Here is a 269,360-nt window from a genome sequence, read left to right as displayed (position 1 = left end):
TGGGCCTTAGTATTATAATTATGTATTGTATGTTAGTCTGTAGGTAAGGTTCTTCCCAGACGATGAATTAGTTTTGAATTCTGTTTTGATATCAGTATTTTGATTATGTTTAAAACTTCGCTCAATCGAAAATGAAATAACACAAATCACTGATTTAAACTTTCACGATTATTAAACATTATTAAATTGGACGACGGGACTTAATCGCGTATTTAAGTTTTAAGATTTACCTCCGACGTTTCGAGGACGGCGTTGTCCCCGTGGTCTCGGAGAAGACTGGCTCAAGTTGACATCAACATCTTCTAGCCGCGCGAGTTTTTCGAACTACCCGCACTTCATCTTGTTTATCAGTTTGAACGTTTTGCGCACTAGGGATGTTACTCTGTCGACACACAACACTAACGATATTCGATTTATCAGCTGTCGATATTCGTTTCCGCTTACATTTACTAATGACCGGATTCCATGTGGATGAGATCTAATGTAAGCGGAAACACAATATTCAAATGGTGTAGAGAAAATGACTTGTCCATTAATCCGAGCAAGACTGTAATAGTACCATTCACAAGGAAACGGAAGCTCGATAAACTAATAAAACCAAGACTTAATGGACAAATAATACCGTTCTCGGAAGAGGTCAAGTATCTAGGGGTCACTTTTGACCAAAAGTTAACTTGGAACCCTCACCTGAGAAACATTATGCAAAAAGCGAAAATGGCCATGTGGTCATGCTGTCGAATGGCAGGAGCAAGATGGGGCTTAAGACCTATGTATAAAATTGCTATGTGGTTATACACAGCGGTAGTGAGGCCAATTGTCACCTACGCCTCCGCAGTCTGGTGTAACAAAACCAACCAAAAGACAGCAATAGACACTCTAAACAGCCTGCAACGCACGGCTTGTTTAACAGCAACAGGCGCCTTCTCCTCGACACCGGGAGCGGCCCTAGATGCACTGCTAGACATCATACCACTCCACCTGCAGGTGCAAAAGGAGGCCAAGCAGTGCGTCTAAAGAATATGCACGCTAAACAGGCCAAAATGGCGCTCTCAGGCATTAGCCAATCTAAAGGCCTGGGTCTTTGCAAATAGAACCCTTAGCATGCCCACTGATGACACGCACACCGAATGTCATCTCACCAAACTGTACACAGTAGAAATATCTCCTAGAGACAAATGGATCAACAACCAAATGTACGTCGAAGAGGGAAGCCACGTTTGGTATACAGATGGTTCCAAAAAAGGCAATGATGTAGGATGTGGGATCTATGGTGAGAGACCTAAGCTCAGAGCTAGCGTCAGCATGGGCACACAGGCCTCAATCTTCCAGGCAGAAGTCTTCGCCATCAACAAATGCGCGGAGATCAACCTGGATAGAAACCTAAGACACCAGCATATCTACATCAACTCAGACAGCCAGGCTGCTCTGCTGGCACTAGAATCCCTTGAGTCAAACTCAAAACTAGTCCAGAACTGTAAAACAAACCTAAATGCACTGGCTAACTCCAACAAGGTCACACTTAGATGGGTACCAGGGCACTCCGACATTAACGGAAACGAAGAAGCGGACGAACTTGCTAGAAAGGGCGCAGACACACCCCTGGTTGGCCCAGAACCGTTCTGTGGAATCACAAAACGGGATGCATATTCTCTGCTCAGCAAGTTAGAAAAAACGAGAGCAACCGAGTGGTGGAAGTTCGTTAAAGGACAAGAACACTCGAAAGCTCTAATCAAAGGGTTCAACAGCAGAACTGCTACGGAGCTTTTAGGACTCAAAAGGCACAAAACCTGCGCGGTGACCAGAATACTGACTGGACACTGTAAGTTGAATAAACATATGTTTCAAATTGGGAAGAAACAAGATGCGACATGCAGGTTCTGTCAGGAGTCAGAGGAGACTGCAATGCACATTCTCTGCTCTTGTGGACCACTAATGTCAAAAAGAAGTACCTACCTAGGGCGACACGTAGTGCAACCCTATGAGGTACAGAACATTACGGCCCAAAGAATCTGGAACTTTCTGGATTCAACGGGCATTAGTAATGAACTTTAAAGGGCCGTCACAATAGATCAATGCTGCTGGTCGATGCGACACTCAAAGGCCCACAACACCACACAATAATAAGCGGAAACGAATATCGACAGTCGATAAATCGGATATCGTTAGTGTTGTGTGTCGACAGAGTAACATCCCTAGTGCGCAAAACGTTCAAACTGATAAACAAGACCAAGTGCGGGTAGTTCGAAAAACTCGCGCGGCTAGAAGATGTTGATGTCAACTTGAGCCAGTCTTCTCCGAGACCACGGGGACAACGCCGTCCTCGAAACGTCGGAGGTAAATCTTAAAACTTAAATACGCGATTAAGTCCCGTCGTCCAATTTATTAATGAAATCACAAATACCACAAATCTGCGTGTGCCTTGCCATCCCACTTTGCAATAAAACATCAAGACAGTTCAACAATAACGAACGAAACACGGACTTTTTAATTAACATACTTTCCACCAACTGAATATACTTTTAAAATACGGCAGCCATTTTTTGTTTCCATTGTAGACGCAATGTGTTCGCGACGTGTTACGGTTGCATACACGATTTATTTTAAACGCCTGAAATATGCGCATAAAAGGATCCGATTTGATTTCATTAATTCCGTTTGTCAAGTTGTTTTGAATCTGATTAGTTGTTTTTGCAAGGCAAATCGTTTGAAGGTGTTCCTAAATCGTGAAACCAACCTATTAATATTAAATAGGATGTTTTTCAACCTTTAGCGTTATTTTATCTATACCGAACCTATTTATAGCTAAGGAAATATGAATCTAGTTGTATTTTTTATTGGGTTGAATTTCATTTGTTCGAAAACGGGACGAAGAAATGCTACTTTGTTCCTTTTGATGTATGTAAAATAAACATGCCATTAAAACTGAGTGTACATCGTAATGTACATTGGGCGGTACGAGGATAGGTCATAGAGATATTTTTTATTAAATGGGACCAACCCCGAAATCGAATTCGAAAAAAATTTTGCTTCTATAGAAAACATCGACATTTGATCTACCAAAATGTATGCAACAACCAATTTTCCTGTCACGATTTCGGGGTTGATATTGATACCAAGGACAAAGACGCAGTCACAGCTTTAATTTTTCGGAAGAAAATTAAAAGTAAAAATATTTCCAGCCAACTATGAAATACCTCTGACGTGAAAAAGCAAAAAAACCTTAATAACCGCAGTGGGGCCTGTTAATAAAAGTATCACGGACACTTGGCAATTCAAATTTTTTAAATTTCGAACTTGCAAAATGCATTCAGTAACTTGCAGGTAAAGAAAATTCGACCCTATAACTTTGTCAGTAGAATTCCAATTCAATTAAGCGAAAGCAGATAAATTGAATGTTTGTGAGTCGTGAATTATTATATTGTTTTTTTGCAAGATTTTATGAATTTTGTGATTTCAGTCCACCGCAGTCACATAGCCCCGTCTGTTATCATAAATATAAAGGGTTTACCTGTAAAAGTAGCTAAAGTTAAGTACAATATATATTTACAATATTTACATAGGTACTATATCAATTTTCTAAGAACCTTATAATGTCATCTAGGGCATAGTCCCCAGGACACTGGCCGCATTTCCCCGCTGTATGGTTTTAAGCTGAGCCTTTGTTGGGCGAAATATTATGACCCTGATCCGTAGGTCACCTGTAAAAGTTGAATTATTACGAATATAAAAATATGAGGTCTATAATGGCACTTCTCTATTTGTTACGTCAAAAGTGGAGGTATTTGAAATTTCACCGCTTAGCCCTCAAATTTTCACCTTTGAAGTATTATCTATTAGAAGTATTAGAACAAATTAGATTATTTTCAGCCTTCAGTAATAAATGCATATACTTGGAATAATTCGACCTATGCCCCAGTGACCTAGGTGGCCGGATGGCTCAGGCACCTGCCGCGATAGCAGAGGACGCTGGTTCGATTCCAGCCTGGGGCACTCTTAGTACGGTCGGTGCCCCAACTTAAGTACGCACGTCGCCATATACTAATTCAATAGAAAAGTGGGTCTGGGGGCACGGCAGTGCCCCCGCCAAGACGAGCAATACTTATGTTAGGAAACCGACTAACTACCTATGACATTCTTTTCAGTTTTGAAGTAGGTATCTCTTGGTCTATCACAGGTACCCAAATGACTGTAGTTCGTTTCGTTTATTTAATTCCTAACCAGTTTAAAGACGTTAATGCCAGATTAAACAAACAGACAGTAAAGCTGCCGGTTTTACGCTGCCCTAAGCGGTTCCGCGTATTGCTCCCCAAATTGGTAATACGTTTAGGTTCACGACCTATAAAAACAAACCAACGACATCGTTAGAAACGAATTCCTAAATGTAACGTATATAGACGGGGCTTAAAACACTTAGCACCGAATAAGATAAGTACCGTAAAACGGGGTGAGTAGGTTTCGCGGGGAGAGGTGAGTTATGAATGGGGAGAGAAGATTTGAGAGGGGGGTGAGAAGGGATTTTAAGGCTACTGCTACAAAAATAATGTATTCCAATTTAAAATGGAGCTATAGTAATACGCATAATAAAAAAAAATCGATCCAACAATCTTCCAAAATCACCTTTGTATTAAAACCCCTCTCACCCCAAATACGAGGCACTACGGGGTGAGGTGGGTTTTCCTCTTTATCGTCAAAGTTATTAAATAGAACTACCCAAAATAAAATAAAAACTAAAATACAAACGTCCGGAACACTTATAAATCTTATAATATACACCATTCAGTTTTCATACGTAAAAATAAAATGTTATCGAGGTATGAATTTCAGTTTTGACCCTACTCACCCCATTTTACGGTAGGTATATAGGGAATAAATTGTGTCTCACATAGGACGGATCAATGATATTAAAACTCCAAGTTTCCTATATATGTAGGTTACCCAGATACCCAAATTTTCATTGGCCGTGGCAAACTGCCGGGATAACGCGAGTAAGAAGAAGATAACCTAGGGGTTAATAAGAGTTCCAAAATTGAAGCTCTTACATGTATTGTACACATTGTACCGATGCTCTTTAGCCGCACCTAGGCAAACGGGAAATGAGCACGTGCTAACGACTTCCCGTATACAGTTGCGGTTTGCCCTAAGGCCCAGTAGGCCCGAGCCTAGGCAGGCAAAAAATTAGGGACGGCAAATTGTAACAAACATCGGCTGATGATAACAAGAAATAATTAAAGGCAGATTGTCTACATATTGACATTAGGGTGGTACACGTTTGTATGGGAAAAAATCAAACACTAGCTAGAAGAAGCGGCACGCCCTCATTTTGTTACACTTGTTATGTTGACAAAATACGCCAAGTTTTGTAATCTTATCTCAACTACAAGGGGGTGCTCAAACACTTTGAAATTTTTCAAAGTTGTATGAAATCCAAAAAAAATAAGTTATTATTTTTTTGATTTTTATGTAAGTAGTAGTTTTCACGTTATTTGAAAGTGTGATTGAAAAGTTATTATGTAAAAAAAAACATTTTTATTTCTATTGTTTATGATTTTTTAGGTGTAATTTAAAAAATCTTACTTTTAAAAAATTACAAAAATAAAAATAAAATTTAAAATGTTTTTCTACTTTAATACTTATAAATCACATGTGCAGTGTGAAAACAGATACTTAAATAAAAGTCTGAATAATAAATACTTATTTTTGGGTTTCACACAACATACAAAAATTTCAAAGTGGTTGAGCACCCCCTTGAGTTGAGATAAAATTACGAGACTTGGTTTATTTTATCAGCATAATAAGTGTAATAAAGTAAGGGGGTGCCCCGTCATCGGAAAATAAAAAAAATAATATTTTTTGGACCGCCCTAATTGACATACAGTTCGTATCTAATCGTGTGTTTCGCCCGACGATACAAACACATGACATCCTTTGGTCACATAAAATCCCCTAGTCTCCTACCGCTTTTAAAATATTCATTAGTTTGGTTAAAAAAACTGTAAATTTAATGAAATTCACTCACGGCAGTCGCAGCTGCTAGAAAATGTATTCTTTATGTAGATCTCGTTGCATAATTTATTCAAAAAGTATATTTATTATACAAATAAATGGGTGACAATGTTATGCTGCTGTTATACAGATAAGGTAAAGCATCGCTTCCCCTATGTAAGCATTTATTATTAAACACTTGCAAATGCCATCGGAGGACTACAACAGCGCAGATATATATCTATGTAGTAGACCCCTCCACACGCTTTCATTCCCGGTGCACGCGAGATGTAAGTACACATCCTATCAGCCCTTTAGCCCCCGAACCGATGGATCTCTTGCACAAACTTATCTTGCATTGCGTTTTAAAAAGCAAGTTTAGCAGAACATCGTATTGCATTTAATTTGCAATAACAATAACACGTCAACAATCTTCAAGCATTTCTTCACAAGAAACTGACGGGTCTAAATTATATTAGGTCCTTACCTATGAAATTGGCGTTTTTGTTCATAGATATAAGTCTGATCCTAGTTTTTTTTTTTTACAAAAGTACATACACAATTACAATAAAACTACAGTGCACTCAATAAACAACGATTTTACATACAATTAATTGTTATTTTTTATTGTTAAGTGTTCAGAATTAAGCCTTGAAAATAGGTCTTTTCATGTGCTGTCGGTTCGAGTATTAAAATTACTTATATTTTTCTAATGGTACCAATTTTCAAGAAATGGAGATATTGAAAACATACCTTAAAGGTGTCAAAAATTACTGGAAAAATTTTGTTTGGTTTGAATTAGCCATCAAAAAAATATCCGCAAAATTAATTGTATGGAAATTCGTGTTTCGTTGAAATTCTCCGAACAAAACGCCAATTTCATAGGTAATGACCTAATACAATAACAAAATTCACATATTTAGTGGACACAAAACGTTTTTCAGCTTTATTTATCTGTTAAAACATTGGTACCTATATCATAATAAATATCATTAAAACACTCCGACGTTAAAATGTTTATAAAACTAACGTCCCTCAAAAAATCTTTAAACGAGTTTATCTCAAAATGACGATCATAAAGGTTGACAGAGTATTGTAGAATTTGTAGGTATTTTGGTGAACAAGTAAGTAAGTACCTACAAAGGCTACAAACATTTGATTTTATTTTCTAAATCTTGGATAGGTTTAACTCAAACAAAAATTGTAGCCACATCTATGGCGGAAAATGCTTACCATGAGGCGATTCAGAGGGCCTACCGCGAAAATTGAAATTCGTAAACTTTCTCTTTTACCCCAACGAAGGCGTAATTAGAGTGGCAGAGAAATAAATAAAAAAAAAACAGCCTATATACGTCCCACTGCTGGGCACAGGCCTCCTCTCATGCGCGAGAGGGCTTGGTCTATAGTCCATACGCTAGCCCAATGCAGATTTGAGACTTGGGGACTTAGAGAAAGAAATCAATAAATAAAAACTTCCTTGACACACTTTGACGTTCTCTTCGCACGCCGTGCGACGTCTATGCAAACATGTCTGTGACAAATACGCACCCCTCTAGGTTGAGGGCTGTACGTGATTCTAATTTGGTGGCAGAATTTAGGTTGCACCGCGCGGCCAAACTTTCGCTATCCTCTAGCTGCCCAGAGACCTATAAAAAGGTCTCCTGTTCCATTCTAATTTGAACTATGTGTTGACAAAATAAAATTTCATTTTGCTTGGCAAGGTTTGGCGTATGGGTAGAGGTTAAACCATGATGTCGTTGTCTCACTTGCCAAATTACTTTGCAGTGTAGGCAGTTTCGGGGGAGCGGATTCTGATTACAATAACATATGAATTTGATCTCGATTTTTTATGACATCGGTTACAGGCTAATTCTGGCGTCAGTTCAGTCGAGTATTCTTTTTCGAGTTTTGACTGATGCCAGAATGATGGAAAATGGACACGGTTACACGATCAGTCCAGTCTGACAACAGACTGATAAAATTACGACACAGTCGCCGTTTGCACACATAACGCAACACAGTCATTTAGTTTTGTCTAATATGGTGACTGACGCGAGAATGACACAAACATGCAGGTTACAAGATCAGTCTCCTATCAGTTTTCTGTCATTCAAAATGGAGTGACAAATATTATCTATAATAGAGTGTTACACGATAATTCTCTCGTCATTCTGACCAGAATGATGGACTGAACTGACGCCAGAATTTGCGTGTAACCGATGTCTATCAATTTTCTGTCTTTCAAAATGGACTGACGAATCTTATCTAAAATATTAAATTTTCATCAGTCCAGACCATCAGTCCGAGTGTTACACGATAATTCTCTCGTCATTCTGACCAGAATGATGGACTGATCTGACGCCAGAATTAGCGTGTAACCGATGTCTATCAATTTTCTGTCATTCAAAATGGACTGACGAATATTATCTAAAATATTAAATTTACATCAGTCCAGACCATCAGTCCATCAGTTTGCGTGTTACACGATAATTCTCTCGTCATTCTGACCAGAATGATGGACTGAACTGACTCCAGAATTAGCGTGTAACCTATGTCTATGGATATGATCTGTCAGTGTCGAAAATTACGTTTCTTGTTGTAGAAATTTAATGTCAGTTTTGACACTGACACAGAATATGATTTATCCATGACAAATCTAGATCAGTAAGGCTAAGATGGTCGGCTCTTTATCATTTGTCACCATGCCTGTCACGTTCCAACAAATATGTAAGCGCGAAAGTGACGCATGGCATGACATGATAATAATGCGACCATTATGACACCGCATCTGGATTTCCAATTGAACGCCAAATTGGTGATGACGCCTCGTGATTAATTATTTTATTTTTTGCTCAATAATGTTGTTTTTTTCTCATCGGAAATGGCTCTAACGATTTCGATGAAATTTGCTATATATGGGTTTTCGGGGGCGATAAATCGACCTAGCTAGGTCTTATCTCTGGGAAAACGCGCATTTTTCAGTTTTTATATGTAAAACTCGATCTCCCAAATTTTATATATAAACAAGAATTGCTCTTTTAAAGAAAGTTTAAAGGTATTAGATTACAATAAATCAATTCTTCTTCGGGGTCTTCGTATTTTTATAGAGCGTGACAGCTCACGATGTACCAGAGTAAGCAATAAAAAGACACCCCACTTCCACCCCATTTGGCTTGAGAGTGCAACCTCAAATAACGTCTGCGTAGGGACGCATAATGTTTTATTATACTTAGTAATATTATAACCAAGGAAAAAAGCAATCTTCCTTGTTTACGGAACCGAGAAAGTAAAACGGATGGTACAAGGAAAAACAGGAATATTAAATACATAATTCAGATAAGATCAAATTGTGAGAGGGAAATCGAAAATGCCAATTTTCTATGATATCAGGTTTATTTTGAGTTAATAACATACTGCAATTAAAATGCTCAAATTCCATTTGTACAGGATAATATTATGTTATTTCAATATTCAAAGAAACATCTCCAAGAGTAATATACTTACGTATCGTTTCTAGCCATAGAATATTATGTTAAGGGGCCCACTGATTAACATTCCGCCGGACGGTATCGGCCAGTCAGTTAGAACAAAGTTTTGACAGTTCCGAACAACTGACAGGCCGATACCGTCCGGCGAACTGTTAATCAGTGGGCCCCCTTAGAAGAACTCACTGTTGCATAATGGTTGCATAGATCTCCTCTTATTTTAAGTAGATCCAGCATCGTTTCTTGTGGATAACTGTCTAACTACTTATAGGAGGAAGTTTGAAAGTAGCACCAGTAACGGAGAAGATGAACTGTACACTTAATTATGACAATATATACAGAATAACATAACATGACATTACGAGATACGAGGTTTTTATAGTAACTGCCAACAAGCGTTGACAATTTACTTTAATAAGTTCATAGAGTAAGACCAAGAAAAGTCTGCAGAGATTTTGATACCCCACGCCGTGCGAGTGTTATTTAAACGTCAAACTTCTATGAAATTATGACGTACCTATAAATAACACTTGCACTGCGAGGGCTATCAATGTCACTCTAACTTTATCTTGTAAATTGTGTGTTGCGTTACACCGCGAGCTGAATTATCTTGTATGGTTAATATTTTCATTATATTTCTAAGCAATACTTCTTAGGTCCCAGTATATGATAACTACCGTTTAAATATTCGCCCGTATTGGATATAAATATAACACACTGTATGAGTATGCCCCATCAAAGAGTTTCATGTCTCGAGACATTTAGCAAGCTAAATTGTGATTCAAAATTCGGTTATATTTCCCCAAACGGCCTAAGTAACTAAGCGCCACTTACACCATCCCAACCCGGGGTTAACCAGTTATACCATTAACCCAGTGTCAAATTGAACTGGTAACCATGGCTCCAGGTTTAACCGGTTAACACCGTGTAAGTGAATGTTTCAAGTGGCCCTAAATCACTTACAACATTAAATTTAGTAAGATATACCGGCATTAAATCCCGCAACCATCGGCCGACACCCTTAGAGTCACGACCACCCAAAACTTACAATTAGGCGTACAATCGCCCGCACTATTAACTGTCCATCAATGGACCTTATGCCTATTGTAATAAGGTCCACTGATGGACAGTTAAGAGTGTTGCTGTGTGTACACTCGGAATGGATCCATCCATCTCTGCAAACTTAGGAGCGAAAACATTACAGATGCTTACTTAGTAAGGTTATAGAGATTCTAGACGAGCCAGGGCTATAACCGCGAAAATCGAAGTTCTCAAATTGCGGGCATTTTTCTCTGTCACTCTAATTACGCCTTCATTGGAGTAAAAGAGAAAGATCCCCGCAATTTGCGAATTTCGGTTTTCGCGGTAGCCCCTCAGAGCTAAGGACTCTAGCCCTACTTCCGATTTCAGAAGCACTACCAAGAAAAAACCGGACAAGTGCGAGTCGGACAAGTGCGAGTCGGACAAGTGAGAGTCGGACTCGCCCACCGTACTTTTTAGTATTTGTTGTTTTAGCGGCGATAGAAATACATCACCTGTGAAAATTTCAATTGTCTAGCTCTAACGGTTCGTGAGATACAGCCTGGTGACAGACATACAGATAGTAAGTGGAGTAATAGGGGTCCCTTTTTACCCTTTGGGTACGGAACCCTAAAAACGAAATCAATCGCTCGAATATGCAAGAGCGATAGAGGCAGATAACGCGAAATCTAGATTTTCTAGCGTATTGTGTAACCTTTAACCTTTTTTTGTTTTATCTTTGTTCGATTTGTTGCTGTAAGTTTTGTTTGCGACAATAAATGACTTCTTTTTTTTTTCGATATTCCCGGTAGACCCTCAATCACTTTCTGAGTTTCTTGGTAGGCTACCCTCTTACAACGTCATTTCATATTCGACAAAGTTATTGGAACCACATTTCTTTAGAAGCCACGTTGCTTCGTTAGTAACTTTTCTAGCGTTTTAATGGAGAAAATGTCAGGCAGGTACGAGTAGGTATACTAGTATACAATAAAGTTTAAAATAATAAATAAATAATATACTAGTGGACATTTTTAACCCTAGATTTGTGCAGGTTGCTAAGGTTGCTGCCATAGTAGACCTTTTCGTGGAAACCTCATGTGTATTAAGGCAGGGTAGATCCAGCACATATAGCGTAGACTTTATATCCGTGTGGCAACTCTGGCAACATTTTGATTGCGGTGGCCGCGGTCTGCTCGCGCCGTAACTTCCCGGATAACGCGGGATTAACCGTTTTCTTAATGTAATCACCGGCTAGAGCAGTTCAAGAAGAAGCGAATCTAGCACATGCGTTTTTGAATCAAATTACAGAAGTAAAAGAATTTTAAAGACAAGTACCTACGTGTAAGTAATTATTCTTTACAGTACATAATGGTGTTATTTTATCGCGCCTAAGGGCAATACGCCCTATGTCAAAAAATTTAAGGGACATATGTAGGTACTGTAAAATGTTGTACAATACACGTGCGAAAAGGTAATTCGCACTTGTATCGTAATGTACTATTACGAGCTGCTGCCCACGACGTCAGTAGCAACAGGCGGTCTTATCGCTAAGCAGCAATCCTCCTTTTGTATGAGTACCTATAACCTATCTATAATAATTATACAATATAATTTATACTTTGAAAATGACCCAATAAAATCAAAATCAAGAATCTTAACACCCAAATTGTAAGAAACTAAGACCACCGCTCATTTAAAATCTCCCTCGAGTGGTCTGGAAGTGTTCGAGGGTGTTCGTCAAGCAAGAAGTGGGATTTATGTCTCGACCCGGCGATAAAACAACGCCCAGCGTGATGTCGTGTTCGGGTACGGTTAGTGACAGCCCTAGGCAATGTACTAAATTCTGTAAAAGTTTCGCTTACGTCAGTGTGACACTGACATTTCTGAAACGAATACCTCCGCCACACCAGGCGTGGCTCACTCCGCGATTTCGTCGCTTTGCAACAGGTGGTGTACTGCCATCTCGCCGAAATATTTTTCGCCTAATTTCACTTCCCAACCAACTTATTGCAGTACTTTTAGTTGGCAAACCAATGCTTAGCATATTATTATTTAGCATAATTTTTATTTGAACACAATTTTATTTAGCAGATGTTCATTTTACCACGATTTATTTAGAAAAATAGTTACTAAGCAAATGTTTTATTATACCTAACTATTTATTGTTAAATAACGTTTGCCCAAATTGAAATTTCGCATACTTTTTATTGGATCACAACTATATTTAGCATTTTTTTTATGACCCGTAAAACGAAATTGCTCCCAGAGATAGGTAGGTTATGGTTATTTTTTTTATGACCCGTAAAACGAAACTGCTCCCAGAGATAGGTAGGTTATGGTTATTTTTTTTTTGATGACCCTAAATACGAAACTGCTCCCAGAGATAGCTCGGTTAGGGTTATTTTTTTGGTGACCCTAAAAACGAATCTGCTCCCAGAGATAGGTAGGTTAGGGTTATTTTTTTTGATGACCCTAAAATCGAATCTGCTCCCAGAGATAGGTAGGTTAGGGTTATTTTTTTTTGGTGAGCCTAAAAACGAATCTGCTCCCAGAGATAGGTAGGTTAGGGTTATTTTTTTTATGACCCGTAAAACGAGACTGCTCCCAGAGATAGGTAGGTTAGGGTTATTTTTTTTATGACCCTAAAAACGAAACTGCTCCCAGGGATAGGTAGGTTATTCACAATATTAGGCGAAAAATAATTTATGCCTATCAATACATTCGACATAACAATAAAATACATTTTGAAACATGACCAACTAAATATTTTGCCATACAATAATATTGTAAATAATCATTTGCGACATGTTATATATGCGAAACATTGGTCTGCCATAATACCATCACACGCCATCTAGGAAGTAAAAGGTCACACTCACGGCGGGCGTTATTCCATGACACACCACGACAAAGTTATCGACTCGTCGTATGAAATCAGAAAGTTGGGCCTCCGTCGGATCCATCTGTTTCCATCAAGTTTGCTTCTAACTTTGGCCGCATGCAAACGTTTACTAAATTTATAACGTTTGTTTGTCCGAAAAAGTATTAATAAAGTGCTCAGTCACAAAAGCACGTCTTAAGAGTATATATTATTGATGGCGTCACCGCATATAGCAAGGTATCACATTCTCTTGGCGTTATTTCATGACATGCATGAAATCAGAAAGTTGGCGCTCCATCTGTTTCCATCTAGTTTGCTTCTAACTCCGACCGCAGGGATTGTTGGAATATTCGCGGCGCCCGTACGCCATAGTTGCTGTAATAACTCTACTATTAGCAGTTTCTGAGTGCTGAAATATGCAGCCGTCGGGATTGTAGAGCTTTCATTATTAAGGTGTTCAGTAAAATTGCTCGATTATTGGTATAGCTCGTTAATTTTTCATTTTTAGCCTAAGCTCTTTTAGCTTTTAAATCGTAGAATAACTGCTTTTATACTAAACGGACAAAGACTCCAGAAAAGGAATAACAAAGCGTTCCGCTAGGATAACCAGCTCTATTTAATTTCCCGGACAAAATGCTTATTGTGCTAAATATTTCCAAGACTATTCAAAAATGCAGAGATCATTTACAACTTGGGAAATGCAGAGTAACGAGTAGATTGAGTTGCAGGAAGGGCGTGTGGAGGTTGGCTTTTGGATTTAATAGGACCTTTCTGACGGCGGACTTCCCGTCCCTCGGGAAAACGCTTCTCGGCTGCGCGAAATACGCTCAGTTAGTGCTGGTAAGACTCGAGTCTTACGAGTCAGAGTCAGAGTCGAGTGTCACGGTTTGAGGAGTACAATCTATGTTTTAATTATTTGCTCGTGTTACAGGCCACACCCGGTATTTTAATGCGTTGTCCTACAGAACCGAGTCTTAAAGTTTCTGAAGACTCGAGTCCCAACACTACTCCCGCCGTGTTTACAGTCCGGAATTTAAAACGACAATTAATATTCCAAGATACGCAAACGCTTTGAGAAGCAATCAGCTGGGTGATTGGGATTTAGAAATTCAAAGTGGAACGTGATTTTTCTAACGGGAAAACTGCAATTAGAAATATTACAATATTTTTATAGCACTTTAACTGACTTCAACAAAAAAAATGAAAACGTAGATAATTGCCTTTTTGCATATAAAGCCCTAACTACTTATGTAGTTTATGTAACATTCATTTAATATTATAATAATATGTTTGTTCCCCTAATTGTAAATTATGAATATGACGATGTACAATTAATACAAATAAAATATATTCTATTCTATTCTATTCTATTCTAAGTACCTAAGTACTTACATTTAAAAATCAAATACAATAATTCACAAAGAGCAAAAAATAGTTCGGAAATTGAAATCTTCAGTTTAATTAGGTTAGGAGTTGATGTCGCCACTGAATCTGTAAATTTCCTTTTAACTCTAGCACCCAAACTAAAAGATATTAGAGTATAGTTTTTTGTTCTTATTTACTGACAAATTTGGTTTGACCAACTGTATTAATGAGTTACGAAATTAACGTCATAATCATAATAGCGGCAGTAGGCACTTGTCCCACCGCCGACGATGAGCGATAAGCGAGTAGAAATAAACTAGAAACGAGTGGGCGAGCGGCGAGAAGCGAGTGTTAGCTCCAATTAGTTTTGTCGCTCGGCTATAGGCGAGTGTTCGAGTGCGACGGGCTATTACTCGCGTCACTCGCTCGGGCGGTGCAGCGTAGCCGAACACGCAGACTGATTGGTCTCGCAGCTTGAGTTCGAACTACGAAGCGAGCATCGCCGAGCGAGTACCGCTGAGCTAGTTTTATCTTATCGCGGCGACAAACTAGTAGAGCGAGTGTTCTCGCCGGCAGTGTGAACAGCCAGCGATGAACTATTAATATATGTGTCTCTTTTACTAACACAGGATCCTAATCTTTTGTTCGTTTCTTGGGCGAGAAAATCGCCGATAGTTAATCGCTTACTCGCTCTTGGTGGGACAAGTGCTGTATGTGGTGGCCATTCTTTTTATTTAATATGTGACAGACACAGCGGCGGCTTTAATGACGCCGTAACAGCACTGCAGCCGTAGTGTAGCCGTAGCCGTAGCCGTATTTGTTAAATGCATAAATAAATACAGAGAAACCCATATTACACTTTACTTCCTTCCGACATCCGATATCGACAATGTGAAAACGCTCTTAGGATTACGGCGTATAGCGCATAATTCCCGTAAGTCTGCCTGATGTAGGTATAATTTTACTTCAGCTAAAACTCAGCTCCCGTGCTAGAATGTTACCATGTTAACAACAGGTACATTTAGTGCATACTCTCGGTCCTGCGCGATTCGGACCTCGTTAGCGGCTATTCATCTAATGTAGACAATTTGAATTGCAGTGTCGTGGCATTTTAGCTTCAGGCCAGGCCGTCAACATCTTTAGCGTCCCCTGATGATGCCTCGTATAGAGAGGCACACGTGTCGAGTTTTGTACTTTTGGTGGTGGCTTTTTGTATATATATATTATTTGCGTATTTTCGCGGTAGGAGGGTGTTGTGGGTGAGGGAGGGTGGGTAGTGTTAACAAGATTGTAAAGCTCGTTTTATTAAGAAAATTGAAAGATGCAGCGGCTGCAACATTGACACCGCAACAGTAATCCAGCTGCAGGTACCATCCAAATGTCACCTTTAAAAAATTTGAAGCTTGGCTCCCATACATTCCACGACTTTTCTCTTTCACAGACTCTAACGACGTTCCAATATTATTGCGGTGCTACGCCCCGTAAGCGCCAACCATTAGTACGTTTACCTGTGTGGAATGACACATATAGCCGCCACACAGAAAAAGCAAATTACAAAATGGTGGACACGAAATATATATTTTCCACAGCTTAACCAGCTATTATTAAATATAATAATGCTGTGGACCACGTTTCCCGTGTTAAATCAAAGGCACGTTAACGAGGTTCTGAGTATCGTAGAGTTCGCCAGGAATTTCTCTGATGTTATGTTAGCTCAAGCTTATGCAAATTCTAATTGAACGAAAATAATTCTACTTAACATCATATTCGCTTTGACAATGTAGTTTGAATTCCTTTTTAGCCAACTACCTCTACCTATATGTGTACCTAAATATATGTGACTGAGATTGGTGGTACCAATGCAGGGTGGAATTTTTAAATGGTACACTGACGGCAGCTATCTGATCCCGTGCTGCTAAGAGTAATATTATTTGTAGCTATAAAAAACATGCCTATAGTTACCTAACATACATGAAAAGTATCATTTTTGTACAGGATGGGATCACATTTAAAGCTAACTTGACCTGTATTAAAACTTAATAGCCAGGTCTATCGCGAATTTATTTAACTACCCATTATTTCCGACGCGGATAATTTTACTGATGTCCTCTATTAGCAAAATATCAAAAGAGACATTTGTGTGACTACCCGACGAAAATTCAATGAAAAAGTTTCGGGTAGACAATTCCAAATCAACCCATTATACGTTACACATTATGTTAATTATTGTCAATAGTTCGACACGCAGCATCTCATAATATCCGCGCACACAGCCGAAGATAGATCCCTTGGCTTCTAGATCTTCTAGAGACTTAGAACTTCTAGATCACTGGTCCTCAACCACCTGACTATAATTAAGTATGTTCACTTTGGTATAATTGACGTCATTAAACATTCTAGTTAGACAATCGCCTTTCATCTCCCGGAAACCTTTTTTGTGTTTTTTGTGTTATTATCCTGAACTCAACGGAGGTTAAAAGAGATTAGACACAGCTCTGTTGTGCCGGGCTTTGCTACGCCTCCATTTTGATTGAAGCTTTCATAAAAGCTAACTCAATGCTTTGAAAAAATGGTGGAATCAAGAAAAGCTGGCGAGATAATGAAGGTTTAATTTTAATTTTTAATTGTGTCTGCGAGTGAAATACTTGCTGATACTTCAATATAGGGATGTTATTAATTAGGTAGATAGTTAAATTGTTACGTATTCATTAATCTAAGCAGATATTATCATAAAGTGGCCGATGGCCGTACAGATTAGGTAGGTACGAAATGTCTAAAGATCTCGACAAATGTAAAACTTATGAATATTGATATGTTTCATTTAGTAACTCACGCCACATCAGCCATACCTACATACATGTGCAATTTATTTACTGAATAAGAATATCTATAATTTTGTATTGAACATACGTTCGTTAGCAGATTCGCTGCAAAATGCACCTGCATATATACTTAAAGCAATTTGCCGGCAATCGCGCTAATTAGGTTGTTCGGCTCCTTCGGGACGTGACTATGAGCGTTACTGGAGAATACTTACTACTGGTGCTGATGCATATTTGCAACATATTTATGATTGGCTTGAATCCTTGGTACTGCGTAGAGATGTATCCGAAGAATTCTCGTAATCCCTCAGAGGTTACAATCCCTGCCGCTTTTTGTAGGAAATTACACTTATTTTGAAAAGAAAATGGTTTTTTTTTTCTCTTTCTCAAAGACATGTAGGAAAAATATCAGTTCTTAGTGCTTATTATGCGAAAATACAAAAAAAAACTTCAAAAAAACTCAGGATAGACTCAAATACAGGACGAAAACATTAGAACTAAACCTTAATATTTACTAAAAGCATCCGTTTCCATTGCAATTTACAACCCAAGTGCCTAATCCTAGCACTATACGACTAGATTAGATATGCGTCAAAGAGCCACATCGGTGAAAGCTATTAGTGCCCGACATGAATTTATGACACTGCTATATCTTGACATAATTTGGTTGAAATGTAACACATTCTATATAAATGGATAGAAAATCTATCTATATATATATACATATAATAAAGCTGAAGAGGGTCGAAAGTCTGTACATGGAAGATATTTGAAAAAAAGTTGGCTGGGGATACTTAGAATTGATAACAGAACACGTTCCAACAGTTTTTAGAATTTTTGTCTGTTTGTCTGTTTATCTGTTTGTCTGTTTATTTGAACGCGCATCACGTGAAAACGGCTGAACAGATTTTGATGAAAACTTTACTAATCTGTCGAGAAAATCCCCGGCCAGGTTATAGGCTATAAAAATTCAACCCCTAAAAGGGGGGGGGGGGTAGCCACAACACTCGATTGACTTAAGATTGCTCCTGAATCGTATGGCGCTACTTAGGAAGGAGGGGCAAACTTATTTCAAATATGTGTTAACACTATAGAGTACCCTGGTAAACTAACAGATAGCGCTGAATTTAATACGATGTGACATAAATAAGCCACCGAGGAAGGATTTTGCCAAATTAACTCTAAGTTTAGAAGACCCCTCTTCTAAAATTTCAATCAATCGTACGGATATCAACAAATTTAATTGAATAATTGTGTTGATTTAATAATACAACAAAATTAAACGACAGTAAATTAATTGCCCCTCATTGCACAGTGCCATCTTTTGGGGAGCTGAGTAAACATTAAGTAACCAAGAAAACTAAAAATGAGTTTACATAGTTACGTAGTGGTTGGTAGTGGTAAACTAAACACACATCAACACGCGTATAATTGCATAAAATTATTTATTTTCTCCGTCATGAATTATACCTAATCGTAATTATATCGCATCTATATCAAATCCATATTCATACGTATCGCCTCCTTAAGCACTTAATAATGGCCACGAAGCTGGGTACTTTGAAAAAAAAAACATTGTCCTCTGTCATTTGCAGTGCCGGATTAACCCTTTTAAGCAAAATAAGCACTTGCTTAGGGCACCATGTCTAGGGGGCACCAAAAATTATTGAAAAATTTACGTGTTCGCTTCGCTCGCGTTTTTAATAACTTTCTAAGATATGATAAATGTGACATTCGGTTGGCGACTGCAGCAGCATTACTTTGCTGCAAAGTTACTGCTGCAGCACTGTCAATTTTCGTGATAAAATGATGTGACTGATTTCCACACTAAAAGTAAAAATGTACAACTGTCTATCAAAATGCGATTTTTTATATGGAAAAATTGTCGCGCTCGCTTCGCTCGCGTTTTCTATAACTTTCTGAGATATGATAAAGGTGACATTCGGGTCGGGACTGCAGCAGCATTACTCTGTTGCAACGTTACTGCTGCAGCACTGTCAATTTTCGTGATAAAATGATGTGACTGATTTCCATACTAAAAGTAAAAATGTACAACTGTCTATCAAATTGCGTTTTTATATTGAAAATATTTCGCGCTCGCTTCGCTCGCGTTTTCAATCACTTTCTAACATATGGTAAAGGTGACATTCAATTTTCGTGATATAATGATGTGACTCATTTCCATACTAAATGTACAACTGTCTATCGAATTGCGTTTTTTTATATCGCAAAATTTTGGAGCTCGCTTCACTCGCGTTTTCAATAACTTTCTAAGATATGCTAAAGGTGACATTCGGGTCGGGACTGCAGCAGCATTAGGTACTCTGTTGCAACGTTACTGCTGCGGCACGGTCAATTTTCGTGATAAAATGATGTGACTGATTTCCATACTAAAAGTAAAAATGTACAACTGTCTATCAAAATGCGTTTTTAATATCGAAATATGTTCGCGCTCGCTTCGCTCGCGTTTTCAATAACTTTCTAACATATGGTAAAGGTGACATTAAATTTTCGTGATATAATGATGTGACTGATTTCCATACTAACAGTAAAAATGTACAACTGTCTATCGAATTGCGTTTTTTCATATCGAAAAATTTTCGCGCTCGCTTCGTTCGCGTTTTCAATTACTTTCTAAGATATGATAAAGGTGACATTCGGGTGGGGACTGCAGTAGCATTACTCTGTTGCAACGTTACTGCTGCAGCACTGTCAATTTTCGTGATAAAATGATGTGACTGATTTCCATTCTAACAGTAAAAATGTACAACTGTCTATCGAATTGCGTTTTTTTATATGGAAAAATTTTCGCGCTCGCTTCGTTCGCGTTTTCAATAACTTTCTAATATGTGATAAAGGTGACATTCGGGTGGGGACTGCTGTAGCATTAGGTACTCTGTTGCAACGTTACTGCTGCAGCACTGTCAATTTTCGTGATAAAATGATGTGACTGATTTCCATACTGAAAGTAAAAATGTACAACTGTCTATCAAATTGCGTTTTTATATCGAAAAATTTTCACACTACTATTCATTCTACGATGTTTATGATAAAGGTGACATTTGGGTGGCGGCTGCAGCAGCATTAGGTACTCTGTTGCAACGTTACTGCTGCGGCACTGTCAATTTTCGTGATAAAATGATGTAACTGATTTCCATTCTCAGCTGAAATGCACCAATGAACGTCACTCAATTTACCTAAAAAATTCAATGTAATCTTGATGACCCTAGGCAGAGGGGGCACCATGGGAATCTAGAAATACTTAGGGCATCAAAATATCTTAATCCGGCACTTGTCGTTTGTTTGTTGAGTCAAACGATTTGGGACTCGCATTTTATACGCATTATGCCTATGCCTTATGCCTATGCCTTTCCGAAAATAATCGAATCAGTCGCGAAAGTTTCGCAACGCATTGCGGTTACAAGGGGCCTCAGGAGTCTGAAGAAGACCACGGTAAGTGGCGCTCTAGCCAAGCAGGCCGCTTCGCTTTCGCTCGCGCGCGTATACCTTACTGTATCGTCCGATATACACCTACCACTCTGTCTCTACCAACGGAGACGTCATGTCTATAATTTTCGGTACAAAATAGTCTGGCGTTTTTTGCGGGGGAGGGGCACATCAAATGTGTACCTACGTAACGTAAACTTAGCCATGTCAGATAAACGTCGGTTGACCATTGGCCGCCTATTTTCGACAGAGGGGAACGCCTGTTAATGAGCACTCCGTTTGGTTATATTCTCTAAGTTTAAATCACGTGTAAAATTTTAATAAGGGCGAATAAAACTATTGATTTTGGAGTGTAGTTTTATTTAGTGGTACCTAATTGTAAAATATTTTATCTGGACTTCAGTCCTCTAGCATATCCATATGTCAACTTTACTTCAAGTTCCGCGTCCAGGGGAGAGGGAGAGAAATTAGGATTAGAAATTAGCCGCTTTACCAGACCGAATTACACGCGGGCGGAGCCGCGGGCACAGCTAGTGAGTAATAAACTAATAACTTCATAATAACTAATCACCAGTACGGCTACCATCAGTTTGGCACTGACATTAAACGCGTGAACGTAACTTACTTTCTATGCATTCGCTCGTACTGACAAGAAGCATGCGAGCGAGATTATACAGAAAGTAAATTAGTAAGATTGCCATTCAAATATCAAAATTCTGACCTTATTCGAAATGATGTCAGTGTTATTAGATGTATTGAATTGAATTGAATTAATAAATAACAGTTTATTCAATGATAATAATTTATTAATCAAATCACCCATAGTATGTCCTGAATACAGTTTTTCGTTTTTTCCGGTCCGCTAATCTTATGTTTTGGTACATTCAAGCGGCCGGCGGTCGTGGTCACGTTTTATACGTTTGCAGTCTGCCTATTTCACATATGATGTTCATATTTCATATACCTACCTGCGTGATGGCTTTCCCTTTTGCACACTTACATTTTATAATGAATGCCGTTAAACAAAAGCGACAAATAACACTCAAACATAATCTGTGACTGTCACTTATGTAATTTTAATCTTGTGTTAAGGCCCTCATCTATACGCTGTATCTTTAGGTATATAAATAAAAGTAAACAAACAACTTGTACATTTTCGGGTAGTCACAACATTTATTGGTTAACCAACCAAATATAAAACCGCCTGGATAAGTCACTGGACGACCTGACTTTAACCTACATTATTTGATCATGTAATGTTTTCATTTACCCTCAACTGGCTTAAGGAGCCATTTGAGGGTAGATTTTGTTTACTTTTATTTAAATACCTAAAGATACACCCCTTATTCATAAACGGTTACTAAAGTATTGGCATGATGGAAAGGGACAAACGATTATTATCGGCTTGTCAACTTTGGTAAACGTTTATGGATAAGGCGGGACTATAAGTAGTCGTGCCGGAGTCGTCACGGCGCCGTCGCAGCGCCAATCTTCCCTAATTAGATAACGAATTAACGTCTTGTTAGACTGTTTGCTTCATCAGGACCCTTTGCTGTTTGCGAGCCGTTTAGACGTGTGAGACTGTTGACTTACTGTGTTTTAATTAGCAGTAAGTGTTGAAATTACTGCACTAGAATTCTAGGTGTTTCTTGAAACGAGTTTGGGCGATTATCTATTAATAACTGTGTATGTTGGGTGGGTTTTACTCGTAACTAGCCGATGTGTAGATATAATAACGGTCAATGCAATAATACCCTGGATGCGTTTTAGTACAAAACGGCGGCAAAGCAGGCCGTCGATTTTGTTAAGCAATTTGGCCCAGATTGCTGAGGGCCTACCAGTCCTACCACGAACCACGTTCGACGTGTTGCCTCCCTGTCACATTTACGTACGAATTTTTGTGACTGCCGCGTTAGTAGCGATGCTGTAGCGCGTTAGTAGCGATGCTGTAGCACGTTAGTAGCGATGCTGTAGCGCGTTAGTAGCGATGCTGTAGCGCGTTAGTAGCGATGCTGTAGCGCGTTAGTAGCGATGCTGTAGCGCGTTAGTAGCGATGCTGTAGCGCGTTAGTAGCGATGCTGTAGCGCGTTAGTAGCAATGCTGTAGCGCGTTAGTAGCGATGCTGTAGCGCGTTAGTAGCGATGCTGTAGCGCGTTAGTAGCAATGCTGTCGCGCGTTTCGTAAACGCGCGACAGCATCGTTACGAAAAGTCGCCGTGGGCGAGCAGCCTTAGATATATAAACTAGGTATTGTCCGAGTTCTAGAACTTCTAGACACAAACACAGTTTTAATGACGTTGGCGAAACTCGTTAAGAACTTCCAAGTGTCCGTGCGCCGGATTTTTCGCAATTAGCTAGTTTAAACTGTTTTATAACGACACTCTTCATTTTATCACAAAAGGATGCTTCAAAATCTCATTTCTTCGTTGAATCTTTGTAACGTTGAGCGTAGTGAACTAATTATATTTTGCTAATCTAAATCGCTTTAGATGAAACTAGGCTTTTACAAAAATACTTTTATTTTTTAAATCATTTCAAAATGTATTTAATGTTTGGAATTCTTATATAATCACTACACACATTGTAGACTATAAAATAATTAAAGGTAATTAATTCTCAAAGTTAAAGTATAATTGACATCGAATTGATTTGTCCCACCCAAAATTAACACAACAAATAAAAAATTCTAAATTAAATGAACCGATGCGCATTGTACACCTGCTTTAATGATATTTAAGTGTCAAAAGGGACTCTACGTGTTGGCCTCCGCTCCCAAAGGTCCTAAACACCATTGTTCCGCGATGGGAAGGACTTAAATAGGTAGGGAGTAAAGCCCTTCTTCCATTCTATAATATAACTAGTACTTGATTTCAAATTGTAACTTATATTGTTAGAAAGTATTTCGTCATGCCTTACTAAATAAACTAAACCCGTCTACGGCTACTTTAAAACCAGACCAATGTACTACTTCAATGTCAACATCACACCGAAAAGGCGTGTTTTACCCCCACAACACACAAACATATACACACCCACACACGCACGCACCCCTCCGCTGTTTATTGCGCATCCCAAATCAGATAGGAAATGGCATTCGATTTCCCTATTTCTGTTTTTTAAGGGTTCCGTACCCAAAGGGTAAAAACGGGACCCTATTACTAAGACTCCGCTGTCCGTCCGTCCGTCCGTCCGTCCGTCTGTCACCAGAGGGCCTACCGCGAACCACGTTCGACGTGTTGCCTCCCTGTCACACTTTCGTACGAATTTACAAGTGCGACATAGAGGCAACACGTCAAACGTGGTTCGCGGTAGGCCCTCAGGATGTATCTCACGAACCGTGATAGCTAGACAGTTGAAATTTTCACAGATGATGTATTTCTGTTGCCGCTATAACAACAAATACTAAAAACAGAATAAAATAAAGATTTAAGTGGGGCTCCCATACAACAAACGTGATTTTTGACCGAAGTTAAGCAACGTCGGGCGGGGTCAGTACCTTGGATGGGTGACCGTTTTTTTTGCCGTTTTTTTTGCATTACGGAACCCTTCCTGCGCGAGTCCGACTCGCACTTGCCCGTTTTTTTTTTGTGCAAACAGTGAGATCCTTTTTTTCTCAATTTGTTACTCTTGTGTGAATTGTTTCCTATTAACGTAAATACGTTAGAGGTGTGGCTGCTCGAGTCTAAGAAATTAACTTAGTTTTAGACTGCGTATAAAATGTTTCTCAAGATTTTTAATTACAATTTTCGAAGGTTTTATTGAAATATGATTTATAATAAGTTTTTGGCAATAAACATTTTTGGTACAAGCTTTTATCGCTGACTGAAGAAGAGAAGTATTCTCTTTCCACAGGCAACTAAAGTCAATTTTTTTATTCGGTAGACTAAAATGACATTTCGTACTATGAAATGTTATTTTATGTTCATACTAGGAAATGTCATTTTAGTCTACTGAATAAAAGAATAGGCTTTTAATACTCATCAAGACAATTCAAACTATATTAACGTCACTCCTATATAATACTACTGTTAGACCAAGAAAAGTCTCCAGCGGTTTTGATGCCCACGCAGTCGAAGTGTTATTTATACGTCATAAAAAATTCATAGACGTTTGACGTTTAAAATAACACTTGCACTGCGCGGGCTATTAAAATCACTGCAGATTTTTCTTGATCTAACTCTATCCAGCTACCTAAATCGTATTTGGGAAACTATCTTGTACCAGGGGGTGTCACTAATACGCAGTTTAGGTACATTTGGCCGGCGCGCCGCCCGGAGCGGCAGGCGTATGGCAGTGGGCTGCCGCTCGACCGCACGATAGTCGTGTCACGTGGCAGTCGCGCAAACAAGATTCACCGTTCGTGCGCGGTTATAAGTTTCAATTTTGTTGCAGGCGGCGAGTATAGGTATAATTTTATACCTAAATCTGACTTTTGTGAAGGAGTGAATTTTTTACTTTTCAAATATGTTAGCCTCTTTTCAAATATGACGTTCTTACCCACTTTGTTACTTTTATTTACTCCTTTGCGGAGTGAGCTTAACCTCCTGAGTCCCCCTTGTCATTATTGCAGTTTTGAATTTGGAACCCTCTTGTATTCCATTTTAATTCAACATTCGATTTGGATTAAATCCTTGGAACTCAGATGGCTATACATTTTATCTTTTATCACTCATTTTCACTTCTCGCTATAAACCGTGAGAACGAATTTAAATAAAAAGTGCCCGTTTCTTCCGTTCGAGTGGCGACATAAATCATAGTCGGGCACACCTGCCTCAGTGAAAAATATTAAACCGTTCAGCTCGGATATCAACAAGTCCTACAGACCGATTCTGTTTCGACAATTTGATATGGTTACCATGTTTTAAGAGAAGAGGATGATACTGAACACCATCAACAACAGACGGGGAAAAATAATAATAAATAAATAAATAAATAAATATTATAGGACATTTTTTACACAAATCGACTAAGCCCCACGGTAAGCTCAAGAAGGCTTGTGTTGTGGGTACTCAGACAACGATATATATAATATATAAATACTTAAATACATAGAAAACAACCATGACTCAGGAACAAATATCTGTATCATCATACAAATAAATGCCCTTACCGGGATTCGAACCCGGGACCATCGGCTTCGTAGGCAGGGTCACTACCCACTAGGCCAGACCGGTCGTCGAAATGATTGGACATTTGTTACGACACGACAACTTCTTTAAAACCATCATAGAAGGCAAGATAAAAGGAAAGAGAGGCAGGGGCAGACGAAGACGTAGCTACGTAGACCAAATAAAAGAAAAAGCTGGTGTCGTGTCGTATCAAGACAAGGATATGACATACGAGAGGGAAAAATGGAAAATACTCCACCGACAAGAGAATACCAGACCTCTTAAATTGAAGATGTTTTAAAGACCATCCCACACTGTCGTCTCCCAACAATCACCGTTGACGTTGCGCAGCGACGCCATTTTTCATAGCGCTGTGTAGACGCGAACGCTTAAAAGACGCTCGAGACGCCTCATGAGTTTAGTGCAGTACATGCGGTCTAACGCCTTGACAATAGAATAGAGGCGAGTTCAGATATTTCTGAGTACCTTGGCCGTTCCGATATAGGTATGTTGATGGTAACTGTACTCTAATAGGACGCTCTGATTATCAAACAACTTCAAACATGCTACTATACTTATCTGCCTGCACCATTCAACCAATAAGCCTCTCGTAAGCTAAACGTGTATTACGTTCGAACATGAAAAAAATTCGTACGAGCTACCATAGACGTCCATTTAATAGAGAGAGTGCAACACATGACACACACACTAGAGCGACGTGTAAATTGGCATCAGTGTGATAACAGCGATATGATGCACATTCAGATTAGTCGGTCTACTTACCGCACTCGTTACTCAAAAACCTCTCTAGCAGCCTAGGAAAACTTCTAGGAACAGACAGACATACAGAGTTAATTTCGAATTTATATTGATTGTCTGGAAGAGATCGCTCTTTAACGATAAGACCGCCTGTTGTCTGCCTCTATCATTAATCAATTGTTTTTCTTTAGGCTGTATCTTTTACTGAGGTGTGTCAATAAGTAATTGGGATCCTTGCTCGTCAGTTTGGCGTATCCACGTAATATATAGTTTGTCAAAGGACTGTCTCATTTCAAACATAGACAGAGAGAATCATACTATCTTTGTCTTACACTAGTACTAGCACCCAGAAGAAAAGGATGAGTACCTACAGTTTTTTTTTGTTCTTATTTACTGACAAATTTGGTTTGACCGGCTATAAATAAGTCTATTATTTATTCCATATTTATTCTGTATTTGTCTTTGGCTGGTCGTACCTATTTTGTCGTTGGCAGGCCTGTTGTATCCGTAAATTGTGCATGGCGCCAACTGCACGAGATTTATGTAGCTACGCGGAAAAATTGATAGCTGAACTATGAATGGGAACAACGGAATACTTGTAAAAGAATACAAAAGGCGCAACGAAAGTTTTTGGAATCGGCGATATAGTCAAAATTCTTTTCGCTGTCTTGTTTTTTGCCCCCAAAAAATGTGACGGAGTGGAGATTTTTGTATTGTAAATGGGCCCACTGATTAACAGTCCGCCGGACGGTATCGGCCTGTCCGTTGTTCGGAACTGTAAAAATTTTGTTCTAGCTGACAGGCCGATACCGTCCGGCGGACTGTTGATCAGTGGGCCACTTAAAAGCGCTGCACTGGTGGCTTAGCGGTAAGAGCGTGCGACTTTCAATCCGGAGGTCGCGGGTTCAAACCCCGGCTCGTACTAACAAGTTTTTCGGAACTGTACGAAATATCAGTTGATATTTACCAGTCGCTTTTCGGTGAAGGAAAACATCGTAAGGAAACCGGGCTAATCCCAATAAGGCCTAGTTTACCCTCTGGGTGGGAAGGTCAGATGGCAGCCGCTGCCGTAAAAACTAGTGCCTACGTCAATTCTTGGGATTAGTTGTCAAACGGACCCAGGCTCCCATGAGCCTTGGCAAAATGCCGGGATAACGCGAGGAAGAAGAGGAGTGGAGATTTTTGTATGGGCTGAAATTTAGTCTTTTATTTCTCGTGTAAGTAATAATATACGGCTAGAAAGACATGCACTCGACTTTTATTATTTATTTGATAAAAGACAAAAATACAAGAATTAAATAGGTGGTATAAGATAGTCTAGAAGATTTTTGTAGCTTTAGTTATTAATTTTAATTGTAGTTAATTTTAGTTTTATATTCATTTTATAACACTTACTTATTATATAATAAATAGGTACCTATATCTATAAGAACCCCGATTCCCATTAATTCTAAAATTACCTAGCAACTACAAAATACAAGCTTGAAATGAATGCTAGTCCCGAAGTACCTTAATGCCGCAAATACACCAAAATACGGGTTATTCCGAGAGACGTCCCGGCTGACGGATGATGATGGATCACAGATCGCCAACTACCACTAGATGGCGTATCCTACTTAATAACTACTAATAAAAATTTGAGGGGCGAATCTTTGAGGCTTTTAATTTAACTGCTCGGATCAAACGTGATTTATTCTTTTCATTTCTAATGCTCTGAAAGAGGGTCATTGTTGTTCTAAAAGGTGTGCAGAAAATTAATTTATACGTTTCTGCACTAGAGCATTTTAGGTTCCAAGTACGATTTTATTATTTAATTTTTACGATAAGCAATTGAAATTTGAGTATAAATGGATTTGTTGTACAATTTCTATTCTGATATTTGATTCCGCATTCCATAAATAACGATACTTTTGCCTAAATTGTTGATTGAAAGTACCCTCAAAAAATACTAACTCGGGTGAAAGGCATCATCCCTTGGTTAACAAATTAACAATCTACTACATATTAACTATGATTGGGTGAATTAACTATTTCTTGTTGTTAACTGTCCCAGCCAGACGACAATAATGGCATATAGTTTGTAAGAAGGACTCTTGTACCACGTTATAATACCGTGCTTGATAGATGGCCTATTGTGTTAAAGGGCTTATTACTACCACAAAAATGCATATTGGGGTAGTTTAAGTGTCATAAAACAAGGATTTAAAGGGTGACATAGGCGACCGTAACAATAGCAACGAGTGACAAGAAAAGGTTAATTCACCCTATTACCTTTACAAGAATTAAATGACAAGGCCCAAACTAAAGGAACTGTCATAAGGACAATCATTCGACGCGCGAGGAATGAAAAGGATGTAAAATGCGATATCTAACTGGAGGTAATCTGTGGCGGATGAAAGAGCAATCAGCCGCAAATCATCGATCCTAAACACTTGCCGGTTAAGTAAATAAGGTTTACTCGGGTAATTCCGAATGTCGAAAACTGTCGGATAATTCCGAAAAGAGACTTTTATTATGATGGAATTAAGGGTGATTTTCATCTGAATTTCGGAATTATCCGACATTCGGTAATACCCGAATACACCTTAGGTAGTTAATTAGCGCAGCTGTGCTTAAGTGATTGAGTGCTAATATGTATTGGGAAAGGTTTCAGGTTATATTGGTGTCCCGTGTCGGGACTGTCGGAGTCAGTGTTGAGATATTTTTGTGCACCTGTCCGCTCCTTTAAACTGGTCACTGCACACTAAAGGTTTTTACAGACCTAGCAACAAATGGCATGCGATTTCAGATTATGGCTCCTTATCACTGGCAACTTTGTTCAGTCAGCAGCAGAAGATGCTAAACGGGCGAAGTGTTCATAATTACCTTGACACGCTCTTATTCTCTTAATAATAAAGTCGTGTCAAGATCATTTTGAACACCTCGTCCGCTTAGCAAATTCTGCGGCTGAATGTTCCACAAGATTGTAACAGATGGCGTTAGCACGTTCTTCATCGCGCATACGGAGTTCCGAATGCCAGTTACTAGAAATACATCTCTTAACCAACCCTCAGTAGACTTCGTCCCGCCTGGAGAGAGACTCTCTTTGGCCCTCTCTCTATTTTCCATTTCATTGTATCTACTCATTTCTATACTATTTTCTTTAGAACTCAAAATTTTCTTTGTTAGTGTAATAATTCTTGTTTTTTTTTCTGTTATGATGTGTGTAAATTTATATTGTGTGTCATTGCAGCTGTCAAATAAATGATTTATCTATCTATCTATCTATCATTGCCGGCTAATTAGGAGCAACGAATTCAATCAATTGATAAAATGCCGCAATGTATCGCAAATCGCATGCGATTATCGATGACATTTGTAGAGGCCATAAGGAAAATGTAAGTATTCAAAGACTACCGAATCTGCTTCTCATCAGTTGGACCGTACACTAACTAGCCGCCATAGGAGAATAAAATATGATCTAAAAGTTATCGAATAAAAATTAATCCTTGAAACTGATCGTGCGATGAAAGCCCCCAATTACAAAGCCACTCTGTATACTCGTGTAGACACATTGTCCTTAAACGCATCCCCCCATCGCACACACGGACAATCCGCCATAAGAACACTTAAATGAGCAAACACTATTATAGCCCGAGGGATTTCCTTATGTTGTGCTGGCGAAGAATGCTCCGGCTAACATGGATTGAAAGCCGTAAAGTCCGACAATTTTTTTTTTAATTATTGAGGGCGCCACTTCCTTCGTAACTGTCACATTTTTGACGTTTAATGCTTAAACATGGCAACAATAGGGAATATTAGGCAAAGCTCTGCGTAGGTGGCACAACTAGCACATAGGTACAGTAAACAAACATCAATGACACATCATGCGTCACTACGTCAATCACATGGCCTACCGTGAAACACGACAATCGAAAGTTCAGTTTCTTCCTCTCTTTCACGCTTGCATATTCGAGCGATAAAGAGGCAGATAACTAAATTTCGATTTTCGCGTTTACCGGTAGGCCCTTGTTAACAAACCGCCTTGATGCATCAATGTCATATTTTATTGTCTGTGAAAACTTGTCAAAAAACAGTTTAAGGCACAGTATGTATAAGTTAATAGTCTGTGCATTTACTAGAGTCAGTAGTGCTGCACTCTGGCGGCAGAACATTGCAGTAATATCCCCTATGTAGTATGGATTTATTTTAGTTCCATTTTATTTAATTCCTACTATTTTATGTCCCACTATACAAATGCATTATCGGTGAACTTAACATCAAAATTAGGATCGACACTGTTTGCACTCAATGCGTAAGTTAGTTTCACCAGCCTGAGCAGACCAGGACGAAATAGATTCAGGATTTTTCTGGTTAGCCCTATGTTTGACTGGTAGAGAATGCCACGAGGCATTTAAGTCCACCTTTTGTACTTTTTTAGAACTACCATAGCTCGGCCATTTTGAAATCTAAAAACCTTCGCCATATCATCATCTCAGCCATAAGACGTCCACTGCTGAACATAGGCCTCCCCCTTGGACCTCCATACGTGCCGGTTGGAAGCGACCCGCATCCAGCGTCTTCCGGCGACCTTAACAAGATCGTCTGTCCATCTTGTGGGTGGACGTCCTACGCTGCGCTTGCTAGTCCGTGGTCTCCACTCGAGCACTTTTCGACCCCATCGGCCATCTTCTCTGCGTGCAATGTGGCCTTCGCCATATACACTATATAAATCGCCAAAAAAACTTGTTACTCTAGAACTTATGTCAACAGTTTTATTGTTGTGCTTATTTTGTTATTAGTGTTATTTTTAGAGGGACATCGGACAGTCTAATAAGAATAATATGTATTTTGCATTTGTGTTAACGCTCAGTAGCCTATAAAATTCCTGCATGTATCGACTTATGTCAATAAGTGAAATGTAATATTTCTTTTGAGACAAATAAAATATCTTTAAACCGAACTTGAAAGCAACAATAAGCGATTATGCGAAAAAGATACCTCCCATAGTAACCCTGTATGCTCTATTGACTCACGGTCCTTAAACACATCCCTCCATTACCCACGGACCGACAGAAGAACACTCAAATGACCAAACACTATTATCTGAGATTTCCCGAGAGGCCCAAGAGAGCCCCTTAAAGCCGGTGGCCCTACGGACCTTTCGTATCGTGAATTGTTGAGTTTTTATTTGAGTTTTTTTGTGAAAAATAAGTTATTTTTAACTGAAAATTATACGTATTTTAATAAGCTTACAAATACAAACGTTTCCTAGAGTTAGACCAAGAAAAGTCTGCCACGATTTTGATAGTAATACACGCAGTACAAGTTTTATTTATTTTATATCTCATAATACTCATAATTTCATAGAAGTTTGACGTTTAAAATAACACTTGCACTGCGTGTGCTATCAAAATCGTTGCAGACTTTTCTTGGTCTAACTTTATCAATTCACTAATCGTAATAGTGTAAAATTCTTGTTTTTTATTTTAATTTTTTTATGACCCTGACGAGCCTATAAGAACACAATTTGATACAGAAAAAACAAGAGGAATAGAATAATCTAGCTTTAATGAAAGATCATTATTTCTTTTTTGTTTTAGCAGGCGTGTATTATATTGCTTTAAAATTATTCAAAGTATGGTCATACTAAAAATTGTACAGATTGGGTGAAGTCATACTAAGATTTTAATTATTTTATAAATGTTTACTTCTGAAGCCAAAAGAAAAGGACATGAACATGATAGGGCCGATATGTGCAATGTATAAAGGTCGTTAAAACCATTAACTTTAAAAAAACATGCTATAAATATTTCGTCTTTATTTCATCGAGTTTAAAGAAATCAAATTGAATTTGAAATAGAGAGTTACTGTCGTGGTAAATTATGTACAGGCAGTAAATTTACAGTGGCTACATAATTTACTTTGATAATCCGCCTCTATACACTCTATTCTCTTTGATAGAAATGTTATAAAACCTCAGAAATGTCAAACAGTCAAACTAAACTGAGCTTGGTGGAAGTTTGACATTTTTGATGTTTATTTATGTTTCTTGATAATATTTTTATATTAATTTACACACATGATTTTTTATAGTTTATAAGTGAATGAAATTTTCAAAATCATGCTGAACGAAAGAAACAGGAGGTAGTTTGAAAAGGTACCTATCTTTAATTATCACGCACGATTAATGTATTTTTCACCACACCAGCTCGGAAAGGCTTACTTTGCACTTCAAAAACTGATAGCAAAGTTGCATTTTATTCACATGTGAGGCAAAGTAATCAAATGCAAATTTTGAGTTGTTTTCTTATGTTGGCTGGTAGAATTGACTTTTAAATTATGATTTTGGATGATAAATATTTAATAACATTCATTTGGATTTGATTTTGTTTGATTTTGTGTGATTTTTTTATATTTAATATTTGCTTCGGGTTGGTGTGGTGAAAAATGTTGTGTTTCACTCGGGGGCAAATTTTGTTTAACCCTCGTGCTTTGAAACCCTCACAACGCTCAAGATTCCATTTTTCGAACCACTCGCTACGCTCGTGGTCCAATTTTGGAATCTTTCGCTTGCTCGGGTATCAATATTAGCACGAGCGGTTAAACAACAACTTTGCCCCCTTGTAAACCAAATAACTATTCTGAATCACCCTGACCTTTCCAACTTTAGAATGTTGTCGTGAAATTGTACTTAATCAGCTAGTAAATTGATCCGCTGTGTAGTATCATCTAAACTTCTAAAGGCCACAGAATACGCTCCGATCATGCACGCTGACGCTGACTACCATACATTGGTCAAAACATATGTACATACATATATGTATGTATATAATTATGTAATAGTCAGGCGTGATCAGGCGTTACTTTGCGGAAATCATTAAAATAAAAAAATATTACTTTGGTAATCCGCGGGCTAGATGCGCGCGGCGCCATTAATTCAAGTCTATCATTTTGATCTTGCCGCTCGGACGACAAAACTGTTTTGGATTGGACGACAGCGGCGACGGCTTGCCGCGCTATTGCATGTAAAAATACTCAAGTGGGTAGTGTGTATAAACACTCATTGGACTAGCATGTTATTATTTTAGCCCGCGGACTAGACGCACGCGACGCGCGGCGCGGCTGTTTTAGACGTTAGCATTGCGCGTGCGTCCACTGCGTCCAGTACGCGGCCTTAAAGGAATTAGCTAAGTAAAATTTATTATTTTAATTAAATGTATGAGTATGCTCAGAGTGCATGCTCGAAACGTGCGTTTTGTAGCCGAAGGGAGTGAATGATAACCGCGTTAGCGTTTTTTTTAATTCAACACAAACCTAAAGGGTCATTGTCCTCATTATCTAGGTACTGTCATTGATCTGGAATTCCATTTCCCTTGCTTTACCTATTCGCAAATCCCCAAGAGATTCCACTTAGATGTCTTGGCTATAGGTGGAACTTAGCACGAGACAGTCAACAAAAATGAGATGCTAATAAAGCGGAATTTCCTGGGAATTTGCGAATAGGTATGGCCAAGGAAATGAGATTTTTGCAGAATGACCCCTAACCATTTTTTTTTCAGTGATGGCACTATTGCAGTCATGTTGTATGACCGTCTCACTGCGCACGGGATGCACAATAATAGGGGTACTTATGTTGGTAACGTCGTTTTTGCTCTGCGGCTATCCCAGCTACGAAGGCTTTGGTACGAAATTGTCAATTACGAACAATCCCAGTTATGAACAAAGCCCCAATGATGGAATTAATTCCTATTTTAATCCTTATTACAGTGTACATATGGTTGTGGTTGTTACTATCACTGCACATAGTATACGTGCGTATGTCGAATATTGACGACCGGTCTGGACTAGTGGGTAGTGACCCTGCCTGTGAAGCCGATGGTCCTGGGTTCGAATCCCAGTAAGGGCATTTATTTGTGTGATGACACATATATTTGTTCCTGAGTCATGGTTGTTTTCTATGTAAGGTCACTGTGGGCAAGTCCGTCTACAAGGCAAGTCCGTCAACACGTTATAACTTTTGAATTTGAAGGCGTATGCGACTTTGGAGTCCAGTCGATTAACCAGTTTTTCGCGCTAGTTCCGTCACTGTAAAACAGATGGCGCTGTGACAACCAACTTCAGAGCAATCCGCCTCAACAAGTCATTTCGTGTTTTGAACTCGAAGTCATAGTGCGACAACCGTTCGAAAAACATTTTTTTTAAATAGTTTTTGAAAAGATTGTGCATCAGAAAGTAACTACGTAGGTAGCATAAGAACCAATTGTCTTTATTCTATTTTTAAAATATCAGAAATTAGCTTAGTTTTGTAATTATACGTTCCACAATTTATCATATTAAAATTTGACTAAGTTGGAAAGTCCGTCTATTATGTTCAAGGCAAGTCCGTCACTTTCGTTAAATCAGAGATTACCAACTGTTTTTGCGACTTTAATATTATAACCATTTGATAAGGTATCAAAAAATCATATTAAATTTTGATCACAGTAAATTAAAAGAAACGATTAAAATTCATTTTAAAATTACTATTGATCTTTTATTTCGGAAATCAAAAAAATAATTATGTTTAAATATTTGCCAATAAAGGTTTACCACCCCATCTTGGTAGTATATGCCGGACTTGCCTTTGTTTTAGAAAAATGGTGTTTATTTCGAATCTGAACCGTATATTGACAAGTTTAAAATACACTTTTCATTGTCTCGATCCGTTCTTTTTAGGAATTTGACTACGAACATATACACATCCATAGATTGGCTGATATCATAACTAGACGGACTTCCCTTAAACTGCACGGGAAGTCCGTCTACTCGCCGAATTTTAAAAAATGTCATTGTTTTTGCTTAATTTATGCTTGAAATGATCTGTCACTAAGGCTAAACTATTAATTATTAAATTCTTCATCGTATGCGATTACAAGCAGTAACATAGGTGAATAATTAACGGAACTAGATCACTCCAAAGTCAAAAAAAAAATAAAGTATGCCGGACTTCGCCACAGTGACCTTATTAAAGTATATATATATATATATATATATATATATATATATATATATATATATATATATATATATATATATACAGGGTGAAATTTAATTCACTGGCCAAATTGAAACACCCGAAAGAACTCGAAAAAATATTAAACACGTGTTTTTTCTTTTAATACCGCTCAGTACATTTTTTTCGAAATAACTCATCATCAAGTTGTCCTAAAAACCTCGTACGTTATGGTGAACCGACAACTACCCACTACACCCGCTTCTCTCTTATCAGTTAAGGTCATTGACACCCCGCCCCTCCCGCTGTTTGCAATAGCGTCACCAATTATGAACCCTATTGCAGCGAGATAAGACGCTTACCTACATAAGTTGCTAATTTTTCCTTCATACTTTAACGGGCTTAGAGCCGTCAAAATGCAAAGGCAACCCATTTTTAATCTAAAATATTATTTCTGACTAATGATTATTAACAAAACGTCCGTGGCTTAAAAACAATGAGTAAAAACTAGGTCAGGAATCTTTGCATTCAGGCGTATTTAAAAAATTGAATCATCTCATGTACTTACATTTGATTAAAAGTCGACGCAATTAACGAAAGTCCCACGAGATGGTACTCTTGGATTCAATCCTTGTCTGCGAAGGCGTGGAACTGATTCCATTTCGTATAATCTTTGTGCACCACGTAAACACTCACCACTTAATAAATAACACCGTACAATTTCCTAATATTTCCGGTTCGATAACATTTTTTTAAACCTTAGTACGCGCGCGATTATTATTTTAAGGTTGGCGAGTGACGAGTGACTAATCATTTATGCTAACCGTTATGTTTACCGCTAGCGCGGAATGGTTTAGACTACCCTCGAAATTGATAAACCTGCCTACCATCGCCAACACTAACTAGGTGGACCCTATTGCAACGATTATAAGGTTTAGTGAAGGTCAGATAAGGGTTTTGCTGATGTTATTGTTAAAACCTACTATTAGGTTTGTTTACATTTGTGGTAATAGGGTGACCACGACTCGTGGAAAGTATTTAAAAATTGAAAAATGAAAATTAAAAAAAAATGTACTCTTTTTTTTCGCTAAATAGATTCCTTAAGTGTAACCTAGTGCCTGGAATGACTATGGCCAGTGATTTAAATTTCACCCTGTATATATATATATATATATATATCGTTGTCTGAATACCCACAACACAAGCCTTCTTGAGCTTACTGTGGGACTTGGTCAATCTGTGTAAGAATGTCCTATAATATTTATTTATTTATTTATTATTTAAACGGCCATACGTACTGATAAACGATGTACATACACGTGCGAAAAGGTAATTCGCAACTCGTGTCGATTTAAAACACTCCCTTCGGTCGTGTTTTATTTATTTAAAATTTTAAATCAGGCAACAAGGCCCGTATTACAAATACCTTACCGACATACATATTATGTATTTAATTAACTTAAAACTAAACACTATTTATTATGTTTTATTTATTTATTTTAATTTATTGTCACTCGTTGCGAATTTCTTACTTTTCGCACTTGGCATAGTACGATTTATTGACCAAGTATACGTGTACAATTACAGCACTTTAACCTCTTGTCTGTGTACATCCATACTGTATGACATGTCGTAGGCCGATCGTAAGATCAGGCAGATCGTAATGTTCCTGTGTAATGTTTTGACGATAGTCACATTAAACCAATACATAGGTAGGATAGGTTCGTTAGGTTGCTTCAGATGCCCGAAGGGCAAACTGCCCAGAAATAGGAGCCCCGCCTAGCGGGGCTCCGTCGACTCAGGGAACGAGTCAAAGATTTTCTCGTTTCACAATATGCCTAGGAATTTCACGATATGCCTGATCTTACGATCGGCCGCCGACATACATACAGCGAAAATTGAAATATACTTGGAACTACTCTTAAGAGTCCATCAACGTGCTCACTAGCGCCACTGGTAATAATTGTGATTATTTAAATTTAACGATAGATATTTAAAAAAGGGGGCCGCTTTTATACTGTATTTTGTATTTAAGTACCTTTTGAATACATCAAACTAGTTTTTATGCAAACTAGCTGGATTCGTCGATCTATGAACTCAAAACAAAAACGGCCATTTTAACTTTGGACGCATAGATTAATGAATTCAGCAACGTAAAAACTATTATAATGTATTCAAAGGGCACTTAAATACAAAATACAGTACATAGCGCCCCCCTTTTTTATATATCTGTCGTTAAATTTAAATAATCACAATTATTAAAATTAATTTGTTTCAGCTTCCATTTTATCTTTTTTCATATACATAGACTGCATAATAACAGCAATAACCAGCATTTTGTTTCTGGTGTTTGGGATGATTATGGTAATTTTTTATTTCATTCAATTTACTATAGTGTTTTTAAATAGCGAGGGTACGGTGGCAGATGTCATCTCAATACAAGTTAGCGAAATTTTTAAGGTTATAAATGGTATGGACTCCACATCTGTCACCGTGTTTGAAAAATACTATAACATGGCATAAAGCCCGTCACAGACTGAGCGATAATAAATATTGACAGATACCGTAAGATACCGACAGATATCTAGTGTTGGTTAAGACTCGAGTCCTTTGAGTCCTCTAATATAAGACTCGACTCAGTTTTACAGACTGTTATATTTAAGTCTAAACTCGAGTTCTTTTCAACTTGTTAGAGACCCGACACTTTTGTAGACTTGAGTCCTTTTCAGAGAACTCTTGAATTTTTTTTACTAATAATTTCGAAATACATTGTCTTTATGTAAATTTCGTGAATAAGGTACACACATCATACAATAACGCCTAATTTCTTTACTGTTATTTAGGAAAAAAAACTGTAAAATTGTTGACGGAATCTTTTTTCGGAGGCTCGAGTCCTTTTGAGTTGCTCTTATATAAGAGTCGATAAAGGACTCGACTCGGGACTTGAAAGACTCAGAAGTTTTTTAAACGCCGAATCTCGTAAAAACGAGTCGAGTTCTTCAAATTCAGACTCTAAATACTCGAGATCCTACCAACACTACAGATATCATAGAGTATATGTAAGCACCACACACGACAACGATATATATATCGATCTCTGTCTAGCACCTACATTGTAAGAGAGAGACGAAATATCTCATAATATATCGTAATATACCGAGCTGTAAACATCTTAAGGTACCTATAGATGCCTTGCTGTAAGATATCGTAAGATACCAATATATACAACGTGTCCCAAAATTCAACGATAAGCTGGCACCAGAAGATGGACCTGCTCATGACTACTCGAGGAAAAAAATAAAAAATATATATCTCAATTTATTATGGAGTTACAAAAAAAATTAAAATCGACACCCCTACTGGTATTCTGGTATTTTATGGGTTGTGGTGGATAGCAGTGCTACTTAGGTTGCCGATACAAAAAAAAACAGAAATATTTGAAAAATTGTAGACATGGTCGTCAAAAATACCATTAGGGGTGTCGATTTTAATTTTTTTGTAATTCCATAATAAATTGAGATATATTTTTTTTATTTTTTTCCTCGAGTAGTCATGAGCTGGTCCATCTTCTGGTGCCAGCTTATCGTTGAATTTTGGGACACGTTGTATATAGATATATTATAGCTTCGTGTGTGGACTCTGTCAAATAGTACGTAAAAGATATCGTAAGATACCGTATCTTACGGTATCTGTCGCCTCTGTCGGTATATTATCGCTCCGTCTGTGACGGGCTTAATACTGACCGGAGCGGCTAACCATAGTCTTCTCTTCTTTCTTGTATGATTTCAACAGCTATAAGAAAACATAATTATTGTATTTCTTTTACAGGATAGATTATGGGCAATGGCAATGTATGCAAATGTATTGGCTATCAAAATGTTCGTGGATTTAATACTTTTTATTGCAGCGCTAATTATAGGAAGCAAATTTACTTTCAATCTAGTAAACGCAATATTTATGACGCGTAAGAGTGTTTATTCATTAAAAATAGGCTATTTGTAGAGTTTTCATCTAAACGTTAGGTACGCTTTTGTTATTACAGTCTGTGCAAAGTTATCTTGGCCCGACTCTAAAAAATTGTTTTATGCTCACATGTGTTTGCATAGTAGGTTCTGCCATCTTGTGGGCTACATGGGAAGCATAAACGTCACATTTACGCCTCGCGCCAAAAATCTGACGGCGGCTGCCCGCTATAGTTCATGCATGCCCCCTATAACTAGTATTCCTTTTGGGTACCTACTTAAAGCCCGAAAATTAAATCAACATTAATTTGTAGGTATAGGTATACCCAACACAGGGAGAGTAATGTCAGAGGTGATGATGTAACATCTAACATTACCCAGCCAGTGTTGGGTAGACCTAGCAGCTTAGCACGGTCGCGTTTTTATCCCTTGTCACCATGCCTGTCACGTTCTAACAAGTATGTAAGTGCGAAAGGGACGCGCATAGTGATAGTCGATAAAAATGGAACCGTGCTGAGCCCGCTAGTTAGATGAGTACGGATAAACGCCGAATACAGATTAATGTTGTTTAAATATTCGGACTTTACCCAAAAAGCTCGGGTAATACTAGTTATACAAAAGTAATTTTAAGTTTAATTACCCTTCTAACATTACCCGTAACATAATAAAATAAAATATTTAACCTGAGTGTTTTTTTTTTCAGTATATAACATTTACTGTTTTTGGGTGGTATACAGTTATTACAAGGAAAATGCTGACGAAGTTATTGCATTTTGAGACACGATTTACATGTTTTGGTTCGATGTACATTGCTGCTTTACTTAGCGCAATACTGCTCTTTGAGTGTTGCCCTACTTCACTTTGCTGTACATTGCTACTGACATACTTTGCTTGGCAGACTATATCTATGAAATGTTTATTTTACCCTTTCGACGCCGTGTCAAACACAACAGCCGTCTCTCAGGCGCCAAGTCAACGAAGTGTCAAAACTGAAATTGAACTTTATGCATAATTATGCACGTGGGTCTATGTTTCTCTGTGGGCTGTGACGGATTAATCCGTCATTGGCGTTGGACTTACAGTGCGGATAAATCCGTCATTGGCGTCGAAAAGGTTAAGAAACTTTACTCGACAGATGTTTGTTTCTTTATATTTCTTGTTTTTTTGGCTTTGTTGGGTAAACAATACAAGTAGGGTTTGCACGACGGATCCGAAATGTATGGGAATATCCGCGGATCCGGATCCAGATCCGGATAATTTTATACATTTCGGATCCGGATTGCAAACCCTAAATACAAGTTTAGACACTTGATTTGTTTAATTTAATTTAATGTAGCTTTCCATTCGAGAAGGTAACTTTTCGCGCATTTCTACTTCTATTTCTATTTATAATATAGTAACTTTACTTATACATTTAGATTTTGCGTCAAATCCGGCAGGTAGTTCTGATTTTGAACCACGTTACAAAAGTCGACAAAGTTACTGGATTATTATTCTTATAAACGTAAAGGGGCCCACTGATTAACAGTCCGCCGGACGGTATCTGCCTGTCAGTTGTTCGGAACTGTCAACATTTTGTTCTAACTGACGGGCCGGTACCGTCCGGCGGACTGTTAATTAGTGGGCCCCTTAACATTTACATGGTTACATGCATGCCAAGTTTCGTGCTTTCTGCCGGATGGGACCATATAGGTTATTTCGTCAGTAACTGGCCACCTGTTAGTAACTGGCCACCCTAAACTAAAAATGAATTATAGAATTGAGGTGAATAGTCACCTGTAAACAGAATTCATTACAAGCTTTTATTTAGTTTCACCTGACCGTTGTCTGTCGGTCTGTATTAAATTTGATCCACTTCCCGGTTTCCGATTGAGCTGAAATTTTGCATGCATGTATAAATCGGATAACAATGCAATATTGTGGTACCATCGAGCTGATCTGATGATGGAGACAGAAGGTGGCCATAGGAACTGTGCAATGAAACAACGCAACCTAATTGTGTTAGGGGTTTTTAGAATTGTCTCGATGAGTATTAGTTGTCTGTCGAAGAAAAGTACAGTCAGCGATAAAAGCTTGTACCTACCAAAAATGAAATTTTTGCCAAAACTTATTTCAGCATAAGGCGGATAGTTATTGAAGGCTGGCCAGTTATTGAAACCTTATACTAAAATCAATTCTGTTTACATGTGAATAGAATTCATTTTTATAAAATAGTAGAATAGAAATTAAATAAAATGGAACTGGTAATTTTTTTTTAATTATACTAAATTGTTGCCAATTTATGTCAAAAATGTGACAGTTAGGTAGGAAGTGGCGCCCTCAATAATTTTCTACAATTTCTTGTCGGACTATACCAGTGGGGAGACACTCCTGACTTCGGTCGAACTCGGCACCGTTCGGCTCAGCTCAGCATTGCTCCGAGCAATTATTAGGGTTGGCACCACTTGACTTCTTTTTGCGTGCACGACCACAGATAAGAAAATCACTTGAATTTTGAGAACCCTAAATAGCCGAAAAGGATAGTGCCATATATTAGAAAGGGATAGCATGATTCGACCCTGAACCGCTGTCAAACTTCGGTTTTGTAGGAAGTGTCCTTTCTGTACGGTAGTGCTATTATTTCTTCTGTGACTATTCCTACCTCCATAGGTACTAGCACTTCGTTCTACGTTAAAATATGAAAGTCTATAAAAGATCAGAAACGTCAAGTGACTGACATTTGCATTGTGAATTTAAAGAATTATACATAGTTTATTAGTTATTACTTTTATTACGTTTTAGTGATCATGGTGTGGGTGAATACCTGCTGTGTTACTCTGGATCTGCGAAGGGGCAGCATTATTGTAGCGATTTTCATTATATTAGAAATGTTTGGTGCTGGCGGATTTTTTACATGGATTCACTCTAAGTGTACGTATAATTATTGATTCCTCCTTGCGTCGTATTCCTCATAATTGGAGCTCGTTATCTCCCTTCTGCGTCACTTTCTCTCTTACTATCTTCCTCCATCTGTTTCTGTCTATGGTGGTGTGGAGGGCCATAAATGGACGGAGGCGTCGAGAGCGGTGCGCATCTGGTCAGACCAACGTATTGGGCTGCGTCCACGTGACCTTTTCTAATCTTTGCCGGTCACAATGAGCTTCTCGAGGTATCCAACGTATTTTCTTGCAATGTGACCGAGTATTCAAGGAGTCTGCGTGAACCAGGGCTCGGAACCGGTATTGAAATACCTATTAATATTGTTACAAAACCGTTATATTATTTCGTTCATTAAAAAACGGGTTAATTGATGGAACGCGAACTAACAAATTAAGTTCTCTCTCCTAACAATGAAAATGCTAGTTTAATTTGCTTTCTTTACTTTCCAAAAAGGCCCCAAATTCTTATGTGCCCAAGGGTAGTTCACGCAAAATAGGAATGTCGATTTGCGGAAAATGTCGGGAAAAACTAACTGACTAACATGGACGTGTCATTGAAGTAATTTGCATGGACATACGAGGACATTAAAACATTACCGCATTAGAGCAGCACTTTCCGTGCGTATGTCAAAACTAGTCAAAAGTTTAAAGGGCCATCTGTACTTTAAAACGTTGTACGATACACATGCGAATAGGTAATTCGCAACTCGTGTCGATTTAAAACACCTCGTTCGGTCGTATTTTAATTTATCGCCACTCGTTTCGAATTTCCTCTTCCGCACTTGTATCGTAAATAAGTATTATGAGGACTGTTAACGTGTTAAAAATCTTCTTAAGCGGGTTTTCTGTTATTTGTTTCAGTGTGGCCACTGTGGCCTGTAATTGTCGTTGCCTGCATAATTGCTGCTATATTTATAATAGCTAGCTTTGTATTCTTGTACTACGGGATTTATAAGGTATTTAATTTACGAGTATTACTTGTATGTGTTTCCTATCACGGAACAATGGCGTTGCGGACCTTTGGGAGGCGGGCGCGGAGCCGAACCCAACACGTAGAGGCCCTTTTGATACTTTAAGGAAATGTAAGGGGTAAGTAGGTACACCGAGCGGATGCTGCCCTTGCCCGTCTCATGGGACGCACGCAGAGGCAGCACAATGACTATTGAGAGTTGATGGAATCTAATATAAATTATGGAATAAAACGGTATGAAATTTTTTCCCGAATATTACTTATTTATTATGACTTGTATATTATCACAGAACAAGCCAATACATCAAAAGTTATTTGCGTTTATATGTGTACGCGGCACGTCTGTACACGCGTCATTGGTATCGTCTTGGGTCGTCCCATTCGTTTTTTGCCAAGTTCTTAAATTAGTCCTATTCTGCTTTCGTCACCCATTCTACATTCGTCATGTTCGTCGGTGGGGTTTCTCATCTTTGGTCATATTTTTTGTTTGCCTTTTTCTTATTCCGACCCATTCCGGTATTCGTCATTATCTTGTTTGGGCATGTTCGATGTTAGTCTATCTCGTTTTCAGTCTCATTCATTATTCGTAATTTTTTCTTCGGCACGTTCGTTGTTGGTCCCCTTCGGTTATTGACAAGTTCTTAATTTGTCTTATTCTGTATTCTGTCATATTCTTCATTCGTCACTTTCGCTGGTAGTCTTTGTCATCTTTGGCCATATTTGTTGATTGTCTTTTTTCCAGTGTGGTTATCAATTTCATCATCCCTTCCCTTCCGTGGGTGTCATAGAAGTCGCCCTGAAGAAGGTTGACAGCAGTTACCAAAGCTTTAATCAGTCTGAACCTATCTAAGTAGCCATACTACTGTGTCCTGGTCTATGACCAGGCACGGCGCGATGGAGTAGTAAGCCCCGTGTCTCCGTTTCGGACTAATCTCCCCTACATGTGTATTGTTTAGGGTACTTTCAATTAATATTTTAAGTAAAAAGATCATTGTTTATGGAAACAAAACAAAAAAAACAAGACGAAGAGTGAATGGGACGTATATCGAATGGGACGAATATCGAACGGGACCAATATTGAACGGGACAAATAAAGAATGTGTCCAAATTTCAAAAGAGCCTAAATAAGAAAAATACGAAATTAGAATAAGACCAAAGACGATAGGACGAAACACGAATGAGACAAAATAAAGAAATTGACTAACATCGTACATGCCTAAAGAAGATGATGACGAATACCGGAATAAGCCGAAATAAGAAAAAGGCAAACAACCAAATATAACCAAACATGAAAACGACCACCGATGAACTTGGCGAATGTAGAATGGGTGACAAAAGCAGAATAGGACTAATTTAAGAACTTGGCAAAAAACGTATGAGACGACCCTAGACGATATATACCGCGTCATTGTATATGTGTGGGTAAGTCGCTTTACTGCGAGGACGCCAGAAGTCCGCCAGATTCATGTCGCGGCCTGTCGCGGGGCGAGGTAATGCGAGTCGGGGCGGGGCGGTGCGTGGCCGTTCTGTATGATAAGACTATTACTTATTCTGTGATATTATAGCCAATTTAAGTAATCGAACATTGACAAGGCTCGGGATAACGACCGCCATTTTGAAAACATAAACATAATACCATTTATTAGTTCAAAATGTTCATGGACAGTCTACGGCAGGGGGCCCGGATAATATAGAGGTGGATTGTTAAAGTAAATTATGTAGCCACTGTAAATTTACTTTACTGCCATGTTTCGACGGAAGATTAAAACTGTTAGAACGCCATTTGACTTTGATCCTTATTCTTTCACTGATATGTGTTAACGTGTTAACTTATTTTAACGCCATCTACTCGACTGTATGTCAAAGGTATGGTGCAATCTTTTCGAGCGATGGCGCTATAACCTTCAGCCTAGTCTCGAGTAGATGGCGTTAATATTTAATAAGTTAACACATATCAGTGAAAGGACAATGATCAAAGTCGAATGGCGTTCTAACAGTTTTAATCTTCTTTTCCATGACAGTAACTCTCTAATTCAATTTCTCTTTGCTAGAAATAATACATATTACGTTTAATTCACAGAACGGAGTGAAAGCTAAACAAGCATATGCGATAATTCTATTCATAAAAATATTCGTAGACCTATCAATTCCTTTTTTGCTTTATTTTGTTGTTGGAAGGTATCCAAAACGAGTTTTGTTAACTGGATTTCTACTTGCCTGTAAGTGTATCTTTTTAATACGTATAATTATATAATCTGTAGAAACTTTTGATTACACCATGGTTATATAAATGATTGATTGATTGATTGATATACATGCACAAATAATATATGTATAAGTATAAGCAAAGAGAATTGATTGTAATACACAGGTAAAGTCTAACCCCCTTATTCATAAACATTTACTAAAGTTGACAAGCCGATAATAATCGTTTGTCCCTTTCCATCATACCAATACGTCGGAAAGGGACAAACGATTATTATCGGCTTGTCAACTTTAGTAAACGTTTATGAATAAGGGGGTAAGCCTAACCCCTCTTATTCATAAACGCGCTACAAACCTCAATTAGCTAATAATCGTTTGTCTTTGTCTGTCATTATGACTTGTGTATTTGTAAGAAAGGGAGAAAACACAATTTAACTAAATCAGGCCCGTAAAGTCTTATGTTATGAATAAGGGGGTAAAACAAACGTGCCCGTTAGTTTAACATCCAAAACCTCAGTCCAAAACAGATGGCGCTGTACTGCGCCATAATATGTTTTGTGGTCACTGAATTGTCAAATTTCAAGTATTAATTATTTATCGTATGGCATTATACACTGTGTTTTTTTAAGTATCAACATACAAATCATAACTTAAAGGCCATAGTCAGTTTTCCATAGTAAGTTGGCCCTTAAATCAATTTGATTCGGGTTTTTTTTTGTGAGTACCTCTTATGGTGAAGGATATTTTTGCTGAGTATCAACATCCTACTAGTGACAGTTTTTGACTTATGATTTTATTAATTTTTTTCTTTAATGTATTGTTTTTCGGGATGTATTCAAGCGATTTGCTTATTTTTTTTAAATAGTGTTCTTTATTTAGGTATGCACCGATACTCAAAAAACGAATACCGTTGTCATATAAAAAAACATGAAGTAAAAAAAAATCAAACATTTTTTTAATGTCGTTGTGAAGTAGCGACACCTCTAATTTTTTTTTCTAATTGTAGGCCAGACATTGGCCTACTACTTGCCTAAATATCAAAATTTTCCAAACGGTACTTCCTGCCAAAAATTAGGAATGTGTGTGGTCAAGTCCTGTACTCAATCGATGTTTTTCAATGTAGTATACAAACTCTTCGATTATGTTTGCGTTTTCTTATCAGGTTGTCGTATTTAAGAGTAAAATGCCAATGACAACTTAATGTTTGTATACTACATTGAAAAACACCGATTGAGTACAGGACTTGACCACACATATTGCAAATTTTTGACAGGAAGTACCGTTTGGAAAATTTTGATATTTAGGCAAGTAGTAGGCCAATGTCTGGCCTACAATTAGAAAAAAAATTAGAGGTGTCGCTACTTCACAACGACATTTAAAAAAATGTTTTATTTTTTTTACTTCATTTTTCTTTTTTTTTTATATGACAACTGGTATTCGTTTTTTGAGTATCGGTGCATACCTAAATAAAGAACACTATTTAAAAAAATTAAGCAAATCGCTTGAATACATCCCGAAAAACAATAAATTAAAGAAAAAAAATAATAAAATCATAAGTCAAAAACTGTCACTAGTAGGATGTTGATACTCAGCAAAATTATTCTTCACCATAAGAGGTACTCATAAAAAAACCCGAATCGAATTGATTTAAGGGCCAACCTACTATGAAAAACCGACTATGGCCTTTAGCATTCCGTAAGTAGTCGATAGCGTCACTCGTGAGGTCTTTGAAATCCATGGGTGACCCGACATACTTGGTTATGGGGCATTCGAAAACCATGTGGTGCACGGTTTGTTTAGGGTCTCCGTAGTCGTATTTCTCAGCGGCAGTCCAGCCTCATTTTTTACGCAGGTAAGCGCAGTGACCTATTCTGGTTCTTATACGGTTTAAGGAACACCAGATACGACGGGCCTCTTTGAAACCACGCGGCAATTTACGGGGGTCGAGGTGAAATAGATGTGCGGTTTCGTCTTTTGCTGCCCACTCCTCTATTCAGGCAGTTTGGACGTTCCAATCAGTCGAGGGCTCGTGCACAAGTAGCTGGTGGATTTCGGGACTTAAGTCTTGGCGATCTGAAAGTTCTTAAGTCGGCATTAATGGGCAGGTCGGGCCTTGCACGAATTTTGTCGACTTCTTTTTGGAGGTGTTGGCGGCGTCGGAGGTGTGGTGGGGCAATGCTGCTGAGAGCCGGTAACCAGTGTCCAGAAGTTGGTTTCATGCACCCGGTAATTATCCTCATAGTGTGGTTAAGTTGGCTGTCCACGTTTTGGGTGTGGGCACTGTTTATCCACGTCGGGGCACAGTATTCTGCTTTAGAGTAGACTAGAGCCAAAGCGGTCGTTCTTAAGCAGTCCGCTGACGCTCCCCATGTGGTGCCCGTTAAGTTCTGAAGTATGATATTTCGGATTCACAGTTTGGCTGCGACATTGTACATGTGGGCTTTATATGTCAGACTTCGGTCCAGTGTTACTCCAAGTTATTTTGGGTGACGGTTGTGGGTCAGGACGGTGTCACCAAATCGGAGTTTTCTGCTGGCTAGACGGTTGTTGAGGTTGAAGCAGCACACTTCGGTTTTGATCCATTTGGGCGTAGGCGCCATGGGGCAAAGTAATCCTTCATAGTGGAAAGATCCTGTTTGCAAGGTGCGTTCTGTCTCCTCTATAAGTACTTCGATTTTGTGAGACGAGGGCAAGGTCGTCTGCGTAGGCAAATTTTCCCGGCCGGGTATCCGCGATGTCATATATAAAGATTGAATAATATGGGGGCTAACACCGATCCTTGAGGTAATCCGTTGTTGAGAATTCTAGTTCGGCTGGCTTTGTCACCCAAGAATACTTGAAAGGGTCTGTTGATGAGGGCGTCTTCTATTATTTTGTACATCCTGATACAGGGGACGACCTTCAGTAGTTTGAACAGCTAGCAGTCCTTGGCGCCAGACAGTGTCATATGCGGCGGTGAGGACGTCTACGAAGGTCGCGGAAGTATTGACAATTAGAGTTACCGCAAAATGAAAGGAGATGGAGCTGTACAACGCCATCTGTTGTGATGTCAAACTAAGGGGCACGTTTTTTTGTTAGACTTTAGACCAAGAAAAGTCTGCAGCGGTTTTGATAGCCCACGCAGTGCAAGTGTTATTTTAAACGTCAAAATTCTATGAAATTATGACGTATAAATAACACTTGCACTGCGTGGGCTATCGAAATCGCTGATAAGCATACCAAAGGTTAAGTGAAAACGTCCGTAAATTTTATTTTTCAGTTTGGACTGGTTACTGCTTTGTGGTGGTATACAGTTATTACAAGGAAGATACAGGTGTTCCTGAAAGAACGTCAAACTCACCCCGGACCTGATTCGGATTTTGAAATAGACATATATTAGACATCTTTTAGACATCACCAAGATACGAAAACGATATGTTTAAGATCTAACCTATCAAATTTGACATTTGCGCGATTCTGGAGATACTGTTGAACGATTTCCACAGGATATGACTTAGAGATCCAATTCACATCTAATAGATATTATTTATCTTACTCTATCTAACGTAAAAGTGACATTGGTTGCCCGAATTGCGCTGCAAAAGAGAACTAGTTGATATCTAAGCTATCTAGAATGGATCTAGTACGTGTCGTCTCTTGTGAATATCTTGAAGTTCGAATACGGCAGCCCGACGCTAAATCAAACATAGGCAAATCCACGGTATGACAATTGTGTAAGTTTATAAGGACCATACTTTTATATCCACAACGCAGGCTTCGTCAGGTGAACACGAATTTACAATCAGTTACAGGCATCGTCACAAAAAACTACACAGCGATAAAATCCGCAACAGGCTTCGGCAACAAACAAATTCACCTTTATCACTCCTAAATCTTGCACTTTTTAAGGAAAACCATGATATTATCATCAATTTATATAGATTTGTTTTATATCAATTTCTAGTCAAAAAAAATTAAAAGTACAAAATATACAGTTAAAAGCGTAACTGAGTCTATATCAGTAATTCAGTACCTCAGTAAAATGTAAATAATTTAATGACAAACAAATTTGCCTGAAAAAGCTATACGCAGAATATCTACTTCTTAAGTGCCGCTACAAAAATTTATTACAAATGATTCCGTCTTATACATTATGCTTAATTTCATACTGAAAACTGTAAAATTTGACCTAACTTATTTTTCGCATTATTTTTTCTTCTTAGGCATTGCCAATTCGGTATCTCATTTAAAGTAAGGAATTCTATGCCCATTGTAATAGTTACTAATCAATAATCATTGCAGTCTCAGGCTTATTTTTGTATTTAGTTACTGGCGATGTAAAGTCCGGTGCAAAACTAGTGAGTCAAGGCAAATAGCCTAACAAATTTGTTGTTAGTTAAATTTTGGAGTGAACTTCATTCTGGGATAACTATAAAAATATCTTAGATATAATATTAATTATGTACCACATTATAAAGAGCATATAATGTACTATTTTAATTAATTACCTTACATGTACGTGTCAAAGAAAAATACAAATTTTAGGCTGATTTAAAAAAAGGAAGTTTAACAGTTTTTACTTCAAAATATAGAATGAACGAAAAAATCAAGATTGTGAATGCAATTAATAGGAAACAGTTTCACATATTATGTAATTCGCTCAGACAAAGCATGACACAGACAATACGGCCGGTTTAAACGTGAGGCAACAGACAGACACACACTTTCGCAAATTACTAGTATGGATTTAGGATATTTATTTACGCCAGGGGTCACCAATTAGTTTCTTCAGGGGTCCGGTTCTTTAAATAAAATGACCATCGCGGTCCGTTTCTCCTCGAGTTTATTAAATTAGCGAAAAAATAAAATAGGTTCGCCATTTGGTGACCCCTGATTTACGCTTTCCCATTTATGATAATTGTTAAGTTTCTGACATATTCCTTTAAGAATTTTCTTTTTAAGCGGGTGTTGTCATTTTTGTTCCAGATGTGATTTTAGTTACCGTTTCATGGATAATTCATGCTACACACTTACATAATCGCTAGCATTATTTTCCTGTGTTACAGGATTAGTAAGGTACTTATTTACGAGTATTATAAATATTATAATTTTTATCAATAGTTTTGCCAATTTACTTTGATCAAGTGTGTTTAAAAATTTGCTACTGAATTGATTAATTCAACAATTTCACTAATTATTCTTTAATTACACAAAAGGGTCTACCGCGATATAATTTCATTGTTTTCACCTTAAATTCAGACTGGGACGTCAGTCTTTCCGTGACCACAGCTGGTGCAACTCAGCTGAAACGTCGGAATTTAAGAACCCATCAACGTGCACACTAGCGCCACTGCTAAATTTAATAATCGTGATTATTTAAATTTAACGAAAGATATTTAAAAAAGGAGGCCGCTACGTACTGTATTGTGTATTTAAGTACCTTTTGAATACATGAAACTAGTTTTTATGTTACTGGATTGGTCAATCTATGCGTCCAAAGTTAAAATGGCCGTTTTTGTATTGAGTTCATAGATGAAATTATATCGCGGTAGACCCGTTTGTGTAATTAAATATGTGTACAAAACGCGAGAGTTTAAAGTGTTATACTTATTCTTTCTCAGAACCAAGTGTGGGCTAAACGAGTATATGCGATGATGCTATTTATGAAAATATTTACGGATATTACGCTTGTAGTTGTTGATAGACTAATACACGGATTCAAATACGAGCCCGCTCCTGAAATAACGGATGATCTCTATCTACTATCTATTATATCTTCTATCAGTGCACTAGTTATCGGAATCCGTAAGTTTTTCTTTTGAATACATAGGTATACAAAAATAGTCTGTAGCGTCACTCAAGCCTAATCTGCTCGAGTTCTAAATTCATGAAATGCAATGTCCATTAAACTACAACAAAAATAAAAATAAAAGATCAATTAAATGAAGGAGTGAATTTGCCATTATATATGGATGATAAAAACATAAAAGTATATAATTAGATCAAGTCAAGAGTACAATTTAAATTGAACTAATAAAAACATTCATAAAAATAAAAGGAAAGAATTTGTAATTTCAAAAATCGTCAATATCATATAAACATTTGTCGAGCAAGTATTTTTTTAACCTATGACTAAAAATTTTATGATTAACGAGTCCCTTTGGTATCGTCTAGGGTCGTTCCATTCGTTCTTTGCCAAATTCTTAAATTAGTCCTATTCTGCTTTCGTCACCCATTCTACATTCGTCACGTTCGTCGGTGGGCTTTATCATCTTTGGTCATATTTGTTGTTTGCCTTTTTCTTATTCCGACCCATTCCGGTATTCGTCATTATCTTGTTTGGGCATGTTCGATGTTAGTCTATCTCGTTTTCAGTCTCATTCATTATTCGTCATTTTTACATCGACACGTTCGTTGTTGGTCCCATTCGGTTATTGACAAGTTCTTAATTTGTCTTATTCTGTATTCTGTCATATTCTTAATTCGTCTCTTTCGCTGGTAGTCTTTGTCATCTTTTGCCATATTTGTTGATTGTCTTTTTCCCAGTGTGGTTATCGATTTCATCATCCCTTCCCTCCCGAGAGTGTCATAGAAGTCGCCCTGAAGATGGTTGACAGCAGTTACCAAAGCTTTAATCAGTCTGAAACTATCTAAGTAGCCATACTACTGTGCCCTGGTTTAAGACCAGGCACGGCACGACGGAGTAAGCCCCGTGTCCCCGTTTTGGACTAATCTCCCCTACATGAGTATTGTTTAGGATACATTTAATTAATATTTAAGTATAAGGATTATTGTTTATGGAATCAAAACAAAAAACGAGACAAATAGTGAATGGGACGAATATCGAAAGGGACGAATATCGAACGGGACGAATATTTAACGGGACAAATAGAGAATGTGTCCAAATTTCAAAAGAGACTAAATAAGAAAAATACGAATTTAGAATAAGTCCAAAGACGATAGGACGAATAACGAATGAGACTAAAAAACGAAATTGACTAACATCAAACATGCCCAAAGAAGATGATGACGAATACCGGAATAAGCCGAAATAAGAAAAAGGCAAACAACCAAATATAACCAAATATGAAAAAGACCACCGATGAACTTGACGAATGTAGAATGGGTGACGAAAGCAGAATGGGACTAATTTAAGAACTTGACAAAAAACGAATGGTACGACCCAAGAGTATACCGTCCCTTTAACTCGATTGGCATTTTGTTAAATAGTCGCACGGCTTGAACTCTGGTAGTATGCTCTACCACCACAAGATGGGGTGTAATAATAGGAGTAATGTTTTTAGTCCTTGATTTTAATCTTAAAGCCATTTGCTCATCAGATTCGAAGCGATATCTATGCTTGATTGCATCCGTCAACAGGACTAAAATATAAAGAGCGGGTACTGTTAATATCTCCAAGTTTTTAAGATACCCAATTACCTAGTTTTTAAATTACTTAGTTATCGTGCGACTCGCCCGTGCCAATACATGTATGGACAAGTGTGTCGCTTAACTTCATACTCGGGTAAATCCATTCGACCCTCTCAGCAAATATCTACCCTATTACCTTTTCTTAATACCAAAATCGCATAATCTGACAGATGGATTTACCCGAGTTCGAAGTTAAGCGACTCAAGTACGAACGAAATGCACGATAACTTAATAACATGACATGATTCAAAAATAATTCTGATGTCAGTGTACTTTCGAATTGGCTGGTATAAGCTACGCTTGCTGTCTGTACCCCTTGTCTAAATTTCATTCGATAGCGTGGCGTGAGTCATTGTACTTACGCGTTGCGTTAAGTGTCATTTTGTATGGGATTTTGAGTTTCCAAAACGTCCCGCTACGCGCTGTTTTAAATCCCGTACAAAAAATAGACATTACGCAAAGGCGAACGCTCGTCACGCTATCGAATGAAATTAAAGACGAAACAGGAGCTGAGTTTTAAATATTTTAGGTAAATATACCCGTCTCGCTAACGGAAGCGGCACCTAAAAGTAGTGCGATAAGGACAAGGCGAAAAATCCTGCGTAAAAATCTCAAAAATCGAGGTTTCGTACTCCTCTGTTTCCTCCTCCAAACCTTAACCAATCGTAACCAAATTTGGAAATCTAAATGATTATGAAATTATCTATGTCGGACCGTTTTGCTTTTTTGGCTAATTGATATCAGTTTTGAATGCCACGCCTCTCATTGCGGCATAGTCAATTAGGCCATTTCGGCCATTTTTGAAGGGCTCTAGCGCCTTAAAAAACAAAAATATCAAAAAAAGCAAAACGGTCCGACACAGATATTGACAATATTAATCGGTGTTGATAAAAACATTGCTCTAGCTTCAAAAACCACGGAGGAAAACGAGAAGTACGTTTGTATGGAGAAATGACCACTCCCGTTGGCTCTTAAACCGGGTTCATATCATATCATATCATTTATTCAGTAATAGTCATACATTGTCATTTATATATACAATTCACTTAATGAACTAAGGATAATATAGAATTAACTAAAAAATCCTGGAGTCCTAAATGTGTAAACATTGTAAACTATGTTTAGAACTAAATTGTATTTTTCAGTTTTCAATATTTGCTTCTTCGTGGTGGTTTACAGTTATTACAAGGAAGCTCCAGAGCTTCCACCAGCCACCCAGCCAGCGAGAGCAACAGTGGCCACTGACTAAAATTACAAAGTATCACCCTATCAGCATATCAAACTGCTTCGCCAAGGTATGGCCATCTCGCTGGTCCAGCGCTGGGCCATCTTGTAGAGGAGTCCTCAGTGCCGAGATATGCTAGGGTATGACGCGGCAAACGTCACGCGTTCTCAGGCGTACATCAGGAAGCCTTGCGATACTATGCCGATAGTGGACGCGGGGCCCTAACGCCCACAATGGGTCAACTACCAACCACACGTTAATGTAACGTGGTAAAAAGACGACAGACTTTTCTTTATATTTCTCCATTTTGCTGGCTTTGTTGGGTAATAAATACAAGTTTTGTACTTATTTGATTTGTTTAATTTAAATTAATGTAGCTTTCCAGAGAAGGGTCCTTATGGTCCATGTGCATAAGGGCCCATCCCTGATGGAAACACTACCTAATTCTTACCAAGCGTGTAAAAGCTACTATCCTCCTAAGGCCCAGCCATGAACCTTTAGTGTAGGAAATAGAGTTGATTATGCGTTGTTCAAAAACTGAATGAAACAAAGCAAAAGCTGTTCCAATCGAATATGATTTAAATTTCATTGAACTGAATAAGTACTATAGGTAGGACCTTGGGCCTTAGGAGGCTATGGGTGCCAAACATGCGCCAATTCCTAGTGTTGGTATAAGAACTTGAGTCCACTGAGTCTGAATTTGAAGAACTCAGATCGTTTTTACGAGACTCTGCGCTTAAAAGAGTCTTTTAAGTCTCGAGTCGAGTCCTTTGTTGAGTCTTCTTTAAGAGCAACTCAAAAGAACTCGAGTCTCCGAATAAGGACTCCGTCAACAATTTTATAGGTTTATCCTAAATAACAGTAAAGATATTAAATACAGCGGACCCTGGCGCTAGGCCGGGAAAACGCTAAGTTGAAGAAGAAGAACACTAAGAAATTAGGCGTTATTGTATGATTTGTGTACCTAATTTACGAATTTTACACAAAGATAATGCGCTTTGATTTTTTTGTAAGAATAATCAAGACTTCTCTGAAAAGGACTCAAGGCTCTACAAAAGACTCTGGTCTCTAACATGTTGAAAAGAAATCGAGTTTGGACTTAGTTATAAGAGTCTCAAAAACTGATTCGAGTCTCAAAGGACTCGAGTCTTAACCAACACTAGTAGAGTTAGACCTAGAAAAGTCTGCAGCGATTTTGATAGCCCACGCCTCGCCCACGCAGTGCAAATGGTATTTTAAACGTCAAACCTCTATGAAATAACCAGTTACACTGCGTCGGCTATCAAAATCGCTGCAGACTTTTTTTGGTCTAACCTTATTTCATAGGTGTACATGAAAAAAAACTTATTTTACAAGCTTTTATTTAGTTTCACCTGACCGTTGTCTGTCTGTCTGTAATCAAATCTTGCAAGTAAAATTTGATCCACTTCCCGGTTTCCGATTGAGCTGAAATTTTGCATACATACGTAAGTCGGGTGACAATGCAATATTATGGTGTCATCGAGCTGATTTGATGATGGAGACCGGAGGTGGCCATAGGAACTCTGTGATAAAACAACGAAACCTATTGTGTTTGGGGTTTTTAGAATTGTCTCGATGAGTATTAGTTGCCTGTGGAAAGAAAAGTACAGTCAGCGATAAAAGCTTGTATCAAAAATGAAATTTTTGCCAAAAACTTATTTACAAGCTTTTATTTACTTTCACCTGACCGTTGTCTGTCTGTCTGTCTGTCTGTCTGTAATCAAATTTTGCAAGTTAAATTTGATCCACTTCCCGGTTTCTGATTGAGCTGAAATTTTGCATGCATATATAAATCGGATGACAATGCAATATTATGGTACCATCGAGCTGATCTGATGATGGAGACAGGAGGTGGCCATAGGAACTCTGTGATGAAACAACGCAACCTCATTGTGTTTGGGGTTTTTAGAATTGTCTCGATGAGTATTAGTTGTCTGTCGAAAGAAAAGTACAGTCGGCGATAAAAGCTTGTACTAAAAATGAAATTTTTGCCAAAAACTTATTCTTCTCAATTAAAGTCTATGAAATTTTAATATGGAGTGTAGAAGTACTATGAAACCTCTACCTTACATACTATGAATTAAAGCTCTGAAACGTCAAGTAACTGACATTTGTTTCGAATCCAAAGAATTATACATAGTTTTTTACGTTTTAGTGACCATGGCGTGTAAATTGAAAACCTGCTGTTTTACATGGAGTCTGCGTACAGGCTGTATTATTGTAGCGGTGCTCAATATAATAGGATCGCTTTCCTTCATAGGAATTCCGCTTGGACATCTGATTCTTGCCAAATCATACAGTTCGTTTCTTCTTCATCTTCCTTGCGTGATGATACAGATATTTGTTCCTGAGTCATGGTTGTTTTCTATGTATTTAAGTATTTATATATTATATATATCGTTGTCTGAGTACCCACAACACAAGCCTTCTTGAGCTTACCGTGGGGCTTAGTCGATTTGTGTAAAAAAAATGTCCTATAATATTTATTTATTTATTTATTTATTTATTTATCCCAGCTTTTTTGCCACGGCTCATGGGAGCCTGGGGTCCGCTTGACAAATAATCCCATGATTTGACGTAGGCACTAGTTTTTACGAAAGCGACTGCCATCTGACCTTCCAACCCAGAGGGGAAAGTACCTTTGATAGCTTTTATTTTAAGTCAATCTGGACAGGACCGGCATATAATTTGTTTTAGGTTAGGTTTAAAGATATTTATTCTCATAAAAGACATACATGTCACTTACACGAGAACAGAGTTACAAAGTAAAAGTAATCTTATCTCATTTTCTACTTGTTTTGTTGGATGTCATCCGGCAAGAACTCGCGTATTTGTATATATTAATATTAACTAGTAGTTCGCCCTGAACTGAGAACTCGCGGTTCACCAAAAAGATCAATTGAATGCAGTGCTACTTAGTCCGAGATGGGCATTTCGTAATTGATTACCGATTCCCAGATTAGTTTGTAATCTAACAGTACCGAATTACTAAGTACAATTCCATTTGAGGAATCAGGAATCAATTTTTCAAATATTACAATTACTAGTAATTGGAATCAATGTCGATTCTTTGTATGAAAAACTAAACAAACTATACCAACTGATGAAAAGGCGCAGTAAAAGGGTTAAAGAGGTATTTTCCGTTGGATATATGGATATTACGTATCATTTTATGATTCATATTTACCGTATCTGCAGTACAGTTCCATAAGTCTCGTAAAATAGGTACTTAATTAGCACTGTGTCACTATGTAATATTGAAAAAAAAAACTAAATGATATTATTTCTTAAATTGGTTTTTTGGGGTTAGATATGAGGATATCACGTATCATTTGTGGTATATTGTACAAAAAAAATCAGCCATATCGTATCTGGAGGAGCCCAAAATAGGTATGTTTTGAAAATTATTTTTGTTTTAATTAAAAAAAAATGGCTGAAATGTAATGATGTGGTATATTTTTAGAATTGCCTCAAAAAGCCCTTTCATATATCACACACGATAGGTTTCTAATAAAAAAAAAATCCCAGAAAAAAAAATTAAATGAGTCTGCACTCCCCTCCTAAGGGATTTTTTTTTAGGAACTGCGGGTCTAAAATTTTGTTTTGACCTCTAGTATACGTGTGCCAAATGGCTAACCTGTACATCGATTTGCAGAGTTTCTATGAAAATCGGGTCGTACGGCTGCCGCTAACAGACAAAACGGCCGGTTTAAACGTGAGGCAACAGACAGACACACACTTTCGCATTTTATTAGTATGGATTATGGATATTTATTTACGCCAGGGGTCACCAATTAGTTTCTTCAGGGGTCCGGTTCTTAAAATAAAATGACCATCGCGGTCCGTTTCTCCTCGAGTTTATTAAATAAGCAAAAAATTTAATTAGGTCCGCCATTTGGTGACCCCTGATTTACGCTTTCCCATTTATTGACATTGACAAGTTTCTGACATGGTCCTTTAAGGATCTTCTTTTTAAGCGGGTTTTGTCGTTTTTGTTCCAGATGTGATTTTGGTTATCGTTGAATGTATAATTGACACTACATACCTAATCGCTAGCATTATGTTCCTGTATTACGGGATTTATAAGGTATTTACGAGTATTATAATTGTTATCAATAGTTTTGCCAATTTACTTTGATAAAGTGTGTTTAAAAATTTGCTACTGAATCGATTAATTCAATAACTTCACTACTTATTATTTATTTACACAAACGGGTCTACCGCGATATAATTTCATTGTTTTTACCTTAAATTCAGACAGGGACGTCAGTCTTTCCGTGCCCACAGCTGGTGCAACTCAGCTGAAACGTCGGAATGTAAGAGCCCATCAACGTGCACACTAGCGCCACTGCTAAATAATCGTGATTATTTAAATTTAACGAAATATATTTAAAAAAGGAGGCCGCTACGTACTGTATTATGTATTTAAGTAGGTACCTTTTGAATACATGAAACTAGTTATTATGTTACTGGATTCGTCAATCTATGCGTCCAAAGTTAAAACGGCCGTTTTGTTCTGAGTTCAGTGTGCACGTTGGTCGGCTCTTAAGGTAACAAGTGCGAGTCGGACTCGCTTTTCAAGGGTTCCGTACATTACCCAATTTTTAACAATGTATTTTCAAATGTGAAACGCGAGTGATTTGCCTTTAAAAAACCCGTAGGGATCGGATCAAAAACGAAGTGATTAGTCCGACTCACGCTTGACTGCATATTTCTAATAGGTTTTCCTGTCATCTATAGGTTAAGAACTATTTTGTATATTTTTTTCAAAATTTTAGACCCAGTAGTTTCGGAGATAAAGTGGGGGAATGGTAATTTTTTGGCTATTTTCTTAAATAACTTCTAAACTATTTATTTTAAAATTACCAAAAAAATATATTTGCAATTCCCAAAATGAGCTCTTTCATTTGATATGTAATACGATATAGTTTAAAAAAACATAATTTTTTAATTTTCTCATTTACCCCCCAATAGCGGCCTCCGTGTTTAAAATTCATTTGGTTACGTAAGATGTCCGTCTTTGGGTCACGAATTTACATGTGTACCAAATTTCAACTTAATTGGTCCAGTACTTCTGGAGAAAATGGGCTGTGACAGACGGACAGACAGACAGGCAGACAGACGCACGAGTGATCCTATAAGGGTTCTGTTTTTTTCCTTTTGAGGTACGGAACCCTAAAAACAATGAAATTATATCGCGGTAGACCCGTTTGTGTATTAATTAAATATGTGTACAAAACGCGAGAGTTTAAAGTGACTTATTCTTTCTCAGAACCAAGTGTGGGCTAAACGAGTATATGCGATGATGCTATTTATAAAAATATTTACGGATATACCACGTATTATTGTTGAAAGTATAATAAACGGACTCGTATACGAATTCTCCGAGCCCGTTCCCGAATTATCGAAGGAACTCAAGGAACATCAGAATCTAATATCTATTATATCTACTATCAGTATACTAGTTTTTGTAACCCGTAAGTTTTTCTTTTGAATACATAGGTAGGTATACAATAATAGTCTGTAGCATCACTCAAGGCTAATCTGAAGAATATTAGTAGTCTGCTCGAGAAACTGAAAATGGTGAAAAATAGAGATACTACTTCTAAAAATACGTGTGATACTTCATTAGATTCGTCCTGATGCCTAGAAAAATGTATTCGAAGCGTGTATTAGCTCACAAAAAATATCAAAAGTTATAAACAAAAAGAGGGGGAAAAAATAGATATTGTTTTAATTCCCCAATATCTCAAAAAGTATTAGTAATTAAAAAACCAAAATTAATATTATAAAAGAGGAGGATATTTCCAATAAAGCATTCCATACTTGCAGAACTGTATCTCCATTATTTATAATTTTTATTCAACGCTGAACACAGCCCTCTGCGCCTCATTTTCGGGAAACGCGCGCGGCGTGAAAAGTAAGCGATTACGTAACATTAAATATAATTTTAAAGGTATTAAATCTTCATTGAAACTTTAAAAAATTATGGTCTATTTAAAACATATCAACAAATGTACTACTTGTAGAATCTTCACGTTATTTTTTCAACAAGTTAGGCAATTGTTAATTAACAAAATTTTCTCGAACTTCCTTCTTTATTGAAAACGAAAAAAATTGTATAAATAACTATTGTAAAATTTTGTCGTTTTCTAGAGCCCTTCTCATATACATTTCCCTCTCATTTACTCTAAGGTTAGCTGGAAGAGATCCCTCATAGCGATAAGTTCGCCTTTGTACATACATAAAGTTTATTTATTAAAACCATAAACATAATTAATAACAAACTTACAATAAAAATTAACCTAAAATTAAAACTACCTACAAAACTAAAACTAATAACGTATAGTCGCCAAATAACGTCCCCTTTTTGTAAAATTAAAAAATTGAAAAAAATATTACGAGTAGAGTAATAAATAAAACGTCAAACTTTAGGTAAACATTTCTTTATTATTTTAAATAATCAAAAACTAAATCAACTTACTTTCTTTTTCTACAAACAGCTTTTACAAAAATTTAAAATATAAGCTTTATTTTTTTGGGCTCCTAATTACGTCCCGGGGACGATATTGAGATCACAATAATCAGTACTTAAACTTAAATTGTATTTCTAACAATAATTATTAGTAATCATTATTGTAATATCTAATCAGACTTTTATTAATCATTGGTTTAGTTTAAGTAATTTTAAACCTCAAAACAAATCACACAAATAAAATTAGCTCTTGGATTATCAACACAATCCTCATGCATCCATTGGAAACATTTTGTGCACCTTATTATCCATTTCTCTCCCTTTTTATCTTGAGAAAAACTTTTATGACAAACTGGGCATTCAGCGTCATCATCGTCATCATCTTCTTCGTCAGTAGAAACTAAAATTGGGTCGTCATCATCAGACGTATCCTCATCAGAAGATAGATTCTTACGTTGCTTTTTGGTTTACTTTTTGTTGTTTCCTGTCGTATTTTTTTTTTACATTTCTAGCTCTTTTATTTCCTGCTTTTCTTTCTTCTTTTTCCTTTTTTTTTGTTTTCTGCATCTATTATTTCTTGTTTATGCGGTGAAGCATGGCTTTACCTCGCCTAGTTGACGTTGAAGGTGGCTCAACCACTGGAATAGGTCGTATGTCAGCTGGAACTATAAATGGAGATGAAGAATTGCTTAACCGTGGTGATGCAGTTGGGGTTCTTGGTCTTGAGCTTGTGATATCCAAAGGAACGGGGAGATCATTTACCACAGATGCCGCGCTGTTTGCATTGGTAGAAAGAGGAGCGTTTGGTGAGTCAAAGAAAATGTTTTCATTGAGTGGAAATATTCCTGTTTTCCGGAAGCCATTTACAGCTGTATCAATTTTACATGCTTTTGCATAAGCTCTCCCAAATATTTCCCCAAGTTGGTAGTGAGTAACGACCCGTCCTGGATGGTTTGTTAACCAACGTTCTATTTCTTGGGCATAAAAAGTTTTCAACGGAAACATGAATGAAACGTCCAAAGGTTGCATTGTCACGTGCAATGTCAATCACGTCTAAATTTCTTGTGTGGCTGTAATGACCATCCAACACCAGCAAAACAGGGTCCTCTTTTGATGGTTTTACTATAGACACGAAATGTCTCAGCCATTTTGTGAACAACTCAGGCTGAATCCACCCCGACGGATGACATCAACCAATGGTGCCTGGAGGTGCTCCATCAAGTAGTTCCGCTTTCATATTTTTTCTTGGAAACACCATCAATGGAGGAATGAATTGACCTGAAGCTGACGTACAAGTCACAATTGTCATTAAGGCTCCCCTTTCAGCAGACGATAATTTGTGAACTGCTTTCTTGCCTTTCACCGTAAGGATTTTTCTCACTTTATGCTGAACCGTTGTGATCCCTGCTTCGTCTACATTAAATATTTTATTGGGGTTGAAATTAATCTTTTGTAATTCAGGTTTCAATATGTCAAAAAAAGGTTAAACATTTTCTGCAGTAAAACCTTGTATGCGAGCTCGTGATAGCGATTCTGGTTGGCGAAAAGACAAATTAGGATGACGAGCCATAAATAACTTCATCCATTTCTTACCTGCTTCATTTTTGGTTCGTGAAAATGGGTGTGGAATATTATTTCTGATAGCCAATTGGAAAGCCATTCGTTTTAAATCAGAAGCGGTCACGCCATAGTAATTACTTTCCATTTGCAAGCAATAGTTCACCAACTCTTCTTCTAATTCAGGTGGTAAAACTGGTTTTCTTCCCATATTTCCAGAAACTATATCTTCTATAGGCTTGTCAGACTTTTTTACGTAATCTTTCAAAGTAGCTCTTGGAACATTAAATAATTTAACTGCCTTTTTATAACCCATTTCTTTAGTTCGTACAGCTTCAACAGCTTTTTTCATTGCTTCAGGATCCCATAACTTTCTCTTTGGCATCTACAAATAAAATAAATAAATATAAAAACAGTCACAAAAAGTGCACGACAGTGAATGACGAAGTGATCTAAATATCGTCCCCGGGACGGTATTAGGCTCACGCTGGGGGACGATATTAAGAATTTGCCAATTTTATTGTTATCCTCCATTTAAAAACACAAAAACACATGTCATAACCTAAATTAAATTAGAATCGATTTAAATCTAAGCGATAAGAACAATTTTTGACAAATATTTCGCTTTAATAAGTCAAACAGATCTATATTTAAACAGTACCCATAATATTTCAATCAAAAACTCACTTTGAACAGTTTTTTCTTATTTTTAATATCTCAAGACAGGAGCTACATTCCACCGCCATGCTTTTGCAATGGCCGACTGACGTAAGTAACTTTAGATTTCAAGTATTTAAACTAGATGGCGTTACTTAGAAAAAGAGAAACCGATGGGGACGAAATTTGGCGACTGTATCCTACCTAAAAAAATAAATAAAACATAATGTGGGTGACCTAGCCCAATATGTATATTATTGTATATATTAGGCTAGATCACCCAGATCCGAACCCTGTGGAAGGGTTCCCATAAGGCTGGCTGCGTTCCCATAAGGTTATGTAAACCTGTGTTGTGTACAATAAAATTATTACTGTAGTAGTTTACCTACTACCTACTACTGTACGGTTACCATCAGTTTGTCACTGACATAAACGCCGTCGAGAACGTAATTTACTTTCTATACATCTCGCTCGCACTCGCATATTACATGCAAACGGGATGTATACACCGTGTTTTTATTGAATTCCGTTAACTTCGGGGTATAGTTAAGTACGTTTATAAGAACTAAATGGCATAGTTAATTAAAAAAAAAAAAAAATTTGTTTTCTTTTTTGTTTTTTTTTTTTGTTTAAAAAGTAATTAAATGTAGCATATAGCGTTGTTGTAACACGGGCATTACATTTAACTCAACCAAACAATTGAAATCTGTGACATATCAATGTCATTTCGTACATCAATCGACCGAGATTGTACTTAAGTTTGGTAGCAAATGTATGAGCTCATTCTAAACACTAATCAATATGTAAGCCGGCCCTAAGGCAAGTGTACACGCTTGTAGAGGCCTTATAGGAAAAAAATAAATTATGGATTATCTCCGAAATGGACTTAATTAGAACATCGGTGTCTTTGAGAAAGTTACTTGATTTAAGCTCAGGAATGCACCCTTGAAATTAACGGAAATCAAAAAAAACACGGTGTAGAAAGTAAATTACGTTCTCGACGGCGTTTATGTCAGTGACAAACTGATGGTAGCCGTACTGAAGCATACACAGGTATATAGGTTAGATGCCAATAACCCAAAAGGCTGGCTACTTATGTATAATAGAATCTCGATTATCAGAGGGCCTACCCCAAACCACGTTCGACGTCTTGCCTCTCTGTCGCACTTGTAAATTCGTACGCGTACGTAAGTGTGACAAGGAGGCAACACGTCGAACGTGGTTCGCGGTAGGCCCTCTGAACTATACTCCGTGCATTCTTAAGCCCCCCATTCACACTCCTACCGTGTAGGCTGCCTCGTAGTCCGCCTCGTTGGGTAGGATTGTGTATGGGGGTTGCGGACTACGAGCCGTCCTACAAACGGCTAAACGGTAGGACGTAGGAGGATAGAATGAGATAGCAATATCACTTGCTCCCTCTAACGCATAAATGCGTCCGTTGGATTGGCCGACGTTGGCCCATCGTGTAGAGGAGCCATAATGCTTTGTGTACCCCTAGTGTAAATTACATTCGATTGCGTTAAGTGTCATTTTGTATGGGATTTAAAGTTTCCAAAACTTCCCGCTGCGCGCTGTTTTAAATCCCATACAAAAAAATAGACATTACGCAAACGCGAACGCTTGTCACGCTATCGAATGAAATTTAAACCGGGTTCTATACGGTTACCATCAGTTTGACACTGACATAAACGCCGTCGAGAACGTAATTTACTTTCTATACATCTCTCTCGCACTCGCATATTAGTGCAAACGGGATGTATAGAAAGTAAATTACGTTCTCGACGGCGTTTACGTCAGTGACAAACTGATGGTAACCGTGCTGGAGTCCTACATGTGTAAACACTAGAGATGCCACGAATATTCGGCAACTATTCGGTATCCGGCCTATTTGGCCACTTTGCCGAATATTCGGTATTCAGCCGAATGCTACCTACTATTCGGCCGAATACCGAATATATATTGCACCTACTTAAAAAGAAAAATTACCCAAAAAATAACCAAAAACTAGGTATATTTAATAACTAAAATGTATTCTTGGAAAGTAGTTAAATACGAAGACACCTTTTTGAACATTTATTGATTACAAAATATTTTATTTTTAACATGGATCTGATTTGATTGACTCTAACTACATTAATTAATTCTGTTCAACATAAAAATATATCTTAGCAAACGTTGTGCTTAGTTGGCGAACAGTTTTCATAGTAATTGTGACTCAAAATATTCGCATCTCAGGCCGAATATTCGGTATTCGGCCGAGCGAGGGGCCGAATATTCGGTATTCGGCCAAATTCACTATTCGGGGCATCTCTAGTAAACACTGTAAACTATGTTTAAAACTAATTTTTATTTTTCAGTTTTCAATATTTACTTCTTCGTGGTGGTATACAGTTATTACAAGGAAGCTCCAGAGCTTCCACCAACCACCCAGCCAGCGACAGAAACAGTGGCAACTGACTAAAATTACTCCTATCCACAAAGGTGGGGATAAAAGCAAGGTGTCAAACTATAGCCCTATCAGCATATGAAACTGCTTCGCCAAGGTATGGCCATCTCGCTGGTCAAGCGCTGGGCCATCGTGTAGAGGAGCCATTCGCGGCGTCCTGTGCCGAGATATGCTAGGGTATGCCGCGGCATACGTCACGCGTTCTCAGGCGTACATCAGCAAGCCTTGCCATACTATGCCGATAGTCGACGCGGGGCCTTAACGCCCTTTCCATAATGGGTCAACTACCAACCGCACGTTAATGTAACGTGGTAAAAAGACGACAGACTTTTCTTTATATTTCTCCATTTTGCTGGCTTTGTTGGGTAATAAATACAAGTTTTGTACTTACTAGATTTGTTTAATTTAATTTAATGTAGCTTTCCAGAGAAGAGTCCTTATGGTCCATGTGCATAAGGGCCCATCCCTGATGGAAACACTAGTTCTTACCAAGCGTGTAAACGCTACTATGGGTGCCAAACATGCGCCAATTCCTAGTGTTGGTAAGAACTTGAGTCCACTGCGTCTGAATTTGAAGAACTCAGATCGTTTTTACGAGACTCGGCGCTTAAGAGTCTTTTAAGTCTCGAGTCGAATCCATTGTTGAGTCTTCTTTAAGGACTCGAGTCTCTGAATCTCTCCGTCAACAATTTTATAGGTTTATCCTAAATACATCATCACTGGCTCAGTGACCCAAAGAGGATCTTGGCCTCTGACACAAGAGAGCGCCACTCTGCCCTATTCTGCGCCACTTCACGCCAGTTGGGTATTCCGAGGGCGGACAGGTCTTTTTGGGCTTCGTCACTCCAGCGGTATCTGGGACGCCCCGACGGACGTTTTCCGCCCGGGTGCCCCACATACGCTCTTCTCACAGCACGATCCTCCCCCATCCTCTCCAGGTGACCGAGCCAGCGGAGTCGTGTGGCTTTGATCTCGCCAATTATATTGGGCATCGCAACAAGCTCCTCTAGCTCCCTATTTTTCCTTCGCCTCCAAGTCCCATCTTCCTCTCTGATAGGCCCCAGAATCTTCCGCCAGATTTTCCTCTCCGCCACTAAGAGCTTGCTCTCTTCTTTCTGAGTCAGCGTCCAAGCTTCACACCCATACATCAAAATTGGTCTAATTACAGTCTTGTAGACTCGAATCTTGGTCGGTCTACTGATCAGCTTGGACACTAAGACTCGATGGAGCGCTGCCGAGCATCTTAGGGCGTTTTGGATTCGGATATCTATCTCTTCCTCCCTTCGGTTGGTATCAGTTACTGTGCAACCAAGGTACCTAAAAAGATCCACACCTTTGTAGGTGGTTGCTCCGACTACTAGGTCTTCTCTTTTCACTCTGGTGTTCTTGTACCTTTTCATTTGGAGATATTCAGTTTTCTGGTGGTTGATTCTGAGACCTATCTTCTCCCCTTCCTGCTCCACAATTCTAGCCATGGCTTCCAGATCCCTTTTGTTTTGAGCCAATAACCCCAGGTCATCAGCATAACCAATGATCTTATGTCTGCCGTTCAACTCTACACCCCCCCACCCCTAATAATCCTAAATAATCCAGTAATTTTGTCGAATTTTGTAATGTGGCTCTTCTGCGTCAAATCCGGTTGTTCTGATTTTTTGCAGACTTATTTATGATGTTGGTCCAATGAATAATCCAAGTTTGTGACCTCGAGCGCCGAACGCAACATTGTCAAAAATCAAAAACCCGCGAAAATTTCGGTTTTCTTTTAGATTTGGGCGATTATAACGCTAAAAAGACTAATTTTTGATAGTACCTTCTCAGGGCGTTTTTAAAGTAGACTAAATTTACTACAGTACGACACTACAATTGTCTCTGTACATCTAATAGTTTCCGAGACAAAGCCTTTCAAAGTTTATACATTTTTTCGAACTTGTATTCATTCGTAGGTAAGTGCAGCGAGTATGCACTTTTGTCTCAGGCGATGCCGCTTGGCACAATTGTTTCTAAGATCAAACAAAGCTGATTTGGCCCGGTGTAGCCACGAGATCGTACCGTGCCTACACCCCAAAAAAGGGGGGAAAAGGGTCGGCACCTCAGATCCAATCTATGCTATATTTCTTCCTGCTCTTAGCAACTAGGGCAAATTATATATCATTTTCATATAATTTAAGGACGAAAACATTATATTCATACTTTTAAAACGCCAAGTTAAGTGTTTTTTTTTAACCTTTGACTTTGGCGATAATTACATTTCTATGGAAATCGTCACATTTTTTACAAAAATATGTATTACTGCCTGCTTTGAAGTGATTCTTTAAAGAATAAGGAATCCCTAAATTATATGAAAATGATATATAACTTGCCCTAGTTGCATAAGAGCAAGAAGAAATATAGCACAGATTGGACCTGGTGATCCGACCCTTGCCCCTCCCTTTTTGGGGGGTACAATCTCGAGCTACCTGGCCAAATCAGCATTGTTTGACCTTAGGAACAATCGTGCCAAGCTACATCGCCTGAGACAAAAGTGCATACTCACTGTACTTACTTACCCTACGAATACAATCTATCTATCTATCTATCTATCTATACATATAATAAAGCTGAAGACGGTCGAAAGTCTGTACATGGAAGATATTTGAAAAAAAGTTGGCTGGGGATACTTAGAATCGATAACAGAACACGTTCCAAAAGTTTTTAGAATTTTTGTCTGTTTGTCTGTTTATCTGTTTATCTGTTTGTCTGTTTATTTGAACGCGCATCACGTGAAAACGGCTGAACGGATTTTGATGAAAACTTTACTAATCTGTCGAGAAAATCCCCGGCCAGGTTATAGGCTATAAAAATTCAACCCCTAAAAGGGGGGGTAGCCACAACACTCGATTGACTTAAGTTTGCCCCTGAATCTTATGGCGCTACTTAGGAAGGAGGGGCAAACTTTTTTCAAATATGTGCTACCACTATTGAGTACCCTGGTAAACTAACAGATGGCGCTGAATTTAATATGTTGTGACATGAATAAGCCACCGAGGAAAGATTTTGCCAAATTAACTCTAAGTTTAGAACAGGCGGTACGGGTACGGATATCAACAAAAATAATTGAATAATTATAAATTAATAATACAACAAAATTAAACGACAGTAAATTAATTGCCCCTCATTGCACAGTCTTTCGGGGAACTGAGTTAACATTAATTAATAAAGAAAACTAAAAATGAGTTTACATAGGTAGTGGTAAAATAAACACACATAATTATCAACACGCGTATAATTGCATAATTATTTAAAATTATTAATTTTCTCCATCATCGTAATTATATCGCACCCATATCAAATCCATATTCAAAAAAAAAAAAACATTGACCTCTGTCATTTGCACTGCCGGATTAACCCTTTTAGGCAAAATAAGCACTTGCTTAGGGCACCACGTCTAGGGGGCACCGAAACCGTAGGCAAAAAAAAGCGCAGGCTGCATCAGCATTGCAGTCGTCGTGGAGTAGGTACCTACATGTCGTCGTCAACAAACGTCCCATCCCTTCTCTGTATGAAATCCTGGATTCGCGCCTGGTTGGGACTAAAAGTAAAAATGTACAACTTGTCTATCAAATTGCATTTTTATATCGAAAAATTTTCGCGTTTGAATACCGAAGTCGTGCATCTCGCGAATGCTTGATGTATTATAATAATTTTGCTTTTCGCCCGACCTGTTAGTGTGAGGCGCGCCGCAGGCGGCCTGTAAGTAACCGCGCGCGAAGCGCGCTGAATGTCGGGCTTCGCCCGACCTGTTAGTGTGATGGGCGCCGCAGGCGCCCTGTAAGTAACAGCGCGCTGAATGTCGGGCTTCGCCTGACCTGTTAGTGTGAAGCGCGCCGCAGGCAGCCTGTAAGTAACAGCGCGCGAGAATGTCGGGCTTCGCCCGACCTGTTATTGTGATGGGCGCCGCAGGCGCCCTGTAAGTAAAAGCGCGCGGAGCGCGCTGAATGTCGGGCTTCGCCCGACCTGTTAGTGTGATTGGCGCCGCAGGCGCCGTGTAAGTAACAGCGCGCTGAATGTCGGACTTCGCCCGACCTGTTAGTGTAAATGGCGCCACAGGCGCTAACATAAGAGCGTATTTTAATGCCAGCGGCCTGCGAGCTATTCCATGCCATATATATAGACTTTAATATTATTTAGAACTGCTAAAAAATGTAGAGTCCGTCTAAGCTAACAAAGTGAGAGAGTGTAAGCGTGAGATAAACGTCACTGTGACATTAATGATGACACAGTCACACTTTGTCATTGTAAATTCCATACAGAGTTAGCTTGGTCCGATTCTATCAATATTATACGTAGTTTAGGGAAAAGGATATACTTAATCCACGATAATCTGTTAAATAAAATTCAAAAACAAAAGCCATTAATTTAAATGACATAGTTTATGGATGAATCCTTTTCGCTAAACTACGTTCAATTGATACTAAATTCAGTCCGAGTTTATATAATTAGAGTTAGACCAAGAAAAGTCTGCAGCGAGAGATACTCTCAATAAAATCTATAGATGAGGCCATAACTGTTAATAAATATTAAATGACTTTATTATCTCTATACGCCTTACTAAGGGCCAGTTGCACCAACCACAGTTAACGGACTGATCAACATCACGCAGCAGGGATCTATGAAATATCCCATACAATAATATTTAGCGAATGCTTTAACGGTGACAGACGGTTTGGTGCAACCGTCCCTTACTCTATGTGTCCTATTGTGGAAAAAAAACACAACGACAGTGAAGAACGGAATTCTTAATTTGAATTTTTCAGATAAACTGCAATAATAAATATGATTCTTACTGAGCACATTGAGCTGTCCATTGGTTGGAAAGCCCGTTCGAAATTTAAACTTATTTGCAATATAATAAGGTTGTATTTTGTAGATCTCTCTCATACTTATAGTAGGCTATTCAGATAAAATTAAATATACTACAAAAATAAGCAAGCAGAATTAAACTTTGTGTCCAAGACATAAGTTATAAATTTCAATGCCAAAGTTTTTACTAAGGACCTTTCTCGCTAAAACTACTTCCTAATATGAAATGACCAGTGTAAGCATCAGTTAGCTAGCCCTAAGCAACCAAAGATCAGGCTGCAGTTGAAAAACGAATAAAGATAAAGTTAAACTGATAATTTTCCCGCCGTCTCCATGCTTCTTTAAGTTGGGTATTGACTGGTCAGCTGCCTGTTGGCTATAGTTTTCGAGAAAATCGCCAGGACAGAGGTGAAAATTTTTGTATGAAAACTTGCAACTTTAAATGCATTTTTTATCGAAACTATTGCACTCTAAAATGAAGTCAAAATCAGTCCATCGACTCAATTTTTTGCAAGCTTTCTAATGGTACCCCACACGATTCATACAAATAAAAAAAAATTAGTCTACCCCTCTCAACCCCCTAAATTTCCCCCTTAAATAAGAAATAAGCAGTTTTGACTTATTTACAATATGAGTGGTGGTAATTGCTATAACTGTTCCAAATTTTAGGTATCTACGTCAAACGGTCTCTGAGAAAAACGCATTTAACTGATTTTCAAGACCGAAGTGATCCCGTAAGTGTTCCGTGAACAAAGTTTTGTACGGAACACTAAAAATTATCAATTTTGAAAGGTTTTGTCTCGGAAAGTACTAGATCTACACAGACAATTCTAGTCTCGTATTGTAGCAAATTTAGTCCACTTTAAAAACGTCTTGAGAAGGTACTATCAAAAACTAGTCCTTAAGGGTTAATCGCCCAAATCTTTAAAAAATCCGATATTTTCACGGTTTTTTCGATTTTTGACAAAGTTGCCTTCGGAGCTCGAGGTCACAAACTTGGATTTTCATTGGGCCAACATCATAAACAAGTCTGCAAAAAATCAGAACTACCGGATTTAACGCAAACGCAAAATGTATAAAATTACTGTATTAAAATAACAGTAAATAAATTAAATAAAGCGGACCCTGGCGCTCTAGGCCGGGAAAACGCTAAGTTGAAGAAGAAGAACAGTAAAGAAATTAGGCGTTATAGTATGATTGTAAAAAAAATCAAGACTTCTCTGAAAAGGACTTAAGTCTCTACAAAAGAAGAGTCTTTTGTAGAGACTCGAGTTCTTTTCAACATGATAGAGACCAGAGGGTCTCTAACATGTTGAAAAGAACTCGAGTTTGGACTTAATTATAAGAGTCGCAAAAACTGATTCAAGTCTCAAAGGACTCGAGTCTTAACCAACACTAGTAGAGTTAGAACAAGAAAAGTCTGCAGCGATTTTGATAGCCCACGCCTCGCCCACGCAGTGCAAATGGTATTTTAAATGTCAAACTTCTATGAAATAACAGTTCACACTGCGTTGGCTATCAAAATCGCTGCTGACTTTTTTTGGTCTAACCTTATTTCATGGGTGTACATGAAAAAAAACTTATTTTTCTTCTCCATTAAAGTCTATGAAATTTTAATATGGAGCGTAGAAGTACTATGAAACCTCTACCTTCCATACTATGAAAGCTCTGAAACGTCAAGTAACTGACATTATTTTGTTTCTAATCCAAAGAATTATACATAGTTTTTTACGTTTTAGTGATCATGGCGTATACAGTGAAAAACTGCTGTTTTACATGGAGTTTGCGTACAGGCAGTATTATCATAGCGGTGCTCACTATATTAGGATCGCTTGCCTTCGGAGGACTTCAGATTGCCGACAAAAACAGTACGTTTCTTCTTCTTCTTTGCGTTATCCCGGCTTTTTTGCCACGGCTGGGGTCCGCTTGGCAACTAATCCCATGATTTGACGTAGGCACTAGTTTTTACGAAAGCGACTGCCATATGACCTTCCAACCCAGAGGGGAAAGTACGTTTGATAGCTTTTATTTTAAGTCAATGTGGAGAAGACCGGCATATCATTTGTTTTGTTGGAAGTCATCCGGCAGGAACTCGCGTATTTTGTATATATTAATAATATTGTTCAGAAAACATATAAAAACACAAAAATGCGCGTTTTCCCAGAGATAAGACCTGTGGCTAGATCGATTTTTCGCCCCCGAAAACCCCCATATAGCAAAAATCTAAATAGAGCCGTTTCCGAGATCCCCGAAATGTACCTATATATATATATATATAATATACAAGAATTGCTCGTTTAAAGGTATTAGATGTGGAGAAGACCGGCATATAATTTGTTTTATTGGAAAGACAGTCATCCGGCAAGAACTCGCGTACCTATTTGTATATAAAATATATACTAATTCGCTCAGACAAAGCATGACACAGACAAAACGGCAGGCCTGTGCAAACCGGCGGAGCGCAGCGTAGTTCGTTTAAAATTATCAATGTATTTTCTTCCCTATTTCAATTACCTTCAGGTATAAATTTAAATGCTTTGAGACCGACCTCGGAGCATCACGGAGGATTGTTACTCCGCGGCATCGAGGAGCACGTTAGAGGATACCGCGGCGGTAGGCGCCGGCATACCGCGGCATCCCCCGGCATGCGCCGAGGCCTCCCGAGTGCGCCGGAGTAGCGCCGGGACGACGGGGGAGAACTCATGTACACTAGTCACTAATCCCTTGTGATAGAGTACATGCGGCGGCATGCCGCGGCATCCCCCGGCCTGCGCCGAAGTGCTCCCTGGTGCGCCGGCCGCTAGCGCTCAGGCTGGCGGGCGGTAGCGGTATCGCTGGGGATTTTACCTCGCCGGTGTGCGCTGCGCGGCGTAAATCCTCCTCGGTGATCTGCGCTGCGCTCCACCGGTTTGCGCTGGCCTTTAAACGTGAGGCAACAGACAGACAGACACACTTTCGCATTTTATTAGTATGGATTATGGATATTTATTTACGCCAGGGTTCACCAATGTGGACCGCGGTCCGCCATTTGGTGACCCCTGAGCGGCTACCGCGAAAACCGAAATCCGCAAATTGCGGGGATCTTTCTCTTTTACTCCAATGACAGCGTAATTAGAGTGACAGAGAAAAATCCCCGCAATTTGCGAACTTCGATTATCGCTGTTATGGCCCTGATTTACGCTTTCCCATTTATGAATTTTATGATAATTATATGATAATAAAAGCTGTGATAACTCGGGGCACATTCTAGGGATTTGATATCGATAAGAAGATGTCGATACCTATATAAGACTTTATGACTTAAGGTAAATTTCACTTTTTATGTACTTTTAGCAATAAATGAAGATGGAGTAATGTTTAAGAAATAATAAATAACGATACACAATGATTAGAATAAAACATTTAGTGCCAATGTGGAAATACTGACCTGGTTTAAAAATAATAAAAAATCTTCGGAAAATACATTTTTAGAATTTAAGAAGCAGTATACAAAGCGATTTTGTATAAATAATTATATTTATTTTGTAGAACATTTAGATGTTGACAGTAACATATATTTGATTATGTATTGATTGTCGCTAAAATATCTTGCTACGTCACTTTATATAAGCTAAGTTTCTGACATGGTCCTTTAAGAATCTTCTTAAGCGGGTTTTGTCGTTTTTGTTCCAGATGTGATTTTACTTATCATTTCATGGATAATTCATGCTACATACATAATCGTTAGCATTTGGTTTTTGATTTACGGCATTCGTAAGGTATTTACAAGTATTATAAATATTATAATTGTTATCAATTACTTTTGCCAATTTACTTTGATGCAGCTGTGTTTAAAAATTTGCTACTGAATTGATTAATTCAATAACTTCACTACTTATTAATCTTATTATTTAATTACACAAACGGGTCTACAGCGATAAAATTTCATTGTTTTTACCTTAAATTCAGACTGGGGCGTCAGTCTTTCCGTGACCACAGCTGGTGCAACTCAGCTGAAACGTCGGAATTTAAGATAAAAACAATGGAATTATATCGCGGTAGACCCGTTTGTGTAATTAAAAATGTGTACAAAACGCGAGAGTTTAAAGTGTTATACTTATTCTTTCACAGAACCAAGTGTCGGCTAAACGAGTATATGCGAGGATGCTATTTATAAAAATATTTCTGGATATAATATTTTTTATTGTTGATATTGTATTAAACGGCATCGGAATTGTTACTATCAGTGGGCTAGTTTTAGGATTCCGTAAGTTTTTCTTTTGAATACATAGGTTACCATAGGTATATTAAAACAGTCCGTATAGCGTCGCTTAAGGCTAATCTGAAGAAGCTTAGGCTATCCGACCAAGCGTGATTTGGTGAAGTATTAATTTCTTTTTTTTTTACGTTTTGATTTTTTTTTTATATGTATATTCTCCTGAGTCCGCCTTGTCATTATCGCAGTTTTGAATTTGGAACCATCTCGTATTCCATTTTAATTTAAAATTCTTAGGCCCACTTGCACCATCTCACTAACCCGGAATTAAGTGGTTAAACTGTTAACCTAATGTTAAATTGTACTGGTAATCATGGCAACTCCAGGTTTAACCGGTTAACCCCGGGTTAGTGGAATGGTGCAAGTGGGCCTTAGTATTTTATTTATGTACGCTAGTATGTAGTTTATTTTATAAGGATATTTAGTATGTATTTACGAGTATGTAGGTATTTTATTTACTCGTGGACAATATGTTTATTTTTAAACTGTTACAACACATTCCGTAAGTTTGTCTATATGTGACGTTCCACGGGAAAAGGTACCTTATGAGGGTTTCTAGTTTCGGAGATATTAAATGTTTTGTAAAGAGGTGAAAAAATGCTCATTTTTTTTTTATTATGTGATCTGAAACCTTAATGCGTAAGGTTTGTTTGCCTGTTTTTATTTTTGTTATAAGTTAGTTATAAGCCTAGTAATGTCGTCTCAGAGTTTAGTAGAAAAGGTACCTTATGGAAAAAAGATTGAAAATTCCCAAAAAAACTAGTCAATACGGGAAAAGAAGTATGGTAGAGAACTGTATTAGCATTCTGCAAAACTAATTTGATAATTTCAGTTCTGGTTGGGGCGCCTCGCAAATATTATAACCGTACATAGACCGACATCACAAATCCAAGTAGACTGCTATTATACCAAAGTTACTCTCGTCAAGTCTTTCTTAACTAGAATAATCTTCATTTGGTTTGGTCGCATGCAGTAAATCAGCCATTGGTTTGCTGAAAAATGCCAATACCCGACGCATTACCTTATGGAATATCTGAGGTCATTGAACCTCAATGCCGCTTATCTTCAATAGCAACCGAAATATATTATTGATAAGAAATAGACGATTTATACCATCTTAACCCCAAAATATTATTAGTTTATCCTAACTGTTCCATCATCATCATGCCTCATCATGTAACTTGACTACAAGGTACCTTTTCATTACATACAAATTATTGGTCTTTTTTAAGATTATTATGACGAAGAACTAATTAAATTGGGGGCAGTTTAATGTAAATTAATATTTTCTATTCATAAAAGATAAACTATAATATGATTGATATTTTGTAGTGATGTATTATTAGATTTATTTCCATAAGGTACCTTTTCGTAAATGTATGGAGCAAATACTGTTATTGTTATGTAAGTTTAAAGTGGCATAAGGGGTTAAATATAGTATTTAGTTGGGGTTTTAGGATTTATTTCATTTGAATGACAGAATTTCTTTCATATGTGCTCAGAAAAATTGATTGTGTGTCTCATTAAAAGTAAAAATATTCAATTTTGTGATTTTATATGAAAAAGTCAGAAAATACATTTTCACCTCTAAATCGGTATTGTTTATTGCTTAAACTGTCTGTCAGTGTCGTTTTCTAATAGATAAAATTTAAATCTTGAGAGCTCATTGCAATCAATCGTGAAAATGAAATAAAACTTTATTTTCAAGAGAATGGTTAGTATACACATAAATCAGTCGATATCAAAAGTTTCTATTTGCATTACAGAACAAGTCGCAATATTTTTTTAATCTCAGATATATAAGGCATTATTATTTGTAGTCAACTATGTAACTTACTTCAGGAACATAGTTTTTTAGGCGGCTAAACTTAAAACTTCTCTATCGTAAAGTTGCTCATTTCACAACATTATTTTCAAAAAATCATATCTCTGTAACTACGCAACCTAGAAGGTTGATCTTTTGTGTTATCGATAGCTTATTTATTGTAGATTACTGGGGTATGCATAACTCCATACCCGCCATAAGGTACCTTTGACCGTGGGACGTCACATATTACTTTCTTGAATTTCCCTCTCATCTACTCTAATGTTAGCTGGAAGAGATCCCTTATAGGGATAAGTTCGCCTTTGTATTCCTGTACATTTTATGAAAACATGTGTTGTGTATGTAATTAAGAACTTGACGAAAAACGAATGGGACAACCCAAGACGATACCATGTATAGTAGAATCTCGATAACAGAAGGCCTACCCCGAACCATGTTCGACGTCTTGCCTCTCTGTAGCACTTGTAAATTTGTACGTAAGAGGAGTGGAGGAGGCAACACGTCGAACGTGGTGCGCGGTAGACCCTCTGAACTAATTGGGACCAAGACTGGTAGGTACGATCAAAAGTTCGAATAATCGAAATGGGTTTTTTAGTACTACACCTTTTAACATCTAATGTTCTAAACAGTACGTACTTATACATACTCGTACTTATATTAAAATTTTGCGTAGAATACTATAGACCAGCCGTTCTCAACATTTTTTGTACGAGGGCCACAAATATTAACATTCATCACACTTGCTCGAAAAATAACTTATTTCATGCAGGTGTACCTAAATACTGAAGGACAAAGGCCTATAATTGTTCCCGCGGGAGTTATTGATTGTGAAAAAAAGCTATTCTTATATACACGATGATTTTTAATCTGTGATCACTGACTGATCAGGAACCAATTTTTCTAATTCAGTCAGCGATGGCGATCACATTTAACTATGATACCAACCGCGAAATCGCGAAAAAAAAATTTACTCTCTCATAGAAAATATCAACATCGGACCAGCCCAAATGTATGAAACAGGCAATTTTTTTTTGTGATTTCGAGGTTGGTCCCATAGTTAAATGTGATCGCCATCGATGACTGAATTAGAAAAATCGGTTCCACCGATTACATTTCTTGGCGTATATTATACTGGCGTATATTATACTGGCGTATATTATACTGGCGTATAATTATGCTGGCGTATAATTCATACGAACCATGTAGGTTATAAGTTATAGAGTTAGACCAAGAAAAGTCTGCAGCGGATTTGATAGCCCACGCAGTGCAAGTATGAGTTTAAACGTCAAACTTCTATGAAATTATGACGTATATTTATACACACTGGCACTGCGAGGGTTATCAAAATCACTGCAGACTTTTCGTGGCTTAACTCTAAATAAAATACTTTATTTAAAGTCAAGGTATAAAGGAGTTTTACTTTTAAAATACCGAAGGTTATATTTTTGTTTATGCTTAAAAATATTTAATTTGATTAATTTAATAGCTGTTTAAAATATGTTTACACAATTTTCAATTGTGGCTGAATGTCGATGGGTCTGTGCCTTCGATGCCTACACTGCCAGAAAATTTCATGGCGGACGAATGTTTGAAATGTCACCGTGTATTTAGCCCCCATTCCCACGGGCGCTTTTACAACGCGCGTTAAAAAAGCGTTTGAATGACACAAATGGATACATGTGTGTTTATTCACACGACAGCGGTGGCGCTTTTTATCAAGCGGTGATGGATTTTCGACTATAAGCCGTGGTCGTTAAAACGAGTTAGGTTAGAGTGCGGACAGATTCAAGCGCTTTTTTAACGCGCGTTGAAAAAGCTCTAAAGCTTTTAAGAATGATTTCGCTTAAAATTTAGTTTTTTCTTTGAAAGTGTAATGAAAAACATTGTGTGTAACTCCGGGGGTAAGAATATTGTTACTCGAGTCTTTAATTCATTCAGTTACACCAGGGGTTCTGGATTCCTAAAGTGTAAACTATGTTTAGAACTAAATTTTATTTTTCAGTTCTCGATATTTACTGCTTCGTGGTGGTATACAGTTATTACAAAGAACATACGGGTATACCTGGAACAACGGAAAACTCACCCCGACGCTAAATCAAACATAGGCAAATCCACAGCATGACGTGTAAGTTTATAACTTATCTTATAAGTTACAGTTACAGTATCTTATAACTTATATATAAGTTATCTCTTAGTTACAATTAAATCTTCAATTTTGTAATGCATTTCTACTATTATATACTCATTTATTAAAAGAAAAGGATATTTTCAATTCGTTTGAATTTTGTTTTTTAAGTCTATGACGGATTAGTAAAATAGGTACAATTGAATATGATTTAAAAAACCGGCCAAGTGCGAGTCGGACTCGTGCACGTAGGGTTCCGTACCATTAAGCAATAAACGGCAAAAAAATCACGTTTGTTGTATGGGAGCCCTCCTTAAATATTTATTTTATTTTGTCTGTCCATCTGTCTGTCTGTAACCAGGCTGTATATCATGAACCGCGATAGCTAGGCTTTTTTCACTGAATGATGTATTTCTGTTGCCGCCATAACAACAAATACTAACTAAAAACAGAATATAATAAATATTTAAGTGGAGCGATGGAGCGCAGCATACTGGGTGTTTGCAGGACTGATAGAATCAGAAACACGGAACTGCACTCAAGAACTAGAGTTGTAGATGTAGGTGTCAAGACCGCTAAGCTTAAGTGGGACTGGGCTGGACATGTCTGCCGCATGCGCCCTGAAAGGTGGGCCAAAATGATTACGGAGTGGGACCCACGGAACATCATAGATGATGCTGGCCGGAGTGCAGGCAGACCAAAAAGGAAATGGCGGGACGACTTGGACGCATTTTATCCGGATTGGCGGGAAACTACAAAAGACAGGGATGAGTGGAGGAAGCGAGGGGAGGTCTTTGCCCAGCAGTGGGACACTTAAACAGGCTAATAAAAAAATAAATTAAATGGAGCTCCCATACAACAAACGTGAATTTGTTTGCCGGTTTTTGTGTAATGGTAATGGTACGGAACCCTTCGTGCGCGAGTCCGACTCGCACTTGGCCGGTTTTTTGCGTAGAAGTTTGATTTTTTCACAGCTTCAAGAGACTGTAGACTTGAGTAGAGTCGGACCAAGAATAGTCTGCAGCGCATTTGATAGCCCACGCAGTGCAAGTGTCATTTGTACGTCATAATTTCATAAAAGTTTGATGTTTAAAATAACACATGCACTGCGTGGGCTATCAAATCCGCTGCAGACTTTTCATGGACTGGCTCTATAATGGTTTTAATTTCAACTCGATACCTCCACTCCACCCGTTCCCGAGATAAAGGGTCTTGATAGACAAACGGACGGACGGACAACAAAGTGATCCAATAAGGGTTCCGTTTTATCCTTTTGAGGTACGGAACCCTAAAAACAACACACGTATTTCCAATAAAGAGAACATAAATCTGTCACCGCTTTCATCAGTGATCCTGGTCCACAGATTTTCTCCCGCAGACTGCGCGTTGAAGTGCTGAGGTGCGAAGACCGCGAGGAACCACATAATATTTTTCAAACTCGATGAGTTATGACACAAGTCAAAAAGCAATTATAGGGTTGTGACAATGCAATTAAATCTTCAAAAGGCTTATAACCGATTTTATTGGTGATAATTTATAAGTATGTTTAAATATAATTACCTTCACAGTTTGACGCGACTGAAACGATTTGAGACGAGCTGGCGGCCTAGTCAAGGTGACAATCGCTTGCGCTTCGCCATCGAATCGCTTTGTGTCTCTCTATCGCTCTTCCATATTAGTGAGACAGTGACAGTTGCGTTTCGTTCGCTATGGAGCGTTAGCGATTGGCATGTTGTCTACGGGGCCTGAATCGATTCGGTCGATTAGTAGAGTCAAACTCTATTGCAATTGAGTTCCGTTTTTAGGGTTCCGTAGCCAAAGGGTAAGAACGGGACCCAATTACTAAAACTCTACTGTCCTTCTGTCCGTCTGTCCGCCTGTCTGTCCGTCTGTCTGTCTGTCACCAGGCTGTATCGCATGAACCGTAATAGCTATACAGTTGAAATTTTCACAGATGATGTATTTCTGTTGCCACTATAACAACAAATACTAAAACGTGCGGAACCCTCGGTGGTCGAACTCGCACTTATCCGGTTTTTTGAAATTAAAACTGAAATTTCCGCAAATTGTATACCACACCACCGATTACGAGAGTGCTTACGCTCCATCTAGTGCGCAAGTGGGGTCTCTATTGTTTCCCATAAAGTTTTAAATCATAATGTTTTGTTTGTCCACATTTTCGTTAGTCATAATCTGGTTTTTCTCAGAAACGCGTAACTTTTCAGGGTTGCCATAAAACAAACCTAACATAACCTATCTATAAGATAACCCTATGAAAATCCTGAAAAGTTAACGATTTCAGAAGTATGACTAATGATAATCTGACAATCATTACATTATTGACGACCGGTCTGGCCTAGTGGGTAGTGACCCTGCCTACGAAGCCGATGGTCCCGGGTTCGAATCCCGGTAAGGGTATTTATTTGTGTGCTGACACAGATATTTGTTCCTGAGTCATGGTTGTTTTCTTTGTATTTAAGTATTTATATATTATATTAATATATATCGTTGTCTGAGTACCCATAACACAAGCCTTCATGAGCTTACTGTGGGGCTTAGTCAATTCGTGTAAAAATGTCCTATAATATTTATTTATTTATTATGACTTTCAATAATTATGTCATTATATCAAAGGAACTCCGCGCAAGTGATCTGTGTCCCTTGCCCAAATCTGCTGATATTTACAATCTATCGCCGGCCCCCGCTGGTGGTGGCAAATTTATGTAAAATCGATGCAATAAAAAGAACAATGCGATAAATAATGTAAATATCCGGTTTGTGCGTCACAATTAGTACTCGTATACCTACTGCTGGGACAGACTGCCTCTATTCGACATGAGTCAAAGGCATACGGCTATATGATTTTGAATAAACAGAGTGGACAGAGGCACAATCTTCAGTTTTCAAGTTGAGCTAGTTGGAGATCCTATTGTTTATAGTATTAGAAACGACAAACTGAAGGCGTCATAAAAAAACCAGCCAAGTGTAAATCGGACTCGCGCACGTAGGGTTCCGTACCATTACGCAAATAACGGCAAAAAATCACGTTTGTTGTATGGGAGCTCCACTTAAATATTTATTTTATTCCATTTTTAGTATTTGTTGTGTTTAGTATTTGGGGTGGCCAGTTACTCAAAGTGGCCAGTTACTGGCGAATTACCCTAATACATAATTAACTTGGCTACTTTCCTACTTTGATGTTCGGACGGACAGACAAGATCTTATGATATGAGGATTCCCCTTTCCGTCAGTACAACGGCTTCCAATTACATACCTACATCAAAGAATTAAGCTTACTTCATCATACTTCTATCATATAAATTAACCTCTGTGTGTAATATGAATAAGGATCCTGAGGGCCGATTTTTTAATTTCGAGCGGGATTTCGTCACTCGAAAATCTGCGGAAAACGGCGAAACGCTATATTTGAAATACAAGCAATAGAAATAGACAATCTAGTGGTATTGATCACTCGTTTTCATTTCTATTAGTAGAATTTAAATGCCTAGTAGTGGAGATAGTATTGAAGAGAGCCACACAAAATCGAGCGCTTGAAATTCAAAAATAGGCTTTCAGGATCCACATTTCTGTATTTGTGTCGAGAGCGATTTTTTCTGCTAAAAACGCAACCGCCGCGGTTAGAAACTACGATTTTTGACCATACATATATGAAATGTTAAAGGAACTACAAAATTACATAATTACGACATTCTCTGATTAGCTTTGATCTACAGACGGACAGACAGGTGAGTGATCTTATGAGGATTCCCCTTTCCTTTGTAGGTATTAGGTATAATGGATTTCAAATAAAGCTTACCTCGTCGCTCTTGTATCGCATGTAATAATATTTCCACGAATAATTAACCATACCTTTAAATTTAACACGTTCACTGTCCGTGCCCCATGTATGGGTCACGGGAAGCCTCTATTTGAAAAATATCCAAAAATTAAAACAATCATAATACTCTTAAATAGCTACTTAAATCTAATACCTTTAAACGAGCAATTCCTGTTTATATATTTATGTCGCAGTCGGATCGTATAATCCGCCGTATTACATTACGGCTAGCCGTTTTCAAAAACAGGGGCGTTTTGAAATGCGGCGGTTTAACGATAAGCCGGATTAAATGCGGCTGAATGAGAATCCGCCGGAATGTATTCGGCGCCATACGTTCTTCAACACGGCTAGCCGTAATGTAATACAGCGAGTCATTAGCCGCCGCTTTGACAGTTTTTATTTCCCATTTTTAACACTCGTGGCGCTGCCTGACAAACGCTAGAGTGTCCATCAAATCTGGAGTTCGTCGGACTGTTTCTTTTCAAAAAACATTTCCTTCGCAACTTAACTAGACGGAGCCCCGCTTCGCGGGGCTCCTATTTCTGAGCGGTTTGCCCTTCGGGCATCTGAAGCTACCTAACGAACCTAACCTACCTATTACCTATTGATTTAGTGAGACGTCCGTGAAAACATTACACTTTGGGGAAAAAAGCGTAGGTAGGTAAGTAGGTTAGGTTCATTAGGTAGCTTCAGATGCCCGAAGGACAAACCGCCCAGAAATAGGAGCCCCGCTTGCGGGGCTCCGTCTATTTAAGTTGTGAAGGAAATGTTTAGGAAAAGAAACACTGTAGTGCGGTGGGACCATGGTAAAAATAAATTAAATTGCAAACATTGTCAACCTCCGGTTACGTAGGCGATCGAAAGAACTGGTCACTCTACAATCTAAAATAGTAGTACGATGCGGCTAAACGTAGGCCGCCTTATTGAAGAACGTATCGCAATAACAATCCGGCTAATCGTCGAACCGCCGCATATCAAAACGCCCCTGTTTTTGAAAACGGCTAGCCGTAATGTAATACGGCGGATTATACGATCTGACTACGACATTTATATACGCTGCGCTCTAAAACCCGCATTGCTGACGTAGGCGAGAAAACTGCTAGGCTCAAATGGGACTGGGCCGGTCACGTCTACCGCATGCATCCGGAGAGGTCATTCATTCATTTATTCCTTGCTTAGTGTGTGTACAAAAGGTCTTATGTGTAAATCATTACATGTCTCAACACAACCCTGTGAAGGTATTGCAATACACTTAAGAGCTAAGAACTAAAGTACTGATACATAATAAAATAACATTTAATATACAAATGTAATTCGTTAGGCATTAAAAAAACAATTTAAATTAATTTAAAAATATGATAAAAATATAACTGACGTATGACTGACGCGCACTGTGCGGATCCTCAATAGAATAGCGGAAAATATTGACATATTCTCATGTTCTTTGAATGAATTCACAATATCAGCATTGTATATAATATTATGTTATAGACGAAATGACTTTTTTTTTTTTTTTTTTAATTTATGATAATTTTATATAAAATATATTGCTATTAAAGAAGAAGGTGGGCTAGCTTAGCCACCAAGTGGATGCCGGTAGAGGGACGTGGACGCGGCAGGCCCAAACGGAGATGGCGGGATGACCTGGACAGCTTGCTGAATAACTAGCCGGAGGAAAAACACCAAATCGGGAGTCATGGAAATGAAGGGGATAGGCCTTTGCCCAGCAGTGGGACACTCAAATAGGCTAGGAAAAAAAATAAAAAAAAATATTTATACATATATATATATTTCGGGGATCTCGGAAACGGCTCTAACGATTTCGGTGAAATTTGCTATATAGGGGTTTTCGGGGGCGATAAATCGATCTAGCTAGGTCTTATCTCTGGGAAAACGCGCATTTTTGAGTTTTTATATGTTTTCCGAGCAATGCTCGGTCTCCCAGTTAAACACTTAAATGTAGGTACAATCACAATGAATCAAAATAAAAGATATCACTTTAACCCTTTAGTGGGTAACGGCAAGATATTTGCCGTCATACTACTCAGATATTTATTTAATATTCTCAATGAACGTGTTGTTAGTTAATATAAATTTTGGTTCGCATAAGAGAATATATTCGTAGTAATCTACGAAAAAAAGGAGAGCCGATAAACGTTATTCCATCCCTTGTCAAATGATGGTTCTTAGGCCTGAACTTAGATTTTTTTTTAACTATTGCCTACATTTGAACAAAAATGTTTGTAAATAAAATTTTCTTTGCTGGATTTATCCGATAGTCACAATTCTCTAGTTTCAGAGTCAAGTTTAGCGATATAAAGTTCAAAGAAAAAAAAACAGTTATTTGATAATTTTAAAAAAATGAAGCCGGCAATATATTTGCCACTATCCGTTAAGTGTCTGGTGTTTATTAAAGGAAAGGGTAGAGGTTAGGCTACTATTGTTATTGATTTATATATGGAGCAATAGCTTAATTCAATACTTCAAATTATTACATACTAGCAACCTATCCACAGTTTTGCTGGGATTACAATACCTACTTGGAAATAATATACAATACTTACATATAATAGTATATATTAAAAATATTATAAATAGAATAAACAAATCTTTTAAAGTTAAAAAAGGTTTTAATTATTTCTTATCATTCTATTGGTTTTAATTTATTCATTTTAGATACTTCATGCCACCCGTAGTTCCCCCGGCAAACTGAAATGACGTGACGGTCTTGTCACTTTACTGCCCTTGGCTGATAGCGGCAAACATATTGCTGTCTAATAACTAGGAAACCCCGGAATAATATATATCAAAAAGAATAGATAGTATAGAGGGGTCCTGTCATTGTAAATTTTGTAGTCACAGTAAATTTACTGCCATCTATATTTACACGACTAAAACTCAAAATGAAAACGTATAAAGTTATCAAAAAATGTATATATATGGATAAATGATTTTATTATTTTTATATCATTTTGATCCATGTTCATTCAACTAATATCTATGTGTTAAAATTGTTAAATATGAAACGGTGTCGTCACGCCATCTAGCCGAGGATAGGCTAAAGGTGTGTGCGCCATCTATTCGAGAATGACTTTTGCTTCAATTCCGAGGCACGTTTTTTCCTTAGACTTTATTCGTCTTATACGAAGTTAGATATGTCTTTGATATATATATTTCTCTTTCTCAAAAATCATAAAAAAAAAAATTCAAGATGTGCGTATCGTTAAAGTTCTCGATTCATTGCTATAAAAAAAATAATGGTCAAAGGGTTAAAAATATAACAAATTAGGTACCTATTAGGTAGAAAAAGCTACATAATTATATTTATTTGCAAATTTCTCATTTTTATCTGTTAATAAATAAATTACAGATACGTTCGTATCGAAAACCCACTGAGCAGGATGATACCTACATAATTGGAAAACTTTTTTTGCCAATTATTTCGGTTCTACGACTTCCGATTCCATTGATATAATGATTTCACATTTCGTCAGGAAATGGATTTTCACGAAATCTGCTTATTTATTATAAGATTTTATTTAACTTGGTATAATTTTATGACTTACCGTCACAGCTCGAGAACCTTTCGTTATAAAACATACACATTTATAAACTCCAAGAGTTAAAATGACATGTAAGTAATCATTTTATAATCTCATGGGCGTCGCCAAGGGGGGTTGAGGGGGGATGGGGCAACTGAAATGAGAACTCCCTATGACATTTAAAAAATGCCCCAATAATTCCGGTCTCTGACCATCACGCCGCTCCACGATTGTTGCGCCATTTATGGTCCTACCTAAATTGGTTGTTCAATACTTACGCTATAGAATTTCCAATTTAGCAAGAACCCTAAATGGCTTAACAATCACGGAGCGTGACTGTTCCAGGGTCGTTAACTTTCAATGTATTCACAGAAGTGACTAGCTTCTAACGGTTCTAACTAACTACTCATTGATCTCAATCAAATTACAGTTCAAGATCCGTAATAATTAAACCGAATGGCCCTCAGAAAATCGGGACAGAGTTTGTTTGCGAAAATTCTCGAAACACTTTCAGATCGTATCCGTATCAGGTCAACCATAAATACAAGATTGTTTCCGTTCAACGCCTAATCCCTCAGATGAGCATTCGTGCTGAAACGAATCCTCTTTTATTGGAATATCTTTGTTGAATTCGACATTTCTCGAACTCATATGAATTTCCTACAGGCCACGTAAATCTAAATTCGTTATCTGGCGTCTAATCGGCCCGATTCGAACTTTAATCTACGTCAATTAATAGATCTAGAAACATTCTAGAAACAATATGGATTCGATGTGTCAGTGTTAAATGCTACGTTATTGTTTGAAGATACGTCACATTTGACACTGACATATCTAATCCATATCGTTTCTAGATCTATTAATTGACGTATCTTAAAGTTCGAATCGGTTCAGTGCTCTTGCCATGTCTCTTAGGGCTCATTAGGCGGCGCGCCAACTCGCATGCGATTTTAGTTACATTGCGTTATTTGATCGGTCGGCTGAATTGATGTAACCTCAAATGGTCCGCAATGTAACTAAAATCGCATGCGAGTTCGCGCGCCGTCTAAATGAGCCCTTACTTATTCGAGCGATAAAGAGGCTAATGTTGTCTCCAACTGAAACCAAAAACTAACGTTCAGTTTAGGTTCTAATTTGAGCCAAACCGATTTTTTTAAGACGTGTTAAATTTTAATGAAACTAACTTTAAGTACCTAACTTGTTACTAAGATAATATGGGACTTGTCCTGAAATAAATATTATTTATTCATTCAAGACTATGCAAACAGATTATATCGCTTACATACTTTCATTCCATGAGTAAACCAAAGACACTATACGTATTGAAAAGGTTCAACTAAGTATAAAAATAAAATTGAGTTAAACTATAAAAAAAACGAAAATAGATGAACGAACGAAAGTAGTGATTCGCGCTATAGGTACTTGCAGCAAAACTAAGTCGCGAGTCACGTCATAATGCCATTTCTTTCACTCTTGGTTGGTCTTAACACGGTTAAAGGAGATAGCATTATGAGCTGACTCGCCACTTACTTTTGCGGCAAGTATAGCTCCTCTGAAACCCAATCGTAAGACGAGTGTCATATCATTCTATGGAACTTGCTAACAAACCGTCATATTGAAATTGTCTCTGAATGATGAATTTACTAGTGACTTTTTTTACATAGTTAGCAAGTTCCATATACTGACACTTTAAATATAAACATGAAATTCATTTTTAATATGCAACGAAACACGAAACCTGTTTAAAAATGCTCGGGATCCTGTTCTCGACTCAGTTGAACACCGACTTTACTCTTATCTAGACTATTCTCTGTATCATACTATCGTATTGTTATTTGATCGGCGTTATAATGAATCTAACTCGTGTAGTAGCTATCACGGGATGCGATAGTGGTTTAGGATACGCGTTAGCTACTCGCGTAGCCCGCGAAGGCATGGTGACAGTCGCTGGAATGTTGAATGGGGTGGATTCTAAAGCGGCTAAGTCTTTAGAGAAATTAAAGGTTCATTCGTGTGCTCTGGATGTGACGAGTGTGGACAGTGTTGCTGGGTTTAAGGAGTATGTGAACGGGTTGTTGAGAGATAACCCTAATTACAGTAAGTTCTTTTTTTTTGTTTCTGTAAGTTAATCGTTTTTGAAGTGAAAACTTTTTAGCGGCGCTGTGCACTTTTTGTGATGGGGAAAAAATGTTAAACTCGCGAGAGCGTAAGACGTAAGACGTGACGTCACGTGTGACGGACACTGTTACAAAATCATTGAGTTTTTCTTTTTTTATTTAAAAGAGTGAGTTTCCCTCAAACTGGTACTAATATAACTCTAGTACTCACAGTGATGTGCTTAGGGGTTTCAAGTAATGCGGCGAAATAACGCTAGATGGCGTTAACCTCAATTATACATAGTGCCGCAGACATTCATTGAGTTTTCACTTCCCGGAGTGCAACCCATTGTTTTTTTTTTAGGGTAAAAACGGGACTACTACTGAGACTCCGCTGTCCATCTGTCCGTCTGTCTGTCACCGAGCTGTATCTCATGAACCGTGATTAGATAAACAGTTTAAATTTTTACAGATGATGTATTTCTGTTGCCGCTGTAACAACAAATACTTACTAAAAACAGAATATAATCAATATTTAAGTGGGGGTCCCATACAACAAACATGATTTTTTTGCCGTTTTTTGCGTAATGGTACGGAACCCTTCGTGCGCGAGTCCGACTCGCACTTGGCCGTCTTTTTTAGTCGCATTGACAACAGAGTCACCGACAAGAGTCATACTCTTAGATATATGATGATAATGATAAGAGAGAGCCTGTCGCAAACGAAAGTTTTGCTTCTCTGTCGCACTTATTACGAATTTACAAGTGCGACAGACAGACAACGATGTAACGCAACGCCAGTGTGATAACCGCCTTGCACCATCGCACTAACCCAGGGTTAACCGGTTTAACCGTTAACCCAGTGTCAAATTGTACTGGTAACCATGGTAACCTCCCACAACACAAGCCTTCTTGAGCTTACCGTGGGGCTTACTCAATCTATGTAAAAAAAAAAATTTCTATAACTCTAGGTTTAACCGGTTAACCCCGGGTTAGTGGGGTGGTGCAAGCGGCACTAGAGAAATAGAGATAACGAGTACATATTCTTATATATATGTAGGTACTTAATATTACGATTACGTATATAATCTTAAACAAACTTAGTCTAAGAGATAATCCAACGCTTATGTCTACATAACAAAGTCTGTTTATGTCTATGTACCTTTGCACATCCATACAATAAATCAATTATGCTACTCTGATGCTGTTAACATGCATTGATTTATAGTTTTTACCACACCAGCTCGGAAAGGCTTACTTTGCACTTCAAAAAACTGATAGCAAAGTTGCATTTTATGTGAGGCAAAGTAATCAAATGCAAATTTTGAGTTGTTTTCTTGTGTTTGCTGGTAGAATTGACTTTTAAATGATGATTTCGGATGATAAATATTTAATAACATTCATTTGGATTTGATTTGGTTTGATTTTGTTTGTATTTTATATTTAATAATTGCTTCGGGTTGGTGTGGTGAAAAAATTTGTGTTTCACTCGGGGGCAAATTTTGTTTAACCCTCGTGTTTTGAAACCCTCGCAACGCTCAAGATTCCATTTTTCGAACCACTCGCTACGCTCGTGGTCCAATTTTGGAATCTTTCGCTTGCTCGGGTATCAATATTAGCACGAGCGGTTAAACAACAACTTTTCCCCCTTGTAAAACATATAACTATTAAGTACTAGTAGGGGAAGGGGCTGTCCATAAATTACGTCATCGATTTTTGACGATTTTTAAAATCATCCAAAACCCCCCCCCCCCTAAAATCATCCAAAAATCACGCTTCGAATGACCCCGTTTCCTCCTACGTCTCGTTACCATCATCCGATGTCCAGACCCCCCCCCCCCCCTAATTTGAAATGACGTAATTTATGAATAGCCCCGAAGTAAGGACAAAATATTGCATTGTCACCCGACTTACAAATTGCATTTGATTGTATTGCAACGTATGCAAATTTTCAGCTTCATTGGAACTATTGGAAGTTGAGAAGTGGGTCAAATTTAACTTAACTTGCAAGATTTGACCCATACACACATAGTTATATAGATAGGTACATTGCATTCATTGCAAGTTAATAAAAAGATTGTAAAAAACCGGCCAAGTGCGAGTCGGACTCGCGCACGAAGGGTTCCGTACGATTACGCAAAAAAACGGGCATAAAATCACGTTAGTTATATGGGAGCCCCAGTTATACATTTATTTTATTTCGTTTTTAGTATTTGTTGTTATAGCGGCTACAGAGATACATCTGTGAATATTTTAACGGTCTAGCTATCACGGTTCATGAGTTACAGTCTGGTGACAGACAGACAGACGGACGGACGGGCGGACGGACAGACGGACAGACGGACAGACGCACGGACAGACGGACAGGCGGACAGACGGACAGACGGACAGACGGACAGACGGACAGACGGACAGACGGACAGACGGACAGACGGACAGACGGACAGACGGACAGACGGACAGACGGACAGACGGACAGACGGACAGACGGACAGACGGACAGACGGACAGACGGACAGCGGAGTCCTAGTAATAGGGTCCCGTTTTTACCCTTTGGGTACGGAACCCTAAAAAGGAGAATGTAGGCCCTTTTTCTACTGACGAGGGAGTGTCTGAGTATACCTAAACGTTTCAAATCGTCAGGTGACAACTCATTAATTACCACTACAAGTTCATGTCCATAATGAACCGTATTAATAATAACAGAATAAGGTTGATTTCTGTTTAATATTTTTTTGTAATTATTGAGTTTTGGTTGTCACCTGACGAAATCTTGTATTACTTTGTTACCGGACCCATATTGGAATACCCTCCTCCAATTTAGGGGGGGACTTAAACCTTCTCGAGGCAGAGGTGTAGGGTTGGGGCTGGTGTAGCTTTATTTGACAATTTGCGCATTGTAATATGCCTACTTGAATAATAAATTAAATTATCTTTACATTTCAGGCCTATACGCCGTTGTCAACAATGCCGGGGTCATGACTATAGGCGACTACGAATGGCAGACTCCTACCATGATAGAAAACGCAGTTAACGTAAACCTACTTGGTGCTATGAGGGTGGTCTCCGCTTTCCTACCGCAACTGAGGACGACCTCACAGGTAAGTCCTTGTCACTTCTATGTAGCATGATACTAACTAACTAACTATTTTGGCTCAGCGATCCAAAGAGAATCTTGGCCTCCGAAACGAGAGCGTGCCACCTGTCCCGATCCTGCGCAACTTCCTGCCAGTTACTGACGCGAAGCTGAAGCAGATCCGCCACGCTGTCTTCCCAGCGATACCATGATAGAGATAGCAAATCAATAAGGGGCTGTCCATAAATTACGTCATCTATTTTTGACGATTTTTGACCCCCCCCCCCCCCCTTAAATCATCCAAAAATCAGGCTTCGAATGACCCCGTTTCCTCCTACGTCATGCTACCATCATCCGATTAACTTATTGGCTAACTAGCCTAGAAACGTTATGTCTCTATCGAACTAATATGGAAGAGTGATAGAGAGACAATAGCGTTTCGTTTCATGTAAACGACTGTCATCTTGGCTAGGCTCGCCCCCAAGAAACAAAACCTTTAATCAGGAATCAAGATTAAATTTCAGTTTCTTCATAATTTTCCATAAGGCAGTCACCATTTTTTAAATGACAAACATACAACCCCTTACAATTCCCACTTGCAAATTACAATGTATCATACCAAATATAAAATACATTCCTACAAAATTTCTAAACAGATCATGTCCATGTCACGATATATCAAATACCAAAGTTGAATTATGCCCCTGACGACACTTAGTAACACCTTAGCGTCATGAATCATGACCGCGTCATTATTAGCAACGCAAGCTTTTATTTCACTTGCATTCTCATATTGGTTGACACACTTACCCGCCCACATGTCATTTACCTACATGCTAAAGACGCTATTATTTTATACCTATACATAATTATGTAATATACACCGTGGGCTCGAGTAACCCGACAGATTTTAGCCACGCATCGACTCGAGGTCATAAGGAGCAAAAAATGCCTTTTTTCAAATTCGGTAAAAACAAGTTGGGTGTGTGTGTGTTTTCTGCACATAACTGTTGCACACAATGTTATTGGTTTTTACATATAGGTGAAATAAAAACATTACAACGAACAAATAAAGTTATTTTTTTATTTAGGTACCTACCTAACAGATAAATTTCGCGAGTTTCCTTATAACTATAATGTCTGTCAGTAGCTAAACCTGGTCACATAGAGGCAGCGTCGCAGCAAAAAGGCGTTTTTAGTGAATAATTCCAGAAGCAAATCTTCACAAGAATTGTCATTATCTGTAAAATAAGTTTTTGGCAAAAATTTCATTTTTGGTACAAGCTTTTATCGCTGACTGTACTTTACTTACGACAGACAACTAATAGGTACTCATCGAGACAATTCTAAAAACCCCTAACACAATTAGGTTGCGTTGTTTCATGACAGAGTTCCTATGGCTACCTCCTGTCTCCATCATCAGTTCAGCTCGATAGTACCATAATATTGCATTGTCGTCCGATTTATACATGCATGCAAAATTTCAGCTCAATCGAAAACCGGGAAGTGGATCAAATTTAACTTGCAAGATTTGATTAAAGACAGTCAACGGGACAGGTGAAACTAAATAAAAGCTTGTAATAACAAGATCGATTTCAGAAAACTTTGTATAACATTTTACTCATTTTAGTCTCTAAATGCGGCAGGTACACCTTTAAAATCTGTCGGGTTATCCGAGCCCATGGTGTATAGAGGTCAGAATAGAATAAAGTAGCTAGTAAGGGTAATATCAGCATTACCTTGAAATAAACTGCACACGTGTTCGATTTAGTCAGCAAAGCAATATTTCTGTCGTACGAGTATAGTGTGCTTTTGACATTTCGGTGTCAGCAAAATATTGTTTAATTCTTTTTGGATCCTATGTCATGGATTTCTTAATAAAACTCGTAATATTGTAAAGTCACCCGCAATAATATGTTACTCTTCGAAGACCGCAAAAATATGTGACACGTTCTTATGGCTTTACAAATAAGATTGTGTCAGATATTTTTGCGGCCTTCAAGAGCAGATAATTAAAAATAAGATAAGATAAGAGAAGAGTAGATTAGGTATTGCAGGTGACTGTACCCGGGGTTACTTATACACAATCAATGACTATGGTCACAGAATAAATAATAGCACTAGTACAGAAGACTCGCTCTCTAACAAAACGCGTCTGTTACGATCAGGACAGATATGACCCCTAGGGGGGTCCCTTTGTTTCCCATAAAGTTTTAAGTCATAATGTATTGTTTGTCATATTATCGTTAGTCATAAAACTAAAACCGTTAACGATTCAGGATTTTCGTAAGGTTATTCTGTAGATAGGTTAGGTTAGGTTTGTTTTATGGTAATCCTGAAAAGTTACGCGTTTCTGAGAAAAACCAATTATGACATTTATGACTAACGAAAATTCGGACAAACAATACATTATGACTTAAAACTATTTGGGAAACAATAGAGACCCGGCCGCTAGGTGGTGACAGCGCCACGCGCGGCTCATAAGCCATAGCTCATAAGCATAGCTAGTCACCAAAATTGGTGTTGAACGGATGTACTTTTAGCTACCTGTAGCAAAGCGACGAAATCGCGGAGTGAGCCACGGCTGCTATGGTCTTGTTGATGAAAAAAAAAATCTATTAAAACAAATAAAGCGTTTATTCACAAATCTTGCTTACAACTAATTCATTATATTCTTCTGCCAAACCACAGAGTGGTTTGTTGGCAGACGAGGTTCCTATAAGTTTAAGTAACCTAGGTAGTTTATATATAACTTAAACTTATCTACTTAAGAGCCAACGGGAGTGGTCATTTCTCCATACAAACGTACTCCTCGTTTTCCTCCGTGGTTTTTGAAGCTAGAGCAATGATTTTTTCAACACAGATTAATATTGTCAATATCTGTGTCGGACCGTTTTGCTTTTTTTGATATTTTTGTTTTTTAAGGCGCTAGAGCCCTTCAAAAATGGCCCAAATGGCCTAATTGACTATGCCGCAATGAGAGGCGTGGCATTTAAAACTGATATCAATTAGCCAAAACAGCAAAACGGTCCGACTCAGATAATTTCATAATCATTTAGATTTCCAAATTTGGTTACGATTGGTTAAGTTTTGGAGGAGGAAACAGAGGAGTACGAAACCTCGATTTTTGAGATTTTTACGCAGGATTTTTCGCCTTGTACTTATCGCTCTACTTTTAGGTGCCGCTTCCGTTAGCGAGACGGGTATATTTACCTAAAATATTTAAAACTCAGCTCCTGTTTCGTCTTAACCCTTTATCGCATGCGCAGCCCTATATGGCAGTTCTACTTTTCAACTCTATTGATAGCTATAAAAGTTCATTATTAAATTTTATTAAACAAATACTTTTTTATGACATGAAGTAAGGGGTTAACTCTAATCTGAGCGTACAGTATAAAAACAATTAATGTATTATGTATAAGGTAAACGTACTAGTGCTCGCTATTGCTAATAATGTCCAATAGATGACACCTTGCTGTCACCTCTATTGACAATGACTTAAGTTTCAAGATGACATGTACTGGGACCGCGTCGAGCACCAGTACGTTTACCTTAGTTTAATATAGGTTGCATTTGACCTTTTTAGACCTTAGTTTCTTTTTAAATTTAAATTTTTTCTTATTTGTACCTTATTTTTGTTGTTCTTATTTGTTCATAAGTTGTAAATACAAGGTTCAGAAATCTAAGGCAAACAAAAGACAGACGACGCGATTCGGGAAATGAATTAGAATTTCACTAGATATGAAATAGTAAAGATATGTGACGTTCCAGCGTAAAAGGTACCATTGCCCCGGCTGAATATTGGAGCGGCGTTAATAATAGCGTAAGCGCCAGCCGCCATATCTAGTGAATCTCTAATTCATTTCCCGTATCGCGCCGATAGTCATTCGGGTCACTAGTATTATTTATGATCTGTGTTCCGGTCTCTGGGTCTACATATTTAATCGTAGTGCATGTTTACATTGACACGATTAGAAGTCCTACTTATTTATTATATGCCCAGACAAATTTTCGTGGCCTGCTTTTCTTATCCGTACGTTGATGTCGAGGCACATGAGTAGTGTTGTGGATTTTAAGATTTCGATATGAATTTGTACGGATCCGTACCATAACGAGTGCACCATCATGTGAAGAATAGCGTTTACGTCGATATTGCTGAACTCTACCGAAGTCTGTATAATAAAAGATAGGACGATTTTAAGCTTAGAATAAATTTAAAAGTGGAAATAAGTTTTTCGCAAAAATTTCATTTTTGGTACAAGCTTTTATCGCTGACTGTACTTTTCTTACGACAGACAACTAATACTCATCGAGACAATTCTAAAAACCCCTAACACAATTAGGTTGCGTTGTTTCATCACAGAGTTCCTATGACCACCTCCTTTCTCCATCATCAGATCAGCTCGATGGTACCATAATATTGCATTGTCATCCGATGTATACATGCATGCAAAATTTCAGCTCAATGGGAAACCGGGAAGTGGATCAAATTTAACTTGCAAGATTTGATTACAGACAGACAGACAGACAACGGTCAGGTGAAATTAAATAAAAGCTTGTAAAAATACTGTCTTGGGTGAGACTTGAACTCACGGCCTCTGTACGTTTTTAGTTAAGAAAGAAAGAATATCTTTATGTCGCGGTCGTGATAGACTAAGGTCAATGTGGCTAACACTGTCATAGGGACTAGGTATTCCGTCCACTAGCGTTTTTCTCGAACAACGGACAATATTGATAATTTCGTTGTCAAAGCAGCAATTGCTTTTAGTTTCAGCAATCAAACGCAAATGGTTTTTTCCTACGATTGAAAATCAAAGAAATATACGCTCGTGGAGGGAATAACCCCTATGACGGAATTAGTCACATTGACCTTACCTATTGTTTCTGTATTTATTAGAGAGGGACGGGTAGTCTATCTCGCGGGAGATATTGTCACTCACGTACCGGTTTCAATAGGCACTTCATTTGGTCCTCCTTCTGCAAACCGATAGTTTTCATCAATATTCGAATTATCATGTTGCGGCAATTCTGACTCTTGATGTCAAACGCTTTCACCTGCATGTCCTGATCTATGTAGTTTAGCTGGATATTGAACTGGAAATTTAAAATAAAGTTTTTTGTCAAATCTCATCAAATCTTTTATCGCTAACTAGAGTTAGACCAAGAAAAGTCTGCAGCGATTTTGATAGCCCACGCAGTGCAAGTGTTATTTTAAACGTCAAGCTTCTATGAAATTATGACGTATAAATAACACTCGCACTGTGTGGGCTATCAAAATGGCTGCAGACTTTTCTTGGTCTAACTCTATACATATTCTTTCAACATGCAACTTAATACTCATCGAGACGATTCTAACGAACCCTAACACAATTAGACTGCGTTGTTTTATCACAGAGAACCTCACTTTAAAACCATAACAGACTACCGCACCGCACCGCGACTTTGGTGCGCCGCGCCGCGCGGTTTGGTGCGGTACGGTACGGTAGTTTGTTACGCCTTTTACTCCGACCACCTGCAGTTTCCATCGTACGATCATTTCGATGGTATCTTAATATTGCATTGTCACCCAACTTACATAGGTACGTATGCAAATTATTTCAGCTTCATAGGAAACCGGGAAGATGGTCAAATTTTACTTACAATATTGTAAAATACAAGCATATTTAGTGTTCCTTTTATCAAACACCTTCTTTAAAATTACATCTAAATTCTTTCTACCAATAAAAAGTTCCACCCCAAAAATTTTGCCCCAGATACCACGTGCAAACCACCAAAATTCATAAAATTGTTCACAAATATTGGGTTAAAGCGATGGACTAGATACTGGGCTATGGGCTATGGGATAAAAAACGTGTGTGGTGACTCCACCCCCCACCCCACAAGATTATAATTATTAAGATATGAGTTTTTTCTTGTATGTTTACCTTTGGATCTTTGAATGCCTGCTTCGTGTAGAAGTTGCCGCGCAGGAGAGTTCGTCCGTTACTGGTGTAAGTTGTTATGTTCGTGTGGTACCAGGAAGGCTGTCTCGCCACACAACTGGTAATGTTAGACACAATCGCTTCATATGGGCCCTGGAAACAGTCTTGACATTACTTTTTGAAGTGAAAACTTCTTTAGCGGCGCTGTGCACTTTTTGAGGTGGGGAAAAAATGATAAACTCGAGACAGCGTAAGGCGTAAGGTGGAAGGCGTAACCCTCTCTTTCTACCGCGCGGTGAAAATGTATGCCTGAGCCTGCTGTTTCGTTTAGGCGGCGCAGGGCGCTTGCGTGACGTCACGTGTGACGGACAATGTCATTGTGTATTTCTTTTTTTGATTTAAATGCCATCTAGTGAGTTTCCCTCAAACTGGTACTAATATAACTCTAGTACTCACAGTGAGGGGTCATCCATTAATTACGTCACACGAATTTCTAGGTTTTTTTTACCCCTCCCCCCCTCCTTGTCACACTTGGTCACATTTGGCAAACCCCTCCCCCCTGGTGTGACGTCACATTTCTTCAACGAAATCGGCAAATATTTATTTAATATTTTAACAAAATATTTTTGACAAAAGAAATATTAGTAATTTTATAACCCAAAACCGATTAAGAAATAAAATTAAACGAATAAAAACGATTATCGTTTCAAAACCTTGTTATTTAAATGATAATTAGCGTATAAAATAATTTAAATACATTTTCGGTTACTGATGAAGTTAAAGTGACGTCACAAAGTTTATGACTCCCCCCTCCCCCTTGTCACAACATGTCACATTTTCTTGACCCCCTCCCTCCCCCTAAACGTGTGATGTAATTAATCTTCGAGCAACACCGGCTTCCGACACATCGGAAGGGAGGGGCCCAAGCGATATCTCACCGTACAAATCTTTCTGCCATTTTTCGCGGGGGGAAAGGTGCACAGTGCACACAGTCGCACTTCTCACACACTTACATACAAAATCCAATCTGTAATGACGACACAAATACGTAGAAAATGACACACGTCAAAGACAAATCTTGCAAACCTCGATCTCTTATTGTGTACGGACGAGTGACAAGTGTCACAACACGCACACTAACACATTTTCATTGAAGTATGTTATTGTATTCTGAGAGATGAGAAGTCGGATTTGTCGCTCGACCGATCCGCAATTTGTACTGAGCGAGCAAAATCGATAAATCCAACAATTACATGAGACTAAAATATAATAATTGTGTTTGAATGTAATTAAACGTATGATATGTAAAAAAAAATATTACATGTGAAATGTAACACTTTCTTTTTGTAAATTTGATGTCCCCGACCTCTTTTTATAACAAAAAACCGAGCAAACAGCCATTTTTGTGCAGCAGTGTTCACGCGCGCGTCTGGACTCGGTCTAGTGAAAAATCCAAGTGCAACTAGTTTTATTACCCGCGCTAGATTAGATTGACGCGCTAATCTTGTACCTCGGCAGAGGGGAAATAGTGCGAATGCCGCCTCCCTTCCGTGTTGCTCGAAGTAATTAATGGATGACCCCTGATGTGCTTAGGGGTTTCAAGTAATGCGACGAAATAACGCTAGATGGCGTTAACCTCAATTATACATAGTGCTGCAGACATTTTGCACTAGATGGCGCTGTTATTAATATTTTGAGTTACAATGTCATTGAGTTTTCACTTCTGCCGGCACTCCCGGAGTGCAACCCGTTGTTGTTTTACTCATTGTCGGTCAAAGGGTTTATATAGCGTTCTTGCCGATCAAAATGTTAATTACTTACCTCTTCAGTCGAACAGAAGCCTTTACCAATTCCTATTGCAGTTATGATTACAATGTTAAATCCTTGCATTGTCAATATTTGTTTGCACTTTTCTGCAGTACCTAAACCCTAAATTACATAAACCTAATCTAAAAAAATCACGCACGACGCAGTAAAGTAACAAAAGTGATATAGGTGACTGGTGAGTGATATATATTGCTGTATCACTCAAATGGATCGCTGCATACCGCTCTTGCCAGATTGTGAGCAGGCAGGACTAAAGATAAGTACGAGATTGAACTATTCACAGAAACACCGAGGGTTTGCACTGAAAATGTCGAGATACTTAATCATATTTTTTTGTATAGTCATTGTCATTATACTTATTTACATATCCTACAGTTACCTATACCTATAAGTAATTCCGTACCAGTAGTTTAATTATGTACAGGGTTCCGTAGTTTTCGAATCAGATCAATACCAAGGGCTAGGTAGTGAATATTCAAAACCCCTGATGCCTCACCATTATTGTAGGTGGCGCCCTTACAGATGTAGTGCATAATTGTTTTCCATCGTATTTTCTCGGAAATGTTCGTATTTGTCATGCTACTTCAGTCAACCTCAGTATCCTAGTTTTTGTACCGAGCCTGACTGAAATAGCAAGACATGTTTGTACGCTTCCGTGGAAATACTTTGGAAAATAATTGCGTGGGTTTATTCAACGCACAAGGGTTAACTAACTTTGCCACCGAGTGAAACACAAAATTGTTCACCACGCGAAGAATATAAGTACTATTGTAAAGGATGACTCACTTCAGACCGGGCCATGGCCGGGCCCGGAGCTTCCGGAGCTTCGTTTTTTATGGACAGTTCCACCGATCAGCCGTCATAGAAAATGACGTTACATGTCGGACGCTCCGGTCCGGGCACGTCCCGGTCTAGCGCGAGTCCCGAGATCCCTAAAACATTGCTAATCAAACCCAAATGAACGCTATAAAAATATTCATCATTCATTTCAAAAGCATCACTTAAAAGCCTCAGCAATTCCACCAGCCAAAATGAGGAAATAATTCATTAATTTACTTTGCCACGCTTGTGGATCAAATCAAATCCAACTATCTCATTAGTTTTTGAAGTATAGAGACCCTTGCGTTAACAGCGCCATCTATCTGACCTTAAGTATGTATACTATAAGTGTACTTTATAGAACCCTAGATAGCTTAAGATAATCGAAGTTACGCATCCAATAAGGGTACGTAGTTCCAGGGACAGTCCATAGGCGGCACTGTAATTAATAATAAATTTAGGATAGCTAATTTGTAATGTACTCATAACACTTTTCCAATATACGCCATAAGAAACACACGTTGTTCTGACTCCAACTCCCTCAAGATCCTCCGACCTCCGCCCACGTGCTCTCAGACCCTTTACCAGTGTGCTGAAAAGCATTTTAGACACATTTTTATTAAATAACGTCATCTAGTGAGCTGAGAAGGCAAAAAAAATGACAATATCACAACAAGTATATTTTGGCAAACCCAAGGTTTACCCACTTTGCAGTGCGGAACACTAAACACTTTCGTACTATTTGCCAGCTAATTATAACCAAGCAATTTTTTACACATTAGTGTTGCAAAACATGATAACAATCTAATGTCTCTTTTATCCCGAATATACGCATCGATCGTATCTGCATACTATTAAACATAAACATAGAAATATACCTACCTAACTACACGTATAGTACCTACCTAAAAGGCGTAACACACTACCGCACTGCACAAAGGTCACGGTGCGGTGCACTAGTCTGTTACGGCTTTATGGGTCAAGCGAAGGTCAATACCTAATAGAGGACTATTAAAAGCTAATTTATTTTAACCTCAAAACTTTACTTTTGGGCCATTTTTATTTGTCGAGTTCCAAAGGTTTCTATTAGTATTTTTAGGGTTCCGTACCCAAAGGGTAAAACGGGACCCTATTACTAAGACTTCGCTGTCCGTCCGTCCGTCCGTCCGTCCGTCCATCCGTCCGTCCGTCCGTACGTCCGTCCGTCCGTCTGTCTGTCACCAGGCTGTATCTCACGAACCGTGATAGCTATTAGCTAGACAGTTGAAATTTTCACAGATGATGTATTTCTGTTGCCGCTATAACAACAAATACTAAAAACAAAATAAAATAAAGATTTAAATGGGGCTCCCATACAACAAACGTGATTTTTGACCAAAGTTAAGCAACGTCGGGAGTGGTCAGTACTTGGATGGGTGACCGTTTTTTGTTTGCTTTTTTTTTGCATTATGGTACGGAACCCTTCGTGCGCGAGTCCGACTCGCACTTGCCCGGTTTTTTTTTACATAAATATAAGGTTAAATTTAAAACAAAGTGAAGCTGCTATTATAATTTTGGTCTTTTTTTACCAGGACGGATTAAAACCGCGGATAATCAACGTGGCGAGTCACTGCGGTATACAACCTCTACCAGGCTTCGCTCCGTACAGTGCGAGCAAAGCTGGCCTACTGGCGTGGACGCGAGCGCTGCGTATGGAGCTAAGGGACCATGGGCTCACAGCTGTGGCCTTTGTACCAGGTAAGGGGTCATCCATTAATTACGTCACACGTTTAGGGGGGGGGGGGGGGAGGGGGTCAAGAAAATGTGACATTGTGACATGGGGGAGGGGGGAGACACAAACTTTGTGACGTCACTTTAACTTCATCAGTAACCGAATTTTTTTTTTTAATTATTTTATTCGCTGTACATTTAAATAACAAGTTTTAAAAACGATAATCGTTTTTATTCTTTTAATTTTCTTTCCTAAGCAGTTTTGGGTTATAAAATTACTAATATTTATATCGTCAAAAATATTTTGATAAATATTAATAATACTTAGGTACTTACTTAATTCGATTTGGCGATTTCGTAGAAAAAATGTGACGTCACACTAGGGGGGAGGGGTTTGCCAAATGTGACCAAATGTGACAAGGGGGGGGGGGGGGGAGGGGTCAAAAAACCTAGAAATTCGTGTGACGTAATTAATGGATGTCCCCTAATAGCTTCAGCTTATACAAGCGTATGACTAAAACCACGGAAAATAATAAGGAAACTCGATGAACTGGTCTGAAGCTACGAGACCATGCACTGCTAATTGTAATGCAATGTGCTGCAATATTATAAATGCGAAAGTGTCTGTCTGCTACCTCTTCATGCTTAAACCGCTGAACCGATTTAGTTGAAATTTGGTATAGAGATAGTTTGAGTGCCGGGGAAGGACATTAGGAGAGTTTTTACTTTCTATCCCATTTACTCTTAAGGGGGTGAAAAGGGGGTTGAAATCTTATATGGGAAATCAATAAAAAATAACCTCCCTAAATTACCTACTTATTCCATGTAGACGAAGTCGCGGGCAAAAGCTATAATTATTATAATAAATTGACTCGCTGACACCATTGCACTACTGTGACGTAGATAAATACCTTCGCTTAAAGATACACCTACATTATCGAGCAGGAAATTGCCTGGTCAAATTCAGCGTCTTACAAAAACAAATACATCAAATACATCATCCATAATGAAACATAATAACGTAATAATCGCAGTCACGCAGTAACTACCCTTCGTTCAGCTGTCAAATTACTGAAAACCACTTAGTTAAATTGGTAGCCCGCAAACGGTTTCAAACCAATCTTGATACAAGGGGATAGTAATGGTATATTTTGGTACTGTTCGGATATAGACTGCAAAATCATTATTAATGCAGTTTTGCTGCGAGACATTACCGCCGACTGCATTACTGCCGCAAACGGGCACTAAAAATGGTACTAGTTCGTCAGCGGTGACACTCACGATTCGAGCCAATCGTGCAGTGCCACTAGTACCAATCGCGCGCGTGATGCGAACGCATCAACCATCAATCGCGTTGTAGCTCACACCGCTGTACTGGCCCCACTTATGCTGCATTCTTATTGGCTGGTTTGTTAGTGCACACCGTTGTATGGGGACCTTGCACTTTGAGACTATGCGCTGAAACTTGGCACAGTTGGTTCTTAGCTGGTCCTGAGCAGATACAGACCGGGAGACATCGAGAGCCACCTCTCATTTAGTGGAGGGGAGGGGGGAAGTTCGACACTTCCGCGCTTCACTTGGAGCAACATTTCTCTAAAACTATACCTATTAGGACATGTGATATATCATTTTCGGATAAATTAAGGATGAGAAATCTATTTTTAGAACAAAAACAATGCACTTTCTAACAAAAAAAAAGCATAAAGTAGAAAAGACTAAAAAACGTATTTTTGATTTTTTTAGAATTACCATTTTTTTTAAAAGCGTTGCAGTAATCTGAAAATAAAAAATATAGTTGTAAAGCTACATTTATTACGTTTAAAAAATATATGGTTTATTATACAAATCTGTTGATAAATGGGAGATAAAAAATAATATTAAGCGTGGGTCAGAGTGATCTCATATGAAGGTGAGAAGGTTACTTATAATTTGTTCTACAATCGTTTAGTTTTTCGTAAATAACTCGTAAACGGTATCCCACAGCAAAAAAATGTCTTTTACGTAAATAATCTGTTTCAGATTTCTTATAATATAAGTGCTACTTTTTTTCGCTAGGATCAATATAAAAAAAAATATTGAAGGGAGAATATAAATTCTAAGGTCCCCTATTTTAGTAATTCGTAAATAACTCGTAATCGATGGCCAATAGCAAAAAATGTTTTATTACGTGAATAATGTACATAAAATTTCCTACAAAAAAGGTCATTCAAACTTTTTCGCTAGGATCAATATTAAAAACGATATCAAAGACAGAAAATAAATTCTAAGGTCCCCTTTTTAAATATTGATCCTAGCGAAAAAAACGGTCCCTTTACAGATGTAAATACATTTCACTGTCAACGCCTTTATTGTATTGGGTTAGGGTTTAAAATGTTTAAATAAGAAAAACCGCTCGGGAAAATGAACTTTCTCGAAAAAACCGAAGTTAGTGATAGTAACCATTAGTTGGTACACGGTTTCTTCTAACTTTTCTTGCATGCTAATTTTTAAGTGAACTTTTTTAATCGGTGTTCTGACATGGACCATTGCTAGTTCATTTTGCATAATCTTAGGATTTTTCAACCTTTTGTTAGGTAGGTATTCAATTCACTTCGCGAAGTTCATTTTGTATAGGTAGAGGTTATATAAAAATGCGGGAAAAATATTAGCCGTTTAGCCACTTTTATCCCGTATTCTTTGAAACCATTATTTCTATGATTCTTTGTTACTAGTCATCAGGCCAATTGTACCTACAGGTGGAATACCACCCTAAATTGTGTTTTCTTTTTTTACAGGAGGTTTCGTTGGATCTAGCAACATACTGGCAGCACAAGCGAACTCCTGCAGCAAAATGCTCGAACATCTCGACCCCGACCAACGGAAACTTTTCGAAAAAAGAATAACGGCCTTAAGTGACTACCTTCAGAGCGCATGTCAAAATTCGAACTACGATTCGTTAAAAGATATAGATATAATTGAGACATTTGTAAAGGCGTTAACGGATGAACAGCCTAGATTTTTGTACAAGGTACAGTCATGGAGATATGCGTTTTATTACAGTTTGTTGAAAATGCCGGTCCCTGAAGCGGCACATCTTTGGTTGATTAAGAAGTTCCTTAGTTTTCCAGAAGCTTAACGCATTCTCTGCCAGCAACCCACTATAGGCGGGTTCTCTGTTCGTAGGTGCTTTTCGCTACATACGGGCTTTCCCATGTTATAGGCTCCATTCGTAGCTCGCGCTGGCACTAGTTATTATTATTTTAGTTAATTATTAACATACAAGTTTGACCAAAGGCGGGAAACTTTTTGAAAAGTGTTTCTATATTTATAATTTGGGGTTAAATATTTCAAGCCCGTTATTTACCTTATAAGTAAGGTGTATTCGAGTAATACCGAATGTCGGATAATTCCGAAATTCAGATGAAAATCACCCTTAATGCCATCATAATAAAAGTCTCTTTTCGGAATTATCCGACAGTTTTCGACATTCGGAATTAGCCGAGTAAACCTTACCTAGGTAATAGAATTATTATATTTTACAAGTAGGTATTAGGTATATTTGTAAATATTATTATATTTTCTTTACGATGAAAACTAAATAAAAAATTATCCATGACAATCCATTTTTGTTTTATTACTGAGCAACTGATAATAAGGGTTTTATGATAGTAGTCTGCCAAACCAATTTTGTCATTAGAAAAAAGTGCGAAATTTGTAAATTAACATTTTTGTATTTTGTATTCCAGACGGGGACAATAATTTTTCGCCAATCTGATTAAATTGTCCGATCAAATCACGGACGCAAAGGCAATTTGTCTCGCCGATTGTGACCGATATTGATATTATCATATTACCGACAAAATGGAGGTGCGCGAACGCAAGAATACCAATTTGTGACGCTAGTTTTCGTGTTTAGGGGCATTTTTTTAATTTAGTGCGCTCAAATATACGTGGTCAAGCAAATCTTGTCAGTAGAAAAAGGCGGCAAATTTGAAAAATGTAGGCGCGAAGGGATAGCGTCTCATAGAAAATTTGAATTTCGCGCCTTTTTCTACTGACAAGATTTGCTTGACCATCTATATCACCAATATAAATCTAAAATTGATGAAAATGGTCAAATTGGCGTTTGCGTCCGCACCACCTGATTTGATCGGACAATTTAATCAGATTGTTCCCGTCTGGCCTTTAAGCTGCTAATCGCAGATAAAATATTTTTGTTTGGTTTTTCAATTCGATCTCGCAGTTTTCTATAGGAGAGCTAATTTTATTGCGATTTAGGGATTCCCTAGTCATTTAGCAAAGTATTAACATGACCTACCTATAGCCTAGCACACACAATCTGCCAGTCAGTAAGAACTAGGAAAACTATACTCGTCCCTTTCTTTTGCGTGCTAGTACTAGCGCAAGACAAACACAGTATGGTTCTCTCTGCCTCGGTTTAAAATGAGTCAGACCCTGGCCAAACTATACTCAAACCTGAGCTCAAACACACCCAACTTATGTCATTAGATTCCTCTACCCTATACATTTCGTACCTATTCCTCAACCGTTCGCGCCTACATTTTTTTAAATTTGCCGCCCTTTTCTACTGACGGATTGCGAGACTATAATATTAAATATTGTTTTTGCGTTTTTAGCAGCAAGACAAACAGCGCGGTAAGAGGCGTTTTTTATTTGTTACCATCAATCAGTAGAAAAAGGCGCGAAATTCAAAAGACTGACTCCTCGCGCGTAAATTTTTCACATCTGCCACCTTTTTCTACTGATGGAAATGGCTTGCCAAACTGTATTAAGTATAACCACGTTATATTTTCTATCCTTTTCTTATGCGAGTGACTGGAGTGGCTTCACTAGCTTCAGGATAGAACAGAAGTTATGCAACAGATTTGGTAACATGTTTCATAAATGGAAATACGTATTTTGTCCAAGGCCCCAATGTTGTCTGTTCTCTTTGACGGCACAGCAAGTCTACTAGTATCATTTCTCTCTCCTCGCTCTTTTAGTCTGTTCGAGATTCTAAAAACGGTGAAAAATAGAGATAATACTCCTAAAAATACGTGTGATACCTCATTAGATTCGTCATGATGCCTAGAAAAATGTGTCCGAAGCGTGTATTAGCACACAAAAAATATCAAAAGTTATAAGCAAAAAAAGTAGATATCTTTTATTTCCCCGATATCTCAAAAAGTATTCATATTTAAGAAACGAAAATTAATATGATTATAGAGGATTGTTAATTACTCCGAGAAAGAGGAGGATATTTCCAATAAAACATTCCATACTTGCAGAACTGTATCTCCATTATTTATGTTTTTTATTCAACGCTGTACACAGCCCTCCACGCTCCATTTTTGGGAAACGCGCGCGACGTGAAAAAGCAGTTACTAACATTAAATATAATTTTAAAGGTATTAAATAGTCATTGAAAATTTTTAAAAAAATATGGTGTATTTAAAACATGTCAACAAATGTGCTTCTTGTAGAAATTTATCTTAAAGTTATTTTTTCAACAAGTTAGGCAATTGTTAATTAGCAAAATTTTCTCAAACTTCCTTCTTTATTGAAAACGAAAAAAAAATTATAAATAACTATCGTAAAATTTTGTCGCCTTCTAGAGCTCTTCTCATATACATGCTTAATAAGATTAAGTTACAAAAGTTCTAAAAAAAATAATAGTTTGGTTAGTATGTTGTTTTAAGTTTTACAATTTTACCTTGATTTTTCGATTTTTGTCAATTTTCTATGTTTTTCTAAAACTTATTTTAAGCAAAGTATTAACTTTATTAAAACTTTTATAACGTGATCTTATTAAGCATGTATATAAGAAGGACTCTTAAGATCGACATAATTTTACGATAATTAATTATACATTTCTTTTCGTTTTCAATAAAGAAGGAAGTTCGAGAAAATTTTGTTGACATGTTTTTAATACACCATATTTTTTTTTTACATTTTCAATTAATATTTAATACCTTTAAAATTATATTTAATGTTACGTAATCGCTTTTTCACACCACGCGTGTTTCCCGAAAATGAGGCGCGTAGGGCTGTGTTCAGCGTTGAATAAAAAGTATAAATAATGGAGATACAGTTCAGCAAATATGGAATGTTTTATTGGAAATATCCTCCTCTTTTATCATATTAAGTTTGGTTTCTTAAATATCAATACTTTTTGAGATATTGGGGAAATAAAAAATAATTACTTTCCCCCCCCCCCCTTTTTTTTTATAACTTTTAAATTTTTTTGTATACTAACACACGCTTCGAATACATTTTTCTAGGCATCATGACGAATCTAATGAGGTATCACACGTATTTTTAGGAGTATTATCTCTATTTTTCACCGTTTTCAGGATCTCGAACAGACTATTTTAAAAATGCCGTTTGTCAAAAAAGAACAGCCATAGTGTTGACAAGATGGACTTCAAATCCAGGTGTTACCGTTTTTGATGGATTTAAGCTGTGTACTTTACTCACACAGTAAAAACGTGTATGTGTGCTCTTTTAGGGATGTGAAAAGTCGATTGTAATCATGTTATATATCGATAAACGCTACACAGCGGAACGAAATAACGATTAGTTGAAGCTTCGATATCTTCGTTAAAAAAACATAATTAACATGCTAATTGATAATGAATATATTATAATATAATAATATATTTCAATCGTACACAAAACAAAGTGGCAACAGTGACAGCTCGCTTAGACTCCGTCTTTAGGTATATTATATCTATGATTTTGTCTCTATCAAGCCCGCTCCACACTCGTGAGTGAATCGCGGCGCGAAGCCGCGAACGCGAGTGTGGAGTCGAGATCGCAGATCTGCGAAATCGACTCCACACGTGAGTTCGCGGGTTCGCGAACCTGACAACCGTAAGAAGTTAAAGATATTTGAAATACGTCTCTTAAATTGACGTTTTTGACAGTTACAAGTTTGACATACGAGTGATAAAATTATTTCACAAATGCGCGCAAGTTGTTTGATTATGCTGTTAAAGGCTTTTAATTTAGATATTTAGAACCCGGATTAAGTTACAAAGCTGTTTCAGTGTATATGGCTTATCAAGCTACATGTTGATTCTGTTTTGAGGCAGTTGAGGCAGTAAACATTCAACAAAATGGAGGTGCAGTTTGGTCCAAATGCTCATGATGAACCGGTAAGATTAAAACTCTCATGTTTGTGACCTCATTGAAAGTTCATTGATATATCAAGAATATGAAAATAGATTATTACGTGTAGCATTGCATTTCTGAGACCCATTCTCGTATTAAATATTGAAATCTTTTATAAATCACTGCTGCATATAGGTTATATTTATGTGTTTACTCTCAACCTTTTTTTTTTTCCTTTTTTTTCAGAATCTGCTGTATAAATTACAACGTAAAATCAAGGTATTTGATACAAGTGACGCACTGCCGAATAGGGGGTATAATCTAGTGGCCAGTGCTAGTAAATATGGGGCTGTCTTTGTTGGTACACCGGATGGAAAACTGGCAGGTAATAAATGCCACTTCATTTTATCTGTACTTAAGATAACGCAAATCAATAAGTGCATTTGTTCAGTGATTTTATGCAGGAAAAACAAAACTTGTTAATGCATGCAACTTTTAATCTAATCACTAAACCTTATAAAACAAAGTCCCCTGCCGTGTCTGACTGTGTGTTTGTATGTTCGTGATAAACTCAAAAAGTACTGAACGGATTTTCATGCGGTTTTCACCTATCAATAGAGTGAACCTTCCTCAAGGTTTAGGTGTATAATTTGTTAAGGTTTTGAGTAATAAACCCATGCAAAGCCAGGGTGCGAGTTGTCAGGAGAAGGTTCTTATAAAAAAAAAATTAAGAAAGTGTAAGAAAAAAATAGATAAAAATATAGGTAGGTGAAAAAAAGTTCGCCGAGTCATCTAGTCTCAAACAAATTTCAGTATACTATCTCAAGGAACTGGTAGACAAGGAGTGTGAACCGAACCACCTTCCGGTGCAACTGCAGGAGAAGCCGACACACATAGCTGTCAACAGCGATCATGAGCTCCTGGCTGTTACGGGAGGACGGCTGTTTGTGCTCTTCAAAGTTGTGGATTTGCTTAACCAGGTCTGTTATTTGAAAAGTTGGTATGTCTATACAGATAAGTGTGGCTGGCCTTTGCATTGGGGCCTAATACATACTAATAGTTATAGAGAATGCAACCTAATTGTGTTTAGTTTTGTTATAATTGTCTTATTAGTTGCCTATAGAAAGAAAAGTGCAGTAAGCGATAAAAACTTCTATCATGAAAAAAAAAAAAAAAAAAAAAAAATATTTGACAGTAAAAAATATTTTACATTTCAGAATGTGTCGCCATCAATGTCTGTGCAGTTTGACGTAAGCCCGACCACATTTGTGTCAGACGTGAAATGGAACCCGTGCATTCCTGACACTATTGCTTATGCTTTCTATGATGGCGCACTTATCATATGCCAGGCAGGGCAAGGACAGGTTAAGAAGTTGCAGTCTAGTGCAAGGTTTGTAGAAAAAAGGTCTAGCAGTAGTTGGGGCTATTCATAAATTACGTCATTTCAAATTAGGGGTGGGGGGTCTGGACATCTGATGATAGTAGCATGACGTAGGAGGAAACGGGGTCATTCGAAACCCGTCAAAAATCGATGACGTAATTTATGGACAGCCCCAGTAGAGAAGTTACCGTGCTCCGCTACGGAACGGACGCCTGATCGCGCCACCTTGCGGTCATATCTTTCGTAATAGACGCGTTTTGTTAGAGAGTGAACCTTCTGTACCTAGTACTATTATTTATTATGTGGCCAAAGTACGTAAGTGTGCGATGGGATTACATAATCTAATCCCCCCATCTCCGTTCTGCCACCGTGGGACTAGACGTGGACTTGCGTTTCACCCTTACGTCGTTACTCTGCCCCTGATTCGTACTATGCATCCAGCTTTATCATGCGAACGGCTAAGGAGTGGAATTCACTTCCTGCAAATCTATTCCCAGTCTACTATAACTTGGATCTCTTTAAATCGAGAGTGAATAGACATCTTTTAGGTAAGCATGTTCTATCCTAGACTGTATCGGCACTTACCATCAGATGAGATTGTGGTCAAATATTTACCTTTTTCCAATAAATAAAAATAAAAGTAACAGAAATGTTTTATATATGATTACAGATGTCTCTGCTGGAGTCCTAAAGGCAAGCAGCTAGTAGTCGGCAACAGTGACGGCACAATCTGCCAGTACAAGCCAGATTTATCATTAATGAAATCATTCCCTGCACCGAATCTGTTTCAAAATGCACCCGTGGAAGTGTTGGCTATATATTGGATATCGACGTTCCAGTTCGCTGTGGTGTATAAAAATGCGACGGATAATAGTAAACCGGGTAAGCTTGTAAGGTATTGCTACATGGTATAAATCAAAGATGTAGGCATGTAATTCCGTATAAGATAAATAAAGTCTAAGGAAAAAACGTACCTCGTAAAATCAAGAAAAATTTATGCTCTAATAGATGGCGCCATACCTTTGGCCCATCCTCGTGTAGATGGCGACACCATTTGATATTTAACAATTTTAACACATATCAGTGAAACAACATGGGTCAAAGTCATATGGCGTGGGTCAAAACAATTATGCACTATGTCTGTAGTCGACTAAAATTACGTGCTCTTTTTGGAACTTGTTACTCAGACTTGTACCACATATGTATACTTTAATAATATTTTCCAGCTGTAACAATCGTGAACACACCTAAAGGCGGGCAGCCATCATGTCTGAACTACGAAGATGTATGCTACAGTATGGGCTCCAATCGCCCGTGGTATTACTATCTCCAGGGGCTTGCTCAATGGTAAGTGATTATAAACTATATAACATGACCGGTCGACGGTCTGGCCTAGTGGGTAGTGACTGTAGTGAGCCTGCCTGTGAAGCCGATGGTCCTGGGTTCGAATCCCGGTAAGGGTATTTATTTGTGTGATGAACACAAATATTTGTTCCTGAGTCATGGGTGTTTTCTATGTATACATTTGTATGTATTTATGTATATAAATATGTATATCGTCGCCTAGCACCCATAGTACAAGCTTTGCTTAGTTTGGGGCTAGGTTGATCTATGTAAGAAGTTCCCTATTATGTATTTATATTTATTTATTATTCAAATTAGAAGAAATGCCGGGGCTCAGTCAATGCCAAGTGATTTTCAACTCTAAGTTTTGGTATAAGAGCTTACTTTTGCAATCATCTGTTCCTATTTCTGGTTTTCTTTCAGGAATGTGATTTTATGTTCGTCATCAAACAGCATGGAAATTGCCACGCTTGGGACTGCGGATGGTTCCAGTTGGCTTCAATGGTGTCAGGTACGTCAATCTAATTAATTACACATACCCATCTAATTACCAATATACGCGCGTATATAGGCTGATTTAAACGGCACGCGAACTCGCATGCGATTTTAGTTACATTGCGGACTGTTCATTGAATGGTTGGTTCAATTCAACCGATCGATCAAAAACCGCAATGTAATGAGACTCGCATGCGAGTTCCCGCATCGCCCTGCGCCCCGCCAAATGAGCCCTAAGAATATCTGAAAATGGTATTTTTACGATTAGACTATTTGATAAATAAACAAACTTCTTAATAATTACGGTTTTGGAAATATTCGTTTTAAAATGTATGAGTCCTAAGGTGGTTCTAATACCTAATATTAGTAATATTGTAATTATTTTTAATTTGTTTTCGTTGTTGTTCTGTTCACAGTCAGATGAGGCCAGGCCTGAGTTACCGCTTACAGACAAGAAGCAAGAAAATTATCCAATAGGAATTACTATTGACACAGCCGCCATTCACCAGCTGCCTTGGGGTTAGTAATTAAGTCATTTGACTTTTCGTTAGCGATTTTGTTTCTTTCAAAAAACAAATGGTCAGTAGATACGGTTTGTTTTGAGGATCAAATGATTCAAAATTATTTTTGCTGTCTTGTTTCTGACCACTCTGTCACGCTTGTATTTTTGTCTATTATCAAATAAATAAAAAAAGTCGAGTGCTATTGCATGTCTTTCTAGCTGTAGATTATAATTCACATAAGAAACATTAAAAACTAAATTTAACCCCATACAATAAGCTCCACACCGTCACATTTTTTGGGGACAAAAAACTAGACAACGAAAAGAATTTTGACCCAATGTCTATACATATAAGACCCTTTGCACTAAAGCAATGTAAAATTGAGAAGCGACAAAGTCTGACAATCGGCCATTTGCACCATCCCATGCACTAACCCGGGGTAAGCCGGTTAAACCGTTAACTCAGTGTCAAATTGTACTGGTAACCATAACTCCAACCCCGGTTAGTGGGATAGTGCAAGTGACCCTTACAGTTGTTACATAGGACTATGTTTCGGGCGTTACTCCATACTTTAATTTTTGTATCTGTGCAGGTGAGAATGAGAATCTCCCCTTCATGCCAACGCTACACGTACTGTCACAGACGGGATTGCTGACCGTATTCAACGTCATCAATCTGAACAAGGAAGCTCCTCAGATCTGCTCGCCGGTTACTATTGTCAGGTAATTATGATCTTAAATTGATCTTGCCCTACACGGCTAACATTTTTTAGAAGACAAATGAATGATGGCATGAATGAAATTATGTACACAAAATAAAATTAAGTGTGTAAAAATCATTGTAATTTAAAACCATTCTTGTGGTAATACATTATTTATCTATCTACCTAAGTATTAAATTTACCTCCGACGTTTCGAGTACGGCGTTGTCCCCGTGGTCTCGGAGAAGACTGGCTAAAGTTGACATCAATATCTATAGTCTGTATCTTTAGGTATTTAAAAAAGTGTAAACAAGATCTACCCTCAAATGGCTTCTTAAGTCCACAGACAAGTCATCCTCCAGACTGAGCATAGTAGCTCTACCCCCTCTGCCACGCATTTGGTAGTTTTACTCCATTTTCGAGACGAAAGTGTCTTTGTGTGACGTCCGTGTCTTTGAACGGACCAATCATGGCACGGGACCTCGCTCACCTCGTCCCCCGCACCCCCTGTATTTTTGGCAGCATCGGTTTCATGAAATAATTGCTCTAAACTCCGTCTAGAGGATTCCTAGTCTATGCTTAAGCCAGTTGAGGGTAGATGAAAACATTACATGATCGAATAATGTGGTGGTTTTGTATTTGGTTGGTTAATCAATAAATGTTATAACCACCCGAAAATTTACAAATTATTTGTTTACTTTTATTTAATTACCTAAAGATACAGACTAGAGGCGCGCGAGTTTGTCGAACTACCCGCACTTGGTCTTGTTTATTAACCTGAATGTTTCCATGTTCGCAGTACCACACCATTCCCTGCACAAGCGCAGCCCGTTGCTCCACCCCCAATAGCCGTTCCGCAGCCTAAAGTAAGTCATCTCAATGCTTAAACTTTCCACGAACTACCTCACTTACACTATAAGGCATAAGGGTGTCACAAATTATGCAAAATTGAGCCCTATCACTTTGAAACAAAGTTCAAAATCATGTGGGTAATATATTCCCTCTGCCTTAAAGGCTTCAATAAAGTAACAGGCGGTCTAGCAAAAAAGTTAAGTTTAACACATTCAATACCACTAAGTGCTACGGGTTACGCTCGTAGCGCGTAGCCACGGTTTCGTCGTATGTAGCGCGTAGTCGCTACGAACAGTGTACCCGACAGTCGGGTTCTTGGTGTTGAATGTGTTAACTTAACCTTCCGTGATTATTTCTCACTTGATGGTCTCATCGGAAGATCAGCGCTGGAAGTCGCCAGCAACATGCTGAGATGGGGCCATTTCGTGACACTTTATTTTTCACTATGCTATTTCTGTGTATGTCTATTGTCTGTGTGTTTACGAATAAAAAACTATTCTATTCTATTATATTTCAGCCCGTACAGCCTGCAATGCCGCAACCGACGCCGGCGGCCGCGCCTATTCCGTTCGGCGTGTCGGCCGCTCCGTTGTTTGGTGCCGGTTTGTATCCCCTTAGGCAGCGTACTACGTAGGCGAACAACACGCGAACGCGAAGCGAAGCGATGCGGTGCGGGGTGATTCAATCCTTTGACACCTATAGAAGTGTCCTACGTCTCGTGGAACTCGATGGCGTTACGTTGCCGGTCTGCTCCGACTTCAAGTACCTCGGTTCGCTGGTACAGTGCGATGGCAATATTGACCGTGATGTGAAAAACCGGATTAGCACAGGATGGATGAAATGGCGACAGGTCACGGAAACCATTTGCGACGCCCGAATGCCTCTTCGATTGAAGGGTAAAATTTATAAAACCATCATAAGACCTGTCGTCATGTATGGATCAGAGTGTTGGGCCCTAAAGGTGACGGGTGAAAAGAGGTTGCATGTAGCGGAGATGAGAATGTTAAGATGGATGTGTGGTGTGACAAGAATGGATAGGATAAGGAATGAGTATGTAAGAGGAAGCCTAAAAGTTGCACCCATAGTAGAAAAAGTAAGAGCGAATCGCCTAGCGTGGTACGGGCATGTGATGCGGAGGGATGAAAGTCATGTGACGAAAAAGGTATTACGAATGAATGTGGAGGGAAGTAATGGGAGAGGAAGACCGAGAAAAGGGTGGATGGACTGTGTGAGAGATGATATGAAGCGAACGCAAGTGAATGATGAGATGACGGGCGAGAGAGAGGTATGGAAGAAAAAGACATGCTACGCCGACCCCAAATGAATGGGATAAGGGCAAGCGAATGATGATGAGAAGTGTCCTACGTGGGCGATCTCGTTGCGAACGCGAACGCCTTGGGCCCGCCGCGCCGCGCCGCGTTCACGAGTTGTTCGCTTACGTAAGACGCAGCGTTAATCCCCTATATACATCCCTTCGCTTGATACCTACTAAATGTAACAACATGTACCTATATTTTATACTCAAACCGCTCAGAAACTCATGAAAAGGTAAAAATTGCATTATCTTGGCAATTTTGTACATCTGCGGCCGTAGCACGGTCGCATTTTTATCACCTGTCACAATGCTTGTCACGTTCTAACAAGTATGTAAGTGCGAAAGTGACAGGCATAGTGACCGGCGATAAAAATGGAACCATGCTGCCACCGTGGACTGTGTCTATATTGTAATTTTAGTTTCAAAGTTCTTCAAAAGTCTTACAAACCAAGTACCAAACACTAAATTAAATAAACGTTTTTATTATTAGCTATTCAATGGAGGCTCCTAAAATAGTTTGTTACCACGATAAGGGGTCATCCATTCCACCCCCATCCACCCCCATTGTCACACTTGGTCACATTTGGCAAACCCCTCCCGCATAGTGTGACGTCACATTTTTTTAACGAAATCGGGAAATGGAACTAAGTAGGCTGACCTATTTTTAATATTTTATCAAAATATTTTAGAAAAAACTAATTTTTAACCCAAAAATGATTAGGAAAGAAAATTAAACGAATAAAATTGATTATCGTTCCATAAACTTCTTATTTAACTGTACAGCGAATTAAATAATTTAAATAAGTTAGAGTGACGTCACAATGCTTGTGACTGGGGAGGGGTCCCCCCTGTCACATTTTCTTGACCCCCTAGTTTAAGGCCTAGTATGTACTACAGGTTTACTAAACAAATTAGTGCTGCACTCTGGCGGCAGAACATTGCAGTAATACTCCCTATTGTCTCGATGAGTACTAGTTGTCTGTGGAAAGAATAGGACAGTCAGAGTTAAAAGCTTGTACCAATGAATTTTTTCTAAAAACTTAACTATTGTATTGCCAACATTTACTTTTTTATTATAGTACCAAGTCTCCAGCCACAACCATTGCCGCAACAAACGCCTGTAGTGCAGCCACCAAAACCAGTAGAAGTCCAAGCGCCGCTAGCCCCCGTGCAGGTTTGTGATATGTCTTTATTTAGTAATCGCAATATCGTAGTGGTTTGTTTTGCTTTAAATAAGGTCCTATAGGCCCCGTGTATGAACTATAGGGGACAGCATAGGAGCCGTCAGATTTTTGGCGCGAGGCGTAAATGTGTCGTTTATGCTTCCGATGTAGCCCACAAGATGGCTGAACCTACTATGCACAAGGAAAGATATCGACGAGAACGGTAGATGAAGCAGTGTACATATGCACATATGTTTCCGATTCAGGCCACAAGATGGCAGACCCTCTAACGCGCACGGTCCCTATTCGACAGTTAGCTTAAAACTTTGCAGGAATGTAGCTTTTATATGGACAAAAAAGTATTAGCATCTGTCAAGTTTCGTGCCGCCGACACATGCAGTTCGATCGTGCTTAAAGGGGCCCACTGATTAACAGTCCGCCGGACGGTATCGGCCTGTCAGTTGTTCGGAACTGTCAAAATTTTGCTCTAACTGACAGGCCGATACCGTCCGGCGGACTGTTAATCAGTGGGCCCCTTTAGACATATTAGGCATAGGTATAACAATATATCGGTAATTTTGGAACGATAGTTCACAAATATTGGCAAATATCATAATGATATTTCGTATGTACAGTCAGCTTCAGAGTTATGTGACCCCCCCAAGAATAAGGCATTTCTACGGTTCCTGGTTCAAATCTCATAAAGACCATACTTTTTTTTTATTAACTGAATTGTATAATTTAAACAAACATTTAAAAATTTTGAATGACAACTATACAAAAAAAAGATGACGATAAAGGTAAGTATTAGAAAGAAATTTAAAAAATCCTTCCTGCTAGTCATACCTAGAACAATAATTTCGTCAGAAAAGCAAACGGCCGTGTGGCTTAACGGTTAGCAGCATTGACTATGAATCGTAAGGTTAGTAGTTCGAACCTTGGCCTGGGGAATTTTGATGTTTATTTTTTATTTGATGTTTTATTTTTTTTATGCATAATATTATGTTATATTATAACATAATTAAAAAAATATATGTCTTATTATATATGTAAATAAAAAATCTATAGATGATGATCATTTTTTATTAATTTATAAAAATATTGTTTACAAAATCAATAGTGCGGGTATCACGCGGGTATAGATCGCTACATCCACGAAGACGCGCAGATTTGTCAAATTTAACCGTTAATAACATGATAATAGGAACCAAGGCGCATGTCTTCGTCAATAATGGCATGATCTACAATAGTAAATTGGTTTCCTGTGAATTAGAATTTTGAGATAGTTTTATTTTATTAATATGATCTGGCCAGCTAGCAGATTATTACATCACAAAAAACAAGCTTGAAATAACAGTGTAAAAGTGTTATTGTTATACTGTATATCTTATACAATACATATGTAGATAAGCCAACATCTGAAGGGGTTTTAAAGCAATTTGAATTATGTAAAATTAAGACGTAAATACCTTCAGCTTTTTAATCTTCAAAGTAACAATGTCTCAACATTTTTTTTGGTGTGTTAAATAAGTAACGTGGTGGTTTACCAAAGTAATTTTGTTTATAATGTTTTGATTGTCAGTTGGCACGTTGGTCGTTTACTTTCTAAAGGTGCGACCACACACATTTTTGATCGCATGCAAAAGTATGGAAAAGACATGACGCGAACGGCACGCGTATATTGATTTTCATACATCTGAATTTCCGGACCGTCACCGTTTTTAGGGTTCCGTATTTAAGCAATGTGTGGTTGCACCTTAAATACCAATGTCATGTTTTCTTACACCTATGTAAATATGTGTTGAGTCTTGCAAAAAACGCATAATAATTATTATATATAAACAAATCCGATAACTTCAGTACAGTATAAAAAAAATACTTTCAGTTACAATCTTGTTGACAAAAGGAAAACTTGTAGACGTAAATTAGAATCAATTTTAGATTGGACCATATTATATGACAATATACCACAACGTTACTTTTCTTTCTGATTGAAATAATCTAAACGAACTTTGACGTAACAGCGAGAAACCACATGTTATCAAAGATAACAATATTCATCTCCTGTAACCGTCGGCACTTTAAAACAATTATAATACAAGGGCTTTCTCCACTAAATGGGCCGGATTCGATACAGTCCCTGTTTAGTTAATTTTAAATTGCCGATAAATTAAAATATGTATTTTATAAAAAAAAATACTGTTTGCAACCGTAGTTGCTAAATTATATTACTGTCTAAAATGTGACGATACGATTGTGCTTATGTTATTTTAAATTACAGGGAACTGTTTTTGAAACCGTGGGTCCCTTTTTTTTGTTTAGAAGACTATTATCGAGGCCTGTTAGTTAGGGAAAAAATAATGAGTTAATATTTGAACAATCTGACTCATCCATAAAGTTAACTGTAGGTATTTAAAAAAAATGTGATTACTTTCTAATAAGTTTAGTTATTTTAATTTATTTGAATACTTACATAGAGTTACCACGTCATTAAAGTCGAAATATGTCGACCTATTTTCGACCTTATATAATTTCAACATGTCTTATTAATTTGCTTTAACTTGCCTAACACAATTATTTCGCCAATAGTGGAGAAAGACCCAGAACACAAATGGAAACACAGTAGGTATATTTTTTTCATTAATCAATAGCGAAGAGGGTATCCATCACTTTCTTCGACTTGTTTGAGTCGGCTTTTCATGCTCGCCACCATGTTTGAACAAGTGTTCGAGTTCCTCAACAATTCCCAGGTCCTGTGAACTTCGTCGTCTAGGTTTTTTTTGGATCTGACTTGGGTAGGGTCCCAGTTAAGCACCATTTGACTCCACAAGTTCTCAATTGGGTTCAGGTCAGGACTTTTAGAAGGCCAATCGAAGACTGTAATGTCCGCCTGAGAAGACAACCAGTCTTGAACTATACGCGAACGATGCACGGCAATAGGTCTTGCACTAAATAAATTTGGCCCTCAGGGTAGGCGACGCGAACTGATGACATCATTACGCCACGCAATACCTCAAGGTATCGCTCACCGTTCATTCGTCCTCCTACTTCTACAAGCTCACCAGGGCCCATGGAAGACATCCATCCGTAATACGCTGAAAATATTTTTTGTGATAAATATCATTTACTTATACCTATAAATATCTATTCTCATACCCATAACATAAAAAAGTATATATTTTACCTAACGTTATCCTTCCGCTTGTTCTAAGGTCTAGCACATTTTTGGGGTTAAATCTCTCCCCGCTTCTCCGCTACAATATTTTTCAGCCATCTTTGTCGGACTTAAAACATTTTTCGTCCGTAAAAATTACGATTTCATTCTCCCAATCGAAATTTTCGTATTTTTGTGCGAACCCTACACGTTCGTTTCGATGAGCTTCTGTTAACTTTATCTTTTTGGCTGGTTTAAAATGGTGTATGTTAGCAGCATGAAGGTGTCTTCTAACCGTGCTAAGTGACACTTCAAAAGTTTCCGCAGTGGAGCGAGTGCTGGTAAACGGAGCATCAGTATGAATTTGCACTATATTACGATGCCGCTCAGATTATTCAGTGTAAGCCGAAGGACGAGGGCCTGGTTTCTCACATTCCACGTCTCCCTGTTTTTGGTAACTTCTTACCCACCTACGAACCGTGTCTCTCTGCAAATAAAAATACGTATAAAACAATCTATAGTATGTTTCTAATGCTGTGTAAGAGGAGAACGTTTCATTATAAAAAAAATATGAGAGAAATATTTAGTGTATATATTTTATACCGTTTTGATTGAAATTTGTTGAGTCTATCTTGCATATATTGTAACTATACAATTTTACAAGTTTGTTGTTTACATGTTTAAAATAACTGCATGTAAAACCGTCCTAAATATGCAATAAAACATCACATGGACCCCTTTAAAATTGTATAGGTATTAATATTATCTTATGTAACAGAAAAATACTCTGCGAAGATTTTAACTATAATGTTGCGGTTCATAAGATACAGAAGATGGGACAATTCTTTAAAATAAAGTTAAAACACAATTAAATAGTAAACCGAATTTTTAGCTACGACTAACTTACTTTCACAAAAAATACTCCCGATGTGTTTTATTTGTTTGGGATTTCTCTAAACAGCCCCAATTAAAAAAACTCTTTTTATTATATACCCACACACAATATATCTGTTGGTTTATCTTATTAGGTAATACAATATGCTACATTGACAAACAGAAAAAAAATCATTAGTCACAATAGTTACTTACCGTAATATTCAACTTTCGTGCTATTTCCTTGATACTTTTGTTATCTTCCCAGAGATTTACGATTTTGGATTTAAGAAAAACTGTTAATCGCACCATATTGTTGTTCGAAATTAGAATCGGGCGTGGGCTATTAAATTAATTGATTAAGAATTCAAAGACAAAGGTCACTAAATATAATTGCTTTGACACACGGTAGGAATCACTTGGATCGTAAATTATTACTTGCCCTCAAATTGTATTTTTCTACACGAAATCACAAAACTGAATTACTCCAGATCTTCAACCTTAAATATAATTACTTAAAGTCGTTGTTAGTCGCCTTCGAAAATAATATGAGGGCAGGAAAATATTGATAAACCAAGACAATACTATATTGTAACACAAGCTTGCTAAACAGGGACGCATATATAATAATAGTTGGAATCATTTGCGTCTACGGCGCCGCCTGCTACTGGTTCAAATTTTCACATCCTTAAGCAAGCGCTCCCGTAGCCCAGTGGAATGAGGGCCGGTCTAAAGTATGGCATAGTAAGGCCAGACATATCGCTGAGGTCCAAGGATCGATTCCCACTAGCGGACGTTGAATAGCATCGGAGAAATACAATTTTTGTAAGAATCGATTGGAATACTGAGTCTCGGCCTGCCGAGCGGCGAGTTAAAGTTTTCGATTCAGGGGGGGTCACATATCTCTGCAGCTGACCATAGGTTTCGAAAAACTGATTGGTACGAGCTGGGGTTTGAACCCACGACCTCCGGGTTGAAAGTCGCGCACTCTTACCGCTAGGCCACCAGCGCTCCGAACTACACACAACTTTTTTTTTTAACGAGCCTATAAGGTGTCCCACTGCTGGGCAAAGGCCTCCCCACTACTATTCTGTAAAAAAAATGAGCTATAATTAGCCATATTAAAATTATTTTAAACGGGTCACTCACGTATTATTAAGTAGAATAAACATTTGACAGGTTTCGAACCAATTTTCGAGGATCTTCCTCATGGACACCGCCTTTACTAGTCAAGAGCTAGTATTTGATGAATGGCTGTTTAATTTTAACTTAATTCCAGGTCCAACCAAAACCAGCGCCAATCCCCCAAAAAGATCCCACTCCAGAAATAAACGCAGCCCTAAAGGCCGAGCAAGAACTAGCCAATAAACAGAAGGCAGACCAGGAATTCAAGAACATGCTCATCAGGGAGGCCAACGAGTTTCAGACCGAGCTGTACGAGTTCGTTAAGAAGACGAGGCAGGCACAGATTCAGGTCAGTTTTTACAGACTTTCTCTATGTTTTCCAAGGAAAGTATAGGTTTTTAAAGGTCCAGCAACTCACATGTGACACCACTGGAATAGCGAACAAGCAGAAGCAGACCAGGAATTCAAAAACATGCTCATCAGGGAGGCTAACGAGTTTCAGACCGAACTGTACGAGTTCGTTAAGAAGACGAGGCAGGCACAGATTCAGGTCAGTTTTTACAGCGTTTCTCTATGTTTTCCAAGGAAAACACTAGTTTTTAAAGGGTCAGCAAGACACATGTGTCACCGCTGGAGTAGCGCCAAACAGCAGGCAGACCTGGAATTCAAAACAGACACAGTAAATTTGCTGTTTTGGTGTCACCCAACCCAAGACACTTTAAAATTTATTCTAAGCTTAAAAGCATCGTTCGCAGACATTTCTCTTTGATACAAAATTGTATGTATGGCATTATTTCTCATACGTTCTTTCAGTTTCCTCCTAATCTTTCTCTCCTAATCCTTCCTAATCTTTCCTCCTAAGGCCCAAGGTACTATAGCACTTATTCAGTTCGATGAAAGGGTCTAGCAGGCTAAGCTAACAAGATTGGCCCCCGCAAGGGATTTGGTTGTAATTTGAGGTGCAGTAGTGGCAGGTCCTAAGAACACTGTATGCATAATATCAGCCTTCGATCTTCTTTTGTTCCAGACTTATCCACGAAAATGTCAAAATATCAAGGTAATTTTTAAACGGTTATTTCAGCTAAACCAAGCAAGCGAGAGTAACCGAATAAATTCAGAATGAAGGAGCATCAAATGGGGTTTATAATGCATATTTTTACAGACATTCATTTCCTTGAACTTGGATGAAAAAAAAGTTCTTTTTGATATTGTGTATGTCTTGCGGGGGCCAATCGTGTTAGCTTAGCCTGCTAGACCCTTTAAATCATATTCAATTGGAACAGAGTCGCATTTGTTTTGTTTCGTTCAATTTTCAAACAAACCCAAAATCAACTCTATTCCCTGCACGAAAGGTTCAAATTTCAGTGGCTAATTCTGGGTTTTTCATTGGCATGGAGGCCTTAGGAGGCTAAAATAAATAAGCGGGGCGGAAGTTACACAACAGATTTTTGTAACGCTATTATCAAAATTCTATTGATTTTTCAGTTCTACCGCGACCTCCATGCGATAGACACAAACGCAGACCTCCAAAACTTAGACGCCGGAACCCTGAAGAAAGAGTGCTCCGTTGAGGACCTGCGCAGCGCCATTATCGCGCTGAAGTTGGACCTAGTCCGCTCATGCGCGGTGGTCGCTGAAGCTAGAACGCAATCCGAGTAAGTCAATTTAGTACAACTAGCCTCCGCTCAAGCGAAATAAACGAAAAACTTAACGTGTAGTATCAGCCGGGCTAGCACATGATTGGCGCGATAGTATCTCGCCCGCGGGATAGACTACCCGTCCCCCTTTAATTAATAAAGTTAGAAAAAGACGGGTCTATCTCGCGGGCGAGATACTGTCGCGCCAATCATGTGCTAGGCTTACAGAGTGTCAACGACAAGGCAGAGGACCGACAAAAATGGAAATCGCTCCACCGACAAGAGTCTCAACTCTTAAATATATGATGAGCCTCCGTTCGGTGGCGTGACTATTCCGACTCGACCGAGGTCCATGGAAATTACTTAGTTGAAAAGTCATGAAATTTAAAAATCTATTGGAGATCGTCTTTTCGTGCCGTCTTCTTTGCCGCTTTATACTCAAACAATAATTGTTTCACTAATTATTAGTTTACCAAACCTTGTTTACCTTACAGCTCAAAAGACTTGGACCAGTGGACCCAAGCGGACCCTCTAACCACGAAGCGAGTGGCGTCTGTCAAAAAACTCGCCTACTACGTGCAAAACCAGCTCGAACAAGCGCACAGCTCGCTCACCTACAAGTGGAATCAGCTCGCTGAGCAAGAATTGAAATCCAATAAGTAAGTACCCAGTACCCTCTACCACAAGGGCACGAGGGGCCCGTGCCCAGGGCCCCCATCCTCGGGGGGCCCCGAAGGACAGACAGTAACAGTATATTTGACTACCCATAATAAATAGAAGATCATAGTAGAAAAATGTTAGTTTAATTAGCTTTCTTTACTTTCCAAAAGGGTCCCAAATTCTTATGTGCCCAGGGGCCCCAGCATAGTTTAAGACGGCCCTGTAAATACATATAAAGGTTGTCCACTTTCTGGAAAGTCAGGAAATTTCTAAGTCAGGGAAAAATTAGAAAGAGTTCAAGGAGTAGGTAAAATAAACCGAAAACCATCTATGAAATTATATAAAAGAAAAATGGTATGACGAATACTTATCAGTTTCTCAGGCACATAATCAATAATCATTAAATGATTAATGAAAATAACATATATTACATAATCATTAAATGATTATGTAATATATGTTATTTTATAGTTTTTAAAGTCACCCCGGGTACCTAAATAAGGGCCAAGCCTTCCGAGGACATCATCAAATTCAATGTAACTTCGACCCATCGAATAATCATCATCATCGGCTCTTGTCCGAACACTGCGTCCTTAAAGCTCGGCCTTCGGTGTCATTTTAACAGATATAAAATTTTCAATAATTCCAGACCAGGCCCCCGCATGATCCGACCAATCATGGACGACGTGTACCAACCTCTAGTGAAGCAACAGGAAATACTCAGTCGGCAAGAAGCAGTGCTCAAGATGCTCAGAAACACGCTCAACGAATGCGACGGCCCGGTGTACAAATCTACGTTAAGGAGCACGCCTTTTAAAAAGTAAGTTTAGCTATGTACCAACCTATGTAAAGCTACAGGAAATACTCAATCGGCAAGAAGCTGTGCTCAAGATGCTCAGAAACACGCTCAACGAATGCGACGGCCCGGTGTACAAATCTACTTTAAGGAGCACGCCTTTTAAAAAGTAAGTTTAATCATTTAGATAGTAACTACTACAGTGTACAAACTTCTAGTGAAGCAACAGGAAATACTCAATCGGCAAGAAGCAGTGCTCAAGATGCTCAGAAACACGCTCAACGAATGCGACGGCCCGGTGTATAAATCTACGCCTATATTGAGGAGCACGCTTTTTAAAAAGTAAGCTTAGTAATTCAGATACATAGACATAGTCGGGAGGAAGGCGCGCTCAAGATGCTTAACCCTTTAACCCAAAGACGTCAATTCAGGACAAGGTTCACCATGACGCGCCGCGCACGGTAGGCGAGGCGTTCAATGGGTCAAAAATACGTTCAATGAAAGATGATGGTCAAATGTACAAGTCCACGCCTATATTGAGCAGCACGCCTTTTAAAGAGTAAGATTAGTCGTTGAGATACAGTCGGGCGGAAGTTATGCTCGAGATGGTTAAAAACTCGCCCCTTTCATGTGATGGTCAACACATGTGTATACCTAAGTCCACGCCGGACGAATACGACCTTCACATCTTCAAGAAGAGAGCCTTCTGAGGTATTGTGAGACGATGGATGTCTTGCACAGTCCGTGTATAATACTGTGTTATGTGCTGTGTTATTTCAGTTCTTCCTGTGTATTTTGTATCTTGTACCTACTTTTGTGTTATATTTTTCTTGAATATAAATATTTTGTTAGGTTAAGAGCTAAAAATGGAAAGCCACGTGTCATTCTCTATGAGTAAACATTTCACTATAAACATTTTCTTATGCTAACGTTACCAACTCAATTTCCAGAGATCCACTCTCCAAACTGACCAAAAACATTCTAAACATGAGTCTAGAACCCCAGAAATCGGAGAGCAAAAATCTACTCACCCCTCAAAAGCTGGATGCGTTGCGCGACATGTTATCCAACCACAAGACAGTCAAGATCAAACCAGTGAATGTGGAGATGAGGCATCATTTGACTACGATGAGGATGAGCTATGAGAAGAGTTTGAGGGAAGAAAAGGCGAGGGAGCAAGCGATAAAAGTTGAACCAGGTATGTAGTGATATTCAGAATTAAAATGTAAATAAATACAATAAACATTCTATTGGATATTATTAGAGAAATTGACTAAGTCCCACAGTAAGCTCAATAAGGCTTGTGTTGTGGGTATTTAGACAATGATAACATATATATATGTAATATATAAATATTTATAAACACTTAGTCTATTTTTTATTCGGTAGACTAAAATGACATTTCATACTATGAAATGTTATTTTATGTTCATACTAGGAAATTTCATTTTAGTGTAGCGAATAAAAAAATTGACTTTATGTACTTCGATTTGAATAAGTTGTCTGACATTAATCAAACTAAACTTCTGATTTCAGTGAAAGTGCAAGTGAAACAAGAAGTGAAGTCTGTAATTAAGCAAGAACCTAGACCAGTGAAAGAACCTCCGAAACCAGTGTTTGCCCCCATAGTAGTCACGCATGCTCCACCATCTACTAAGACTTTGTTCACTGAAGGTAACTAAAGTGACTTACCTTAAATCTTACTTACTTAAAACACAACATAAAGTGTAAATATATTTTTCCTTTTTTATTGTGGGACGTACCACATTGTTACAACCTATAAATTGTATGTGCAGATGTCAATCCCAATGAAAAAATCAACGATGATCAACTCTGGCCAACGTGGGACTCGAACCCACATCCTTGGATTGCCGGTCCAATTACAATTCTCGGTCGGCCGGTCTACAATTTATAGATTATAACACTTATAGCTAAAGTGTGTTCATCCTTACTTGTCCTATCATGTAAACAAACACTTCTCGAAGACATTATCACACTTTTCTCTGGAATTCAATAATCATCACTTAAAATGTTGGTATATACTTAAAGAAACTCACAGAGCATTGAAATCAACCAAAACCACTGAAAAATATCATTTCTAATAATATTTTCATCAATAATCGCAGAAACGAACGGATCACCTCAAAAACATCTGACATTACGATGTCTAGATTGTCTATGAATCGTATTGTTGGAATTACAATTTGACGTCACGTTTGTTTACATCAGTGGTGGGCAAACTTTCTTCATGAGGGGCCAAAACTTGAAGGAATTTCAGAGGAGGGCCAGATTTACAGCAAAAATGTATTTTTATTATATTGCTGGCCATATTATACATTTTTTTAAATGACCGGCGGCGGGCCAGATAAATCCTTTCGCGGTCCGCACTTGGCCCGCGGGCTGTACTTTGCCCACCACTGGTTTACATGATAAGACACGTAGAGTTAGACCAAGAAAAGTCGATTTTGATAGTCCACGCAATGCAAGTGTCATTTATACGTTTAACGATTTAATAGAAGTTTGACCTCATATCCTCATTAGGGTGTCTCATGAGACTTTTTGACCGCCAAACACGTCAACTGACGCAGTGGCGACATCCCAATATCGACCTTCGTGCATTTCAAGAAGTTTCACAATTAAAACCAGAGTAATATTGTTACAGAACCAAAAAAAGAACTTCCCAGCTCTCAAACCCAACCTCAAGAGATCAGCTTCACGATATCCAAAACACCAACGGCCTCTCGTAACGTGCTTAAAAACCTGCTCGAAAATAAGCAGGTTACGGTCGAAATGAAGAAAGATGAAAACACTATGGACAGCTTCATGGGGCAGAAGATTTGTTCCCCTTCAAATTTCAACTGTGAGTATCATCATCATCATCATCATCATTCTAGCCTTCAGTCGCCCACTGCTGGGCATAGGCCTCTCTTCGTATAGTTCTGTTCTGTGTGGTTCTGTGAGTATAGTGACTGCCAAGCTCTAAGAGTAACTATAACAAATACCCAAGTCATTAAAGGCGCCTATAATATGTGAAGAGTGTCCTGGGCTTCCCCTAGATCCTATTATCAGATTTTGACCTGGTGACAATAGGGCCAATGGGGTTGGCAACTGTCAAAAGTTTGTATAGATGGTGCCAGTATAGGTTTTACCTGTTTGTTTTATGCTATGAAATTTGGCTTTCAAGCATCCCGGCCTTTAATTTCCCAAAAAAAAAAGGTTTGACACTAGGTATTTGTAGCTTTGACAGGAAAACCTATGCTGATGCCACCTCTAAAATACTTCGACCGACCAACCCCATTGTGAATGTAAAAATTTTTAAATGGTCCAGCAGTCTTCGAGGATTTGGGGAACATGCATTAAAAACAGGTAGAACAAGAAAAAAATCATGAACAACATTGATCACATTCAGAGTCTCCTTTTTGATGTCAGTTAAAAAAAATAACAATCGATTTATACCTATACACATGCAAAATTAACACATTTCAATTTTCAGTCTCATCAGTAATAGTCGCAACACCTACAGCATCATCTTTCACAACGAAACCCATATCAGCACTTAATAACATGTTAAATCAATTCACACCAACTGAAAATAAAACTATTGAGACTACTGAACCAGTCAAAGAAAAGATGTCCAATCTTTTCACAATGACAACGAAATCTAACGTGCCAGATGTTTTGGGCAATTCTAATATGATTACGATCAAAAGAGTTGAACCTAAAACTGAATCGAAAGATAAATCGAAAGAGAATGCCCCAGCGAAGACAGAGAATGTAATATTGACAATTCCTAAAGTGAATAAAGATGATAAAAAGGAAAATGAGCAGAAACCACTTAGTGTGCAAAATACGAATAAACCTTTGTTTAGTTCTGTTGCTCAACCAATTGCAATTACTTCTGCATTTACTAGTAAAGCAGGTATGTATTTTTGAGTTAATGCAGATACACGCCAATGACTTAAAAAACTACAAATTAGACCTCCGTATAAGTCTAGCAAAAATTATTAGTGTCTGAGAAATCATCGATTTTGTGTTCTTAGTGAACCATGCTACTAAGAAACTTGATTATTTCAAAAAGTATGAATGTATATCCTAATAAAATACACCAGAATCTGAGACATATTAGGTTTGACTGACAAATGTTCTAAAAATTATAAATCGTAAGTATAGAGGTCGAATCGGTATATTTTATGGTCTTAAGGGGCCCACTGATTACCAGTTCGCCGGACGATATCAGCCTGTCAGTTAGACGCAAAATTTGACAGCTCCGAACAACTGACAGACTGATATCGTCCGGCGAACTGGTAATCTGTGGGCCCCTTTATATCATTAGAGTCTTCGTTTATACCTACTGAATTTAACAACCTGTATCTATATTTTATCCTCAAGCTATATCGCTCAGAAACCCATGAAAAGGTAAAAATTCCATTGTCTTGGCAATTTTGTACATCTGCGGCCGTAGCACGGTCGCATTTTTATCACCTGTCACCATGCCTCTCACGTTCTGACAAGTATGTAAGTGCGAAAGTGACAGGCTATAAATATAGAACCATGCTGCTACCGCTGGGTGGCAATAAGATGATAAATAAAATTGTTTAAAGTATTGCCATTTCTAGGTGATTTACAAAAATCAGACGAAGCTAAAACAAAACTGGAAACAGAAGCGCCCAAGGAAGCTCATAAATCTACAGCAGCGCCTGTGTCTTCAGCATCCATATTTGCTACAGCCAATGCTACTATTACAAGTAAACTTATTTCCACTACTATATCAATAATAAAACATTAACCCCCTTATTCATAAACGTTTACTAAAGTTGACAAGCCGATAATAATCGTTTGTCCCTTTCCGACGTATTGGTATGATGGAAAGGGGCAAACGATTATTATCGGCTTGTCAACTTTAGTAAACGTTTATGAATAAGGGGGTAAGAATATAGAAATTTTACATATAAAACTTCTATTTATTCTATTTGCTTTATATAACAATTAAAAAAAAACTTGTACTTACCAGACATAATTGTATTCATCCTTACTTGTCTTATCATGTAAACAAACACTTCTCGAAGACATTATCGCACTTTTCTCTGGAATTACACAATAATCATCACTTAAAATGTTGTTGTATACTTAAAAATACTTACAAAGTCTTGAAATCAACAAAATAACCAAAATAATATCATTTTAAATAAGATTTTCATCAAAAATCGCAGTAACGAACGGATCACATCAAAAACATCTGACATTACGATGTCTAGATTGTCTATGAATCGTATTGTTGGAATGACACTTTGACGTCACGTTTGATTACACGATAAGACACGTAAGGATGAATAGACTTTAGATACATGTTACGTAGTTGCAATTTAAGCATGCCATTTTAAAATGAGTGCGTAACTTCTGTAGAGTGAGACTCTTAAATAGAATCATTAGGACGAAGCCTGTTCAAGACAGACCCACTATCTTCCCTGTTTTTGTGTAGAATTTTAAGGTTTACTTATCTTATCACCTACTATCATTCTTTGTTTCAGTACCTAAACCAAAGTCAATGTTTGGATCTCCTGCAACAACATCAGCACCTACATCATTTCAATCAATATCTACTTCTAAACCTGATTCTTCGAGTATATTTGCAGCAGCAAATACGTCTACTCCGAAAACCCAGTCAAGTTCAGTATTTGCTGCAAATACAACACCTTCAAGTGTCTTCGGCGCAAATCCTTCTGTATTTGGCACTGCAGCCACCACTGTTCCAAGTACTACTTCAGAAAATGCAGCGAAATCAACTGAAAGCACTTCAGTGGCATCAACGCCATCTACATTTGGGACAGCGAAATCAGTATTCGGTTCCGCGTTTACTGCCACAACTACTGCCTCTGTTACTCCATCCACCAAAATACCTGAAACTTCCACGCCTAGTACCCCAAGTACACCTACAACTCAAAGCGTTGTTTCAACTGTGGCTAGCTCATCAGTTACAACTACATCGTCAATATTTGGTTCAGTAACATCAACCACACAACCTTCAGTATTCGGCGGTGTACCATCATCAACCACTGTATTCGGTTCTGCGACACCACCCTCAGTTTTCGGTAGTGGCGTTGCAAAGTCTGCTTTCGGGCCATTCTCAGTTAGCACTACTACAACCAGTTCAACTACTAAAACATCTACACCTAGCACTACATCATCAGTAGTTGAAAGTACAACAACACCTACGTCTGTATTTGGAACTCAAGCGTCTGTGTTTGGGAGCACAACAACAACAACAACAACATCATCTGTATTTGGAACTGCCACAACTAAAGCAACAGACACTGTAACAACGACAGCGTCTGTATTTGGAAGTACTGCCACAACTTCTGCTCCAGTACTTGGAAGTACTGCCACAACACCTACTTCAGTATTTGGAAGTACTGCCTCAACTCCAGCCTCTGTATTTGGAAGTACTGCCTCAACTCCTGCTTCAATATTTGGAAGTACTGTCACAACTTCTGCTCCAGTACTTGGAAGTACTGCCTCAACTCCTGCTTCAGTATTTGGAAGTACTGCTTCAACTCCAGCGTCTGTATTTGGAAGTACTACCACAACTTCTTCAGTATTTGGAAGTACTACCACAACTTCAGCCTCAGCATTTGGAAGTACAACTTCATCTGTATTTGGCACAACAACCACACCATCCGTATTTGCAACTGCAGCTAAATCTGCATTTGGCAGTCCTACCACCACCACGCAAAGTTCAGTTTTTGCTCCCACGTCAACTCCATCCGTATTCTCTGGAGCAAATCAGAATCAGTCTGTATTCGGAACACCGGCCACTCAAGCTTCAGTATTTGGTTCGCCAACGACACAAGCGTCCGTATTCGGAAGCCCTGCGACTTTTGGAAGCACATCAACAACTCAATCTGTATTCGGAACACCAACTACGCAATCTTCTGTCTTTGGTAGTCCTCAGACAACACAATCATCCGTATTCGGGAGTCCTGCTTTTGGTTCACAACCTAGCCAATCAGTATTTGGCAGTCCGACATCACCATCAGTTTTCGGTGCTCAAACCCAAGCATCTGTATTTGGTACCCCAACGCAATCCACCCAAGCCTCTGTCTTTGGTACTCCTACTCAAACTACTCAAGCTTCAGTCTTCGGAACTCCAAGTCAGACCACTGAAGCGTCTGTCTTTGGCACACCTACTACACAATCCTTTGGTCAGAGCGTGTTTGGAAGCCCGGCTACTACGACGCAAAGCTCTATGTTCGGCGGAGAGTCGCTGTTCGCTTCGGTTAATATTTCGACGACTAGTGCTTCGAGCGGCGGTAGCATATTTGGAGGGTAAGATTTTCTTATTACTTATTTAAGTTTCTTTCTATACTCCAGATAATAAATTGATATGTCGAATTCCTATGATTGTCCAGAACTTAAAATTGTTCTATGAGAGGTCTCACAAATAAGGTAGAAAAATTGAGTGAAAATATCGAAAATACTATTAATTGTTTCGTTTGGCTTCCTTTTTTGTCACGAACAATTTAGAACTCTTCTCTTTCTATTATCTATACAGTAACTTAAAGCCTTTTTTTTTGTGGACTACATGAATGTTAAAAGGACATAAAACTTAATTAAAATGCTCAAAATTTGATACTCTTGAAGAGTATTTGGTCAATGTCATCATTGTCCCTGCTTTTTGCCACGGCTCATGTGCCCCTGGGGTCCGCTTGACCGATTTTAGTCAAAGATCAGACTCTTTAACTTTGCATATAGGTATACCGTATATGATCCATTTATTATATTTCTAGATCGACCGGCTCCCCAGGGTTCGGCAGCAGCAACACCAACGTTTTCGGCGCCAAAACCACTTTCGGTCAACCAAACCCTGCCGCCGAAGCCATTTTCGGCGGCGGTGGGAGTGGAGGGGGATTCGGACAAACACAACCCGCTAATAATTTCTGGGGGAACAATAATAACAGCAGCGGTGGATTTGGGTCCAGTGGTTTTGGTAAGCATATCTTATACCTATAAACGAGCAATTCTTAGCAAGTCAAAACGAGAAACGGCTCTAACGATTTCGATGAAATTTGCTATATGGGTGTGAAAAATCGATCTAGCTAGTTCTTATCTCTGGGAAAACGTGTTTTCCCCGATATTACCTGTAAACCAGGCTTACTTAGAATCGCGGGAAATCATTGAATATCGATTATTAAGCTATAAGGAATTGGTTTTTGAACTCTTCCATCATGTATTTATATTAAGGTTGCGAACAATATTGTAAGATTCATAAACTAGCGTTCAAAAATCATTTAATTCTTTTAAATTAGAACAAAGTTGCATTATTATATTTCAATTGATTTTTAAACATAATAATTTCAATCTTATTTTCTAACACTATTGGTTTAAATTTTACTGTCACTCTTTAGTTATTTAACAAATTTCTAGTTCTTCCCGAAGCTCTTTCCGAGCGATAACTTGTAATTTATCATAAAGCCTCGTGAAAGTCAGCTGCTGCTCCGTTTGTGGGTCGTAGAAAGGTAACCAGCAAATACGGTTTTTTATTTAATATTGACTTATCTGCAGGTCAACAAGCCACAACGCAATCATCGTCCGTCTTCGGGACGGGCAGCTTCAGCGCCCCCTCGCCGCAGGGACAAGCATTCGGCTCACCCACCCCTTCCACAGGTTAAGAGTGTTAAGACCACTTGCACCATCCCACTAACCCGGGGTTAAGTGGTTAAACCGTTATCCCAGTGTCAAATTGTACTAGTAACCATGGTAACTCCAGGTTTAACCGGTTAACCCCGGATTAGTGGAATGGTGCAAGTGACACTTAGCGCCACTCGCATCATTCCACTAACCCGGGGTTAGCCGATTAAACCGTTAACCCAGTGTCAAATTGTACTGGTAACCATGGTAACTCCAGGTTTAACCGGTTAACCCCGGTTAACCTAATGTGAATGGTGCAAGTGACCGTAGAATGTGTCTACTTTACTCCAAAATTCACAATTTAATATAAATACTATGCAGTCAGTATGTTGGTATATATGCCGATTTAAATATTCTTGAGCGAAAAGTTTCCCACACAATAACACAGAACGTTCTCGACAATTTTTCACGTATTTTTTATATTCATTGCAGGAGGATTCGGCAGTGGTTTTGGTTCCAAAGCTGTTTTCGGCCAACCAGCCGGGTGAGTGTCTCGCATAACTATCGTTGATTTAATATGGACTTTCGAGGGCATAGTTAAGGCAATTATAAGGGTTAAATCCCTTATAATTGGTTTTTCTATTTCTCCAACGCATTTTTAATTCCAAAGACATTACGATTCTCACGAAAGAGAAAACAGGAATCGATTACAAAAAAATGTTCAACAAATTAGCACTAAATCCAGGAAGACGGTCAAATGAAATCGTTTTTGAACCATGAACACTAATGAGCTTCGAGGAGACTCGGAAGTCACGTCCTTCCATTCTGACTTCCAATTTTATCGCTAAATTAAGCGCTTCATTGAACACGAACTAAGACATTGGTTACACGCTAATTCTGGCGTCAGTTCAGTCCATCAGTCTGGTCAGACTGACGGGAGAATTATCGTGTAACACGCGGACTGATGGTCTGGACTGATGAAAATTTAAATTTTTAGATAATATTCGTCCGTCCATTTTGAATGACAGAAAACTGATAGGAGACTGATCGTGTAACCTGTTTGTGTCAGTCTTGCGTCAGTCACCATATTAGACAAGACTAAATGACTGTGTTGCGTTCTGTGTCCAAACGGCGACTGTGTCGTAATTTTATCAGTCTGTTGTCAGTCTGGACTGATCGTCTAACCGTGTCCATTTTCCATCATTCTGGCATCAGTCAAAACTGGAATGGACTGATGGATTGAACTGACGCCAGAATTAGCGTGTAACCGATGTCTAAAATACCCGCCATTTTTAGTTTTGGTTCCCCGACCAGCTCCGGGTTCGGAGCGCCGGCGGCATTCGGCGCGCTCAACAAGAGCCCGGGCGGGTTCGGCGCGGCGCCGGCCTTCGGAGCCGCGCCGGCCTTCGGAGGAGCGCCCTTCGGCGGGAGCTCGCCCGGTGGAAGTGTGTTTGGAGGCGCTGCACCCGCTACAGGTACCTAAATAATTCAAATATCATTTATTTTTATTGGAAAAAGGTAAACATTTGACCAGAATCTCACCTGATGGTAAGTGCCGATGCAGTCTAGGATAGAACATGCTTACCTAAAAGATGATTTACTCTCGATTTAAAAAGATCCAAGTTAAAATAATGGACTGGGAATAGATTTGCAGGAAGTGAATTCCACTCCTTAGCCGTTCGCATGATAAAGCTAGATGCATAGCGTTTAGTACGAACACAGACAAGACATCCTCCAGTCTGAGCATAGTAGCGCTACCCCCTCTGCCACGCATACGGTAGTTTTACTCCATTTTCGAGTCAAAGTGTCTTTCTGTGACGCCCGTATCTTTTAACCGGACCAATCACGGCACGGGACTCGCTCACCTCGTCCCGCGCACCCCAGTATTTTTGGCAGCATCAGTTTCATGAAATAATTGCTCTAAACTCCGTCTAGAGGATTCCTAGTCTATGAGTACGAATCATGCCCCAATGCATAGTAGGGGGGCCCTAAAGTTCATGCACTGCACGACGCTCCCTGTAAATAATTATTGCTAATCGTAAACTCTGTCCCAGGATTCGGCTCGCCAACCCAATCCAACGCCACGTTCGAGAGCCTAGCCACGCAGAACACGCTGACGTTTGGAAACTTGGCTCAACAAACCGCGCCCGCGCAGCCCGCGCCCAGTTTCAATACGTAAGTAAACCGAGCTAACGCAAAACGAATACCTACGTCAAAACAGTTTTTGGAAATTTCTCAAAATGGTCTAGCCCATGACTTGCGAGGTCTACAGCTGGCAAGACCTAGTGGTCTCATATTAACTCACATATTAACGCGAAATTTATTCAATTACCTTTATTTACCGCCGTTTCGACACAGGTTTCACTGGTCGTGGTCGCGGCTAACAGCAACATGTCACATGAGTTGATATGTGTTCAAAACGCGGAAGTTTTAAATGTTATATTGCAAACCTAGTTGTCTATTAGTATAACATATAGGCCCGTGCGCATTGGAGTCTACTAAGAAGTAGTACGTCGGAGATAATCTTGAAGTTTACGAAATTAAGTCCAGTATAATAATGTGTGAAAATTCAAGTTATAGATTTTTAACTCTTGCGTCCTTAAATGTATTTTTTCTGTCGATTCGATATCGCGTCCGTGGGACTCAAAAGGGAAAGGGTAAGGGGGTAATAAGTGACCCCCATTTTGGTGTAAATTGAAGAAGAAGAAGCAAAGTGATTGGCCCGCTTGCTTTTATATTGGCTTTGATTGTACAGCGAGCTGTAAAATTGTATGGTCCCGTAATGAATGGAAATAATTCATAAAAGTGGCCATGCACTTTTGTAGCTAGATGTGCATAAAGTCACTATGAAAGCTGAATAGGGTGACTGCTAGTTATTGGCCACTACAAATAGTAATTGGCCACTCCTAAAAATCAGAAAGAAACAAGCAAATTGAAGCCTTATGGGTTTAGAATGATTCGCGGTTAGTTCCACTAGACTTATATCGACCGGGATATGAACCGTGATTACCCTTTGTATTGTTTTCGAGCTCCCGATATTTCGACGCAGTTACATGCATCTTGTTCACGGGTAACAAGACGGGTTGTAGACGGGCAGTTACCCGTGAACAAGATGCATGTAACTGCGTCGAAATATCGGGAGCTCGGAAACAATACATAAGGTAATCACGGTTCATATCCCGGTCGATATAAGTCTATTGAAGCCTTATTGTTAAGAGTGGCCAAATAGTATTTGTAGTCACCAATAACTATAGCAGCCACCCTATAATACTAACATTTATTTCAGGTCACCATCGTTCACGGGGTGGCGCGGCTGATGACAAATGCACAGAGGTCGAACTGTGCGGTTAAAACAACTCTTGTAACATCTCAGACAAATGTGGACGTGATTCTTATTATTTGTATCTATGGTTAAAAATGCGTACAGAACGAGCTAACATAAAGTGTCATTCTATGGAACTTGAAAACTATGTAAACAAAAGTCACTAGTAAATTCATCATTCAGAGACAATTTCAATATGGCGGTTTGTTTACATAGTTAGCAAGTTACATATAATGACACTTTACTTATTAAGTTATTACAGATGTAGTGCATAATTATTTTTACGGAAACGTACGAACGTGTCTTGCTATTTCGGTCAGTCTCGGTACAAAAAGTACTGAGGTTGACTGAAGTAGCATGACAAATACGAACGTTTCTGAGAAAGTACGATGGAAACAATTAATATGCACTACATATGTACGCGTAGGTACAAGTAGCCACGTATTGAACTTAAAGAATTCTTTCGCTCGGTGTGGACGCATTATAATGTAAAAGTAAACACAAATTGTAATCAAGATATGATGTTGAACAGTGAAATTGTAAACTTATTTATAAATATCTCTAAATGTAATGTGTATGTAGGATTATTTTTAATAAACGTATTGGCTAATTGAACGTATTTTTTCAACCGGATCTTTTATTTTTATTTTTACAAGCCCACCAAATATTTATTTTTATTTTTACACGCCTTCCCAAAATGCGCTTCGAAATTTAGGTCGACATGTAAACAGTTTTCGACGTACGTTGGGATTACATATTAGCTGTTCCAATTGTTCCATTACCATACATGTTGGCTGATCAGACTTCGATATTTTCTATAGAAACACTAATTTTTTTTTCGCGAGTTTATTGTTGGATTCATAGGGGAAGTTGTTTTATAAAACATTCACCCAAAAAATATGGCTAGAGGTTGAAAACGCTATGTACAATTAATATAATTATCTAATTTGGTATTTATTAAGATGCATTTTAGTACTTTGATTTTGATATTCTTAGTGATTGAATTCGGAGATATTCGCTCCCCTCCAAATATTCTGCTTATAAGTTATAATTAAACTTTTACGAAATAGTTTACAATTTGAAACTAACAAATTTCATTTACACTGCAAATACTACGTACTCTCATTGAGTGCCCCTTATTACGCCTAACATTAATTGTCATAATATGAATTCGCATAACAGTTTTGGCATAACATAATTGTGCATAACATTGAACAGACATAATATTAAACAAGCATAACACTTATTGCGCATAATAATGAATCCGCATAATTTAAATATGCATAACATTATTAACTATAACTTTATTTGGCACAAAATGAATTAGCATAATTTAACAAAGCAAGAGAATTAGATGGATCAGGGCAAAACCAACTCGGTTAGGTCAGAGGGCCTACCGCGAACCACGTTCGACGTGTTGGCTCTCTGTTGTACTTGTAAATTCGTACGTAAGTGAGACAGGGAGGCAACACGTCGAATGTGGTTCGCGGTAGCCCCTCAGGTTCACAAGGCTAAGGCAGGATCGAGCGAAACAAAGCGAAGCTTTTGCAACAAATAATAATCTTTTTGCTGTAAGCTGTAAAACATTATTAAGGCGTAGTAACTGTAGTAAGTTCGTGTTTTTTTTTTATATTCATATTTGTTTTAGAAATAAATTTCATATTTTGATTTTTTATGCAATTTTTTTTAAAGTGCATTTTAGACATATTTTAGTGATTTTTTTTTCGAGCAAAAGTCAAAAACTCAGGGTTTGAATCGCTGAAGTCCCTAGAGAAAGGCCGCAAGATTGCTAATTAAATTTTAGCAACCGTATTGTGACATTTATGATCTAAAAAAGCGCTACATTTACTTAAAACTTCGTTCTCTGAACCTACTGAATCTTAATTCGAGCCGCTCTGTCTACATTTTTATTTATTTGCCTTTTATATTTATACCATTTAATAATTATACAAAGTAACTTTATGCTTATTATATTTATCCCAAGTCATCGTTATGACAATAATTGTCGTAAATTATTTACGTTATGCGCATTAACATTATGAGAATTACGTTATGCGAATTAATATAGACCCACTCTCATTACTATGTTTAACACAGGTAAATGTCCCGTCTTCATTATTGTACCTAGGTATTTTTAGTGTTAATTAGTAGCCGAGTCGAATCATCGGTTTCATCATATATCGACCTGTAACCTTAATCTCTAATAAAATTATCATATCACCTAACACCTAACTTATCCTAACAACTTCAAGCAAAAGTATCATAAAACTCCGCGTCTTCCCTAACTCCGTGCGACACTTTTAAAAACTTCATTCCTTAGCCGCCCGGAACTGGATATAAGAAATCCTTCGGTTTGTTAGCGAGTTCTGTGAATATTATAATGAAGTCGGCCTATTCAGTGGGAAAAGTTCGTACTAATGACTTCACTAGGGACTTTCGAAACTTGCGATCAATGCAATTGGATTTTGAAGGAAATGCATTTCTTTACGTGAATTAGATAGGAAAATTAGATGTTCTTCTTAAACTCACTGCAGTCATTACACTTCGTTTAAGCCAAGGTAATTTAATTAAAAATGTCGTCTGTGTATGGATAGGATTCTGTCCAATTATTACCTTGTCAATTTTTTGCATTTTTATATAGAACGAATTACGATATACGGCACGACCGAGGTTTGAACCCACGATTTTTTACCACCACACACCCTAGATCCGCAGGGACCGGAAAACCCTAAAAAGGGTAACCCTATTAAATGCTTACCCAGAGGTCATGGTTACCCTATCATTTGGCTTACCCTATCGTTATGGTAACCATTTTGAATATGATTTATATGGCTAGAGGATATAAGTTATAACCAAACGGAGACTGGCTTTGATTTTCGGTACAAAACAGTCTGCCGATTTTGGGCTGGAGGGGCACGTCAAATGAATACGTAACGTAAAAGCCATGTCAGATAAACGTCAATCCATAACAATGTGTATGATCAATGGCCGTCTATTTTCACAGAGGGGAACGCCTGTTAATGGCTACTCCATTTGGTTATAATATCCTCTAAGCCACACACATACCTACGAAAAGTTAAACGTGAAAAGCATATTTCTTCAAACCCGTAAGTACCGTTATCAAACTACACAACGGGACTTAATCGCGTATTTAAGTTTTAAGATTTACCTCCGACGTTTCAAGGACGGCGTTGTCCCCGTGGTCTCGGAGAAGACTGGCTCAAGTTAACATCAACATCTTCTAGCCGCGCGAGTTTTTCGAACTACCCGCACTTCGTCTTGTTTATCAGTTTGAACGTTTTGCGCACTAGGGATGTTACTCTGTCGACACACAACACTAACGATATTCGATTTATCGACTGTCGATATTCGTTTCCGCTTACATTTACTAATGACTGGATTCCATGTGGATGAGATCTTAAAACCCTCGTCCCGATTAAAATTGCAATGTTTTTTGATTTCAATGGCTTCCCGCACTTTTCTACTGTAGAAATGGCGATCCGTGGAAAGGATTTTAGGGTTATGCAGCTCAATCCAGTAGTTTGGTCCTGACTCCAGCAAATGCTCAGCCACGGCAGACTTGTTCACCTGACGATTTTTGACAGCTGCGATATGTTCCTTAACTCTTTCTGCTATGGTGCGCTTAGTTTCTCCGATATAGGAACTACCACAACTGCAATCTATTTTATAAACGCCAGGTGACTGGAACGGAATCAGAATAACTAATAGTACTACCGTACAGAAAATTCACTCGTTCACAAAAGTCACATTTAGGTATAAAATTATACCTATACTCGCCGCCTGCAAGCAAAATTGAAACTTATATACCTACCTACGTAACCGCGCACGAACCGTGAATCTTCCTTGCGCGCTGCAGTTTTATGATCGAGCTGTGAGTGTCGGCACAGGGTTGAGACTTGACAAGTTTCTGTACCTATACCTACCGATTTATTGTTTTTAAGATTAATATGTAGGAATTACAAACGTTGATTCTGTAAACATATTTTTTTTATCTGGAGATAGCATGTCTGATTCTTACGGAAGTACCTAAGTAGGTATGCCACAGCCGTATTGCTTTGAAAATATGTCGGTCAGTTCCTAATATTGTTTCTGGGCAACCAATAATCAATTTAAATTGGTATAAAGTGCTTTAGTGGACAAAGGAGTACTGTACACCGTCTACATATCGCAGCTGTCAAAAATCGTCAGGTGAACAAGTCTGCCGTGGCTGAGCATTTGCTGGAGTCAAGACCAAACCACTGGATTGAGCTGCATAACCCTAAAATCCTTTCCACGGATCGCCATTTCTACAGTAGAAAAGTGCGGGAAGCCATTGAAATCAAAAACATTGCAATTTTAATCGGGACGAGGGTTTTAAGATCTCATCCACATGGAATCCAGTCATTAGTAAATGTAAGCGGAAACGAATATCGACAGTCGATAAATCGAATATCGTTAGTGTTGTGTGTCGACAGAGTAACATCCCTAGTGCGCAAAACGTTCAAACTGATAAACAAGACCAAGTGCGGGTAGTTCGAAAAACTCGCGCGGCTAGAAGATGTTGATGTCAACTTGAGCCAGTCTTCTCCGAGACCACGGGGATAACGCCGTCCTCGAAACGTCGGAGCTAAATCTTAAAACTTAAATACGCGATTAAGTCCCGTTGTGTAGTTTGATAATGTTTAATAATCGTGAAAGTTTAAATCAGTGTTCCGTAAGTACCGTTTCAAAAATCGTTCGACTTACATTCACGCTACTCTCAAGAGACCTCGGCCAAAGTGGTCTCGAAATTCTTTTGATAGAAAAGGGGAAAGCGGAAGTTATCAACTTCTGCCTTTGTTTAGCCCCTTCTCTAAATTCAATGGCTTCCTGTAGGGCTTTTTGTAAGCGTTTTTAATACAATTTCGTTTGTAGAAAGATTCAACCCTACCAAACTTTATCAAAATGTTACAGAAAAAAAATCGCCTACCTACAAATATTATCTCCCCTAAAATTACAAGACCCAAAAGAAAGCAAATTCTGGCAACAGACGCGACAGCAGTGAAAAAGTATCAATTAGCTGCAGACAGTACATTGCTTTGCTCTGAGCAATTAGCTCTAAGCACGCCAAGTAATTTGCTCAATCCGGGGGTTCTTAAGGTGCGCCGAGCTTAGGACTTTTCCACACTAAAGCATTTCCAAGGCAAGAGGACAAAAGTATTGTTCTCTTGCACAGTGGGCTGCAAATGCTGCAATAGTACATTTAATATCTGGTAGACCGAGCTTTGCTCGGAAAACATATAAAATCTCAAAAATGCGTGTTTTCCCAGAGATAACACTCAAATGCAAATTTAGGTAAATTTAAAAAAATGCAAATTTTGAGTTGTTTTCTTATATTTTCTGGTAGAATTGACTTTTAAATGATGATTTTGGATGATAAATGTTTAATAATGTTATTCATTTGGATTTGATTTGGTTTGATTTTGTTTGATATTTTAAGCAGGCCACTGACGAGCCTTCCAAATGGATGCCGTTACAATGGATTCATCCAAATGGACGGCATCCTAATATTAAACATTGTACGTTTTTGATATTCACGGACCGATTTTGGATTGCAGCCACGCTATTTGGACTGTTGGAAGGCTCGTCAGTGGCCACCTTTACATTTAATATTTGCTTCGGGTTGGTGTGGTGAAAATTTTTGTGTTTCACTCGGGGGAAAATTTCGTTTAACCCTCGTGCTTTGAAACCCTCGCAACGCTTAAGATTCAATTTTTCGTACTATTCGCTACGCTCGTCATCGTGGTTCAATTTTAGAATCTTTCGCTTGCTCGGGTATCAACATTAGCACGAGCGGTTAAACAACAACTTTGCCCCCTTACAAATAACTATTACAAAGCCCCTTGTGCACGCGGCTTTACCGCGCCCCTTCTTAATTAATTGCAGACGCAACTAATGCTCCTCGTCATTTCGACGACACTTTGTTTACTCTCGGATATGGGGAGACATTATCATTCAGGGAGCCTAATTTAATGTCATAACATTGTAACAATGTTCTAAGCCACACGGGCTTTCAGAAAAAAGCGTGAGCTAGGTACCATTTATGTAAAAAAAAACTTTGAATTATTTTTAATATAGTACAGTATACAAAATGTATGTGGAAATGCGTCACACAACTGTAGGTTAATATTTTTTGGAAACTCTTTATTTTATTTAAATCAATAGTTTTCATCCCAGCCACGGCAGACCAAAAAGAAGATGGCGGGGCGACTTAGACGCTTTAATCCGGATTGGATAGAACGTACCTACAAACGATAGGGTTGAGTGGAGGAAAGGAGGGGAGGCCTCTGCCCAGCAGTATGGGACACTAAACTAGGCTAACAAAAAAAAGTCAATAGTTTTCATGAGTCTGAGTAAACTAAATCAAACGCTGTAGTTTTAAGCTTGATTGATATTCGAACCCAGGGCTTCCAGCTTTCGTAGTCTGAGGGCCTACCGCCAACCACGTTTGATGTGTTGCCTCCTTGTCACACTTACGTACGAATTTACAAGTGCGACAAAGAGGCAACACTGCGAACGTGGTTCGCGATAGGCCCTCTGAGTAACTACCGACAAGCCTAAAAGGTATTAGCTACTTTTAAAATTAGACACGAACTGTATCATTGAAGCATTTAAGTGACCCTTCTGAATAATAGATGCATTCTCGTCTGGAACAGGTGAGCACTCAATCCGGCAGAATACTAGAGTAGATAGGACCTCTTCTAAATATATAACTAGGTAGGTTTTTAATGTGGTGCTGGTGTGTCGTGTGTCTAAAATATTCTTAGGTAAATCCGTGTGGGAGGCTGAAATGATGTAGGTATATTATTATTGTTATACTCTTCTCAGGTTAGTTTATTTGAAAGTGATTCTTAGAAATTAGGTACTGTACCTAACTACCAACAGAAAAAAACCGGACAAGTTCGATACTTTTTAGTATTTGTTGTTATAGCGGCAACAGAAATACATCATGTGTGAACATTTCAACTGTCTATCACGGCTCATAAGATACAGCCTGGTGACTAACAGACGGACAGTCTTAGTAATAGGGTCCCGTTTTTACCCTTTGGTTACGGAACCCTTAAAAAAGTGCGTTAAATAGGTAGGCTTACTTATTATGAGTTACTTATGATTGAAACAGTAATTATTATAATTTGTCAATAAATTATTAGAAAATCATTTGTTTCTCGCAGTCTATAGAGTTAGACCAAGAAAAGTTTGCAACGATTTTGATAGCACACGCAGTGCAAGTGTTATTTTAAAGGTCAAACTTCTATGAAATTATGACGTAGGTATAAATAACACTTGCACTGCGTATGCCATCAAATTCGTTGCATACTTATCTTGGTCTAACTCTACCTACCTAAAGGTATAACAATCCAGTTACATAAGCCAAGCTAAACCTTTGAACAATACTTCTGTGAAATACCAATACTTTACCTATAACTTTTTTGCAAATAGACCGTCATGCAATTAATTTGATTGAAGCAGACCCTTGACTCACAAAGTGTCACAAGGGCCGTCGAGGGCTCTTCACACCGGCGAATGAATTCACGCGCGTCATTCAATTTTAAAATACTAATTTTATTTTACAGTTTTCAATAGGTTCGTGGGTATTATAACCTAGCAGTTTAAGGGCCTTTGGGTAATGTATTTTTTATAAAGCAGATACTTCAGTTCTGCAAGCGATACTACCTACAATTTTTTAATTAAAGGAAATAAATTTGAAAAAAATCACCACTTCGCGCTATGCGCCTTCCTATAGCGTGTGTAAAACAAAAGGAAGGAATGGCTTTCGATTCGCGCGCTTCGGTAAGATTCGGTAGCTTAGTTGGTTAAGAATGGTTGGAATGGTTGGATCGGTGTTCTTATGGCTCCTCTACACGATGGGCCAGCGCCGGCTACTCCAAGGGACGCAGCCATGCGGTAGAATGAGATAGCAATATCACTTGCTCCCTCTAACGCATAAATGCGTCCCTTGGAGTGGCCGGCGCTGGCCCATCGTGTAGAGGAGCCATTAGGTAACAGGTTCGAATCATACCCGAAGCGTCATTCCTTTAATTTTAAAATCTTTACCTACTTTATGTGTTTTCTTGTAGAACCGGTCTTGAGCAGAAATGTTTTCAAGTGGTGACCGTAAATTGGAACGGGTGTCAGAAATCCCTTGCAAAGACCCGCAATGATGTAGAAATTAGAAATCCTTGAGGAGGACGGGGAGATAAGAGGGCAGTGCAGTGTGGCAGTATATAGCGTGACGGCAGTATATAGCTTGAAGCGTATGACAGGTGGAGAGCCACTCGGAACCTCGCACGGACGCACCTCACCAGTACCTGCCTGTCCGCCGACGATTTTCTGAGAAAATCGAAGCCGGATCGCGCCCGGCTCCTGCCGGAGGGGAAGCCCAGCTGTGACCAGAACCCATCCACCGATGGTCGCCCTGCCCAACAGGGTCGACCGACGGTGACGCGTCGCGCAGGTCCCGCATACATGGACAAGAAGCCACCGAAGTCCCCCCCGTCCCTCCGGGGCGGGTGGGTAGACAAGAAAACGGATTTCACAATCCACCCGCAGCCACAACAGTGAAACTCGCGACCCCCCCGGTCCCCTCGGATAGGGTGGGTAGTATGAAACGCGAGTTTTACGAAGTACCCGACGACACCAGGACCCCTGAACCCGCCTACGGCCCCACAGAGCCGTGGCAAGCAGACTTCGAAGCACTCATAGAAGCCCTTGGACGTCCCTACGCACCAACCCCCCCGCGGGTAGCCCCAGACCGACTTTCCCCTCGCGGGCAACTTGATCGTGACCGAATCAAGGTTGCCGGCCTGGAGCAAGGCGGTCACATACCTCCGCACACGGAGGCATGGCCAACAGCCTTCGCCAGGCCGTTGGGGCACGCCCTTGGGATAGTGGAGCCGTCCCTGGAAGAAACCCAACCACAGCGCCACCTGGACGAGCGCCCGGTCACTCTTCGACCTTCGGCAGTTGAGGAGGGACCGGAGCGCAGCCCGCCTGACTGCGATGACAACATCCCGCCGCCCAAGGACCCGCAACTCCGTGTTAGCCCCGGAGCCACCCCGCAGCCCCACAAAGGCCCTTCTAAGGGCCCCCACCACAACAACGACGCCGTACTCACAGAGGCCCCCAAGCTGGGAACCTCTGTACCAGCACCCCCGGTTCCCGCGCCAGCACCTGCTCTCGCGGACGCCGGCCCCATCCACGCACCGACAGCGCCAGCGCCCTCAGGGCACGGGTGCCAGAAGGAGCAGAAGATGCCACTCAGCGGGCACTGCGCCGCTCCACGCACGCCCTTCGGACAGCCGCCGATAGCGCCAGCTCCCCCCCCCCTTCTTCCTGGGACGCCGGTGCAAGAAGCAGAGGGAGTCAGCCCACGGCAGCTACGAGGCCCCACAGCCACAAAGCCGCTGATAGGCTAAAAAAAAAGAAGAATTTAAAGCCATGACAGGCCATCACGGCTAGTCATGACGCAGAATCCACCGCCCTTAGAATAAGGGCACAAAACAGACCCACCCGTAGTTACGGGTGGCGATTAGAGACCGCCAAAAATCCCCAAAAGGGATGGGAAGGCATCTCATGCAGGCATGAAAGAAGCAAGACAGCGTATGACACATGACACAGCACACTACAGGTCCGTTTTACCCTGGCCGCACGCTCACGGAATTTTCATTCGGTTTCCGTACGGAATGAGCCAGGCAGGCTGATTAAGCTTGATAGTGATGGTGGTAAAATCTCGTTGGGCTCCCGGTCTCTATAAAAAGGCAGTCTTATAAGCAGACTAGCTAGAGTTTAAACATACATACTTTTACATTTTCATTTGAACGCGAGGCGCTAGCGAGTTTTTAAAGCTATCATTATAGAGAGGAGTCGTATGAAAATTTGTATGTAAGGGTCAAAATAATTCCCACAAAGACGGGGTTTGATTTTTTTAGTTCTTTGTGTGTATCTTTTTGACATACTAAAAATATATCAAAATATATGCATGCAAAACGCATTTATTGACATTTCAAATTTGAAAAATCAAAAAAAATATTAAAAATCGTGTGTGGTATCAAATGACAGGAAATTACACGCTAAAAAAGGTTGTGAAGTTGATTTTACAAAATAAAAATAAAAAACAAAGTGGTGGCTGAAAGACTGATTTTTTTTTTCAGCCTTCGTTCATTCTGAAAAACTTTGGGATGAGCCCCTCTGCAGAGCCACCTTAAAAGCTCTTATTGATAATGCTCAAAGCCCTGCAGAGCGCGCTCGTCTCTTAGCTGTATCGGAGCCAGAGTCGGGGCTCTCGCTCCATGCATTGCCATCCCCCAACATAGGCACTCTCCTAGAGAGAAAGGCCCTCGCACTCGCTACCAGTCTGCGATTGGGGGTCAAAACCAATGAGCCCCACCGCTGCCGCTGCGGCTCCAATGTTGACGAGCTGGGCCACCACGGCTTGCCCTGCCAGAGAAGCGCAGGCCGCATCTCTCGCCACACCTCCCTGAATGATGTCATCCGGAGGGCGCTTGCTTCCTTTAGTGTGCCGGCCATCCTAGAGCCGAACGGTATCGCACGCGACGACGGCAAGCGGCCCGACGGAACTTCACTTATTCCGTGAAGGCTGGGGAGGACGCTTGTGTGGGACGCCACCTGCGTTGACACGCTCGCGCCGTCCCACCTACAGGCGACCTCCGTCAAGGCGGGACCGGCGGCTACAACCGCTGAACAGAACAAGCGGCGCAAATATGCTGTTTTCGGCGAGGGCTACATATTTGCGCCGTTTGGCGTAGAGACTCTGGGACCGTGGGGGCCTAGCACAAAAAGCTTATTTAAGGAATGTCCCAGCGCCTCATGGACATCTCAGGTGACCGGAGGGCTGGCAGCTACCTCGGCCAGAGGATAAGCCTGGCCATCCAAAAAGGTAACGCTGCCAGCCTTCTGGGCACCATAACTCATGAAGGTGACCTGGGGAGCATTTTTTACTTATAAGTTTAGTTTAAGATTTGATATATTTTAGTTTTAATTTTAACGTTTAGTTTTTTTTTTCACTTTGTTATTAATAAATAATATCTTTAAAATTTATTATAATGAACTTACTCGCTGCTTTGTTTTTTCAAATTATTAACGAAAAAATAAAAACAAGGAACCTTAGAATTTATTATAATTAACTTTCCCTCTGTATTATCTTTTTAAATATTAATCCCTGCGAAAAGTGTACTGAATCTTTTTTGTAGAGAATTTTGTGTAGATTATTAACATTTAACAACATTTTAATATATTGGCCACCGTTTAAGAGTTATTTACGAAAAACTAAAAAAAAAACCGACCTTAGAAGTGATTATAATTAACTTTCCCGCGTTAATATCTCTTTGAATATTGATCCTAGCGAAAAATTGTACGAAATCTTTCTTGTAGGAAATTTTATGCAGATTACTTACGTATAAGAACATTTTTGCTATGCGCCACCGTTTAAGAGTTATTTACGACATGCTAAAAAAAGGAACCTTTAATATCAAATATCTCACTTCCGGTCAAGAATTCGATCGAGCAAATTCGGATTCAGCGGGATCTAATTAGGGTAAAAAACCCGGTTGCCAAAAAGTAATATAATTTGCCAGTCGAAATCGAGTTTTACAAAAATATGACCAGTTTACAATAGTTTTTGTTGTTCCATATATTCTGCCAAGCACCTCCTTTGAGGTGCGTTCAGTTTATTGATAAAACTTTTTAAATTAATATAGAGCCTATATTTTTCATATTATATTAATATAATTAAAAATAGGTATTCATTAATTAAATATTCTTTTCTTTTACACAATGTATTTTGATGTGTAAAACTATGATAGTTTAGTTTAGTTTTCAATGTAGGAAATAATTTTCAACATTGAAATAAAAACAGTTTTTCAGCCACCACTTTGTTTTTTTTTATTTTTATTTTGTAAAGTTAACCTCACGACCTTTTTTAGCGTGTAATTTCCTGTCATTTGATACCACACACGATTTTTAATATTTTTTTTGATTTTTCAAATTTGAAATGTCAATAAATGCGTTTTGCATGCATATATTTTGATATATTTTTAGTATGTCAAAAAGATACACCCAAAGAACTAAAAACATCAAACCCCGTCTTTGTGGGAATTATTTTGACCCCAAAGGCTATATCATCTCTACGTGGACGTCCATCATACACTCGCTGAAGAGACAAGAGACATCAAGAATCGATGAGTCTAAATTTGGTTGAAATGCACAAACAACATACTCGAGCTACAGGCATCAGTTACTCGCCTATAATGCTTGTACAGTGAGATGCAAATGAATATAATATTATTATACTCTTTGGTTATACCTACTATTCACACGATGCGTAAAACTTACGCAAGTGCAACAACATGGGCAATGTGCAAGTATTTCTATATGTCATAGTATCCGAACGCTACTTGGATTGACATTAGTGACGTTTATTGAGTGAATGACGATATTGACGTTACGTTGTTTCATTCATTCATCGTGGGTTTCGTGGGTGCTTTAGAGCAAATAAAATTGTAATCCCACTTTAAATAAATTGATTGAATTGATAATGTGCAGTAATGTAGTAGAAAAACCTTTAAAAATGTGTCTCTAAAAGTGTAATGTAAGGAGTTCTTGTTGTTGTTACATGTGGTAGTCAGAGTTAGCTATGTCGACAAAACATTGTATACTCGTCTGTTTACTATATCTCTGTTCGTCAACTCTGGCTTCGGACGAGCCTAAAGAGTTCGTGGTAGACTGTAGTACGTTAAGGTTAGGGCAGTACATTTGCCCGGATCCGAGCATGGACCAAATAGACCCGGATACGCAGCAGTTTAGAGGCTGCTCTCCAGGGAAAGATGTGCCTTCAGAGGGGGAGGCAGAAGGTAAGTCAAAACAATCTACTAAAAAAAGCTGTTTTTTTTTTCAATTAATTGCCCATCAGCCTAATCGAATTGGGCTCCTAATTTTCAGAATAATTTGTTGTTTGGGTGGACAGATAGAGTTCCTTATTCTGTATAATGTAAGCATTTTCACCTTTATGCCCAACAAAATCGTCCTCTGAGTAATGAAAATGTTTGGAATTTTGTAATACATTTTTTTGTCCTACTTTGGGATTTCGTATTTATTGTGCCCAGAATCAGGCGATCTTTAATCCAGCCAAACTTAAACCAAATGTAACGAAAAAAACATTGAGCAAAAGAATAAAAATTGACCCTTAACGCAAAAGGTTATCTTCTGCCAAAGTGGAAATTGGAGAATTCAAAAATCCTAATGAGTATATAAATTGTATTGTGTTTTCTTCCAGTGTTATGCAGAGCTGCTGACGGAATAAAATGCGAAGGAACTTCAAATTCCACATTCAAAAGAAAGATGCCATGCAAATGGACAAACGGATACTCGTTAGAGATATCGCTGCTGCTGTCCGTGTTCCTGGGGATGTTTGGATTGGACCGGTTCTATCTCGGGTATCCAGGCATCGGGCTGGCAAAGCTGTGCACGTTGGGATTCATGTTCTTGGGGCAGCTGTTGGACATTATCTTGATAGCTGCACAGGTCATTTGAAATTAATTTTGCTGCTTTTTAGGGTTCCATACCCGAAGGGTAAAAACGGGACCCTATTACAAAGACTCCACTGTCTGTCTGTCTGTCTGCCTGTCTGTCTGTCATCAGGCTGTATCTCATAAACCGTGATAGATAGACAGTTGAAATTTTCACACATGATGTATTTCTGTTGCCGCTATAACAACAAATACTAAAAACAGAATAATATAAATGTTTAAATGTGATTTTTTTACCGTTTTTCCGTCCGACTCGCACTTGGTCGGTTTTTTTCTTGACACATCAGTTGACACTACAAAATTCAGGTCTGCTTACCCGTTCCTGTAACCAGACAGCAGAACAGCACAGCATGAATATTTATATTGTTGTCTCGCTCACACAATGGCATTGTCCACCGGCATCATGGGCGAGACAGCAATATAATCACGCGCGTGCGATAGAGACAGGAAAAGGCGGATCTATGTACAAATTCTTTTTGCTTATCATCCTTCCTTTAGTTGTGGCAAAGAGAATAGAGTGTATCGAGAGTTACTGTCATGGTAAAATATGTAGCCACAGTAAATTTACTGCCATCTTTCGACAGAAGATTAAAACTGTTAGAACGCCTTGACTTTGATCCTTATTCTTTCACTGATATGTGTTAACTTGTTATATATTAATATTAACGCCATCTACTCGAGAGTAGGCTGAAGGTTATGGCGCCATCGCTCGAAAAGATTGCACCATACCTTTGGCCTAGTGTCGAGTAGAAATCAGTGAAATAATAAGGATCAAAGTCAAATGGCGTTCTAACAGTTTTAATCTTCTGTCAAAAGATGGCAGTAAATTTACTATGGCTACATAATTTACTTTGACAAGCCGCCTCTATTTCAATTCTCTATGGGAAAAATCCAGGACAGCACTAGGAAGATGATTTATTTAACTCTTCCCTTAATTCCACAGATAGTAGGCCCATCAGACGGCTCAGCCTACGTCATCCCATACTACGGAGCCGGGGTAACGGTCATCCGCAGCGACAACGAGACCTACCTCCTACCGCAGACCGACTGGCACAACATCACTTGACAGTGGGGCACCATCTCTTTTGTTGAAGATGAGGACTATGAGTGGACTTGATTGTGGGAGTTCTATTATGTTGGTTAATTTTTTTTGGTGGGGTCCAAAATTTTTGAACCTAAGACCACAGTCTGGTAATTTTGTGAGTAGAAAAATGTGGTAATTTTTTAAAGTGTTCGCGCGAAGTGAACTCTCGTAGCATAAACACCCCAATAATCGACATGTTAAGACCCAATATTCGACACCTTGCTGTCAACATTATTGCTGTGACATTATGATTGAAAATAGAATTTCCCGCCTTTTTCTTCGAACAAATTGGTTTGCTAGATTAGAGGGTTTGGAGACCCATGTTTTAACCTTTTCGACGCCGTGTCAAACACAAAAGCTGTCACTCGGACGCCACGTCACCGAAGTTTCAAAACTGAAATTGAACTTTATGCATATGCACGTAGGTCTGTGTTGCTCTGTGGTCTGTGACGGATTAATCGGTCTTTGGCGTTGAACCTACGGTGCGGATATATCGGTAATTGGCGTCCAAAAGGTTAACAATGTCCACATATATATAAAGCTTATGCTTATGTTCTGACCACGAGCTCCGTGTTTTTCATGCGTACATGGTTTGGGGGGACAAACGGGGCTCCTGTAAATCTGTTTAGAGCTCGAGCGCAGTGTACTAAAGGTGAATGAGTTAAAATGTCATTAAATGTGGCTAGCACAAGTGACGCGTTTTAAGTTGTAAAACATTCTGATCTCTTTATGATTAGTAAAGCGTAACACTGCAGGATGGCTTAGGGTCGGTTGCACCAAACCGTCCGTCACCGTTAAAGCATTCGCAAAATTTTAATGTATGGGAAGTTTCATACTACACTGTCGATTGACGTTAATCAGTCCGTTAAATGTGGTTGGTGCAACTGGCCCTTAGTGTGGCTTAGTTTAACCACTAGCGGCCCACCATACAAGAAAATTGCCAGTAAAATTTGAGTCATAGGCATTCGAATATAGAGTTGAATTTGTTTTGTTTTAAAATCGAACGAAACAAAATCAACTCTGTTCCATTTTATTATTATGAGTATTATGATTCAAATTTTATTAGAGGTAATTTGTGCTTGAAGCCCAAGAGGTTAAGGGCCAGTGTGCTGTGCGTAGCATAGAACCGATGGCCGCTGGGGCAGTAACAGTGGCACTGCTGACCAGATGAGCGGGACCCCCAACAATATAGATGAGAAATTATCGCGTGAGTTGCGATGTTATGCTCAGTTGTGCTAGCCCCACAGTTTAGAGATTATGTACCTATATATACCCGGTCAAACAACATGTCAGTGGAAAATATGCGAAATTCTAATTTTCTATAGGACGATTACCCTTCGCGCCTACATATTTTCAATTTGCCACATTTTTCTACTGACAGAAATGGCTTGACTGGCTATAGCTTTTCATCTCAAAAACGACACCTCCCTACTAGTTTGAGATAGGTTTATCTTCTTTGGTGGCATTTTTTAAATCATGTTGTATTGTTGTTTGTAGTTGTCTGTGATGGCAAAAAAGAGTGGTCACATTATTGCGTATACTATGTGGAGCCCTTAAATTTTGTGATATAGATAATTGGGAGACTTAGATAATATATGTACATTGTAATTTATATGCATACATATTTAAGTATACATTAAATACATGGCAAAAATAGTAACCTAGTCCATTTATCTTAAAAATTGTCATTGTAAGTAGTAACGTTCATAACATTGGTATAGTGCAAGTATAGTGTAATTTCATAAAATCAGCCATCAACAGTTTCATAGACCACAGAGTTGAAAGGTAGGCAGTATTAAAGTAGCTAACACAAAACTTTGATTTATTAACACGCCTATTTCTGTTTCCTCGAGTTTACGAACCAGTCAAGCGATACGCACACATTCACAGAACGAGGGCTGAATGGTCAATGACTAGCCAGTACGTTAGTTTGTGTGCATGCGAAATCGGCTTGCCATGAAGTCACAATTGCCATTGGGTACTTTCCTCTACTTAAAATACATTTAACACTGAACGAAATGAAACACCAGATAATTATTAGAAAAACATAGATAGCAGTTAATTTTAACCACAATTTCTATTTAATAAATCGGATTGAAACAAAAAATAGGAGAGTTGACCGTGACTTCACTCGTTTTCATATAAATTCCATATTAGCAAATCGTTTTGACGGTTTTAAAAAAGAAGCTGATTTGACTACGGTAGTAGGAAAGTAGCCAATTTTGTATTAGCGACCCTACCTCTATCTGTCAACTCTATGGGTATACAATACCTAAATCTTTCATAGACATTTTAGTAGTGATCAGAGAAATCATTTTAGGCTAAAAGCCAATTTACCAAATACAAAATAAAACCATGTACATAATTCAACTAGTTTTATTACTAACAATAATATATTGACTAGCTTGTGCCAGCTACCTTTTCCTTTTCATTACCAGTCGCTGGTTGCGTCTCAGGTACCGTAAGGTCGTTGGGTGGCGCTGTGAGTGTGAACATGACTGGTATGCTAGATAGTAAAGGATTGCCGTTCTTTTCTAATAATCTTATCCAGGAGAGTAGGGAGTCCCTTGATGATGTCCCTGAAAAGTAACGCAAAAGGATGATATCATGTCATGATAGATGTATGTTCAATAGCGTTATATTTTCACTACAGTCACAGAATAAGGTACAGAAGGTTCACTCCAACAAAACGCGTCTGTACGACAGATATGACCACAAGGTGGCGCAAGCGCGAGCAGGCGTCCGTTCCGTAGCGGTGCGCGGCAACTACTACAGCTAGACACCAGAATTGGTGTGGGCTGCATGTACTTGTAGACGGGACGAAATTGCGGAGTGAGCCACCCCTGCTATAGTCCTACTATAGTAGTAAATTTTATTGTAACGAAATAAACGAATAATCCTTCTCCAGGTATATGTGTCAATAGAATTTCAACCTTAGCGGTCCGATTTAAGGCTCAAATTAGCTTAAATTTTCGCAAAATGTACCTCGGGTTTAGATGTACCCTCCCCCCCAATACTAAACTTATTTTAGGCACTGAGAGAGTGTATAAGGGACAAATGAGGCCCTGTCTCCGTCATCACTTGACAATGACTGGCACTGACTCCATCCTAGAAAAAAAAATCGGACAAGTGCGAGTCGGACTCGCCCACCGAGGTTTCCGTACTTTTTAGTATTTGTTGTTATAGCGGCAACAGAAATACATCATCTGTGAAAATTTCAACTGCCTAGCTATCACGGTTCATGAGATACAGCCTGGTGACAGACGGACGGACGGACAGCGGAGTCTTAGTAATAGGGTCCCGTTTTTACCCTTTGGGTACGGAACCCTAAAAATCATATTATTACCTGTGGCACACACAGACAGTATCGTCCCATCATCTTGTTCGTGCACTATACATCTGGTTGACGGTAATGTCGTTTGTCCAATGAAGCCAGGTATGCCTGAAGGCTTTTTGAGATTTGAAACATCTGAAAAAATTACATTTTATTTGTATTGATCGAAGGAATTGCAGGGCTGTTTACAAAGATTGTGTTGTGCGTTTCATCATAGCCTCAAAACTACTAAGCCGATGGCATAGGCTACTTTTAAACCGACTTTGAAAGAGGAGATTTTTTAATGTTGTCAAAAATAATTTGTACAACTGAATTAAAAAGCAGAATGGCCCCAAAGACTTTGGTCTTAACAATGAAAAACATACCATCAGGATCACTGTTATCCTTTATCTCTGGTCTAATCTTCCCCAGCAACAGGAAGTATGTGACGAACTGGTCCCGAATGCAAACTTTGTACGGCCCTCTCACAACTAATGGTTCATCTACCGGCTGTTCTGCCAGTAGGATCTTCTGTGCGTCACTCTGGGCACTGACTATCCAGGTTTTGTCTAGTGATGCTTCTATTTCTTCTGCCTGAAATTATTACAAATGTAATAAGACAGAAATCTGAAATAATCCGAAGTTGAATAGGAATTTGTATTTAAAATAGTAGGGTGACTGCTATAGATATTGGCTACTCCATAGTAACTGGCCACTTTTACCAAAATATAGAGAAACAAGACAGACAAAAAAAGCGCTGGTGGCCTAGCGGTAAGAGCGTGCGACTTTCAATCCGGAGGTCGCGGGTTCAAACCCCGGCTCGTACCAATGAGTTTTTCGGAACTTATGTACGGAATATCATTTGATATTTGCCAGTCGCTTTTCGGTGAAGGAAAACATCGTGAGGTAACCGGACTAATCCCAATAGTGCCTAGTTTCCCCTCTGGGTTGGAAGGTCAGATGGCAGTCGCTTTCGTAAAAACTAGTGCTTACGTCAAATCATGGGTCATCAGCCGTGGCAAAATGTCGGGATAACGCGATAGAAGTCTTATTGTTAAGAGTGGCCAATTACTATAGCAGTCACCCTATGAAACCATTCTAGATGAGTAATGTAGTTAGTTTAGTTGTATGTATGAAATTATATGTGAGTTGTCACAACCCTTGCATACCTATGGCATGCACACTGATGTGTGTCATGTGTGTGGGACATGGACTTACACATTAAATAATGTATGAATCCTTATAATGTTACAAATACCCACACTGCATGTGCATGTCAGACAAGTGGTATGTAACAGCTCCTGTGAGCATCCAGTCTGCATTACTGACAAAGTAATCTTAAGGTTTATGTTAACTAGTTTCTGGTGTCAAAAAATGTGGCATGCTTGATGTTTTTGGATATCAATAATAGTGGTTAACAGTACCTGCCAAACTTCAACTCTAGTATCAGGATCAACTGAAGTTATCCTCTGTATAGCAAGTTTTGCCAGCTCCATCACATCCACCGGCAGCTCATCCGGCAAGTACCATGGACTTAGGTTCTTAAACTTGGGCATCCAGTACAGCATACGCCAGAACTTCCGGAGTGGTATGCCTCTCCGACCGAAGGTGTTTAGGAGTATTTGTTCCAGTTCCGAGTCGGGCATGACACCTAAAATAGACAGTAAGAAAATATTTTCAATACTTACATATTTTTATGCAAAAAAGGCACACTCCGGTGTTGCAAACTTTTTACAGTGTTGAATATAATATTGACTTGCAAAATTGCCCAGGAGAATTGGATACAACAATGTGTCTGGTGTGTGTGTGGATACAAAAATATCATCATCATCATCATCATCATTCTTAAATTCATTATAACTTAGAAAAAAACATTTTTAAATAAAGCAATGCCTAGTAAATTCTTCAGAATAAATATCCATTGCTAAAATGTTTAAGTATAATATATTGGAATTGTGAATTGTTTTTCAGAATAAAGGGTTAAATTGACCAACCATTAATAAAATTATTAGTTTAAATTATCTGTTTTTTTTTTCACGAAATTAACAAAGCTAGTAAGTATACAAAAAGTAATATACCATTATCTTCCATTTGTTCAAGTAAATCAACAGCACACTGCTGCTGTTTCGGATAATGCATGAACTCCGCTTGAAATATATTCTCAGCTATAAACTTTCCCTTCGGCAGCACTTCCACCAGCGCCTTATACACTTCCAAATCTTTCTGCACACCAAACTCCTTCATTCTTCCTAACGCTGCGTAAATGAACTCGACGTGCCCCCGCCGCCTAGTGTCCCGGCCTTCGAACATCTTTATTACTTCCAAATACGTCTCCTTATTCTTCTGTGGCTTATTTACAAATGGATCATATACAACGACCTTCTTTTCTGTACCCTCCCAACGCCTAAACAATATGTTTGGCGGCTTAGTTCGCAAAATATTTCTTAGCATCTTTGTAGCCATTGTAGGTTATGTTACGAATTTTATTATTTATTCTTAATCTTATTTTGTAATTTGCACTAACATATTTCACAATGACTCGTTTAAGTCAACATTTAGGTGATTTTTGTGTTTTTATTAATATTCTTGCATAAAAATTGAAAATCCGAGCAATAATAAATACATTGAACATCCAGCTGACAGTGACACTGACATTGACGTATGTCACAGTGGACAATTCACAAAAGACATTCATTCTTACCATGCTAAAAATTATGCGAAAAATTCGTTGGGATATTTTCATTTTGTATAAACTTTTCTAAATTTGTATTTACATAAGAAAAGTATGATATATACTTGGTCAAGCAGATCTTGTCAGTAGAAAAAGGCGGCAAATTTTAAAAATGTAGGCGCGAAGGGATATCTTCCCATAGAAAATTTGAATTTCGCGCCTTTTTTTACAGACAAGATTTGCTTGACCGTCTATATTATACAGGTTACTACAGTACTATAATGTCTATAATGTACGTTTTATGTTTATATTGTTTTTATTTGTGCTGTCATTGTCAAATTACTATTTGCGCGGCAGTTGCTGTCCGCTCCATGCACTTGTTCATTCATTTCGTTCGGTTTTGTAAACAGTTGGGATTGATAAGTCAAGGAGAGAGGACGTCGCGTCCCTAACAAAACTTGTCTACGTATTCAACTACGCGAAGTTGTGAACGTTCAATTAAAAAATATAAACTGAAGTTGAGATGTGTTAAGTGAGCTAGGATTGAAAAGTGATTGAAGTGAACATTGAAATAAATTAAAATTTGTACAAATATAACATTTTGCTAACAAAATGTGTAAATACATGGTTATCGGGCTTCTTGTTAGCTTGATTTTGACTTCAGCGGGTAAGTTTATAAATACTTATTCTATTAGCACATTTTTCATCTTGGGCACTATAAAATAATATTGAAAAGTCGTATCAATGTGATCTTGTTTCAAGGCTGTCTTGTGATACAATAATTATTTATATTCAATAACATGTTGGTATGCAAGCGAAGTGACTGCCGAGAAGGTAAAAACAGATTATGAGGCTGTTACGTGACATTTTAAAAAGTAATTTGCATAGTTATGTACACATAATACCTACCTAATGATTATAATATGCAAATAAATAATTGTGGTTCAGTATTTATGGACACGTGTATGGAAATTGTAGGGGTTCAAACGAAAGAAAACTTTTTAAACGAAGTTATCCTTCCGGCCGAATGGGTGAACCGGCGTTTCGTATTTGTATCGTTCACTCTCACTACCCCTTCACAATTTGTATGTGACGTGAATTGTAATTAAAAAATCGTCTACGTACAGAAGAATAGTTTGAATTTTTTAATAGTTTAAATTTAGAGTTAGGTAACTCTAAATTTGAAAATAAAAAACAACAATGTTACGACAGAGTTAAATCTAGCGAGTTATAAGTACATTTATTTAAACACCTGAAAACTTGTATTAAAAAACCGCATTCAAATCGGTTTATCATTCGTTTGGGAGCTACGATGCTACATATAAACACACATATTAAAACTTATAACGCTCTCTTATGCGACAGGGATTAATAAAAGCGAATATGTACCTATAATAAATGGAATGGGTTAAACTAGGTACCTGCTTAATATTATACGCAAAATAGGTATACATTTATCACTATATGATTTGATATTTACCAGTCGCTTTTCGGTGAAGGAAAACATCGTGAGGAAACCGGACTAATCCTAATAAGACCTAGTTTCCCCTCTGGGTTGAAAGGTCAGATGGCAGTCGGTTTCGCGGACCCCAGGCTCCCATGAGCCGTGGTAATATGCCGGGATAACGCGAGGAAGATGATGATAATGATACATTTATCACTTTAATTTTCATACTGCTTAGTTAAAACAATAATAAGGCGAATATCCTACTACCCACGGGTATCATATTAAATTATTTATTTCAGGAATAGTGTAAACAAACATTCACGTTTTTAAACAATTACTTAAAGTACCTACCTAAATCATACATACAGTCGCCATCAGATATATCGGAGCAGCCCGGCCGAGGTGTTCAAAAATATCTGAACACCCACTCTAACGTCCTGACAATAGAGGCGTGTTCAAATATTTCTGAGCACCTTGGCCGCTCCGATATATCTGATAGCCACTGCACACTGCAGAATTTGCAGTGGTTGTCTCTCTTGTCCCTTTTATTCTGCATGTTCACAAAATATCCGCCTGTCAGATACCTACGTCAGATTAATGTATGATTGCACACATTACCAGGAACGCATTCCGATTAAAGATACCAACAAGCCATAACTTTGTCGTTTTTCATACTTGTTCATACCTTTGATTGTTGGTTGTAAGATCTGATAACAATATCGCTGTACAGTCAGCAGCAAAAGTTGCTATTTAAGCGTGCCAGGTGTTCAAAACTACCTTGACACGCTCTTATTCTCTTTACAATACAGTCGCGTCAAGATCATTTTGAACACCTGGCACGCTTAGTAACTTCTGCTGCTGACTGTACCTACCTACCTACAAATTTAGCGAATGCTCTTCGCTCGTGGTTGAATTTTGCAATCTTTCGAGTTTTCGACTGCTCGGGAGCACGAAGGGTTTAACAACAACTTTATCCCCTTGTAAAAAAATAACCTATTATATATGTACTTATTTAGGTACCTACTTTAGTATTTTGGCTACTTTAATTGGCAAAAGTGGAAAGTATTCGTTATCATATCAAATAGTCATATTAAGTCGTATAGGTACGTATAAAATAGTCGTAGCGTAGTGGTATGTAAATAAGTCGGTTAGTTGAATACCTTCGTCATATCTTCTTCAAGTTAGGTTTCACACAGGTGATTTATATAAAAAGTATTCACGGTATAAGAAGACCGGTAGTCGATAGGTACCGTATGGCATCCAGACCGGAGGTTGTGGGTTCGTATCCCGTACTCATGTTCGAAATATAACTTGACCCCGGACTTACAAATAAATATCAACATTTCATATTGAAAATTTGAATTTTTTACTAGGTAAATTATTGTTATATTTCCCGAGAACTGCTAATAGTTCTAATAAATTGCCGAGATATTGGCATATCGTTCCCACGTGGTCTCCACGCTGATTCAATGCTGGTTGAGAACTTCACAAAAATGTATTTTCTACACCAGAATTTATTTAGTATTAGTGGGCGGTAATTGCTTCTTTAAAGGTTCCAATGACGAAAAATATACAAACTTCCGCGTTCAATAAACATCATTTTTACTAGCGTGTGAACGCTACTATAAATACCGCGCGGCGGACTATAGTATCATTCCATCAGTTTGTTATGACTTTGGGCTCCGATTTCAGCACTAAACCTGTGAATGTCCCCATTGTGTTTATCATAGTACGCCTGCTAGGGGTCTATAGTAAGGCTAACTTCGTCAAAGTACTTAATAAATATTTAAATAACACTTTCAATGCGTCTGGGTTATAGCCTTTTTCATTAATATTCCAAATTTCGACTCGATGGCGCAAGTAGTTCTCGAGATATTTAGTGATGTGATAAACAGACGGACAAAGTCGCACTTAGCGTTCCTTTTTATCTATTTGGTACTGAACCCTTAAAAACTACTAGACCTGAAGCGACCTCGGTGTAGTTTTAAACCGCTTTGTAGCTACTCCCTCGTATTTAAGGTTGCCATATGGAAGAATTAAATGTCTTGATAAAAATCCGGACATCACCCTAAAAATCCTGACATTTCTTCTAACAGAGATTTGGCGTAGCTTGAACGTCGCCCCGGTGGCGCGCTGCGCTCTGCGTTGTACTGTATCGTGGATCTACCTTTATTCCCTTTCCCTCCGCCCGACCACGTAGCGACTAAAAATCCTGACGCTTGCCAAGTCTGGCCGCAATCCGGACAAAGGGTCAAAAATCCTGACATGTCCGGACAAATCCTGACGTATGGCAACCCTACTCGTATTGGATAAAAAAGTACCTACAGTAATCTTCTCCATTCAAGAGAAAGAAGATAACTGTTACAAAACTGCCTTTGCTGAGGGCCTATCGCGAACCACGTTCGACGTGTTACCTCCCTGACACACTTACGTACGAATTTACAAGTGCGACAGAGAGGCAACACGTCGAACGTGGTTCGCGGTAGGTATGGCCACGCTTTACGAGTTGCGTGGGTTATAATTAAAATTAATCCGTCTGAGCCTGATAGAAGGTAAAACAGAGGGCCTACCGCGAACCACATTCGACGTGTTATCTCTCTGTCGCACTTGTAAATTTGTACGTAAGTGTGACAGGGAGGCAACACGTCGAACGTCCTTCGCGGTAGGCCCTCAGGCTGGACGCTGTGAAGGATGACATGCACAGGGATCGGAACCGGTTTTTAACAAAAACTTCGAAATAACCATATTTTTCGAATTACTTTATACTCGAAATGTATAAAAGTTGTGTAGTTAGGTACCGACTTCGTATTACACATTAGATTGCCCAATGAGAAATGAAATAATAACCATCAAAGAACGAAAAAATACCGTTTTCGTTCCCATACCAAAAAAACACCGGTATCCGATCCCTGGACATGCGTGCCAAAGACCTTACAAAAGAGTATGCGAAAACCATGAAAAGTGGTGGAGAACATTTGGGGAAATGGATCCAGTCTCTGACATATTCGCTAACGTCTGCGTATCTTACTTTCTATACATCTCCCTCGCACTAATATGCCAGTACGAGCGAGATGCTACTGGACGCCGAAATAGTAGCGTAGGAATTAACCAGGTCAAAAACTGTGATAAGATAATACATTTTACTTATTACGGATCTGAATGTTATATTATGTAGATCCTATATACACATTCATATCTTCACATAATTATATTCACATGTATTCACAGCTAGGTGCAATAAGTGCACTAGGTTCGCTACAAGTTCATTGTAGTCCTGACGTCACTCAGAATCTGTAGGTGTCAGGGATTTTACGCCCAACAATATAACCAACCATCCAGAATAAGTGTGATCTCCCATCACACACAGTTGTCTTAGATCTTGGTATCAAGTTGTAGTGGTTTTGCCATGCTTCGAGAATAAGGAGGACTATTTTTGTTTACCGGGACGCTCTCTGGGCACCGCTCCAATACTCCCACGCTATGATTATTGATACGCGAAACCAGACGGATAAAAACATTAATTGCCAGATAGATAATTCACACATTGTAACAATTGAAGATTAATCGTTTTTCTTCACAGTTCTCAGCCGATTTGTGGAAATACTTTGTCCATGTAGAACTTGTTAATTAGGTATAGGTAGGTAAACTCTCTTCTACAGACAAACTTCCATATTTTTATTGCACTAAATTTCGGGATGAATTGCGAGAAAAATTAAATGTTTATGTTTAAATACTTATGTAACTATGGTTTATAATGGGTGTAGGCAGGTAAGAGTAGGGGTGCAGCTCATAGTGGGGTCATACATTGAGATAAAACAATTTCAGGCGTAGCCCAACCAAACCGCGAACTAATATGCGGAGCTGCGATAAATCATGATTAGTCTTCGGCAGAAGAAATGAATCCGTGGATTATACGTGTACCTATCTACCTATATAAATAAGAGAATCTTCGATATTCACGTATATTATTGTTCAGTTATTACGAGGTGTTATTTTATCATTTTTAAATTATCTATGGGTCATTCGTTACTTTAAGAGCGCTCTTACAAGAAAAGTCGAAATAATGCAAAATTGATGATACTAGTCGACGAAATTCAGGACATTGCGCTTATTATGAGAAACAATGAGTACTTGTTCCAGTAAAAGCGTCTTCTTATCTTTATAAATATCGTTGTGAATATTAGAAAAAGGACTTATTAAATTAGTAATGATTTTTTTTCTGATGGTCGTTTCCGAAAAACCCCGTGAAGCACTGAATGGCGAGCTCTTATTTGGAAATGTTGAGAATTTTACTCTGCTAAACCTGGCTATTTTGTATTACTAATACCCTGTACTTTAGGCATATCAAACTATATTTTTCCTACATACCTTTGAGAAAGAGAAAATCAAAGTAAAACGAACTCGATTTTCTCTCCGAAACAAGTGTCAATTCCTACGAAAATCTACTTAATATCGAAGTCATTTTCATACTCAAGCAATCTGCAACGTTTGCTTATACTGTTGGTATACATTAGTGTTTATGAAATTCTACTATAATTTTTTGGCAATTTTTTGAAAACTACTCTATATTACCGATGACGCGCGCTGCGCCAGCTCAGTGCCGCGGCAGAGCTTGTAGAGGCAGGACGTGTGTCGGTCGGCTCCGCACATTTTCAACGGCGACGACGAGGTTTTTTATCATTGTGTGCGGCGGGCGCCGTGTAAAACGCTATACTGTGTGCGTGTAAACCGCAACGAGAGACTTTGATCCTAGCACTGTTTTTATAGTATTATAATTTATAATGGTACAGTTTAATAAACTACCGGACAGGATTAAAAATATTTGAAACGACCTGACATTCTATATGTATTTATTTGACTCAAGATAGTACTCAGGGTCTGATGATGGAGCCGGAAGGTGGTCACCGGTACCAATCAACCATGCAACTAAACCACTTCGTGTTTAGGCTCGTTTTATTCATCTCAACAAGATCTTTGACACAAGATAGTACTCAGGGTCTGATGATGGAGCCGGAAGGTGGTCACCGGTACCAATCAACCATGCAACTAAACCACTTCGTGTTTGGGCTCGTTTGATTCGGCTCAACAAGATCTTTGACTTAAGATAGTACTCAGGGTCTGATGATGGAGCCGGAAGGTGGTCACCAGTACCAATCAACAATGCAACTAAACCACTTCGTGTTTAGGCTCGTTTTATTCGTCTCAACAAGATCTTTGACTTAAGATAGTACTCAGGGTCTGATGATGGAGCCGGAAGGTGGTCACCGGTACCAATCAACCATGCAACTAAACCACTTCGTGTTTGGGCTCGTTTGATTCGTCTCAACAAGATCTTTGGCACAAGATAATACTCAGGGTCTGATGATGGAGCCGGAAGGTGGTCACCGGTACCAATCAACCATGCAACTAAACCACTTCGTGTTTAGGCTCGTTTGATTCGTCTCAACAAGATCTTTGACACAAGATAGTACTCAGGGTCTGATGATGGAGCCGGCAGGTGGTCACCGGTACCAATCAACCATGCCACTAAACCACTTCGTGTTTAGGCTCGTTTGATTCGTTTCTATAAGATCTTTGACACAAGATAGTACTCAGGGTCTGATGCTGGAGCCGGAAGGTGGTCACCGGTACCAATCAACCATGCAACTAAACCACTTCGTGTTTAGGCTCGTTTGATTCGTCTCAACAAGACCTTGGACAAAAGATAGTACTCAGGATCTGATGATGGAGCTGGAAGGTGGCCACGGGTACCAGTCTACCATGTAACTGAACCACTTCGTGTTTGGGCTCGTTTGATTTGTCGCAACAAGATCTTTGACACAAGGTAGTACTGAGGGTCTGATGATGGATCCGGAAGGTGGTGACCGGTACCAATCAACCATGCAACTAAACCACTTCGTGTTTGGCTTCGTTCGATTCGTCGCAACAAGATCTTTGACACAAGTTAGTACTCAGGGTCTGATGATGGAGCTGGACTGTGGCCACGGGTACCAGTCTTCCATGTAACTGAACCACTTCGTGTTTGGGCTCGTTTGATTTGTCGCAACAAGATCTTTGACACAAGGTAGTACTGAGGGTCTGATGATGGATCCGGAAGGTGGTGACCGGTACCAATCAACCATGCAACTAAACCACTTCGTGTTTGGCTTCGTTCGATTCGTCGCAACAAGATCTTTGACACAAGTTAGTACTCAGGGTCTGATGATGGAGCTGGACTGTGGCCACGGGTACCAGTCTACCATGTAACTTAACCACTTCGTGTTTGGGCTCGTTTGATTCGTCGCAATAAGATGTTTGACACAAGATACTACTCAGGGTCTGATGATGGAGCTGATGATGATAGACAGGTACCCGTCGCCACCTTCGCGCTCCATCATCAGACCCTGAGTACTACCTTGTGTCAAAGATCTTGTTGAGATGAATAAAACGTGCCTAAACACGAAATGGTTTAGTTGCATGGTTGATTGGTACCGGTGACCACCTTCCGGCTCCAACATCAGACCCTGAGTACTATCTTGTGTCGAAGATCTTATTGAAACGAATAAAACGAGCCTAAACACGAAGTGGTTTAGTTGCATGGTTGATTGGTACCGGTGACCACCTTCCAGCTCCATCATCAGACTCTGAGTATCACCTAGTGTCAAAGATCTTGTTGAGACGAATCAAACGATCCTAAACACGATGTGGTTTAGTTGCATGGTTGATTGGTAATGGTACCTTCCAGCTCCATCATCAGACCCTGAGTACTGTCTTGTGTCAAAGATCTTGTTGAGACGAATCAAACGAGCCTAATCATGTTACTACATGGTTGATTGGTATCCGTGACCACCTTAATCATCATCAGATCCTCAGTACCAGTTCGTTTTTAAACCCTCGTTGATACAAACTTTACAACCTATAGGTACCAAATGCAATGACGAAACATGTAAATAAGCGAGTAGGTACCTATAATTTCTTTCGAGTAATATACCTTCATAAGTACGAGTATGGGGCTATTCATAAATTACGTCGTTTCAAATGGGAGGAGTGGGGGGGAGGGGTCTGGACATCGGATGATGGTAACATGACGTAGGAGGAAACAGATTCATCCGAAGCTTGATTTTTGGATGATTTGAGGGGGGGGGGGGTCAAAAATCGTCAAAAATAGATGACGTAATTTATGAACAGCCCCTATGTACATTTGCACTGCATTTAGTATTTTCGTACTTACCAAATAACAGTTTTAGAACTTTAAAAGTTAAGTACAGTTAGTGTTGTTATGGTTGATTTCAATATTCTTCGCGAAGGATCAAGAATGTTTAATCCATCATTGTAGTGCGAGTGTGGTAGAAGGGATCGGCGTACTGGGGGCCTAGCCGAATTACATTCGCTCCGTATCGATTCGATCTCTACGATCGCAAGCGACTGATCGATAATGTTTATAATAACCTAGCCAAGAGGCAATCTTTTTAGTTAACGCTCATTCTACGCGCCAAGTCGGTAAAAATTAATTTTTGTCTGTGGTTCTCGTTCAAAACCGTCAAGAAACATCATCTGTCAGCTGTCAAGAGTATCAAGTGAACAGCGAATCTAATTTTGGAGAAAATAATAGTTTTATCGGTAAGCAAATTAAATATTTTGGTATTTGTTTAACTTAGTTTATCACAATTTCGTGATAAAATAACTCTATATAGTGTAATATTTGAAGAGTGCGTTGTTAATTGCATATAATTTTGACCTAAAGTTTAACAATTTCAGACAGCCGTCGTCCCCGCAGCCCCAACCAAGGCGGCGACGCAGCCAGAGCGGGCAAGAGCGGCTCCGCGGGCTCTTCTTCCACGCTGAGAAGTTCTCGCCAAGTTGGCACGTACACGTACACGTACATGGCAGTTACCAGTGCTAAGGACGTGCACTGCTGGCTTACTTGACCAGAAGAGACAATACTTTAAGCGTTAGTATTGATTCAAACCGTGAAGTGATATTGTGGACAGGTTTGCCCGAATCAGTGTAACCTCAGTGAACTCATTTACTTCATAGACTTCAAACATTTTCGAAATTATCAAAAGTCAAGCGGACATTGAATACATAGATGTTATGCATTAGATTTATCTATTAAGATCGCCGAGGACAGGAACACTTGGAAAAGCATGGTACATCGCGCAGGAAACTCTTCAAACTAGACACGACCTTCAGCAATGAAGACGCCGACTAAGAAAATGCATTAGATAAGATAAAAGCTGCCTGTGAAACCAAAACTAATAAATCATATTGTTACTTAATATTATTTTTTTATTACCTACCTGTCTTTGATTTTTGTTTACTCAGTAATAGAAATACCTAAGTGAGTGAGGCGTTAAAAATGAATTAAACACATCTTTATTATTTATAGTCAATGGAAATTTGGGAAGGTAATCTCACCCGCTAAGCTACTGGCTGTTCATATTTAACCTTTTGTATGCTCCTGTCAAAAATTTGTAATTTATATATCAATCATAATTGAATAAAATAAAATAAATAAATAAATATTGGGGACATCTTACACAGATCAACCTAGCCCCAAACTAACCAAAGCTTGTACTATGGATGCTAGGCGACGATACACATACTTATATAGACAAATACAAACTTATATACATAGAAAACACCCATGACTCAGGAACAAATATTAGTGTTCATCACACAAATAAATGCCCTTACTGGGATTCGAACCCAGGACCATCGGCTTAGCAGGCAGGGTCACTACCCACTAGGCCAGACCGGTCGTTTTACAAAGACAACTTTTAAATATTATTGCATTTTTTAAAGTTGAATATAGGTAAGTACATGGGAGCAGATCTGCTCCTAAGCATACCATAAGTTAAGGTGGTAACCACCATAAATAAATGCCATAAATAAATGAAACAATGATTGGGTTAAAAAGTTAAATTATATTTATTTTATTGAAAATCTATTAATGAAAGATGCAGCAGGTATTTTTTGCCAGCAGCATGAAATCAGTAGCCAAGCATTCTTTTCTTGTTTGTACATATATTATGTACAGTGTTTTAAAATAGTAAAACAACACTCAATATATTTTTGTGGTTGTACATGTGACATAGTTTCTTCCCTTGACCCTGGCTTTGGAGCACCATAAAGTATTGGTTCATATGCCAAGGCTGCAATGAATATCCAAGTCACCTGAAACAAAATGAATGCTTAGTTTTTCAACAAACTCTGTAACATTTGGTTATAATACTTATTCTCTACCAGTCATATGACAAAAAAAAAAAAAAAAAATGTTTTGTGTAAGTACATGTTATGATTATTTTTATATAGTGTGTAAGTACAGTCAGCTGCAGAGAAAAGGTACCACCACTACATAGAAGTTTGTATGCAAGGGTGGGACCTTTTCTCTGCAGCTGACTGTATCTGCGCCTGCCAAAAGAAGTCATATACAATGTTTCATAATATGAAAAAGTTTCATTAATATGGTTGATAATGTATATGTATGACAACAGCCCGTCTGGCCTAGTTGGTAGTGACTAGTGACCCTGCCGGTTAAGCTGATAATCCTGAGTTTGAATCCCCGGTAAGGAAATTTGTTTGTGTAATGAGCACAGATATTTTGTACCTGAGTCATGGGTGTTGTCTATATATTTAAGTATAGTTTGTCAAAGGACTGTCTCATTTCAAATAAAGACAGAGAGAATCATACTAGCTTTGTCATATACCAGTACTAGCACCCAAAAGATAAGTATGAGTATAGTTTTCCTGGTTCTTACTGACTGACAAATTGGTTTGACCATCTATATATGGTTATCTAAGTACCCTAAGTACCCACAACACAAGTCCTCTTGAGCTTACTGTAGAGTCCGACTAGAAATTGTAGAAATTAAAAAGTAGCAACACTGTAGTCTCATCCCTTTCAAATCAATTTAAGAAAATGGGATGACACTACAATATTGCTAGTTGTTAGTGACCTTGCCTATGAAGGTGATGGTTTTGCTTCCCGGGAAGGGCATTTATTTGTGTGAAGAACTTTTGTTCCCGAGTCTTTATCTATATTTGTAAAGCCTTTACCTATATACCTTTGCCTTTACACATTCAATTCACTTTCCTATTGAAAAACAAGTGCTTGCCATTGCGCATATGGGTACCAAATTTAATCTACACCGTTCATCGGTTTATATTTGATGACGTAACAGGAACACATTAGTTATTTTAGCATTAATAACATATTTTATATACTTATTAGTAGGTATAGTAGGGATAAGTTATTGACTCACTCTTACCTTTGTAGGGACATTGTTTCGTGTTGCATTTGTGGGTGCATAATCCATTTTTCCATGACACTGTCACTATAGATAGGTAGATATTCAGCGCCTCGGTCACATTGGATCCTTTGGGTGAAATGCTGCGTACGGCCCACAATCCTTTGATCGTAGCATACATGATAAGATCACCAGCTAAGGGCAGTCCTTTCCTAAGCAGTTTCAAGTTTCAATAGAGGCGATTTTTCAGACGGCGCCTGCGTCTAAACGACACTTCCGCGTTGTTCGCCGCCCACAATAATGTTGAAGTATGCTTTTTATTACAAATTCTAATTTACAAACACTATTATTCGGTATTTTCTTGTGCTTCGGTAAGTTATCTGCAAGGGGATAGCTCGCGCTAGATATCGACACCTAGGAGGCGATAACGATTTGATTTCGCTTGTCAAAAGTGTCACTTGGCTAGACAATGTATGGCAGATATCGAATTCCGGTAACGAATGTTTTGCGTTTCGTTACAACATTGCAACTTGGCTAACATTTTTGTATTCGTTAATATTTTTCGACAGACTCATCTACGGTACCTGTCATTCCCATACATTTTTTATCGATTCGTTAGCGATATCTTTTTTCGAAATGCGTTTCGGCTAGGCCCCCTGAGCTCGCACGGCCTGCCGCAGCGCGTAGAATACCTAAACTCGCTCAACGCCGAAATGTAATAGCGCTCTTAACGGGTATAAGAATTTTGTTTTGACTTAAAAAAAATTTGTTAAGTTTTGAAGGAATAAGGCTTAAAATTAGTAAAGCATAGGTATTATATTGCCATGAATTTCGTTTTCTCTTTTTTTATAAATTTGTTAAGTTTTGAAGGGATTAGGCTTAACGATGGTTTAGCATAGATTGCGAGAAATATACCTACGGGAAAATTCCCCCTTCTCTCAACATTCTCATTCCTAGAAACTCCCATCCCTATTAATGTATTTATTTGTTTCACATTTTAGGGCCAAATATATAAGCTTTAACATTGTGGGGTCATAAATTGAGATAAAACAATTTCAGACGTAGCCCGAACCCCGAACTATGCGGCGCTGCGATAAATCCTGATTAGCCTTCGGCAGAAGAAATGAATCCGAGGATTATTGCCGTATTTTCATACGTGTATAAATAAGGGAATCTTCGACGTTACGATATATTGCTCAGTTTTATTTGGGGTGCTATTTTATTGGCTGAATTCGCATTTTCAGAATAAATTAGTTATGCATGTTGTTTTCTTTTCTCAAGTAAGTGAATTATTGTTATTCTTTTGAGAAAATAAAGATCTTTAAACCGAAAGAAAACCGAAATAAACATAGTCGCCGCGCGTTAAAGTGCCCAGGCCGAAGCGTCCGACATATTGTCTTTTTCTATGTCGGCTGATCGGTGATCACATGGTGCTTTCCATAGAAAACGAAGCGCCGGAAGCTCCGGCCCGGCCCCGGCCCGGTCTAGCGTGAGTCATCCTTTACGCTCTTATTTTGCATTGACATGCTGTAATAACATAAATCTTGGTATGAACATTAAAGTAACATATATCTATTTTCTATGTCTGGTACTACTAGTTATTGTAGATAAATTTTTTAATACAAATAAATTAGAGCGCGTAGAAGTTTTATATACAAAACTTAGCATGTCGTTTCATAAATTCCATTGTAGGTATAGGAGCGGCGTTTTGGCGACTGATCAGTGTGTCTTTTCACTTAAATTCTACGTGTTACTGATCTCAGTTATGTACAATTCATGTATAGACACGCATGTGCACCCGTTGTAACGTATGGAATTATATGAGAGCTGTCATATAGCCTGCGAGCGGTTTTCCCCCATTATGGTAGCAAAGCATCACCACCATCCCATGAGGCGGGACGAATGAAAATCACTGAATAGCCATAGTTAATATAATACACATCGTCAACTGGCTATTACGAAGCCATTGTCTCAATCAAGGAGCTGTAATTACTAGTAAGGCCGAAGCATCGTTTAAAGTCAGCGTCAACAAGTAGCGTATCGGACTACGCGTCAAAACTATCTAACGTTCTCTAATAACTTTTTTTCACCACACCAACCCGAAGCAAATATTAAATGTAAAATATCAAACAAAATCAAATCAAATCCAAATGAATCTTATTAATAATTTATCAACCAAAATCATCATTTAAAAGTCGAATCAATTCTACCAGCAAACATAACACAATAACTCAAAGGATGATGTTCCGCTCCCATACAAGTTTGGCCCAACACTCGCTAAACATGGGTGGTATATTGTTAGGCTCCAAACATGAAATGAAAGTCCCGAAAGGCCAAATTCGGCATTATCCTTTGCATTTGATTACTTTGCCTCACATGTGAATAAAATGCAACTTTGCTATCAGTTTTTGAAGTGCAAAGTAAGCTTTTCCGAGCTGGTGTGGTGAAAAATATATATACATATATTATATGTAGAACAACTAGACAGTTACAGATACTTTTGAACGCGAACTGTAGAGATATCAGATATATCACTACCGTAAAATGGGGTGAGTAGGGATCGCGAGGAGAGTCGAGTTATGAATGGGGAGCGAAGGGATGACAGGGGGGTGAGATGTTTATTAAAGGCTACTGCTACCTAAATAATGTATATTCCTATTACAAATGGAGCTATAGTAATATTCATAATAAAAAAAACGATTCAACAACGTTTCAAAATCACCTTTTGTATGAAATCCCAGCGCCCCCCAACTACGAGGGACTACGGGGTGAGGAGGGGTTTTGTGTTTATCGTTAAAGTTATGAAATGGAACTACCTAAAATCATAAAAAAACTAAAATACAAACGGCCGGAACATTTATTAATGAAATAAGTTTGCATAAAATGTAAAAATAAAATGTTATCAAGGTTTGAATGTCAGTTTCCCTACTCAGTACTCACCCCATTTTACGGTACTAGCTTTTGCCGGTAGCGTCTTGGGTCGTCCCATTCGTTTTTCGTCAAGTTCTTAAATTAGTCCTACTCTGCTTTCGTCACTCATTCTACATTGAAAGCCACCGACGATTGTGACGAATGTAGAATGAGTGACGAATGCAGAATAGGACTAATTTAAGAACTTGACGAAAAACGAATGGGACGACAAAAGACGATACCCTTTTGCCCGCGACTTCATGGCATGTGTCTACGGGGCTGCCCGGATTTAGAGACTTAGGGCCCCTAGGCTCTTTGTATGGTCTTAGAATCTAGCGGGGCTTTCTCCATCTAAAAAAGTAAAAACCATTGCTAGGTTAGCCTCGCCCTTGTGGGTCTAGCCGAAAATCCGGCCCTGGTGGTAAAGCATTCATATCTAGGACATGCAGTACCGGTCCCGGTACCAAGAATTTCATTTCCCGGTTCTAGGCATGGCCGGAACCGGGATTCCCGGTTCTTCCCGGTTCTCAAGGCTTCTTTTGGTTACTTTTAGGAAATTGTTTGTGTTAGCTTACAATCTTCTCTTGAATGACTTATTTGCATATAAATAATTGCATAAGAATTAATAAATGACTTATTTTATTATAAACAAACACTTAATTGGCGTTCCAACCTATTTTACGAAATTAACCGGCACACTTTGCCTCCGTCTGGGCCGAGCCACACGGCCGTAGTGTAGTCGATGCACTCAGCACTATGACGGCACGGCCTGCCTGCACGAATGCCTACTACAGTGAAACCTGGATAAGTGAGACTTCAAGGGACGAGCAGATTTGTCTCACTTAAAGAGGTATTCCACTTACCCAGGCTCTCAGTTAGCCAGGTACAAATAAATTTCCTGTCTCATTTACAGAGGGTCCCATTAATAGAGGTGAGAATAGAGGATATATCTCAGTTATAGAGGTGGTCAATAAGGTATTTTGTAATTATCTTTAAATGTTTAGGTAAAAATAATCCTTGTCCCTAAATATTTTTTAAGTCTGTTTAAATATTTCTTTGAATTTATTTTGAATGATTTTCCAAAGGATAGATTTTTTCAATTAAATTTGATACGGACTTCATTGCGTCTTAGAAATTTATTAAATGAAAATTTGTTTATTCTTGTTACTTATCAAGATTTCAGCTTTCGTTTCGATAGTTTTAACTACATAAAGTAACTAAATGAATCTTGAAGTCATTTAGACACAATTAAGCAAATGCGGAATTTGTGGATAGACTAAGAGTTAGTAAGAATACGGAAATAGATCAATAAAGTCCAAGTTAGAGAGGTTATAGATTGACGTTATCTCAGATACAGAGGTAATTCGTATAAAATAAAAAAAAACAATTAGGAAAAAGTAATCTTATAAATATAGTCTCAGTAAAAGAGGTAAAATACACTCTCTGTCTCAATTATAGAGGTAAATGTGACTATAAAATCACAACAACTAATCCCAGTTATAGAGGTTCGTTTTATCTCACTAACAGAGGTAATTCAGTGCTAAAGTGTCGGGACCGCACCATGAGTCCCAGCTATAGAGGTTTCTCACTTATCCAGGTCCCACTTAACCAGGTTTCACTGTATTTGGGTCCCCCGTTTCATTTCATAGCACCATTATTAAATGTTATATAATATCCCGAGCTAAAGTCCTAAAACATTACTACTATTGAAATGGGAATAAATAGTCGTATGATGAGAACCGGGAAGTACCGGTACCGGGTCTTCAGTACCGGTTCTTTTGACACTATAAAATTTCCGGGAGTTCCCGGGAATATGAGAACCGGGAATTCCCGGGAGCATGCCCTATTCATATCCCAGGAATGTTTCATTCTGTGTCGGTCCGTAGATCTTGTAAATATTGTTTTGAATGGAGTTACTATTTTGGCATCCGGATGTTTACAGTCGTCAGAACTGTCCCTGTTGTATTAGTGTAGCCGTCTTGGCATCCAGTCCAACTAGGTGCAGTGTAAATAACATATTTACTATTACCACACAACATAGTATATTTTATTTACCTACTGAAACTACTTACTCTACATAGGCCTAGGCTATTGACAAAAGAATGGTTAAACGCGTTTAGGGTTACCATATGTCAGGAATTTTACTGACATGCCAGGAATTTTGGCCGTTTGTCAGGAATGCTGTCGGAATACGAAAATGTCAGGAATTTTAGAGAACCCGTAGTCAACCGTACACTGTATAAACGTCATGTAAGTTTGTTCTCACTATATACCTTGACACTGGCTAAATTGTCCCAATGAACAGAAGCCATTTAAAACAAAAAAAACTAAAAAATTGTCGGGAAATCGACAAAATCTGACGTAGATACTATCTACGACAGACCATCAGAATGTCATGTGGCACAGCAGCAACACCACTTGTTACTATCGCAAGTTAGTCAAATAGGCACGTAATACTAATACTAACAAGCAATTAAAACTTATCATCTTACTTTACAAGAGTTTTATACAAAGTGACCGCATTACTCACATAAATTATCTTATTTCACTCGACACATTTCTTTCCGCACAGTAATTCCACAGTATCACAAGTGATAATAACCCCCGATATCTCCATAAAACTTGTGGCGAAGTCAGCGGGCCGTACAAAAAGTTATCCCATCCCGCGATGACAGATGAGCTAGCTGCCGACTCGAGCCACCGAAATAGCCGATTTGCTCCGCCATCACTCCGAGATCCAGGCTTTATGTCGCTGATGCTCTCGGGGCTTTCATGATGTCGTTAGAAAACAAGGTAAAAGTAATTTTTCGTAGTCGATTCTTTACTAAAATATCGAATGTGGAGTAATATTTTGCTGAGCGACAGATTGTATTGTAGCGGTTTATCAAGTCAATTTCCAAATTGGGTAAGAAAGCGGAAACTTTTTTGTATCGATTTTTAAAATGATTAACCTGATTGCACGATGTCATTAGGGAACGTCATAAATGTATTTTTTGTTATCAAATCGAACGTAAAGTAATATTTTGTTGAGCTACAGATTGACGTGATTTATGTATGACTGTTTTTTTTTTCAAGTGAATTTCCAAATTGGGTGCAATTAATATAACATTTTCTTTCAAGATGTCGTTAGGGAACAACGTAAAAGTAATTTTTCGTAGTTGATATTCTTTACTAAAATATTCAGTATCGATGTTACTCAAATATAGAATATCGAGTAACATTTTGCTGAGGAAGTTGAGGGACAAATCGTCGCGATTTATTCGAATGGCTGTTTTTCATGTCAATTTCTAAATTGGGTAAAATACAGGAAAAAACTTAAAAAAATTTGCAGACATGCAAAATATCGAGTGTCGAAGTTAACTAATTATCGTAACATTTTGCCGAGTGGTTGTCACAATTTATGTTAATCACTGTTTTCAAGTTGAGTTTGAAATAATTAAAACATTTATTTACATACAAAATATATACAGTGGTACTACTAAACGAAATTAATAACTAGCTTAAATCTAAAATAGGCCCTTGAGGCATTGTACCAAGGATGCTGGCGGCATTTCCTCGCTGTATCGCAATGCTGATACGTTGTGCGAGGTAGCCGCCAGCTCTTCGGTCACCAGTTACGTCAACCAGACGCTTCGCGATTTCTGCGAACAACTTATGCGCGCTGGGACCCCATGGACCTAGAGTTTCAACACCAAATGGTACAAAATGGTACTCTCTACCGAGGCTCTTATATTTGTTTCGTTTTAGAATTTCGGCGCTTTCCGCCGCTCCGCCCGCTTTTACAGTAGTAGTTTGAAATTAGGTATGAAAGTAGGTATACAGCTTATATAATATACCTATTTAACGCATCAATCAAATGGCTTTTGGTACATTGTATAGACACATCAGTATCAAATACATCACTAACATCGACGACTTCAAGGATAATTTTAGCCTAATAATCTAACCTAACATCTTCGGTCATTGACTTTAAGCTATTATAAGAACAGTTAATTAGCAAAAATGTCCAAAATTACCTTTAAATTAAGTCTAAAGCTATTTGGCGGTATTTTCCTATTCTAAAAGTGCGTCAAAAGATATAATCTACAAAATCACGTGGAGATACCTGCGTGACATGATAAATTGATAATCCCGACCCATAATAACAACAAATTCGCAATGATAAGATAACAGATAGCGATAAGTTACGACTGCGACATAGCTCTTATCTTATCAGCGTTCCATTTTTATCGCCTGTCACCATGCCCGTCACTTTCGCACTAACTTACTTGTTAGAACGTGACAGGCATGGTGACAAACGATAAAAATGCGATCGTGCTACCGCCGCAGATCTCACACCTTATCCAGTCTAGATACGAAATTCGCGAATTGATAACTCTCTATAGCTATTGCATGACCGGTATATAGGAAATTTCCTTTGACGTGATTAATTTGCCTTATATGAGTTAATTGTGATTGATATGATTAATTGAAGCATTAAATTAGTCCGGTCAATTATAAAGGTGTTATATTATTTTAGTTTGCATATCTAAGAGCCTAAGAACAAAGACTAATTGAAATAATTGTGTCAGTGTGCCTAGAAATCGAATCCGTGATACGTCTCAGTTACTCGTCTCATGTACCTAATGTCAGTTTTGCTAGTTAATAAAATAATTAGAAGGATAATATTTTATTTCCTTATAAAACAATCTTGATAGTCATCTAACTGCTGGTTACAGACCGACAGGACTCTTACTAAATGGTCTAAGGCTATTATGACACTCCTTAACACATACGTAGGCAATGTAGAGTTAGACCAAGAAAAGTATGCAGCGATTTTGATAGCACACGCAGTGCAAGTGTTAATTTAAACGTCAAACTTTTATGAAATTATGACGTATGAATAACACTTGCACTGCGTGTGATAACAAAATCGCTGCAAACTTTTCTAGGTCTGACTCCATGAAGCATTTCTTCGCTAATGTATGTGTTTACTTCATTATGTCTCCGCATTAATTTGCTCGAAATAGATCGTATCGATAAAATCGCATAATCCATTATAAACTTGGTAGCGAAAACAACTGACTTAGTCACGCACTGATAACTCGAATCATGCAATAAATGACTGTTATAAAGCAAAGTTCGGATTAAAAAGAACTTGAGTTGCTGAGAAATGGCTGATAGATAACCCCATCGTAAAATATAGATAAACTTAAGTTATCTAACACATTCTTAATCTTTACAAATATATACTGGTTAATAGGTCATCATAAAGTAATCTGATCACGCTATATTTACATTGCTGTAAAAGTTAATCAGTGTTATTTAAACAAGTTCACTTTCTTATAATAAATGTTTTTGATTTCATCAGTATCTTATTTGATTAAATAGTTTAAATACATTTAATGGCGCAGCGACCCAAAATGAATCATGGATCTTTTTTGATTAAATACTTTGAGAATATACAATTAATAATGTTCAATGCGACAGGAGGTCGATTCGACCCCTAAGTTTTTTACGAGTTAAACTAATTACTTTAACGAAACTTGTTAATTTTCCCAGTAGTTTTATAATAAAATTAAGAATATCGTATAGATATACTATAAGCTAACACTGATAATAGCTTTTCAGAAGGAGGCCATTGTCCCCTTAAAGGTTATGTGATTATTAACCTAAAGTAATTGGCCAATTTAAGTCAGTGCATCTGCATTGTCCGACATGAAGTCTTGACAAGTCCGGTCCGTTCTTGCCAAACTTGGTCCATTCTCACCGCTTCGAGTTTACCAACTTATATTATAACTCTCGCGTTGGGTTTCTGTGCATCTTACAGCACCCGCGAGCACCGTCGTGTTAGGGCTATTTAGAACACCTGGGACAATTCTGAATTTGGAGAAACCTGGAGTTAACATCAGAATGCTTTATATTATAGTCGGTATTATGTAGGTAAAACGAATGCTTTAAAACGGTTAAGTATATAGGATGTCCAGTAATCTAAAAATCAAAGATAATCGAACTTGTCTTTAGTTTTTAATAGCTATCTACTTCACTTTAATGATCATTTAGTTAGTCCATATCTTTATTTTTAAACAAGTTTTAGGAAAGTTGGTTACTCTGGTTTTTATACATAGGTACATTTTTTGTTCGCAACACAAAATATTTGGTTCAACTTCTTTTTCTACCCAATTTGAGTGTCCCACTGCTGAGTACCACATAAAACCTCTCCCCTGATCTAATATTGTTTTTACAAAAATATTTGCTTTCTTGACACCGCTGAAGCTACAAGCGTACCACCTATACATATTATATTACATTGGCTTCGTTGTACGTTGTTTTTCGAAATCCGAAAACTAAAAATAAACGTAAAATACCATTAGCGATTCAAACGTGATACTTCTTATCTTTAGTTGTAAATATTGGCGCAAGTCCACGTGGTCTACACCTAGCTAGTTTATTAGTATATTACTGACTGCCGCAACCTTCACGTTATTATATTTTACTGTTTATTACTGAAGCGTGGTATAAACGATTTGGAGTTAGTACATTAAATACGACAATCTTTTTCAAGGTGGTAACTACGAATTACACAATATCGGTGCTTACCTAAACTCGAAACCATTTTTCTATATCCCAGATAAACTACAGAAAGGCTTAAAAATACATTTATTAATCTATTAGGCATACAATTACTCATAGGTACTTGCTTTTGTAGTAAAATGAAAGTTCGAGCAATCGAATATCATTTTAGTACGTAATATAAAAACAAGGATTACGATGTAAGTCTAATTGTAAGTAGACCTCTTCTGTTTGATCAGGAAAATAATTTTATCTACACACATATCATAAACTCTCTATGACGCCTTCAAAATCCGTAAATAATGGCCCACATTACGATAAACTGTTTTGTTACAGCAAATTTCTTATCTGTGAAAATGTGGTAATAGCTTCATTACTATATCAAAATCGATTTGGTAATGCATTTTAAATTTCGAACATCTCTGAATAAAAAAAGCAATTTGATTTGACCCCTATTCTAATATCAGTCGAGATGACGTTTTATTCGAAATCAAATGACAATTGCATACAATATTGACAAATCCCGCATGTAAGTTGGTATCGGACGATATGGTAATTGACCCCGACTCTAGTTTGTCTCTGAATTAAAAAAAAAACTTTGGATGCGTGACATGCGTGAAAAAAGTTGCCGCCATTTGACGTACAGTTTATATTTTAATAAATTTGTAAGAAAAAAATAATTTGTTTTGTTGTTTTTAAAGTAACTATAACAAAAGTTTCGTGTAAAATGTGCGATAAAGATATTTCGGAGACGCCAGCTCATATCCGCGAGTTCCGCCAGAGAGGAAAGTGCCCCAATGTCGGCTGTAAATTGAGGTTAGTGAATATATCATAGAAAGTTTATAATATGTGTGTAGATAAAGCAGTGTATGTAACTGTACATAATTAGGCATTAAAACACTCGTGTGATACTATTATGAATCTCATTTCATTCGTTTCATAAACCCACACTCGTATTTTAATGCCTTTCATTATGTAGCAGTCACATAAACTACTATTACAGAAATAAATTGGAGAATCTTTCGAACTACAATCGTAAACAAATAAATCCCTTACTGGAGGGATAAATTTTAAATGAGCAGCGGGGAATACCGCGATCCAATTCACACGTTGCAAAACAAACAGAAATCAAGTCACTAATACGAGTAATAAGCGTCTTAATTCTAAACTAAATCGAAGTAAGTGGATTAACGGGATAATTCCTTAGTAATCGGTAAAACAAGCGGTGTCTGTATTCGTACTTGTAAATTGAGTCGCCAATAGGTCTGCATCACTGACCATGAGTGTGAATGGAATCATTCTGGAAAAACCTTCAGTGAACACTACAAAGTTATTTTCATAGGGACAGTCATATTAATAGAACAGTCTATTGATGTACAGTTATTAATTTATTACCGCTACTATCTTCGCTATTAACGTTAATAGCGAAGATAGGTATTATGAGACGCGTAAGCTATTTTCATAATCTATATGCGACTATTTTAATAAAATCTAGTTTTATCAATATGTAATTAAATCTGAACTCGCGTTATTTAGCATCGAAGGAGAACTATTAGAGCTGTTTATAGAGCTTGCAATATCGGACGGTTTCCAATTCCGGAACTGATTTTCGATATTCGGTCTCAATTCCGGAATTCCGGAACTGGTTCCGGAATTAGGGTTAATCATATTTTTATTAGATTTTTTAGATTTATTTAAGAAAAAACAACAAAAAATTAGAAATTCTGATACTTTACGTTTATTAAAGACAGTACTGTTTTAGTGGAATTTAATTTGAAGTATTATTAATCGAAAAAGATTAATCAGTTGAGTAGTGCCGTCCTGCACCTCTTATTTTAGCACCTTATTATATACTATGGTCACTTTTATTCACTTCAATGATACGGCGTATTTATTTGGGGAAACTACGAGTGCTGGCACTGCTGGCAAACCATTTGATGCCTAATTTTATTTATTGTCTAAATATAACGGCTTTGTAGCCTACCTAGGGGCTCCCTGTTTACGAAGATCAAGGTCCCGATGGGGTTCCGATCTCGGTAAGGGCATTTATTGTGTTAAGGTTAACCTATAACGATTATTTGTTCCTGAGTTAAGGTTGTTTTTTATGTATGAAAGTACCTATTCACTACTATTCAGCTATACCTATTACATACTTAAATTACTTAACCTTTACATACACAAACGTTACGCTTTCCAAGTTGGGTTTTTCCTTACTAGTTCCTAATTCAGAATTTAATGTGCTGCTACACTACAATAGCCGAAATCATACATTGAGGAAACTTCTTTCTGAATTGAGAATAAAATATCCAAATGTTTATAAATATTAATTCAAAGGATTCGTGTAGGTAGGATTCTGGGCAAGTTAATGTATGGCTTTGCTTTAGCATGTATCAAAAGTAAATAATTCGATGGTTAAGTTAATGAGAATAATGAGGCATGTTAATGCAGCATGCTGCTAGACTTTAGACTTTTGTCAACGACGGCTAATAACACCAGCATAGTGTAGTTTATTTGGCAATTTTCAATAGTAAAATCTAATAAAACTACTTAAATCCAATTCCGGAATTTTCGATATTCAATGGTCTCAATTCCGGAATTGTAATATCGGAAAATTTGTCCGAGATTCCGGAATTTCGAAATTCCGGAATTCCGGAATGCAAGCCCTAGCTGTTTCCCACTGACGTCCAGTTTTTTGCGGGTACGCTTTTTGCAGGATCCCGTTTTAGTAGTATAGATGCTAATATAGTAACTTTCACACGAGGATTCTGTTTGCGGGATCCTGCATGCATACTACAGGATCCTGCAAAAAACCGTACCTGCAAAAAACTAGACGTCAGTGGGAAACAGCTCTTACACAGTTATATTTAGTTCTAAATACTTTATAATTTCATATAGGTACTTAATCAGGATATAACTTCAATACAGGTAGGAATGTTCGTTTAATAATCATATACCTACTTACCTATATAATTCATTGTATCAAATTAGCTAGTGTTTATTTATTTATAGGCACCTGCATTTATAAAACTGATTCCTACATACATGTTTGTAATGAATGAATGACAACATTACAAGTTCACCAGTGGACTAAAACTAGCTACACTGCAAAAAAATGTTTACAATCAATCATCAATAAACTATGATTATTGAGTCGACCGCGTGTCAAGGCAAGACTTCTAAGGCATCTTAACAATTCCACAGTTAATTGGCGATTCTATATCTACGAGAACGAATTGGCCCTCGATCATGCTTCAATTGGATGACAATGTGTGTCTTGAGTATTCCCATTTGAATAAAATTCACGAACACCACTGTTATATGACCTCTAGCTTTATAACAACTATACTATAAAGCAGAACGCACTTATAGTGCTTCGTTGAAGCCATAGGATTCGGTAAGCGATAGTAATGTTTCCCCCGTGCCGACGCAAGCGCCTCTCACACATGCAAAAACATCGTACGATGCCAGCCAACCAATGGCAGCGCGCCGTGAGGTGGGCTCGGCTCCCCACCATCCATGTTGACGGAATGCATGGTTCTTAGAACGGCACTGTTAAAAATAACTACCTGTTTAACAAGACACACACGATGTTGGCGATTATTCGAGGCCAAGATATAATAGCGCATTCCGCATTTCACATTTACACGTATTAAACAGTTTTAGTTTAATTTTTTCTGACGATGGGGATCTTTTACATCTCCAAATTTAATGTATTATAATTTATAAACCATAGAGACTTATTATTTCTGTTATATTATCTTAAAATAAATAATTACTAATTATGACTAAACCACCATTGTAATCTGTTTTGCATAGGTACATTTAACATCATCATCATCATCAGTTAAGTGACGGCCGCTAACAACCTGTTAAATAAATAATGGTAGACCTAAAAAATATAAATTTATTTGTCACTTCTGATGAAATGTGTACCTTTGACATTTATAAGTATTATGACCCCCGCGAACGCGTTACAAATCGAACAAGTTCATGAATCCTCCGATAAGTCCGCAGATTAGAGCAATCTAATCACGTGTGTGTGAACAGCTGATCGCGCGTGCGCGTTGCGTGACAGATGACCGGCTGCGCCGGCGCCTGCTTATCCGCGTGCAGTCAAACGCTTGCGAAGTTTTTACCTAGGGAGATTTGTAATAACTATATGAGAAATACTTTTTTTACAAGGGTGTAAAGTTGCTCAAAGGGATTCAAAGCCCGAAATTTTGCTACAGAGTGTTACACAAAAACTTTCACTATACCAACGTGAAGAACATACTAGCAGTAAAACATCACAAAGCTAATGATTGCTATTGAATATTTACAATTTAAAATCATCACTTAATAGTCCTAAAGCCATCGTGAGGAAACAACTCAAAAGCATAAAATCCCTTTGCCACTCTAGAGGATAAAATACAGCTTTGAGAATAAAGAGAGCCTTTCCAGGCTGCTGTGGAGAAAACGATCTTAATATACTGCTTTGACTGAGATTGAGTTCGTTGAGTTTCCTCGAACGCACGAGCAACTAGAACATTTAGGATAACTAGTCTAACTGGTATCAAGGTCCCTAACAGTTATGCTTGATCCAGGTTCACTGTTATATTGGTCCAATCGAGACAAATGCTTGGTAAAGCGATAAAGAATGAGCGCCTGACTCGCCAGAGATACGAAACATTCGTCAACACCATGATTGTTCTTGATAAGGACGTGATCTTTTACAATTTCGTTTAGTTTGCATGACTTATCTTTATCTAGTTAAAAACACGTATCTTGTTTGTATTCAGAAGGTTAATTAATGGGGATAAGTGTTGTTAACTACCTCTTTGTCATATAGACCTTTTGAAGACATATTTCCTTTCTTCTGGTTTCTAGAATTTAATTTTGTTTTTTGTCAGTATGTGACATCGCAATTGCCCACACTAGAATGATCAGGGTCTGGGCACCCGGTGCCCTATGCTGGATTCAAACTGGTGTAGGTATGGTAAGGTATGCATATACATATTTTACTCGAGTAAATGACATAAGTACCTAAATATATCATAAAATGTCCAAAAATATGCACACTTAAATTGATATTAAACAATAAATAAATAAATAAATATTATAGGACATTTTTACACAAATGGGGTCCTAAAACGCCCCTAGTTTAGTCAACAAAATTATATTCCAATTTTTTTGTTAGCTTTAAAAGTGTATTTATTCACTGTCTCGAGTTTCCATTGAATACATTCTCAATATAAAATTTTCATTATTTCACTAAAATGCTATTTTGATATTAACCTTGAAATTAACGATACTGCGTAAATACTCGTATTTGCCCCACCTCCAGGAGTCATCTGGAGATGTGCCCACGCGAATCCATTTAAAGCTGTGCGCGTCATACGAAAGTCATATTTTTCTCAATTAAAACGGCGTATGTTTTTATGATATGACATACTATTTAACATAGTTACATATTTCATAAAATGTCATAAAATACGCAGATGTTTAACATTTAAATGTTAATTAAACTATGGGGTCCTAAAGCGCCCCTAGGTTATTCATTATTCAACTCTCTCATACATATTTAATCTTCATATATTCAAGAATTAAAATGACAGTGAACGATCAATTATTTCAGATATTTAGAACCCAAGATCTTCTTAACTAATACTAATACTCGTATTTGCCCCACCTCCAGAAGTCGTCGTGAGATGCGCCCACGCAAATTCATTTAAAGCTGTGCGCGTCATACGAAAGTCATATATATCATAAGTCGTTCTAAACAAAAACGACGTATGTCCTTATGAGATTCATCACTACCCTTTTTTAACTTGGGAATTTTCATGTTATTTCTACTCAGAATTACGAGCTCTTTTGATCCTAACATCCTAAGAAATAGGAAAAAGTTGTCCCAAAATGTCATTCATCATTCCTTTATCGTCATACAAAAATGGTAGGTGTAGTTAAAAATCGAAGGACATTTTTTTCCCTATTAGTATGAAAGACCTCGGGATTCTGAGTACCTATTATTAGGTACCTACCTAGTAATAGTAATAAGTTACTAAATTATATAGCAATTCCCAAATCTGAAAAAAGTGTAGTATACAAGTTATACAACTTTGAAGGAATTAACCCATATTAGTTCTTATAACATATGACTTTTTGAAGTAAGATGGTATAGTTGACGCATACAGTGTCTGATTGTTCTGTTTACATGTTAGCCGAGTGCGCTCTAATGCGCATTTTTGTTATGTAAACAATTTTTTCATAATAGAAAATTAATTTGGATCGATGGTGTATTGTTTTAAAATTTTCCGTTAGGACCTGATTCACATTTTACAAATTGATAAGGTTTTTATCTTATTTTGATACGACCTTGAAAATCGCTCACGCCATAGAGAAATATAGTAAGGATAGAGTGCTCACTCCATCCATACATCAGTTTTGGTACCAAAACGACTATTATTTTCGCAGTCGATCTAGCATCGAGTAGCGGAATTATCAGTACGGCTACTTGATACTAGAATTCTCTAGTGTCGCGACTCACGAAAATTGTATTGAACAACAACTTACTTACAACCGTTACAACTAATATTAAGACGAAACAGGAGCTGAGTTTTAAATATTTTAGGTAAATATACCCGTCTCGCTAACGGAAGCGGCACCTAAAAGTAGTGCGATAAGGACGAGGCAAAAAATCCTGCGTAAAAATCTCAAAAATCGAGGTTTTGTACTCTTCTGTTTCCTCCTCCAAAACTTAACCAATCGTAACCAAATTTGGAAATCTAAATGATTATGAAATTATCTGTGTCGGACCGTTTTGCTTTTTTGGCTAATTGATATCAGTTTTGAATGCCACGCCTCTCATTGCGGCATAGTCAATTAGGCCATTTTGGCCATTTTTGAAGGGCTCTAGCGCCTTAAAAAACAAAAATATCAAAAAAAGCAAAACGGTCCGACACAGATATTGACAATATTAATCTGTGTTGAAAAAATCATTGCTCTAGCTTCAAAAACCACGGAGGAAAACGAGGAGTACGTTTGTATGGAGAAATGACCACTCCCGTTGGCTCTTAAAGGCAGAAGCAGTTGAAAATAGAGTTCCGGTTAATCCGGTTGTAATATTAGCTGATGAAATTTTTTGAGTATTAGTCTTTTCGGTCGGTGCTCCATCTATTGTCAAGTTGTAGTACTAATAATTCCACTACTCGATGCTAGATGTCGACTACGAAAATAATGGTCTATTTGGTACTAAAACTGAAGTATGGAGTGAGCACTCTATCTATTTTTTTCCTATGCCCACGCTAAATGAAGTGAAAGTCGTGCGTGAGATGTGTGCCAATCGCCAAGACCATCGCCAAGGTCGTATCAAAACCATAACAAATCCTAAAATTGAATCGTCCTTCTGGTTTTCTATGCGCTGCATCTTGGGCTTTTCTGAACGACTTTTTTTAGGTTTTTAGTTTTACACCTTTTTAGGTTCATTTCTAAAACTATGTACAAGTATTAGACACCTGTTGCGTTATTTTGGCTGCGCTCTTTAATAGGAAGTGGCAGAAGGTATTAGGTATTTATTTAGGTACGTCCAGAATCTCGACAAATTTGTTAAAGGCTGCTATTTAACTGATCACCAGATTTAGTAAAATTTAATACCAAAAAAATATATTTTACCACCCTAAAATAATGAATGATCACCAAAATTATAACACCATTTTAATGTTAAATGATTACCAATTTTATTACATTTTACTATCCTTTTAACGGAAATGACACCAAACTAATCATTATTAACCCAAAAATAGTAAATGATTACCAAATTTCAAACCCCATTTTAATGTGAAATGATAACCAAATTTTTTAATGTTGCTATCCTATTAAAGAAAATGACACAAAAATAATCATTCTAAACCCAAAAATAGTAAATGACCACCAAAATTAGAACTCCATTTTAATGTAAAATTATAACCAAATTTTTAAATCTTGCTATCCTCTATTAAAGCAAATTACTCCAAAATAATCATTGTAAACCCAAAAATAGTAAATGACCACCAAAATTGTAACCACATTTTTATAAAAAATTTGCAAATGTTAAATATACTTAATACTATTTAATTAATTAATCCACTTCGTCACCTTTTTCTAGTAGCATTTTATTTCTGTAACAGTCGCAGTTCTAACCTAACCTAACCCACTTTTCTAGTAGCATTTCGTTTCTGTAAGGGTCGCAGTTCAAACCTAATCTAACCCATTTTTCTAGTAGCATTTCTTTTCTGCAAGGGTCGCAGTTCAAACCTAACCTAACCCACTTTTCTAGTAGCATTTCGTTACTTTATGGGTCGCAGTTTAAACCTAACCTAACCCACTTTTCTAGTAGCATTTCTTTCTGTAAGGGTCGCAGTTCAAACCTAACCTAACCTACTTTTGTAGTAGCATATCTTTTCTGTAAGAGTCGCAGTTCAAACCTAACCTAACCCACTTTTCCAGTAGCATTTCTTTTCTGTAAGGGTCGCAGTTCAAACCTAACCTAACCCATTTTTCTAGTAGCATTTGGTTTCTGTAAGGGTCGCAATTCAAACCTAACCTAACCCACTTTTCTGATAGCATTTCTTTTCTGTAAGGGCCGCAGTTCAAATCTAACCTAACCTACTTTTCTAGTAGCATTTATTTTCTGTATGGGTCGCAGTTGAAACCTAACCTAACCCACTATTCCAGTAGCATTTCTTTTCTGTAAGGGTCGCAGTTCAAACCTAACCTAACCCATTTTTCTAGTAGCATTTGGTTTCTGTAAGGGTCGCAATTCAAACCTAACCTAACCCACTTTTCTGATAGCAGTTTGGTTCTGTAAGGGTCGCAGTTCAAACCTAACCTAACCCACTGTTCTAGTAGCATTTCGTTTCTGTATGGGTAGTAGTTCAAATCTAACCTAACTCACTTTTCTAGTAGTATTTCGTTTCTGTATGGGTCGCAGTTGAAACCTAACCTAACCCACTTTTGCATTTCGGTTCTGTGAGGATCGCAGTTCTAACCTAACCTAACCCAATTTTATAGTAGCATTTCGTTTCTGTAAAGGTCGCAGTTCAAACCTAACCTAACTTACTTTTATAGTACCACTTCGTTTCTGTAAGGGTCACAGTGCTAACCTAACCTAACCCACTTAACTGATAGCATAGCAGTTTAACTTACTTTTCTAGTAGCATAACGAAATGCTACTAGAAAAGTAGGTTAGGTTAGTTAGGTATGTGGTACGTGGTACGGGGGGTTGAGCGGGAGGGGCTAGTAATTTTGGCATCAGTTTACTTTATTTGGTAATATGTATACATTTTTTGGTAATCATAGTGGTTTATTTAGGTGAAAATATCGCATTAATTTGGTCTTCAAGATTTGGTGATCATTAATGATTTTTGGTGGTCATTCAATATATTTGGTATTTGAATACAATTTGAAGGGCAGTCGTAATTAAAACGGTGGTACTTTTGTATTTTTAGGCCTTATTTTTTTGGTGTTCAGTAAATTTTTTTGGTAAGCATGATTTTTTTATTTAGGGTACCAAAGTATTTTTTGGTGGTCATTATATTTGTAGCCTTTGTTAAATGTGACTTTTTAAATTAATATACCTTTCTTGTCCGCAGGAGCCAACGAGAACTGCAACAAAGACATGCTGCAGCGATGCGCCATGGATCTGCCTGTGCTAAATTCACCGGAGATCTCCTTCGCCTTAACTAGGGAAGAACTAGACAAGAGTTGCATGTAAGTTCTTTCATTATTACTGCAGTCTGGAACTTCTGTCTGCCAAAGGGGACATAATGCCAGAAAATTTTAAGGAAACAATAAAATACTCTGATAAATATACTTCTATTTAAAATTTTGCTTGTCAAACCTATAGACTATATCACTAGCTATTTTATACTAAAATTATATTGCTATTGTATGCAGGTTAACGATAAACAACTAAAAATAAATGATCGATACTCCAGCGCCCTGCCATCTGAGCCACCAAGACCTCATCCATAGCCAGCAAATCTTTCCACCATATGGGTCTAGGGGTCCCTAGCGACATCTACCGTAAAAGCGTTACACTTCTTAAACAGCTACCGGAGTTCCAAATCATATTGGAAATTCACCAGTTACAGCCCAAGACAGTAATTTTTCCACTTTTAAATTTATTCTAAGCTCAACGTATCCCTTGCCTACAAATGACCAGTTTACAATATATCAAACTTGCATTATACTCGTCAAAGGATCGTTGTAGACTTGAAATAAAATCCGTATCTCCATACGAACGCCTGCAAGGAAAATGATAGCGTTTTCGGGAACCGACACTTTTTGCTATCCGCCGCTTCCAAGATATCTTTACAGCCGTAAATAAATAGCCGACTAGATCAACTTACTCAACGAAGTGAATAAATTGCTTTGTTAATAGACTGAAAGACCTGCGGCGGTAGCACGGTCGCATTTTTATCGCCTATCACCACGCCTGTCACCTTCTAACAAGTAAGTGCAAAAGTGACAGGCATAGTGACAGGCGATAAAAGTGGAACCATGCTGCGCCCGCCCGCTGCAGGCCTATTATGGATAGCTTTATCCACGTGACAAAATATCCGTCACTTTTTAACGGAGCTCGATTGAAAGTGACGGATACCGTTTTATCACGCTGTCACGTAGACAAGAACGACCATCATATCCGTACTGAAAATAAAAATGTTGGTACAATAGAGGTTTACAGATGTACTGCATAATTATTTTCCATCGTATTTTCACGGAAACTTACGAACGTGTCTTGCTATTTCAGTCAGTCTCGGTACAAAAAGTATTGATATTGACTGAACTAGCTTGACAAATACGAACGTTGCCGAAAAAATACGATGGAAATTATTACATGTGGCCGAATAGATTCGGGACTCTTCTGTTTCCGAACAGACTAGCCGTGAAATGTAGCCGGGTATCAAGTTACTGAACTGCACAGCAAACAAATTGCTCTGTAAACACTGAGCTGCAGCACAGATTGCTGAATTATGCATGCATTTAATTGTAGATAATCGATGAATGGTGCCTGAAAATAAAACTGTTGGTGCAATTTACAACAGCGATGTAAGTAAATATCGACGTATCGAATTGTGATTTTAGCAAGCGTGAACTTATATACGTATACTCATCTTCTTCCTCGCGTTATCGGCATATTGCCACGGCTCATGGGAGCCTGGGGTCCACTTGACAACTAATCCCAAGAACTGACGTAGGCGCTAGTTTGTATGAAAGCGACTGCCATCTGACCTTCCAACCCAGAGGGGAAATTAGGCCTTATTGGGGTTAGTCCGGTTAACTCACGATGTTTTCCTTCACCGAAAATAAACTGGTAAATATCAAATGATATTTCGTACATAAGTTCCTAAAAACTCATTGGTACGAGCAGGGTTTGAACCCACGACCTCCGGATTGAAAGTCGCACGCTCTTACCGCTAGGCCACCAGCGCTTCGTAATACGTAGCGGAGCGTAACTTGTATACGTGGACATGACTAAATTATTCAATTCAATATTCAATACATCTTTAATACAGATAACAAATGATCCATATTACATTAAAATCACGAACACAGTTAAGATCATAATAAATAGGTACATTTAAAAATTATTCAAATAAAATAAAATAAAAATAGTAGTCAAATTAAATTACAATATTAGTTGTAATACAAAATATAAAGGCAAAAATTCAGTCAAATCACTACATGAAGGCTGTTCCAGTGTCTCGCTATAGGGGAGTCCAAACTGCTGGCGATCACGCCCAGAATGCTGTTGCTACTCTCGCACACACGGCGCATGATGGAGGCGACCCGCTTCCGAACAATGGCATGGAAGCCGTCTACTCGCGCTTCCGCAAACATGCCCGACGCGCTGCAGTACCTGGGCACGGGCAGGCCCAACAGCATCCTGAGCGTATTATATCCTGAGAAATATAACATGCTTAGGTAGTGGGAAACCAAGTGGCAGACCACTTGGTCAGAATCAGAACCCCTAGTGTTTAATTTAATTCAATAGCGTGACGTGTGTTCGCGATTGCTTTATGCCTATTTTTGTATGGGATTTTGAACAGCGCGCCAAGCGGGACGTTTTGAAAACTCAAAATCCCATACAAAATAACACTTAACGCAAACGCGTACGCCACGTCACGCTATCGAATGAAATGTACACTAGAGGTATTAGGTACAGGTAATTTTTGCACACGTCTCCCCTATTTTTAGGTGGGGACCTAAAAATCAAACATGGGGAATCAACTCAAAGTCAAAATTTGCATCAATTTAATTTGCCACTCTTGAGGATAAAACGCAACTTTCTCAGCAGTTATTGACGGATAAAGAGAGCTTTATGAGCTGGTGTGTACTGTGTATTGTGTGTTTTACCTTACCATGTATATTTAATACGGATTGTCCGATTGTGATTTTCAGTAAAAGTTTCATAATACATCAGCTTTGGTTACAAGATAAGCTACTGAATGAGGTAAAGAATTCGGCAATTTACTACATCTACACTCTACAGTCAGGTGTAGCAGTTAGAGTTACGGTGGTTACATACCAGGGATGTAACGGATGTGGTTTTATCGGAACCGAAAACGGAAACTGATGTTTTCAATTTAGTTTAACGGAACCGAAAACGGAATAGGAACCGAAAACGGAAACGGAACCGGAACCAGAATCGGAGCCTGACTTTTTAACGATGTAGTCGTTTTCCCCTTTCTAGAATAAACCTTCAGACAAAGTTTACACTTAGCCGTGTCGCCGTGTCCCCACTAACTTCACCAAAATAGTTCCAAATCGAACTTGATTTCGGCTTCATTGTGCGTTTTTTTTACACACTAACTTTCACCACACATACTACACACAGTCAGTAGTCAGTACACAACCGATTTTAATTTTAATAACACGAATAAAACAAAGTATACAAACAAACAACAAATTAGCGTAGCACGTGTAAAGCGGGGCGATGAGCGACTGACTGGTATGAACCTGTTTGTTTTTGATGTACGCCGCCGCCGCGCGAAGCATTGACATCCGTTATAACTTCCGTTTCAAACATAACGGAACCGGAACAGAAACGGATGTGTAATACCAAACGGAAGTTCCGCCTTAACGGAAACGGAACCGGAGCTCCGTAACATCCCTGTTACATACATATGTACCATCACGAACCGCGATTGTTGAGCCATTTAGGGTCCTAGCTGAGATGGTAACGAGATACGCTACTGAACGTGATAAAGAATTTGGCAATTTGCTACACCTATATCGGTTAGTGTTTAACACGTTTGAGTTTTAAAACTATTAAGTTTCCCTTTGCAATCATGTAAACTTTTGTGAGCACACATTGTTCAAATTATGCATGTACTGTATTTGATTGTAGTTAATTGATTCGTAGCGCTTGGAAACAATACTGCAGCTGCAGTTTACAATGACGTAAATATCGTATTAACGAATCTAAGTGTGATTTTAATGGACGTATAGGTACGTGTTCTAATTATCACGTGTAGGTCCGTTTTTACGGACTTGGTACAGTCACCTGCAATAATATGTTACTCTTCGAAGGCCGCAAAAATACGTGACACGCTCTTGTGGCTCTACAAATAAGATCGTGTCAGATATTTTTGCGGCCTTCGTTGTGTAACATATTATTGCAGGTGACTGTACAGTAAAATGTGCCTACTTTGCTCCCCACTGAGTAATCGTGCTCTAACAATTTTTATATGTGAAAACTATATCAAAACCTTATTTAAGTGTTACAACTTGTTAGTAGTGGCAGTGGTCTACTTTGAATCGGCATATATATCAACATACCTAAGGGTCTACAGCAGCGGTCGGCAACCTTTTAGCAGCCAAGGGCCACATATCAGTTAACGAAGTGGACGCGGGCCGCACTTTGTTAGTATTTATGACTTTATCAGACATTGTCGTTTGTCAACATTACATATACAAAATAGCCAGGGAGGCTCGCGGGCCGCAAGTGAGAGGGCCGCTGGTTGCCGACCGCTGGTCTACATCTACAGTATGGAGTTCTTCAAAAAAGAAGTGTACAGGTTTTAAAGGGTCGGCAACGCGCATGTAACACCTCTGGAGTTGCAGGCGTCCAAAGGGTTGCTTAACATCAGGCGGGCCGTATGCTTGTTTGCCATCGACGTGGTATAAAAAAAATGCTCCTGTACGGTTACCATCAGTTTGTCACTGACATAAACGCCGTCGAGAACGTAATTTACTTTCTATACATCCCGTTTGCACTAATATGCGAGTGCGAGCGAGATGTATAGAAAGTAAATTACGTTCTCGACGGCGTTTATGTCAGTGACAAACTGATGGTAACCGTACTGGAATCGATAATTAATGGGACAAAAAGGTTCTTGTGTTGTGTATAGGGTTTGCACGACGGATCCGAAATGTATGGGAATATCCGCGGATCCGGATCCAGATCCGGATAATTTCATACATTTCGGATCCCGATTGCAAACCCTAGTTGTGTATCGATCGCGTACCGCAAGCCGCGTGGCGTGGGATAAAACCCCGAAAATGTTACCCGGTGATGGCCGCAGGTGTGGGTACGTAAGTATGTAGGTAATTAATTATTTAATGCGGGCAACGTGCGAATGGATGTATTGCGAAGATCATTAGGGACTACCTTTATGCAGTTTATAAGTATAACATTCAAACACTATTATTACCAATACAAAAAATAACAATATCATTTGTATTTCTCCATATCTCGGGACCATGGGATCCCGGAAATTTGGCTTGCTTTAAAAAAAAACCATTGAAGTTAGTTAATCCCAATTGACACTTAAAACTATGTTAGTTGCACTTCACTCCGAACTGAGAGCGAAAGTGTTTGCTTAATTTATTACCCCTCAAGCAATGATTAAGCTCCAGATTAAGAATAATAGTTCGGTCTTTAACCGTTAAGTATGTAGGGCGATATAGCGTTCATTAATTTACGAATAGGGTTGCCATATAAAAAAAAATATCCTGACGAAAATCTGGAAATCACCTCAAAAATCCTGACACTTCCTGGACACTAATTTTCCAAAAATTCCCCTCCTGTTCCAAAGCTCGGCTAATAGTAACAGAAAATCACCGCGCAACTTTGAAAACAGCCTGATGAGATAAGTGTGTTAACCTATTGTGTCTGAAAACTCTGACATTCACCAAGTCTCAAGTTGAACTCACTTCCTCATATTACTATTCTACTATAACTCGGATCCTTTCAAATCGAGAATTAATAGACATCTCTTAGGTAAGCATGCTCCATTCTAGACAGCATCGGCACTTACCATCAGGTGAGATTGTGGTCAAAAGCTTTCCTTTATCCAAAAACCCTGATAAAGAACCAAAAATCCTGACATAATTACTTACTATACTGCTGTGGCGCAAAGACTCGAAGTGGATCTTGGCCTCCGGCACCAAAGCTCGCCATGCTACTCTGTCCAGTCGACGGCGACCAGTTCGCTAAGGTCTTTCTGCACTTCGTCTTTCCAGCGGTACCTAGGACATGTCAGGGAAAATGCTAACGTATGGCAACCCTACGAGTATTCGCGGAACGCTCAACTTCGTGAAAACCGGGTAACTTTGGTAAAATGGCTAACTTTCGCTAAAGACGTAGACGTCAGCAAGTTGAGGAATGGTACGCAGTTAGCTCATCTTAATTTAGTGTTCTTGTTTGTGGTAAATAGCAATTTGAAACTAGTTGTCTGGCTGACTAACTTTGGATAGAGCTGAATAGCCAATGAGTTCTTTGGCGTGAATAGAGATCAAGTTGTTTCGCTTGCACTGTTATAACATTTGGTAATATTGTTTCTCAGTTTACATTGCACACGGGAAACACGCGGCGTCTGGGTTTTGGCATATCAGTTATCTGTATCGTATAGAATCAAACGATGTAAGGGAGAAAGACAAAAAAAAGTAGGTACCTAATTTAAAGAAAGTATGAAGGGTACAACTAAGCTTTTGAGATCCGGAACCTTAATAAATTAAACGCAATATACCGTTGTGCTTATTTAAATGCAATTGATACACATTGATGAAACCCGCAATCATTAACAGTGATTTGTATTTGCCATTTACAAACTATCGAGCTATTAATTAAAACGTTAAAACAAATACAACTAAAAACGGAATTGGAATTTGTTTGTTCAAACAGCTGTCAACTGATGATTTGTGGGCTTAATTTATTTGTAGTCAGGTGTACATTAGTGTGGATAATGTTGAATACAATGTAGAGATGGGCCGAATATGGAGTTTTCTGAACACGCATATTCGGCCTAATGTTCGGTTGAAATTTTACCGAACCGAATATTTGGTCGAATTATTCGGCTCATCTATAACATTCTAATACACCATTCAAAAACTTATCAAATACCTACATTAGCAGCTAAAGATTAGGAATTTCCCTAAAAATAAACAGGTCAAGGGTAAGGCCCTCTCGCGCATGAGAGGAGGCCTGTGCCCAGCAGTGGGACGTATATAGGCTGAAATTATGAAACAGGTCAAAAAGCTGAGTCCCTTGCCTTGCAATTTTTCAATCCTCACCAAACAATCTACACTGATTCAACATGTTGAATGAAACAGGATGAAAATTTAATTCAAAAATTAAAAAAAAAATTAAAAAAAAATTAAAAAATTGATTTAAATTTAATTCAGACATTTTCATTCGTTCATCAATGTCAACGGAATGACGTAACCTGGCAGAGAGTCAGTTAAAAACTTCTCGAGGAGCTTTCATTTTAAAGTATCGCAAGTCGCAACCACACACAAACAATAAAAAATATTTGCTTTGATACCGTACTTTAACCGAAGTTTTCGGTCGAATTCAAACATTGAAAAACATGCCTCGTAAAGGACGACTCACGCCAGTCACGCCAGACAGGGCAGTGCTCGGGCCGAGGCGTCCGACATGTCATTTTCTACGTGTATGACGGCTGATCGGTGATCACGTGGTGCTTTCCGTAGGAAACGAAGCTCCGGAAGCTACGGCAGGCCACGGCCCGGTCTAACGTGTCTTCCTTTCTTTAGCCGAATACCGAATATTCGGCTCATCTCTAAAACGAAGCTTTTACTAATCATTTGACAACATAATGACTATAATGAGTTGTGGCATCATGTTAGAAAACCGCAGGCGTGGTGAATTATTGATTGTGTGGTTTGTTGTGACACAAAGTTAAACTGGGACTACTATAGGCGCCGTGCATGAACTATAGGGGGCAGCATAGGAGCCGTCAGATTTTTGGCGCGAGGCGTAAATGTGTCGTTGATGCTTCCGATGTAGCCCACAAGATGGCAGAACCTACTATGTAAGTACTAGGAAACGTACCGACGAGAACGGTAGATGGTAGCACTTGCTTTGGCAATGTACATGTGCACATATGTTTCCGATTCAGGCCACAAGATGGCAGACCCTTCAACGCGCACGGTCCCTATTGTGGGATGAAAATGGGTCCCAGCAAATGGCACAAAATATTAATGTTGCCCATTTTGAAGGGAGCTTAATTTGTTTGATATTTATGTCGGCTAAGGCCGCCTCCGTCGCAGTTTAGGCCTGCATCAAAATTGTAGGCGTTTTGTTTCACCAATGTCTTATTTTCGGGAATATTACTTAATAGACGGGAAAATTTAACCCAAATTTCTGTATTGCCGAGCAAAAGTATTATTTTGTTGCAAATTATTGTGCTTATTAATAGTTAAAATATTTTTTTTTGTTTGAAAACTTAAAAACAGATTTTTATAAATATGATCTGAACCTACCTATTTCTGATTTTACTTTTGTTGAATCGAAAAAGTTTACTTCGAATCTTACACATGACCACTGTGACGTCTTTGACCCATTGTGACAATTTTTGTTTCATTAACTCTCTTCAACATTTTACTGACTAATCTCTTCTTTCCAGAAAACTCCACTCTGGCATAACCTGCATCGATAACTACACAAGCGCCTGCATGAGCAGACACGAACAGACCGTCTTCCGCAAAATCTACTCCGGAATCAGCGATGGTATGAAAGAACTCTGTACCCCCGGGGCTTACCAAGACGAGTACTTGAAACACGCACGCTGCGTGAAGATATTCTGGGCTGATTATGAAAAGTGTAGCCAGAAGTATGAAGTTACACTCACACATCTGAATGATCATCAGAAAAATGAGCAGTATTCTACGGATCAGCGAGATATTAGCACGAGCCATGAGGATTATTTGAGGACAGTTTGCTGGTAAGTGGATTAGTTAGTATTTAGACTATTTTATGATGTAAAATTGTAAAGGATGGGTCCACGCGCGCTGCGTGAAGATCTTCTGGGCTGATTATGAGCAATCTAGCCAGAAGTATGAGGTTACGCTTAGCCGGCTTACCCATCTGAATGATCATCAGAAAAATGAGCAGTATTCAACGGGCCAGCGAGATATTAGCACTAGTCATGACTTCATGAGGATTATTTGAGGACAGTTTGTTGGTAAGTAAATTTGTTAGTGTTTTGACCATTTTATGTTGGTAACGGCACTATGAATGTCATCTCGCTTGGACCCGGGTATGTCTTTAAACTAATACGTCCAAAAGAGGTATGGGCACTATGAATGTCATCTCGCTTTGTTCAGTTAATAAAAGATGTGGGATATCGACCAAAATAAGTAGGTACATAATACTACCTTCACTTAAAGACGTCAAATAAAGACAAAGCAATCTTTTTTTTGTCGAATCCTGTAAATTGTCATAAAATTGTAACAAATATTTCGAAGTCACACACTTGTTTTTTGTAATTTTCCACAAATTTTTCATGCCATTCTATACCTGTTTCTGCTCAAGTCAGAGTATACTCGTATTCTAATATTTCAGCAGCAAACTGTAAACATAATTAATAATTGCCTCAGCTTTCTCATTATCTAATACAGACGTCTTTAGATTGGCCTTAGACAATTTGATTTCCACAAATTAAAGTGTCCGAGAACCTGATTCTGTATTAGCAATTTTATGTGGTTTTGATTTTATTTTGATACGACCTTGAAGCGTGCGTCGCTGCACCAATCGGCGTAAGGGTAATTCCATTTCTGACCGTTTGCTTTTATTCCGTACTTTATCCGAATTATTCAGCCCATCTCTAATACGAAGCTTTTTCTAATCATTTGACAACATAATCAGTTGTGGGATCATGTTAGGTATCCACAGGCGTGATGAATTATTGCACTACTAGTACTAACGCGTTGGCGTTATTGTCAATTTCCATAGTAAAATGAATGGTAGTGCTGCTGTCGTTGGAAATGGACTGTCACCTTAAGCCGCTAACGCTGATTGGTCGAAACCTTTTTTAGCATGAATTGAATTTATGCTACTTTCCTGACGACATAACAAAATAGACGGAGTTATAGTTTAATTTTCGTACTCTATCCTTGTTGGCTTAGGGGCTGTCCATAAATTACGTCATCGTTTTTTGACGATTTTTGACCCCCCCCCCCTAAAATCATCCAAAAATCATGCTTCAAATGACCCCGTTTCCTCCTACGACATGCTACCGTCATCCGATGTCCAGACCCCCCCCCCCTAATTTGAAATGACGTAATTTATGAATAGCCCCTTACTAAATACTTCTACTGCTTAATTTTTTTAAGATAAAAGACTTTATAATGTCTACAGAAAAGACGGCGGGTTTCCTGAACGTTTTTGACCCAATCAGGACTTGTCTCATAAGTCATCTCACGTGCACCAATTGCTCGCACCGATTGGTGCACGTTGGCGTGAGATGCCAGATGATATGACTCAAGCCAATAGCAATATGACATACGATCAAAACCCTATCAAATTATTAAAACAGAATTGGCCCCGGAGAAGTTATCAAGGGAGTCCAAAGAGTCGGAGTCTTGAATATTGAATAGTCCTCGTTAGAATATTTTACGGGATCGAACAGTTCCTTAGAAGTAATTACGGGGCCGGCGTGAATCTTTGTGAATGTTCGGGGAGAATTGGACTATTTTAGAGGGGAAGTTTTTTGCTGCACTTTCGTTACGATTTCTCGAATTGTTATTTTTATGAATGAGTATGACGATTAAATTATGTGTTGTGAGTTTTAATTTTGTTTATATTCAGCCGTCTTTAAATCTAAATTATTTATTTTGTCAAATAGGGTATCAGTTCAGTCAGTTTCACTATGTGGCCTTACGGCATATTTGAAGGCATGATTGTCAAAATATAATAGACAAATACATAGTCTAATAAAACATGGTCTTCCATTCCCAGAGTGACACGGGCCTACGTCACAACAACATGGCCGCTATATATAGCGCTATCGCATATTATCATATAGCGCTGTCGCATGATGACGTAGGCCCGTGTCAGTTAGGTGACCTAGAAAAGACGGGAATGGAGTACCAGGCGGAGTATATTATTATACCATGGACAAATATAGTGGACAGTAAACATTAAACTTTAACGGGTAGCTGCAATTTCTTTGTCTACTCCGAACATTTTTATAAACTAATTTCGGGTAGTTTAGTGTTGTTTTATTAATATCTCCGTTGACATTTGTTGGGACGTCAGTCTTTCCGTGACCACAGCTGGTGCAACTCAGCTGAAACGTCGGAATTAAAGGTAAAAACAATGAAATTATATCGCGGTAGACCCGTTTGTGTAATAAAATAAAATATAATAGGTGTAGGTATTAACATATTTATCCTTTTATAGAATTAATAGTAAGTCTTACGAGCTAAAACATTTTCAAAGAATTTTTAAATTGATTAAGCTGCGGGCGCAGCATGGTTCCATTTTTATCGCCTATCACTATGCGCGTCCCTTTCGCACTTACTTGTTAGAACGTGACAGGCATGGTGACAAGCGATAAAAACGCGACCGTGCTACGCCGCCTGTACTGTTTATTCGCCTTGTGGTGTGGTGTGGGGCCATTTCGACCAGCACTTGGTTTTGGAATATCATTGTTTTGGGTACGATAGGATAACCACGTGTCTAGTGACTCTAGTGAGATAATCAAGTGCAACAAGTCTACATATGCAGGTGTATTCAAGCGGAAACTCAAGTCTAGTATAGCAGTAATTTAAATTTTAAAATACCCGCTAGCCCCGATCCAATTGTACCCTAACATACTTTAATACTAAAAGGCGAACTTATAATGAAGAATAGTCGTCACGAGGCTGCTTTTATAGGACCCTTCGACCTTACTTTGGAAATATTTAAAGCTAAATTGAATCTCATTAGGAATCAAAAGAAAAAGATTGGTTTGTCGATGTTTTCTCTGACTGATGAAGAGCAAAATCCGGCCAAGTGCGAGTCGCACTCGCGCACGAAGGGTTCCGTGCCATTACACAAAAAACGGAAAAAATCACGTTGTATGGGAGCCCCACTTAAATATTATTTTATTCTGTTTTTAATGTTTGTTGTTATAGCGGCGACAGAAATACATCGTCTGTGAAAATTTCAACTGCCGAGCTATCACGGTTCATGAGATACAACCTGGTGACAGACAGACGGACAGACGAACAGACAGACAGACAGACGGACAGACAGACGGCCAGCGGAGTCTTAGTAATAGGTTTTTACCGTTTGGGCACGGAACTCTAAAAAGGGAAAATTAAATAAAAAAAATAATATTTGCTTAAGTTTAAAATTGTATGCAAATAAAGCCAAGGAAGTTACCGATCTAAAAGCAGCACAGCACCCTACTTCTGTCAGTCCGCGCACCTACGTCATAATTAATTTACATTTTATTTTGCCGTACTATTTCTAAAGCCGTGCTAACTCTTTGAAATTTTAGCGCGATTTTAAGCAAAGATTTGGATTGGACATGATTTCACACTTATAATATTTAGTAGTTGGTAATATATTAAGTAATATTTAGTAGTTAATATTTAGTAGTACTGCAGCACTAAAAAACCGGGCAAGTGCGAGTCGGACTCGCGCACGAAGGGTTCCGTACCATAATGTAAAAAACGGCAAAAAAAAAAAAACGGTCACCCATCCAAGTACTGACCCCGCCCGACGTTGCTTAACTTCGGTCAAAAATCACGTTAGTTGTATGGGAGCCCCACTTAAATCTTTATTTTATTCTGTTTTTAGTATTTGTTGTTATAGCGGCAACAGAAATACATCATCTGTGAAAATTTCAACTGTCTAGCTATCACGGTTCGTGAGATACAGCCTGGTGACAGACGGACGGACGGACGGACGGACGGACAGCGGAGTCTTAGTAATAGGGTCCTGTTTTACCCTTTGGGTACGGAACCCTAAAAATATGGTACCTATAATACTTTGTGTACAACAACTAAGTAACCTAAGTAACTCAAACTAGTTACCAAACTAATTTGATCTAAACAATTGAAATGGTGGTGAAATGCATGCCTCTTTTTAAGATAGGTTTTCCATTAAAAAATTAAAATACATAGTAGCAAAATATTCAATAATATCATTGATAGGTATACCTACCACAAAGGTGACACTCGGATGTCAATAGGGTATTTGACTGTATTTAAAATAAATTATTTTACTCCATGCATGAAATAAAGCACCAGAAGATGAATTAGATAAACGTAGACAGCAGTAATTTTAGACACAATTTCTATTTTAAAACCCGTATAAAACTATAAAGAGTAGGTAATTTGATTGTGACGTCACTTGCTAGTGTTTCATAGTTCCATAGTAGCAAAATCGTTTTGACTGTTCGAAAAAAGAAACTGATTTGACTAGTAGTCAAATACCTTATTGCATCTGACAACGTAATTACATATTTAACATGCTAAATGTTAATCACCTCTGCGTGAATTTGCAAAATCGGGCTTGATTATTCTGTAACGCTTACTATTCAACACACAAACCATCATTAATGTTTTGCGATCCATAATATCTCTATAATGACTCGCAATCAATCAATTTTATCTCAGTCCCACCCCCATTACGTCCGATTTTTCCTCCATTGTGACCATTCAACTGTTTAAGGATTCTGCTTGAATTTATTCTGTATTAGAGCCTCATTCGATCGTAATGGCTTCGTTATCCGCGTTCACTTCAATTGAATCGTTAATTTGCCGATAATGTTTTAAATATTCGATATGCAGATGATATTGCTGTGTTTTAGGTTGTACTTTTAGTAATGACTTTTATATTTCGCTTATTTAACGTAATCTGCAAGCATTGTTGGTGCACTTTCCAACCCAGACACAAACAGACTAGAATTTTGTTTCAAATCAGTTACTGGACTATTTTTCAAAATGGCAGAGCCATGGGGACTAGATATCACTGAACCATGAAACCATCAGGAGTACCTGAACTAAGTAGTACCTGATGACAAATTGTGTCAGTACCTAGATGATACCTTGATGTTAAGGGAGATGTAGGTATCATGAAGCGTCGTGAACATCAGCAGACGCTCCTAAATATTTGCCTCTATATATACACCGTGTTTTTATTGAATTCTGTTATCTTCGGGGTATGGTTAAGTACGTTTAAGAGAACTAAATGACATAGTTAATAAAAAAAAAATTTTTTTTTTGGTTTGCTTTTTTTATATAATCAAGTTTAAAAAGTAATTAAATGTAGCATATAGCGTTGTTGTAACACGGGCAGTACATTTAACTCAACCAAACAATTTAAATCTGTGACATATCAATATCATTTCAAACATCGATCGACCGAGATTGTACTTAAGTTTAGTAGCAAATGTATGAACTCATTCTAAACACTAATCAATATGTAAACCGGCCCTAAGGGAAGTGTACACGCTTGTAGAGGCCTTATAGGAAAAAAATAATTATTCCAGGAGTTCCATTTCGGAGATAATCAATAATTAATTAGAATATCGGTGTCTTTGAGAAAGTTACTTGATTTAAGCTCAGGAATGCACCCTTGAAATTAACGGAAATAAAAAAAAAACACGGTGTATAATGAACGCGTTCGGGTTCTTTAGAATCATCTCAATTAGTTTATGTCACAACGTTTAACTAATACATCTAAGTATGGTCCGCAAAAACTTGTAGGTACCTATACCAACACAATACATTTTATTAAAACTCGTATAAGCTATGTTTGCGAATAATTTTCCTCTATCGCAGCGCAACAGCGACGCTACAAACATACTTACAATGCAAACAAATATTGTTTCTGCAACCTTTTCCATTCGCCCGCCGTTGGTCAGTTCTTCCATTAAAAATATTCCTCTATCATAGGATTTACACATCGCTGCCCGCGTTGGCACAATGGAAAGATAAACAAAAATGCTATTTTTTTCGAGAAAAATGGCTATGGAAATTAATAGATTTTTTAAAAACTTTGCGAGTGAAAGAGGCTTAAATAACGGTGCAAAAAATGTTAAAAAGAAATCCATTAGGTAAATTCAATAGTTGAAGTAAAATACGCTCGCATCTACAGGGCATCTCTGACCATGGGGCTTTAAATTCAATGTTCGATTGTACTCGCTACACTGAGCTACTTTTATTATGGGACCAACCCCGAAATCGCGAAAAAAAATTTGGCTTTTTCATACATTTTGGGTATTCAGATGTCGAGATTTTCTATGGAACGGCCAAAAATTTTTTCGCGATTTTGTAGCGACAGGATCCCATGGTCATTGACACACTATAGTCTTCTATACGCAACGTAAACATACCTAGATAGGTATAGACTTTTTTTGTTGTGTGCGATGATATGCTTTGAATGGGAGCGGAGCGGAGGCGCAATGGAGGGGCAGTTTAAAAATGGTTTACCTCTACCTAGTTACGTAAAGAAATACAGAACTTAATTCTACATTTCCCATTCCATTTAGACATTCAAGAGCGACGCCATTTTGCTGTCAATGTACCGTCTATTTGCACGGAAACGATTTGCCTTTTCTCCCCTAATGCAAACTGCTTAGAAAGGATTTCACTCCCGAAATTAGTGTTTCTTGCCTTACCGTGCTTTTTATACGTAATACTGTACTAATTTTGCGAGTCCCAACTTGCCGCTTATTTTGCAGCAAGTATAGCATATTAGATTCTTCAGACTAGTCTGTATATTGTCTGTGTAGTGTGTAGTGTAGTTAATCTAGATTAACTATGTTTTTTCTGGTTTCAGCTCATTCCAGGAGTTCATGTCGTGCTCCGAAGAAACGGTACAGAGGACGTGCGGTGACGAGGCAGCCGTCTTCACCAGCAAGTTCCTTAAGCAGATGGCTTCCAACATTATAAAGGTTTGTCTTGGTTAGTGGGGAGACACTCCTGACTTCGGTCGAAGTCGGCTCCGTTCGGATCAGCATTGCTCCGAGCAATTATTATAGTTCGTTTTTTTAGCATTTTCTAAATAAGGTAAACAAACTTGATGTGTCTTTTAATTGAGCTAAAGACATTTTATTTCATAATATCCCATACATTATAAAACAATAACAAATATGATAAAATTTTCAGTAAGGATATCCACAACGCAGGCTTCGTCAGGTGGCAATCTTTTAATTGAAAAACATATTTTAAAAATAAGTTACGGCAAATATGTAACAATTACATAATCTAATACGATCTGTATCTGATACGATATGTATTAATTAGATAATCTAATACGATCATTAATATTCTGCTGCTTTCATAAGTAATAGGTACTGATTTTTAAAAAGCGTTTTTCAATTAAAAGACATATCAAGATCGCTTACCTTCTTTCAACTTCTTTCTAATGCTAAAAAAACGAACTATACTGGGTTGGCACTACTTGACTTCCTTTTGCGTGAACGACCACAGATAAGATTTAATCACTTGAATTTTGACAACCCCAAATAGCCGAAAGGGATAGTGCCATATATTAGAAAGGGATTGCATGATTCGACCCTGAATCGCTTGCAAACTTCGGTTTTGTAGGAAGTTTCCTGTACTATTATTTCTTCTGTGTCTTGGTTTCCAATGATATTATAACTCCAGCGGACGCAGCATGGTTCCATTTTTATCGCCTGTCACTATGCCCGTCACTTTCGCACTTACATACTTGTTAGAACGTGACAGGCATGGTGACAAACGATAAAAATGCGACCGTGCTACCGCCGCAGATAGGTTATAGGCATTCCGGAATTGAAGCGCTTAAATTGTACAAATTGTACAGTTGTTCTTTAGTCGCGCCTAGGCAAGCGAGAAATGTGCACGTGCTAACGAGCGCCCGCACAACGAGAGAGAAAGAGACGAGCTTATGTTGAACAACGAGTGAATATGAATTCAATACAAATATGAATTATATGCGAAAATTTAACAACAAACAGCAAGAGATGCATTCTAGAGTATGTAATAAAATAAATTTGGAAGTAATCAAAGATACATGTAATAGGGTATTTGACTACTATAGTCAAATCAGATTCTTTTTTCGAACTGTCAAAACGATTTTGCTCCTATGAAATTTATATGAAACACTAGCATGTGACGTCACAATCAAATTACCCACTCTTTATAGTTTTATTCGGGTTTTAAAATATAAATTGTGTCTAAAAATAACTGCTGCCTCCGTTTCTCTATTAATCTTTGGGTGCTTTATTTCATGCATGGTGTTAAACAATTCATTTTAAATACAGTAAAATACCCAAATTCGTACACTCAAAATCCGGACTACGGACAAGACGAGATTCGACTTGTTTCACTGCTATTTATCATGGGTAGAGATGGGTCGCGGGTATTTACCCAATTTACCCACCCAGGTAAATACCCGGTAAATACCCATCTACCCGGTATTTACCCGTATCTTCCCAAATGGACGGGTAGATTCATTTCTTGTTGCACATGTCGATTTGTGTTAAAGTGGAGATATAAACCGAGTTAATGGCTGTAATTATTGTGTGTCATTTAAAATGAAATCGTTAAGTTGCAGTTGCAGTTGTAACTAATTAATTTTTAGTACAGTTTTGATAAATATTAAAAAAAGGCCGTCATAAGAGTATTTTTTTTAGACGAGTAAATTATCGTACTTATATGTTGATAATACACATTCCAACTTCGGTCAGCGGGGGGTGTGGTTGGGGGGAGGAGGGCAAAAGTGAACTTTTTCATACTTCTTGGAATCTGTCATTAATATCGAAAAGTGTTGTATGTACAAACTAAAGTAGACATAATTTTCTACAAAAAAGGTTATATACATTTTTGTCCAAAAACTAACTGTGTTTGACTTATAAGCTTCACAAGTTGGGATATTGCACAATTTTTTTTTATTATGATTCATAAGTATTCTTTATTTTCATCTTTCTAATGTATATTAAAAGCATTTTAAAACATTTCCGGAAGCCAGGGAATGATTTTACACGATTTTCATAATTGGACTGATATGTTAAAATCGAACTTCACCTCATAGCAACCTTTTCGTAATTAGTTTGAACATACATTTTATGTAACATTATAAAAAAATACTTAAATTAATCTTATTTATACTCACATACCATTAAACACATCAAATTTAGAAGAAAAACGAAAATACCCGCGTATTTACCCGCGGGTAGGTAAATATCGGGTATTTACCGGGTAAATACCCGCTCTCGGGTATTTACCCGGGTAGTTACCCATCTCTAATCATGGGCAGTGCGACTACTTATACACTCTTCTCTTTGAAAGTAATTTTCTAACAACCTACCACTATTTAATTGTTACTTTATATCTTTTCATACCTACAATTTGATGCACCACGCACCGTCTCTGTGCGTTTCCCCATACAAAATGTATATAATACAATCGTTTTTAACGTTTGTGTACAAGTAAATATTTTTGATAACATATCCCTCAAATTAACCAAACCGATACTGTTATTTAATTGGAACGCGAAATTATAATGATTTTCGTAAAACTGTTAAATGAAGTGATTGCGGCTTGCGGATTTGCGGAACGACCAAAAATATTAAATGTATTTTCCTCAGTTTATGATCACAATACCTATTGCATTTTACAGTATGATCTAAAAGAGATTGGTGAAAAATAGATTGCTTCATAAAACCCTTATGAATAAAATAACAAAGGAATTCATAAATAAATATAGCTTTTAGATATTTATTTAGTTTTAAAGGTGCTCGAGATAAGTAGATAACACAAAGAAAGATAGTCTATAGACAGAAAACATTTCAAATTAGGTACGGTCGCCGTCAGATATATCGGAGAGGCCAAAGTGTTCACAAATACCTGAACACGCACTCTAACGCCACGCCATGGCAATAGAGGCGTGTCGTGTTCAGATATTCGCGCCTCAGCCGCTCTGATATATCTGATGGCGACCGTACTAAATCTTCTCCTCTTTCAAAACCGCACTCTGTATGCAGTTTCCAATTTGCATCTCATAATCGGATTAGGAATGCAAACGTTACTATCCCTGTTTGAATTTCAAATATAAAAAATAACAGATACAAAACTAGAGTGAGACAAGATGTAATCAACTTCTACATAACGTAAGCTACACTGTTACCAAATTTGATTGCTTTCTCGTAGATAAAAATATAAAAAAGTTTACATTAATCCATCGTATTCCGGAATGCACACTCGCGTTGCGAAAAACGATTAAGAGCCCATCAACGAGCACACTAGCGCCACAGCTGAATAATCGTAATTATTTAAATTTAACGAAAGATATTGAAAAAAGGGGTCCGCTACGTACTGTATTGTGTATTTAAGTACCTTTTGAATACATCTAACTAGTTTTTGGGTCAAAAAGATCACTGTGTTATGTCTTTCCTGTAGACATACACAAGAGTTAAGGGCTATAAAGGTTAATTTTCTTATTTAATCCTTATCCACGTGAAAAGGTCCTCCTTTTATTTAGAGAACTATGATAAAATCATTACCTACATGCCCACAAGCTGTTAACTATTGCCCACAGGAGGGAAAAATGTACTGTTCGCGATAACACACTAGTTTTCTCTTTCACAGTTGAAATTTTCATAGATGATGTATTTCTGTTGCTGCTATAACAACAAATACTAAAAACAGAATAAAATAAAGATTTAAGTGGGGCTCCCATACAACAAACGTGATTTTTGACCGAAGTTAAGCAACGTCGGGAGGGGTCAGTACTTGGATGGGTGACCGTTTTTATAGATAATGGTACGGAACCCTTCGTGTGCGAGTCCGACTCGCACTTGGCCAATTTTTTCAATATCTTTCGTTAAATTTAAATAATCACGATTATTTAGCTGTGGCGCTAGTGTGCACATTGATGGGCTCTTAAAGAGAGAAAGAGGTCTTCTTATTTTTTTATTCTTTTTTATTTGTCCTGTTTAATTAAGCTAGCTTTATGGTTTAACCCACGTATTCTTAGTCACATGTTTCGGAGACTAGGTCTCCATTTACAAGCACTAAAAGTGCATGAGCAGCGGTCAAGGCGACTCACGATAGCCGCATGCCTAGGGTTTGCACGACGGATCCGAAATGTATGGGAAGATCCGCGGATCCGGATCCAGATCCGGATAATTTCATACATTTCGGATCCGGATTGCAAACCCTACGCATGCGACATTGACATCGCACCACATAACGCCGCACCACATATCGAGTGACTAAAAATATTACGTGTGTTAAATCGTAAAATTACTAAAATTAGCTGACTGACTCTCGACAGTTTAAATTCGATTGCTTTATTTAGTTCATTTACTTTCTAATAAGGAAAATCATTTATTTACATACAATATATATATATATACAGTGTGGTACTACTAAACGAAATTACCAACTAGCTTAAATCTACGTAAAATAGGCCCCTGAGGCATTGTACCAAGGATGCTGGCGGCATTTCCTCGCTGTGTCGCAATGCTGATACGTTGTGCGAGGTAGCCGCCAGCTCTTCGGTCACCAGTTACGTCAACCAGACGCTTCGCGATTTCTGCGAACAACTTTCTAATAATATTTTTTTTTTCAGAATTTCTGCTACGAATACCGAGATAAAGAATGCTCCTCCCCAGATAAAGCCAGCGCAACGTTCCAAAACCTCCAACTTGTTCTCATCGCCCTTTCGGGGCACCTCGCGTTTAACGCCGGGAACCTAGTGCCAACGTAAACTAACCTAAAACAATTTTAGGAATCGAATTTTGAAATTAGAACATTCGTGCGTGTGTGAGTGCAGTGAACTGTAAATAGTGAGCGTTATAATGATAGTGTTTTGTTAATTTAATATTATGCATCACTTTGAAACGGTAGCTTAATTAATTTGCGCATGCAATGCCTCTTTTGCCTAGTTTTATAAGATATGATTTATGATCATTATAAAGCATAAACTATATAGAAAATTACTTCAACAAATAAACATTTTATGCCGGTTTTGTGAGACTTCAAGGCGAAGCTAAGCTTAGAAAATACTTCTGCAGAACGTTAAGGCATTACCTACTTCAAATAAGGTATGAAGGCGGAAAAGGAATGAGTTCTGAAATGTTATTAATTCGAAATGTTTTATTACTATATGACATTATACCTACATACATATTATAGAAATATGGGTTTGTGCAAATATACCCTTGAAACGGATAAGGGAAAGAGATTTTAGTTAGGATTTTTAAAGCATTAAATGCTAATTGCATGCAGCCAAACTAAACTATTTAGTTTAGAATAAGGTTTTATTTCGTAAACTTGTTTGTTAGGGCTATATAAACATTCACATGATATGGATGTCTATGGTTCATAAATATTTCTAATAGTCTAAGCTCAAGGAAATATGATATTTATCATAATCAGAAGACATAGACATTTTAATTACAGATGTAGTGCATAATTATTTTCCTTCGTATTTTCACGGAAACGTACGAACGGGTATTGCTATTTCAATCAGTCTTGGTACAAAAAGTACTGATGATGACTGAAGTAGCATGACTAATACCAAAAAGAATAGATAGTATAGAGGGGTCCTGTCATTGTAAATTTCGTAGTCACTGTAAAAAGAATAGATAGTATAGAGGGGTCCTGTCATTGTAAATTTCGTAGTCACTGTAAAAAGAATAGATAGTATAGAGGGGTCCTGTCATTGTAAATTTCGTAGTCACTGTAAAAAGAATAGATAGTATAGAGGGGTCCTGTCATTGTAAATTTCGTAGTCACTGTAAAAAGAATAGATAGTATAGAGGGGTCCTGTCATTGTAAATTTCGTAGTCACTGTAAAAAGAATAGATAGTATAGAGGGGTCCTGTCATTGTAAATTTCGTAGTCACTGTAAATTTACTGCCATCTATCGACACACGACTAAAACTCAAAATTAAAACGTATAAAGTTATCAAAAAATGTATATATATGGATAAATGATTTTATTATTTTTGTATCATTTTGATCCATGTTCATTCACTGATATCTATGTGTTAAAATTGTTAAATATGAAACGGTTTCGTCACGCCATCTAGCCGAGAATAGGCTAAAGGTGTGTGCGGCATCTATTCGAGAATGACTTTTACTTGAATTCCGAGGCACGTTTTTTCCTTAGACTTTATTCGTCTTATACGAAGTTAGATATGTCTTTGCTAATACGAACGTTTCCGAGAAAATACGATGGAAAACAATTTTGCACTACATCTGTAAATATACTTACATAAACGGGCACTTACGTTATTAAACCGATAATAACTCTTAACGAACGTAAATTGTTTGAATATCGTTTGAGTATGTTGAAGTTTCGAAAACATGAATTCATGTGTACGGTCAGCAGCAGAAGTTGCTAAGCGAGTGATGTGTGCAAAATGATCTTGACGCGACTTTATTGTTAAAAGAATAAGGCCCACTTGCACCATCCCACTAACCCGGGGTTAAGCGGTTAAACAGTTAACTTAGTGTCAAATTGTACTGGTAACCATGGCAACTCCAGGTTTAACCGGTTAACCGGGTTAGTGGAATGGTGCAAGCAGGGGCGTATTTGGAAATTTGGCGCCCCGGGCCAATACGTTTCGGCGCCCCAGAAGTCAAGGAAGAAAAACAAAATGCAATCCGATGCCGCCCCTATATGCCGCCCCTGGGGGTTGGCGCCCCGGGCCATGGCCCGGATGGCCCTAGGGTAAATACGCCCCTGGGTGCAAGTGGGCCTAAGAGTGTGACAAGGTAATTTTGAACACCGCGCCCGCTTAGCAACTTTTGCTGCTGACTGTATGATGGCATTGATGGCTCTAAATCTTAAACACTTGGTTTATTACAATGTTTTAAAGTATAGGTACCTACTACGCAATCCTACCTACATTTTGTGAAGTTCTAAGTTGTCATTACTCAAGAATTTCATAAAATCTAGCTTTAATGTTTAATTGTCTACAAGTCTACAACATAATTGTAAGCTCATTAACAACGTTATGAAATTCATAGTTAAATATCTATAATACGTATATGTGACGTTATCTATGAAAAGGGACCTTATTATCGATGGCGCTTACGCCATCATTAACGATGCTCCGAGAAAAACACAATGCCGCGCGCTGTTGTGCGGCGTAAGCGCCATCGACAATAAGGTCCCTTTTCATAGATAATGCCCCATATAATATTTTATGCCATGTTCGATCGTGTTAGGTCTTGTATTTGAGCCTTGAAATTAAGCTCACAACTTCCTGTGATACATATAGATGTCTAAGGAAATATCCATTTTATTTATAAGCATTGTTTTATGAAATGTTTGATATTTTTCACTAGGTAATAATTTCACTTAGGTATACTTTTGCAAAGTGAATGTCTTTAAGACTATTGCTAGATTTTAGTTGTTATTGCAATTTATTTATAAGCATTACTTACTTTTTATGATGAATAGACATGACAAAGAATGAAATTCAATTGAATAAAGAGGAAATTGGGAAATGACTATAGTCTGTATCTTTAGGTATTAAAATAAAAGTAAACAAACAATTTGTACATTTTCGGGTAGTTATAACATTTGTTGGCTAACCAACCAAATACAAAAGCGCCTGGATCTGTCACTGAATGACCTGACTTTAACCTAATAATGATTTTGTAATGTTTTCATCTACCCTCAACTGGCTTAAGGAGCCATTTGAGGGTAGATTTTGTTTACTTTTATTTAAATACTAAAGTTACAGAGTATACGAAAATAAATCATTACCTAAGTACACAATTTTTATTTTTATGTACGTTTAAATCAGATAAAAAATAGGTAACATGTTTCTTGTCTGCTTTTCCAAAAAAGTGAAAAATGTACTGCTCAATCCACGCTGAAATTTGGTATTCACATAGCCTATTAACAATATTAACAATGCATCATTGTAGTAAAACAGAAAAATACCTGTTTTCTGAACTTTTCGCAGAATATGTACACAATTTAACAATATTATTTTTCCTGAAACTCGTAAAATAGTTTTTATTTCACTAGGCGCTACAAAATATAGAAATTCATTTATTTTATTTCACAATATTTGTCTTACTAGGTATTTCTTACCTATAAAGTAGCAATTATATCAATTACCGTTTTACTACCCGCTGGCGGGTTATTAAATTAGTGTGAGTACTTACATAATAATATAGGTATATGTTTACCTGATTACCTAAAGTAAATAAAAATGTTAGTAATTTTGGAGGAGACCACTTAAAAACCTACTTAATTCTCTAAATAAAATTAGAATTTTACACAAAACATAAACCGTATTTTATTTTCAACGATAGATCGTGACAGCCATTAATCATATTAGCCACTTTTGTTAAAAAACAGCGATGTCACTGGCAAGCGCCAATAGGCCTGTTGTCATTCAATACATACAAAAGCAGACACGAAAATTCAATACACACTAAGGCAGAGGTTTTCGTCATTTTTGGATATTGTAATATTTAATATTTTCGAAAAACCAAAGTTTGGGGAAATCACTTCAGAAAATTAACCTATGAGGCATGGTATAATAATATACTCCGCCTGGTACTCTATTCCGAGATTCGCGTATGACCTAACTGACACTGGCCTACGTCATCATGCTGTTTACAGGTTCTCAAACTTTAAAATGTGGGAGAATTTTAACCAACGGTGAAAATTATTTTAACGGCATTATTTTTAAGTTATTCATGTAGAAACATAGTAAAATAAAACAAATCTAATGTATTAAAATAAACTTTATTTATCTGTACAAGACAGACGTTTGAAAAACTAATTCACAGTTACACATTAATTACCAAGCTTTCGACGTGAAAAGTTTGGAAAACACTGCGACTGCTGACACTGAGCGAGAAGGAAATAACAATTAACACGCGTTCGACAAGGATGACGGTCAGGGCATGAAGTTATCTAGATCCGAATTGTCAAATGTGACAGCGCTATCCTGTGTTGCCAGTAATGTAAACAGAATTACCCGAACGTCTGAAATTTCTTTCGTGAATCGGAAGATATTGCTAACGAATAATTAAAAATGACGTGTTATTGTAAAATTTAAGATAAAATACATATAAATGAAAATTATAAAATTATAAAGAAATATTTTAACTTATTAACCATAGGTATAATGTACCCATGTAACATGTTATGTTGAAATAAAGTGGCAATGTTATTGTGACGTAGGCCCGTGTCACTCTGGGAATAGAAGACCATGTTTTATTAGACCATGCTATGAGGGCGCTTCCAAACAAGTTGGACACTCTATACTCTGTATCTTTAGGTATTTAAAAAAGAGTAAACAAAATCTACCCTCAAATAGCTTCTTAAGCCAGTTGAGGGTAGATGAAAACATTACATGATCTAATAATGTAGGTTAAAGTCAGGTCGTTCAGTGACAGATCCAGATCGTTTTGTATTTGGTTGGTTAATCAATAAATGTTATAACTACTCGAAAATGTACAAATTATATAGGTTTCATTTACATTGTCTCATATCAGATGACAGCTGATACTTTATTCTTTACTATTTTCAGTTTATTTTAGCAGTCACTTAAATAGTATATCGGGTTTTTACCACAAAGTTACCACTGGTAACAGTTAGGATTTTTTTCTTCTGCTACCACTAAACTTGTAAAACAGAGAAGCCATTTCAGTCTTGAAATCTAGCAATTCACTCGGTGGTAACGCAGTTGTTCCCAATGGTAACAGATAAGGAAATATGTTACCACAAAGATTTTACCACTGGCTTGTGAGCGGCCAGCCAATCGCGTTGCTAGAAAGTATCTGAAAATTCGTCCTATCTATTTAATACTAGTCGTATCTCCAAAGAGCAGAAACATCCTATATCTGTTTTCAGTTGATTTGCTAATACCACGAATGGTTGGTCGTTCTATACAGGGTGATTTTGTTATGATTAGATATAATGTAGGTACACACACTGAGAGATAACATAATCATACTATATAAATGTACTATCCTAAGTTTAGGTCATACTAAAATTTTGCTATGGAACCTAACCCCAAAACACAAAAAATGTTTCATACATTTTGGCGAATTATGTCGATGTTTGGAGTTGGATCCTTAGTAAAAGTTGCTGAGTACCTCTCAGACACTGTCTTAATATAACAAAGTTAAACTGTAATAAGAAGTATGTGGTTTTGTACGTAATTATTTGTTTAATTTACGTCAAAATAAATATTATATAGTACTTGAATTTGAGTACACGTTACACCGGTTACTAGTGTAACGTGTACTCAAGGGGTACTTCTCAGGTGTCCTAGCTATACATATCCATAAATAGAAGTATATTCAACTATATCTACATATCATATCAGTGTAAATATTCAAGTCATATTATAAATGCGTAGCATGTCATACAACTATGTTCGACTTATCTGACTTTACCATGCGAAATTGAATTTTAATCCAAAGGTATTAAAGTTTAATTTTGCCTTTGTGTCAGGTTCGAACATAGTCAAGTACATACCGGATGGCTATGATCTTGGGGCTTTAAACCTAATGATTGATTTTATTTCTCATACTGAACTAAATAAGGTCGATACCGGTAAGTATGGCGGGCCTTCATACCGGTATGAAAGGCCCCGGTCCTGTTTGCTAATTGATTAGTGTTTATGGCGAGTTCATATATTTGCCACTAAACGTAACAAGGAGCGAACGTACGTATTCGCAATAAACACTAATCGATGTGTAAACAGGCCCATTATACGGCCTGGCCACGACATTGGTCTAAGGCGATCGGCGGCGGCGACCGGCGGTAAGTCGCAAAAACAATAACCCGGTGACGCATAATGCATGCCACGAGCCTTGTCGCCGAGCGGCAACGCGCGCGGCGTGCACCGGGCGACCGGCGGCGGCGGCGAGCGGGGCGGCGCGCGACTCGAACATTTGTATCGGGCAGCGCGGGCGATGCCACGACTTTAGAGCGGCGCGACCGGCCTAGGCGGCGAGACGGATCGAGCGGTGGCGTGCGGAACAAAACATTTTGTTTTTTTTTTCGAGCGACATGGACACGGAAGCGTATATTATTGAAATTTTAAATGTGCTTTCGCGTATTTAATTATGTTGTAACGTCTCCACACTCATTCTTGTGTACACGCTTTTTTTTTGGGTGCTTTCTATACATAATATATAAAATACTAAACTAGATGTAAATAAATTTGTCGTCCTGTATTTAGCCCATTCACCCCTTCTCTTCTGTACAAGATGCTATTGACAAACAATTAAATATATTCTATGCACTGAAGTGCCACTTTTGAAAAATAACATGTTTTTAAATACGTCTACGTCCTAGCCGCTCCTAGTCGCTGCCGCCGCTACTGAAAGTACGTGGCATGCCTGGCGGTCGCTCGCGTTTGCCGCGCCGCCAGCCGCCCCGCCAGTCGCCTTAGACCAATGTCGTGGCCAGGCCGTTAAGGCCAGCTACACTTTTCCCGCAGCCACACTTATCCGTATTGATCTTATTTCGATCTATAAACTTAATATTATCAAATCTAGGTATTAAGAAATAAAACTTGACCATAAGTTTTAGAATAAAGGGTAAAATTTATATCGATTTTTGTATTTAGATCCCCAAGATCGGTCACCCTGTATAAAATGTAAGATTTTGTAACTAGTGTTGCCAGTAGCAAGTTATTCGTTAACGAAACTAATTGTAATTAATTTAGTCAATCCGTATCCATTAGGTAATCATTTAAAAGACTTTAGTCTGTTAGATATTGATGTATGTGAAAGAAATAAAATGTGCGTATTAAGTAAACTTTTTTTTAATAGTATTTTACCTCTTCCTGGCTGTATACTAAAGAGCGTAAAAGCGAGTAAAAGTACGAATTCAAAATCCGAATTACCGTGAAAATGTAGGTAAGTAGGTATATCGTTCGCAAGCGGCCGAAACTCGAACAAAGAGCGTTTGAATCTTTTACAAAGCAACCCTATAGAGGAAATTTTTAGCATTACCCCTTCCTTCTATGAAGACGTATGTGCCATGGAAACAGGATTTAGTTAAGTCATTTGAATGTTTCGTGAGTGTCTGCTAATAAAATTGCTAGCAGGTGAACCAGGCCTCAGTTCGATTTGGAATGGTTACACATAGAAACACATGATTACCCGCTAAAAGTCGTTATCTATACAAGGTGGCCAAAAAATAAGTGCATTCCCGTTGCCAGGGAGGTTTTGGGATTATACTAAGCAACTTTTACTATGGGACCAACCCCGAAATCGCGAAAAAAAAAATTTGGCTGGTCCATTTTTCTACGACCATCATCTTCATAGTCTTTAAGAAACTAAAATAGTTCTCAGTAGCAATATGCAATTTAAAAGCTGAAGAACATTCTCAAAATTTCCGAAAATTTCTGGAAACTTTCATGACAAAGTTCTCATGCAAGTTGCCACTTTTAAAGTTCCCGTTCAGATAAGGGATTATTACTATGTCCTTAATTAACTGTTGACGTTGAAATTTTCCCGAGAATAGAGAAATATGTCATTCCATTAAAAAAAAATAAGATTGTCCAGAACTTATTTATGCTAATAAGAGAACGTTCTCGAGAAAGTTGGAAATATTCCGGAAAGGAATTCTCAGAAACGAGAAACGAGCGGCAGCGTGTCAAGCCAAGTTCAGAAGAAGAGAACTGGCGACGCAGCGGGTAATATTTACGCCACTTTGGCGTTTATTTCAAGCGTTAAATCGAAACCAACTGTAAGAAGGCTTGCTTGACAAGTATCACGCAGAAATAAATACAGAGAATATTTCATGGGACCTTAGCAATTTTTGAAGATTCTCTTTGGCACATTGCTAGTTCTCAGGGTCTTCCGATAGAAAAATGGAAGAAGAGGCGAGGCGATTTGCCGCTAAAGGCATGAGAATTAGCCACTGCCGCCGGACTTTCTCGTTTTCAGCACATCGCATGCACTCCGCCGCTCTTTTCTTTTGATTGAATATTTTCACACTTTTCTACGCTTTCAAACCTTTAGGAATAACTAAATGTGAGGTCCAATAGAACTTAGATTCCGATATCAAATTTTGTTTTCAATCGCCCGTATAGGCCAATCAAATTAGATCCAAAAAAAGCGTTTTGAGGAATTAAATCCCAGTAAGCTGGAAATCATTTTAATACCTTCATTTGGTGCTAAATGCGTATAAAGTGAGTTTGCTCCATCCCAAGAGGTGTGGATACATTTTGGAAGCCTTGGGAGATAGGTAACCTACCTTGGACTGACAAAACCACTCGATGTAGAATGAACCCACCGTCAAAATCAATGTCACTACCAGCAAGGTACGTAGGTAAGGTATAAGACACTAGCAAAATAAAAATTCGAATCTTAACACGATTTTACAAAAAAAAAAAAGAAATTTTAAGTGGCGGCCATTTTTTACAATGTTTGACTAAGAATTCATATTTAGGTACTTTTCGAATCCTCAGATGTCAATTTTTATCAAGATGAGAGCAAATTTTTCGTCGGACGTACTGTTTTTGAACTAGGTACAAGTAAAAATCTGAAAAAAGCAAATTTTTTCCACAACTCCTGGAATGGAGCAAACTCGGATTACACTAATTTAGGACCAAATGAAGGTATTAAGACGATTCCCAGCTTGCTGGGAACATAGAAGGTATAGGATCGTATAGAAGTGGTATACGCGTGCCTCCGTGAGGGACAAAACATACGCAAATGCGACACTGTGATTGGTCGAATTCATTTGTTGCCCACCATTATCCATACTAAAAAAAGGTGGGGAACAAATAAAATGTGAGACTGTGACAATAAAAGGACAAACAATAATAGCTCTTTCGCTGCTACCCCTACTGAAAGATACATAAGACTGCATAGTTCTTAAAAGGATTTTTGGAAATTTAACCCCTTAAAAAGTCAAAATGGTGTTTATAATTGAACGATATTTACATGAATACCTATCAACTAATATCAAGTTTAAAACACATCGAAAACCCGAACAGAAAACTCTATTCAGGAAATTCGCAATTAAAACTGAAAAACAACTCTTACAATTTATTTGAAAGCTTCACAATGTAACAGAAATAAACTAAAAGATTTAAATAAACCAGTCATATAGAGGCCAATTCGACTTGCATTCCGATATCAAAATGATGATGTTTGTTAATTATTCGTGCGTGCATTTCGTTCATACATACTTGTTTGTACCTACCTACTTGTTTTGACGCAGACGCGTACTAGATCAAATTTGATTTTTTCCAGGAATTAATTCCCAGCCATGAATCTAGGATATACCTGGATCTGGCATGAGTGGCAGAACGGAACATATGTACCTATGCACAATTACACACTTAACAAATATGTTGGAACAAGTTTTGAGCTAAAATAACTTTTAATGAATGTACCTACAATATTACGTCTTTTCAATCTATGTAACACTTCACTGATGTAACATGTCTAAAAACATGGTAAAAAAACATCAGTATGACATTTAAAGTCAACCAAAAAGCCACAGACCTGCAAAAGTAATAGGTCCCGGCCGTTTTTGGCAGCGAGTGGCCCGCGGCTCCGACAAATAGCTTCACAAAGCCATTCTCAAATGAGCTCTCGAGCAAAGACTTTGCTTTGTTGTTGAGGGAAAACTACTCGCAGTCAGCATTAGACAGATAAAATAAAGATAAGGTTGAGTTTGATTAAAAATGGCTCTGACCCCGATAACCTTGCACAAACTTGGCAGTGAGAATGCACATATATTCCTATAAGCTCCATACTTTGAACATGGCATGAAAACTTAGCCTATGTATTTTTTATGTGGCAATGGTTTTCTTATACTTGTCACATCACCTATTGGGAAAAAGGTTTATTCTTCCCTGCTAGGAGGGATTAAAGTGGCACTTTTCTTCCCTGCTAGGAAGGAGCAAAGTGGCACTCTTCTGTTCTAGTACACAATTTTTGACTTTTCTGCATGCTTACCTACGTACAATTTTTTTAGCCTCAATAATATTTTGAAACATAAGTACTTTAAACTCTCGCGTTTTGTACACATATTTAATTACACAAACGGGTCTACCGCGATATAATTTCATTGTTTTTACCTTTAATTCCGACGTTTCAGCTGAGTTGCACCAGCTGTGGTCACGGAAAGACTGACGTCCCAACAAATGTCAACGGAGATATTAATAAAACACCACTAAACTACCCGAAATTAGTTTATAAAAATGTTCGGGGTAGACAAAGAAATTGCAGCTACCCGTTAAAGTTTAATGTTTATTGTCCACGGCACGACACGCAACACTCACAGTATCCGTACACTGGTCCGAAGATATATCCGCTGGTTTCAACATTTGAATCACTGGTCCCCAAGTAGACGATAATTTGTACCCGTCCTCACGATTGAAATTTTTAGGGTGTTTTTTAATTTCAATCGCCTCTCTCACGATCCGCGGATAATAGTGTCGCTCGTTGGAGAGGACTTTGGGTTTATGTAGCTCAATCCAGTGATTCGTTCCTGTTGTCAGCAAGTGCTCAGCTATTGCGGATTTGTTTACATGGCGATTTTTAACAGCTGCTATGTGTTCCTTCACCCTCTCTTGAACGCTGCGCTTAGTTTGACCAATGTACGCACTTCCACAACTGCATTCTATCTTGTAGACACCCGGATTCTGATACGGAATGACATCCTTTGGGCTGCGTAAAAGACTTGCTACTTTAGATAACGGCGTGTATACAGTCTTAATGGAGAATTTCTTCAGTACTGATCCAACTTTGTCCGTTATCCCTTTCACATACGGCAAAAAGGCTGGTTGCCTACTAACCTCCGGATGTCTTTCTTTTTTCCTAGTCGTGCGTGGGATTTTCTGCAAGTACCCATTTTTCTTTAGCACTTCCTGAACATGGGCTAACTCATTATCAATGTGTTCCGCGTCACATAAGTCTCGTGCTCTGTTAACCAGAGATGTGACCACGGATTGTAGATGCCTCGGATGATGGTGGGAAGATGGTAAAAAGTAAAGGTAAAAACAATGAAATTATATCGCGGTAGACCCGTTTGTGTAATTAAATATAAGTACTTTCTTTATGCGTGATGTGGAAAACAGTATGTGTCACATGGTAGCAAAATAATTTCCACCTTGGGCGTTAACACTTGAATCCCATACTACGATCAGGATTATATTTGCGAATCCTTTGCTTCATTCAGGATTCAATGGACGAAACCGTAAATATGTTATTTTGCTCCCTTGAGACACAATCTACTATTTTTTAGTTTATAAATATAGCTAAATGACACTTGCTTACAAAGGGGCTGTGCAAGATTGCACAACCTTTTTATATAGATTTACCTTTTTTACGTTTTTTTGTCTATGTTTTGATACCTTTTGTCTATTTATTATTTTGGCTAACACCGGCCCACTTCGTACTCACATCTCCATCTGGCCGCCCCATACCCGCTACCCTGACCGAGGCCGATCTCCTTAGTACAAGCAAGTGGCGCAGGGCGGTGAGACTGGCTGACCATTTCTGGCAGCGCTGGGTAAAGGAATACCTGCCCTGCTTGGCACCACGTGCGGGGGAGGGTCGCCGCCTAATGTCGCAGTAGGCGACATCGTGATAGTTTGCGATTCTAACCTACCAAGAGGCTCGTGGCCCAAGGGTCGCGTTACCGCCCTTTACCCTGGTAGAGACGGGATAATAAGAGTGGCGGATGTTGCTACCGCCGCTGGAGTGTTGCGCAGACCCCTAAGAAAACTAGCGAAGATCCTCGTCTCTCTCTAAAAAAGGGGAGAATGTGCAAGATTGCACAACCTTTTTATATAGATTTACCTTTTTTACGTATTTTTGTCTATGTCTTTGATACCTTTTGTCTATTTATTATTTTGGCAGATTACATTTTGTTTTTCTCGAAACCAGTGCCGTTTTAATCACATTCGTTAATAAAATGGGCATTTCTGACCCGTTTAATGAAGTTCAGCTTTCAGATAGGTACCGAACATGGAATAAATAATGGAATAACTACTTCATGATACAGTAAGTTTCAGTTGCTGACAATATGTATGCACGACTTTGTAGTCCATACATTAAGGTAGTGTGTACATATTTTTGGCACTTTTTCCGTGTCGATAATTAATAACATGACTGCAGTTTACAAAAAACTGCCTACAACATTAACAACATTTAAAGTAACTAAGTCGACAGAGCATAGAAAAAAAAATAATTAAAAATTAAAAAACACGAATGCGAAAAAGCGAACTGAAAAGACAAAAATAATTTTTAGTTGTGCTAGTTACTCAACTTAATGAATGTAAAAAATTATTAGAATATGAGTGTTTAGTGAAGGTTATAAACAACAAACGCAAAAGTTTTATGCTCATTTAGAATCGTGACTGTACCTGTGTATTTTATTTCAATTGCAGTCGGGGACCTTGATGTATTGACATTTTCCCATTAAAAAGGTCCCCGACTGCAATAGGGCGCCGAAGGCGCCCGGCTTTGATAAGCGTACAGCGTGTCACGTACGTCGGGCTACGCCCGACACTTTTAGTATGAGAATGTTGAGGGGACTGGCTTTGGACCGCGTGCAGCGCGCCACGTACGTCGGGCTACGCCCGACGCTTTGAGTATGAGGCCGGCTTTGGTAATCATACAGCGTGTCACGCTACGCCCGATACTTTTAATATGAGAGAGTCGAAGGCGCCTGGCTTTGGACCGCTTGCAGCGCGCCACGTACATCGGGCTACGCCAGAACCTTTAAGTGTGAGGGCGCCGAAGGCGCCCGGCTTTGGTATGCGTACAGCGTGTCACGTACGTCGGACTACGCCCGACGCTTTGAGCAAGAGGGCACTGAAGGCGTCTTGGTAAGGGTACAGCGTGTCACGTATGTGGGCCTACGCCCGACACTTAGTATGAGAGAGTCGAAGGATGAGAAAGTAGAAGTCGCCTGGCTTTGGACCGCGCGCAGCGCGCCACGTACGTCGGGCTACGCCCGACTCTTTTAGTAAGAGGACGCCGAAGGCGCCCGGCTTTGGAACGCGTACAGCGCGCCACGTACGTCGGGCGTAGCCCGACGCTTTGAGTATGAGGCCGGCTTTGGTAATCATACAGCGTGTTACGCTACACCCAATACTTTTAATATGAGAGATTTGAAGGTGCCTGGCTTTGGACTGCGTGCAGCGCGCCACGTACATCGGGCTACGCCAAAACCTTTAAGTGTGAGGGCGCCGAAGGTGCCCGGCTTTGGTATACGTACAGCGTGTCACGTACGTCGGACTACGCCCGACACTTTTAGTATGAGAAAGTAGAAGTCGCCTGGCCTTGGACCGCGCGCAGTGCGCCACGTATGTACGTCGGGCTACGCCCGACTCTTTTAGTATGAGGGCGCCGAAGGCGCCCGGCTTTGGAACGCGTACAACGCGCCACGTATGTCGGGCTACGGCCGATGCTTTGAGTATGAGGGCGCCGAAGGCGCCCGGCTTTGTTAAGCGTATAGCGTGTCACGTACGTCGGGCTACGCCTGACCCTTTTAGTGTGGGGGCGTCTTTGGCGCCTGGCTTTGGACCGAGTGCATATACTTGGACAAGTTGCAGGAAGCGCACATCTTTCTTACGCTCTGAGCCGTAGGCCCTACGTGGAGCTCACCCTTCGGCCTTAAAAAAAATGTCATCATCATCATAAATGTTAAAATTAAATCAAACCATACGGTTATAATGATACTTTCACGATTTGTTCTGCCAAAGTCGGTGCAGAGTTAGCTTAGACGGACTCTGTATCGTATCGATTAATAAATAGAAGTTATATTTTAAACTTTTCGATTCCATAAGCGCAATTACGAACATGTTTTAAAAACTATGAGTAGTATGTACCTACTTAATATAATATAATTATATTGTTTTATGATCAGCGATCAAACCCTTTCCTTTTATTTTAATAAGTATCCCATTCAATAATAATATTTGGTTTTATGAGATTAGCTTCTCTTAACATATTTTGTCAATTCTTACTTTCTCAAAATGAAACTTAAACCCACATGTTGCATATATAGTATCAATCGGCTTTCAGCCCTTCATTTTGATACCCTACTCGATAGGTTTGCACGATATTTTTTTCTAAAGGTTGCGTAATATGGCGTATTAAGTCCGCCATATTGTTTTTATAATGACGTCACATAGCCTATGTTACCCGGGATGACGTAAGGATTCTAATGATGTATCATACGTCTAAATCGGTTAAGGCATTCAGAAGTTAAGGTGGAATAAAGAAACTCACATACATACAAACATGAACGCTGAAAACAATACACTCTTTTTGTTTGGGCAGTCGTGTAAAAATTGGCACCGCTGTCCAAAAGTTCTCCGAATGGGTTTGGCATTTTTTCGTTCCCAGTCGACGGATAGCCCAGTTTCACAGATGGAAATAGGTAATACTAAAAAAATATGCGGGATAGCGAAATGTCTTCTCGTACGAATTTAGTTGCCTAGGGAATATGAGTGAACTGCAAATAATTTGTACATAGTTAAGCACCTGTAATTAGTCTAAAGTTAATTGATTCCATTATGTTACGACAGTTAAGCCATTTCTATTTATGTTAGATGCATGAAAGTGTGTTAGCGTATGCTATAGACTTATATGTGTACGAATTTAGAATAAATACAATTTACATAGTTAATTTTCGTAACACAAATGAATCAATTAAGTTAAGAATAATCACAGCTTCTTAACTGCGCTTAATTACCTACGTACAATTTTCTTGCAATTCATTCATTTACGAAAACGGGACTTAATAATTAAGTTTAAAAATTACCTTAGACATTCCAAAGACGGCAGGGTCACCAGGGTCCCCGTGGTCTCGGAGAATGGGTATATAAAACTTAATTATACGCTATTAAGTCCCGTTTTCGTACATAACAATATGAAAAAATTGTGAAAATATAAATCAGTGTTTTGCCTAGGGAATTACCGTAAGTTCGAGTTACTTTGGCTCTGGAGGATTCCAGGCTCAGCAATGTTAAATACCCAATGGAATTAATTTTAATAACTTTTTCACCTCAGCAGCTCGAACAAGGGTACTTTGCTTCTTAAAAATAGTGAGCAAAATGCGATTTTGCTCACTGAGTCAACTGAGTGAGACAAAATGACATTCAAGTGACCTTTATAGTCAAATGTTATTTCAACATGCGGGGTCTAATACAAGTTCGAAATACTTGGGTTCTATTATCTCTGTCCCTTTCACACTGTAAGCAAAAAGAAACAGACGAATAAAAGTTCAAGCGACATTCAACGGTATATTGACTGTTTAGTCTGTTTATAATAGACCCCCGAAAAACTTCAGAACGCATCGTTCCAAAACACGTACGAGCTCCGTACGAGTATGAATTCTTAATAATTATTTAATTAAAATAAAGTTTAAGATTTGATAAAAATACTATATTTTAGGTATTTTATTGTACAATTAAAATAACTAGATGAAAACCCGGCTTCGCTCGGGTAAAATAAATAATAGTAATAGGTAATACTCATTTTGAATTAAGTAATTATTTACTTTTAGACTTCATACCTTCATCAAGGCGGTTACAAACCTATCTCATCTCAGAAAACTTTAAATCCGTAACATACAATCATAACTCGAAAAATTTACTATTCCGATATATCTAAAAACAAATATGTAATTAAAAAAACCTAATCCGCTTTTCTGGTAGCAGTTCGGTTCTGTAAGGGTCGCAGTTCTAACCTAACTTACTTCTGGTTGCAGTTTGGTTCTATAAGGATCACATTTCTAACCTGACCCACTTTTCTGGTCGCAGATCGGTTCTGTGAAGGCCGCATTTATAACCTAGCCCACTTTCCAATCTCAAAAGAGGGAACCCTTTTGTACCTACCCTTCATGGCACTAAAGTGAAAGTATGGAAATTATCACTACTATTTCATTCTTTAATATTAATGCCTATCCGTTAATATTAAATTCGTTTACAAAAAAAAAACTGAATAAGTGCGAGTCGGACTCACCCATCAAGAACGGAACACTTTTTAATATTTGTTGTTATAGCGGCAACAGAAATACATCATGTGTGAAAATTTCAACTGTCTAGCTATCACGGTTCATGAGATACAGCCTGGTGACAGAGGGACAGTGGAGTAAACTGAAATAAAGGTTCCGTCACACCGGCGCGATTTCAGAGCCGGGCCTGAGCGTTTTATATGAAAAAGCGGCGCGCCCCGCTCACGCGCCGCACGCGAAACGCGCCTGTGTGACGGAGCCTGAAATGTCAAACCGGGCAAGTGCTCGCGCACGAAGGGTTCCATACTTTTTAGTATTTGTTGTTATAGCGGTAACAGAAATACATCATCTGTGAAAATTTCAACTGCCTAGGCCTATCACGGTTCATGAGATACAGCCTGGTGACAGACAGACAGACAGACGGACAATGAAGTAAAACTGAAATAAATGTCATATACCTACTAAGAAAAACCGGCCAAGTGCGAGTCGGAATCCCTAATAGGTTCCCGTTTTTTAGTTACCCTTCAGGTACGGAACCCTAGTATGAGTGTAATAGATTTGTAACCGGTCAGCAATGTGAGTCCCTTGGAGAAGCAGAGGTCTAGTCTAAACCCCCACTTACCATCGGCATTAACAGCCTTGTATTCTTGTTTGCCACCAACATGTCATATTAAAACATATTAATAAAAATTTACTCGGTCAACAATGTGAGTCCCTTGGAGAAGCAGAGGTCTAATCTAAACTCCCACTTACCATCGGCATTAACAGCCTTGTATTCTTGTTTGCCACCAACATGTCATATTAAAACATATTAATAAAAATTTACTCGGTCAACAATGTGAGTCCCTTGGAGAATCAGAGGTCTAGTCTAAACTCCCACTTACCATCGGCATTAACAGCCTTGCATGAGTTGTATGCTTGTTTGCCACCAACATGCCATGTTAAAACATATTAATAAAAATTTACTCGGTCAGCAATGTCAGTCCCTTGGAGAAGCAGAGGTCTAGTCTAAACTCCCACTTACCATCGGCATTAACAGCCTTGTATGCTTGTTTGCCACCAACATGTCATATTAAAACATATTAATAAAAATTTACTCGGTCAGCAATGTGAGTCCCTTGGAGAAGCAGAGGTCTAGTCTAAACTCCCACTTACCATCGGCATTAACAGCCTTGTATGCTTGTTTGCCACCAACATGTCATATTAAAACATATTAATAAAAATTTACTCATTTCATCAGTCATATCCAGCCTAGCATTGCATTGGCCCCGCTTAAATATTTCTTTAATTTGTTTTTAGTATTTGTTGTTATAGCGGCAACAGAAATACATCATTTGTGAAAATTGAAACTGTCTAGTTAATCTAGTTATCACGGTTCATGAGATCTTGAGATACAGCCTGGTGACAGACAGACGGACAGCAGAGTCTTAATATTTAATAGGGTCCCGTTTTTACCCTATGGGTACGCAACCCTAAAAAGTGACCAAGGCCTCCAGTGCCCTAGGCTGGAATCAAAGCAGCGTCCTCTGCTATTGCAGCAGGTGCCTGTGCCATTCTGCCACCGGGCCACCCACGGCGGCATAGGTCGAATTTTTTCAAGTATACTTATGCACTACTTACTGAAGGCTTATGGAGCCTCGCCGTCCCTAAGCCTAAATTAAATATTTTCTGAAAATAATTTGTTTTGATCTAATAACATATTGGAGTCCTCGTAATAGGGGTCCCGTTTTTACCCTTTGGCTACAGAACCCTAAAAATCAACCTTGTTTTGATACTATGTACTACGTTCACTATGACTCTGAAAGAACCTTGTCCCAAATTCTAAGGGGTTTGGGCCCCACTTGTACAATTTAATCACGCATGCTAGTCGATAGAGTATGATCTGTAAATTATTAATATAAAGGTTTCTACTTCTTATTGTATGTGCAAGGACCCCTAACATGTAACTTAAAGTTATACTCTAATAAAAGTTACACCATGAGTTTAATTTTGAAATCTCTATTTAAATGTGTCTTCTTGCGTCCAGACTATCCAGAGCACCTCCTCGTGGTTGACGGTGGTAACAAACAATATGTCTTGTTTGGCTAAGACTCTGGGCGCGTGTAATGCCGTCATGGCAAGAAGAATTCGAGAATGTGATTTATATGTCTCTGGAGTCCGTCCTGGAGGGGAAGATATGCAAGCGGCGGATGTGCCGGAGGGAGCTAGTCAGCCTCCGGTACAGGGTCACCTCAAAAAGGTTACTGGCTTTAATAAAAATATTTGATGTTGTTCCTTGTGACGCTGCTCTCACGCGGTCGACAAAACTATTGCGACAACATTAATTATCAGGGAGTCCAGACAATGAAAAAGCTTTTTTTTCTACCTGTCGACTGTAATTCTTGAATTAAGATTTCGTATATTGGGTACTTTTAATGTATGAGCTCCCAACTCAACTATAATATTCATTTCGATACAATTTAGTCAACTATAATGAAATTGACCAATCACAGCTCGCCGCGGTCAAGAGTGCGAAACAAAACCATAGCTCAAATTAATTATTTATTTTAGGTTGTATTGTAGGAGCAATTGCTTCATAAGTCAGAAACGCGCATGTGACACCCTTAATATAGGAACATCCATAAACTACGAAAACCGCTTAGCTTGTTAGTCTCCATAGGCTACGGTGGCCAAAATCAAGAAAACAACTGTCTAAAAATTTAATTTAGCGCGGAGCAAGTACAGTCACCTGCAATAATATGTTACTCTCCGAAGGCCGCAAAAATATGTGACACGCTCTTATGGCTCTACAAATACGATCGTGTCAGATATTTTTGCGGCCTTCGTTGTAATTTTTGACAGCTCCGATGAAGAGTCAGTTTCTGATGAACTTTAATTAACTACAACTTACTTCACACACATGTTAATAAGTTAAAATATTTTGGTTATTGTTCTACTCGGTTAGTACTACATACTGTAATAAAAATCATTCGTGTACACCAGGGGCCCAGTTTGGGACATGGTTCTTTTAGCAGGAATTAATATTTTTTTTATTGTCACCTGTCAAATTAGAATAGAATAGAATAGAATAGCCTTTATTGACCAAAAAATTAAATTTCAGCACATATTACATTTAAATAAATTCACATTTCATTTATATCAATTAGTTTCAATATTTTTTCCTTAGTAACTTTATTAAATAATTTTTATGTCATTGCTTTTTAATAATTATTTCAGTCTGCCTTCTTGGCATAGGCCTCCCCCAGCTCTCTCCACAGCTCTCTATCCCTTGCCGTCCCTATCCAATTAGGTCCCGCATGCTTCTTTATGTCATCCGACCACCTCATTATTGGTCTCCCTTCTCTCCTTTTTCCATCTCTAGAATACCATTCCGCTTCCTCTCTATCCCACTTATCTTTACCTTCCCTTGCCATATGTCCAGCCCAACCTGTTGCAGTCAAAAGTGTGAACTGGCCAAAGAACTTTTAACCGACAAAAACAGGCAAAACTGCTTTTGACTGAGCATGTTGGTCAAAAGTAGTTTTACCTGAAAATCATACCTATTTCTGGCAGCAGTTTCGTATTTGGGGCGTAGCAAAAAAAAAAACCCTAACCTACCTATCTCTGGGAACAGTTTCGTTTTTTGGGCGTAGCAAAAAAATAACCCTAACCTACCTATCTCTGCGAGTACTTTTGACTGATAGTAACAGTCACAACACAATTACTATTAACCAATGATTTTCAGGTAAAACTACTTTTGACCAACATGCTCAGTCAAAAGCAGTTTTGCCTGTTTTTGTCGGTTAAAAGTTCTTTTGACCAGTTCACACTTTTGACTGCGACATATATACTATCTATATATCTTATTATATTTAATCTTATATTCAACTTACATTGACTCCGGAGATAACTTATTAGCTTTATGCAGTTGACTTTCCAATTCACCGATACACCTCAAATTTGATTCATAGTCTAAAGCACAGTTATTAAATATGTCCACAATACACTGTAGCTTTTTGCACTGTTTCACACTGGCAATGTACTTAATTAGAATGAGTTACAGTCAGCTGGCACTTAACTCAAAGTTTCTTTAAACAACGTCATTTTCATCTCGCTCACTTATTAGTTTATCACAGCTGCTTCAAGGTTGCTTTCACTTGCATTTCCAGGTAGCTAGTAGTGCCTTGACATGTAAGAATATTTGGAATCATTCTGAAATATTAAAATACAACTGAGAGATTGATGTTTATACTAAACACAATACACCCATGGAACGCTTTGAAGTTCAAATCTCGTTACGTTACGATGGCGTTTGCACTTTGCACTATGTTCGGTGACTATTTTTTATTGTTAACACACACAATACACTATTTAACAGGTTTTTATCACTGGAGTACCGGATAAAGTATTTTCGAATAACAGCCGTCGTTGACGTCTAGGCAGTGTTGCTATCGTCTTAAAAGCCGTAACAGACTATCGCACGTTCTGGCTTAAAAACAAATTTATGTAATAATTATACCGGTATACATATCCATATGAAACGAAACTTAATGCAAATAATAACCATTATACATACCGGAAAGTCATCAAATAAACAGTAATATTCGTCTTGCTTTTTATTAAAAAAAAAACGACCAACCTAACTTGTAAGCATAATGTTTGCAGTTTCTAAACGCAACGCATAGCTGTCAAATGTCAACCAACAAATTGAGCCTTTAGTATTGTTTGTCGAAATTTTTTTCACTTTTAAATGCAAAATACGCGACAATACGAATTTTGCGGATATATGTTCTCGATTCAAAGGTGATATTTTTTCAAGCTCTTTCGATTGAGCATAATTTCTTTTGGTTTTTCCGTCAAAGCGGCTCGCGTTTATTAATATAGATGAACTCAAAAATACACAGATTATCACGCAAAATTAATTATTTTACTTTTAAGAATTTCTACTACAGTTGACAAATAGTACGTATCCGCAATTCGGACCGTATCTTACAAAGTTTTTTTTTTTACAAAAAAAAGGTTGTCGGTTGAAGTGTCAGTTGTTGATGTTCGTTATTTCCATATTATTTTACTGAAATTTATTATTACGTTTTGTTTTTGTGTTCGATTGCGGTAATTAAACTTAATTGTTTGTATATCTTAAGAAAACATCAGTGCATAGGTATTGAGTGACGAAGAAGGATTACAAGTTGTCTAATAGGTATGTTCTCACTGCTAAGGTGTGAAAAATTTTGTGTACTACACGAGATCAAAGTTATTTACATCTCGTGCGCTTTTGAGTCCCTTACTACGCTCAAGATTCTAAATTAGATTCACTCGCTACGCTCGTGAATCTATTATAGAATCTTTCGCTTGCACGGGACTCAAAATAAATACTCGAAGAAATATCAAACTTTGATCTCTTGTTGTACAAATAACTATTACTTATGGTGCGATAGAGATAGAATATGGCGAGTCAATGTACGCAATTCGTCGCGCTTCGTATTCATTTTACTACGGACGTATCGTAAGTACAGTCACCAGCAGTAATACGGTACACAACGAAGGCCGCAAAAATTATAAATTCCTCATTTATTTATTTTTTTATTTTCCTCATAGTTGATGTGAAAAGCAGTATGTGTCACACGGTATCAAAATTATTTCGTCCTGGGCGTTAACACTTGAATCCCTCATTACACTCAGGATTCTACTTTAGAATCCCTCACTACGTTCGGGATTCTATTGAAGAATCCATCGCTTCATTCAGGATTCAATGTACGCCCTTGACGGAAATATATCATTTTGATCCCTTGTAACACAAACTACTATTGAAGCCTTCGAAGAGTAAAATATTATTGTAGGTAACTGTACACCTAAAGTGAACTGTAATTTGTTGACTCATCAATAAATATTTCAAGCTACTGCCAGTGGGGCGACACTCCTCCTTTCGGGCATTCTCGGCCCCTTTCGGCTCAGCATTGCTCCGAGCAATTATTAGGGTTGCCACAACTTGACATCCCTTTACAGTTTACGACCACAGATAATGACTTGAATTTTAACAACCCTAAATAGCCGAAAGGGATAGTGCCATGCAATGATTCGTCCTTGAATCGCTGTCAAACTTCGGCTTTGTAGGAAGTGTCCTTTCTGTACATCAGTACCTACTATTATTTATTCTGTGATACTGCTGAGTGATCAGTGAAAGCGAGCATTTTTAAATCGCTGTAAGTCGCTAAGCGGCTGATCCATCTTCCTCAGAGAAATCAGTAGAGTACTAATGAAAGCCGATTATTCGTTATTCGATGGCGAAGTGCTGAAGAACCAAGGCTGCGGCTAATACGTCAGCGGATAATCAGTACCGTATTTATTGCTTTAGCCAGGCGTAGTAGGTATCCTTTCCACACTAATTTTGGTGGCTAGCCATAAGCCGCGCGTGGCGCTGTCGTCACCTAGCGGCCATATCTGTCCTGATCGTAACAGACGCGTTTTGTTAGAGAGTGAGTCTTCTGTACCTAGTACTATTATTTATTCTGTGCTTTAGCCAACACAAATTATTTATGTCAATAGTATAGACTATTGATAGAAATACTATTATATTGTAATCGATTAGTTTCATCAGAAATTAGCGTTTTAGAGGTCTAAAGGATGACTCACGTTAGATCGGGCCGCCGTGTCCGGGCCGGAGATTCCTGTCAGTGTGTAAATCCAATACGGGCGAATATTTAAACGGTGGTTAGCATAGGACCTAAGAAGTATATTGACATAAATTTTGCTTAGAAATACAATGAAAATATTAACCATACAAAATAATTCGGCCCGCAATGTAACCGCATGTTAGCAGTTACTATAAAAACCTCGTATCTCGTAACGTCATGTCATGTTATCGGCGCGATTCGGGAAATGAATTAGAGATTTACTAAAATAGTAAAGAAGATTTATGTAATAGTAAAGATATGTGACGTTCCACGGCAAAAGGTACCTTATGGCGGCTGGCGCTTACGCTATTATTAACGCCGCTCCAATATTCAGCCGGGGCAATGGTACCTTTTGCCGTGGAACGTCACATATCTTTACTATTTCATATCTAGTGAATCTCTAATTCATTTCCCGAATCGCGCCGTGTCTCGTTTTGTTTGCAGTAACTAGGTAAGTACATTGCTGGTCCGGTAAATTTTCAAGCAATAACTACGGGGGCAAAATTAAGCGTAACTTACCAAACTTCTTAATTAATGATTACACGGATAAATTCTATACCTATTACGTAGACGTGAGCGTTATGTCAATGTTGAAACTGATGGTAGACGTACTAGTTTGATTTAATGCCCGTATTGGATTTAAACACCGTAGGTACTTATTTTACGAAATGACTACAGCCTTAGCGGATAAAATAGAAAAAAACTTGGAGGAAGCGCTCAACTCGCGCCTCGTGCGAAATAAAGGATTGATCGGGAGTTAGAGTAGTTGCCAACTTTCTATCTGCGATGCCTCTAATTAAGGGCTAAGTAGGGCTCTAACTGGATTAAGTGGAAAAGTTGGATACCTACAGTAACTGTATGAGTGCTCCACATTGCCTAAGGTGTGCATTGCCTGGCGGCTAATTCAAACTCACATTTTGACGTCAAAATGGTATCTAAATGATGTAGTCTAACTACATCCCACAAATGACCTACATTTTTTCGGGATAACAGTACAGTCAACGACCATAGTAGGTAGCATCCAAAGTATTAAAATACTTCGGTACACCATATTATTTGTAATGGCGTACCGAACTATATATTTGAATAATTTGGATGCTATTATACGACGCTGACTGTACTCTACAGCTACCACCACTTTGGCACTGACATATAAACGCTAGCGTGAACGTAATTTACTTTCTATGGAACTCGCTCGTACTGGCATATTAGTGCGAGCGATATATATAGAAAGTAAATTAGGTAGCCGATAGCTTATATGTCAGTGTTGACACTGTCAGTGACTCGTGGTACGGATACAGATGTCGAAAAGTCACGTGACTTCCATACCATATTTAAGTTTCAATTGGTGTTTTCTATCATCAATTGTCATCTTGGCTAGACCCCCAACGAGGCCTCGGCCTCCGGTGTAAAACTCTTCTTCTTCCTCAAGTTATCCCGGCATTTTCGACGACCGGTCTGGCCTAGTGGGTAGACCCTGCCTGCGAAGCCGATGGTCCTGGGTTCGAATCCCGGTAAGGGCATTTATTTGTGTGATGAACACAGATATTTGTTCCTGAGTCATGGGTGTTTTCTATGTATACATATTAGTATGTATTTATCTATACACCGTGTTTTTATTGAATTCCGTTAACTTCGGGGTATGGTTAAGTACGTTTAAGAAAACTAAATGGCACAGTTAATTTTGAAAAAAAAAAAAAATTTTTTTTGCTTTTTTTTTCAGAAAAAATAATATTAAAAAGTAATTAAATGTAGCATATAGCGTTGTTGTAACACGGGCATTACATTTAACTAAACCAAACAATTGAAATCTGTGACATATCAATGTCAATTCGAATTCGAACATCGATCGACCGAGATTTTACTTAAGTTTAGTAGCAAATGTATGAACTCATTCTAAACACTAATCAATATGTAAACCGGCCTTAAGGTAAGTGTACAAGCTTGTAGAGGCCTTATAGGAAAAAAATAAAATATTGATTATCTTCGAAATGGAGTTAATTAGAATATCGGTGTCTTTGGGAAAGTTACTTGATTTAAGCTCAGGTATGCACCCTTGAAATTAACGGAAATCAAAAAAAACACGGTGTATAAGTAGGTACTTACGAGTATGTTTATAATTATATCGTCGCCTAGTACCCATAGTACTTACAAGGTATGCTTAGTTTGGGGCTAGGTCGATCTGTGTTCTTAAGGGGCCCACTGATTAACAGTCCGCCGGACGGTATCGGCCTGTCAGTTAGAACTAAATTTTGACAGTTCAAAACAACTGACAGGCCGATACCGTCCGGCGGACTGTTAATCAGTGGGCCCCTTTACCCTTAGATGTCCCCAATATTTATTTATTTATTTTGTCACGGCTCATGGGAGCATGGGGTCCGCTTGACAACTAATCCCATCATTTGACGTAGGCACTAGTTTTTACGAAAGCGAATGCCATCCGACTTTGTAAACTCCGGTGTAAAACTTATTAATTAACCGCAGACACATAAATTAGAATAATAAAATATGCACAGTTTGGAAAGATATAACGTTCCAAGATGAACATTAAATTAATCTCAACTCAAAGTTAATTTATAATCAAGAAGATTTAAGTTCAATTAAACATTTCTAAATAAAATTAATATTATAAAGAAGCTAGATTAATTCCGTAGAGCTTTGTCTCTAAGGATGACTCACATTAAACCGGGCCGTGTCCGGGCCGGAGCTTCCGGGGCTTACTTTTTTATGAATGACAGGCGATCACGTGATGCTTTCCATAGAAAACGATGCGCCGGAAGCATGGTATAATAATATACTCCGCCTGGTACTCTCTTCCCGTCTGGCCATTTGGGGCCATTGGGACGTGGGGATTGGGGACGTGGCAGTTGGGGCCGTGGGGCCATTTTATTTAAAGTTGTCCACTACACTTTTTTTTCAAAATTGGGATTTTTATGTTATTTCTACTCAGAATCAAGAGCTCTTTTGATCCTAATAGGAGAAAAAAAGTGTCCCAAGATTTCCATACATTTTGCGATCTTTCCATTCCGAAACCGCCATACAAAGTCTATGAAAAAATGGTAACGGAATGGAAAAAAAACCTTGGGTCACTTTTTTTCTCCTATTAGGATAGAAACAGCTCGCGATTCTGAGTAGAAATAACAAAAAAAATCCCAATTTTGAAAAAAAAGTGTAGGGGACAACTTTAAATAAAATGGCCCCGTGGTCACGTTACTGACACAAGCCTACGTCATCATGCGACAGCGCTATATGATAATATGCGATAGCGCTATACAAAGTGGCAATGTTATTGTGACGTAGGCTTGTGTTACTCTGGGAAGAGAAGACCATGTTTTATTAGACTATGCGCCGGAAGCTCCGGCCCGGACACGGTGTCACGGTGGTTTTCCTAGCCCGGCTGGGGCTTTGCCCAGGGGAAACTCACGGACAATTAAGGTTACTAAATTAACCAATCTAAATCTTAACCAAAAACTCAAGCAGGTGCTTACACTTATTTCCATCAACTATTCAGGGGTTTCTAAAGGATGTCAAAATGAAATGTTAGTTTTGTGACACATAATTTATTTCTATTCTCACACTGAGGAAGTTGTTCTACAAGTAAATCATTTATTAAGCTAGCATTAAGCACCTTATTCTATAATGTCAGACGATAGAGCCGGGTCGTGCCAAAAATGGTTCTACAATGATTTACAAGCAGACCTATCTAAATTTGTTAGTACCTAATTTATCATTTGCCATCACATATGATTCTACTAAATTCTTTAACTTTAAATTTGGAAATGCTTCTAGGACGGAAGGAAAGCGTACACCAACCTCATAATAATGTTCCACCAGTTCAAGCCCGACGTGTGATCCTCCTCACCTCCATCCAGCAGAAGAGCGAAATTCTTATGGCGAACTGCTCACCAAACACGCTTGAAGTTTTAGGAATATGGACAGACTTCCATACTCTGATATGCGAACTGATTTCACATACGTAGTAACATAAAAACGAAAAAAACAAAACCCCAGTCAGCTGAAAGAAACAATTCAAGATTAATAACTAGAAGCATGTGCTCTGCTAACCTAAGAGACATTATATGATCTAGGTTTCTCACCAGCTGGAAATTCCTAGAGTGGATTCATCTCACAGCTCTAACCAATCCCATCCCACCACATTGTTTCGCCAGCAGACTGGAAACAAAACGAATGGTCAAATAAGCAGGGACAAAGATTCAACAAGGAGTCAAACCTGAAGACAATTATATATTATCATATTCTACTTACTGTCTGTGACAAAATAACTTCTGCATGAGCTTCCTAGCTCATGGATGCAGCGGCTGCTGCCTAATCAAGACTCGGATCGATGCTACCATAGCATGATGTATTTAGCTTCACTTTCTAAATTAAAAGATGCCCATCCAGGGCAAAAGCCAACCAGGAAATGATCTCAACCTAACTGTCCCTGGGATAACACAATCAAAATAACAGTAACTAATGAAATTCTTGGAATAATTTTTTGTATGTAAGTCCAACATATAGAAATAAATCATATTTAATTATCTAAACATATTTCCACCTTTTTTGTATTTAAAAATTAAGTTTTGATTTAAATATTTAATAAATACTATTCCATCAATTTAGGATTTAATTTGAAGTAGCAACACCATCAGATTTAATTAGTTTCTAATTGGCCAAATGGTTGTCATTTGTTTTGTTGCTACATCAATGACTTCCTTGCCATAAAACAAAACTATACTATATTCGAGACAATCCTAAAAACGTTAAACTGAATTATACATGCAAAGTGCCGTGTCACAATACCCCTCTCCCCGCTGTTGCGTTTTACCAAGGGTAAAACGCTCGCTGTCCTCAGCGACTATCCTAAATCCAAAACATGTGTCACAAAGAAAAGTAAACAAAACAATACTAAACTACCTCGACCATACCTAGTATGGGAGCACCTAAAAAAAACAACCAAGATGATTGCTGCAGGTCCCGAGAACTCTAACCTTAAAAAAACCAAAGTAAACCAAACTATCAATCAACACTACATGCCAAAACCGCTAAACCATAAATTTAAATTCACGAATTCTCGAACCCACGCAACACTAAATACTAAAAACCTAACGTGTGTGGTATCCGAGCCCATCAGAAAAATCCACCACATTATTCCTAACTAACCAGTGAACATTCCTTGGTTTTGCCAGCACAACATTGCGTCGTTGCGCTGGAAAAACCAAACCAACTGCCAGGACTGATGATCAGCATTCCAAACTTATCTCTACTAGACCGGGCAAAATAAAAGTCCGAAATAATTCCTACTTCGAAGTTTACTTCATAAACTTGAGAAGCTAAATAAAAATCCAATCCAAAATATCATTAGTAATTCCGAAATTTCCATTCTAATCCTAAAATTGTCGCCACCCTACGGGTTGAGGACACCAATAATTGTCTCAACCCTTCAGGTTGACAACCACAGCAAACCCAAACCAACAAAATACCAATCCTAAAAAAAACCAACAACAAACGGTTGAATTGGACACATCTTAACTGTGCCAACTCTTCCATTAAACCAAACTAACCAAACCATACCAAAACATCTGGGCCCTTCGAGTTGGTGAGAGTAACCTATCCCCCAACTCTCCGGATCACAAAACAAACCGACCAAAACCTTACACAACTCTGAGGTTGCAACATGCCCAAAATCTCAACCATTGAGGTTGAGTACTGAAACAGTATCGCACGCCAGGCATGATTGGCGGCGATACCGCGTGTCGCATCTTCGCCTACAAAATATTTCTCGTTGTATCGGCAGCGCGAACACAAAAAATCGTGTGCCTCACCAACGCCTCTATGGCTTGGACTTATGGGCAACACGTACACAAAAGGTACCCACCAGCGAGTACCAAGTCGACGCCTGAAAAGAGCAAGAACCCATCGGAGTACACAAAAAGAACGCAAAACGTCCGTGGTATGCAGTGCGCGCCCCGCCATACCTCACAAAATCTCCTGGGTGTGGACCCCTGTCGACCTAAAACACAAAACGCACCAACACGGCGCTCGGGTGTGGTAAGCACCCAAAACTTCTCACAAAAAAAACCCTGGCCGTATTAAGGATCGCTCAAAACTTAAAAAAAGTGAGCTAGATTGTAACGCCCCTTTCATACTCCACGCATTTAGAGCACTGTTCCAAGAACCCTTTCATTCATCACACAAAACAAAAAATAGTAGTGAAAACAGACATTGCTGCTCACCACGTTCCGTACATACAGTCGTGATTGAATATTTTTACCACAATATCCAACACTCCAAACGAAACAACCGTAGAACGAAACGTTATAGCGTAAGGGAGGGCGTTTACTCTGGCGGCAAGGTGAAAGCTAAAAAACCGGGACCTTGCGTCCAGAGAAAACCTCCACCTCCAAAACCTACCAAAACCCTTGTGTCCGAATCCTTAATACGCCACGATCCAAACTCCATGTCCAAAATCCAAAACGAAACTTCACCTAGCACCATATAAAAAACTTCAATTTGACTTAAACTTGGTGCTAAAAAACATCATCGTAACGTTACATCATTAAATGGAATGTATTGAAACAAACCGTAATGATAAACCAAGTTACTCAATAACTTCAAAAAAAACGAGCGTTTATTAAACGCTGACACGTTACGACTTAAGTTTGGACCCTAAAAATATCATGTTTCTGAACGCACCCTTTGTTGAACTTATTTATTTACTCTATGGTATAGCGTCTATGCTTTTAAAAAGTTAAATGTCACTGAGATATTTTGCGAATTATAACCTTACCTACAAAAAACTTTCGCCGCATTTATCATTTATTATTAGATTCATCTATATTTTAGCCATTACTGTAATAACAAATTGGAAAACTAGATATGAGTGTGATCAAACTTCGAACAATACTTAGAACTTCAATATTTAGTTTGTCAAAATGCGTCTTGGAATGGAATTAAATCTACTAATAAACACAGGTAATCTACCAAATAATGAGAAACGGAGTCAACTTCCGTTCTCACACTCTAGACTGAACGCAAAACCTCTGTAAAGTTCCCTGTATTTTATAAAATAACCAAACTAGTATGTATATTCCACTCTAATTTTAATGATATTGTTACAGATTACTATAAAACTGTGCTAAATTTGAACAACAGACCACCATAAAAGCAATAGATATCCAGCTATGCCTATAACTGGACACCGGACTACAGGAATTTGCAACTTTGAAAATCAAACAATGTTAAATCATGAGAACATAGGGACTGGCAGTGCGCCGAAGAATTATATCTTCACAAATCAAAATCATTTCCTAATCAGGAACACAACAGAAGTCACTTGCCAGCGACTATCAACCTTGCTGCTGCCGGACACTCAAACATTTCCACTTCTCCGCCGTTCCTGCAAACTTCCAACTACTGCCAGCGACGCCTCAGATTTGATCCACCTTCATAAATAAGTTCAACGGGCATTAAACATTAAAAGTGTACTGAAACCGCCGTTGTATAATAAGTTTAACTCAAAATATTGAAATATGATGGCAAAAGACTTACAAATTGATGTGGCACTATTGTATCATTACTATTTATAATAAACAATGCTAAATTTAATGTGTTTTTTACTACAATGAACCCTTTTTAGCTCTGTGTAAGTATCTTACATATTTCATATAAACAAAATTTGTATCAAAGCTATTGATAACAGTGAAAGCAAGCCACTAACTAAAATAAATTACTACACAAAATTGTCCTAAAATTGCAAGCTTTCAAATTGAAGTCTATCTAGAAAAAAAAACGTTCCAAAATCAAGTATGTACACACTGTATGTTCATACATTTTACCAAAAACAATTTCCTTTGTTCTTAAAGCCCAAAATAACGTTGGATTGTAACTTAAGCTTTCCATCTGTGGCTAAATATCTAATGTTAAAAGGTATTTTGAGTTAAAATTTTACACTTAAACAATACTTCTCAAATTTCTTAACAGTTTCTGCACAAGCTCAATAGCTTTTCGAACTTGACCTAAAAGATCATTGATTTGACCTTAACGAAATGACATACAACTCAATTGCAGTACTTATAAAAGCTCTGCCCAAATATTTGTCTATACCTAACCAAGTTATACAACAAAATTAAAAAAAAATGCTTTTTAAATCCTCAAAAATGCAAAATATCTAGGTCTCACTCTTTAGAGACAAGCTCACAAGCAAAAAAGGTAGCAAAATGTACTAAAAGTTTGACACTTTCAACTTCCTGACAAAATGTCAGCACAAATTTTATTAACTGAAAATCAAAGCATTTCATTTACGGATTTCACCAGAAATTCTGAATTTCGTGCAGAACATTGGACAAAACTAACTGTAAAACAGCTAAAGCTTAACCTGGATGGTATCAAAGTGTGCAAAGCCAAAGCACAAGCTCAAAATTAATACTTAACCGTAAGTATTTCAAAACTTTTATCATCTATATGTGATGGCAGTGATACAAACTGATTTATGATGGAAATAGAGCTTTAAGACGGAATCTGTGGGCGCCAAATTGTCACGGTGGTTTTCCTAGCCCGGCTGGGGCTTTGCCCAGGGGAAACTCACGGACAATTAAGGTTACTAAATTAACCAATCTAAATCTTAACCAAAAACTCAAGCAGGTGCTTACACTTATTTCCATCAACTATTCAGGGGTTTCTAAAGGATGTCAAAATGAAATGTTAGTTTTGTGACACATAATTTATTTCTATTCTCACACTGAGGAAGTTGTTCTACAAGTAAATCATTTATTAAGCTAGCATTAAGCACCTTATTCTATAATGTCAGACGATAGAGCCGGGTCGTGCCAAAAATGGTTCTACAATGATTTACAAGCAGACCTATCTAAATTTGTTAGTACCTAATTTATCATTTGCCATCACATATGATTCTACTAAATTCTTTAACTTTAAATTTGGAAATGCTTCTAGGACGGAAGGAAAGCGTACACCAACCTCATAATAATGTTCCACCAGTTCAAGCCCGACGTGTGATCCTCCTCACCTCCATCCAGCAGAAGAGCGAAATTCTTATGGCGAACTGCTCACCAAACACGCTTGAAGTTTTAGGAATATGGACAGACTTCCATACTCTGATATGCGAACCGATTTCACATACGTAGTAACATAAAAACGAAAAAAACAAAACCCCAGTCAGCTGAAAGAAACAATTCAAGATTAATAACTAGAAGCATGTGCTCTGCTAACCTAAGAGACATTATATGATCTAGGTTTCTCACCAGCTGGAAATTCCTAGAGTGGATTCATCTCACAGCTCTAACCAATCCCATCCCACCACATTGTTTCGCCAGCAGACTGGAAACAAAACGAATGGTCAAATAAGCAGGGACAAAGATTCAACAAGGAGTCAAACCTGAAGACAATTATATATTATCATATTCTACTTACTGTCTGTGACAAAATAACTTCTGCATGAGCTTCCTAGCTCATGGATGCAGCGGCTGCTGCCTAATCAAGACTCGGATCGATGCTACCATAGCATGATGTATTTAGCTTCACTTTCTAAATTAAAAGATGCCCATCCAGGGCAAAAGCCAACCAGGAAATGATCTCAACCTAACTGTCCCTGGGATAACACAATCAAAATAACAGTAACTAATGAAATTCTTGGAATAATTTTTTGTATGTAAGTCCAACATATAGAAATAAATCATATTTAATTATCTAAACATATTTCCACCTTTTTTGTATTTAAAAATTAAGTTTTGATTTAAATATTTAATAAATACTATTCCATCAATTTAGGATTTAATTTGAAGTAGCAACACCATCAGATTTAATTAGTTTCTAATTGGCCAAATGGTTGTCATTTGTTTTGTTGCTACATCAATGACTTCCTTGCCATAAAACAAAACTATACTATATTCGAGACAATCCTAAAAACGTTAAACTGAATTATACATGCAAAGTGCCGTGTCACAACGGCCTGGTCTAACGTGAGTCATTCTTTATTTTAATGCCAGACTAAATTTTTGGTCAGTAGCCGTGAATAAAATGTTAACCCTTTGAACGCTAACGACGTTTTAAGTAGTCTCAAGTACCCAAAGCCTCCAAAGGACTGGGCCAAAATGGCCCATTTTAAGTTGTATAGTTTGAATAATCTCAGGTGAATTTTTCGGGCTCGGACCCTAATCTGTTAAACAAAACATATTGTTTCCTTTATGCAGTGGTTACAATGCTTACTGCTAATAGAACCGACGTAACTAATGGGAACAAACCCATTTAAAAAGCAAATTTACCATTCTAATTATATGGTTCAAATTCCTGAATCAGCTCATTCGGAGATAACACGTTTTTGCTATCTCTAAAAACAAGACCACCCTAATTGTTCTCTGAACAAGCTGTCATATGAATTTGAACCTTAATACTATCACGATAGTTGCTTTTTAAACGACATGGTTGCTTTGGCACGTGGCTGTAGACCGCTCTTAAAAGAAACAAAGGCTTTTGTTTAACGGATTAGCACCCGAACTCGAAAAATTCACCTGAGATTATTCAAACTTTACAAACAGCAACACTCCTAACTGTACATCGGTGGACCTTATTACACAAGGCATAAGGTCTACCGATGTACAGCTAACAGTGCGGGCGATGGTACAGTCACCTGCAACGAAGGCCGCAAAAATATCTGACACGAATTTATTTGTAGAGCCACAAGAGCGTGTCACATATTTTTGCGGCCTTCGAAGAGTAACATTATTATTGCAGGTGACTGTACAGTATAGGTACTACACTTTTTTTCAAATTTGAGATTTTTTAGGTTATTTCTTTTCAGAATCACGAGCTCTTTCGATTCTTATAGGATAAAGAAGTCAAATGCCATTTTTTAACTCAGAAGAACAAAAATCCAAGCTTATTTTAAGTCCATTCAGAAGTAGGTATTATTTATTTCAAAAGTAAATTCAGACACGAGTAAAAATCCTACTTTCTACATTATTAGGAATCACGATATCTCCGTTAATCCGAACATTGGCTTAAGTCACAAACCTACAGCGTATAAGGCAGCGTATAATTTTGTTGTCTCACATTTAACTACTGATATGATACGATTTTAACACAACTCGCAGTGCATCTCGCGGATTTTGTGTTGCCTGAATAAATATTGAACTGATTTTGTGTTGCCTGAACTGGAGAAGAGTGGCCCACGACAGACCTCAATGGAAAGAGCTAGAGGAGGCCTTTGCCAAGCGGCACACTGAGCTTAGTCACTCTAACTCAGAACAAAGGGGCTAGATAGATAGATAGATAGATTCTATTCTATTCTATTCTATTTTTACTTCTTACACAATTATGATAATTGATGAATCTTATCTTATCTTAGTTCGTGGAATTAGTACATGTGTTAAACACATTCACTGCCAGCCGCGACCCGCGTCGCGTATCTCGCGCTGGCACTGAATACGTTAAACGCTACGTAGAGCTTTAGCTAACTTAAATATGCTAAGGGCTACAAGCTAGCTAGCATTCCGTTCGTAGCACACCTCAAGCCCAAGCTTGCAGTTATAATACAAAATTGTTGTGGCTGGCTGTTTGCCCGATTCGAACTTTAAGACACGTAAATTAATAGATCTAGAAACGATATGGATTAGATGTGTCAGTGTCAAAAGTGACATTTTTGTTTGAAGAAAAGTTACATTTGACACTGACATATCTAATCCATATCGTTTCTAGATCTATTAACTGACGTATAAAATTGTTGTGGCTGGCTGTTTGCCCGATTCGAACTTTAAGACACGTAAATTAATAGATCTAGAAACGATATGGATTAGATGTGTCAGTGTCAAAAGTGACATTTTTGTTTGAAGAAAAGTTACATTTGACACTGACATATCTAATCCATATCGTTTCTAGATCTATTAACTGACGTATCTTAAAGTTCGAATCGGGCCGTGTGATTAAATTAATATTAAATCCGCCGTATACTTCCAACTTGTCCTATCGGGCAGTAATACCTTCAACTAGCAGTTCCATTCAGTTGGAGCCGATTATGAGCGTCTGTAATACCCCTTACAATGTCGTTCAATGAGCGTCCGGACTGTAGACTATCTCCTAGTAGATCTAGCATCACTGAGCAAATACGAGTAATCGCGTTCTACGACCACTTCATCAGAAACATCTCTCTCTCTTCAGTCGTTCCCTCATTCCTGAGGATCGTGATCACTATGTTTCACATCCTTGATCAGCTGTCTCCATCGGTCTCGATCCATTGTTGCCCTCACTGCTTGATGGAATTTGCTCGAGGAAGTGGCTTCTCCAACTTGGTCAGTCCACCTGGTTGGCGAGCGACCGCGACCTCTCTTGCCTTCCACTCCACCAATCACAACCAGTTTCTCGAGACTCTCAGCTGCTCTTCGCATTACATGGCCAAAGTATGCCAGCAACCGATGTCGGCAGATGGTGGACAAACGTGTTTTGATGCCCAGTTGGGAAAGAATAGACGCATTTGTGCGCTTTCAGAAACATCATAGAGGGAAAATAAATGGAAAGAGAGGGAGGGGAAGACCAAAAAAAAAGTTATATGAGCCAAGTAAAGGAGCATGTAGGGGCCGTGTCGTACCAGGACACTAAAGGGCTGGCTTCGGATCGACCAAGGTGAAGACAACATAACGCTGCAGCGACAAGAGCCCAGCTCTTAAATTGAATGAATGAATGCATTCTAGTTATGGCATTTCCATCGGTAATCCGTTACTCGTTATCAATATTGCAATTGAAAATCATGGTTTGCAAAAAGTAACTTCCGCAAGAAACCCTAATATGTGTGAGAGGGAATGTAGTTAGCTAATTGGTAAGGAACTGTTGCTTTGCTGATCTTTATTTAATCATTTGATATGATATACTATTAGAAGTATTAGAGCAAATTAAATTATTTTCAGAAAATATTTTAATTTGTTTTATTTCAAGTAGAAACACAACTATATAAATTATAAACTAAAATAAACGTCATATACAGGCACCTGCCGCGATGGTAGAACACACTGGTTCGATTCCAGCCTGGGGCACTGGAGGCCTTGGTCACTTTTTCTTAGTATATGACATTTATTTCATATGATGTTCCCTTTTTCTTACTAAGGGCCACGTCCATCCGTCTAACCGGGGTTAACCGGTTATAACCGTTAACCCAGTGTCAAATTGTACTGGTAACCATGGTAACTCCAGGTTTAAAGTGGCGCTTAGTGTTTATAAAAATATTACTCGTTTGATTATAATAAGCTTTTATTTGACTGTTTTGTTCTCGGAAATTTCATGAAAAATTCACAAGAAATAAACAAAATGGAAATTTCCGAAATTATTCCATGCAGAAATTTCGCGAGAATCTTTCCAGCGACAGATCAGTAATGCTACATCTGTCCAGTCTGATGGGAAGCGGTCACAGCAGCCCTCGAACGCTTGTCATTCCAGTGGTATCATAAACACTTTGAAAGAAAGAAAGAAATAAAGAAAAATATTTTATTTGCCAACACACATAAACACAAACACTAAGGTATAAAACAATAACTTATCTAAGTGTGCCAGCAAAAAGGCTCAAGCTCAGCATAGTCAGGGGTGCGAAACTCCTGACTTCGGCCAAACTCGGCTCCGCTCGGCTCAGCATTGCTCCGAGCAATTATTAGGGTTGCCGCCACTTGACTTCCTTTTGCGTGCACGACCACAGATAAGATAATCACTTGAATTTTGACAACCCTAAATAGCCGAAAGGGATAGTGCCATATATTGGAAAGGGACAGCATGATTCGACCCTGAACCGCTGTCAAACTTCGGTTTTGTAGGGAGTTTCCTTTCTGTACGATAGTATTATTATGTAGGGGTCATCCATTAATTACGTCACACGAATTTCTTGACCTCCTCCCTCCCCCTAAACGTGTGATGTAATTAATGGATGACCCCTTATTCTGTGGCATAGTGCTACAGTACGGAGGCTGTAGCACTGATTTTCAGCTTGTTCCTTGATGCACTTTATCGACTCTTTGCGAGTAGGTACCTACCTAATATAAAAGGAATCCCTGTCCTGACAGATCAAGGGTCAAATGCAAGCTCCTCAAAGCCAAAACGAAAAGTCTCGAACTCTCTAAATGTACCTAAATACTTGGAAATTCTTTATACCTCCGGGTTTGGTCCAATTGAGACGTCAATATCATGGTATCACTCCACAGACAAGACATCCTCCAGACTGAGCATAGTTAGCTCTACCCCCTCTGCCAGAAATACGGTAGTTTTACTCCATTTTCGACTCGAAAGTGTCTTTGTGTGACGTCCGTGTCTTATTAGAACGGACAAATCACGGCACGGGACCTCGCTCACTTCGTCCCCCGCACCCCCGTATTTTTGGCAGCATCGGTTTCATGAAATAATTGCTCTAAACTCCGTCTAGATGATTCCTAGTCTATGTATCACACAGTCGTTCAAAGTCAACCAATCAGAGAAAATGATCAAAGAGAATCGCTAACACGCACGTAACGCTAACAGGGTTCATAGCCTAAAGCGAACGTGGAAAATCGAAAGTCTGCCTCTCTATCGCTCGAATATGCAAGTGCGATAGGGAGGCAGATATCGAGATTTGGACTTTCGATGTTTGCGGTACGCTCTTCTTGCTGGGTCTTGAGCAAAACCAGTGTAAGTAGATATCTGATTACTAATAGTTGGAGTTGGTCTCGAGGTTTTATTGGTTTGGGAATAAGATGTTTGTAGAAACTTTCAGCGACGCCCACAAGCTCCACCATTATTGCCAATTATGCGTGGCATAATAGAGAAAACCTTTACTTTCCTTGGTTCCGTATGTAGAGATATTTGATGATACATTACATAGTTTTTGAAGTGAAAACTTCTTTAGCGGCGCTGTGCACTTTTTGTGATGGGGAAAAAATGTTAAACTCGCGACAGGTCACGTGACCGTAAGATTCGTAAGACGTAAGACGGACACGTGACCTGATCGAAAAACTGTTACAATGTCATTGAGTTTTCACTTCTGCCGGCACTCCCGGAGTGCATCCCGTTGTTTTTTTTTATTACCCTACTTTGGTGTCCCACTGCTGGGCAAAGGCCTTCGCTCGTTTTCTCTACTCCATAAAAAACATTACATAGTAAGAAAATTTCCTACAAGGGTTTCTCTTACCCCATCTAACCTTATTAATAGTATCACTACACTTTACACAACAAACAGGCCTATTCCGATTTCGAGATAATCACAAGATCTTGAAACGATTTAGAGATCAACTAGATCTACATTAGATATCGACTAGATGTGACTTGGATATCTAAGTCATAACTTGTCGAAATCGTTCAAGAGGACCTACAGAATCGCGGAAACGTCAAATTTGACATATCTATCTTACAAATATCTTTAAATTATCCGTATCGTAACTTGTCGAAGTCTAGTAGAAATCTAATTTATTTTCCGAATCGAGCCGAAAGTCCCCCGCCGCGTATGTCTGTAAAGTAAGTATCATTATTCGCGATAACTGAAAAACTACTGATCGGATTTTTATGCGGTTTTCACCTATCACTAGAGTGATTCTTGGGGAAGGTTTAAGTGTAATTTGGATTTTGTGTAACCCGTGCGAAGCCGGGGCGAGTCGCTAGTCCAAAATAAACTTGATATTAAGACCAGCTTTTAAGTTTGTCGAATTGCCCTTTTTACCCGACTACGGCAACTCAAAAGGAGGGTTATGATTTGTTATTTCCACAAAATAAAAGTCGACTTAAATTAGGTACGAGTTCTACCTAGTTGTAGTTTTGACAAATTTTAATCAAATTGTAAGCTTGATGTTTAATTAATTTTCACATCAAATTTTTGGTTACTAAACTTACAAACGCAACTTAAATGAAAACGGAACCGTAATCCTCCAGAAGCTGGCTATTTTCGGAATTTTGTACCCTTTTCACAACAGGCTCGCGTACCGGTAAAACTGCCAGACGGCTAAAATTGACTTCTGGGTTGACGGAACTCGAAGTTGCGATGCTTATTTAAATGGGGTATCTCGATACTGAATCACTTAAACGATATTAAATAGGGTTTTGGAATCAAGATCAAGATTATCTAGAAATAGAGCCTACTATAGATTTTTTTACATGAAAAAATATAACTTTGCAAATAAAATGCCACTATTTTACATAAAAGGATAATTATTTTCGGGCTTTAAATCTTTTTTCGTGGACGGTGGTTTCCTATTCTTCTACTCAAAGTAGTAACTGAACTTGGAACTGCTAACCTAAATCGATAAATGTCTTTGAAGAATTGTCGCTCATGCGAAATCACGCAAGGAAATTCTCTTCAAATTAGTAGCTTGCAATGAAACTTTTGCAATGGAAAATGACAGAATTCCACAAAAAAGAAACAATATTTTCGGGCTTAAAATCTTTGGGTCAAAAACGTACCGAAAAGTGGCGCCTTTTCTGTGTTTACATGTGTATTAACATTTCGCTGGCCAAATATTACAGATGTTTCACTTTTATTGAACTGAAATTTGAACATTGTCATAGTGACATTAAGTCGAATTTCAACTATCTTGCAAATGTAACATAGAACCCTGTAATACTGACCCAGCGATTTAACGTTTAGCATACATTTTTGTAAGAATTTTGAAATAAATAAATAAAAAATTAAATAAATAGAAGGTATGTCGATATTTAAGAAAATTTGGTTAACATTCCGTATGTTTTATGATCTCCACAGGAAAGTCCCTTAATTCGTACTAAAAAAGTTTTACGTACTAGACCTGTTATTTTTCTTGAATAACAACAGTAAATAAATTTCCTCCACTCAGATAGTATAGTGATATAAGATATAATATAAGGTTTATAAGCAAGGTTTGAAAATCCCCAGACGCTAATGCAACAGATGAAACAAAGATCCCTCCTAATTTACCCGCAAATTGAAACGAAAACTCTGCAAACAAAATGCCAAAATCCACAAAAAGACCAATATTTTCGGGCTTAAAATCTTTTTCCTTTGCATTTTGCCGTTGCAGGATTGGAGCGTAATAATTGATTGGATTATACCTTTCAACGAGGGTCTACGTGATCTCTGTACATGATTGGTGGAGCGCCGGCATTTATTTACTAACCGTGACAATAAAACGCGTTATCTGCGTCATACAAATTCATCGGACTCGGACGTGCGGCATGAATAAAATATTTACGCTTAAACTTTTGAATGGCAATTGTGAATTTTGCATGCTTTTAGCAGTGTTAAACCCTTTGGCCCGTAGCGGTGTACTTGCCATCATACTTAAACGCATCTATACTATAAGAATTACGGTTCGAAATCGAATGACTAGAAAGGAATATCAAATGGTTAAAGGGTTAAAAGGTTTGATGATGGTGAACTATAATTTTGCGTGGAGTTAACTGGGCGCGTAAAATTGATAATTTCAACCTTGCCGTCTGAATAATGGTAGTTTGCTGCGCTAAATAAAATTATACTTTTAGATAATAATAATAATTCAGCCTATATACGTCCCACTGCTGGACACAGGCCTCCTCTCATGCGCGAGAGGGCTTGGGCTATAGTCCCCACGCTAGCCCAATGCGGATTGGGGACTTCACATACACCTTTGAATTTCTTCGCAGATGTATGCAGGTTTCCTCACGATGTTTTCTTTCACCGAAAAGCTAGTGGTAAATATCAAATGATATTTCGTACATAAGTTCCGAAAAACTCATTGGTACGAGCCAGGATTTGAACCCGCGACCTCCGAATTGAAAGTCGAGCGTCATATCGACTCGGCCACCACCGCTTGTAGTACCCATGTAAAAGTTGCTGTATAAGCCAAAGAAAATCTCTTTTGTTAAGGACTTTAGTTTTAAGTAATTTTATTTCATTGATAGTTTAAAAATTTACTGATTATTTACTTTTGCAAAGTAAGTAGTAGGTACCTAAACTGAATAGCTATAATATGCTAGTGCATAGACTGATTTGTGGTAGGAATCTATTTTTAAAATAGGTAAGTTTCTCTTGAGTTAAGTTAGTGTAAAAACGACAAGTTAGTGGAAAAGTTACCTAATTAAACTAGGTATTTAGAAAAATTCGAAAACGAAAATATCCAAAATCTTCAGATAATTTTCAAAATTTTTAAATTAAAGGAACAATTGAAAAATTTACACCTTCGGCAGGACTCGAACCTGCGATCATTGGAACACCAGTCTAATCGCTTCTGCCAACCGGTTGCAGGTTCGAGTCCTGCCGGAGGTGTAAATTTTTCCATTTTTCATTTAATTTAGAAAAAAAATGTAGTAGGTATCGCCCGCAGATGTTTCTGCATGATTAAATATTAACTTTCATCATCTCATCCTTAGCCACTTCTGCTGCATTTTAAACATAAAAATTTTAACAACCTAAATTAACTACGCACAGTAATATTTAGCATAAACTCCACGGGGACTTACAAAAAGCCCATTATATCAATATCCGCAGCGCTTCATCAACGGTCTTTCCCCGGGGGCTTTTAGGGCAGTTCTGGGCCGTAGACCACCACTTATAGACTCCGTTTTATGAAACTAGACTCCATTTTAGGTTCTATTTCACTTGTCTGCGATACATTGTGCATGCTACTTACACCATTTTACGCTATGTTTATACAGTTATAACTTTTCGTTGATATATATATTTAATATACATTTTAGAAAATTATTGAGGGCGCCACTTTCTACGTAACTGTCTCATTTTTGACGTAAAATGCTATAAACATGGCAATAATTTAGTATGGAATTTTTATAGTTCCATTTTATTTAATTGCTACTATTTTATGTCGCACTATAAGCACCGCCCTAGCGGGCATAAATATGATACGTTCCTTATCTGATAGTTGACAGCTTTCAAATGGCGTATAAAGATACCGTCCCACGCCGTGCAATGTAGTGGCTGGTTTCCCCTACCACGCAATTTCCCTAAAACGGAAAACAGTAACCGCTTTGATCTGTCGTGTTGTCTGTAGATTTGTTTTAAACAATGTATGACGATCAGCGTCAGCGTCGAGCGTACACGGGCTTAACCAAGATGCCAATAGTTTGCGCCGTAGCAAACAAAACGCTATGTCTCTCTGTCGTACTAATATGGAAGAGTGGTAGAGAAAGATTACTGTTCCGCTGTACCGTTTGTTACGGCGCTAGTGATAGACATCTTGGCTAGGCTTACGGAGCCCACGTTTCGTGGCCGAGCCCTTTGGCCGAGCCGTAAGCAAACTAAGCAAGTGATCTGTGTTAGGGCGGGTATCCGCGATGGCCACCTAGATTTTTCCACGGCAGTAATGCAGCGAAAGGCTAACATAAATCCTATAAAACGTAGTGCAACAGAGCTTAGTGAAATTGTAAAATATGCTCCGCATACGGCAGAGGCGTTTTAAATGTGAAAGCCGATTTGTGGTAGTTTCCAATTTTAATTTGTTGAGCGAACTTTAATTGTGTAGCCATTTACTGTGGATCGTAGGATGGAGATAACTAACGGTATAACTGTAAAACATTTTACAGTACATATGGTGCTGCTTTACCGCCCTAGGGCGAGATTAAGGACAATACGTGCCTATGTCTAAAATTTAAAGGGCCATTATGTACTGTAAAATGTTGTACAATACACGTGCGAAAAGGTAATTGGGAGTGTTTCAATTTATCGCCACTCGTTGCGAATTTCCTACTTTTCGTACTTGTATCGTAATGTAGGTACTATTTGGCGAAATACCTAAATCCATTACGAGTATTTAGGCCGGTAGGTATTAGGTGGCAGGTAAATGGGTCACTTAGAATTGATCTGCTTTAAAAATATACTCGTTATACATATGTTTTTAGGCTTCCGTACCCAAAGGGTAAAGACGGGACTCACGGGACCCTATTACTAAGACTCCGCTGTCCGTCTGTCTGTCACCAGGCTGTATCTCATGAACCGTGATAACTAGACAGTTGAAATTTTCACAGATGATGTAATTCTGTTGCCGCTATAACAACAAATAAGTACTAAAAAGTACGGAACCCTCGGTGGGCGAGTCCGACTAGCACTTGTCCGGTTTTTTAGTCACCTGCAAGAATTTACGGGCTAAATATATAAATATATAGGATGTAGGTCATACTGAGCAATTTTTATTATGGGACCAACCCCGAAATCGCGAAAGAAAATAGGCTGTTACATACATTTTGGCTGGTCTGATGTTGATATTTCGTATGGGAGAGTCAATTTTTTTTCGCGTTTTTGGGGATGGTCCCATATTTAAAGTTCCCCAGTATGACCTATATATTCACCCCGTACATTAATTATTGCAGGTGACTAAAAAATAACCTGTAAGTAGGTATTTATTTTACAGTGTAGGTACATTTGTCTATTTTAATTGCTAAGTAAATGTAGATTGTTACTCAAATTAAAGTACCGTAAAATGGGGTGAGTAGGGTCAAAACTGAAATTCAAACCTTGATAACATTTTATTTTTACATATGAAAATTGAATGGTGTAGGTATATAATAAGTGTTCCGGACGTTTGTATTTTAGTTTTTATTTTATTGTTCCATTTCATAACTTTGACGATAAAGAGGAAAACCCACCTCACCCCGTAGTGCCTCGTATTTGGGGTGAGAGGGGTTTTCATACAAAGGTGATTTTGGAAGATTGTTGGATTGATTTTTTTTTATTATGCGTATTACTATAGCTCCATTTTAAATTGGAATTAATTTATTTTTGTAGCAGTAGCCTTAAAATCCCTTCTCACCCCCCTCTCAAACCTTCTCTCCCCATTCATAACCCACCTCTCCCCGCGAAACCTACTCACCCCGTTTTACGGTACCTAACTATTTCATTATAGGTACCTATAGCTACATTTGAAATATAAATTTTATAAAATGTTTTCTCTTCCTACAAGGACCATTTTAACAAGAAATGATTTAATCATAATAATTCAGCCTATATACGTCCCACTGTTGGGCACAGGCCTCCTCTCATGGGCTTGGGCTATAGTCCCCACTCTAGCCCAATGCGGATTGGGAACTTCACATACACCTTTGAATTTCTTCGCATATGTATGCAGGTTTCCTCACGATGTTTTCCTTCACGGAAAAGCTAGTGGTAAATATCAAATGATATTTCGTACATAAGTACCGAAAAACTCATTGGTACGAAAATTGGTAGAAATGATTTATTATCTAGTAATATAAAATTCAATCCAAGTTATTTGTTCTTATTGTAAACTTATTTTTCAATATAAATCCTAACGGATTACGACAATCTCGTCGGTTACTTCAATTTATTACAGAAATTGATACTCCCCGGTGTGATGCGGGTAACTTTATCCCGGCTACGGGAAGTCTGCAATAAATGCAACTTTTATTGCAAGCTTTATTACTCGCCTACAAATAGAAATAAAGAAGTTTTTATTGCAAAGCGGCATTATGTGCGTGTTTATATTGCATTAAAAAAATCATATCATTATCATCATCTTCCTTGATGTGTCCCGGCTCATTCTGGGGGGCCCATTCGGAACCTGGAGTCCGCTTTGACAACTACTCTCAAGAATTGACGCAAGCACTAATTTTTACGAAAGCGTCTGCCATCTGACCTTACAAATCAGAAGGGAAACTAGGCCTTATTGGGATTAGTCTGGTTTCCTCACGATGTTTCCTTCACCAAAGATTGGTAAAAATCAATTTTTACATATATTAGTGTTACCATTCGTACCGAAAAGTTCCGAAAAACCCATTGGCACAAGCCGGGGTTTGAACCTTCAACCTCTGGATTGAAAGCTGCACGATATTTCCACTAGGCTATCAGCGCTATATTCATTACTCATGTATTGTTTAATATGGAAACATTGGCCTACTAATGGTATGAATAGAGCGCTAACTGGACCTTAGGATGGGTACACTACATAACTCCGAAATATTTTATGCCGAATTTTAAAATATCGAATTTTATTATTCCGATTTTTAAATGCTCGACCCATCAAAATTCCGATTGTCGTAATTACCGAACGATGAAAATCACGAAGTTTTATATTTCCGAATAGTAAAACCGACGATTTTTTAAATTCCGAACCACATAATTCCGAATATAACAATTCCGATAGGGAGAAACACCGAATTTAACATTTACGATTTTTGATATCACGAATTCCGAATTGTCATAATTCCGAAAGTTTGAATTCCGATTGGACGTGATTACTATTTTTTAAATTCCGAATAACGATATTCCGAATTTGTTGTTAATAAATAAAGGTACCTACGTTTCTACGGGGGGTAGCAGTTCTAACGTAACCTAAACCTACTTTTTTTAAAACAGTTATTTACTGTAGGGGTCGCAGTTCTAACCTAACCTATACCTACTTTTCTGTAAGCAGTAAGTTTTTTAGGGAAGGGAGGGTCGCAGTTCTAACCTAACCTACACCTACTTTTCTAGTAGCAGTTGCTTATTCTGTAAAGGTCGCAGTTCTAACCTAACCTAACCCTCTTTTCTAGTAGCAGTTGGTTTCTGTGAAGGTCGCAGTTCTAACCTAACCCACTTTTCTAGTAGCAGTTGGTTTCTGTAAAGATCGCAGTTCTCACCTAACCTAACCTACTTTTCTAGTAGCAGTTGGCTTCTGTGAAGGTCACAGTTCTAACCTAACCTAACCCACTTTTCTAGTAGCAGTTGGTTTCTGTAAAGGTCGCAGTTCTAACCTAACCTAACCCACTTTTCTGGTAGCAGTTGGTTTCTGTGAAGGTCGCAGTTCTAACCTTACCTAACCCATTTTTCTAGTAGGAGTTGGTTTCTGGGAAGGTCGCAGTTCTAACCTAACTTAACCCACTTTTATAGTAGCAGTTGGTTTCCGTAAAGGTCGCAGTTCTAACTTAAGCCACTTTCGCCAGAGTCGCAGTTCTAACCTAACCTAACCCACTTTTCTAGTAGCAGTTGGTTTCTGTAAAGGTCGCAGTTCTAACCTAACCTACTTTTCTAGTAGCAGTTAGCTTCTGTGAAGGTCGCAGTTCTAACCTAACCTAACCCTCTTTTCTAGTAGCAGTTGGTTTCTGCAAAGGAAGCAGTTCTAACCTAACCTAACCCACTTTTCTGGTAGCAGTTGGTTTCTGTGAAGGTCGCAGTTCTAACCTAACCTAACCCATTTTTCTAGTAGGAGTTGGTTTCTGTGAAGGTCGCATTCGCAGTCGGTTCTAACCTAAGCCACTTTTCTAGTAGCAGTTGGCTTCTGTGAAGGTTGCAGTTCTATCCTAACCCACTTTTCTAGTAGCAGTTGGTTTCTGTAAAGGTAGCAGTTCTAGCATGTCCAAATGGTTTAAATGCATTTTTTTTGCAGATCAATTTTAAAAACGGCTGACCATTTAATTACTTAATTACTTCCCTTCTGAAAATCACGAATTTCATTATTCCGAGTTTACAAAAGATCGAATTATTTTATTTCCGATCTGTCAATGATTTTTCGGAATAGACAAATTCGGAAAAAAAAATCGGATTTTTTAAGAATCGGAACTTTAAGCTTTCGTTCATATGACAATCGGATTTTAAGTATTCGGAAATAGTTCAGTCGTGATTTTCTTTTTTCGTGGTTTTCAAAGTCGTGATTTCGATATTTCGGACGTATAAAAAATCGTGATTATGAAAATCGAGGTTATGAAAGTCGGAAAAACATATTTCGGAATATTTGGGTGTTCCCCCTTAGGATACTAGCTCGCCTAGCCAAGGTGACAATTATGATATAATCGCTTGCGCTTCGCCATCGAATCGCTTTGTGTATCTCTATCGCTGTTCCATATTTTTTTTTTTTTTTTTTTTTTTTTTTTTTTTTTTTTTTTTTTAGAAATTTAATTCAGGCAACAAGGCCCATATTACAAATACCTTACAGACTAACATACATATGTATTTTATAAACTTAAAACTAAACACTATTTAGTCGACAAAACGGCGTGGCTCCGTTGCATCGGCTGCTCTTGTGTCGGATTCGGCAGTTTGCCCCGGAACCTCCGAAACACGACACCTTTCGGCCAGAAGTCGACGCACTCGATGGTTCCCTGCAGCGGTCGCGGCACGCGCACCACAAAAGAGTTGAAGTGCACGTAGTGGCGCGATCGAAGCTGGAACACCCTCAGCGTGTAGCCGGTCTTCTGGTGTACATACTCCACCACTTCAGCAGCCGTGGCGGTGTAATGCAGGCGCGATACGTACAGAGCCTTACTCGGTGTAGCAATCCGCAAGCCAGAATTAGCCGGTTCGGCGGTACCACACTGAGTCTTACGAGGCGCCGTGCGCGCCTTCTTCTTTCTTGATACCACTGTGAAATCCTCCTCATCCACACTGGTAACAGGGAGCTTCTCCTTGTGAGCCGCTCGATCTTCGGTACCCTTTACAGGTACACTAACCCGGTTCGGTGCGACTTTCGGACCGGCGACGACATCCGCGTAAACACGATGACGTGATTTGGAGGAGGCGGGGGGAGGGCGCGCGCGCGGGAGGCTCGCGGGCGGCAACACAGCTGATGCGACACATTTTACAGTGTCAGCAACTCGCAAACTGACCGACTCGGCGCTCGTGGCTTGCCGGTCATCGCACTTGAAATTCGACGCCGCCGACCGAGTAAGGGCACTGTTTCGCAAACTGATGACTTCGTTGCGTAACTCGGTTATAGTGACCTGGGCTGCATCAAACTTCGAAATGATATCTGCTAGACTTGTTTTTAGGGCCACGATTTCCTTCAACAAGCAGCTAACGTCGACATGATCCGGAATATAGGACGGCAGGCTGGAGGCACCCGTCGTCGTAAACTCTGGAATCCGATCTTCATTCTCCCTTAGAACGTTTATGATGTTCTCGAGGGTCTTCTTCCCGGTTTCATCTCCTCTCCGGTGAGGTACATACGTGCCGGCGATCCCGAGGGACTCGTGCAGCACCTTCTTTGCTGCACAGATATCTTCGACGGAAAAACTCGACGAACAGATCTGGACAGCAGACACCGTGTCCATCACTCCTTCCAGCAGCAGCTTCTGTTGCAGAAAGGCGAGGAGCTCGTTCACGATCGGTGCACTCTGTCCGGAGGCACTCATCGCGTCACTTCGCTAGCTGCGGCCGAGCCGCGCTAATTTCGCAATTAATTAAATTAATTGATCATCAATGCGTCCATGTCGCTGCGCGCATTGGACACGACTGTGTTGTAAATTTCTAATAGGCCCCGACGGCTAATCCTTTGTCTATTGTCAAGTAAAACCGCTCGTGCTAATTACCTGCAAAAAAGGGTCTTAATTATTCTAATTGGCACCTGGGCGCGGGCTAGTCCAACGCTCAAAAAACCAGTGTAGGTGCGCTCTCCGATAATGCGCCTTTGTTACGCATCTCAATGACACATTTTAGACTGGTTCTGTAGCGTTCGACTCGCCGGCACTCAGTAACCGTAGTATTGAGTGCGTGCGAGTTGAACGGACCACACACATCCTAACAAAACATTTATCCATTATGAACTAATGGTTAAATATTGTTTCATTTTGAATCTTATTGCAATTTCCATAGGAGTTGAAATTCAATTACCTGGGTAAAGTGAACGAACGATTTTTTATGCAGGTGGTAGCACGAGCGGTTTTACTTAACAATAGACAAAGGATTAGCCGCCGGGGCCTATTAGAAATCTACAAACTATTATAGTTGCGTTTCATTCGCTACGGAGCGATAGCCACTGGCATGTTGTCTACGGGGCTAGATCAGCTTTAAGGTAACATTCAGATTTCAACGACAGCTGCATTAATGTTGCGACATTATTGATGCGAACACAAACACAACAAACAACAGTACAGTCAGCAGCAGAAGTTGCTAAACGGGCGAGCGGTTCAAAATTACCTTGACACGCTCTTATTCTCTTAACAATAAATTCGCGTCAAGAACATTTTGAACAACCTCGCCCGCTTAGCAACTTCTGCTGCTGGCTGTACAGAGAACAGTGATAAATACGATCACCGCAAACCCACAACACCCAACCGTTTTTTATTCAAAAGCTAATTCAATGAACCGAAATACGAAGCGTTAGGGAAAAAAATACGTAAAATTCTGGAGTATATTTCAAGAGAAGTCGTTACGTGATTTGCGGCCCAATTCGAACAATGTTTTAAAGATGTCACAGCGATACGATCTATCAGAATGAAAAGTAACATTTCTTCAACCAAAAACGTCACTTTTGACACTGACAGATCGGTATTGTATCGCTGTGACATCTTATAAGCATTGTCCGAATTGGGCCGTTTGTGTACCGGATTTTATGTGAAAACGAGTCGCAGATAAAGAAAAGGTTTCGGCTTTAAATTACTTCGTGACACTTTTTTATTTTAAGCACCTAACTTTGAAGGTCCTTTTGTTATTCATAAGTTTAAATTATGAAAGTAGATATTTTAATGCAAGGAATAAAGGATGACTCACGCTAGACCGGACAGGGGCCGGGTCGGGGCTTCCGGCGCTTCGTTTTCTATGGAAAGCACCACGTGATCACCGATCAGCCGTCATAGAAAATGATACGTCCCAAGTAACAATTTGTGGTTCTATAGTAGTCGATAGAACGTTTCTCAAATACCACCTAAGGTCCTATAAAAGACCAAAGAAGATTGTATAAAGCCGAAATGGCGCATCTTATGTGCCATTCAGTGATATAGTAGACCTGTAGCAGTGTCAGTCGTGACGTTTTAGGTCTATAAAAGTGATGTGATGATCACTTTTGTGCTAATTTGTTGTCAGTAACGCCATTATAGTGTTAATTTATACTATAGTGGCATTTGAGATTCCTTTATAGTGCTTGTTTTATACTATAGTAGTATTTGAAATTGTATTATAGTGCTTTTTTATACTATTGTAGAATTCATAGTTCCTTTACTATGAAATTTGTTATCAAGTTTTCCATCGACTGTTGTGAGTGGTTTTGTTGTGTGTTTACTTCACAAAAACGGTACTAAGTAAAATGGTGATAAGTAAAGACTTTATATTAATATGCGCCATTTAGATGTCGAATAATTCGGTCCTTAGTGCAAAAAGTATATGGGACGGAAGTTTTACCGTTAGAATAGTATTAGTTTAATGAGGAATTTTAAATGCCCCTCGATTTATTTGTTTTTAATAAAATAATTTAATAAAATATTATGATATTCACCATAGTTACTACTATACAGCCAAGAAGTAAATCCGACGCTTTTATAGGCTAACTATAGAACTTACGACGAAATATTCACCGCCATCATGATTAAAATTAGGGTTCCAAAAGAATTTTGCTGTGACCCAGTTACACCTACAAACTCTTTAGAAAGATATAGGATTTTTTTTAATTTAGATGTAGTCATTACTGTTGTTTCCTTTTTCAGTGTGATTGGTAAAAAAAATGTGCTAATAATGGATGTCGATAAATATCTAAACCGTCACGATTTTATGCTTGTATTAAATCATTGATGATAAATCTCACCTACAGTCACTAATATCACTGGGGTCTTTTTTATCAATTCATTAAATAAAAAATATTTTGTACGGAACCACATTATGTGGCTTAGGCCTGAACTTATATAAGCAAGATATAAGTAGCCATTACAGATCAAATTTATCATTTACAAGTAGTCGTTTTCTACCTTTATGTATCTAACTCGGTTTATAAAAGACATAAAAATTCAACTATAACGCTGTTGTCTTTAAAAAAAAAACCACTATACAACAGTTTTGTGATATAAAAGAGTCATTGTGACGTTTACAGCGATGAGATATAATAGGGATTTAAAAACTACTAAAGCGCTTTTTAACGCTATAAATATGTCCCAAAAACGCTACTATAGAGCAAAACAGTTCTATAATAGTGTTCATATGACTACTAAAGTATTATGTAGGTACTATAGCAGTGATCTCTAAAGCCACTATATCCTAAAATCGTTGTATAGTTGGGTTTTTGTCACTGTTAAAACACAAAACTATAGCGGCTTGCAGGGAACCTTAATAGCGCAAACTACTAAAGTATTATGTACTATAGCAGTGATCTCTAAAGCCGCTATATCCTAAAATCGTTGTATATTTGGGTTTTTGTCACTGTTAAAACACAAAACTATAGCGGCTTGGCAGGGAACCTTAATAGCGCAAATTAGTTGCATAAAAGTGATTCCATATACTATTATACAGTAATATTGCTCTATAGTGGTTATATTTGAACCTGTTATAGTACACGCCTATAACGGCTCTATAAAATGATGAAATAAACCTTTACATCAATTGCTTATAGAATATATTAGCTGTATAAGCCTATAGAGCAAAAAGGTGTTGCCAAGCGCTTTTATACGACAGGTGGTCACCTCTGAAACCTTAATACGACGTCTATACAAGCTTTTAGCGATAAAAACTAAAATTATAGGACTAAAATGTTACTTGGGGTCAGACGCATCGGAACGGGCCCGGCCCGGTCTAGCGTGAGCCATCCCTAAATTAGCTTTAACATTTTAAGCACTAAGTCAACCTATTTCCATTAAAACGTATTTTTCGATGTGTAATTAGTATTTCGTCTAAATAATTTATGGAAATGGCTCACGTGACTTCGTAGCATTAATCATCCCGATAAAATTTTACTTTAAGTTTGCCGTTTGTCGATGTCCGAATGTTATCTTGGCTAAGCCCCTGCTCTCACTGGGTTAGACAACGGATATTTTTCAAAAATAAATGCAAGAGAAAACTTCCTAAATATAATCTGATAGACCGTCCATATACTTACAACAGGATGGCCCAAAAATATGTTCACAAAACATTTTTAGGAATATTTTTCTTTGGCTTTGACAAACAAACGTTAACATAAATTTAAAATTATCAATAATATGCACAAAAATGCAGCTGTAGATACCATCTGAATGTCACTATTTTTATTTAGGCACAGTATACCGATTTTTATTAAAAATGACGTGAAAAATTGCCCAAAAACAAATATTCCAAAACTAGTTTGTTGAATACAGGAACTGCAAAAACTTTTCTCAAATAACTAAAGGATAGCTTTATTTAGCTAACGTGAAAATACTATCGATTAGAGTCGTGACACATCCGACCAGATTGAAACTTAAGCAAAAATAGACCTATGATAATTGAACTGCGTTATGCAATATCGAATTAAGCGCCAAAAACGAAAAAAAAAATATTCGGCCGAAGTGAGTCTCTGCTTTATTATAAGCGTTTGATCTTTTAAATAGATTTTTTCAGTTTTAACCACCACCATGTTATTGCATGCACCAGTGTCCCATAACTGGGCAAAATGATGTAACTAGGTAAGATTCTATAATTTAATTTTGTTGACATTTCGTATTCATTTTTATTGTATTGTATATAGTATGCCATTGTGTTGTTTATGTGTATTTTGTATTATGGGTTTAAAGCCTGAAATAAACGATTTTTTTTTATTTTTTATTTATTTATTTAACTCAAAGTCGCTTGGTTGCTTTTTACATAATACAGTCCATTTATGGGGACGATGCTGTAGTGGACGGTTATTTCTGCAAAGAACAGTAGGTAGGTCCGTTTTTACTTGCTGTATAATGATTTTATGTCGAATATAGGTACGTACTACCTATTAATGCGATATAATTTAAATTAGCATAAATTATTATATTAGCCTGTCATTGAATTATAATGATTGATTATATTAGCCTGATATGCCTTTTTCATTTTTTGAAACTTATTTTAATTATTAGAAGCGGCAAAAAAGGCCAAATTAGTCCAACTGAAATGTTCAATTCAAAACTATGAGCATATAGAAATATATGTATATACAATATATAATATGTAGGCACCTACATATATTGTATATAATAATATTTTCAAAAGGAAAAGTAACAAAAGGATGACAGCCGTATTCGAACAATGAGATACGTCAAATACTAGATATTGAAACGATATGGATCGGATATGTCAGTGTCAAGCAAGTGTCAAAATTGACGTTCTTCAAACAAAAACGTCACTTTTGACAATTGTTTGACACTAACATATCCGATCCATATCGTTTCAATATCTAGTATTTGACGTATCTCATTATTCGAATACGGCTGTGACTCACGTTAGACCGGGCCGTGTACGGGCCGGAACTTCCGGCGCATCGTTTTCTATGGAAAGCATCACGTGATCACCTGTCATGTCATAGAAAAATAAGCCCCGGCACGGTTTAACGTGAGTCATCCTTAATAGGTATCTTTAATTTTAAAAGAGAGCCTACACCAATCAGCGTTCGCGACCTTCAAGGTTACTAAAATCTAATTCGGGCTTCCAGTTTAAAAACAAGGATGGTGATATTATTTTATTTATATAACCATCTTTCGAAAAAAATTCCGCTCCACAATCTATTTAAGTAAGTAAAACTTAAAGCAGCTCTATTAGATTTCCCAAGGAATCACAAAGAGCATTGGAAATAAAAAATGTACCAACACGCTTACCATCTTGACCTCACCCTCATTCACCCTCTCTTAAACTACTAAAGAAAATAGTAGATCCTTTGACTTGAACTGCCTACTTTGAGGTCAGTTATCTTGTACAATAAATAACTGCCGGATTCGGACTTTAAGATACGTCAGTTAATAGATCTAGAAACGATAAATGGATTAGATGTGTCAGTGTCAAAAGTGACGTTTTTGTTTGGAGAAACGACACATTGACACTGACATATCTAATCCATATAAATAAATAAATAAATAAATATTAGGGAACATCTTACACAGATCAACCTAGCCCCAAACCAAAAAGAATAGATAGTATAGAGGGGTCCTGTCATTGTAAATTTTGTAGTCACTGTAAATTTACTGCCATCTATCGACACACGACTAAAACTCAAAATGAAAACGTATAAAGTTATCAAAAAATGTATATATATGGATAAATGATTTTATTATTTTTATATCATTTTGATCCATGTTCATTCACTAATATCTATGTGTTAAAATTGTTAAATATGAAACGGTGTCGTCACGCCATCTAGCCGAGGATAGGCTAAAGGTGTGTGCGCCATCTATTCGAGAATGACTTTTGCTTCAATTCCGAGGCACGTTTTTTCCTTAGACTTTATTCGTCTTATACGAAGTTAGATATGTCTTTGCCCAAACTAAAGCTTGTACTATGTGTGCTAGGCGACGATATACATACTTATATACTTACATAGATTATAACCATGACTCATGAACAAATATCTGTGTTATCACACAAATAATGCCCTTACCGGGATTCGAACCCAGGACCATCGGCTTCGCAGGCAGGGTCACTATCCACTAGGCCAGACCGGTAGTCTTTACATCTATTAAATTAACTGACGTAATCTTAAAAGTTCGAATCGGGCCGTTAAACTACTAAAGAAAATAGTAGATCCTTTGACTTGAAGTGCCTACCAGGCGTGGCTCACTCCGCGATTTCGTCGCTTTGCTACAGGTAGCTAAAAGTACATCCTTTCTACACCAATTTTGGTGGCTAGCCATAAGCCGCGCGTGGCGCTGTCGCCACCTAGCGGCCATATCTGTCCTGATCGTAACGGTCGCGCTTTGTTAGAGAGTGAGTCTTCTGTACCTAGTACTATTATTTATCCTGTGGTGAGGTGAATTATCTTGTACAATAAATAAGAAACGGCATCAAGTGGCACGTAACAGGGGTTAGGCGACCCGTAAGGGATGTATTAAAACGGCCAAACAGAAATATTAGCAAATGTAATTACAGGGAGGAAACGTACCTAATGTCCTGGGGCGGAATTGCAAACGCTAGGAGAGCTGGGGCGAGTTTGATTGTTCTGGACTGCCATTCCAGTATAAAGGTAACATTTGAATATCAATTGCTGCTACGAGATTAAGCTTAATGAAAATCTCATTTTTTTACATATCAGCACTTTTATAAGAATCCTGGCGGCTTAGCACGGTCGCGTTTTTATCCCTTGTCACCATGCCTGTCACGTTCTAACAAGTACGTAAGTGCGAAAGGGACGCGCATAGTGATAGACGATAAAAATGGAACCGTGCTGCGCCCACTGTACGGATATGATGATCGTCCTATGTCTACGTGACAGCGTGATAAAACGGTGTCCGTCACGTTCTATCCCGCGGTGTTAAAAGATACGAGTTATTTTATCACGTGGATAAAACCATCCATAATATGCTGGCTGGTTATAAAAGGTATATAATAGTGTGGCGTTTTTTCAGGGACAACCGATACATATATATAGCGGTAGATTCCTCTAGTGATCCAAGAGACTCGAGCCTTTTAGCTCTTTTTTTAGGGCTAGCCTCATCTCTTGACGGCTAAAAATACCTTGCACTTTAACTATGCACTAGTTCATGTCCTAGTTATTGTTTGCATGTTGTATTATTATATATATTTTGCTATGATTGCTTTAGATGCTATTAACATACTGACACCAATAAAAGTTATGTTAATTTTCTTCACAATAAAGTCGACTCAAATGTTTACAAGGGCCCCACATTATGTTTTTGTTTTGAAAATATCACACTTTCACACAAATGTAAGAAATAAATGTTATTGTAATTATACAATTCAAAAAAATATAATATTTTGCTGAATTATCTAATCTTATTGTGCCCGTTATTTTATCAAATAAAAGAATAACATTTTATTATCAAAATTGTGGTGGCCTTAAGTCTAAATTAATTGATGTTCGTTTGAATATTTTGCAATGCGACTATGACGTCATAGTATTGACTGAAACATGGTTTAACTCTGGAGTAAATACTGCCGAGTTATTCGATAATAAGTACAATGTATTCCGACGTGATAGGGACCTGGTGGGAACTGCGAAAAAAGGCGGCGGCGGGGTTCTAATCGCTGTAAAGTCTAACCTCCTCGCGACCCGCAGAACCGAGTGGGAGTCAGCTAACGTCGAAGATGTTTTTGTTGTCCTTACCCTCAATAAGCGTATGTTTATAATAAATGGAGTCTATCTTCCCCCAAAATCGGCCTTTAGCGTTTATCAGTCTTATTGTAATAAATTGGAAAAAATTAATAATCACTTCCATGAGACATATATTTGCGTGTTAGGTGATTTCAATCTACCATCTATCAATTGGGAGCTCAATTCGGCAACACAGGAGCTAGCGCCCTCTGGCGGCGAACTCTGTCCGATAGGAAAGCTTCTTTTAAACACTTCAAACTTATTAGGTCTGAAACAATATAATAAATACCTTAATATTAATGACCGAATTTTAGATTTAATCTTCTATGATGATAAATGTGAGGTCTCACTTCCGGATACTGTACTATCGAACATAGATAGGCATCACCCAGCTGTCCAATTCGATATCGACTTAGAATCACCCCCGCCTATCCCCTTAAATTGTTTACCTTCGTATAATTTCAGAAAAGCTGACTACTCGCGTATTTCCACGGAGTTGAATAGAGTTAACTGGGAATTAGAACTAATTAAATTGCAACCTAACGAGGCCGTTGAACGCTTTTATTGCTTAATTTTTAATATTATTGACGACTGTGTACCCTTAAAAAAAATCAAAGTGTCTAAGTATCCAAAATGGTTTTCTCCGGCTCTTATAAATGCCCTTAAAAGGAAAATGAAGGCATGGCGTAAGTGGAACACCTATAAGGCTTTAGCTGATTATCGTGAATTTGCATTACTTCGCTCCCGTTGCAAAGTACTCCTCTTAGAATGTTTCAATAGCTATACCCATAACACAGAGATATCCTTAAAACAGAATATAAAATCCTTTTGGTCTTACGTCTCATCCCTTAAAAAGGATTCCTCGGGCTATCCTGCTACAATGTTCTACGAAGACAGGCCATTTTTTGGAGGTAAACAAATTGCCAATACTTTTTCAGAGTTTTTCTATTCAGTCTTTGAGCATAAAGATAATGTACAATTGAATGACTTCATAACTCTCCCAACTTCAGAAAGCGCACCAAATATTTCTAACTTACACGTTTGCAAAACAGATATTCTAAAGAAACTTATAAATATTGATGTTAATAAGGGAGCTGGGCCTGACAAGGTAAGCCCATTTTTTATTAAAAACACTGCCACCGCTTTAGTGATCCCGCTATATATAATCTTTAATAAATGTTTGCATTCAGGAACTTTCCCTGAGAAGTGGAAAGTATCTCATGTCACCCCGATTCACAAATCTGGTTCGCGCTCCCAAATAACTAACTACCGCCCGATTTCTGTGCAGTCCTGTATTCCCAAAATATTTGAGGCGCTTGTTCGTGATCAAATGTTTGCTGCTCTTGAAACTTCCATCTTGTCGGAGCAACATGGATTCATGAGAAACAGATCAACAATAACAAACCTTTTATCCTACAGTAACTTATTGTTCGAGTCTATGGATAAAAGACAGCAGGTAGATGTAATATTTACTGATTTTAGGAAAGCGTTCGATAAAGTTGACCATCTGCTTCTTCTTAAAAAGCTCGCGTTCAATGGTATCCGCGGTAATCTTCTGCGATGGTTCGTTTCGTACCTCTCAAACAGGTCTCAAATTGTTGTCGTCAATGGCTTTGCATCTCAGCGCAAATTAGTCACATCAGGAGTAATCCAGGGATCCATATTAGGCCCACTCCTGTATACACTGTTTATTAATGACATCAAACAGTGTTTTAAGACTAGCCATTTTCTTATGTTCGCCGACGATCTGAAAATATTTAAAATCGTCGAGTCTATTGACGACAGTAATTTACTTCAAAATGATGTAAATGTTTTTATTGAATACTGTTCTAAAAATAAGCTGCAATTAGCAAGTGATAAATGCTTGCAGATGACCTTTACAAAAAATAAAAAACGAATTATCAACTCTAAATACAAAATAGGTAACGAGAATATCAAAAAAGTGTCAACGGCACGCGATCTAGGAATCCTATTCGATGATAAACTAGACTTCCAATTGCACATAGAACGTATTATTTCAAAAGCGTATCAAATGCTAGGTTTCGTTCTGAGAACAGCAAAGGTCTTTAAAAAATCTTCAAGTTATCTTCTACTGTATAAGTCACTGATTAGACCCCACTTAGAATATGGCTCAGTAATCTGGAATCCACTGTATAAAAAATATGCAAATGCAATAGAAATGGTTCAAAAAAAGTTCCTGCGGGCATTACACAGACGATTGACAGGGAAACGTCTATCTTACGTTGATCTGTTGCAGTATTATAAGTTGCAGTCATTGGAGACCAGACGCAAATGCTGTGACGCAATTACTCTCTATAATATCTGTAGAGGGCAGTTTAACAGTATGGAATTGCTGGAGCGGATACGGTTCAGAGTCCCAGCTCGATGCAGCTCGCGCTCTAATGCTTTGTTCTCAGTTCCCACCGCCTCTAGTAACGCCGGGTTGCGAGCCCCCTTGCGTCGTATTTGTAACACTTACAATAAAGAATTTACTTCCATCGATATTTTCAATGTCACTAGGCCCAAATATCGTAACCAAATACTCAATATCCTCAACGACCAACATAGTGTCCGTCAGTAATGTGTCGTCATCATCGCTACTATCTCTGCTGTCATTGTACTTAATAATTATTGATCAGATTGGTTGTCAGTATTTTCAACTTTCTCTTTATTTTTCTTGTTTAGCTAATTTAAAATTTTAGAACCTCAATAATAAATATTATATACAATTCACATAAGAATGGTCTACAACACTTGGTTAACTTGTATGTAAAGATACGTTTTAGTTAAGTCCGTTTATTTTAAGTATGTTTTAGTGAGAGCGTTTAAGGAAGTAAGTGTTCATCTCAATAATATATGTACCTATCAATGTAACCTATTATCCTGTCGCATACTTCTGTTGTTTCTCCAATAAATAAAAAAAAAAAAAAAAAAAAAGGCCAAAAGCCTATTTTACTAATTAAATAGAAAAGGCTTTTAGCCTTTTAGGCGTCAAGAGATGAGGCCAGCCCTAAAAAAAGAGCTAAAAGGCTCGAGTCTCTTGGATCACTAGGACGGACAGATGGTTACTCAAGTGTTCGTGCTCCTGCTCGGTAGGCCATTGGGAATGGAGCCCTGTTAGGAGTGAGACGTGACCCCAGCAGCGAGTTTTTCAAGGAAATGAGTTAACTTTCTCCGCTGCCCCTAATTCCGAGTCAACTACGCCATTATTTATTTTGTTTACGATTCTAATGTTTGCGCACCGGATATTTATTTTTGTCGCCGGTTTGTTTTTTATAACTTTGCGCGTTTGGATTCGAATTTTGTTTAAAAATCTATTTAATTATTGGGGATAAAAAACACAAAGTAGTAATGGGACTAACCTAACATCTCGCCTGTGTTATATGCTTAATATCTGGGAGACCGAGCTTTGCTCGGAAAACATATAAAAACTCAAAAATGCGCGTTTTCCCAGAGAGAAGACCTATTAGCTAGATCGATTTTTCGGCCCCGAAAACCCCCATATAGCAAATTTCATCGAAAGAGCCGTTTCCGAAATATATAAATAAATATATATACAAGAATTGCTCTTTTAAAGGTATAAGGTTCTTACCTTATACCTTTAAACGAGAAGTTCTTGTATATATATTTATTTATTATCACCAGCGACGCTCTCAGCGGTAGAATGCAGTCGCTGTGGCCGAAATCGGCTAGGAGGAGATGATAATAAAAATGATAAATGAATCTTATTGTTATTCAGGAAAAAGGGGAATAGGTATTATATAATTAAATAAATATATAATAAATATCAGGGGACATCTTACACTGATCAACCTAGCTCCAAACTAAGCAAAGCTTGTAATAGGGGTGCTAGGCGACGATATACATACTTATATAGATGAATACATACTTATATACATAGAAAACACCATCACACAATCACACAAATAAATGGTCTTACCGGGATTCGAACCCAGGACCATCGGCATCACAGGCAGGGTCACTACCCACTATAGTTCGTTTTTTTTAGCATTAGAAAGAAGGTAAGCGATCTTGACATGTATTTTAATTGAAAAACGCTTTTTAAAAATCAATAACTATTATGAAAGCAGAAGAGTATCAATGATCATAGTATGTTCATAATTATTACATATTTGCCGTGACCTATTTCTTTAAACGTGTTTTTCAATAAAAAGATTGTTCAAGATTGTTTACCTTATTTCTAATGCAAAAAAAAAACGAACTATAGGCCAGACCGCACATCAATCATAAAGTCTTCATCTTAACAAATAAATTGCCGTCCGTTATTCTCTTAACGCAGACCAGTTAATGTATGAATGTTGACTGTACCACCGGACATTGTTTAATTTAAACTTTAGGTACAAACAAAACAAACAGGTTTAACCATTAATAACGTTTCCAAATTATCAACCAGCAATCACAACGGAACAGTGAATAAGAACAATATCTCATTGGGAACTTGTGAAACATTGGAAGCTTGTGAAACATTGGAAAATTGTGAAACTTGTGAAAATTCGCAAATCCCCCAACGAACTTGTTCCTGATTAGCGCTCGGGGCGATTCTATTGTGTAAATAAAATTATCAAAACAAATTGATACAACAACAAAGTAGTGCGGACGGCGGCGGCAACGACGTGTGGTCTTATGGACTTGAACGGTGAATAGAAGGCCTATAATGAAACACTTCGTTCGTCCGTTCATCTTACAGACCACCTCAACTAGGTACCTACTAGACGAAACATTTAACACATTCAGGGCCAAGAACCCGACTGTCGGGTACACTGTTCGTAGAGACTACGCGCTACATACGGCAAAGACGTGGCTACGCCCTACGAGCGTAATCCGTAGTACTTAGTGGCAATGAATGTGTTAGGCGGTCGTCACACTGCGTCACGCAGCGCGGAGGAACGAGACGCACGACGACTAGCGCGCTCGGACGGAGACGCGGTGCGTGCCGCAGGGTATGTCACACCGAGCTCCGCAGTGCCGTACGGATTTTAGTGCAGGAAGGACGCCTCGTATTGCCTTAAATCTAGGTAATCTCTAGCAAAAGACCCATTTATAGGTCTGGTTTGTAAATAGGGATGTATATACCCAGTGTCTTCTGCGTTTTATGACTCGATTGACAAAAACCAAACTGAAAGTAAGTATCACCGCAGCGTTCTGAATAACTTCTGTTTCCATTTTATCGACAAATAGGAACTGTTTTCACCTGTAACGTTCGAATGTGAAATGAACGCGAGACGGAAGTAACGCGGGACGTCGCGTATCGCAGCTCCGGACGGAGATGCGGAG

At 38.3% G+C, this 269,360-nt stretch overlaps 5 protein-coding genes and 2 long non-coding RNA genes across 7 annotated transcripts; 6 read left to right on the top strand and 1 right to left on the bottom strand.

The window, feature by feature from the left end:
- The first annotated feature begins 32,887 nt into the window (after positions 1 to 32,887).
- LOC134791826 (uncharacterized) lies at positions 32,888 to 40,721 on the top strand. Its single transcript, XR_010144339.1, has 5 exons — positions 32,888 to 33,007; positions 34,410 to 34,532; positions 38,121 to 38,206; positions 39,671 to 39,806; positions 40,508 to 40,721. It is a non-coding gene; the product is annotated as an uncharacterized LOC134791826 (long non-coding RNA).
- A 5,095-nt stretch (positions 40,722 to 45,816) lies between these two features.
- Positions 45,817 to 54,841, top strand: LOC134791825 (uncharacterized). The gene is made up of 5 exons (XR_010144338.1): positions 45,817 to 45,911; positions 49,157 to 49,610; positions 50,863 to 50,952; positions 51,498 to 51,681; positions 54,453 to 54,841. It is a non-coding gene; the product is annotated as an uncharacterized LOC134791825 (long non-coding RNA).
- Positions 54,842 to 87,962: 33,121 nt separating this feature from the next.
- LOC134791309 (D-beta-hydroxybutyrate dehydrogenase, mitochondrial) lies at positions 87,963 to 104,711 on the top strand. Its single transcript, XM_063762321.1, has 4 exons — positions 87,963 to 88,209; positions 91,154 to 91,308; positions 101,422 to 101,587; positions 104,335 to 104,711. The coding sequence occupies exons 1-4, from the start codon at positions 87,963 to 87,965 to the stop codon at positions 104,673 to 104,675; spliced, it is 909 nt and encodes a 302-aa protein (XP_063618391.1). The 3' UTR covers positions 104,676 to 104,711.
- Positions 104,712 to 108,481: 3,770 nt separating this feature from the next.
- On the top strand, positions 108,482 to 137,207 carry LOC134791543 (nuclear pore complex protein Nup214-like). The gene is made up of 30 exons (XM_063762591.1): positions 108,482 to 108,696; positions 108,899 to 109,037; positions 109,466 to 109,632; positions 109,870 to 110,042; positions 110,704 to 110,915; positions 111,260 to 111,380; positions 111,801 to 111,888; positions 112,289 to 112,391; positions 112,968 to 113,097; positions 113,875 to 113,941; positions 114,445 to 114,529; positions 116,322 to 116,416; positions 121,712 to 121,906; positions 123,043 to 123,212; positions 123,689 to 123,853; positions 124,504 to 124,674; positions 124,821 to 124,823; positions 125,601 to 125,848; positions 126,187 to 126,324; positions 127,313 to 127,510; positions 128,144 to 128,569; positions 129,267 to 129,395; positions 130,179 to 131,097; positions 131,227 to 131,973; positions 132,435 to 132,634; positions 133,210 to 133,311; positions 133,768 to 133,819; positions 134,572 to 134,750; positions 135,330 to 135,450; positions 136,562 to 137,207. Exons 1-30 carry the CDS (start codon positions 108,658 to 108,660, stop codon positions 136,590 to 136,592), a joined length of 5,613 nt encoding a protein of 1,870 aa, XP_063618661.1. The 5' UTR covers positions 108,482 to 108,657; the 3' UTR covers positions 136,593 to 137,207.
- An 11,924-nt stretch (positions 137,208 to 149,131) lies between these two features.
- Positions 149,132 to 152,837, top strand: LOC134791267 (TM2 domain-containing protein CG10795). Its single transcript, XM_063762251.1, has 3 exons — positions 149,132 to 149,505; positions 149,928 to 150,175; positions 151,124 to 152,837. Exons 1-3 carry the CDS (start codon positions 149,289 to 149,291, stop codon positions 151,244 to 151,246), a joined length of 588 nt encoding a protein of 195 aa, XP_063618321.1. The 5' UTR covers positions 149,132 to 149,288; the 3' UTR covers positions 151,247 to 152,837.
- Positions 152,838 to 153,626: 789 nt separating this feature from the next.
- LOC134791303 (evolutionarily conserved signaling intermediate in Toll pathway, mitochondrial) lies at positions 153,627 to 157,208 on the bottom strand. Its single transcript, XM_063762312.1, has 5 exons — positions 156,656 to 157,208; positions 156,002 to 156,228; positions 154,964 to 155,171; positions 154,611 to 154,733; positions 153,627 to 153,843 (listed from the first exon to the last, which is right to left on the bottom strand). Exons 1-5 carry the CDS (start codon positions 157,038 to 157,040, stop codon positions 153,665 to 153,667), a joined length of 1,122 nt encoding a protein of 373 aa, XP_063618382.1. The 5' UTR covers positions 157,041 to 157,208; the 3' UTR covers positions 153,627 to 153,664.
- Positions 157,209 to 157,650: 442 nt separating this feature from the next.
- LOC134791312 (uncharacterized) lies at positions 157,651 to 209,076 on the top strand. Its single transcript, XM_063762325.1, has 5 exons — positions 157,651 to 157,915; positions 187,992 to 188,109; positions 196,275 to 196,592; positions 203,426 to 203,540; positions 208,205 to 209,076. Exons 1-5 carry the CDS (start codon positions 157,861 to 157,863, stop codon positions 208,340 to 208,342), a joined length of 744 nt encoding a protein of 247 aa, XP_063618395.1. The 5' UTR covers positions 157,651 to 157,860; the 3' UTR covers positions 208,343 to 209,076.
- The last annotated feature ends 60,284 nt before the right edge of the window (positions 209,077 to 269,360 follow it).

This window comes from Cydia splendana, chromosome 6 (assembly GCF_910591565.1).
Source record: "Cydia splendana chromosome 6, ilCydSple1.2, whole genome shotgun sequence".
Classification (NCBI taxonomy): Eukaryota; Metazoa; Arthropoda; class Insecta; order Lepidoptera; family Tortricidae; genus Cydia; species Cydia splendana.
This window is presented reverse-complemented; position numbering and strand designations above follow the sequence as displayed.

Bases quoted from the DNA above. Each gene is read 5' to 3' on its own strand.
- LOC134791309 (XM_063762321.1), top strand. From the start codon at position 87,963: ATGAATCTAACTCGTGTAGTAGCTATCACGGGATGCGATAGTGGTTTA. The intron at 91,309-101,421 runs GTAAGTCCTTGT...TTTTTTTACCAG, and splicing joins AACTGAGGACGACCTCACAG to GACGGATTAAAACCGCGGAT. The intron at 101,588-104,334 runs GTAAGGGGTCAT...CTTTTTTTACAG, and splicing joins AGCTGTGGCCTTTGTACCAG to GAGGTTTCGTTGGATCTAGC.
- LOC134791543 (XM_063762591.1), top strand. From the start codon at position 108,658: ATGGAGGTGCAGTTTGGTCCAAATGCTCATGATGAACCG. The intron at 114,530-116,321 runs GTTTGTATCCCC...TTTTTATTATAG, and splicing joins CGCTCCGTTGTTTGGTGCCG to TACCAAGTCTCCAGCCACAA. The intron at 131,098-131,226 runs CTCAACTCCTGC...ATTTGGAAGTAC, and splicing joins TCTGTATTTGGAAGTACTGC to TACCACAACTTCTTCAGTAT.
- LOC134791267 (XM_063762251.1), top strand. From the start codon at position 149,289: ATGTCGACAAAACATTGTATACTCGTCTGTTTACTATATCTCTGTTCG. The intron at 149,506-149,927 runs GTAAGTCAAAAC...GTTTTCTTCCAG, and splicing joins TTCAGAGGGGGAGGCAGAAG to TGTTATGCAGAGCTGCTGAC. The intron at 150,176-151,123 runs GTCATTTGAAAT...TTAATTCCACAG, and splicing joins TTATCTTGATAGCTGCACAG to ATAGTAGGCCCATCAGACGG.
- LOC134791303 (XM_063762312.1), bottom strand. From the start codon at position 157,040: ATGGCTACAAAGATGCTAAGAAATATTTTGCGAACTAAGCCGCCAAAC. The intron at 156,229-156,655 runs GTATATTACTTT...TGTCTATTTTAG, and splicing joins TGAACAAATGGAAGATAATG to GTGTCATGCCCGACTCGGAA. The intron at 154,734-154,963 runs GTATGTTTTTCA...TAATTTTTTCAG, and splicing joins GGATAACAGTGATCCTGATG to ATGTTTCAAATCTCAAAAAG.
- LOC134791312 (XM_063762325.1), top strand. From the start codon at position 157,861: ATGTGTAAATACATGGTTATCGGGCTTCTTGTTAGCTTGATTTTGACT. The intron at 188,110-196,274 runs GTAAGTTCTTTC...TCTTCTTTCCAG, and splicing joins GAACTAGACAAGAGTTGCAT to AAAACTCCACTCTGGCATAA. The intron at 203,541-208,204 runs GTTTGTCTTGGT...TTTTTTTTTCAG, and splicing joins TGGCTTCCAACATTATAAAG to AATTTCTGCTACGAATACCG.